The sequence below is a fragment of the Rhinatrema bivittatum genome, chromosome 2, assembly GCF_901001135.1.
Source record: "Rhinatrema bivittatum chromosome 2, aRhiBiv1.1, whole genome shotgun sequence".
NCBI lineage: Eukaryota > Metazoa > Chordata > Amphibia > Gymnophiona > Rhinatrematidae > Rhinatrema > Rhinatrema bivittatum.
The window spans coordinates 54,543,659-54,832,016 of NC_042616.1; the positions used below are offsets into that span (position 1 = coordinate 54,543,659).

Below are 288,358 nucleotides of genomic sequence, written 5' to 3' on the forward strand. Positions count from 1 at the left end.
AACGATAACTCCCTTCCCAAACTGGACTGACTCTACCCTACCTGAAACCATTTAGTAATACGACATCCCCCCCTCCCTCGGGATCTTGAGCGGCCCATGGCAACTTCTTGGCCTCTCTGTCAGACTCGGCGCAGTCTCCAGCAAGGACCCCCCCATCGCTTCCCCTTCCTTTCTCCCCCCCTCTTCCCTTCCCTTCTGGGCTCCAACATCGGCGCTTCCGGTGCAGTCAGATGTCCCGCCCTCGCAGCCCCAGAAGCGACCAATCGCAGCCTCCGCTCGCGAACTTCCTCTCTGCCCTTTCCCCACGGCAGCTGCATGGAAGCTGCATTCCTGAGGCTCCGGCGCTTGTCCTGGAGACAAAGGGAGCGAGGAAGCGGCGCACGCAGCCCGGGCTGAAGGCGCTTAATCTGCCTCTGCCGGAGCGGCGGCGGCGGTGGGGGAGGGGGAGGATCTCTGGAGTCTGTGCCCCGCCCCTCCCAGTTTCGCTTCCTTGCCACAAGCCGGGACCTGGCGCCGCAACAATGTCTCAGGGGGGGTCCGTTCAGGTAGGGGACGTTTAAAGGGAGCAGGGGCGGCGGCAGGGGCGGCGGCAGCAGCGGCGGCGGGCTGGGTGACGTGTCTCCCGCGCCCCGGGGCGCCCGGGCTGCTGCGTTTCTGGGGCTCGCGTGTGCGCTCTGCCGACGCCCGGAGCAGGGGCCCGGCTGAGCGTTCCAAAAGGATACGAGAGAGGGTGGAGGCAGCCCAGAGGAGGCCTACCAAAATAGTGCAGCCTCTGCCCCAGAAGCTCTGTGAACTATTAAGATTTGTGGTTCTAAATGCGGCTGCTCGGGGAGTGGGGACGCGATGGAGACATTCAGCTACCTCCAAGGTGTAAATAGTGCACGGAAAGGGAAGTTTTAGAGCAGGAGATCGTGCTATGAGAATCAAACCGGCAGTAACCTTATGATATATTTTTTCACTGAAAGGGTGGTAAATATAGTTATAGCCTCCCGGGGGGCTGTGGGTGGGAAGATACAAAAAAAAAATAACAGTTCAAGAAAGCCAGGGATGAGCATAGAAGATTCCTTGCATTTGAGGATAAATAACGCCTGCGATTGGGTAGGCTCTGGGTATTGTATTAGCAGTGGACAGACGGACTGGGCTTCGTGGGCCTTAGCTGTCATTATTTCCTCAGTTTCTAATCCAATAAAAATTACTAATAAAAAGGGAGGATCAATTGGAAACATAGTTGTATCTCGGAACATCCTGAAGATACAAACCTAGACATCTTGTTTTCAGAGCACATGGTGTGCATAACACCTGCAGGTATTGCTGTAAGAAACCTTACACAGCACTTAAGGCTGCATGAGTGTTTATTTCATGTAGACTGCACTAAAAGGGAATGAGGCCTCCCCCTGCCATGTAGCCAGCATTAATGCTTCCTACACCAGCTCTGTGATAGGTTCAGTAGGGCTTGAGAGAGTGCCCACTGCCATGCGCCAGGAATGAAGTCATCAAATGTCAGAAGGGACAGGCCGAGCTTGTAATTCCAGTTTCTTTGAGAAAAGTGGGGTTAGAAGTCTATAGATACAACAGGGTGAAAACTAGGACTGGCTCAGCCTATTCCTGATGATCTGGAATCCTCTGATTCTGCATTATGGGGCTTTTGTTTATTTTTTTGAAGGCTATTTTCTCTTATGTAGCACCTGTAGTTTATCATGATACACCTGTGGTGGCAGTGGAAGGCATTAGCTGATCACCGGAGGCAGTGAGGTGTACATGATTTCACAGGAGACTGCAAGATGTCAGTGTTGGTCATTTTCAGCATTTCAAGGACTTTACACACACAAACATCTCTGTGCAGCGCTGGCCCAATGACTGGGCTGTGCACTGCTATGTGGATGATTTAAGTTGCAGAGGCAGTTTTCACAATTGCTGCATGGAGGGGAGGCCAAGTCATTGTATAATGGCGACACCTAATGGTCAGATTCAGCACAGATCCATACTGGGTTTTGTAGGGTGCTATGGCCTATTGCTGCAATGGTTGGGCTACACACAAAGGAGGAGGTTAAAAATGGGGAGTGGCACCGTAGCCTGATAAGAGGCTGGTTCTGGTTGAGCCGGAAGCTCAAAGGAGCAATGGAAACTGCTGGGCTCGACTCCCCCCTCCAAAAAAAATAAAAAATATGGAAAGTGCTTTAAATAATGATTGATTAAATCCTGTATTCATCCTGTGCGATTTTTGTTTCTGCCCTCCCAGTGCTCTGAGTTCTCATCTCATGATCTGTCTTGGAGAGGAAACACGCTTTACAACCTAAACCCAATAAAACCAGTGCAAACCATGTCCCCTGCATGTTTTGCTTGTAATCTGCCGTAGGAAGTGATGTTAGATCCCAGGGGAGCTGTTTGGGTTCCTGGAAACCAGGGAAAGCACTTTTTTTTGGGGGGGGGGGGGGGAGAAATTAATAACAGTATTTATTGCCATTTATATTTTTAACAGACACTTTTTGTTTCTTTAATGAAAACACAAACATTTTCAGTACACCAAACTGTTTGGAGTAGTGAAGTTTAATCCATCTGCCACAATTGGATTGATTCTAAATATTATGAACCAAATACAAGATTAGTTATTTTAGTCTATATAACTCCCTTGGCTTAGAGCTTCTTCTCACTATTATCTAGGCCTCCCGTATCTTAGGCTGAGGTACCAGAGCAGGAGCAGTGTGCCATTTCTCCTCCTCCTCCCCTGTAGTCGCAGAACCATGACAGCATTGGCTGCAGGGTCACAGAGAGAGCGAGTATGTTTGCTGTCCTGCAGCTGCAGTGTATGCTGGGCACGCATGCGTGGAGGATGAGGAGCAGCAGCTGCAGGACAGTGAGCATGCTCTTTCTCTCACTGTGTCCTTGCAGTATGTTGCCATTCCAGGGTCATTGGGAAGGAGGGGGGGGGCTTAGTTGCTAAGGGTGAAAGGGGCTGGGTAAGTTGGGAAGATGAATGTGGGGAGTGGGAGACTAAAGGAGAACTGTGGAGGATGGGGTGAGAAATTAAGGGGACAGATAGATGCTGTTAGGAATGGGAGACTTAAGGGGGAGAAATACTTTGAAGTTTAGGGTAAGAGCCCAGGATGGGGGGCAAGGTAGAGGGTTGATGGAGAACTAGGAGGAAGAGGGCCAGATGAAGGGCTCGTGAGAGAGGTGGAAAAGAATACAGAAGAGAGGGGAGAGATGAAAGATGTAGGGTGTTTATGCTATTTCTTTTATTTCCATTTAAGATTCACTTCAAAGTATTGTAATGTGTGCTTTGATTTATAAACGCCAATAAATAAATATTAAAAAAAACAAAGAGGAAGGGTGAAGAGACATGAACAGGGGATATTAGAGAGAAAGCAGAGGCAGAGAAGAATATGGAGAGGGGAAGGTGAAAAGGTAGATCTTCAGAAAACAGACAGGAGAGATGACAGTGCCTATGTAGGCACACAGATTATTTTCTCTGTAAATGCAATTTGGAAGTTTAAAAAAGAATGTACTTAAAAAAAATTGTTCTTAAAATTGACATGTGGTATTGCCCTTTTATTTAGTAAATCCTATTTTTGGCATAGTTTTCCTAGGGTGGGGTGGGGTGAGGAAAGAAGGTTCATGGGTCATGCTTTAACTTCTCTCTGTTTTCCATCCCTCCCATCCCAGTCTCCCTGACTCGAGGATCTTCTGTGCTTATCCCGCACTTTCATGATTTCTGATCCTGCTTTTGTCCCCCACCTCTTCCACTGGTAGGTCACCCCGCTCATCCAACACCCTTTCTGCAAAGAAATATTTCTTGTCGTTGCTCCTGAATCTGCCCCTTTCCAGCCTCAGGTCACGAGTCCTTGTTCTAGAACTTCCTCTAGAGGAAAAAAAAAAAGAAGCTATTTGTGCACTATTTATACTTCACAAAGGGAATGCCCCTGTGTCTAGTGTTTGTGACTTGACTTGACTTTTTTGCATTTTCAGATGATTCACCAGAGGAGCTCGGGCCCTGCATCCCAGCCAGCACAGTCGCTACAGGCTGTGCCCCCCTATGTAAGTCGTTCAACCTGTTGCCTAGTATTAACCAGCAACTTGCCAGGGAATTTAAGACCATGATATTTTATTTTAATTAAAAAAAAAACAAACCCAAAACTGGAACAGAAACCATATTTTGTAGAGTAAATTCTACTGCGATTAGTTTCAGTAGATTCCTTCCTGGACTTTTGCACTTTGAAGATATGCACCACAGATTAGGACTTCTCCTGTGATGGCGCTTAGCTACCTGCAGATTGTGAATGGGTATTTTAGTCTTGGAGCTAGTTGGGCGTCCTCTAGGTTGCAGCACCATAAACTCAAGATAGCTTACCAGTGGTGTAACTGATGATTCGGAGTTAGACGTCAGTTCTGGTTTATTTTAAGCAAGTGTTCTGCGTAAACATGGCTTTAGATTTTGATTTTCAAGCTGTTTTGCTTTGTATGGGATACTGGAAGCAGACTGGGGATGACTGGCATACTCCAGGCCTAGTGATGCTAGTTTGTGCCATCTTTAATTATTGAATTCACTTATGACCTTCAATGCATTTCATATGTATTCAGCAGGGATGTCTTGAAATCCCAACCAGCGTGCAGCACTTGAGGACTGGAGATGCCAAACCTGGCCCTGACTACAGGTCAGGTCAGACTCGCTAAGCCTCTCCTGGTTTTGCCCCTTTGCATCTGTGAACCCGTAGTTCCAATTTCTCTAGCACACACAAGACTACACATCTATATAGGAAATGTGGCGGGGGAGGGAGGGGGAAATCCAGGACCGGCTAAACCTGTCCAGGTTTAACGTAGAAAGCAACTCTGGCCATAGGATTTGGGATTGAATGCTCCCCATGACTTATCTGCTTATGCGAAACTGTATCATCTTGTCATTCCGTGATCTGTGGGTCCTTCATGGGCAGCAGATTAAGTAACCTACCCCTAATCCAGTGGGGGCTGGTACAGGCTGATGTAGAGAGATGTGTCCAGCTGAACGACGCATCTTTCTGCCTGCACTTCAACGCACATTTTCTGCGAGCAAGACTTACTGCCCTTGCAGCAAGGAGTTTTGCATGAAGAAAATGTGTGTTCTGAATGGGAGTACGGTTTAGCACCCTCGCATGGAAATCCCATAAAAATGAAGGCATTAAGTAGTACTCGATGCAGAGAGGTGCATTGGCCCAGCCTGGATTATTTTAGCGATGGAAGCTTAACTCTAGGTCCGAGATGGAGCTAAGTTTCCAGTGCTACTGCAGTGGCACTTAAAACACCCTGAAAAAAGTAAAAAAAAAAAAAAAAAAAGTCAGGAACCTTTCAGCTGGAAATGTACTGACTTATCTGGCTAAGAGGCGGCCATCGTTACTTTGACAGATAAGTACTTTCCTTAGTATCAGGCGCTTTTCTGAGTTAAAATGTGTGTTTGGACGTTTTACGGTTAACGTGCTTTCTTTTTTAACTACAGATGCATTAGCATATCATTAGCTTGCTGCATTGGGAGTTTAAAAAAAAAAATAAAAAATTGTGCTGAAATCCAGTGCACAGTGTTTTAACGCCCAGATTTCAGCATTGGCCTGCCAGAAAACCTTGTTCCACTTGTTCATCTACTCATTTATTTAATTTATAAGCTTTTGATATTCCACCATTTCTTAAAGGTAGGCCCAAGGCAGGTTACATAAAGTAACAAGGCATTGAATCTATGAGTAATGGATACATACAGATAGAAGTTGATTGCAAGTAAATAGATAAGTAGGGGTATATTAGGCAGGAATAAGGAAGTGTAACGATAAATACCTCCTTATACCAGTCAGTGTCTAGATAATGAGCATTCTCTACTTTTGTTACTTGTCCCAGCATGCCAGCTCTCCCCGGCTTGTAAAATCTTCATTCATTTTTTTTTCATTCTTCTGCAAAAAAAAAAAATATGGATGACTTACAAATAATTGGCGTGTGCTGTATCTTATTTTGCGGGCTCTGAATTTTCTTCCATCAGACCTCTGCCGTCTCTTTCCCCTGACCAAACCCTTTGACCTCTAACATCCTACCTGAATACGAGCTGATCTAAAAAGCAGAGCTTGCCCCCTCCCCCAGTCTTTTCTGAATGAATAACTTTGCTACTGTTACTGGGTCGTCATCAGTCTGCCCGCCCCTCTCCACCAGGCTTCAGGTACATTGCGATGCTTCCGAGTTCAGTGCAGATGTCTGACTCCCAGTCGTGTGTCTCCTTTCCTTCCATGTACAGATGATGAAATTTATGCGGCCAAAGGAGGCCAAACGGAAGCCCAACTTTACCCGGGCCGAGGTCATGGTGCTGGCCCAGGAGGTGGAGCAGCGCCAAGAGGTCTTGTTTGGCAGCGGACCCATCTTCTTCAAGCTGGCCGCGTGGCAGGAGGTGGTGACTGCCGTGAACGCCGTGGGCCACATGAACCGCAGCCTAGAGGAGTGCAAGAAGAGACACAGGGACCTCAAGCGCCGCTGCAAAGAGAAGATGGCCGCAGCTGAGAGAAACCGAGGAGCCACGGGGGGCGGGGCAATAGTGCCACCCAACATGACACCTGCGGAGCAGATAGCGGGGCAGACCATGCCCTCCTGCATCCTGCAGGGGGTGTGCTCCATAGACACTGCCTTGCCAACAGGTAACATCAACCGACAAGGAGGGAAAAAAAAAAAGTCGCTGCGTGGTTGTTCATGTACACCCTCAAAGTTCACAAAAGGTTTTATTGATTTTAAATTAATCTTGATACTTATCATTTTTATAAGGCTATTGGATGTACTTAGTGTTGTACTATAATGATAAGTATTCAGATAAAATAAGTCCCTACTCCTCTCCCACCCAAAAGAATATACAATCTTAAGTGAGTATCTGAGGCAGTGGGAGATAAAGTGACTTGCCCAAGCTCACAAGGAATATCGGTGAAGAAAAAGGGATTTAAACCCTGGTTTTCCTAGATCTCATCCCATAGTGTTACCCACTAGGCCTGGTTTCCCTATATTTCATCCCATAGTGCTACCCACTAGGCCTGGTTTCCCTATATTTCATCCCATAGTGCTACCCACTAAGCCTGGTTTCCCTAAATTTCATCCCATAGTGTTGCCCACTAGGTTTTGTTTCCCTAGATTTCATCCCATAGAGCTACCCCCATTAGGCCTGGTTTCCCTAGAATTCATCCCATAGTGCTACCCACTAGGCCTGGCTTCCCTAGTTCTCATCCCAGAGCGCTGCCCAGTAGGCCACTCTTTCCTAAGCCATCTTCCTTAACAAATCAATGCAGACTTCTCTGTTTATTTCCAAAGATGAGGGGGTTAGTTGTCACTTCTCTCCCCTCTCCTGAACTGGTAAAACAAAACTTTCCAAGTTGCCACTGCTGGTTGCTGCCTCACTCCACATAATTCAAGGCTGTAGGCTTCAGCTATTGTTGTCTCGTGCTCCTGATGCTTCTCTCTCCATCCAGTATCCCTTCCTCCACTGTAGTTGGCTGCCACTTTGAGCCTCCATCCAGGGCCAAAAGCCAGGCTTTTATTGCCTCAGTAGGCTCAGCACTTCCAGCTTGCTGCAAACGCTTGCTGTCTCCATCTGCATTTGGAGGCTAATAACAGGCCTTTCATGTTAAAGCAGATTTAAAGTTTTGCAATTCTTCTCCTTAGCATGTGAAAACATTAATAAGTACAGATGGTTGGGGGCCTTACAAGACCCAGTTTGACAGGTATTCCCAAACCAATGTGAAAGAAGAATAGAGGCCATTCTACCCAAAGCAAAATTGGAAATCTTTTAATTTGAAGCATAAAAATCCAAACTGGAGATAACTACTCCACTGTCTCAGTGGTTAGCAGGAGCAGTCCATTCCCTGCCTCTCCCTCGAGAAAGCAAACTTGTGTAAATCACATTGAAGAGTGGGTTGCTCCATATAATAATGGAGACTGGCACGTTTTTCCTGAGTTTGGTTTTCTATGCTTTAATAAAAGGATTTTCTTTAAAGAGATGAGTGCCACTTTGTCTATATTAAATGTTCTTTTTTCCAACAGCTGATTTATGATTTGAGAATGTTAAAGATGGAGAACATTTATTACAATATGGCAATGTGCTATCGGACATAATAATATGATTTACACAATATAGCACTAATGACAGACAGCAGGCCACACAAATGCTCTTGCACCTTGAATTGCTAAATGCACTGCCCTGTTTGGTATTGTGCGATGAGGTTTCCTGTAGCGGTAAGAGTTAAGACCTGTAAACAAAATGAGGTAAACGCTGCTATTCAAGGGGGGCTGACGTAATAAGCTGTGCATTTAAACCGTGTGCTGAAATTCAGCGTGCAATTTCTTAATTCACCAAAAAAATAATATAATTCCTGATGCAGTAAAGCTATTGCTATGCTAAGGTATCAGGAGTTTAAAAAAAAAAAAAAAAAGTGCACTAATCTGAAAACATACACAGAAAATGTGCTTAGTGTGTGTTTTCTGCACATAAAGCACGATCCATGCGCATAAAAAAAAATTGGCACGCACAGCATTTTCTCTGCACAGAAAGCTTGATTTGTGCACAGATGTGTGTGTTATGCACATACATTCCAAATACAAGTGCCCTGTGTCATGAACTTCAGGTTCATGCCCTGTAAGACCAGCATTAGCCTGAGTAACTTTACTCCAGCACTGACCAGGAGTTAAATTTCCAGCATTAAGAAACCATGAGTTGAGCCTATATGCCTCTGAGCGTCAGGGAGTAATAGCTAATGCTTTCTTCCCTGTACATACCCGGATCAATCCAGACTCCTAGGTTTTGCCTCCCCTCCAGCAGATGGAGACAGAGAAGTTTTAACGGACTCTGCCTTATACCCTGAGTTGCCACCTAGAGTCTGCCAGTATTTCTCTGTCTCCAGCAGATGGTGGAGGTGCAAAACCCTTTAGTCTGGTTTAGTTTTTAGGTGTTAAGTTTGGATTTGGTTAACTTTGGTTTAAAAAAAAAAAAGAGGTAAATTTAAAGAGGAGGATATCTTTTCAGCCTCCCAGGGGGTTGTTAGGCCCTGGTGGGACCATCCCCCCTGATATTAGAGGAAAAGGAGCAGAGGTTCAAGAACCCTGTAACTGCCCACTGCTGAGGGTGACACCGGGGAGCCCAGTTCACTCATCCTCAGAGGGAAGACGCACAGAGCCTTTAAAAAAAAAAAAAGAGGTATTTTAATTTTTTTCTTCATTTGCGACCGGCCCAGCATTCTCCCTCCCCTTCGCCGCTGCGTCGCAGTCTGGATGCGTCCCACTGTGCTCCGGTCTTTTCGCTGCTGCTTACTAAATTTAGGTTGCTGGTCATGCCCCGTGGTGTGGCCTGCTCCGTGTGCAGAAGCACGCACGCGTGCCTATTCCGAGCCAGTGTTTGCACTGAGTGCCTCTTGGGAGGAGAGGGAACCTTGGATAGGGCTGTGGAGAAAAATTTGAGTGGCAGCGGCCCCCGGATCCGTTCCTCCTCAGCGTGGGAATGGAGGCCAAATTAAGAACTTTCAGGCAGCAGGAGATGGACGCGCTTCCCACCACCTCTGTTGCCATGGCCTGGGACCACCAGGGGGTGCAATAAGCAGGCTGCTCAGGAGCATTCCTCTGAAAATGACACCGGGAAGGACTCGGCTGAATCTTCTTCCTCGTTCTCCTCCGATTTTGTCTTGTTGCTCCACAAGGCCTTTAAGGCCCGGAAAGCTACGAAATGTCAGGGTTGTAAGGTCCCTCGTGCGGCATCGGTGTCTGCGGGGGCAGATAAGGGGACAACCTCGTCCCGGAAACGTTCCAAGTCCACTAGGAGTGAACGCCGCAAAGGCCAAATGCCCTCTCCAGTCCGTTTCCTGTCTGGTGGACAGTTCTTCGGACCATTTGGATGAGGAGGACTCCCCTCTGCAAGATCCTCAGGGACTGGATGCGGTTCAGGATAGTCAGCTCCAGCCTACCAAAAAAGTGGGCACGCCTATAGTTGAAGGTGATGACCCCAAGGTGGTGCATTTGTTCCGGAAGTATGAATTAGGACAACTTATCCCGGCTATTCTGGAAGAGTTAGGGATTGAAGTTTCTCAAGAGGACTCTCGGCTTGGAGCAGTTGATCAGGTAATGGTAGGACTCGGGGGTCCTGTTCGGTCCTTTCCCTTCCATATGTCAGTCACGGACCTTTTGTTTTGGGAGTGGGACACTCCGGATCTGGGCTTGAAAGCCGAGCTATGGACAAATTATACCCGCTCCCAGAGGAAACTCTTGACCTTCTCAAGGTACCCAAAGTCGATGCAGTCTCGGCGGCGACTAAAAAGACCACCATTCCGGTGACGGGGCCACTGCCTTAAAGAATTTGCAGGATCGCAAACTGGAGTTACAGTTTAAAAAGATTTTTGAAGTGTTGGCTCTAGGAGTCCGTGCCGCCATGTGCAGCAGTTTTTCACTAAGGGCCAGTCTCCACTGGGTGCAGAATTTACAATCTGCAGCATCACTTTCTGAGGCTGAAGTGGTCCAAGCTGGTTGGCTGACGCCCTTTATGATCTCTTATGGACTCGGGACAGAAATATGGTTTCGGTTGTCTCAGTCCGCAGGCTCCTCTGGCTTAGGAACTGGTCTGCGGATGTTTCTTCCAAGACTCAGCTTCGTTCCTTGCCCTTTAAATGAAAGTTGCTCTTCGGCCAACAATTTGAGGACCTGATCAAGTTGCTGGGGGAGAACAAGGTCCATAAGTTACCGGAGGATAGGCATAGAACGAGAGGATCCTTTCCTCAGAGGTCAAGGTTCCGTGGAAATTGCCATTTTCGCTCTTCACGTTCCTCCGGTTTCTCGTCCCGCCAGGGTCCAAGCCGTCAACAGTCCTGGAACCAGTCCCTCAGCCTCATGGGGGCCTCAAATCCGCACAATGAAGTGAGGCTGGTTCACTCCTCCGTTCTAAAGATAGGGGGAAGGTTGTCCCTTTTTCTAGAGGAGTGGACCAATTTGACCTCAGATCAATGGGTCCTAAACATAAGAGAACATGGCTACGCTTTAGATTTTGCTCGGCTGCTTCAGGAGCATTACCTGGTTTCTCCGTGCTCTTACCACCAAAAACGTCGGGCGGTTCAAGAAACTCTGCAATGCTTGCAGGACCTAGGAGCCGTAGTTCCGGTACCTACAGGAGAACTCGGGCAAGGTCGTTACTCCATCTACTTCATGGTAACCAAAAAGGAGGGCACTTTTCATCCCATCCTCAACTTAAAAAGAGTCAATGGAACTCTAAATGTGTGTCAGTTCCGCATGGAAACTCTTTGTTCGGTGATAGCGTCCGTTCACAGGGGAGAATTCTTGGCGTTTCTGGACCTGACAGAAGCATACTTGCACATATCCTTCCACCCGGATCATCAGAAGTATCTGCATTTCACAATCCTCTGACATCATTTTCAATTTTGTGCACTGCCTTTTGGTCTGGCAATGGTGCCCAGGGTGTTCACCAAGGTAATGGTGGTGGTAGCAGCGGCCCTGCGGAAAGATGGTATATTAGTGCATCCATACCTGGACGATTGGCTGATTCGAGCTAAGTTGGATGATCTTTACTGAACGGCAGTTCAGAGAGTGCTGCAGCTGCTAAGCTCGTTAGGTTGGGTTGTCAATCCAGACAAGAGTCATCTAGTTCCTTCACAGTCCTTGGAGTTTATTTATTTATTTAAAACTTTTTCTATACCGTCGTTAAGGTGAGTACCGTCACAACGGTTTACAGTAAGGCACAAAAGTAATGCTATTAACCTCTATCAGTTTACACAGGTGCCATAATGTTCGGTAACATAGTTTTAATCAATGTTAGTTGTTAAATGAGTGTGAACACTATCATGTCCCGGTCGATTCTATAGCAGTTTTGAGTCAAGGACTCATTCTATAAGTAACTTATCCTTTACTGATGAATTTTATTAAAACAAAAACATACACCCTTAGTGATTTCTGTTTGCGTGGGTATTTTGTCCCTTGCACTTACCTGGTTTAAACCTTGCATTTCCCTGGATTCTATTCTCCCTTCTCTTTTTGAAAGGCTTGTTTGAATAGCCAAGTTTTAAGATTTTTTCTGAAAGTTTTGTTTTCTCTTTGTAGTCTTAATTCCAATGGCATGGAGTTCCATAATATGGGTCCTGCTAAGGATAATGCCCTTTCTCTTACCTGCGTTAGTCTTGCTGTCTTGACTGATGGAATAGTCAGAAGAGCTTTGTTGGCTGATCTTAGATTTCTGTTGGGGATGTGTACGCGAAGGGCTGTGTTCAGCCAGTCTGCGTTTTCGTTGTGTATTAATTTGTGTATGGTGCATAGTGTCTTGTCCAATGTATTCTTTGTTCAATGGGAAGCCAGTGCAACTCAGCCAGTGTTTCCGTAATGTGATTTCTTCCTTTTTCCAGTTAATACTCTTGCAGCCGTGTTCTGCAATATTTGTAGTGGTCTTATGGAGGTGTATGGTAAGCCTAGTAGAAGGGTATTGCAATAATCGGTGCTTGCAAATATTAGTGCTTATAGTACTGATCGAAAGTTGGCGGTCGTTAGAAGTGGTTTAAGTTTTCTGAGGACCATGAGTTTGGCGTATCCTTCTTTTACTTTTATGGATATATGTTGTTTTAAGCTTAGTTCTGTGTCTATTATTACTCCTAGATTCCGGACTTTCTCTGCAAGTATTATTTGTTTGTTGTTATTGAGTGTGATTGGGTTGTGTGAGATCTCCATGTTTTTTTTTCTTTCTAAATGAAGGAATTCTGTCTTCTCTATATTGATTACTAGCTCCATTTGATTTAATAGTTGTTTGATGATGTCTAGATACATGTTCGCTATGTTTAATGTTTTCTCAATTGTATCATCAATGGGTAATATAAATTGAATATCGTCTGCGTATATGTAGTGAGTGATTCCCAGGCCGGCTAGCAGGTGGCATAATGGCAGTAGGTGTATGTTGAAAAGTGTGGCAGACAGGGCGGATCCCTGTGGTACTCCTGTCTGAAGGTCTATTTTTTTTTACATAGAATCTCTGATTTGAACTTGAAAATATCTGTTGCTTAGATATGATCTGAACCAGCTGATTGTTCTGTTGCCTAATCCTATTTCTTCTAGTCTATTTAAAAGTATGTTGTGGTTTACAGTATCAAAAGCTGCTGAGAGGTCTAGCATCACTAGAATGTAATGTTTACCGTTATCGAATCCTCTCATGATGTTGTCTGTCAGTGCCAGTAGGAGTGTCTCTGTGCTATAATGTTTTCGAAAACCATGTTGTGAGGGATATAGGATGTTATTGTTATCTAGGTGTTCCACTAGTTGCTTTTGTATAGTTTTTTCTATTAATTTTGCAATTAAGGGTAGGTTTGATACAGGTCTGTAGTTGCTCAGGTTAAGTGGGTCGCTGTTTTTCTTCTTTAAAATGGGTTTTACGATTGCTCCTTTCAGTGCATCTGGCATGGATCCTTCCTCTAAGGATAGATTAACGATCTTTGCCAGTGTCGGTGATACAGTGTTGGCTACTTTTTTTTATCTCTGTGGTTGTTATTGTGTCGCATGCATGTGGGGCGGGGTTTAGTTTTTTTAGCAAAACTTCGATTTCCAGTTCTGATACTTCATAGAATGTTGACCATTGTTTGATTTCTCTTTTTTTCATTTTAATTTCTTGTTTCTTAGTATTTGGTATTTTAATTTTTAGGTTCTTAATTTTGTCATTAAAAAAAGGTGCAATTTCGTTGCATCTATTTTCTGGAAGGGTTTGTGGAGATTCGGATTTGTCATTAGTGAGGTTTTTTACTATGGTAAATAATGTTTGTGGGTTGTTTTCATATTTTTCTATTTTAGAGCTATAGAACTGTTTTTTTGTATCTAGAATGACTTGTTTATAGAATACTAGGTGTTTTCTGTATTGTGTTAAGTTTTCATTGTTTTTATTTTTTCTCCACTCTTTTTCTTTTTTTCTTAGCTTTCTCTTGATTTCCTTTATTTTTTCATTATACCATGGGTTCGTTTGTTTAGTATCCTTAATGTTAATATGTTTGTTTGGGTTTATCTCTTCAGCTATTTCTCTTGTTGTTTGCAACCATGCTGTGGTTGCGGAGCAGCAGTTCGTGTAGTCTAATTTTGTTTGTTTATCTTCTAACTTTTCTTTTAGGGTTTCTAGGTCATACGGTGGGCGATATTTAACTTTGATTGGTTCTTTTTTCCCTTCTTGTGTATGGGGTTTACTGTATTTAATTGCAGATTGTATGAGGAAGTGATCGGACCATGGGATAGGTGTGTAATTGGTTTTAATGTGTTCTAAGTGGCTTTGGCTGATGAATGTTATATCGAGAGAGTGTCCTGCTCTATGCGTGGGCTTATCTGTAATTAGAGTGAATCCTAGTGCGGTCATAAAGTCCAATAGTGTTTGGCAGGTGTTAGACAGGGGCTTTGTGTCTATGTGCAGGTTGAAATCTCCTAGTATGATGGTAGGTTTGTCAGTATTTAAGTGTGTTGTTAAGAACTCAATTAGTGGGGAGCTATTTAATTCCAGTAGGCTCGGTGGGCAGTATATTAGGCAGATTTGTAAACTTATCGTTTCAAATAGGGCAATTTCATGGTTTTGTGGTGGTATTGTGGGTATTAGTTTACATTTAAATTTTTTTTCGATTATTAGCATTAGTCCCCCCTCTCTTTTATTTAATCTGGGGATTGAAAAGACATCATAGTTCTTGTGTGCTATTTGATTTTATAAGACGGTCTGTCTGTTTTAACCAAGATTCGGTGATTGCAATGAAGTTTGGTTTTGTGTCATAGAGTAGATCTGTAATAATTGGGAATTTTTTTGTGATGGATTGTGCATTAACTAAGAGAAAGGTTAGCATTAAAAGGTTATTTGATAATGGGTTTGTAGGGATTTTGGTCCTTTTTATTTTTATGAGGTTGCTGGGCTCTATGTGTTTTGGTTTTTTCCTGTTTGTTGTGTTTATGTGTCTGCTCCTATGTGTTGTTGTGTAATTGTCTCCGTATTTGCCTTTGTTTAGGCAGGTTGTGATCGTTTGTACTACCAGTTCTTGTCCTTTGTAGTCTTTATCCATGTTTGTCCCGTCTGGATTTGTCTTCAGTATGTCTTCGGTCATCAGGTTTTCTCCGTGGCGTACGAAGGGGTGTACAAAGGGGCATGCCCCTTTGTCGTGTCCCTTCGTCGCGGGACGCCTCCGGTCTCGGGACGGCCCTTCAATCCTCCCCCTGGGGCGTCCCCGACGTCGAGGACGTCGGCGGCGTCAGCGGAAGGGGAGGGGCCGAGGGCCTGCTTCCGGGACCGCTGGCAGGGCTCGGCGTCTGAGAAGAGAAAAAAAAAAATTTAAAACAAGGAAAAATACAGCTAGGAGAGAGGGAGAGAGATTCCAGGTAAGGCCTCAGGGTCTCTTGGGAGGCAGCGGCAGGTGGCAGTGGGTACGTCCTGCCTCGGTCTCGGGGCGGCCCTTTTATCCTCCTCCTGGGGCGTCCCCGACGTTTCTGGGTCCTCGGTTTGACAAGCTCTTGGGAAAGGTCTTTCTTACCGAGGAGAGAATGGCCAAGCTTCTAACTCAGGTGGAGTCTTTGCGGTCCATGCCTCAACCTAGAGCCTGGGATTATTTACAGGTTCTGGGTTTGACGGCTTCCACGCTCGATCTGGTGCCTTGGGCTTTTGCGCATATGCATCCTCTTCAGTCAGCCTTGCTCTCCAGATGAAATCCACTCTCCATACAGTTTCATCTTCGCCTACCCCTGACGGACTTGGCGCGGTCCAATCTGCCTTGGTGGCTCTGCCCGGACAGTTTGTGTCGAGGGGTGGACTTGGAAATTCCATCTTGGATAGTGGTAACCACCAATGCCAGCCTCTCTGGTTGGGGAGCAGTCTGTCAAGGGAGAGCGGTACAAGGCCAGTGGACAAGGACTGAGTCCTCCTGGTTGATCAATTGGTTGGAGACCAGAGCAGTTTGGTTGGCGCTGCAGGACCTCCTTCCCTTACTAGAGGGATGCTCAGTCAGAATCCTCTCTGACAATGTGACGACAGTGGTTTACATCAATTGTCAGGGCGGAACCAAGAGTCATCCAGTGGTGACAGAAGCTCAACTTTTAATCAACTGGGCGGAACAGCACCTATACAAGATAGCAGCCTCTCACATTGCCAGGGTGCACAATGTGCAGGCCGATTTTCTCAGCCACAACCAGTTGGACCCGGGAGAGTGGGAACTCTCTGAAGAGGCTTTTCATCTTCTGTACAACCGCTGGACCAGGCCCTTCGTGGACTTGATAGTGATGTATCTCAATGCCAAGGCTCCTTGATTCTTCAGCCGACGATGGGAACCAGGAGCAGAAGGGGTGGATGCTCTGGTCCTTCCCTGGCCAAAGGACATTCTGTTATACATCTTTCCGCTGTGGCCGTTGGTCGGCAAAGTTCTGCGCCGCATCGCAGCTCATCCAGGCAACATGATACTCGTGGCGCCAGAGTGGCCGAGGGGCCCATGGTTTGCGGACCTCTTGAATCTAGCAGTGGACAGTCCGCTGAGATTTCATCCGTCTCCGAATCTCCTGCGCCAAGGCCCCGTTTTTTTAAGAGAGGTAGATCGCTTTTGTCTAGTGGCATGGCATTTGAAAGGCAGAGATTAAGGAGCAAGGGTTACTCAAATGCGGTGATTGCCACGCTCTTACAATCCCGTAAGACTTCCACCTCCATGGCGTACGTTAGAGTTTGGGGCGTTTTCGAGTCCTGGTGTCTGGAGCACGAGGTGGAGCCGTCCGGGGCTTTGGTTGCGGATGTTCTGGCCTTTTTACAGGCAGATCTAGCTAAGGGATTGGCCTTTAATTCCCTAAGTGTTCAAGTGGCAGCCCTTGGTTGTTTTCGGGGGAAAGTGCAGGGCGTTAATCTGGCATCCCATCCAGATGTGGTTCGGTTCCTGCTTGGGGCTAAACATCTGCGTCCTCTGGTTCGGAACCCCTGTCTCTGGTGGAAGCTGAATTTAGTGCTCCGCATCCTTTGTAATGCACCTTTCGATCCGTTGAAGCAAGCTACTCTAAAGGATCTGACGTTGAAGATTGTTTTCCTCGTGGCTATCTCCTCTGTGAGGCGTGTTTTGGAACTACAGGCCTTATCGTGCAGGGAGCCCTTCTTACGTATTTCTGAAGCTGAGGTCTCCTTGCGGACGGTGTCCTCCTTTCATTTGAATCAGTCGGTGGAGCTCCCTTCCTTTGTGGATCTAGATTCCTCAACGGAAGAGTCCAGGGATTTAAGAAAGTTGGGCGTGAAGTGGGTTTTGTTGCGTTACTTGGAAGTCACGAACAGTTTCCATCTCTCAGACTATCTGTTCGACCTGTGAAGTGGTCCCAGGAGGGGTCATAAAGCTTCAAGAGCCACTATTGCATGCTGGCTGAAGGAAGCTATTGTTTCTGCATACCTTGTACAGGGCCGTCCGATCCCGGTGGGTCTTCGGGCCCATTCTACGCGGTCGCAAGCGGCCTTGTGGGCGGAATGTCAACAGGTGTCGCCGCAGGAAATTTTTCGGGCGGCTACATGGAAATCTACACATAGTTTGCCAGGCATTATCGCCTGGATGTCCGGGCCCCAGAGCCCGGTTCCTTCGGAGCTAGTGTGCTCCGAGCGGGACTCTCTCAGTCCCACCCTAGTTAGTGAAGCTTTGGTACATCCCAGGAGTCTGGACTGATCCAGGTACGTACAGGGAAAGGAAAATTGGTCCTTACCTGGTAATTTTCGTTCCTGTAGTACCACGGATCAGTCCAGAGTCCCGCCCATGGGGAAATGAGAGTCCGCTCGGCCATTTATTCATATTCTGCAGATTTTTATACTATGTCCCCCTTTACAGGGTAAGAGTATGAGCATGGTTGCATTGATTATGTTACACGGTTTCATTCCCTCTGTCTTTTCGGGGGAAGTTTGGTTTTAAAGGAAGTTATGTTTTAACCTTTCTGCTTGGGTACAGTGTAATATTTATTTATTTATAGTTTTTTTATATACCGCGGTACGTAATGCACATCACCTCGGTTTACAGCAAACAGTAATTCAGCCAAAGGCTTTACAATGAACATAAATGGAAAAAGCAAAGTGCTAATTTAAACAGAAAAACTATGAGTATACATATCAAATACATATGTGTAACAATATTAACAAAAGTCTGTCTTGAAGGGAGTTATTTGTAAGGAAAAGGAGGGGAAGGGAAAGGGGGAATCATAGTAGGGGGGAAGGGAGTCAGACCCGCACTGTTGGTCTGACTCTCTTATCCCCCCCTCCCCCCCATGTAAGGAAGGAATGGGAGTCAGAGGGGAAAGGGAAAGGCAAGGTAGAATAGAGGAATCCGGAGTAGGTTGAGAAGCGAAGTATGTAATTGCATGATTCCCATCTTTCAAAGAAAGGCTTTTCTAAACAGCCATGTTTTTAGGTTCTGTTTAAATTTTCGGTGGCAGGGTTCTTGGCGCAGATCAGCGGGCATATTGTTCCACATTTTGGTTCCTGCTATGATGAGTGAACGTTCTTTAGTGGATGTAAGTTTGGTTAGTTTAGGAGAAGGGATCGGCAGTCTGGCAGACTCTAGGTGGCACCTCAGGGTATAAGGCAGAGTCCGTTAAAACTTCTCTGTCTCCATCTGCTGGAGGGGAGGCAAAACCCTGGAGTCTGGACTGATCCGTGGTACTACAGGATCGAAAATTACCAGGTAAGGACCAATTTTCCTATTAATGTGGGATTTAAATGTAAGTGCGCACATTTTTAACACAAAAAAACTTCATCGCTGCATCCGGAGTAAAATCTGTGCACAAAACACACGTTTATGGTAAAACTCTGTATGCAGCCCAACACGTCTTATTACATTGGGCCCCAAGTGGTGTTAAAGGAGCTTAGGCAAGTTACTGTAAGGCTCCTGTACTTAATCTTCAAGGCTCCCTCCGTGTATGTAAAGTGCCAGAGGCCCAGCAAAAAAGCTCATCCCTGTGTCCAAAAGGCTCTAAAACAGTGTTGGGTAATTACGCACCAGTAGGTTCGGGCAGAAGGATGTGCTAAACCTGCCTCATTGGTTTTGTTCATCATGTGTGCAAATTCCTGGATACAGAGGCCAAGGTGGATCTCATATATTAGGACTTTACAAATGGCTTTATCATGAAAAGCAAGGAAAAGAGAATAGAGGTTGGACATCTTATTAGTTCTTAATTCAAATAATGGCTAGAAGGCAGGTCGTAGTGACTAGTGGAACTTTTCCAGCTGGTGAGGAGTAACCAGTGGTGTGTCTCATAGGTTAGTTCCTTTCTTCAGGAATGATCTGCAAAACGGCAGTACAGCCATTTTTATGCTGGCTTTTTAAATATTATGCTTATGATGCAGTCCTATAGAAAGATCTCGATGTTCTGACGGGACAGGCGAGGGACGCGATTGAAGTGAGGCACTTGAGCCATAAGAATGGATATTCAGAATTCAAACTGAATGGCTTTCTGCTATCAGCCAGAACCAGGACTTGAGAATTATAATGAAGTCACAGCTAAATGTGAGCACATAAGTCAGGCAGCAGGCCACAAGAGCCAAGCGAGCGTTGGAGTTTTATTAACCATGGCAGGAATTGAGGGATAAGGAAATTATTTTCTCCTATAGGGCTCTTCCAATACCAGGCCTGGAGCATGAGGTACAAGTGTGAAAGATCCTCTTTAGCTCTTTGGCTGCAAAGTTCAGCTATATTTTAACTATTTACCCTAGTATTCAAATTATGTAGCCAAAGGTTAGGGTAGCTTTCGGGGAACTAGAAAATGTGCAGAGAAGGAAAACCAAATGAATTAGTTGGCTTCCAGTATTGCCTTAGCTCAGAGGTCCCCAAACCCATCCTGGGGTGCCCCCAGCCAGTTAGATTTTCAGGATGTCCACAATGAATATGCATGAGATAGAATTTGCATGTCATGAAGGCAGTGCACACAGATCTATCTCATGCGTAATCATTGAGCCACTGTCTTAGCTTGTTTTATCTTTGTGTGCACATTTAGAGCAGGAATAGGCAACTTTGGTCCTAGAGTGTCACACGCTGGTCGTATTTTCAGGATATCCAAACCAATCGTGCATGAGATGCATTTGTATGCATTGCCACCACTGCACCAGATATTTAGTGTGGATACCTGAAAACCCGACTAGGATGTGGCACTCGGGGACTGGAGCTGTCTACCCTTGTGTTAAGAGTTTGCAGAAGGCTTTCTTGTGCTTAACACAGCATCAGAAGGTGAATTTTGAAACTAACTTTGGCCACCAGGTAAGGCAGTCTGTTAGAGAGCCCCTGGGCCTTGCGTCATTTGTGTGACTTTCTGATGCTGCTAGGAAAGTGTGATGGAAAATGCTTGGCATCAGAACTAATTGAAACAGATTTAATTCCAGTGATGGAGAACTTAACTGGTGTTAAGATTGTTTTGAATCTTTCCAACACTTTCCATTTCCCTCTAGACTTGCATGGCAGTTTGAAGCTGCAAGTGAACCGAAATGTCACAGAAACAAGGCGGGCCCGCGGGGCTCTCCTGGAGATCTTTAAACGGTGCCACAGTTGCAATTTCAATCTAATAGCTACCAAAGAGCCTTTTACAAATTGTAAAATGTATACAACCTGCCTTCTCCTGGATCCACAACTAGGGATGGACATGTGTGAACCTTCAACTTAACCTACTGTGTTACTGCTTGGCCAGTGGTGGGGGTTAGTAGTATTGTAGACCAGAAAACTGCTGGCTCCCATCTTAGCCAGGATAGAGAGAAAATGTCCAGTGAGTTCAGCATCCCATGTGGTCTTAAGTTCATCAGCCATCCATTTTGACTGTGTAGATAAATGTTTACTTGGTTCTCCAGAACGGAGGCACAAGTTTTATTTTTATAAATGTTTGTCCGCCTGTTCTCGTTTTTATGAGCCATCCGTTTATAAAGTTAAAAGAATACACCTAATGGGGAGCGTGTGTTCATCCTTCTGCAACTTCGCTTCAGCAGGGAAACCAGCGAAAAGATTGCCCTGAAAGCTGGGTGCAGCAGCTGGGAGAGTGTTTAGTTGAATGTGATAGGTCATAACGTTTGGTGGTGCCACGTTCCTGTTCCCGGGGCTTTCCCTGTTCTTTCAGGATTGGGACCTTGTTGCCAGCATTTGCATGCACTAAACTGGTCTTGTGTGCATTGAACTGTGTTTCTGTGAACTAAAATGAATTGGCCTGCACTGTGAGGAATAGAAGCTGTACATGTGGGATGTGCAGTTTCTGGCTGATTGAACGCCACTCTCACATAGGCTTAGACCCAGAGGGAGTACACACTATTACTTGGATCCTTAAACTTTTTATTTTTTTAATTTTCCTATGAAGCCTATCGTGCAAGTGTGGGAATGCCCTCGTGTATCTTCTATTGTGCACATGGACTTTTCCCGAGTATAGAGAATCTGCAAGACCAGGTACCTTGCAGTTGGACAAAGAGTAGCAGCAGCTTCTTCAAGGAGCTCAGTCACAAGAGGTCACTGACGTATTTAATTTATCTATGGGAGTGGATATCATTGCAGGAGAAAAAGGAGGGGAAACTGGGGCTGGTGATGGGAGGGCCATGCAAACACATGATGGCAAGAGGAAGGGGAAAAGACATTTCTAAAGAGCCAGCAGGCATTGCTTGGTTGCAAAGCTTCTAGTGCTGGAAGACAGTAGATGCCATCTTGCATATAGATGATGTATTGGCAGAGCAGCCTCTAGAAGGACAACTGCTGCAGGGGGAGGAAGGCCTTCTTTCTTATCCGACTTTAATGCATGGTCAGAAAGAAAATTCTGTCATATCCAGGGGTGTGAGGTTCATGCGTGCTTTTCTTAAGTTCATTTTGTGTTGCACGGCATATCTTTTGTGGCATAAAGGTATTATCCCAACAGACCGAGCTGCTCCCCTTCCAGGCCTCTCACCTAACGTTGCCCAAGATAACACACTGATACCAATAGAGCAGAAGTCTGTGGACCCCATTGATCCTGGAGAAAACTGGGTTCTTTGCAGTTCAAGACTACATAGGGCCCTTCTTGACAACTGAAGAAGGTCCTTCTGTGGTGTGGAGCAGTGTTCTCAACCCAATCCTCCTTGTACGCAGATCTCTCCAAGGCATATTAATTATGGAGATCTTGAAAACCTGTCTTGAGTTGAGAACCACTGTTCTAGAGAAACCTCGCAGACCTTCTCCTTCTTTGGATAATTCTTTCATTGGCCTACTAAAAGGGAATTGCAGGCGCAGAGAATCCGCTCTCCTACCTAAACAGGTATCTTCTGTATACAATGAGAAATGGAGTACTATCACAAAGAAACACTAATGATCTTCAATAGAGAGCTTTATTTTACTGTTAGCTTTCTACAAATAGCTTAGGAGGTGAAACAGAAGACATAACCCCCACCATAAAACGAACAGGAGACTCTTGTTTACAAATTTTTTTTATTTATTTTTTTTTTTGCAGTACTATCCGCAGGATCCTCTCTTGTTGCATCCTCCAGGTTGGAAGCCGATGGCCTGCGGCAGCCATGGGGTACACACGAGACCGAACAGAGCATGGAGCTGTCAGGATCCCCATCAGGAGCGTCCACAAGCGGTGGGTGCCCCTCTGCACCAGCTGCCGACGGAATGTGCGAGAACGAGATCAAGACGGAGATCAAGAGTGAGAGCGAGGAGGAGGGTGTAGTGGAGAGTGTGGTGCTGCTTACAGAGGATTCAACCCACCCAGGGGAGCCTCACTTGCTCTCTGAGTGCGGGGGTACTGCTGGGCATGTGCCAGATGATGGGGGTCAGGGTAACCCGGGGCTTGAATGCAACCATACCTCGTCACCCAACCACCCAAATCTCAGGGGCAGGAAAAGCCCTTTGGCCTTTCCCTCTGTTTGGCCCAGAAGGCATAGGGCCAGAGCGAGGTTTGTGGTGGATGATGAGCCCCTGGCCCTACCACTTCTGCAGCAGTCCGTGCAGGCGCAGCGGACCCTGGCGACCCAGGTGAGCCTGCTGAGGCAGGAACTGGTTCAGCAGGTGGTCTCTAGGGTGGACGACATGGTCAGCTTCACCCAGAGCCAGGCAGAGCTCCGCGCCCAGCAGCACGAGGAGCTACTGCAGGCTCAGAGCCAGGGCTTCGCGGCCATAGCTCAAGCCATCGAGCACGTTGGTCAAGGGCTGTGTGAGGCCATAGCCCGGCTTCACCCTCTGCAGCGTCCTGTACAGGATGCAGCAGTGGGCACAGACCTTTGCACCATGGATAGCCCCACGCTTGCTGGATCCGAGGCTGCCGACGGGCCGACCTCTACCCAAGCATCACAGAATTCCTCGCCGCCAAGGATGAAACGGCAGAGCAGTTTCCTGCAGACCCGCAGGGACGGAGGGGCTCCCAGGGAGACGCCCACAAAAAGAGTGAAAAAGAAATAAAAACTGACTTCTTAGAGTCCCTTGGCTGTGTTTTTGACTTCTGTGAAGTCCCGCTCCGTATAAGGTGTGCTGATGTCTGCGTGCAGCCTTTGCCTTTCTCACAGATACCCATCAAACAGAAAACAGGAGGGCCCGAAGGCCACTTTTTTTTTTTTTTTCCACAGAAATGTTTCTTTTTTTTCTGGCTTTCATATGATATGTTAATAAAAAATATATTTTATGCCTTCAGACTGTGCTGCCTTTTGTAGCTCGGTGTGAAATGTACCAGTGCTTCAGTTCTAACCCAGTTAGGAATATTTTATTTCCAAAAGCCTTCAAAATGTGTTGGGTTTTTTTTGGTGGGATTTTTTTTTTCTAGAAAAATTGAGATGATATTTTTACCTCCAGAAACACATGCATACTTTTTAAAAATTAACTGCATGGGATTCTTTTAATTTTCAGACATTAGATGGCAGTGAGCTGATGGCTTTGGTTCCTGAGCTTGTGCTACCACATAGTATGGCTCCCAGGGTGGATGGAAGGGATCATCTGCTTTCTAGGCCCTGCTAGGGATGGGGGGATAACTGTGCCATTGGCACTTGCACACGAAGCATCCCTTAGTGCTATAAGAGAGCCTTCTGCCCAAGCCGCTGATGGAGGTCTGTCAGTGCGCAGAGCGGCTACGACACAGCTGGAAAGTGCTGTTCCCATCCCTCATCCACCTTGCACTGCGGACTTGCTTTTTTTTTTTTTTTTTTTTGCTCCCCACCACACCTTGGGACTACTGATTTCGTGTGTTTTGAAGTGGCATCTAACTGGTATCTCGGGGGGGCTTAATGAGAAGGGAAAGCGGACAGAAAATGAGGCCATAATTATTTTACTCTTGTATCATGCCTTACTCCAAAACATGCAACACAATGTAATAAACAATAAAATATAACAATATTACATAATCGTAGTATCGCCCCATTTCCAATCTCCCGTTTCTTTCGCCCCATTTCCAATCTCCCGTTTCTTGCGAAAGTCCTTGAAAAAACTGTTAACACGCAATTATCCAATTATTTAGACCAGCATCAAATCCTCCTACCTTCACAGCACGGCTTTCGCAAACAATTTAGTACCAAAACCCTCCTGACATCACTCTCGGACTATATCATCAGAGGACTAGACATGGGTCACATATACATCCTAGCCCTACTAGACATATCAGCAGCCTTCGACACCATCAATCACTCCATACTAATCGACAGGCTGACTGAAATTGGAATCTCAGGAATCCCCCTCCTATGGTTCAAATCCTTCATTAATGACAGACACTTCAAAGTCAAAATCGGAAAGCATGAATCCAAACCCATCAATATCACATGCGGAGTACCCCAAGGCTCTTCCCTATCTTCAACCCTATTTAACATATACCTCCTACCCCTCTGCCACCTCCTTCTGAAACTTGGTCTCCCACATTTTGTTTACGCCGACGATGTACAAGTCCTCATTCCCATCACAGACTCACTACCCAATGCCCTCCTAAAATGGGAAAGTGCCCTCTCCGCCATCAACAGCCTTCTCACACAACTCAACCTAGCGCTAAACACTAATAAAACTGAACTAATGATCATCGCCCCCCAACAACTCAATCCCTCACCCACCAATGTCAGCTCTCTGCACCCCCTCCCAGACTTCGCTCAACACGTAAGAGACCTTGGAGTAATTCTTGACACCCAATTCAGCCTGCAAAAATTCATCAACACCACCCTTAAGGAATGCTATTTCAAACTACACACACTCAAAAAACTAAAACCACTCCTGCATCCCAGCGACTTCAGAACTGTGCTTCAGGCACTCATCCTATCCAAAATAGATTACGCAAACGCCATCTTACTAGGCCTTCCCAAAAATACCACAACCCCCTTGCAGCTTCTCCTAAATGCAGCTGCGCGCATACTAACAGGCACACGCAGAAACGATCACATCACGCCCATTCTTAAACAACTACATTGGCTCCCCATATCCTCTAGAATCATCTTTAAGACTCTAACTCTCATACACAAAGCCATCCACAACCCAAACATGCATTGGTTCTCTGACACCCTCCACCTTCGTACGACATCAAGACCAACCAGATCACCATACCTTGCAACAATACCCACTCCTACACTCAAACTATCCCACCTCGCTTCCACCAAACAACGCTCCATCTCCTTAGCTGGCCCCAAGCTATGGAACTCAATGCCCACCAGTCTACGCCTTGAGATCTGTCCAAAGAAATTTAGACAGAAACTTAAAACATGGCTTTTCACGCACGCCTACTCTTAATCTGCCATCCCAGTTCCATTCTCCCCCCCCCCACACACACACACCCCTCCTCTAATCCACTCTACCTCACACCCAGACTCTCTCCACCCCCTACCCCTTCCTTACCCCCCAACCTCCCATCCCTCCCTAACCTAGCCCCCCCTCCACTCCCTCACCTTGTATATTGAATGTACATAATAGAATGTATATAGAATGTACATAACTCCTGCTTTTTGTAAATAAACCCCCTTATTCCCCTCCTCTGTTCCCAGCATACTCATATAGTTCCAAGTTACTGCCCTGCCCCTTCCCTCCCCTCCCCCCCAGTTATAATATCAGTTACAATGTAAAGCCCTGTTGGCTGAATTTGCTGTTGTCTGGAAACCGATGTGATGTCTCGTGCGAATGTCGGTATAGAAAAATGTTAAATAAATAAATAAATAATTTTAAAAAAACCCTAAAAAACATAAAGTGGAATAAAAATAAATGCAATACACCTACAGAATTAGAATTCGTATAATTCCCAGGAGAAAATTAAAATCTTAATATTAAACTTATATTACTGATACAGTTTACATTACCCTAAATAAATTATTCTCATAAAACCTTAAGATTTCAGACAAATGATCAATCAAATAAAATTACTCTGAAAAAGGTGGACGCATGATCGCCAAATACCTGACAGAATAGCCAAGTCTTTCGTGGTGAATAAATATCTTTAGGTGATGGGGATTGTAGGAGAAGGCTCGTTTGGTTTTGGCCAGTTTGGCCTTTTTAGGGACAGACGGAAGGGGATCTTGGGTTGACATCAAGGTCTTATGTAGGCGCGTGCTCACGGGCATTTACTGGGTTTCCTGTTAAATAAACATTTTTGTTTTGTTTTTACTAAAAGAGAGTGCTTTAAAAAAAAAAAAAAGCAGCAGCAGCAGCTATGGTTTGCTACTCTTGGGGGTATTTTCATTCAGCTGCAGCCAGATAGTGCCATAGGAGCCAACTTTTGACAATGACTGGGGACGCTGAAGGGCGCAACACAAATTACAGCCCTCCCCCCAAGCAAAACCAGCCCACCGCGGGTCCCGAGTGTGACTGACCGGCCTGTATCGTAATGACCAGAGAGGAGCAGGTAATGTGGAAGAGTCACCCAGCCAAAACAAAAGCTCGGGAATCTCCAGAGTCCCCTACCAGTCATTCTTCTCTCCATCCTCTGCTCATTTCCCCCCCCCCCCCCCCCCCCGCAGCCCAGCCACCTGACAGTCTCTCTCCCCTCCCACCACTTTTCTCACATTCTCCTAATCTTTCCCCCACCCCTCTTTCCGTCTTATCCTCATTTCCACCTCCCCTTCTTGTTCCCTCCTTACTTTTTTAAGTCCCCCGTCGTCCCCCCGGCTTGGATGGGTATATTTTTTACTTTTATATTTGGGGGCAGGGATTTAATTATTCTCTGCTTGTTCCACTTCCTATATCCCGCTTAGCCTGCTCTGATCCTCATTTCCCTCTTGACCTGTCCTCTGTTCCCCAACCACTTTCTTTTCCCATCACTGTGCAGCCCACCTTAGCCAGCTCCCCTCCCCTGCAGACTTGGTTTACCCATCCCTTCACTGCTCCCCAAGCCTCACCCCCTGCTCAGCACCTTGCACTGCCCTTTATTGGCAGGCTCGGCTCACCTTTTCCGTTTGTGATGCTGCCTCCTCCTCCTGCACAGGCTTGGATCACTTCCTTGCTTTGCCATCCCCAAGAGAGAGCTCAGCTCTTCCGGGAATTGCTCCTGCCTCCACCCTTCCCTGCAGCACCTCTCCCCCCACTCCCCGACAGGGCCGGAGCTTCCATTAGGCAAACCAGGTGGTTGCCTAGGGCGCCAAAATGTTGGGGGCGGAAAACCTCCCCGCCAGTGAAAGGCACAGAGAAAGGCTGTGCCCAAGGCAATACTACATAAGAACTTGCCATGCTGGGTCAGACCAAGAGTCCAAAAAGCCCAGCATCCTGTTTCCAACAGAGGCCAAAACCAGGCCACAAGAACCTGGCAATTACCCAAACACCAAGAAGATCCCATGCTACTGATGCAATTAATAGCAGTGGCTATTTCCTAAGTCAACTTGATTAATATCAGTTAATGGACTTCTCCTCCAAGAACTTATCCAAACCTTTTTTGAACCCAGCTACACTAACTGCACTAACCACATCCTCTGGAAACTAATTCCAGAGCTTAATTGTGGGTTGAGTGAAAAAGAATTTTCTCCGATTAGTCTTAAATGTGCTACTTGCTAACTTCATGGAGTGCCCCCTTGTCCTTCTATTATTCAAAAGTGTAAATAACCGAGTCACATCTACTCATTCTAGACCTCTCATGATCTTAAAGACCTCTATCATATCCCCCCTCAGCCATCTCTTCTCCAAGCTGAACAGCCCTAACCTCTTCAGCCTTTCCTCATAGGGGAGCTGTTCCATCCCCTTTATCATTTTGGTAGCCCTTCTCTGTACCTTCTCCATTGCAACTATATCTTTTTTGAGATGCGGTGACCAGAATTGTACACAGTATTCAAGGTGTGGTCTCACCATGGAGCGATACAGAGGCATTATGACATTTTCCATTTTATTCACCATTCCCTTCCTAATAATTCCTAACATTCGGGCTGATACAGTACAGTGCGCTCCGGTGGAGCTCACTGTTAGCCCGGGTTTGGACGCGCAGGTTTGGGGGTTGGCTGCGCGAAAACGCGCAGCCAACCCCCCCAAAACTAATAGTGCCCGCAACATGCAAATGCATGTTGATGGCCCTATTAGTTATTCCCGCGCGATACAGAAAGTAAAATGTGCAGCCAAGCCACACATTTTACTTTCAGAAATTAACACCTGCCAGCACCGGGAAAGTGTACAGAAAAGCAGAAAAAACTGCTTTTCTGAATACCCTCCGACTTAATATCATAGCGATATTAAGTCGGAGGCCCCAAAATTAAAAAAAAATCAAAAATTTTTGACCTGTGGCCCGCAGGTCAGAAAATGGATGCTCAATTTAGCTGGCGTCCGTTTTCCGAACCCGTGGCTGTCAGCGGGCTCGAGAACGAACGTTGGCAAAATTGAGCATTGGCTCTCAAACCCGCTGACAGCCGCCGCTCCTGTCAAAAAGGCGCTAGGGACGCACTAGTGTCCTTAGCGCCTCTTTTTACCGTGGGCCCTCATTTGCATGCGGGCCAATACTAAATCGCACGCACAGGAGAGCGGGCGCTCGCCGGCTCTCCTGCACTTTTTTCTGTATCGGCCCGATTCTGTTTGCTTTTTTTTGACTGCTGCAGCACACTGAGCCGACAATTTTAAAGTATTATCCACTATGATGCCTAGATCTTTTTCCTGGGTGGTAGCTCCTAATATGGAACCTAACATTCGGGCCGATACTGTAAGGATGCGTAAGAAAGAGTGTGGCAGTGCCGGGCGCACCCTTGTTTGCCACGCGCATATTCACATACCGCTCGATTCAGTATTCAAATTAGACGCAAATCCAAGTGGTGTCCAAAGCGTGTCAATGAAGCGGTAGGCGTGCGCAATCCATCTTACTGTATACAGCAGTATACAGCGCCTATACAGTATCCAGGGTGCACTGGTACCTGTCATTTGAAATGTCATTCCACCAGGTAAGTGGATGGTTCTTTCCTACAGACCCCGCTGCCTTGAGCGCCCGGCTGGACGTCCAAGCCGGACGTCCGAGGTCGCGGCTTGGAAGTCCAGCCGGGCGCTCAGGGCAGCGGGAAGGTCCATGAACGTTTGTCCGCACTGAAGTAAGTACCACACACTAGTTACTCACCGAAATACTCTTTCTTCATGTGCGGCTCCAGTTCCTTCTCCAGTTCCAGGGTCAAGGCTTCCAACCTCCTCTCCGCCTGGCTGGGTCCGCTCTCCCTGCACGGAGTCACCTGGTGGGGGAGCTGGAACTTGTGCAGCGTGGCCGATCCTCGGTCGGGATGGGGGGCGGCGGTGGCTGCACCAGCCGGGGCGGCAACTTGTGCCAGCACGCGTCCCCGAAGACGGGCGGGACGGGCTCCTCCGTTCCAGAAGAAGCCCCATGGACAGGCTGGGGGAGGGGGTCCTTAATCCAGGCGCCGACAGGAAGCTCAGCAGAGGGGCTCCATTCCCGGGCGAAGTTAGTTCAGAGCCGTGATCCTGTGCCCGCTGCGGCCCCCCTCCCCCCCCCCCCCCCCCCCCTGCCAGAAGCGATCGCATGTGCGGCTCGCTCTCTCCCGCCAGGGCCTCTCTTCCCGCGCTGGGCTGGCGCAGTGACAGCAGCATGGTCAGGCCGAGGGGCCGGCGGGCCAACCCACTTCCTGGCCCCTCAGAAAGTGCATCGCACCTCCAAAAAAAAAAGCCCGAGATTGTATTTATTTATTTATTTTTTTTTTACAGTGCAGGTCCCGAGCCTCCCCCTCCTGCCACCAACTCAGATCCACCAGCCGCGCCGTGCCGCTGGTCCTGGCCGATGCTGATGCCGCGGGTCCAGTTGCTGCTGGGCTTTCTGCCGCTGTCGTAGCCGGTCAGGTCGCTGCGTCCGTTCATGGACCTTCCTGCTGCCTTGAGCGCCCGGCTGGATGTCCAAGCCGGACGTCAGAGGTCGCGGCTTGGACATCCAGCCGGGCGCTCAAGGCAGCGGGAAGGTCCATGAACATCTGGCTGGGTCCGCTCTCCCTGCACGGAGTCACCTGGTAGGGGAGCTGGAACTTGTGCAGCGTGGCCGATCCTCGGTTGGGATGGGGGGCGGCGGCGGCAGCAGCTTGTGCTGGCACGTGTCCCCGAAGTCGGGCGGGACGGGCTCTTCCGGCAACCCGGAGCCCAGCAGGGAGGCGCGGGGCAAGGACAGCGGTGGCTCTGAGTACGCGCTCAGGGAGCCCCTGGAGCTGCGGGAGCTGTGGCTGGAGATGCTGGAGCGCGGGCTCAGCACGCAGGGGTTGCCGGTCGTCCGAGGTCGCGGCTTGGACGTACAGCTGGGTGCTCAAGGCAGCAGGAAGCTGATTGAACACCACACTAACGCCAGGGTCAGGGTAGGCGGTAAATATGCAGGTTAAAGACGCGGCAAATAAGCTGGTTAAAAAGGCGATAATCTGGGCGCACGTTACTGTATCGGAGGGAATAGCTAAATCGATCATTAACATATCATATATATGCGGTAAGGACGCGTAAAACTGGATACTGAATCGCGGGTTCGCCTTACGCGTCCAAATTGTGCGTCCAAAGCGGGTTAGATACAGGGTAACCGCGGCCGCGCTTTACTGTATCGGCCCGATTGTGTTCTACAGCAAGGGTTATTTTTCCCTATGTGCATCACCTTGCACTTGTCCACATTAAATTTCATCTGCCATTTGGATGCCCAATCTTCCAGTCTCGCAAGGTCCTCCTGTAATGTATCACAGTCCGCTTGTGATTTAACTGCGCTGTAGTTAAAGAAGGGAACACAGTGTTGGAGCCACTGCCACCAGCAGGAAGAAGCGCTGTGCTGGAGCTGCTGCCAGTGGGTAAAGTTGGGGTGAAAGGGTCTATGAACAGAGGTTAGCTCTCTTGCAGGGATGTAACAAAGGAATTATTTTTTTATAAAAAATGTTGTGAACAAGGGGAATGGTTTCTTAACTTGGGAGCTGCCAAGGAGCAGAGGAGAGATTTACAGCCTCCCCTCCCCCACCCTTCCAGCATATAATATCTTATTATGGCCGGGGACTACAGGGCTGGAAGCGAAGGGCAGCCTCCACCTGACCCTGCCCAGTTGGCACAGAAATCTTCACCTAATTTCAAATAAACAATTTGCCAACCTTTGTGTCTGCAGTTTGAATCTGTAATCTGTCTCTTGGCTTTCTCTTAAGTGTCCTCTCTCTGTCTCCTCACTCCTTTTCTGGTCTCCCGTTTCTTTTATCACATGTGTATCTTTCTGTCCCCACTGGCTGTCCCTCCAGAGCTCATCTCTTGCCGCTTTCTTTCCTCACTCTTCAGCCTTTCAATCCTCTTCACCAGCATCCCCTCTCTTCACAACCCTTCTCTTGGTTTACCTCCCCTATTAGCCCCCCCCCCCTTCTCTATCCCACACAGCTCCTTTCCCAGTCCTCTTCACCTCTCTCCCCCTCTCAAATTCAATTCGGTTAATCTTTCAACCCAGCTCCTCTTATCGCTGCCCCTGTCTCATCTCTCCTCCTCCTCCTCACAATGCATGTCCCCCTCTCAGCCCCTCACCTAGTTCCTCTCGCTCTTACAGCCTGTGTCTACTCCTCTCCTTCTTTCCCAGCTAGGATTTCCTCTTTCAGCTCCTCTCCCACGGGCAGATACAGTAAAGTCCGCGGGAGAGCGGACGAATGCCCGCTCTCCCGGCGCACGCACCGGCCCCTCGCCGGCGCACGCACCGGCCCCTCGCCAGTGCACGCGATTCTCTATTTAAATCAGGTGACGCGGTAGATCTGGGTAAAAGGAGGCGCTAGGGACACTAGCGCGTCCCTAGCGCCTCCTTTTTGACAGGAGTGGCTGCTGTCAGCCGGTTTGACAGCCGACGCTCAATTTTGCCGGCGTCGGTTCTCGAGCCCGCTGACAGCCACGAGCTCGGAAACCGGACGCCGGCAAAATTGAGCGTCCGGTTTTCGGCCCGACAGCCGTGGGCCAAATTCAAAATGTTTTTGGGTTTTTTTTTTTACTTTTTTTTTACTTTTTGGGACCTCCGACTTAATATCGTAAGTTTTTACTGTTTTTCTGTGCACTTTCCCGGCGCCGGAAGAAATTAGCGCCGACCTTTCGGTAGGCGCTAATTTCTAAAAGTAAAATGTGCAGCTTAGCTGCACATTTTACTTTCTGTATCCCGCGCACATACCTAATAGGGCCCTCAACATGCATTTGCATGTTGAGGGCGCTATTAGGTGCTGCGGGTTGGACGTGCGTTTTCCTCCCCTTACTGAATAAGGGGTAAGGGAAAACACGCGTCCCAGAGCGCACTGTACTGTATCGGCCTGCCAGTCACTATCACCCTTAACCACCAATCTTCTGATCTCCCAGCTGCCATTCCCCCACCCCATCTCCCAGCAGCCCTCCCCATTTCCATTGCACATGAGGGCAAATCAAAAGTCTGTCCTACACTAAAGCTGCTCTCTAGCCGCCCCCCCCCCCCTCTTCTCCCGCCCAGCCCTGAGACATTCCGAAGCTGAGCCATTAGGCTGCAGGGGGAGGTGGAAACAGTAACAGGGTGACAGACGCACTTCCTGCCTGCCCTCCTCCATGCCTTCAAAAAAGCAAACAGAATGTTAGGAATTATTAGGAAGGGAATGGTAAATAAAACAGAGGATGTCATATTGCCGCTGTATCACTCCATGGTGAGACCGCCACCTTGAATACTGTGTGCAGTTCTAGTCGCCGCATCTCAAAAAGGATATAGCTGCACTGGAGAAAGTGCAGAGAAGGGCGACCAAAATGATAAGGGGCATGGAACAGCTCCCCTATGAGGAAAGGCTAAAGAAGTTAGGGCTGTTCAGTTTGGAGAAGAGACAACTGAGGGGGGATATGATAGAAGTCTACAAAATAATGAAAGGACATGAACAAGTTAATGTAAATTGGTTATTTACAAGTTAATGTAAATCGGTTATTTACTTCATGGAGTGCCAGGGGGCACTCCATGAAGTTAGCAAGTAGCTCATTTAAAACAAATCGTAGAAAATTCTTTTTCACTCAGCACATAGTTAAGCTCTGGAATTCATTGCCAGGGGATGTGGTTACATCAGTTAGTGTAACTGGGTTTAAAAAAGATTTGGATAAATTCCTAGATGTTAAATCCAGAAACTTCTAATACAGTAATTAATAAGCAATAGTAGCTTGTGATCTATCTAATGTTTGGGTACTGGTGGCCTGGATTGGCCACTGTTGGAAACAGGATGGGCTTGATGGACTCTTGGTCTGACCCAGTATGGCATGATCTTATGGGCTTGTGGCAGGGAGCTCTGAGTCCCTGATCCGTAGGCATACAGGAAACAATACTGGGGGTGCTCAAGCACCTACAGAGCTGGCGCCTATGGGTAATGTGGCATCTGTGCCACTCAACTTCATGTGAATTTAAATTCTTGGCACTCATGTCTATCCCCTCCCACTGTATTACCAGTTCATTGTGTCTAAGCCGTGAATCCTTCTATGTTTTCTGCTAAGACTACTTAGGTTTCTTCATTTTTATTTTTTTTTAACAGGATGTTTAATGCTCTTTCTTGAAACTGGTCATAAAGTAATGCCTTCCCCACTGAGCTTGGGTGGCAGAGTGTTATCACCCCCGGCCCCCCCCCCTTTCCATATTGTTCTGATTCTCAGCCTCAACCAACAGGCCAAGATGGGATCATCCTGAGCTCATAGCTCAGACCCTGCACTTGGATCTTAGCCAAAAAGCCAAGAAGTAAAATGGACCGTGGCGCTGGGAAGCAGACCCTTGCCTTGTGAGTCTCTCTCTGCACTTACAAACCACAGAACCTGATGTAATTTGCTTTGCAGTGTCTGAAAGGCGGAATATAAATCACATAAAACCCATGAGACGCCCAGATTGATTGCAGCTGGACACCAGGCCGATGCAATAATCTGAGCATTAAGAAACTGTGCTCTGGTTTTCAGCGCACTACTTTAACATTTTTTAAATTCCTGATGCAGTAAACTAATGCTATACAAATGCATCAGGAGTTAACATGCTTTTTTTTGTTTTTTTTTAACTGTTAAATGTGCATTCAGCACGGGTCAAACGTACATTTTAACTCAGGAAGGAGTTGGGGGTGGGAACCAGAGAAGAAAGAGACTGTGCGGAGAATTAAAAAAAAAAAAAAAAAAAGCCGGATATATCGCTGCCACTTAGCTGAATAAGTACTGACTTATGTAGCTAAGTGGCGGCAGAGTGGAATAAACTTTTTTTATAGATTTTTTTGTGCCTGCACAGTGCACAGCAGTGCTGGACACTGAACTCCATCTCTGACCGAGGAATTAAGTTTGCAGCCTCTCTGCACACCTTTCTGCATTGGAGAGTACCTGCTTAATGCCCTCATTTGCATGGGATTTCCAAGCGAGGGCACCAAGCAGCACTCACATTTTTTTTAACCCACATTTTGTGAGCATAAAACTCCTTGCTGCATCAGCAGTAAGGTTTATGCACACAAAATGAGAGTTCAGATGCAGGTAAAGCCGTGTTTTAGGCTGAATGCGTCTTTCTGCCTCGGCCAGTAAGTGGTTCTTGTATAGTGACCGGTGGCAGGACAATTAGCTTGATCGATTGTTCTTGAATCTCTTCCCAACTACACCACACCCCTCAACAGGGCTGGTTTTCAGGGGAGGTAGCATGGTTCTTAAAGAAAAAAATGTCTAGATATATATCTCATGAATATATATTGAGGATAGTCTGAAACTGGGAATCTGGAAAATCAGATTTAAGAACCACTGGGCTGAATCTCAAACTGCAAGGATGCTGTCCAGATGCTGGTTTTTGGAGGCTGGCCCTGGTGTCTGCTGTTAGCCACTTTAAGCACTATAGAGAAGCAACAGTACAAATAAATGGGGATTGGACTAAACTGCCACTCCAGTGCACTCTGGAATTTGTAGTCCTGCTTCTTTCATTCAAAATGAGCACACCGAGTACCAAAATGCACCGGGGGGTGGTCAAAAAATCCAGGCCTGGATTTTACTTCCCTGCAGAAACTGTCACATGACCTCAACGATTCTCTCAAGTTGCTGAAGGCCATCAGAAGTGGACGGAATGATTTTCCTTTGTTATCATTTGACCTGTTTCAGTTGCCACTGTTCCCACTATGTGGTTTTATCCTACGACGTGCACAGAGATGTATTCTTTTGCTGTTCTTAGGAAAAATCAGCACCACGCTTCCAGGCATCCCAGAATTGGGATCTAGCTTGTCCTGAATGACATGGTGCTATCTAGTAAGTGGGCAGCTGTGCCTTGCAGAGAGAAGGTTTTTGAGGCTGCTAGCCTTTTATCTCATCCTTAACTGCAGGCCATCAAGGACCCTCCCTGAGACAATGGCCTGCTAGCAACTGGGAGGTGTAAGAGAGGCAGTGGTCAGGAGAGGAAAGCCGGGGGCCCACTAGACAATTCCTCAGCTCCCCAGTTAAGTGAACTGGAATCGTTTTTTAATGGGAGTCGCTCAAGAAAAAACAATTCCAAAATTGTCCTCCCTTCCTGGGATAAGCCTAGTCTTCTCTTCGTATGATTTGCATTTGATGTAAGAATGTCTGTATATAAAAATTAAAAATAAATAAATAAATAATATCTTGTGGACTAACTTGTTAATCTTTTCCATATAATAGGGCCAATGCAATACAGTGTGCTCAGCCGAGCGCACTGTTTAACCCGCAGTTGCATGCTGGTTGTGTAGGTGCGTCAACATCCCCTTATGCAATAAGGGGAAATTAAAAAAAAAAATGTGTATCCAATACACACATTTTTGCATTCAGAAATTAACGCCTACCTAGACCCCTTGCCAATGGAAATCTGCTCCCACCTCCATTGTTGGTTGCAGGAGGATCATCTGAGAAAGGGAGTTCATTTGTCCTCTCCAGCCTGGTTGGCACTCACGACAGATGCGAGTCTCCACGGTTGGGGGGCTCGCTGTCTGGAGTTAACAGCCCAGGGGCGCTGGAATGCCAAAGTGTTCCGCTGAAACATGAGTCCCCTGGAGGCCTGTGGAATCAAGCAGTTCGTGTGATGTCAGACAACGCGAAGACGATGGCCTATATCAATCGCCAGGGAGGACCAAGAGCCAGCAAGTGTCGCAGGAAATAGACCAGCTGTTGGAATGGGCAGCCTCTCACATTGCAGGATGTTGCGTCGGAGGTGAATCCTTGGGCCGAGGTGAGCTTGACACAACCCGTAGGTAAGGGTCCCCACCGTCAACAGGTGGAGTGGGCTGAAGCTAGAGGCCGCTGGAGCTTCACCTATACCAGCCCTTGTTCCCCTCGGGTTGAGCCTTTGGTGCCTGAGCCGGCAGGACTTAGGTGGGCCTCGAGGTTAGTGAATAACGAGAAGCTGTTCAGCCCAGAGACAGCAGCCGGTAGATGGCTTAGTCCTACCCTGGACTGAATTCGATACAGGAACTCAGGCGCCAAAGGAACAACAAGTAACTGGAGGTGCTCAAGCAAAGGAAGGCCTAAGCCTTGTAAGTCCACGTTCAGAAGAGGCATCACTGACAGGCTAGGATCAGCGCCGGCGGCAAGTGGAAGTCGTGGCAAGCAGCAAAGAACTCTGGATACAGAAAGGTCTATAACGTAGTCAATCAAGGCAGTGGTCAGGGCACGGAGAAGGCAGACGTAGTTAATCAAGGCGAGGGTCAGGGCACAGAGAAGGCAGGCATAGTCAATCAAGGCAATGGTCAGGGCATGAAGAAGGCAAGCGTAGTCAAGCGTAGCTGAGGTCCGGAGTTGGAGATAAGCTGAAGAGTAGTCAAGCGTAGCGGAGGTACGGTGTTGGAGATAGGCTGAAGAGTAGTCAGGCGTAGCGGAGGTCCGAGGTTGGAGATAAGCTGAAAGGTAGTCAAACAAAGCAGAGACAAAATCCAAAAAGTCAGTCCAACACATAGATGAGACAGGAACGGAGAAGACAGGAACCGGGAACCACAGGAATCAGGAACACGAAGTAGAGAGGATTCTCTATCAGCAACAAGTAATCGGAGTACGAGGAGACCTGTTGCAAAGGCAACGCTATGGAGCAAGGCCTGAGCTTTTATACGCTAAAGAGTCAGTCGTCAGCATCCAGGGCTGCGGCCAGGTTCCCGCCGTGGGCTCTTTAAAAGAACTAGTGATGCGTGCGCGCCTAGGGAGGGACACGGCGCCGATGGCGGCGTCTCTCCGCAGGCCACACCACGGGTCTGCCACGGGTGGCACGTGTAACACAGGAAAAGACAACATAAGAGCGGACTTTCTCAGCAAGGAGAGTCTGGACCCAGGAGAGTAGGTGTTGTCAGCCGAGGCATTTCAGCTGATTGTGGATCGCTGGGGCCTTCCATTCCTAGACCTGCTGGCGAATTCTCGAAATGCAAAGGTTCCTTCCTTCTACAGCAGTGGTCCTGTCCTGGGGACCCCCCCAGCCAGTCGGGTTTTCAGGCTATCCACAATGAATATGCATGAGAGAAAATTTGCATGTTATGGAGGCAGTGTATGCAAATTCATTGTGGATAGCCTGAAAACCCGACTGGCTGGGGGGGTCCCCAGGACAGGGTTGAGAACCACTGTTCTACAGTCACAGGAGAGATCCGTGGTCCCTGGGAACAGACGCTCTTGTATAGGTCTGGCCAGAAGACAGGTAGCTTAATGCCTTTCTTCCATGGCCCTTGCTGGGCAGGATAATTCGCAAGATCGAAGGCCACAGGCGGCTAGTACTCCTGGGTGCGTTGGACTGGCCCAGGCATCCGTGGTATGTGGATTTGCGACAATTCCTGGTGGAGGCCCCCCTTCGTCTTCCGCCACATATGGATCTGCTTCAGCAGGGACCGGTTCTTCATGAGGATCCAACTCGATTCTGTCTTACTCAGCTTCCCACCCTCGGCTGCTGAATGCTTGTGTCAACAGTCGTCCTGTGAGGCTACAGGTCCCAAGGGATTACTGGTAAGTGTTCTTCCAGTCCCTAGCTTGGGGTATCTAGAATCCTATGTGAGTTCAGTGATTATGTTTGGTTGAGTACAGTTCTGGTTACCTGTTTTTAATCATGTTTTTAATCAAGTTTTTTGCTAGTCTGTCCACAGTTGCTTTTGAAGAAAATACTGGCAGGCTGGGGTCACTGCAGGATTATATATATACTGTGATGTCAGCTTGCTGTTGGAGAAGTGGACCTTTGAGCCGAGCCGAGGTTGATGCTACCACCAGGAGCAGGCCCCTGTTGATCCTCATCATCGGGAGGCGGTATGGGCAAAGAAGACCCAACTGGACCTTCACCTATACCAGACCTCGTTTCCCGCAGGTTGAGCCCTTGGGTACCGGGGCTGGCAGGACTTAGGCGGAGTCTCTCAAGGCGTGGAACCAGGAAGAAGCAGAAACGGAGTCGGACGAGCAGGGGTCGTGGCAGGCAGCAGACAGGCAAGACCAGGAGCAGGCCAGAGATCAGGACGGGCAGCGAACAAGTGGAGACGAGAGGCCAGGCAGATGGTCAGGGCAGGCGGAGAACAGGCAGAGATGAGATACCAGGAAGGAGTCGAGGCAGGCGGAGGTCAAGTGGAGTCAGGCAAGCAGGGTCAGAACCAGAGAATCAGGGGGACGCGTGACGTCCCACGTCTAGATGGTAGCTTGATCCGGGAGCTCCTGTCGACCCTCACCTAATCCTCCAGAATCTGCGTTTTATCAAGTCTAAATTTCGCCATCCACTACACGTAGTGACAGTCTAAGATTGGTCTAATGTCCACCAGAAAGAAAAACATGGACTTACAGCGATTTTCATACCGAAAAGATGGATCCGAGAATCCGCCGAACCTCGAGGAGGTGGAACAAGATGGCGCCGCTGAACAATCTATAGGCCCGGATCCACCCCAGAATGCTGACGATTCTGCAGCGATCCTGCCTACTGAGCACCCTACCAGGGCTGAATTCAGGGAATGGTTCTCTAATATTCGTGCTGATATTAAAACCTATCGTCAAGAACTCCAGGCGCATATAGAAGAAATGCGGGAAGATCTCAATTCACTCGGCCATCGAGTAGATGAGTTGGATATCAGGCTAGAAGGCACCGCTGAGCTTTCTTCCGCCAATAAAAAATCATGCGACGAGAATCGCGCTGAAAGCATCCAACTGTACGCTAAAGTGGCCGATTTGGAGAACCGTACCCGACGGAGTAATTTACGCTTTAGGGGCTTCCCTGAGGGTACGCAGCCAGAAGATTGCCATGCGCTTATTAAACGTTTCTGCATACATATCCTTCAGGTGACTGGTCGCAGTGACATCGATCATGCACCCACTCTCCGGTTCGATAGAGCGCATCGAGCACTGAAAGCTCCCCAAAATAACAGAGCGAGAGATATCATCGTATGCTTCTCCGATTATCTTACCAAAGAAACAGTGGCATCCGCCGCGAGGGAAAAACCTCAGTGGCTTTGGGAGGGCCATCCTATTTTCATTTTTCCGGATCTCTCCCTTGCTACTTTGCAGAGCCGACAAACTTTTCGGGATATTACGGCGTTCCTGCGCACCAAAAACATCAAATACCGATGGCTTCACCCCTTCGGCTTATCTTATGCTCTGGATGGGATCACGCATAAGTGTATCACTCCTGAAGAGGCCTTTCCTAACCTAACCGCCATCGGTTTTACTTTGTCGCAGTCCTCCCTGAAGAGGGGGGGCCTACAGTCATCGCGACCGCCGTACCCAGCTTGGCAGAGGGTCGGCCCCCGCAATAGCCGCCTGCGCCGGCAGTCTGGGGGATCTTCCTCTAACCAGGGCCCCACTTGAGTCCTTGAGCGGAGCCTTGCTGGTTAATTGTTTTGTTCTCACCTGCAGTTTCTCTGCTGAGTTTACTCCAAGCTGCACCGTTGGATGAATATTCACGGTGGCGATCTTGACTGATTTTGGGGGGAGCCAGTTTAAGACGCAGTCTTTTGTTTATCATTTATTGTTGCCGTTTTATATCATTGGGGGGGGGGGGGGGGTGGGCAGGGAGTATAGTGCTCCTGCGATCATACCTATACCCCCAAACCATGATGGGAGGATGCCTGCATGGAGGGATTAGCAGGCGGTTCTTTGGGCACGGAGGCTATTAATAGCTCTCTTGGGGGTCACGCTGTTGTTAACTTATATGTTATATACTGGAAAATTCATACCGGTTTTTATTTCTTGCTCTAAGGCAGCGGTTAGGCTTCCGGCATCATGTTGCCCTGGGTTGAAGGTCCATGGCCTCATTCAGACGAGTTTAGAGTCCAGCACTACCATGGTTGGTAATGCAGTAGAGGTGTTCTGGGCGCCCTCTGTGTGTGGGAGTTTTGCTTCTTACCTGTTTATACTGTTATGGCGCAATTGAAAATTCTGTCCCTTAATGTTAAGGGTCTTAATTCGCCACAGAAGCGCTCCCTTTTCTTTAAAGAGATGTCCCTCAATGCGCCAGATATAATCCTATTACAAGAGACCCATCTACTGCGAAGTTATGAGTCTCTTATGAAAGCTCCGCAATTCAATAGCCAATATTATGCAGCTGCTTCAAAAAAAGCTAAATATACTGGTGTTGGTATTCTTATTGCTTCCCATTTGGTTGTGGAGTGTAAAAAATGTATATCTGATCCGGGGGGTCGCTATTTACTCCTTTGCTTCTCTGTATACAATATGGATTTCACTATTTTAAATATGTATGCACCCAACAGTGACCAGGCTGCTTTTTTCAAACACATGCAACATGTCCTTCTCCAGCATGCAGAGGGTCGGCTTATCATAGGAGGTGACCTTAATGTTACTATAGCGCCCTCTTTAGATACTTCCAAAGGACATTCCCATACAGCTATAGCACATACCCGAGCTCTTAAGGATTTAATGCAGGCATATAAACTGGTGGACCCGTGGAGACTCACTTATCCACATTCCAGATCCTACACATATTATTCCAAGGCCCATGATTCTTACTCTAGAATCGATTATATTTTGGTGGATAAATTTCTTTATCATCATGTACAGCGCTCCGAGGTGGGAATAATTTCTTGGTCTGATCATGCTCCGACCACGATCATATTGCACCTTACTGGAGGCGATTATGGGTGCAAATTTTGGAGACTTAATGACTCTATATTACTGGATCCTTCATTCACTAAGGCCACTATGTCCACCATCAATGATTATTTTCAAATAAATGAACCCTCTGTATCTTCCCCTATCACTTTGTGGGACAGTTTTAAGGCGTACATAAGGGGGCACTTTATTTCCCACTCAGCATATCTTAAAAAGCAGAGGGAAGCAGCCTGTGTCCTATTGAGAGACCACATCCGATCTCTCACGCATCGGCATATACAGACGGGGTCTAAAAAGGTCCTCGCTCAGCTTACTAAGGCCAGGGAGGACCTTCAAAGGCTTGATTTGGCTCACATTGCTCATATGCTTAACCTTAGCAGGCAGACTTACTTTGAGGGGGGCAATAAGGCTGGCAGGATCCTGGCCCAGCAATTGAAAAAACAGTCCCTTCAAAATCATATATTGAAAATTAAAACGGACCAGGGCTGTGTTGAATCCTCTCCTTCAGCTATTGCACAGCAATTCCTTAAATTTTATCAGTCCCTGTACTCCGCGGAACCTCATATCAAGTTAGGAGACATAGACCAATACTTACAATCCATGCAATTGCCCCAATTGTCCCCTGAAATGACAGATCTTCTTAACGCAGAGATTTCTGTTCTTGATATTTTGATGGCAATCAAGACTCTAAAGGTTGGGAAGTCTCCGGGCCCGGACGGCCTCACTGCCAAATTTTATAAATCCTTTGCCTCTAATATTGCACCATATCTTCAGCGTCATTTTAATACCCTACGTGAGGGTGGTGTTTTAAATTTAGATTCCAACAAGGCAGGCATTACCATCTTAGCTAAACCGGGTAGGGATCCCACTCTCTGTGCTTCGTACCGCCCGATCTCACTAATTAACCTGGACCTTAAGTTGCTGGCTAAGATTTTAGCCGACAGGATTAATCGTTTTGTTGCTCAAATTATACACCCGGACCAGGCGGGCTTTATCCCGGGACGTATGGCCAGCGATAATGTGCGCAAAATAGTAAACATTATATGGGGCTCCTCCACTCAAAAAGCGGCCCGCCTTTTGCTGGCAATCGACGCTGAAAAAGCTTTCGATATGGTGCATTGGCCATTTTTATTCCAAACTTTGCATCACATGAAATTTGGTCCCTTTTTTCATAATTGGATTCGTGCATTATACCATCTTCCTACCGCCTGCCTCAAGATAAATGGGAGGTATACGGTGCCTTTCCCAGTATGCAGAGGGACGCGGCAGGGGTGCCCCTTGTCACCCTTGTTATTTGCCATTTTCCTAGAGCCCTTGGCAATCCGCATTAGGAACAATTTGAGTGTGAGGGGCTTTGCTCTTAACACCCAGCAGTACAAGATGTCGCTTTTTGCGGATGACATCCTTTTTACAGTGGGCGAACCTGAGCACTCCCTACCGGCAATTGAATTGGAATTGGCAAATTTTAGTGCTTTATCGGGCTTTAAAATCAACTGGGACAAATCTGAGATCCTCAATCTTACTTGTCCTCCGGAGTTGGTAAGCTTGTTGAAGGCCTCACACGCTTTCAAGTGGGCTTCCCATAAATTGAAATATCTCGGGGTCCAACTTAGTAACAAAATGGCGGATCTGTATCAGCTTAATTATGCCCCCCTCATACAGACAATAGATAAAGATCTAGACAAATGGTTATCCCTACCTCTTACATGGTTGGGTCGTCTGTCGGCCCTCAAGATGAACATTCTACCACGGTTCCTATATCTTTTCCAAACGCTACCTATTCCAGTGAGCAACAGCACTCTACGCCTATGGCAGCGGAAACTTTTACGCTTTCTCTGGCATCACCGCCCTCCCAGGATTGCTCGCGCCATTCTCTATCTTCCCAAGACGGCAGGAGGTCTTAGCTTGCCAAATTTAGAATGGTACTATGCTGCGGCACAACTACGGCCCATAGTGAGTTGGCATGCAAGAGATGACATAAAACCATGGATGCAACTTGAACAGGAATGGCTGAGGGATACCCCTCTTGCATCGCTCATCTGGCAACCTAGGACTACGTGGCAGCCGGGGCTTGCTATGTCTCCTACCACTAGGCATACCCTGCAAGTGTGGAGGCGGTGGAAAATAAAACTGGTGGGAGATTTTGACTACTTTCTTCAATCCTCATTATTCCACAATACCCAATTCCCAGTGGGTCTACCGCATTTAGCCTTTCAGCTTTGGAAGACCAGAGGGATTACAAATATTCTTCATCTAATTACGCAAGGTACAGAGACCACCTTCCCTATTCTTGCGGAAATGTATCATCTGCCGACTCAAGAATTTCTTTCCTACTTACAACTTCGACACTTTTTATTACACCTTAGATCTCTGGGAAGGCTCTCACTCACACGCTCTCTTTTTGAAGGATACTGCTCTTCGGACAAGCCGCCCAGTGGTATGGTGTCTAAGCTCTATAAGCTCTTATCACTGCGCCCGTTTACAGTGTATAAGCACTTGAAGGCGTGGGAGCGGGACTTGGATCGGCCCTTACTGGAGGAAGACTGGCTTGACGTTTTCACTAAGCTCACGCAGGGGAATATCTCAGCCGGGATAATTGAGGCAAATTATAAAATGTTGTTCCACTGGCACTATACGCCTGCTCGACTGCACCGTTGCTTCCCTTCTGTATCACCACTATGCTGGCGCAACTGCCATCAAGATGGCACCTTTCTGCATGTTTGGTGGGACTGCCCTTACATCCAACAGGTCTGGTCACACCTATCTACAATCTTGTCCACTATATTAGCGATCACATACACGGTTTTGAAAGAACATGCGCTACTCTCCATCTTCAGTGACGACCTAACACGGCACCAACAAACTCTCATTTCCCAGGTATGCACCGCGACCAGGATGGAGATTGCCCTACATTGGAAAAGGGCGTTACCACCCACTTCTCAGGAAATACTGAATCGCATTGATAGAAATTTTACTCTATATCGACTTACTGCTTTGAAAAATCACCGACTTTCAATATTTAACTCCATTTGGGAACCGTACATAAATTGGAGGGGCCTGTCCTTTTAACCTCCTCGTGACTTCGTGGTGCCATGGACTTCTCTTGGTGTTTATGCCCTTGGTAGCGGGGCGTGGGGCACTGAGCCTGGGGTTTCTTCTTCTTCTTTTTCTCTTTCTTTTTCTCTATCTGGTATGATGGCTTGTTAATACCATTCTTCTGTTGTTATCTTGGATCAGCGTGACGAGGGGGGGAGGTGGGAGGGAGGGAAGGGGATGGGAATATTAGGATGTATTCCATTTGATTGGGTCATTAGCTGTTTTTTGTCTGACACTATTTGATGATAGTTGCTGTTTTTGTATTCTATGTTTGTCAGCAATAAAAATTACAATTAAAAAAAAAAAAAAGAACCAGAGAATCAATCCGTCGGGACAAGGAGCAAGGCAGGGACCGGAGACAAGGAACAGGAATGCTGGAACCAGGAAGCAAGGCAGGAACGCTGGATCAAAGCAGGAATCAGGAACGCAGACAACTCGCACTCAAGACTGAGCTGGACCCGTTGCTGAAGTGAAGTGCTAGTGGCAGGGCAGGGTATATATACCCACCCTGTCTGACGTCATCTTTGCGGGCTGCAGGGAACTTTCTCCCCACAGGCCCTTTAAATTTACAGCAGGGGTGCGTACGCGTGCCCCGAGGGGGCTGGCGTGACAGCATGTGGGAGCGCCATGAAAGCAGGCCGCTGTAGCGGTGGTCAGCGTCGGCCATGAGAGGCGGCGACGGAGGGGAGCTGGAGTGGGTCCACCTGCCTGCCGAGGTAAGGGGACCTGGCCACGGTCTTACGCAGCCGGGGACCCTAACACTTGCTCCGTCTCCATCTGCTGGCAGGTGAGCATAAACCCACTGGTCCTGAGTCCATCTGTCTACTCTACACTAAGGAAAACGAAATTCTCAGTTAGTAATTTCTCCATTTCTGCAAGTGAAAACAAAAAATAAAATGGGCTGTGCGAAAATGCCTCTCACATAAACAAACTTCATTGTCCAGCTCAGCAATTTACAATTCATACTGGGTATCATCCCAACGACCCATATCCTCACAGACAATTATTAAGCACAGTATGATCACATTTATTTCTGGCAGTGATCAGACGGGTCTCAGCAGTAGTTTACCATATTTACCATCGATTCCAATCGTTTAATACAGCAGTAATTTAGTACATCGGGATAATCATTTGTCGGTGTCGCATAAAGTCACAATCCACACTTTAACTCGAGTGAGCCGCAATCGTATCCTTATGTAGAAAATATGATAAACTATTGCTAATTGACCAGAAAGGCTGTAGACATAACCGCATAAGCCCCTGATGCAGCCTATGATATAGGTGAAACTTGGCCGGAGTCGGGCACTCTGGATTACCCGTGTTGGTCGTTTTGGTATTGAAATTATTGTTTCGTCTGTGATCTCCCTAATACATTTTTTTTTTTTGTCAAAATAATTTTTATTCTATAAATTTTTAATACTAAGAAGACTGGTCTACATCTTTTGCTTGCCCACAGGTGGGGACAGCATGGAGTGCTGGCTATTTTCTGCAGATGGGTTAGCTCCTCTCTGCTGAAGTTGGGGGAGAGTATAGCGGGGATGTCTGCTGGGGATGGGGACACTGGTGGCTTCAGTTAGTTAGTATTAGGGGGGGGGGAGGGGCATGGAAGGGGCATAGTGAATTTCAAGGTGAGCAAGCACCATGTACCTTTCCATCCAACTATTCAGATTGGTGCAGCCAGACTGGGGAGGTATCTGGAATGGGGAGGGGGAGCTGCACCCCACTGCTACCCTTCTAGAGTCGGCCCTGAGTGGGGAGCACGTGGGATGGCTGCTCTCTCCTGCAGGTGTGGAAGAGCGCAGGATGGCAGCTGTCTGATATGCTCTGTCCTGTTGCCAGTCCCTGCTTCGTCTGAGCCATGCTGCAGAGCTTAAGCTACATCCAGGAGATTTTCAGTCTGTATCTGATCCCCCCCAAGCCTTTATTTTTAATCTGCAGCTGCAAAATGAGTGCAGATAATGGCACATTACCTGTGGATCTGCAAGGGCTGGGAGCCAGTTCTCAGCTCTGCTCATAAGGAAGCACTGAGGTATCTCTATTAGCCATCCTCGGTGATGGATTTTGTTCCTCTGGACCATGACACGACCATAAATGCAGAAATCTACCTGTGGGGTATGGCAATTTAAACAGGAAGCAAGCAAAATTGTGCAGTCCAGAGCACCTGCACTTTCTGTATTATTGATAGTTAGCCTGCTGTTAGCTGCAGAAGTTTTAGGAAGTGGATTTTGCCAGGAACCAGAGGAGATGCTAGGTACCTAATAGATCCGGGACATGGGCCCATAAGCCCTCCCACCCGAAATGTTGATAATTAAACAACTCAATCACTATCAGAAGCTTCCCCTCACCCAAGGGCAAGCCTATAAAAACACATAATTGGACGACACACTTTTAAATATTAAATGATCTTTGTTCTGCATTCCCATGCAGCTGTTAGCAGGGAGTCATCCTATATGGCTTGTGATAGGGAAATCCCCCTGTTGGTTTGATTCCAGCAGGGGTCCCATGACTTTCTTCACAACCGCCTATTACCAAACTCTGTCCATGGAGAGACAGAACATCATTGCTTATAAATAAGGACCTTCGTTTTCTTTTTATTCTATTTTTCCTGGGAATTTCAGTGTTGAAACAAAAGAAAAATCAGTGGAAAATGACTTTTGCTGGCTATCACATTTGCTGGCTCTCTCTGCCTCACTCACACACACACACACACACACACACACACACACACACACACACACTCTACCCCTCACATACAAGCACACAGGCTGTCTCTCTCAGATACACACACATACTCTACCCCTCACATATGAGCACACAGGCTGTCTCTCTCAGACACACACACACATTCTACCCCTCACATATAAGCACACAGGCTATCTCTCTCAGACACACACACACACACACACACACACACTCTACCCCTCACATACAAGCACACAGGCTGTCTGTCTCAGACACACACACACACACATACTCTACCCCTCACATATAAGCAGGCTGTCTCTCTCAGACACACACACACACACTCTACCCCTCACATACAAGCACACAGGCTGTCTCTCTCAGACATACACACACATAAACACTCTACCCCTCACATACAAGCACACAGGCTGTCTCTCTCAGACACACACACACAAACACACACACACACAGGATCTCACATTCATGCACAGGCTCTCACACACTTACTAGCTCTGTCTCCCTCTCACACACACGTAACCCTAAGTCTTGGGACATAAAATGATGGATTGGGATTTCCCTATTATTTAAGGGTCATCCCTTCTGAATTTGTTTAGTGAGTTCGATATATGGTCATGCAGATGGTGAAGTGGATCTTGATGGTGACAGCTGGATTCAGGGCATGATTCCTCTCATTCCGTTGGCTGACTGGACAGGGAGGATTCCCATCAACTCCGGTTCCATACATCCATCCATATAAGTCCTGGCCAAATAAGTACAGCAGACTCCATATTTCAAACTTCCAAACAAATTTATGGTTTGTGTAACCCCCTTTTTTTTTAAAGGGCACAAAACTCATTTATATCTTCTGGGGCTGCTCCGGCTAGCTATTCATTCCCACAGTGACTCTTAATCCCTGGGAGGGGGACTCTTTTTATGGAGGGAAAGCTCTTGCTTATGGCCTAGAGTAGACAATAAAAAAGGTTGCCAGTGTGTGTGTGCTGATTTTAGGTGCTTCCCATGAGGTGAGAGGTTTTAATAAATCAGACAGGACCAGTGGGTCTGAGTGTTAAATTAAAGTTTACTGATTCATAAAGTTAAATAAAGTCCATTGTCAAAAATGATGAGTGTACATCTGACTTTAGCTACAGGGTTCTTTCTGTGTGGGTAGGTGTCCGTGTTACAGACCTCTGGGTAGAGCCCATGTTGATATTAAATGCGCTGACTCTCCCAGCGCCTGTGGTGTGGGAATCCTAGTGAGAGGGTTCCCCTTTAACTGCAAAAACCCTGCCTTTTGGGATCTTCTTTCACGTGGATACCCAGCCTGTCCTGTTTCCTTGGGCGGAAATCCAGATTCGAGCTCCTTCTCTTGTTTTGTTCTTTTTTTTCCCCCCTTTGGTTATGCTGTTTCTTTATACTCAGCTGTTACTTCGGGTGATTTCTCTTGTGGAAAAATCAAGGGGACCAGGCTATCTCTCTGCTCTGCTATCCCAGTGGGGAAAGGGGGATCCAAAACACCTCCCGACTATTCTTAAGTTCCAAAAATACTTAAAAAAAAATAAATCTGGATATCTTCTTTGCCCTCAGTGTCTCTCGCAGCAGGATCCATCGCTGGTACTTTCCTACCTGGGGAGAAAAGTAGGATCACGGGTCTTTAGTCCCCCGAAAAGATCCCTTTTCCCCCAAAGGGTTTCAGGCTTAAAAGTCTATCTCACTGTACCTCAGAATATGAAGGATCCTCTGGCAGGGAGCGAACTTGGAGGAATCACTTCTAACATAAAGCTCTTTTGGGCAAGGCCCTGCCAGAGTGTGGAAAAAATCCATGCTTACCCTGCAGCTGCTCTCTCTAACTGAGCCCCTGTGAATCTTAAAATGGCTGGGCCAAAGAAAATGAAAATTAAAAATTAAAAAAAAGAAAATTAAAAGTGTGATATAGATATATATATATATATATTTTTTTTTTGGCCCCTTTAGATTGAAGTTTTTTGCATTTCCCTTTTTTTGTGTTTGTTATTGAACTTGGGATCGATTCGGCTCTTTTTTTTTTTTTGTATATTTAAATAGCACTGAGCCATCCAATCAGAATCTCCAGGTGGAAGGGCCTGAAAGGGTATGGATGGCTCCCTTCTTAAGTGTGTTATAAAGACAAGGATAGTGGCATTTAGTGGCCAGACTGAAAGGGTCTGCCACATTTGGACGAACCAGCCGGCAAAAAAAAACTTATTTCATGGATGTGAAAATAGGTTACATTATAAATGCTGAGTATGACTGTGTCAGAAGTGCATGGGGGTTCTACAGTCAGAATCCCAGATACATCTGGGAGCATAAACCATTACATTCCTTTATCATTGCTACGTATCAGACCTCCTGTAAGGGTTAGCTGGGACTGTGCGGTTCCTTCACTCTTACCCAAATCCCAAACCTGTCTGAGTACTGGGGTATCCCGGTAGGCATGCCCATCCCAAAATTCACATCCAACTCCCTTTTCACACAGAATCACTCACACCTCCTATGGTCTTTGACCTTTTCCTCCGGCTTCCATTCCATCTTCCTTCCAGTGAAGGTTCCCCGGACCACCGCACTTCAAGGACTCCTAAGGGGCAACCCCTCTTTTTGGACTCATCCCACTCCTGAACTCCTTCTCTTCACCTGCTGGGTAGTTCTTCAGGAGGAGGAAGAAATCCACTCTACTCCACGGCCACTTTCCTCTTCTTTTCCAACTCCGGTAAGCTCCTTGGGAGGAAGAGGAAACTTCTCCTTCTTTTCGGCCTCAGGTCTCTCCCCTTGAGGGGAAGAGCCCCTACAGCATCCCACTCCCAATGAGAGGCGTTCCCTGGGCCCCCCCAACCTGCAGGCTGACTACTCCAGAAGTTCACATTTCTAGAGGTCCCTATACCCCCACCCTATTCTGGAAAGGGAAGGGGGCAGAAAGGCAAAAATCCCACCAAAAGTTCCCACTTTTATAGCTCCTGCTACAAACTTGGTCACTTAATCAGAAAACCCCCAACCCTTTAAAGGGAACTTACACACTATTTTCCCAACATCACTTTATCATATTAATACAATGCTCACTCATATAAATCGCCATCCAGTGGTCTTTTACTAGTACTACATTAACAGAGCTATACCATATTTCCTAAACAAGGACACTATGAACATCCCTGGGTCTCCCGCATCCACAGTCTTTTGTACCACTACCCAACATCAACAGGGTGCAGCATATTTTTGGGGTCTCCCTCCACACACAGACAGGCTCTCTCACATTCATTGGCTCTCTCTCCCTCAGAAACACACGCACCACAGGTTCTCTGTCTCAGACACAGGCTCTCTCACAAGTTCTCTCTCATTCTGGGCCTCTTCTTTAGCCACCAACAGGAAAGGATGTGCCAGGACCCTGCTGCGCACCTTCTTTGACCATGGGCAGAAGGAGAGGTGCCAGAAGCTCACTGGGCCTCTTGTTCAGCTGCCGGTGGGAGAGGAGGTTCTAATGGCTTTATTGGGCCTCTTCAGTTGCCAGTTAGAGGGGGATCAGCCAGTGGCCAAAGAAGCAGAGACTCGGGGCTTGGACCCTGTGTGCCCCTGCCAGTAAGCAGGTCCTCCAGGAAAGTGCCCAGTAGTTAATTAGATGTAAGGAGAAGAGAGGGCACGACCTGGTGCTTAATAGTTTGGGAAGCAGAGAAATGAGTTCAAGTCCTACCTTTTATCACTGAAACTTGCTGTGACCTTGTGCAAGTCGCCGGCTTCCTACGCCTCAGGCACCCGCCCATTGTACCTGCATGTGATTTGTTGCAGCTGATCCAAGTTAAAGTTAAAATAAAGGAGGCCGGGTGTCCTGCTCTATTCAGCTCATTCCAGGGTTTAATGAAATTATCCCATGTCTTGCCTGTGTAAAGCTAGAATGCTCATACGGGAGAAAAATTGTCATGTGAATTTCATCCTTGACACACGGGCACATCTAGAAAATTGAAAAGGGAGGGGGGGGGGTGCAGATGGGATATTGCATCATCACCACCCTACTTCTCATTCCACCCCCATGCTAGTCTTCCCTTCTGCTCCTTCTCCTTCTCCCCCTCTCTCTTCCAAGTTCCGCTTTATCAACCTCCAAAAGTTTCTCTCTCTCCTCTCCTTCAGTCCCCTTTCAGTTTCATGTACAGAGTAGTGGGAGACTACCAGAGTGGTAACGCGGTGCTTGATGTGTAAACCAGTGGTTTATTACATTTTCTTTTCCTTGCCTGGCTATAATAAATTAAATTTCAAAGGAGATAGCCCTGGTTACTTTCCTTGAAATCAGGAATACCAAGGTAGAACAGAAAAATTGAGTTCAAAAGCCAAATGGTGACATGTAAACAACTCTTTACAATTCTTCTGCTGTTGGTTATAAAGGAATGCGACTGTTCTTTTAAAATTCAATTAAGGAGTCGTTTACACTTCCCTGAGATATTTATTGCCCTTTGATGTTTGGAGGGGGAGGGTAATGGGGAGGAGGAATGCTCTGGCTAGAAGCCAATTGTATTATATCCTGGATTGCAGTGACACCTATTGAAAATAACTGCAATTGTTAGGATTAAATAGATATTTTTTTCCAGGAGACAACATTTTGATTCAAATGGACCAATTGTAGGTCTTGGAATCAGAACATAAGAACATAAGAAATTGCCATGCTGGGTCAGATCAAGGGTCCATCAAGCCCAGCATCCTGTTTCCAACAGAGGCCAAAACCAGGCCACAAGAACCTGGAAATTACCCAAACTTAGGTTTGTAATACCTGCCTAGTGTCATGTTCGACTGCTTGCAGGACGTCCTCACGAGCCACTTCTTTTACCCCCAGTGCTGCAAGCTTTGGAAGCTCCTCAATGCAGCACTGACTGCCACCGACGTGCGCTTCCGATGGCCCCCTCTAGGCGCGCATGTGCCCGACATGCCTGGAGTTAAAGGGCCCACCAAATGACATCACTGACTTCAGCCCTTAAACGGGCCCTTTGGATTCCCAGACTTCACCTCAGCAACCGGTCTCCTGGTCCTAGTGTTCCAGTGCTTGTTGCTCTTCCTCTCTGCTTGTCTCTTGCCTTGTTCCTGGTTTGTTGCCTTGACCGTATCTTGCCCTGCCCATTCCTTGTTTTCTCTATGTTGACTTGCTTTACCTTGCCTTATATCCATCCTTTGTCTTCTCAGTCGTCTGTCCTTGTTTGCTTTGTCTGTTGTTCCTTGTCCTCTCGGTTTGCCTTCCTGGATTTTGACCTTGGCCATGGACTTGGACTCTGCCACGTCTGCCGCCTGCCTCGACCTCTGGCCTGCCTTCTGTTACTATTGTCTGCCACCTGCCTTGACCCCCCCTGGCTTGTCCTCTGTCTTTGCCAGCTGCCGCCCACCTAGAGCTATGCCTCACCTTGGAAGTACTTCAGAACTGCCCTGAGGGCCCACTTAAGGCCTGCGGCCGCCAGAACCCAAAGGCTCAACCTGCAGGGAAGGCGGCTGGGTGTAGGTGAAGCTCCAGCCAGTCCCGCCTCTGGGCTTCTCTAACAGCTGACGGTGTGGCCCCAGTGGGCTTGACCACTAGGCAGCGCCAACCATACCTCAGCCCTAAGGGTCCATCCACATCCCGGCCGAGCCTTACACCGAGAGACAAATGAGGCTTAAGGGATCCATTGCTAATGAACCTTTTTAATTAGATAGAAAAGACAGTGCTGCCTTTGTTTAGGGGCAGACAAAGACAGAGACAAGGAGAGATTCAGAGAAATAGTTGGAAAGTTGGATGTTTCCTTGTAGTCTTTATCACAAAAAAAAGATTCTTTTACAGCAGTACTGAGACAGTTAGCTGTTTGTTATTTTGTAATGAGGGAAAGGAAAGAGATGTTCAGATATTTCCTGATTTATTTTTTTTTTATATATTTTAAGGTAGATGAGCAGTCATGGAATAGCTGCTTGAACATTATAGTATTAGACATGTTTGTAGTGGCAGGGATTTTAAGAAGATTTGTCACAAATGTATAGCGTGGGGAGGGGCTATTTTCTTTTTGTGAGGTTTTGGAGTTTCATCTCAACGAAGCAAGTGGAATCTGCACTGCATACTGGACCCCCAAGCATATTGTTAAGCGCCAAACATGCTTAAAGCGCTTCTCCACGGACACAAAGATACCAATACCGACATTTGTAGAAACAAATATGCAATAAAAAATTGATATCAGTAAGCAATACAGGTACCCTTTAGAGATACAGAGTCGCAGCAGTTCTCTGGCGAAATGCTCAGGAGAAGCACTGCTCTGCGTCAGTTTATCCATTAGCAACCTCTTCTTTTATAGATATAATAATCAATCTGAAGCGAATAAGTCCCTGAATTGCATGAACCTATGGGCGTATCATGTACACAGTTTCTCATGTCAAAAAGAAGATAAATTAGACTTATGTTAGCCTGATCCCTTTCCCAAAGTTTCTCAAATAGTGGCCTACTTGTCACATCAATCTTTCATTAGTCCATTGTCCTGTCATTTTTTACCCTCAGCGCTCTGTAGTTGAAATCCTGGCTGAGATTCTGACCCTTTCCTTCTGCTTTTTTTTTTTTTTTTTTTTTGAGATCCTATGTCCCTCCATCACAAGTTTTAGACAGCTTCAGCTGCTGCCCAGATGTCTCCTAGAATTTCTCCAGGTCAGGCTCAATAGGGCATTTAGGGTTCACGTGGCTAGAACTGCAAGCAGGGCAAGGCAGCAGAGGATTCTGGGTCAGTCACAGTTTCCATGTTGATCTCAGACTCCGGCACACATATCAATATGCAATAGCTTCATCAATCATGAGAACTGAGGAAATGATTCAAAAATCATGTGGGACTTAACTGAGCACTTATGCTATTATTCTGGCCAGAATTTAGGTGGGAATTTTGAAATATTCTGAAAGTGAAGTGAACTGAGATTTAGGGAGGGCTTAGTAGATTTCTGTTATAATTTACAAAAAGCTGATGTTCTTTATCTTTCAGTGCTAATAAACTTTTCTTACACTGTAATGCCATGTGCCTCTGTTCTCTGCAGAGTATAAGAATCCTAAAATGTTAAATGTGCATGCACTGATGTTGTTTGCATTGCAATAGTAATACACTAGGGGGCGGATTTTAAAAGGCCTGCGCGCACCGGTGCGCCTATTTTGCATAGGCCGCCAGCGAGCGTAAAGCCCCGGGACGCGCGTAAGTCCCGGGGCTTTCGAAAAGGGGAGGGAGGGGGCATGTCCAGGGGCGTTCCCGAAACGCCGCGTTTCGGGGGCGGAGGCAGTTTCTCGTGTCCTGATTACTTCACAGAAGCCTTCTATGAGAAATTCTTACCTCTACAATCCCTTGATCCCTTTACCTGTTCCACCACGAAGTTTCTAGACTATCTATGGCACTTGTCAGAATCAGGTCTAAAAACTTCCTCTATCAGAATGCATGTCAGTATGGTGGCCGCCTTCCATAAAGGTGTCGGGGACGTTCCTATTTTGGTTCAACCCGTCGTAACACGTTTTCTGAAAGGCTAGCTTCACCTCAAGCCTCCACTGCGTCCTCTGGCCCCTTTTTGTGACCTCAGTCTGGTTTTGGGTCGGCTCATGAAACCACCATTCGAGCCTCTCCAATCCTGTGATCTTCGCTTTCACACATGGAAAGTGATTTTTCTTTTGGCAATAACATCTGCTTGCAGAGTTAGTGAGTTACAGGCCCTAGTTACCTATCCGCCTTACATTAAACTTCTGCAGGACCTGGCAGTACTCCACACTCACCCTAAGTTCCTACCTAAGGTAGTATCGAAGTTTCACATTAATCAATCCATTATACTACCTACCTTCTTCCCAGGCCCCACTCCAATCCAGGAGAACAGGCTCTGCACACCCTTGACTGTAAACGGGCTCTAGTGTTCTATCTAGACTGTACAGTTGCCCACAGGAAAAGCACTCAATTGTTTGTCTCTTTCCATTCCATCAAATTGGGGCAGCCTGTGGGTAAGCAGACTCTCTCCTCCTGGTTAGCGGACTGCATATCTTTTTGCTATCAGCAAGCAGGCATTCCACTTCAAGACCGTGTTAAAGCACACTCTGTCAGGGCCATGGCGACTTCAGTAGCGCACCTATGCTCGGTGCCGCTTCCTGACATTTGCAGAGCTGTTACCTGGAGTTCTCTCCATACCTTTACAGCCCAATATTGCTTAGACAAGGCCAGAAGACAAGATTCCATCTTTGGCCAGTCTGTCTTGTGCAACCTTTTTGCAACTTGACGTACCAACACCCTTCCACCTGCCCGTTAAGGTTCAAGATGCCCTCTATCAAATTTCACTCCAGTCATTGTGCCTATTGCATATCTTGGGTACATTTGTTGCATTTCTCGGACATCCTCAGCTTGGTACTCACCCATATGTGAGGACTACTGTCCTGTGAGAAAGCAAATGTTGCTTACTTGTAACAGGTGTTCTCACAGGACAGCAGGATGTTAGTCCTCATGAAACCCGCCCGCCACCCCGCGGTGTTGGGTTTGTTACGTTTTCTTATTTTATTTTTTGGCTCTTCCTGCAGCTTTTAACAAGACTGAAGGGGGACCCCTGCTGGCTGCAGGGTTAGTGCCATGCTGGGCATGCCCAGTAGGTGCCAGTCAAAGTTCTAGAAACTTTGACAAAAGTGTTCCGTGATTGGGCTCCATCCTGTAACGTCACCCATATGTGAGGACTAACATCCTGCTGTCCTGCTGTGAGAACACCTGTTACAGGTAAATAACATTTGCTTTTTAACAGCTAAGTTCTCGCCAGCTGAGAAAACCAGCTACAGGACCAAGGCACTCATCTGAAGGACCACGGAAATCACCTCAGGAATTCTCAGCTGGGGGAGGGACCATTTGGTATCACTGCAGGAGAGAGGGGCGAATTAAATCTTTTATTTCTCCTTCTAAAACTTGAAGCAATCCCCAGTAGGGAGATGCACGTGCACGATCTACTGGAGATGGGGAATACTGGCAGGTGATGTCACTGCAGGAGTATATATATACTGTGATGTCAGTTTTGCTCCATCTCCATCTGCTGGTAGAGGTGCATAACCCACTGGTTCAGAATTAATCTGTTTAGGCGCTAAGAAATTCTCCTATTTGTTGTGAAATGCTCATAGATGCATGGCTCCTCTCTGATATTAAGGATGGTTCTTGTGTAATCTTAGCTACATGTTTATGGGAATAAGTAAAGATATGTTTTCATTGTGTATCACTCATGTTGAGATAAAACAAATGTGACAATACTGTATCAAGAAAACCTCACAGAGTGATAAGTATACACAGAGACCTTCATTTTCAGTTTTTATTTTATTTTACCTGGGAATTTCAATGTTAGAACAAAAAAGAAATGAGTGAAAAATGACTTTTCTATTGATTTTTCTCCTATGTGCAATATCAAAGTCATTTTTCCACTAACTTTTTTTTTATCAAAAAAATTGCTAACACAGAAAAAGCTAACACAAAAAAATTGCTAGCAAAAAATTCATATGAAATGACACCATTGTATACCAATTTTTAAACCATGTGGTCCAATACAATCAAGACTGAATATTCATTTTTTATCAAATTGAATTAGGATCTTGTCATGATTTCCACCTCACGGAGAGGTCCCCACAATATCAAAGGTAAAAAAAAGTAATTGTTCAAAAACATGAGCGTCTTTTAAACAATGTACAACCAAGGGTGCATCAATGCGTTTATGCTACAAACAGCTCCAATATGTTGGGCTTGGGGGTGGACTCTTGTCCTGTGGCAGTGGAGATCTGCCTCCTGGTAGGGACCAGGAGGCAACTGCCCCCATGGGGCAGAGCATGGACGGAGACAGAGGCTAGGAAGAGCTTCACCACTGGAAGCCCGAGGTCTCCCCAGGAGGATCCCTATGGGCCTCTTGGACTTAGGTGGGCCTCGCAGGGTCTCCTGGGAGAGTGGAAGTCCGGCGTGCCCACAGACAGAAGGAGAGCACAGTCAGGTTCGAGACTGGAGGTCAGGTGGAACAAGGAGGACCAGAATAGTGTAGGTGATAACAAGGCTAGGAACAGAGCCAGAATCTAGAGATGAGGTCAAACAGGCAGAAGTCAAAGTCCAGGAGTCAGTCTGAAGAATGGTCAACAAAGCAGAGGTCAGGTACCGGAGGTCAGACGAAGTCACAGGCAGGCTGAGGTCAAGAGGCAGGCAGTAGACAGGCGAGTCAAGGAACAGACTGGAGTCAGAAGGCAGGCAGCAGGCAGGCAGGTCGAGGAACAGACTGGAATCAGGAGACAGGCAGGCAGGCAGACGGGTCAAGTAGCAAGCCGAGGTCAGTACCAGAGAGTCAGTCCGGAGGTATTACCTGGGAGACGAACAGGAACAGAAGGACGCTGGAACTAGGAAGCAGGAACAAGGCAGGAACAGAACTGGAACAGAAGGATCCTGGAACGAGACTTGGAAGAAGACAGGAGCAAGTATAAGTGTGGAGGCAATCTAGCAGAAGCTGACCCGATTGCCAAGGCAAGGAAGTGCAGGCAGGGACTTCCTTATAACAGAGAATCAATCAGGGCGTGCCGCGGAGCTAAGACCCGCCCTTGTCCCTACAAGAAGCCGGGCGGTCCGCACGCACAGGGGCGTGGACACCAGCGCCGAAGACGCCGTGCTCCGGTGTGAGGCATGGTGCGCAGTGGAAGGCCCAGTGACCGCCACCGCGGGACTCTGGGGCCTGGAAGTGCTAGCAGCTGCCGCTAGGGAGGCCAACCTGGGACCTGCCGAGGAACCATGAAGGTGAGCCGGCCCGTGCACGGGACGGGCGCGGACGGGGCACGTAACACAATATTCTGATATGCAAATCATCAGACCTCTTGTTGTTTTGCCAACAACTATTTTTGACAAGGGCACAAAACAAGAATATGGTGCACAACTTAGGGGTTATTCTAGACACATCTTTATCTATGTGTGACCACTTTAAAGCTGTAGTTAAATCTTTCTTCTTCCAATTAAGACTTCTACGCAGGCTTAAACCACTACTAGAACAGGTGTGATGAGTGTCATGATAGTGAATCCTTGTTGCTTTGGCATAGTTGATATAGACTCATAGGTGAACTTACGAGGCCTATGCCAACAGCTGGCGAATGCACCCTGATGCAGGTCAGACTGGAGCTTCACCTATACCAGCTGCCTCTCCCACAGGTTGAGCCCTTGGGTTCTGGCAGCTGACAGGACTTAGATGGATCCCTAGAGGTGGTGGAATGAGGAAGAGTTCAGAGGCATGCTGGGGTCAGAGCAGGCAGCAGACTAGAGAGATGAAGAACAGGCCAATGGTTGGGACAGGCAGCAGGCAAGCATAGGCAGGGCATAATGCAAGAGGTCAGGTACAGGCAGCAGATAAGCGTAGTCAGGTCCAGGTGGCAGGCAAGCATAATGTTACGAGCGCGCGCGGGCGCGGTCGTCTCGGGCGGGTGGTGAGCCCTTGGGCCACGGCAGGACCCCAGGAGGAGCCCAAGGCCACACCGTGGGAGGTGAGCTGAGCAGGCATGGTGAGCCAGGCAGGCAGGAACAGAAGCAGGGAGTCCGACCCTCAGCCGGACCTGCATGCCCATGGTAGCCAACACGGGGAAGTTGACTAATGAACGGTCCTCCGACTGTTCCCGGCCCTTTCGGACCTGCCGCAGGGAACGGCAATGGGCAGCAGGCCGGACAGAGGCGAGGGCAGACAGAGTCCTTAACAGAAGACATCAGACGGGGCAGAAGCAGGCAGAAGCAAGACGGAGACATCAGGACAAGGGCTGAAGCGGACACTGTAGACAAGGCTGGACGGAAACATTGCACTGTCCATCAGGGCGCCCTACTCAGCCCACCCGTGGGACTGAGTCGCGGACCACCCTGTCCCAGACGCGCCCTACACAGCCCAGGAAGGCTGGTCGCGGACCACGCTGAGAAGGAGGGTGCGGGGAAGACCCAGGCGAACAGGAACTCCGATGCTGGGATACTCACATCCGAAGCCCCCTCGGCTGGCAGAAACAGGAGCAGACATCAGGCAAAGACACTGGACTAGGAACCATGGAAGACCTGGATCAGCACGGTTACAGCCAACTGTAAGGCCTGATCGAAGGCCCCTTGCAAGTGAACAGGCAGTCCTTAAATACTGGAGGCAGAAGGCAACTCCCTGGGAGGAGCTTGCCAGGACCACCCACCGCTGGTCCTATAAGACAGGTGGAGAGCTGCGGGCCAGCCCCTAGGAGAAGGGCGTCGCCAAACAGGAAGTCCAAACGCAGAGGCATGCAAGCCACAGGCACAGCTAGGCCTCTCAGGCCCTGGAGCAAGTCCCGGATGGAACACAGGCGAGGCCCTGGCTTCAAGGCGGCCTCTGGAGGAAGGTAAGAGACCTCCTGTAGCGCAGCAGCAGGGGGGATCGCAACACATAATCAGTCCGGGTCAAGAGGTCAGGTCCAGGAGATCATGCCAAGGACAGATGAAGACACACAGAAGACATTGGACGAGGCAGGCTGGGCAAGGCAAGGCTGGAGCACAGGGACACAGGAACAACCAGGAAGTCAAGAACAAGTAGGAACATAGGACAACCAGGAATGCAGGAACAACACGTACTGCTACTAGGCAGGAGACATGTTGCTGAGGTGAGGAAATGCTCCAAGGCCCTTGCTTAAATAGCATGGTCAGACCAGGGCCAGTGCTAGCTTTTTTGCTGCCCTGTGCGAATGGGGGTGAGTGTGGCAGCTTGAGGGGTAGATGCGTGAGTCACCAAACGTAATAGTACGCCTCTCCAAAGTCCCTCCTTTGTTTTCTGGGCTTGGGTTTCCTGGGGAACCTCCATTGTAAGTCCCCTAATAGTTGTGGGGCTTGGAGGTTAGAAGCTGAATCCCAGGAGTTCTCTTTGGGGCCAAAGTTCTTCCAGAAGATTAAGTTCTGAATTTGGATCCTGACTATCCTGGAATCCAGGATTTCCTTGACTTTTTACTGGGTGTCCTTCTCAGCTGCAATTTCGGTGGGTTTGATGGATGGTCTGGCTGGCCAAGATAGGATGGCTGGTTTCAGCAAGAATACATGGAAGATACCATTAATCCAAAGAGTTGGGGATAACTTAAGTTTGTAGGCTACTGGCCCTAGCTGTCACATTACAGGTAAAGGACCCACAAATCTTGGAGCAAACTTCAGCAAAAATATTTTGAGGTGTAAGTTTTTGTACTAAGCTACACCAGATTCCCAGGCAATGTTTCTTATCTGTCTGCCTCTTAAAACATGCTGCCAATTGTTCCAGGAGGTTGTCTATCTTTTGAAGAGGTCCTGGAGTTTGCGCCCCATTACGTTGACTACAGGGCAGGTGACAGAAACCGGGATCAATTTAGGTGTGCAAGTGTGGTGGCCAAACATAGAAAGGTGAGGACCTGGTCGAGCTGTTCACATGATTATTGTGGCAGAACTCCACCCATGGACGAACTGATGCCCAATTGTCCTGGCATTGGTTTATGTAGACCCATAGCAAGGCCTTGAGGGTCTGATTTGTTCACTCGGTTTGCCCATTGCTCTGGGAGTGATAGGCCAAAGAAAAATCCAAGGTAATTCCGAACTTTTTGCACAGGCTTTTCCAGAAGTGGGCCGTAAACTGCACTCCTGAGTCCAAAAAGATGTGGAGGGAAAGCCCATACAGATGCTTCTACCCTTGAGCATCAACCTCCAATATGAATGGCTTGGAAAAGTCTGGGTGGTGCAGGTACGAGTCATGGGTGAATTCTTCCTGGAGACGCTGGAATGCTTGAATGGCAACTTCTTGGTATCTGAACCCTTTGTTGTAAGGGCGGCGAATGGTGCGGCCAGTGTAGAGTAGTCATGAATGAATTGCCTGTAATAATTTACAAACCTGAGGAAGCACTGCACAGCTTTAAGGCACACAGGATGGGGCCACTCCAGGATGGCTTTCAGTTTCTCTGGGTCCATGCATAGGCCTTGCCGAGAAATGATAGAGCCAAGGAATGGGAGTTCCTCCTGTTTGAAGTTATATTTTTCTAACTTTGCATAAAGGTGGTGTTCACGTAGCCTCTGGCAAACTTGCTTCACAAGATCTCAATGTTCCTGCAGAGATTTTGAAAAGAGTAGGATATTGTCCAGATATACCACCACATGGAAGTAGAGAAGATCCAAAAAAATCTTATTGACCATAAACTGAAAGACCGTGAGGGTATTGCATAACCCAAAGGGCATCACCAGGTTTTCATAATGTCCATCTCTGGTATTAAAAGTGGTCTTCAATTCGTTTCCCTCTCAAAACCTAATCAGGTTGTAAGCCCCCCTCAGATCAAGCTTGGTAAATATCTGTGCCCTTTGAGGCTGTCAAAGAGTTCTGTGTTCAGTGAGAGAGGATAATGATTCTTCTTGATAATTGCATTGAACCCATGATAGCCAATACAAGGGCGTAAAGAACCGTCTTTTTTCCCCATGATAAAGAATCTGGCCCCGGCTGGTGATGAAGAGCAAATAAACCCCTTGTCCAGATTTTCCTTGATATATTTGGGCATGGCCTCTGTTTCAGGTGCAGATAGTGTATAGACTCTACCCTTCGGTGGTACCATCCCCAGAATCAAGTCAATGGAACAGATATAGGAGCAAAATGGTGGCAGGATCTCCGCCTGTTGCTTGTTAAAAACATCTACATACTTTGCATACTGCAGTGGCAGACCTGGTAGCTCCAGGGTGACTGTCTGCGTGAGGTGCACTACAGATGAGACCTTGGCGAGACAATGCTCATGGCAGTGGTGGTTCCATCTGCCAATCTACAGCATACCCCAATAAATGTGGGGCTGGTTCGGCATGAACCAAGGTAAGCCTAAGATGACCTCTTTGACCACTTTGGGTAGCACATAAAAGTTGATCCGCTCTCTGTGCAGGAGACTTGTCTGCCTAAAGATCAGAATGGTAGCCCTCATGATTCATCCAGGTAAAGGTTCTTCATGAACAGAGATTGTGAGCACAGTATCCAACGGAATGGTCGGGATCCCATGGTGGTGCACCAAGGTGTCATGAATGAAACATCCTCCAGCGCCACTATCAAGGAAGGCTTGTGTATCCACATGGGTGTCCCCTTCCAAAAATGTAGCAGATTTGTGAGGCAAGACTTCCCTTGGGTAAATCCATGTTGGCTGTGTCCCATTAAGTTATGTCTATTTAAATGTTCTATGATTTTGATCTTTAGAATAGTTTCCATGATTTTTCTGGGCACTGAAGTCATGCACACCAGTCTATAGTTTCCTGGATCAATCCTGGAGCTTTTTTTAAATATCGGGTTTAGAGTGGCCACCTTCCAGTCTTCAGGTACAATGCATGATTTTAATGATAGTTTACAAATTATTAGTAATGGATCTGAAATTTCATTTTTTAGTTCTTTCAGAATCCTGGGATGTGTACTGTCTGGTCTGGGTGATTTGCTATTCTTCATTTTGTCAATCTGGCCTACTACATCTTGATTTGGTTCAGTTCATCTGAATCACCCTTGAAAACTGTCTCCAGAACAAGTATTACCCCAACATCTTCATTTGTAAACATCAAAGCAAAGAATTTATGTAGTCTTTCCATGATGGCTTTATCTTCACTAAGTGCCCCTTTAACCCCTCGATCATGTAATGGTCCAACTGATGCCCTTGCAGGCTTCCTGCTTGGGATATATTTTCTAAAGTTTTTATTATGAGTTTTTACCTCTGCGGCCAGGATCTTTCCAAATTCTTTCTTAGCCTGTCTTATCAGTAATTTACATTTAACTGTTCAATGCTCATGCTTTTTCCTGTTTTTTTTTTCATGAGGATCCTTCTTCCAATTTCTGAAAGAATTTTTTTGGGATAAAATAGCTATTTTCATGTCACCTTTTAACCAAGCTGGGAGTTGTTTGGCGTTCCTTCCACCTTTCTTAATATGTGGAACACATCTGGACTGTACTTCTAAGATGGTATTTTTAAACAATGTGCACTCCTAACCTTTGTACCTGCACTTATCAGTTTTTTTCTATCTTCCTCATTTTATCAAAGTCTCCCTTTTGAAAGTTTAGTGCAAGAGCTGTAGATTTACTTATTGTACCCCTATCAGTCATTAATTAAAATCTGATCATGTTTATGATCATGATTGCCAAGTGGCCCCATCACCATTACCTTTCTCACCAAATCCTGTGTTCCACTAAGAATTAGATCACTAATAGCTCCCTCTCTTGTTGGTTCCTGAATCAGTTGCTTCATGAAGCAGTCTTTTATTCCGCCCAGGAACTTTACATCTCTAGCATGTCCTGAATTTACATTTATCCAGTCAATATTGGGGTAATTGAAATTGACACCACTATACAACAACAGTTAATTGTTAAAGTGCAACGAGCTACACTTGTCTCACAAACAGACATCGCAAAAACCACAAAATTTTTAAATTTTTTTGTGCATAGAATTTATCTAGAACTGTGGACCATCATACCACCCTTGGTTGTTAGGCAGTAAGCCACACTTTCAACCACAACGGGTCATGTTTAATCATCGGTCCAGTAAAGTCTTTTTAATTGCTTCTAATTGCTACTTTATTAAATTTTCTCTTTTTCTTCTTTTTCTTTTATTGGTCCACAGTTCTAGATAAATTCTATGCACAAAAAAATTTAAAAATTTTGTGGTTTTTGCGACGTCTGTTTGTGAGGTAATTGAAATTGCCCATTATTCCTGCATTGCCAAATTGGTTAGCTTCCCTTATTTCTCTTAGCATTTCATCATCTGCCTTATCATTTTGGCCAGGTGGATGGTAGTATAGTCCTATCGCTATACTCTTCCCCAACATACATGGGATTGCTACCCTGGTGGTTCTGGATTTCAGCTTTCTACTTAAAAGCCTAAATTTGGTTTCTAGAACCTTCCTCATCTTTCTATGCCATTGGTGCCCACATTTACCTTAACAGCCAGCTCCTCCTCAGCACTGTCTAAATTCCTATCTAGGTGATATGTGAGGTCCACCACCTTTGCACCAGGCGGGCAAGCTAACAAGCGATCCTCATGTCCACCAGCCACCCAGCTATCTAGATTCCTAATAATTGAATCACCAACTCTAATGACCGACCTAACCTTTCCCTCTTGGGCAGTAGCCCTGGGAGATTTGTCCTTGGTGCAAGAGGACAATGCATCAACTACAGAGCAGGTCCTTGCTACAGGATCACTTCCTGCTACACCAGGGTGATGCTCTCCAACCAGATAACTTCCTCTTCCAAGGCAGCACCAGGGCTGCCAGACTGGAGTTGGTACTTGGCTACTGTGCATCTGAAGGTCTCCTCTATATACCCTCTTTGTCTGCCTCAAATCCTCAAGGTCTGCCACTCTAGCCTCCAGAGATTGGACTCATTCTCTAAGAGCCAGGAGCTCTTTGCACTGGGTACACACATACAACTTGTCACCAACAGGTAAAAAATCATAAATGTGGCATTCGATGCAAAAGACAAGAAGGCCCCCTCTTGATGCTGGACTGCTGCCCTCATCCTAATTTTGTTGAGTTTTTAGTTTAGCTAAGGTTGCTAAGAGAGTAGGAATTGATGAGTTAGAGTCCTTTAAATGTATTGGTATATTCCCTATTAATCTGGTAGTGAATTGCTAGGGGATAATTAAACTTTTGTTAAGGACTAGGACAATCCTGTGTTTTGGAAAAAGCCTAATTGACTTTTAATGTGAAAGTGTCTCTTTCCTATAAATCAAAGGATAAGCTAGGGGTGGGTGGAAGGGAAAGACAGACACTAGTATTACCTACTTTAGGCTTGTTTTTTTATTATAGGCAGGCTGGATGAGGCAAGGCAAGTTAGTCAGGATAAGGAAGAACTAGCAACACGCACTGCAAGGTAGAAGGACTTGTTGCTGAGGCACAGGGCTGCAATCTCAGCGATGCTTAAATAGGGCCAGCATGTGACGTTATCACAGGGTGCCCTGGAGATTTTCCCGCCAAAGACCCTTTAAATTTCAGTACCTGCCGCACATCTAAGGAGACCCAGGAGGAGAAGTCAGTGTTGGAGTGAATGAGGCTGGCCATGAGATGGGTCTGCGGCCAGCCAAACGTGACACAATGGTAATGCTCTCCAGAGAATCAAGCACAATTCCTATAGCCATCTATCCTTCAGACTCTGCTTTGAGGTCAGCCAAGGGTAGAGTGAGGATGCATGTCATGGAATTGTGACTTATAGGGGGTGGGAGCAAAGAGAGTGCGTGGGTCAGAGAGAGAGGAAGGGGATGTATGCTGAGATCATCTCTGGAGATGGGACAGGTGATGGTGAGTGGAATAAAGAGAGAAAGCTGTGGTGGTGGGGGGAGTGGAAGAGAGAAAGATGATACATATTATTCCATTCCTCCCCCCCCCCCCATCTCCTAATCAACAGCAATCTCAGGGTGACTACAACTCAAAAGTTCCTAGTTCTAGACCTCTCATGCAGACACCCCGCTTCATGAAAGGTCTAGAATGAGTAGATGTGAATTGGTTATTTACACTTTCAGAAAATAGGATTGGGGGGCATTCTATGAAGTTAGCAAGTAGCACATTTAAGACTAATCGGAGAAAATTCTTTTTCACTCAATGCACAATTAAGCTTTGGAATTTATTGCCAGAGGATGTGGTTAGTGCGGTTAGTGTAGCTGGGTTTAAAAAAGGTTTGGATAAGTTCTTGGAGGTGAAGTCCATTAACTACTATTAATCAAGTTGACTTAGGGAATGGCCTCTGCTACTACTGGCATCTGTTATAAATTGAAGGTGGATCCCTGTTCCAAGGTAGAGTCTGCGCTACCTAAAAGGAAATAATCCCCTTAGGTCTCTACCGTCGAAGGGCAACGCCAAATGCTGTAGCTGTAGAATGAAGACTTCGCCCTGGAAGCTCAAGTTCCCCCCAGGAGACGCCCGTAGGGACCCGGCCGCTGGGACTTAGGAGACTCCCTTGAAGACTGAAGAATGGTCTGGATGCAGGCGCCTCCTGCGGGTCGTGGGTTCCAGACGGCTGGCGCCTCCAGCAGGTCGTAGTAATCTTGAGGACAGAGTCACAGAATAGTCCAAAGCCGGTCCGAGGGTTCGGTACACAAGAAGGGTCGAAGTCCAGGCCAGGATCAAAACAGGAGAAGGGTCCGAAGCCAGTCCAGGATCAAGCCAGAGAAACACGAATGCCAGTCCAGAAGTCAGAAGCCAAGAGTCAATCCACGGAGCAGGGAAGCAGAGCGGGACGAAGAACAAGAAGCTATGAGCCAAACTCAGCCAGGAACCTTGATACCAAGGCAAGGTCTGGGAATCAGACCTTGCCTTAAATGCAGGAAGTCGAGGGAGGAGTCTCAGGAGGAGCCTTGACAATTTCCTGTCATGGCTCCTTTAAATTTCCTCTTCAGCTGCGCACGCAGCTCTAGTATAGGCAGAGGCAGAGGGGGAGGAGTCAGCCTGGCCGAGGGAACCATGCAGCCGGGCTAGCAGCGATCGTGGCTGTGAAGACCAACATAGGAGCGGCTGCCTGCCACAGCAGGCGCCTCGGGACTGCCCGACCCTTCGGGTAAGGTCCGCATTGCCGCGGCCGCCGACCCGACCCTGGTTGCGGCCCGCCGCAGCTGGCGGCCAAGACACCCGGCCCCGGACCGTCACAGCGGCCCGCCGCGGCCAGTGGTCTTAACAGCATCAGTAGCATGGGATCTTCATGGTGTTTGGATACTTGCCAGTTTCTTGTGGTCTGGTTTGGCCTCTGTTGGAAATAGGTTGCTGGGCTTGATGGACCGTTGGTCTGACCAAGCATGGCAATTTCTTATGTTCTTATGCTGTCGCACATATCACACAGACCAGAAGACAGAAGGATCACCCTCTGGGGTCCACATATAGTGCAGTACTTCCCATGCTGGCCCAACAATTCAGCATTCAATGCTTGGGAAAAAACCAGGGCACTCACCTGCTGCTCTCCTGCACAGTGCACAGGTGGGAAACAGGCTCTGATCGCACTACTACTCTTCCTGAGCTGTGTGAGAAAACTCTTCAGCTCCAACGTTGCCTCCCACATGGCTCACAACAGTTCCTGCACCACGGGGAACTAAAAATAAATCTCTTCCTCCCTCCTCCGTGGCTCAGTGGTATTGTTCCAGCTCACAGAGGCTTCTGCTCTCTGCAGCTGCAGCCTCTAACTGCTCCTGCTTTTATTTTTTATTTTCTTCAACATATTGTAAAGAAACAACTGCTCAGACAGAAAGGAAAGAAATACTTCCCTGACAGGAGCTCTGCGGCAACATCCAAAGGGAGGAGAAGGGCAGATCTGAGGAAGCCAGCCCCACTTGCTATCAGAATTCTTTGTCCACCGGATGCAAGCTGACAGAAAAGGGTCACCAACCCTTCTTGCCCTACTCCACCAGGGGGATAGCCTCCTGGGAGCAATGTCCTCTTCTAAGATGTCCGACCTCAGGTTAGAAACCCCTACCATCTGCTGGAGACAGAGAATACTGGGAGACTGCAGGTTTCACACTGGCTTAATACTGCTATAAAAATACACATTCCAGAACAAAACTTACAACTTACGATCGGCCAACAAAGATTTATCATCTATCCCCTCAGTAAGATTTGCACAGTTAACTCAAGTAAGAGATAGGGCAATTTCTCTAGCTAGTCCGAAAATATGGAACTCTCTACCTGTTAAAACCCGCATGCAACCAAACCTAAATTCTTTCAAGAAGGTCAAACATGGCTATTTAGGAAGGCTTATTCTGATAGCAAATGAAAGACCTACAAGTCTTTCCCATCAATTAACTGGCACTATTTTACAGTGTTACTATTAACAAGATCTAATCTTTGGCTAATTATGTATATGTATTTTACTATCTGTGGTGTCCTTTTAACATTTGATGTTGTCTTTTATTCATTTATTTTAAATCATCTTTTAATTTTGACATGTATTTTAGTTTGGTTTTTTTTAATTGGATATAATTTTATATTATTGTTGTAAACCTTTTTGATGGCATTTACCGAATGACGGTATGTAAAACCAGTAAATAAAATAAATAAATTGAAAGAATTTGTTATTGGATATTTTCATTAACTTTCCATCTTTACTCAGTAAAAGTTAAGTTGCTTCCAGTGTTATTATTACTGCTGTTTACCATTATGTGATTATTACTGCTGTATACAATAGACTTTAGTACTAAATTAAATACAATCAATGCTGAGGCCCTAGAAAATTAGTCTCTCCCCCCTCCCCTCTCAAGCAATCCTGACCACTCACCTACTACAATAGCTTGGAAAGAAGTAAAGTAAAACCTATATTTGAAATATTTATTTATTTATTTTATTTATTTATTTAAAACTTTTCTATACTGACGTTCATGACTCCACATATCACATCGGTTTACATCGAACCAAGGTTAACAATAATAATAATATTACACAGAACAAGGGTTACCTCGAACGGGGGTTAAAAAATAATAATAATATTATATAGAACAGAGGATTACATAGGGATGAGGGTTATGAAATATGGCCTCTGCGATCTTATATCTGAGACTACCAGCACACCTGGGTAATTCATATCAAATGAGGACTTCTAATTTTTTTTTTTAATTTATAGTCCACACTCCATGCAATTGTGCTGCGTTACAATATGCACAAGCAAAAATAAAATTTAAAACACAGTATAAGCCAGAACAGAGCCAATTGGGTTGCAATTAAAAATGCAATTAAATTTGCATTGTTCTCCGTCAATTTTTGTTTTGCCTTTTTTTCCCCGAATGGCTAGGTATGTATCCTTAAGGCCTATTTTCTGGGTCCCTCCCTAGTAGTGATCTAGTGTAGCTTAATCATCATGTATGATTTTTCTTGTATTATTTGTTTGGATAATTGCCAGGTTCTTGTGGCCTGGTTTTGGCCTCTGTTGGAAACAGGATGCTGGGCTTGATGGACCCTTGGTCTGACCCAGCATGGCAATTTCTTACGTTCTTATGTTCTCGTATTGATATCTTGTTTTTCTTATTCAAATGTATTTATTTATTTAACATTTTTTATATACCGAAGTTCTAGCAACAATGTTGCTAATCACTTCGGTTTACATATAACATTGGAGTGACTTAACAAGTGTGTCTTACATGGAACAGGAAAATGAACTTGGAGAAAATTGAATAAATACTAATAACAAATAACATTAAAACAACAACAGTAGTAATAGAAAAGTTATATACAGGCGAATTAAAATGAATCAATTATGAATTAGGTATCTGCAAAATAGACAAGAGGGATTGGAAAATTAATTCTTTAGTTGTTAATCTAAGAGGTATTATATTGCATAGACCTGGAGGAGGGCTTTGTGAATAGTACTCAATCGTAGGCTTGAGAGAAAAGCCAAGTTTTAAGTCTTTTTTTAAAAGTGAGGGGGCATTGTTCAAGCCTGAGATCTGATGGTAGAGAGTTCCAGTGGATCGGACCTGCAGTGGAGAAGGCTCTTTTGTTTGATGAAATTTTGAGTGGAGGGGTTTTCAGAGAGCCTTTTTGCGCAGTTCTCAGTGGACGGGAGGAAGTATGTCATGTATTTGGCTTTGTGTAAACTTACTATAGTAATAAAATGTCCGACAACGCTGTAGAACATGGAAAAGCACGATCAACCACGATTCTTTTGCGTTGTCATCTGGGCAATTATATTTACCTGTTACTTGGTTACAAATTACACCTATAATTTACTGTATTGGTCTCTCTATCTATGAGGGATTAAAAAAAAAAAAAAAGCTGAGCAAACCAGGTCCTTTCTTTCATTAGCGCTTTGCTTCTATTTTTTTTGTTTCGCGGTATTTTTTCCCGCTCTGCTATTGGTCGACATAAACCCAGCTCGCGTGACCTCATCAGTTCCGCGTAACTATTGGCCAGCGTCAAGGACAATGAAAGGCGACTAAGCCATGGTGTCAATCTTCTTCCTTTTCCTTTTTCTCTCGCCAACCAATAGGCTGCCTTGCATTGTTCTCCGTCAACAAGCCGGTCAGCGCTTCACTGTTATTGGTTCGACTGTCTGTCGAGGAGGCGGGAGAAGCGGAGTTTGGCACGCTGATTGGCCGCCGCAGTTTGGCGCCAGATTTCGGGCGCAGGCGTGAAAGTGGGCGGGTGCTAACGGATGGGGCCGGGACTCGCGGGAGAGTGGCTTCATGACGTCACTTGAAGCTGGATGAAAAGAAGTGCAGGCGGCTGATAGCAGCGGCGCGTTCTTTTCGGTGCAGCTTTCATTCGCTAATGGGCAGTAGAAGGCCTTGGCGGGTTTATAGTTACGTGCCCCCGAAGTGGTTCACCCTTGAAGGTAGTAGTGATCTCTTCGGTCATCTTGCTTATAGCGTGCGGGACATGCGGTCTCTCCTCTGACCGGCAGGGTTTTTCCTAGCACCCGCGGTATCTGCACGCCCCACGTGAACCGCGGGGGTTTTGGTTTGTGTTGGCAGGCGCCGGGTCTCGGGCCCTGCTCTCCTGTTCCGCGGTTCCCTCTTCTCCTGGACTCTCCTCGCACGCTTGCTGCCGCCATGGACGCGGAGCAGAGCGGTGCCGAAGGCCGAGGTTCCCCGGTCCCGCTGCTGCCAGCCCTGAAATCCTTCTTCAGCCGGGAGGCGGCGGTGCTGTCCCCGGTCACCAACCTGACGCTGACTCTGGACAGGCTGGACGTGCTGAGCAGGTAACGCTGGTGGTCTCGCCTGCCCTCCTCCTTGCTGGAGCCTGTTTTGTTTATTTACGAACCTCGGCCTCTCTTCTTGGCCAGGGTTCCGATCAGCAGTTGCACTGGATGGCGGTCAGGGTCAGTACCTTGGGCTGGACTTGTCCCGTTCAACTGGAGAGCGAAGAGACTTTCTAGACCGCCCGGCCCTCCGGGTGAGAGCTCTTGTACTGCTGCATCGTTTCTGCAGGGTTTAGGTGGGACACCCTGACCGCGGTCCAGCCCGCTTGCTTTGGATGGATGACATACAGGGCTGCTTTTTTTTTTTTTTTTTTTTAGATAAAAAGGAAGTGTAGCTGGGGATAGAGGGAACGGAGAAAGGGTCAGGGCCAGATGTGAAATGCGAAGGCACCAGGACCTGGTTGTAACCCCTCCCGCCTCCCCATTCTCTCGCTCTCAATCCTAACAACATAGTTGAACACGCGTTTCCTCCTTACCCCAGCGACCTTCTATCCCTGTTTCCCACCAGTGCTCAACCCCTTACTGTTCACCTCCCAGAACTGATTTACACAATCATGTCTACGCCACTTTCTGGAAAATGTCAGAGCACCATTCTAGATTGCTCTTTCAGAAACTAAGCCATTGGTTTAGCACAAATTTTAAACTTGTGAGCAGTAGCATAGTAACCAGGGTTGAGGTCTCGATGATTGGCATTACCCACAAGTTTCAAACTTCAACCCTTTGTCAGTTCTTTAGGCTGCAGTGCTGCTGCAGGGTCCTACCGCTCCCCCATTTTGTAGTGGTTTAGTGGTAGTACTGCCAACCCAGACCTGGTATCTATCTGGTTTCCATACTTAAGTTTCTGCTTCTCAAGCAAACTAGGGATGTGGTATGCCCATTCACCCATGCCTCCCCAATTTGCAATGCACACGTGCCTGTTCTGGAGGGAACTGCAGCCTAACTTCTAGCCATGAGTTTTCTCCCAGTAGGAGAGGGAACCATGGTTCAAGTATGATGAGTCTTCATTTGCAGCTACCCAGGTAGTTGTGAATGGAGACTAATGGGAATTGAGTCTTATACCTGCTGTATCTTCAGTAGCCAACTCCCCAGTATCTCAATACCACCATCAAAAGCACAACATTTTGAATCTGTTGCTGTTTCCAAAATAGTTTCCTCCTTTGGTAGCTAAGAAATGTTCATTTATAGTTATCTTAAAATTTAGGCTGCCTTAAAAAAAATATTGATTTTATTTTAGCTCAAACAATATATGGTTTTGATGTAGAGCTGCAACAGATATGAAGTGGAACATGTGGCTTGTAAACTCCTCCCATGCATAAATTTTTTATTGCATCTGGTTGCTCTGATCCAGTGTTAGTACAGGGTTACTGTTCTCTTACTAACGTTTGCATAAAATCTGTTAATTCTATTTTGAATCCTTTGCAGCCCTCATGAAACTCCTAAGAAACTGCCATTGAGGGGCAGTATTGGTTTCCAGAGAATGGGGTCTTCAGATTCTACAGATACAGGTTTGTTAAATCCAAATAATGGGAAAAACAGCAAAATACCATAAAATGCAAGTTTAGTTAAGTTCAATTTAAATGCTATTTCTTGTACGACAAGAGGATTGGTAATTGTAAATTTATGCACTGAAAATCTGACAATGTGAAATTGTGTGCTACTACAACTTGAACTTCTGCTTCCAGTGTTTGGGTTAGGTCTGTGGATGCTGTGGAGGTAGTTCACAGCCCCTTGATGGGGGAAGAAAAAATATAAGAACATAGGAAACTGCCATGCTGGATCAGACCAAGGGTCCATCAAGCCAACATCTGTTTCCAACAGAGGCCAAGCCAGGCTACAAGTACCCAAACACTAAGCAGATCCCATGCTACTGATGCCAGTAACAGGTAGTGGCTATTCCCTAAGTCTACTTGACTGATAGCAATTAATGGACTTCTCCAAGAACCTTTTAAACCCAGCTGCACTAACCATATCTGGCAACAAATTCCAGAGCTTCATTGTGCGATGAGTGAGAATTTTCTCCAATTAGTTTTAAATATGCTACTTGCTAACTTCAGTGTTCCTTAGTCCTATTATCCGAAAGAGTAAATAACAGAATCTCATTTACCCGTTCTACACCTCAAGATTTTAAAAACCTTATCATATCCCCCCTCAGCTGTCTCTTCTCCAAGCTGAAAAGCCCTAACCTCTTCAGCCTTTCCTCATAGGGGAGCTGTTCCATTCCCTTTATCATTTTGGTCACCATTCTCTGTACCTTCTGCATTGCAGCTATATCTTTGAGATGTGGCGACAAGAATTGTACACAGTACTTAAGGTGTGGCCTCACCATGGAGCAATAGAGGCATTGACGTTTTCCAGTTTATTCACCATGCCCTTCCTGATTTCTAACATTCAGATCGATACTCTAAGGCCGCGGTAGAAACAGTGCGGCAGTGTCAGGCGCACCCTCGCTCCCCGCACGCACAGTTCTCTTCACCTACCGCTCGATACTCTCTTCAGATTGCATGCAAATGCATGCCGCGGCTGCGAAGCCTTAGGCAAGCGTTAGGCCCGCGCAACCCATTTTACTGTATAGAGCGCCTATACAGTATCCTGGGTTCGCGGGTCTAACGCTTCACGGCCGCGCTGGTATCTGTTATTTCAAATGTCATTTCAAATGACATTTGAAATGACAGGTACCAGGAAGTGGACAGTTATGTCCCCCGATGCTCAGCAAACTTTCCCCCAGCCCCCGCTTACCTGCCCTGGCCCTGTCCGGTCTCCGGTCCAGCCCCAGTCCGGTCTCCTGCAGCCCCGTCCGGTCCCCTCCTCCCGAAGCAAAAAAAACCGAAAAAGTAGCAAGGCTCGGGCCTGCTACGGTAGTCCCTTCTCCCTTCTCCTCTCCTCCCGATTTCGGCGCTCAAGGCGGCCGGGTGGGCAAGCATTCATCCAGGCAGAGGGAGCCGGAGGCCGTTTTCGCCGCCGGCTCCCTCTGCCTGGATGAATGCACGGCCCCCGCCGGCAGTGAATGAATGCCCGTGCGATTTTGGCGCTCAAGGCAGTCACATGCATTCATTCACTGCCGGCGGGGGCCGTGCATTCATCCAGGAATTAACTGCAGATAAGGTATCTGAAATATTTAATTCTTTAAGAGCCTCTGGAAGAGTTTTTTTTTTTTTTTCTAGGATATCACTAGAACTATATTTTATAAATTTAATGCATTTAACCTTGTTGTGGGAATGGAGATAAGTCTACTTGTAATTTAGTTTTAATTAATTTATGATCAGACCAAGGAATAGAGGTGGTGGTAGGGGGAGATGAGAGATTTTGTTATTGATAAATATAAGATCTAAACTATGTCCTGATTTTTGAGTTGGGGATTTGACTATTTAAAGCCCATAGCCATTAGGGTGTTAAGGAAAAGTGGAATTAATGGATGAAGGAATGGTTTCAATCAGAGCATCTGGAATTTTATTAAGTCAGCCTGGAGGAGCATATACCAATAAAATTTGCAGAGATTTAGATTTAAATAAGCTTATTTCAATGGGTAATAAGGAGTTGATTGGGACCATCATAAATCTAAATTTTTTAGCAGATAAACATAAGTCCACCACCCTTTTTTTGGTCTAGGAATTGAGAAAATATTATAAATATTAGTTGGTAGTTGATTAGGGGGATATCTGAGTTGTTTTTTTTTTAACCAAGATTCTGTGACTCAAACGATGTCTGGGTGTTCAGTTAAAAGGTCATTAATGGGAATTTTTTTAGTTATGGAATGAATATTTAGGAGAAGGAGGGAGAGGACAGAGAAGCTGGCAACTTGCAAATTCTGAGAAATGGGGACAGGAATAAGCCTTCTGGGAAAAGTTTTTGAAAATTTGTTTTACCTGTTTAGGTGAAAGACATTGGTTGTAAATAGGGTGACTGGAATTAACAATTCGTTTGTAATGTGGTGATACTCCATGGAAGGGAAGGCAAGGTATATAAAGGGGATTAAATGAGGAAACAAACACTATGCATTAGTTATAACGTAATTAAATATATTCAATAATGAGGTAGTAATGTGAGCAAGGGAAATATGAGCAAACTACTATCAAATTATTAATACTTCAATAACAAAATAAATATGGCAAAAGAAATCTTAAACAAAATATTGGTGGTCAGTTATTAAATCTTGCACGAAGGGGTGCACAATTTGTCGCACCCCTTCCACGCCTGGCGTGTGCCTCTGTAAGGATTCTTTTTTAAATTAAAAGAATGCTGATGTCACGGTGGGTGTTACCGGTGAAGACGTTGAGAAAATAAAAAAATCACTTCTCTTCTCCCTTATTTTAGTTGCCCTGAGCCTGCCTCAGATCTCTTTAGCATTTAGGTGAAATGGTCATTTTGTATAACTGAATGTGACCCCCCCCCTCAGGAAAGTTTTAGTGATATCCACTTCCTCAAACTAGCCATACTGGCATTTTGTAAGGTAGTAATACTATGCAGGAGGAAAGATCCGCCAGGATCCAAATACATAAGTATTTTAACTTATGTTCTGCCTGCTTTAAATCAAGGGGGCTGTCCAATTTCACGTACTCCAAGGGCCTATAGCCATGGCTTCAGATTTGTCCAAATTAAGTTTCAAACCAGCTATGGTACCATATTGTGAAATGGTTTGTAACAAGGTGGAGAACTGGAGTTGAGCCTCCATAAGGTGAACCAGCAATTACAAAAGCTGCAACTTTAAAAGTATGGTTCCTAATTGTAACCCCTGTAACAAAAGGGTCTAAGGAAAACACACAAGCAGAGTGGACAGCCCTGTCGTGTGCCCCATTGTAGTGGAAAGGCATCTGAAAAGGTGCCATTAACCAAAATACGTGCACTAGGGTTCCAGTACAGAATAGGAATACAATCCAGAAAGCTACCTCGAAACCCATATTTCCCAAGCACAACAAACAATTCCAATTTACCCCATCAAATGTCTTCTTGGCATCAAGACTGATAAGTACAGAATTTCAAGTTAGAATTTCTGCAGAGAATGGGGCCACCGAAGCTAACACTTTATGCACATTAGTCACAGCATTTCTTCCTTTTATAAAACCCGCCTGCTCGGGAGAGATTAAAAGGGGAAGACGTTTAGACAGTCTATCTGCTAACGTCTTTGCCATCAACTTAACCTCAGAGTTCAATAAAGAAATTTGGCAGTAAGAGCTGGTCACCACCTTATCCCTCCCTGGTTTCGGTAGAACTATGGTCGCTGTGTTAGTCTCCTTAGGTAGGACACCCTGGTGTAATGAAGGTTCATACATTCTCCCCAAGGGATGGCTAATGTTAAGTAGAATCTTATAAAACTCCCCATGCAAACTATTGGGGCCTGGTGCCTGTTTAACATGGGAGTACATTTCAGTAAACATGAAAGGGGAATTCAGTGAATGCAACTGGTAGTCCTGGGGATTTCTGCACAGATGGTGTGCTAAACCAGCTCTGTTCCCAGGCATCTGTGTCTTATGGAGCAAATTAGAGTAGGGCATAAAATGTCTGGGGTTTTTTGTCCCCCATCCCAACCCTTTAAATTTAACTACAACCCCCCCCCCCAAGACTTGCCAAAAGTCCCTGGGGGTCCTGAGCAATCTCCTGCACTCGGGCCGTCGGCTGCCAGTATTCAAAATGGCGCCAATAGCCTTTGCCCTTACTATGTCACAGGGGCTACTGGTGCCATTGGTCAGCCCCTGTCACATGGTAAGAGCACAATGCTCAGACGGCCCAAGTGCAGGAGACCCCCAGAACTTTTGCCAAGTCTTGGGGGAGGGTGGGAGGTTGTAGTTAAATTTAAAGTGTTTGGAATGTGGACAAAAACATTGGTTGTGTTTTGGTTTCTCCACTTTTGGGGGAAGTACCTCTTATGGAGCCAAAAATACAGTAGTTGCGATGGAGAAGGGCAACCAAAATGTTAAAGGGAATGGAACTGCTCCCCTATGAGGAGGGCTGTTCAGCATGGAGAAGAGATGGCTGAGGGAGATATGATAGAGGTGTGTTAAGATCATGAGGTCTTGAAAGAGTAGATGTGAATCAGTTATTTATGCTTTTAAATAGGCACTCCATGAAGTTGGGAAGTAGCACATTTAAGACTAAAGAAAATTCTTTAATGCAATGCACAATTAAGCTCTGGAATTTGTTGCCAGAGGATGTGGTTAGTGCAGTTAGTGTAGCTGGGTTCAAAAAAGGTTTGGATACATTCTTGGAGAAGTCATTAAGTGCTATTAATCAAGTTGACTTGGGGAATAGCCTCTATTACTGGCATCAGTAGCATGGGATCTTCTTGGAGTTTGGGTCCTTGCCAGGTTCTTGTGGCCTGGTTTGGCCTCTGTTGGAAACAGGATGCTGGGCTTGATGGACCCTTGGTCTGACCCAGCATGGTAATTTCTTGTGTTAAATTCATGGAGTGGTTTTTAACTGTAAATTCTGTTATAAACTTAATCAAGGACCCATCATATCTATCTTGAGCAACAACTGCCCCTCTAAGAATTCCTGCAGTGACTATGCCAAATATGTCAGAAAAAATAACTAGGCTAAAATATCAATTTTCTGCAGACTCACTGACCAGAGATCAAGAAGAAAATCATGAACCACATTTGACAGAATATCTAAACTACAAATCACAAATCTCTCAAATTAAAACCTGCAAACCACCCTCTAGACACCATCCCAGCTAGCTCCTTAAAACTAATTCATAGCACAATCACTCAACAACCACAACATTAATCTCTCGGAAGGTCTAGTCCCAGACAGGGCAAAACAAGCAGTGATAAAACGTGTCCTAAATAAAACAGGCTGTATTGACAAGTGGGGAAAATTATCAATGGTATCTAATGGTGCAATAATCAAGCCAGTATTAAAGAAAAAAAACAGTGACCCAAATATACTAAGTAACTACAGACCAGTCTCAAACCTTTCCCTACTTGCCAAATTGATAGAAAAAACAGTTCAAAAACAACTAACCGAACATCTTGACAATAACATACTATACCCCTCACAACATTGTAAACCGGGGTGATATGTATATTATACACATTGTAAACCGGGGTGATATGTATATTATACAGGAACCTTCGGTATATAAATCCGTAAATAAATAAATAAATACACATGGCTTTAGAAAACACTATAGTACCGAAACATTACTAACCTCCCTAACTGATAATGTTCTACGAGGATTTGATAATGGGAAACACTACATCATGATACTATTAGATCTATCTGCAGCGTTTGACACAGTAAACCATAACATACTGCTAAAACGATTAGAAGAAATGGGTCTACAGAACAAAACATTGAAATGGTTCAGATCATACCTAAACAATAGATTCTTCCAAGTACAGATTAAAAACAAAATATCAGACAAAATTGAGCTAAAAACAGGAGTACCCCAGGGATCCACACTTTTGGTGACACTAACATCTACATGCTGCCTCTATGCCACCTCCTAGCTGGAATAGGCATCATACACTACATATACGTTGACATTCAACTTCTATTACCCATAGAAGAAACAATTGATAAGACATTAAACCTAGCAATGATGTACCTAGATATAATTAAACAATTACTAAACCAAATGGAACTAGTAATTAACATTGAAAAAACTGAATTTATTCACCTAGAACGAAAAAACTCTGAGACAATTCAAAACCCCATTAAACTTAATCAGGAAGTGGAACTCACCGAGAGCTCGCACCCTAGGAGTAATTATAGACACTGATCTCAGCCTTAAGCAACACATCACAAAGTTAAAGAAGGTTACGCCAAACTTATGATACTTAGGAGGCTTAAACCCCTACTAACCCAAACACACTTCCGAACAGTTCTACAAGCACTTATATTCTCTAGCACTGACTATTGTAACACACTATTTCTGGGATTACCGTATGTAACAAGACCTCTACAAATCTTACAGAACTCTGCTGCCAGAATACTTACTGGAAAAAGCAAAAGAGACCATATCACCCAAACACTTGCCGAATTGCACTGGTTGCCAATAGAACAAAGAGTGCACTATAAAACACTGCACAATTCACAAACTGATAAACGAAGAAAAAGCAGACTGGTTAAACACAGCACTACGCCTACACGTCCCACAAAGAAATCTCAGATCAGCTAATAAAGCTCTACTAACCATCCCTTCAATCAAGACAGCAAAACTGACCCAAGTCAGAGAACGAGCCCTATCATTAGCTGGACCAGCACTATGGAACTCATTGCCACTAGAAACAAGATTACAGAGAGATCTAAAACTCTTTAAAAAAAAGTTTGAAAACATGGCTTTTCAAGAAAGCATTTTACAATGAGAATGGAGATTCAGAAGTCTAAATGAACAAGCTAAAGTCACAAAAAAAAAACCAAATCACACCTATACCTATACATTATCATTTTAATTAACATTATAAAATATAAGTTAAGAGAACTGTAGTATAAAATGCAATGATTGTATGGTTTTTATTCCTATTAACCATTAAAAAGGACAAAAATTCCAGATCACACAACATATACCTTATATTATGAATACTTGTTACCGATAAATGTTCTGGCACACTAATAAGAATTTCACCAAATATATATTTACGTGCCTCTTTGTGAACCGTTGTGATGGTGCTTTACTAAACGACGGTATAGAAAAGATTTTAAATAACCTGCCCTTTCTAACCCAAATTCTTGAAAAAGCTGTATTATCACAATTAGACTATCTAGATGACCACTATTTTTACGTCCAAACCAATTTGGTTTTCAGAAAATTGCTATGGACCCCATATTACAGGGTTTTAACTGACTAATCTTGCATCCTGGTACTAATTGACCTCTTGACAGCCTTCAGCACAGTTGACCATCCCCCTTCTATGCCATCTGCTGTGAAATATCAGAATTGATGGCGATGTAAAGTAGTTCACCTTTTTATCATAAAGGAAGTTCCAAGTCAAACTGGGCAACCATATTTGACACCTTCCCAATCAACATTGGTGTCCCCCAGGGTTCAACACTATCTGCAACTCTATTCAACATCTGCATGCTTCCACTCTGTAACTTACTATCTGATCTAGGAATTGCCTTCTACCTATATGCTGACAGTTCAGTTCTACATACCATGCACTATTTCTGTTCGAAAATACATTAGACATTGGCATCACACATGAAGGCTATCAAAAATGAACTATTCAGTCTTAAGACTATCTTTAAACACTTTAAAAAAACAAACCTGAAATCCTCCAATAACACCCCCCACAGACCCTTGACCTAGGTAACTTCAATATGACATCCTTGGACCAAGTGTGGTACTTACAATTACAGAGTGAAGAGAACCTAACTCTGGGGGGAACTCGTAAACACATTCAATCAGGCTATGATGAACTAATTACTACAATCAGGCCAGTGTAGTTTGGTGCACTGGCTGCAGCACACAGCTCAACAATGCAGTTGGGCATGCAACTTGGACAAGCTGTAACCCCCATTGTAAAACAGGGGTTAGTGCGTCCAAAACGTAACACCCACCTGCCTGTGTAGATAATAGCACTCCTCACATGTAAATTCATGTTGATGAGTCCTATTATAGCCTTCCCTTTATTCCTTTAATTGTACTCCAGTTTCTCTGATCTCTGCACCTCCTTATTTACCCCCTTTTATACCAGTTATATACCCCTGCTAGACTATATATAGTTACCTTTCTGAACATAACTTGTAATGTCATAGTGTCTTCTGTATATACTAGTTAAAGGTAATGTATATTGTGTATAGTGCTTTTTGGAGTGCATAATTTATGTATAGTGTAATGTTATACACAGTCCTTTTTGAGTGTATAATTTGCACTGTTCCTTTTTTCCCTCTTCTCTCACTGCACCCCTCACCCACCCTCATTTTTTGTGTATTCCTCTTTCAGTTATATTGTAAACCAGCATGATGTACCCATGAATGTCAGTATGTAAAAGCTAATAAAATTAATTATGTATTCCCCTCAATGCAGATAAAAAAAAAATGAGCCCAATCTGCACATTTGTATGCTCAAAATTAATGCCAGCACAGAAGGCTGTGCTGAAAGGGGATTTGTCTTTTCACTGACAAATGTCCATGAAAAGGACAAATCGGAGGCCAAACCTTGGGGGGGGGGGAGGGAGCTTAGGACAGGTCACAGGGCTCCCAGCCATGTCTCCTAAGCACCTGAGGTGCTGAGGATGCTCATTTCTCCCTAGCTCGGCAGGTCTTTTGAATATTACATTGGGTTCTTGGGAGAGGTGGTTGGGCTCGCATTATGAAAGCAGGTGCTCAGCGTTTGAGCGCCTGCTTTCTACGCACCGGTACTGCATTGGCCTGATAGACTAAAACCTTTGACTTCCGTGATACTACAAACCTTCTTTTTTTAAAGCTTAGACTACTGCAACTCTCCTACTTGGCGCACCTAAATGTCTTATTAAAAAAACAAAACTATGAAATGCTACAGCAAGACTCATAAGAGGGTCCAAGCAATGTGATCACATCTTGCAATTACTGACTGTATTGGTAGCCAGTGCAGAGCTATCAATCACAAATACATTACAAAGACTTATCAGAACGGAGGGAGGAGTGTATTAATGTTAACACTGGCCTAGTAGGGGTGGCACTACCACTGTATAAACCACAGATCACTAAGATCTCAAAGGATCACTAGCTGTGCTGTCATTACTGAACACACACCTGACATAGAGGTCAATCCAGTAAAGTGCGGCCGCGTTTACCCCGCTCCTAACCCGCTTTCTACTCTCTTTCCGGCCGCGTTAGCCCTTCCTGCAATCCACAATCCCCTTTAACCTACTCTTACCGCGTCCTTAAATCCCCGGGAAACCCCTTCCGCACACGGCATGTATATTACATGTAAACTATCGAATTAGCTATTCCCTACCATCCAGTAATGCGCGCCCCGACTATCACTTTTTGAACCTGCTGTTTTGCCACGCGTTTAACCTGCTAACTTACCGCCTACCCTTACCCCTGCGTTAGAAGCAGGGGTAAGGGTAGGCGGCAAACTTTCCCCCAGCCCCCGCTCACCTGCCCTGGCTGCGTCCATGGGTGCTGGTCTCCGGGGCAGCCCCAGTCCTCTCTCCCCTTCCTCCTGAAGCAACAAAAGCAAAAAAAAAAGTTGCAAGAGAGAGGGGAGAGAGGGACTGGCAGTGTAAAGCGACGAAGCGACTTACTTTTTTGCAGCCCCCCTCCGGAGACTGACATCGAAGAAGACCGTGGCTCCCCTGCCTCCAGCTGCCCACGAAGATAGACACATTGCACGGGCGAAAGCGGCCCCTGTGCGTGCAATTGGGCCGCTCAAGATGTGGCGTCACGACGTTTGGCGTCACGGCATGTGACGTCACGTCTTGAGCGGCCAATTGCGCACACAGGGGCCGCTTTCGCCCGTGCGATGTGTCTATATTCGCGGGCAGCTGGAGGCAGGGGAGGGGAGCCACGGTCCCTCGTCGCCGATGTCAGTCTCCGGAGGGGGGCTGCAAAAAAGTAAGTCGCTTGGTCGCTTCACACTGCCAGTCCTCTCCCCTCCTCCCAGAGCAAGGCTGCTTTTCGTGCCTTGCTTCAGGAGGAGGGGAGAGAGGGCTGACAATCCCGAGCATCTGAGAACCGTCCACTTCCTGGTACCTGTCATTTGAAATGACAGGTACCAGCGTGTCCGTGAAGCGTTAGGCCTGCGCACCCAGGTTACTGTATAGCGCTCTATACAGTAAAATGAGTTGCACGGGCCTAATGCTTCAGATGCTGCTTAGACGCAGCTTGCATTTGCAAGCTATTTACATACAGGATCGAGCGGTAGGTGAGCTGGACTGTGCGTGTGGCAACCGCGGGTGCGCCGGGCACTAACGCAGCTCTTCCTACCACTCATTACTGGATTGACTTGATAGACTGTATGTTCTCCGTAGCTGGCCCTACACTTTCGAACTGTTCACCTGAGACTCTATGTCTGACTACTCAAAGAAATTGACGTGACCTCAAATCATTTCAGAATGTCTATAATCTAACGTAACCTTCTGAAATCATTACTTGCCACTACATTGACAAGTTCAATACGAACTTAACTAAAGAACTAGTCTTTCCAACCCACCCCAAATGTATCAAACATCTTCTCTAAACTCCCTACTTTACATCCTTCATATCTCCTTCACCTAAGTTGTTATGCCTGAAATGTAACTGGTACCTGATGTACCAGTCATGACGTAAACCGTTGTGAACTTCACTTGGAGCGGTATAAAAAATGGCTAAACATTTTGGTTTCCTTACATAAAGCCTTCTTCCCCCCCCCCCCCCCCCCCCCCCCCCAGTGATGGATGTCATTAGGAATTGATTCATTTGGAATGGGATACCCCAGAGGAAAACTTTTAAAGGGGGTCAGACATTGGAAGGCCTGTACCCCCTTGATCCAACTGAGCATTTGGGTTTTCCCAAAGTGGATGCTCTAGTATGTGCCGTTTTCTAAGCAGACTATCCCTGCAGGAGTGGCCTTGAAGGATGTACATGATTGAAGCTATTTTTAAGCAAGTTGTTGATGCAGTGGCAATGAATTTATAGGCTGCCTTCTGTTGAGCCCTAGTGCTGAGATCGTCTGCATTTCTCTCAGGAGGCTGAGTCTGGAGAGAATTTCAGAGCGGTGATGGAGCCTGCTGCCACCTTTATAGCAGATGCAGGCTGTGATTTGGTCTGGATCTCAGCCAGAGGAGTGGCGCCAGGCATCAACTCTGGTTGTGAAGTTGGTCAGCTGACACAGCTTCCAAAGCCAATCTTTCCGAGATGCCCTCTAAAGGCTCGCTCTTGTTTGGGAGTGAGTTGGAGAAACTGGCCAGTGTGTGGGGTGCGTTTCTAGTGCCTTGGTTGCTGGAGGATAAATAGTTACAGCGCCTCTTTGGTATGAGGGGTAGTTTCTGGGGCACTTCCATTCCTGCAGCGGGACTACTTTTCAGCAGACTTTGCCTTTTGGTAGGTCTCTGGCTTCTCATCTCACAGTCCAAGAGCAGTGGGCTCTGGTGGTGGACCTTCCTGAGCTTCCCAATAAAGGTTTGCTGACCCACTTTCCAGAACAGGAAATAGGGGGCATCTCTCTCGGAGATGGGTCAAGATTGTCAGACCAGTGGGTCTGTAGGTGATGCACAAAGGGTATGCACTGGAATTTCACAGTATTCCTCGACATGTTCATGGTGTCCCTGCAGAAGAAACATGCGCTGGAGTTCATGCTTCAAAGGCTCCTCAGACTGAGGGCTGTTCCTGGTGCCCACATCTCAAGATATGGGGTGATATTCCATTTATTTTGTTGTGCCCAAAGAGGAGGGCTCCTTTTGTCCTATCTTGGATCTAAAGTGTCAAGTCACTTGCAGATGGGGGGGGATTTCTGACCTACTTGGGTCTGTCAGAGGCTTACCTTCATATTCCCATCCAATTAGAACATCAACACTTTCTACGCTTTGTGGTGTTGGGGCACCATTATCAGTTTTGGGCACTGCCTTTTGGTTTAGCCACCACTTAGAAACATAGAAACATAGAAATGACGGCAGAAGAAGACCAACCGGTCCATCCAGTCTGCCCAGCAAGCTTCACACATTTGTTCTCATACTTAACTGTTTCTCTTGGCTCTTAGTAACCTTATGTTCTAATTCCCTTTTCACCCCCACCATTAATGTAGAGAGCAGTGCTGGAGCTGCTTCCAAGTGAAATATTAAGTTTGATTAGTTGGGTAAGCGGCAGCATAGCTCTCTGCCATGAAGCAGAGGGCAATGCTGGAAATGTGTGAAGTATCAGTTTTTCTTTTCCCCTGTCATTGAAGCAAGGAGTCATGCCGGACATGCACCGAAAGTGAAGAATGCCTTGAAAGTCACATTAACTATCATCAAATATTGAAAAGCCTAATAATTGGTAATACCTATAAGCCCATGAACCCATCCCTGTTTTTTTTTCTTTTTTTCTTTTCTTTTTTTAATTGGGAGATGGATGCCCTTCATCCTTCTACTCTGTGAAGGTGGACACCTACCACCGGCCACTGGCATCCCGCTCCGTTAATGCCTCTGTGGCTACTGCCGCTCCATGCAGTGTTTTACTACCTGCTCTTTATATGCGTCCTCTAGAACTGATGGATCCCATCCCTGGGTTTTTTTTATTATTTATTTAATTGGGAGATGACAGCCCTCCATCCTTCCGCTCCGTGAAGGTGGACACCTACCACTGGCCACTGGCATCCCGCTCCGTGAATGCCTCTGTGGCTACTGCCGCTCTGTGCAGTATTTTACTACCTGCTCTTTATATGGACACCTACCACTGGCCACTGGCATCCCGCTCCGTGAATGCCTCTGTGGCTACTGCCGCTCCGTGCAGTATTTTACTACCTGCTCTTTATATGTGTCCTCTAGACCTGATGGATCCCATCCCTGTTTTGTTTTTTGTTTTTGTTTTTTATTTAATTGGGAGATGACAGCCCTACATCCTTCCGCTCCATGAAGGTGGACACCTACCACTGGCCACTGGCATCCCGCTCCGTGAATGCCTCTGTGGCTACTGCCGCTCCGTGCAGTATTTTACTACCTGCTCTTTATATGCGTCCTCTGGACCTGATGGATCCACAATATTTATCCCATGCCCCTTTGAAGTGCTTCACAGTTTTGGACTTCACCACTTCCTCCGGAAGGGCATTCCAGGCATCCACCACTCTCTCCGTGAAGAAATTCTTCCTGACATTGGTTCTTAGTCTTCCTCCTTGGAGCCTCAGCTCGTGACCACTGGTTCTGCTGATTTTTTTCTGTTGGAAAAGGTTTGTCATTGTCTTTGGATCGTTAAAGTTTTTCAAGTATCTGAAAGTTTGAATCATATCACCCCTGCTCCTCCTTTCCTCCAGGGTGTACATATTTAGATTCTTCAATCTCTCCTCGTATGTCAACCGATGAAGACCCTCCACCTTCCTGGTCGCCCTTCTCTGTACCGCCTCCAACTTGTCCTTGTCTCTTTGTAGATACGGTCTCCAGAACTGAACACAGTACTCCAGGTGAGGCCTCACCAAGGACCTGTACAAGGGGATTATCACTTCCCTTTTCTTACTCGATATTCCTCTCTCTATGCATCCCAGCATTCTTCTGGCTTTTGCAATCGCCTTGTCGCATTGTTTCGCCGACTTCATATCATTAGACACTATCACCCCAAGGTCTCTCTCCTGCTCCGTGCACATCAGCCTTTCCCCCCCCATCGAATACAGTTCATTCGGATTTCCACTCCCCAAATGCATGACTTTGCACTTCTTGGCATTGAATTTCAGCTGCCATATCTTCGACCACTCTTCCAGCTTCCTTAAATCCCGTCTCATTCTCTCCACTCCTTCCGGCGTGTCCACTCTGTTGCAGATCTTAGTGTCGTCCGCAAAAAGACAAACCTTACCTTCTATCCCGTCCGCAATGTCGCTCACAAAGATATTGAACAGGACCGGTCCCAACACCGATCCTTGCGGTACACCACTTAAAACCGCTCTCTCTTCAGAGAAAGTTCCATTTACCATCACGCATTGTCTTCTGTCCGTCAACCAGTTTGCAATCCAGGTCACCACTTCGGCACTCACTCCCAAGCTTTTTGTTTTATTCACCAGTCTCCTGTGCGGAACCGTATCAAAAGCTTTGCTGAAATCCAAGTAGATGACATCTAGCGCTCTTCCTTGATCCAATTCCTTGGTTACCCAGTCGAAAAAGTCAATCAGATTTGTCTGACAGGATCTTCCCCTGGTGAATCCATGCTGCCTCTGGTCCATCAATTCTCCACTTCCAGAACATTCTCCATGATTATGGTGGTAGTAGACAGCCTTGCAAAATAGGAATCCTGGTGCACCTGTATTTGGATGATTGGCTAATTCAAGCCAGGTCTCAGGAAGAGAGCTGCCTGACACAAGATCTAATTCTTGCAGGAGCTTGGCTGGGTGGTGAACCTGACAAAGAGCAATCTTCAACCATCCCAGTCGGCGTATTTGGGGGTTTGGTTCGACACAGGCAGTTTTCCTGTGGTAAGTTCAGATCCAGAGATTGTCTCAAGTGTCAGTTGATGAACACCATACGCCTGACAGTATGGTCCTACCTACAGGTACTCAGCTTGATGGCAGCTACCCTGGAAGTGGTGCCGTGGGCAAGGGTTATTATTTGTTAAGTTTCATTCTATATGTGACGTTGAATTGGGAAATGTTTTACTATGTTACTCTCTGCCTTTACTCACATTGTTAATTGTAAACTGGGTTGATGTGATTCCTAGCATGAAACTCGGTATAATAAAAATAATTAAATAAATAAATGTATCCCCTTCAGCTCTCTCTGAACCACGGTTTCAGGATTATGCAGTTCTGCTCCCACCTCCAATGGTGGTTGCAGGAGAATCATCTGAGAAGTGGAGTTCCCTTGTCCTCTCCGACCTTAAGTGCCAAACACACTTAAGGCGCCTGATTGGTACTCACAACAGATGAGATTCCACATTTGGGGGGCCCAGTGGTGCTGGAATGCTGAATCCTGCTGGAACACCAATTGCCTGGAGGCCTGGGTGGTACGGCTGGCATGACTGCAGTTCAGCCACAGGCTGTAGAATCGAGCAGTTTACATGTCTGACAAGACTGTGCCCTCTCAGTTGCCAGGGAGGATCTAAGAGCCAGCAAGTGTCGCAGGAAATAAACTAGCTGATGGAATAGGCAGAAGGTAATCTGTAGATCTCCTCTTCTCACACTGCAGGAAAAGACAACATAAGAGCAGACTTTCTCAGCAAGGAGAGTCTGGACCCAGGAGAATGGGTGTTGTCAGCTGGGGCATTTCAGCTGACACTGGATTGCTGGGGCCTTCTGTTCCTGGACATGCTAGCAATATTTCAAAATGCGAAGGTTCCTCAATTCTTCTACAGTCGCAGGAGAGATCCATGGTCCCTGGGGATAGATTCCCTTATACAGGTATGGCCAGAAGACAGATTGCTTTATGCCTTTTCTCCTTGGCCCTTGCTGGAGATTGGAGGCCACAGGGGGCTAGTACTCTTGGATGCCTAGGCATCCGTAGTATGTGGATTTGCAATGACTCCTGGTGGAGGCCTCCCTTAGTCTTCGGCCACATGAGGATCTGACTCTATTCTCTTATGGTTTGGCCCTTGAGAAGGCTTGTCAAAGTGTGGTTATTCCTCTGCAGTTATTGCCATCTCACTCAAATTCTCCACTTTGGCTTATGTGCAGGTTTGGGGAGTTAACTCTCTATTGATTATAATTTGACAATAACAAACTTGCCAATAGAAATACAAGCAAAATATAATCAGGAAGTAGATCAATGCATTATTGTAGGTAACCAAGCAATTGAGGGGACCAAAATTCTAAAGAACATTTAGATATAAAACAAGAGGTTAGTTAATTGAGGGCTAAACCCAGCACTTCTATAATTGCAATAACTAATTAGTTAGCTATATTTTCTGATAAAGCATGAGAATCTAGAGCTTCAACTGAGCTGGATCAAAATATATATTTAACATTATTTTCATAATACATTTACATGAATACTGTATTGATCTAAGCTCCTATTTGTCTAGCTTGATGACAGCATGCTAGAAACTCTTTTCTACTCAATAGATCTTATGTTTGGGGAAAAATCCACAATTTCTGGCCATAATATAGAACTTGTCTATTGTGAAGAAATAACTTGAGAACCAAGTCTATCAGATGGAAAAATAAACTTAACCAATAACATCAACTTGCTCTTCTCCCGAAGATTCCAAAAAAGCAGATAAATCAGCAGTAGGAGGTATGCAGGGCCAGGTGGTTGAAGATGTATCTCTTCTTTTATCGAGAATACATTTTAGCAAAGGGTGGCACTGTGTCCAATTTGGATTTTTCAGTCTCTTGGAGAGATTTTCAAATTAATCCACAGGAGAAACTTGAGGAAAGTTCAGGACTCTCTCTCAGGTTCAAATATCTCATAGCATTTTCAGTATTCTCTAGAGATCTCAATGAACCATCTGTATTAATCCAGACTGCACCTTCTGAATTTGTTACTCTGCTCCAAATTTTCTAACTTGGTAGCATGTGAGGCAATAGAGTTCAGTGGATTATAACTGGATAATTGCATACAAAGGTTAGAGATGAAATGGATTTTTCTAGGGTCATTGCAGACCAGTCTAGTGTAATAAAAGGTTTGACCAAATTAACTTTATAAACAGAACTAATCATATCCAGCCTGCTAGGAGTTATCACATTAGCAGGTCCTCCCCCCACCCAGGAGTCTGCTATAGCACTCAAACTCTGGCATTGAGTCCCACACCGGAGTATATTGAACTGGCGACTGAAGCAGGATAGTTGGATTTCCACTTCAGGTATCCCAACTCGAGCCAAAGGGTCCGCCCCAGCGACCTCTGGAGTTAAATGCTGTGTCCAGATGTTCCACCGGTTGGTCTGATCCAAGGGGGGGGGGGGGAGTTAATGGTGCTCCAGGGCTCAGATGTTTGTGAATCAAGTGACTCCAACACATGCTCCGTGCCAGCAGTCGCAGCGTTTCCTGCACCTGAGTTTGGCTGGGGTCAGCAATGAAGAAGCCCTCAGTTCTCTGAATCGGGCAGACTGAGGGAGGTAGCCCCACTTTTTTCCCCCCTTAATCTACCCTTGCGCTTGGTATGAGGCATAATTGTTGGTAACTACCAAGGAAGAAAAATGCGCAGAGCTGATCAAAATGCTTCCCTCCTTTTTGAGGCTTGGTGTGAGGAGTGGAGTGTTCTTCCTCATTTAGTTAAGATCCCTCCTTTCTGGATTTTTTATTTTTTAGGTTGGTTAAATATAGGCTTGTCCCTTAATTCCTTGAAGGTGCAGGTTGCAGCTCTTGCCTGTTTCAGAGGCCTGGTAAATGGTGTTGCCTTGTCTCATCCTGATTTGGCACCTTTTTTGAAGGGAGTGAAGCATCTTGGGCCTCCCTTGCAGTTACCAGTTCCATTGTGGAGTCTTAATTTGGTGCTGGACATTTTTTTGGCAGGCCCTACATTCTGACCACTGCATAGCCTTTCTTTTCAGTCGCTTATCTTGAAGACTGTGTTCCTAGTGGCTACATTTGGGGTGTCTATTTCTGAGCTGTAGCCTTGTCTTGCTGGGAGCCATTCCTTCAGGTGACTCTGGGGGTGTTACAGCTGCGTACTGGTCATCCTTCTTGCCCAAGGTAGTCTTGGGCTTTCATTTGAATCAGTCCATTTCCTTGCCATCCCTGGATAAGGTCAAGGATGCAGAGGAGTTTTGCCTTTTGAGCTCCTTGTACATTAAGCATCTTGCTGTGTGGTATCTGGAGGTCTTGAGTCTTTTCGAAAGACAGATTGCCTGTTCTCCATGGTGGGAGTAAGCAGGGTGCTCCGGCTTCATGGGTTACCATAGTTCATTGGATTAAGGAGGTGGCCAAGGCTGTGTATGTGGATGCTGGGAAGCCGTTGCCTACCCAGGTTAGGGCTCAGGCAGTGTCATGGGCAGAGGTTAGTCTGTTTCCCATTATCTGCCAAGCTGCAACTAGGTCCTCCTTATACACTTTTTTTCCAGGTTTTTATCGTCTGGATGAGAAGGCCTGGGAGGATGCAGCCTTTGCACGTGCAGTGTTGGCTGGACCCTGGGCGGCCTCCCACCCTGTTGGAGTAGCTTTGCTACATCCCATTGGTCCTGAGACCATCTTTCTATATGCTAGGAAATGGAGAAATTACTTGCCTAATCTCGTTTTCCTTAGTGTAGACAGATGAACTCAACTTCCCACCCTTTGCTGCATGAGTCAGTCCTCCTGTGGGGCTCTGGGTCCAAAGGGATTACTGGTAAACATTCATCCAGTCCCTAGCTTGGGGTACCTGGAATCTTACATGAGTTCAGTGGTCTCAGGTAGAGAATTCCAAAGGTTTGAGCCCACAATGGAGAACACAGGATCTCCTGTGACAGATGTGTGCTCCTTATTGTGGGGACATTAAATAGCTCTTTATTTTGAGATCTTCATGTTTGCTCAAGTATGTATGGTCGTAATGTCACACCAATCATACTGGTGTCACTGGAGTGAATGATTTTGAGTATTAATATTAATACTTTAAAGTAGATTCATGATTGTACTGGCAGCCAGTGTAGAGAAATCAGCAAACGTAATGTGATCAAATTTCCCTGTTCCTAGCAGAAGTCTTGCAGCTGCATTTTGCAATGTAACGACTTTAGGGTATTTGCAGGAAGACCAGGTAATAGTTACAGTAATCAGGTTTGAGAAAATTAGTTTGCAATATGGTGTAAGTCCCCAAAGGTTAATAGAGGTTTTAACCAATGTAATGTACAAAACTGAGTAGCCTGTGTTTAATTTATTGATTTACTTTTTCATAGTAAGGTTCTCATCTAGCTGGATACCTAAATCCCATACTTGATTTGAGGGAGTAATTTGGAAACTACCCAGGTCTGGAGTCAGTGGTTTAACTATTGTAGCATTTCTACTTAACCAAATGACTTCAGTCATAAGGTGGAGTGGAGGAGTAGCCTAGTGGTTAGAGCAGTGGACTATGAACCGGGAGGTCAGGGTTTAAGTCCTGCTGTCGCTCCTTGTGACCTTGGGCAAGTCACTTTACCCTCCATTGCCTCAGGTACAAAACTTAGATTGTAAACCCTCTGGGGATAGGGAAATACCTTCAGTACCTGAATGTAATCCACTTTGAAGCGCTGAAAGTGCAAAACAGAATATAAAAAATCTAAATCTGTTTGAGTTTTGATAGCTCCTGCTGTATTGCTCTCATGTAAAGTTGAAAGTGTAGATCCTGTATTCTTTAATGATTTGGAGAATGGAATATCTGTCAGCATGCAAGAAGAAAGTAATTCCAATAACTGAGTGGGAGCATATAAATATTGAATAGTGTTGCCAAGAGGGCTGACTCTTGAGGTACACATGTATCAGATATGTGATTGTCCAATTTGTCTTGGTATGTTCTGTTAAAGGAGAACAATTTGTGAACACTGCAGTTAATCCCAGTGTTGCTCAGCTGATGGTATAGAGTACGGTAAACTGTCAAAGGCTGCTGTTAAATCGATTAACATAAGAAAATCCTTGTAAAACAGTCCATTAAGGAGAGGAGTAAAGTCTCAGTTGAACAATGTTTCCTAAATCCAAATTGATTTGGGGGTATAGATATCTTGTTCTTCCAAATGATTCACGAGTTAAACACAGCTTTTTCCAGTACTTTTGAAAGAAAAGAGAAGTTGGGTATGGGCCTATAATTGTCCCAGTCTTAGATTCTGCCAGTCGTGTGTGTTTAGAATTGGTTTTATCACAGCTTGCTTTAACCCTGGTGGTATAGTTACCTCTGAGAGGTTAAGGTTGTGATTCAAGGATTGATAACATTGGACACTTGTTTCAAAGAACTGACTGAAATTGGGTCATGTAGGTGAATAGCAGGATTAATGTTAGTGATTTGACTAATTTCAAGGTTAGTTGCTCTGTCAAAAGTGGACCACTTAACCAGGCCATGTGTGTGTGTTCAGGTGGCCATCTTTATAGAGAACTCATTCTTGAGAGAGTATTCTTGATCACATGTGGTTGGTTCAGAGCGTCTGAATTCAGATAGTTATTTGGTAATAGAACCACTCTTCCCTCCCAGTTGCTTTTTACTTTAAAAAATTGATAGGTATTTAGAACCTTTGACCCCCCTGAATTGCCCCACTGTTTTCTAATGACCTAGAATATAGTTAATGCATAGTCTGTCTTCTGTTGCCTCATCAAAGCAGTGTGGTGGTGTTTTGTTTGCTAGTGTTGCTGCTGTTGAAATGCCAGTGCACAATAGACATGAGCTCTAGTGAAATGCATTTTAGGCCTTTACAGAGCATGTCATGGTGTGCCATTTTGTTTACACTTCATCATTGGGGGCTATATGGTAATATCTCAAGTGAGGTTGTAACTCAAGAACTATTTTGACCTTGCCTCCCACAAGAAACTTGACCATGACTGGAGCTTTAAGGTAGCTTTTCCCTTAAGCTGACCTAGTAGTATGATGCAGATGATACCTTAGTTTGTGTCAGAAAATGTAGAGGAGCAGCATTGGTATGTGACAGTCGTCTTCACTTTTTTAAGGCTTGAATGCCAATGGGATTACATTTTTATGTTCAGAATTATAGCAGAAAAGTGGGTTTCAATAGATGTGGATGGGAGAAACTGCAGGAATCCTGTAGTGATCATTTTCATTCTTTTCCTAGGTGTTGGGCTGGATTCGCCTTGTTATCTGGATGTGAAAGACTTTAATGAAAGGTAGGTTTGGAGTTTAAACTACCACTGCAGCAGCCCGGTGAGATGTGCTGCTGACTTCAGTGAAAGTTTCTTGCGCACGTTGCTCTAGTAGTGGATGAATTAAGATATATTCTTATCCCTTTATTGAAAGACAGCACAGCCAGGAGATACCTGGATTACAGAACTCTGCAATCACTATATAAAAATTAATAGAACTTTGCTAAAAACAAGCATAGTCCTCTCCAAGCTGAGCACATGATTGATTGCTCACATTAACTTTTCTGCTGTATACAGAAATGCAGTGCTAATACTGGTGCTCAAAAATTGTTGGAGGGAGCATTTTTGGCACAAGGCAGACTTAATCCCCTTGGACACCCTGTAATGTCTGCCATTGGGTCAGTGCTGGAATCAGCATCAATATTGGTGGGTAAATTTTGAAAACAATTTGTGTTGAAGGTTTTTTTTAAACTCTTGAACAACTTTTTACAGTGTTCAAACAAGGCAATTGCCGATATCACAGCTTTAGGGCTCAAAGCAAAAGATTAGATAGGAATTGCTAAAAATACATTCCCTGTACATACACACATCAGTCAAAACTCCTGGGTTTTGCCTCCCTTCCAGTGGATGACAGTTTTGCAGGCACCTCCTCAACCTGGTGTGCCACCTGCAGCTAGCTCCTCAGTATTTGAAACCAGCAGATGGAGGTGGTACAAAACCTGCAGTTCTGAGCCAAAAACTTTTTTCCCTGTACTGACCCGGATAAGTCCAGACCACAGATTGAGCCTCCTGTCCAGCAGATGGAGACAGACCAAAACTGAAAGGGTATCCCATATCAGCCTACCCTGCAGCCCTCCGTATTTGTCTCCAGCAGATGTGACAGCTCACCCTGCGGTTCCCTGGTTCTTTTGCTTAGTCCCACTTTGGGACTCACTTTCTTCTCTAAATTTTCTGTGGGCTTTTCAACTTACATTTTTATATATTTTTCGAAAGATGTCGGCAAGTCTGACAGCATGTCATGCAATCAAATGCTAAGACCACCCGGACCAGGGTTAGTATTAAGTGTGAGTCCATATAGAAAGGTAGCAATCCAACAATTGTGTTAATATATTATATTAACCTTTTTCTATGATGCAGCAGGTACAAGAAGTGTTGCATCACCAGAAACTGACAGGGTGCTTATACATGAATGTAGTGTTAATCCCATTCTGATGACTCTTCTGTGTGATTGAGAATCCTATTACTGTGCATTGGTGCCTGCATTATGCCTTGTAATCCTTTTAAGTTTGTTGTATACTGCATTGCAGCTGCAAACTCCTGTTGAGGTATGAATAACAATCTACATTTGCAGCTTTGCACATGTTCTTTCAGCTTTAAGAAGGCTGTTCTTGAATCTGTCAGGAGTATCAGTGGAAGTGCAGAAGTTATGCCTTGTGCTATACTAACTTTGCAGGCTTTTGCTATCTTGTAAACAAACTTCACCTATTGCTTGTGTGGTGGTTAATTGTTGCTTCTCTTTGCTCTCATTGCAGCATCAAGTTGCCAATAAGAAGGATAAACTCCCTGCCAGTAAGTCCTGGGTTTCTGCCTAATCTGCAGAGTATGGTCAGCCTGCCTTAGCAGGCTCAGCTTCAGTCTTTCACAGGCCGATACAGTACAGTGCGCTTCGGAGCGCACTGTTAGCTGCTATTGGACACGCGTTTTCACTTACCCCTTATTCAGTAAGGGGAGGAAAACGCGCATCCAACCCGCGGCACCTAATAGCGCCCTCAACATGCAAATGCATGTTGATGGCCCTATTAGGTATGCGCACGGGATACAGAAAGTAAAATGTGCAGCCAAGTCGCACATTTTACTTTCAGAAATTAGCGCCGACCCAAAGGTCGGCGCTAATTTCTTCCGGCACCAGGAAAGTGCACAGAAAAGCAGTAAACTGCTTTTCTGTGCACACTCCGATTTAATATCATAGAGATTAAGTCGGAGGTCCGAAAGAGTAAAAAGTAGGAAAAAATAAATTTGAATTCGGCCCACAGCTGTCGGGCTGAAAACCGGATGCTCAATTTTGCCAGTTTCCGAGCCCCTGGCTGTCGGCAGGCTCAAACCGCCAGCAAAATTGAGCGTCGGCTGTCAAACCGCTGACAGCAGCTGCTCCTGTCAAAAAGGAGGCGCTAGGGATGCGCTAGTGTCCCTAGCGCCTCCTTTTGCCTGGATCTACCGCCGGACCTAATTTAAATACTGCATCGCGCACACAGGCAAGTGGCCGGTGTGCGCGCCGGGAGAGCAAGCGTTCGCCCGCTCTCCCACAGACTTTACTGTATCGGCCCGTCAGCCACTTTTTTTTTCCTTCTTGGCCATCTGTGCTGTAGTCCCTCTGGTAGGGTTAAGCAAATCTGGTCCTTGAGTGCCACAAACGGGTCCAATTTTAAGGATATTTATTTGCATAATTAGTAGCCCACACGGTCCAAAAATACTTGGTGAGTAACTTGTATGCAATAAATATGACATAACTCATTCACAAATATCAACCACATTGTAATGGCCATCAAACTTTAAAATATGAAGACAAATATAGAAACACATAGTCAGCACATGCAAAATAAAATGTAGACACATAATATAAAGCTTTCAGGCCAGTTATTGTCCATGTTGAATGATTGCTTAAAATAAAAAAAAAATAGCTTTTACCTGCTTCCTAAGTTTTATATTTTTATTTAATATTTATATATTGCTTTACTGACGTAAATTGCTTTGGGCAATTTCTTTTTTTTTTACAATGTTAATGTTTAACTTTAAAAATAAAATTAAAATACAAAAACAAAATTAAGCTGGATATTCCTGATCTCATCCAGTAAGCTATTCCTCGGCACTGAGTTGGCAACAAAAGATTCTTTCTATGGTCTCATCTAAGCAAGCTTGACGAACAGCCAGCACCACTAACCTTTCCACCACTGGATCTTAAGCTGCGGTGTGGCTTGTAGATTTTTAATGCTGAGCTTACACGTATAGGGGTATTTCCGTTTAGAGCCTGATGAATCATGGTCACAATTTTAAATTGATTCCCTAACAACTTTAGAATCCAAGGTAGAGCACATAATGCAGGAGTAATATGATCCTGTAACCTAGTGCCATTTAATAATCTAACCACTGCGTTTTGTACAGCTTGTAGGCATTGCAGCATATTGGCAGGCATCCCAGCCTACATATCTGCAAAGAATATGTATGGAGTATCTTTGCAGGCACTCCAGGACCAGAGTTGCCTACCCCTGCCCTGTGGCATCCCCAAGCTCCATAACAGGGCACAGCAAGCCACCCAGAGCACCTCGCAGCGAACATTCATTCTGCTTGTAATATTCCTGGAGAGTCAGGTTTAGTTAATGTATGTACATCTGAATTTTTATGTGAATGAAAATTCTGTGGATAACACCATTGCAGATACAGTGTTAGAAAATGGTTACACTTTTTTTTTCCAGATAACTAGCCATTGAGTAAAAATCATGGCTCATCTAGGTTGGATGTGACTGATAAATGTTCAGATGGTGCAACTGTCATACATATATGCTAGGAAAGGGAAAATGATAGTTTCATAGCATTGGCTTTCTGTAGTAAGCAGTAGAAGTACAGGTCTGTCACATGACTGACTTCAGTTTCACTCCTTTTCATACTAATGCAGCTTGCCATTCTCTACACCCTCTTGAGTTTAGGTATCTGAGTGCTGTCATTGGCAGTGCCACAGGATACAGAATGTGTATAGATTACACTAGTACCCTGAGCCACCACCTAGTGTTACTAACACCTCCCTGGTTTCTGTAGGTGCGGTGTCTCTTCACCAGTCTTCATTATAATTTTTGCAAGAACTAACCTTGGCCTTGAGAAACTCTGAATTGGGGCTTAGCATACTCTCGTTTACACTTGTGAAATAGGAGTTTTATATGCACTCAGACTTCTTGTTTTGCCTTGAACTTATTTTTCCAGAGAACTCATTTCTTGAGCTGGCCTGCAGGTGGTGTTTGACCTATTTAACACTGTAGTTTAAACTGAGACTTGGGAGGCTTGCTTTATTTGGAGTGAGGCTTGGACAGCATATAATATATCTTGGTATGCAGAGTTGTAAGACTGACATTCTGCAGTGCCATTGGTTAGAGAGCTATTAATACTCTGTTCCCTGAGTAGCCCTTTAAGCACAGCTCAGCTATCTGGTGCCAAAGTCGCTAGAACTCTATAATGTAATCTTGGCTGGGGGAACAGATCTGTGCCAAGGCCTTGTGGACAGCCCTTTTTTTTTTCTGATCTCTCAGGCTCTCTTTAATCTATTGGTTGTCTGTCCTGGACAGATTGATACCAGTATTTTCTGTATCTAGGCTGTGGGTGCATGTCTAGGAACTCACCCCTGGGTTATGAGGGGTCTTAATGTTCCTAGATAGCTTGTGGGAAGAGTACTTGCTCAGGGCAAGCAGGAACATAGTTGGTTGGTAGATGGTCCCTGGTGTAGGGGCAAGTGCACAGCTACAGATAGGCCTGGGCAGCGCTTGGTAGGGCTTTCAAGTGTTTAGAGGATTAACCCTTTCTGGGTGTTAAGGGTAGTGCTGAGGCATCATGTGACAATATTACTTATTTCTGAGGGTTTAAGCTTTCGTTGTTACTTGCACTAATGTGCTACTGACACAAGATTTCTCTTACTATTACAGCAAAAGCTCCTGGGCTGCAGTCCTGCTCTGAAGAGGAACTGTTCAGGTTCACAGGACTTTGATGTCTTTCAGACAAGTGACATGGAAGAAAACAAGGAGAATGTATGTTTTTCCATAGCGCAGCTGCTGTTCATAGATATTCAGACCAAACTCCAGGATGTGTAATATGCCATTGCTATTGAGTCAATTGCATGCTGGCATGTCAAAGATCATCCCTTTTGTAACAAGTTCTGCTACAGAAAGAGGGCTTGTGATCTGTCTTGGAGATGAAGCATTAAAAACGTTTGAGATCCAACCCTGCGCCTCAGTTGCACTGTTAAGAACATAAGAAAATGCCATACTGGGTCAGACCAAGGGTCCATCAAGCCCAGCATCCTGTTTCCAACAGTGGCCAATCCAGGCCATAAGAACCTGGCAAGTACCCAAAAACTAAGTCTATTCCATGTAACCATTGCTAATGGCAGTGGCTATTCTCTAAGTGAACTTAATAGCAGGTAATGGACTTCTCCTCCAAGAACTTATCCAATCCTCTTTTAAAAACAGCTATACTAACTGCACTAACCACATCCTCTGGCAACAAATTCCAGAGTTTAATTGTGTGTTGAGTAAAGAACTTTCTCTGATTAGTTTTAAATGTGCCACACGCTAACTTCATGGAGTGCCCCCTAGTCTTTCTACTATCTGTTTATGGTGACACAGGAATGGCATGTCATAGAAACAAGGTGGAGTCCCTCATGGCCTCTTGCTCCTCTGGTACAGGTTTCCTGTTTGGACCGGAAGTCTGCACATGGAGCAGGAACTGGGTTTGTGCTGACTCAGTCCACATGCTTAGGAATGAGCTGTAACTGTTACTGAAAACTGGCTCTAAGGGCCCTGTGAAAGAGCTGATGCTTTGATAAAGTATTCTATGCGCGTAAGGGGGGAAGAGTTTTGGGGAAGCCGTCCATGCAGAGGCCCGTAGTGCCACCCCTGCTGAGCAGTTCGGTCTCAAACTTTTTTTTTTTTAGCTGATTGGGAGTTTATCTCCACTCAGGCATATTTCTCTTCACTATTGGAAACTTCTCTTTTCATGATGTGCCTTTAATGTGTGTGGCTCCTTTGGACCATGCCTCAGCCATGGGACTAAAAACATAACTAACAAATTACGTTAAACTGTTCAGCCCCTGAAGCAGCTGCTCGTGAAACTTATTGTGTTGGACTTGATATCTTCAGAACAAAGGGGAAGTTTATTTTTCACTATCACGTTTATGGTGTTTAAATGTTTTAAAAAAAAAAGACTGATAAATTATGCTCCAGACTAATGGAGTTATTTAATGTTCTAAAAGACAGAAGGGATAATATGATCCCAAAAATGTCTGGCAATGCATTTTTGAATTGTTCAGTTAAAGCCATGGCATTTGATGCTTCTGCTAGAGCTACTTGAGTATTCTTGCCCATTTTTGGCCCCATATAATTTTCCCTCTCCTCTGGTAACATAACATAAGAAAATGCCATACTGGGTCAGACCAAGGATCCATCAAGCCCAGCATCCTGTTTCCAACAGTGGCCAATCCAACTCACAAGTACCCAAATATTAATTCCCTGTATGTACCAGAATCAGTCCAGACTGCTGGGTTTTGCCTCCCCACCAGCAGGTGGAGACAGTTTGACCAACTCTGCCCTATATCCTGAGGTGCTACCTACAGTCAGTATTTCTGACTCCAGCAGATGGTGGAGGTACAAATCCTACAGTCTGTAGCTAGTGTTTAAACTTTTAAACAGGGAATTTGGTTTTGATTTGGTAATGCAGTAAGTGTTGGTGTTTGACAAGAACCTCTTTTTTTTTCTCTGTACATACCCGGATCAGTCCAGACTCCTGGGTTTGGCCCCCCCTCTAGCAGATGGAGACAGTTTATAGTTTACAGTTTACAAACAAACTCCGCCTATATCTAGGCTGGCAGTATTCTTCTGTCTCCTAGCAGGTGGAGAGGGTGCCAAACCTACAGTCTGTGCTGAGGCCTAGATTTAGGTGGTAGTTAATGTGTGTGTGGAAAAAAAAGAGCATTTTGAGAGTAGGAAGCAGACTGATTGGTGTTTGGACTGCAGAGGCTTGCCTGCTGGTCACCGAGCCTGCCTCCCAGAGGGTAGTGAGGTCCTGAGGGGACCTCACTACCCTCTGGTTGAGGCCACTGTTACGTGGGGGAGCTCCACTGTCGGCGTCTATCAGGACTGGGGGTGACATCAGGGTGCCCAGTTCCCTCCTCCCAGCTGGACCCAGACCCGATTAACCAGTAACTGTCTGTGTGTAAAAAAAAAAAAAAAAAAAAAAAAAATACTGCCTGTCTTTCTGCTTTTGTCTGTGCCTCGTCTCTCCTGTCCTGTTCCTGTGAAGGGGGAGGTAGAGGACTGCCGTCGCCGGGGAGATCTTTTCTTTTTTGTACTGTGCCTACCCTTTTTTCCTCATCGGGGCTGAGATGCCATGGAGAGCTGCATGTCAGGCCTGCGGCCATGCAGCTGTCAAGGGACAGCCTGTGTTCGTCATGCATTTCCGGTGGGGAGGGGGGGGTCCGACGCCAGCAGGGTCCCGGGGCAGCAGGCAGGTACATGCCGGTCCTGAGGTCGGCAGGCCGGCGATTTAGTGCGGGTCTGGGCGCCATTTTGTTTTCTTCACTGGGAACGGCAGCCATTTTAGGTCCAAGGGAAGCTGCGGCAGGCGCATTGCAGACGTGTGAGGGGGAGGACGACCCTCCGCCGAGGTTATCCCCGCAGTGGGGGTCCCAAGGGGGACAGTTGTGCTTCTGCTATGGGGGCTTTCTCTCCACATCCCTCTAAGGGGGAGGAAGAAGAGGCCTCGGACGCGTCCTTTGGGTCCGCGTTTGTTCTGCTTATGCCTAAGACCTTCAAGGCCCGTAGATGGGCCAAGAAGAGGGCATGGGAGACCTCCACTCCGGATTCGGGACCTTGGGCAGAGAAAGGTCCAAGCCAGGTCCGGGGTCGGAGGGCCAGAGTAGGGCTCGACCACTCAGGTCCTCAGTTCCCAGGGGGGAGCTGGAATCAACCACGGACACAGATGAGCCGGAGAACCTGTCCAGGGATACAGAGCTTCCGTCCCAGCCCCCGAGGGGGGTTGATGGGGACGGAGACCAAGGGGCCTCGGGTTCCCGAGGGGCCCATGCTACAGAGGGCGATGACCCAAAGGTGATCCATTTGTTTCGGAAGGAGGAGCTGGGACCTCTTATCCCAGAAATTCTGGGGGAATTAGGGATCCAGGTGCCGCAGGAGGAGTCCCGGCTCAGAGTAATGGACCCGGTCGTTTTGGGTCTCCGGGGGCCTCCTTCAGCCTTCCCTCTGCATTTTTCTGCTTCGGATTTGCTGTTTAAGGAATGGGACACTCCAGATTTGGGGCTGAAGGTGGTGAAGGCGATGGATAAACTCTATCCCTTACCAGAGGACGCCCTGGACATGCTGCGCATGCCAAAGATAGACTCTGCAGTAGCAGCGGTCACAAAGAAAACCACTATTCCGGTCACCGGAGGTACTGCTCTTAAGGATTTGCAAGACAGGAAGCTGGAGGTGCAGCTGCAAAAGATCTTCGAAGTCTCCGCATTGGGAATTCGCATGGCAATTTGTAGTAATTTTTCCCTTCGGGCAGGTCTCCGCTGGGCACAGCAGCTCTTGGCCAATGAATCTGTCACCGGAAGAAGCACGCCAAGCGAGTCGCTTGGAGGCAGTGATCGCTTATAGTGCGGATGCCTTCTATGATCTTCGCACTTCAGCCAGGACTATGGTTTCAGCGGTGGCCACGTGGAGGCTGTTGTGGTTACGACATTGGTTGGCGGACGTGACTTCTAAAACACAGCTAGGTTCCTTGCCCTTCAAGGGGGAGACTTTGGTAAAGAATTGGAAGATTTGATTGAATCCCTGGGGAGAATAAGGTTCATTTACCGGAGGACAGGCCGCAGTCTCGGGGGGGGGGGGGGCTGGCTGGCCCTTCCAGGTCACATTTTCGCGGTAGTCGCCGGCCTTGAGGCTCCCGGGGATCCGTTTCTTCTTTTCATCACAGTGCACAGCGTCAATCTTATTCGCAGTCCTTTCGTGGGCGCAGTTTCAGTCGTTTGGATGCTGGTCAGCCTGTGCAGGGGGGGCAAACCTGCACAATGATGGGTGGCCGATCCATTCCTCCGTTCCCAGAATTGGGGGGCCATCTCGGCCGTTTTTACGAGGAATGGACCAGGATCACGTCGGATCAGTGGGTCCTAGATGTGATAAGACACGGTTACGAGTTAAATTTTTTTACACAGGCCGTTTCAGTTTTTTCTAGTATCCCCTTGCGAGTTCTCAGCAAAGCGACAGGTGATACGGGCCACACTAGATTGTCTCAGGGAGCTCGGCGCGATCGTTCCCATTCCGGGCAACGAACTTCGCAGGGGCTGGTATTCCATTTACTTCATAGTACCAAAAAAGGAACGTTTCGGCCAATCCTGGACCTGAAGGGGGTCAACATGTCTGTGGGTTCCTCTGTTTCGAATGGAAACTTTACGGTCGGTGATTGCGTCTGGGGGAGTTTCTGGCCTCCCTGGACCTTACAGAGGCGTATCTCCATATCTGCATTCGGGCAGAGCATCAACAGTTCCTTCGTTTTGCAGTGCTGGGGCAGCATTTTCAATTCCAGGTGATCCCGTTCGGTCTGGCCACAGCGCCTCGAACGTTCACCAAGATTATGGTGGTAGTGGCAGCGCCCCTCCAGAGGGGAAGGTCTGTTGGTGCGCTCGTATTTGGACGTTTGGCTAATCCGTGCCAAGTCGGAGACGCTCTGCCAAGCAGCGATCCAGCAGGTTCTCCAATAGTTGGACAAGCTCGGTTGGATAGTCAATGTCTCAGTCAGTTGATGCCGTCGCAGTCCCTGGAGTTTTTGGGAGCATTGTTCGACATGCGTCAGGGAACTGTTTCTTACACAAGACTGAATGTTCACATTGCAAGCGTGCGTTCGCAGATTGTTATCCAAGCAGGTGCCTATTGTCTGGGACTATTTGCAGGTGTTGGGGTCCATGACATGAACACTGGAATTTGGTACCTTGGGCGTTCGCTCATATGCAGCCCTTACAGTCAGCATTGCTCTCCTGATGGAACCCACTCTCGGAAGAATTTCATCTGCCCCTGACTCTGGCAGCCAGGGACAGCTTGGATTGGTGGTTGTGTTCGGCCAACTTGAGTCACAGGGTTCCTTTAGAGATCCCGTCTTGGACGGTCATTACCACGGATGCCAGTCTGCTCGGCTGGGGAGCAGTGTGCTTACGGCATTCAATACAGGGGCAGTGGTCGCCTCAGGAAGCATCGTGGTCCATAAATCGTCTGGAAACCATAGTGGTTCGGCTGGCTCTTCTGGAGTTCCTACCACTCATCCGCGGCAGGGCAGTCTGTGTTCAACGCGACCACAGTGGCATACATCAACCGACAAGGGGGAACCAAGAGTCAGGCTGTAGCGTCCGAAGCTAGTTTCATGTTCGCCTGGGCGGAGCGTCATCTCAGTTGTCTCGCAGCCTCCCACATAGCCGGGGTAGACAATGTTCAGGCCTATTTCTTGAGCCAAAATTGGCTGGATCCAGGAGAATGGGAGCTAATGGAGGATGCTTTCCAGCTCATTTGTGCTCGGTGGGGCACACCTGCGATCGATTTGATGGCAACCTTCCGCAATGTGAAAGCACCTCTGTTTTTTGCTCGAAGGCGGGAGACGGCAGCAGAGGGAGTAGATGCTCTGGCTCTTCCATGGCCAGACGTACTACTGTTTCCTCCGTGGCCACTCATAGGAAAGGTGTTGCAGCAGATCGAGGCACACTCGGCAGACGTTGTTCTGGTGGCTCCCGAGTGGCCACAGCGCCCGTGGTTCACAGACCTCTGAACCTAGCGGTGGAGGAGCCTCTCAGTTTCCAGTATGTTCCAGACCACCTGCACCAAGGACCCGTGTTTCGACCAGGTCAATTGCTTTTGTCTAGCGGCCTGGCTTTTGAGAGGCAAAGGCTGAGATCTAAGGACTATGCGGAACCAGTGGTCGCTACTCTATTATGCTCCTGGAAGACATCTACTTATGTTAGGGTCTGGAAGTTGTTTGAATCGTGGTGTCTGGACCAGGACGTGGTTCCTTCGCGAGCGACCGTGCCGGATATCCTTCTGTTCCTGCAGGACAGTTTGTCTAAGGGTCTTTCATGTAGTTCCTTGTGGGTTCAGGTGGCGGCGCTGGGTTCCTTACATGGTTTGATTCAGGGGAAACCAGTGGCGGCTCATCCTGATGTAGCGTGTTTCCTGCGAGGAGCGAAACATCTGCAGTCTCCAATTCGTCAGCCTTGTCCGTCCTGGAATTTGAATCTGGTTCTTCAGGCCTTGTGTGGCACTCCGAGCCTATTCGCAAAACCACCTTGAAGGATTTGACACTGAAGGTAGTGTTCTTAGTGGCCATTGTTTCGGCGCGTCGGATTTCCGAGTTTCAAGCTTTTTCGTGCAGGGAGCCCTTTTTGAGGATATCAGTCAGGGGTATCCTTGCGTACGGTTCCATCCTTCTTACCCAAGGTGGCTTCTTCTTTCCATGTCAACCAGTCAGTTACCATCGTTCTTGCAACTCGATTTGGGTCCTTAGCCAAAGGATCCAAATCCTCCGTAAATTGGATGTGCGGCACGTCCGGTTACGTTATCTGGAGGTAACTAATGCGTTTCGGGTTTCCGATCATCTGTTCGTGCTCTGGAGTGGTCCTCGAAGGGGCAATGCGGCGTCCAAGACTACCATTGCGCGATGGCTGAAAGAGGCCATCAATTCGGCATATATGTTGCAGGGTCGGTCCCTGCCCTTGGGGCTGCATGCCCATTCTACTCGCTCTCAGGCCACTTCTTGGGCGGAATGTCAACATCTCGGCAGAAGAGATTTGCAGGGCAGCCACGTGGAAATCTTTGCATACTTTTTCCCCACACTGTTTGGATGTCAAGGGTTTGGAGAAGGTGTGCTTAGAGCGGGCCTCTCCAGATCCCATCCCAGGTGAAGTGCACTTGGGTACATCCCAGGAGTCTGGACTGATCCGGGTACATACAAGGAAAAGAAAATTAATTTCTTACCTTTGATAACTTTTATTCCTGTAGTACCACGGATCAGTCCAGAGTCCCACCCGGATAAGTGCTACTATCGGGAGAGGCCATAGTGTACGTGCTGCTGTCTGTTTTGATATTTTGCTCCTTTTCTGTCTGTCAGTATCTCTGGTTTGTTTTCCCAGTTGGGCGTTGAGAACCGGTAATGAGGATTCTGTTGGACTGGTGGTGTTGGTCCTGGTTAGAAGGTTCCTTAGCCAGTTTGATTTGTGATTTTCCTGCTCTGACATTAAGTAATACTGCCGGACTGTAGGTGGCACCAGCCTAGATATAGGAGTCTGTAAACTTCTGTCTCCATCTGCTAGAGGGAGGGCCAAACCCAGGAGTCTGGACTGATCCATGGTACTACAGGAACGAAAATTATCAAAGGTAAGAACCTAATTTTCTTTCTTTTTTTTTTTTGTTTTTGGCAAGAGCTTTCCTTTTAGCCTCCCAGGGAGTAGGCAGATCCTGAGGGGCCGTCCTCCCTGGTGTCGAGCCTCCGCTGGTAGAGGTTGAACCCTGCCTTACAGTGAGGTCCTTAGTCGGGGGTGATACCGGGGAGCCCGGCTCACTCACCCCAGGGCAATCAGGACCAGTTTGCTCCCTCAGGATCAGACAACCGCTGCCAGGTTTGAGCACACATTTTTCTCCATCACTGCTGTCGTTTCCCGCTGCTGCTGCCCAGGACAGTAAAAAAAAAAAAAAAAAAAAAAAAAAATCGGCAGCTTTGCGATGCCTTGTGGCACTTCCTGCAGGGACGGGCACAGCTTTCCCACAATGGTCTGTGCGGCCTGCCTTCCCTGACACTGAGGAGTCCGGGTGCTCGCAGCAGTTATTGGCAGACCTGTTCCAGCCAAGTGCAATAACGGAAGCCATTTTGGCCACGTTTTGCATGCTGGAGCCGGTTGCTGAGGGGGGGAGGGATTCCCCTCTTTCCCCATGGCCCATGGGGGAGGCTGTTCACTCAAATCTCCTGGGCCGGAGAGGAGAGCCCCGAGGAGGCTTCAGATTCTTCCTCTGATTCCTTTTCCTTTGAATTTGTTATTACTACATAAAGCCTTTAAAGCCAGGAGGGCAGCTCAGAAGGGCTCTGGAGGGGGTGTGAACCAGGAGCCCAGTGGTCTAGGTAGCCATAAAGGCAAGAGGTCTCAGGCAACAAAGGCAGTGGGGAATCAGAAAGCTGAGAGGGCTATGGACTTGTCCGCAGGAGGATTTATCATCAGGATTTGGAACAGGGCACCATGGAACCTAGCGGGACATCTCAGGAAAAACAGCCAGACAAGGACCAGGATCTGCCTACTGATCCTGGGGGTCCACAAATTGTGGAAGGAGATGACCCTAAGGTGGCCTGCCTTTTTTGCCTTAATTCCAGCCATTCTGGAGGAGCTGGGCATTGAAATCCCTCCAGAGGATTCTCGGATGGGTTCAGTGGATCTGGTCATGTTGGGCCTGCGTGGTCCAACCAAAGTCGTTCCCTTTTCATCTGTCAGTTATGGACTTGTTCTGAGAGTGGGATACTCCTGACCTGGGTCTGAAGGTCAGTAAGGCTATGGACAAGTTGTATCCCTTACCAGAGGATGCATTGGAACTGCTCAGAGTTCCAAAGGTAGATGCGGTGGTATCGGCTGTCACGAAAAAGACCACGATCCCTGGATGGGGGCAACAGCTCTCAAAGATTTTCAAGATCAGAAATTAGAAGTGCAGCTCAAAGATTTTTGAGGTATCGACACTTGGTGTCAGAGCAGCCATGTGCAGTAGTTTCTCCTCGAGCAGGCCTGTGCTGGGTTCAGCACCTACAAAATAGTACTGCCCTAACAGGAGGAAGCAGGACACCTCTAAGCGGTGATTGCTTATAGTGCATATGCTCTTTATGACCTTTTGCATACTTCAGTGGTTCCCTGTATGTACCCAGATCAGTCCTGACTCCTGGGTTTTGCACCCCCCCCCAGCAGATGGAGACTTAAGTTTTCAAATTAAGCTCTGCCTTTTAGGATGGTGCCACCTACAGTCCAGCAGATGGTGGAGGTGCAAAACCTACAATCTGGGCTGGCTGCTTAGTTTGGCCTAGGATTTAGTTTTAGGGTGATTTTGTTCTTGAACAATTTTACTTTTAAATGATCTGGAAAGGAATAGGATGAGTGAGGTTATCAGATTTGCAGATACAAAATTATTCAGAGTAGTTAAATCACAAGCAGACTGTGATACATTACAGGAGGACCTTGCAAGACTGGAAGATTGGGCATCGAAATGGCAGATTAAATTTAATGTGGACAAGTGCAAGGTGTTGCATATAGAAAAAAATAATCCTTGCTGTAGTTATACGATGTTGGGTTCCATATTAGGAGCTACCACCCAGGAAAAAGATTAGGCATCATAGTGGATAATACTTTAAAATCGTCGGCTCAGTGTGCTGCAGCAGTCAAAAAAGCAAACAGTCATAATGCCTCTGATTCGCTCCATGGTGAGACCACACATTGAATACTGTGTACAATTCTGGTCACCGCATCTCAGATATAGTTGCATTGGAGAAGGTACAGAGAAGGGCAACCAAAATGATAAAGGGGATGGAACGGGCCCCCATGAGGAAAGGCTGAAGAGGTTGGGGCTGTTCAGCTTGGAGAAGAGACAGCTGAGGGGGGATATGATAGAGGTCTTTAAGATCATGAGGTCTTGAACGAGTAGATATGACTGTTTGCACTTTTGAATAATAGAAGGACTAGGGGGCATTCCATGAAGTTAGCAAGTAGCACATTTAAAACTAATCGGAGAAAATTCTTTTTCACTCAACGCACAATAAAGCTCTGGAATTTGTTTCCAGGGGATGTGGTTAGTGCAGTTAGTGTAGCTGGGTTCAAAAAAGGTTTGGATAAGTTCTTGGAGAAGTCCATGAATGGCTATTAATCAAGTTTACTTAGGGAATAGCCACTGCTATTAATTGCATCAATAGCATGGGTTCTTCTTAGTGTTTGGGTAATTGCCAGGTTCTTGTGCCCTGGTTTTGGCATCTGTTGGAAACAGGATGCTGGGCTTGATGGACCTTTGGTCTGACCCAGCATGGCAATTTCTTATGTTATGAAGAATTTCTCAGGAGCAGTGGGGTCTTCAGCCTCTCAGGGGGTAGTGAGGTTCTGAGGGCCATCCCCCACTGGGTTGAGGCAGCTGCATCATAGGGTCGAGAGCCCTCTTTACCTCCCTTTGGCAGCTCTGGGTGCAACACCAGGGAGCTCGGTTCACTCACCCTGTGAATTCAGGACCTTGGACCACTGCTGGGCAAGTGTATTTAAAAAAAAAACTACAAGTTTACTTTCACTTTTAGTGAATGCTGCGGCTCTCCCTTCCCTGCTTCGGCACGTATGTGAACTGGGGATTTTCGACTTCAGTTTCCTTTTCTGTTTAGGGTTGTGCAGGGCCTCTTTTTTTTTTTTTTTCCCACAAAGCCACATTCTCCTGCATGCTGCTCATGCAGCCCGACCCACACATCTCCCGGGAGGGCCTCTGTTCAGTGTGCCTGCCGGGGGGGGGGGGGGGCAGGATCGTCTAGAGCCGTGAAATTTACTAAGGGTGCTAAAAATAAGGCTGCCAGAGCTCCTGCAGGAACAGCTGTTTCGAGGCAGGCTGACCTGTTCCTGATCAACGGGGGCCATTTTGGATTCAGGCAGGCTGGAGCCTCGTGCACCGTCAGGGGAGGGGATGATGCCTCCCTCTTTCTCCACAGCAAGGGTTTCCTGGGAAAAGGGGTTCTTTGCTGCATATCTCCCCTGCCTTGGAGGATAGCCCCAAAGGGGCTTCTGACTCCTCCTCTTTCTCATCAGAGATTATATTGTTGCTCCATAAAGCCTTTAAAGCCAGAGTCTGAAAAGCAGCAGTCTGGAATGAAGGTCTCCTCTCTGGGTTCCAAGCCTTTTGATAGACACCCTTCATGGTCCCAGTCCTTTCGTGGCCAATGTTTCGGCAGAACCAGTAGTTCCCAGTCCACTCCTGGGATCAAGTCTTCACAATGAAGGGGTGCCAGTCCATTCCTCAGTGGTAGGGGTCAGGCTGGCTGTCCCTGTTTTGAGGAATGTGCCAAAGTGACGTCGGACCATTGGGTTCTTATGATAAAACATGGCTATGCTTTAGATTTTGCACGGCGCCCTCAAGACAGATTTCTAATTTCTCCCTGCAGTTACGAAGACAAGTGGAAAGTGGTACAAGATACATTACAGTACCTTCTGCAGCCAGGAGCCATCGTTCCAATGCCTCCAGAGGCAAGATGAACAGGTTGTTACTCCATTTCCTTTGTGGTGCCAAAAAAGGAAGGTTCCTCTCTGCCCATTCTGGATCTCAAAAGGGTGAACAGGTGCCTCAAGAGTGCCACGTCTTCACATGGTGTTGCTCCGGTCAGTCATTGCCTTGATGCGACGGAGAGTTTCTGGCATCCTGGATCTCACGGAGGCGTATCTTCATATTGGCATCCACCCAGACTACCAGCGATTTCTCCGATTTTTTTTTTTTTTGGTGCTGGGTCATCACTTTCAGTTTTGAGCTCTGCCCTTCGGTCTTGCCACCATGCCCAGGACATTCACAAAGGTCATGGTGGCAGCCCATCTCCGGAGGGGGGGGGGCCTCCTAGTACATCAATACTTGGATGACTGGCTGATTTGGGTGAAGTCTGAGTTGCTTGCCCGGGTGGTGATTCGCAAAGTGCTCCAGCCTCCTACAGTCACTGGGTTGGGTGATCAACTTAGCCAAGAGTCGACTGGTGCCCACTCAGTCTTTGGAATTTTTGGGTGCTCTATTCGACACTCAATGGGGGAGAGTATTACTCACCTCAGAACATATCTCCTAACTACAAGGTCAAGTGAGGGGCTTGTTGCACAAGGATCTTCCCAGAGTCTGCAACTGTTTGCAGGTCCTCGGCTAGATGATTTCAACCCTGGAGCTGGTACCCTGGGCCTGTGCTCATATGCAGCCTTTACAGTCCACATTGCTGTCCCATTGGAACCTTGTCTCCGAACCTTTTCATCTACCTCTTCTGCTTATAGATGCAGTGTGGTCTAGTCTCGATTGGTGGCTGGACTCGGACAATTTATCACAAGGAGTTCCCTTGGAAGTGGACAGTAGTCACCACAGATACCAGCCTCTCTCTGGTTGAGGGGGGCGGTATATAGGGGGAAATCAGTGCAGGGCTTCTGGTCTCATGATGAATCTGTAGTCAGTCAATTGTCTGGAGACATGTGCGGTGTGGTGAGCGTTGAAAGCATTCCATCCTCTCCTCCAGTGGAGTTCGGTCAGAATTCTGTCAGACAATGTGACCATGGTGGCATACATCAATCGTCAAGGAAGCTTGACAGTTGATCAGCTGGGCAGAGCAACATTTAGTCAGCATAGCAGCATCTTACATTGTCTATGCCAGCTGACTTTGTCAGCACTGCCTGGATCCTGAGGAATGGGAGTTGGCAGATGCAGCATTTCACCTCATTTGCGACACGTGGGGCAGGCCCAGCATGGATCTCATGGCAACATTTCAGAATGCTAAGGCCCCGTGCTTCTAAAGTCTGTGCAGAGACAGGAGCAGAAGGGGTAGATGCCTTGGCCGACTGATGTTCTGCTGTACGTCTTCCTGCCATGGCCATTGATCAGCAAGGTGCTCAAGTGAATAGAGATCCATCCAGCACAGGTAATCCTGGTAGCTCCGGAATAGCTGAGGCATCCATGATTTGCATACCTTCTCAATCTAGCACTGGAGGGGCTGCTGCAGTTTCCAGTCCTCCCCAACCTTCTGCATAAAAGGCCCATTTGTTTGAAAGAAGTCTATCACTTCTGTCTAGCAGCATGGCTTTTGAAAGGCACTGTCTTAAGTCACAAAGGTTATTCTCCCACTGTAGTGGCTACTCTCCTGCGATCACATAAAACTTCCACCAATCTGGTGTATGTTAGTATGGAAGATTTTTGAATCTTGGTGTTTGGACCGGGAGGTTGTCCCTACCTGGGCTTCGGTGTCTAATTCTGTGTCTTCTGCAAAATGGTCGGTTCAAGGGCTTGTCATGTAGTTCTCTACGGGTTCAGGTAGCTGTTCTTGGTGGTTTGCATGGGACTATTCAAGGAGTAGGATTAGCAGCACATCCTGATGTGGCTCATTTTCTATGGGGGGCTAAGCACTTGTGTCCTCTGAAGCATCCTTGTCCGTCTTAGTCTGAATTTAGTTCTTCAGGCTCTGTATTCGGCACCCTTTGAGCCTTTAAAAAGGGTGACCCTTAAGTATCTCACCTTGAAGGCAATTTTTGTAGTGGCTATTACATCCGCTCGTAGTGTTGGAACTTCAGGCTCTTTCCTGTAGAGAACTTTTTGAGGATTTTGGATTCAGGGGTTTCATTACAGACAGTTCCTTCCTACTGAAAGTGATTTCTTTCATGACAACCAATCAGAGGAGCTGCCAGCCTTTGCAGAGCTGGACCGATCGGATTCTTTGTCTAGAGACTTGTGGAAATTGGACGTTCATAGAATTTTGCTGCATTACCTGGAGGTTACACATGCCTTTCGTTTGTCAGACCACCTCTTTGTGCTCTGGAGTGGTCCCAAAAGAGGACAGATGGCTTCCAAGACTACCATAGATTGCTGGTTGAAGGAGGCTATCTGCTCTGCATATCTGCTAAGGGGTAGACCTCTGCTGGTTGGTCTTCGTGCCCACTGTACTCTTTCACAAGCAGCGTCTTGGGCGGAGTGCCAGTCTCACTGCAAGAAATTTGCAGAGCAGCTACTTGGAAATCCTTGCATACGTTTGCAAGACATTACAGACTAGATGTCAAAGTACTGGGTACAGGAAGATTTGGCGAAGGAATGTTCTGAGTGGGCTTCTCCAGATCCCATCCCAGGTAAGAAGCTCTGGTACATCCTTGGAGTCTGGCCTGATCTGGGTACTTACAGGGAAAGGAAAGTTTAGTTTCTTACCTGATAATTTTCATTCCTATAGTACCATGGATCAGTCCAGAGGTCCCACCCATGGGTGGCATGGTAGTGAGGGAGTCCACTTGATCACAAATTGATTTGTTTTCAGACCTGCAGAAGTTTGGATTGCCTGTCCTCAAGTGGGTCTTCAGGTTCGGTTCCTATGTGGGTTCAGTGAGCCGGTTAGTTTGTTTCTTGTTGGATTATTATACCTAGTTATGGTGGCTTTTTGATGGCCATTCTGCTTTGACATTGAGTAATACTGTAGGTGGCACCATCCTATATAAGGTAAGTTTTGTTCAAAAACTTCTCTCAATCTGCTAGAGGGAGGGCAAAACCCAGGAGTCTGGACTGATCCGTGGTACTACAGGAACAAAAATTCAGGTAAACTAACTTTCCTTTTTGGCCCAAAGACTTCTCTGGTTGAAAAATTGGTCTGCAGATGTGTCCTCAAAGGCTCAATTGGGCTCTTTGCCTTTTAAAGGAAAACTGCTTTTTGGGAAAGACCTGGAGGACATGATTCAATCCTTGGGTGAGAACAAGGTACACAGTCTACCTGAGGATTGGCCAAAGACAAGGGGTGTAGTTTCAGCTCTCTTGCTTCCGGGGGAATCTGAGGTTCTGTTCATCCCGATCTTCCTTTCGACAGCCATCGAAGGGAAACAGTCCTGGTCCCAGTCCGCTTTGGAGGCCAGGGGCTCAGCAGTCCTCTGTACTCAAGTCCTCCCAATGAAGAGGCCAGTCCATTCCTCAGCTCCAGTGGTGGGAGGCAGATTGTCTCAATTTTACGAGGAATTGGCCACTCTGACTGCCGATCAGTGAGTCCTCAGTGTGATAGGACAAGGTTATGCATTAGGTTTTGCACAGCGCCTCCAGATCAGTTTCTCGTCTCCCCATGCTTGTATGTCGAAGTGCCAGGTGGTAAGGACACATTACAGCAGCTCCTCTACCTTGGGGCAATTGTACCAGTTCCCCTACTGGAACAGTGCAGGGGCTGTTACTCCATTTACTTCATGGTGCCCAAGAAAGAGGGAACCTTCCAGCCCATTCTAGACTTGAAAAGAGTAAACTGACACCTCCATATTCCACAGTTTCGCATGGAAACTTTGAGATCTGTTATCGCATCAGTGCAAAAGAGTTCTTGGCGTCTCTGGATCTCACGGACGTGTACCGCACATCGGCATCCGATCAGACCACCAGAAATTCCTGAGGTTTGCCATCCTGGGACATTTCCAGTTTCATGCCCTGCCGTTCTGCCTCGCCACGGTGCCCAGGACCTTTACCATGGTGATGGTGGTTGTAGCGGCACAGCTGCAGAAGGAAGGTTTCTTCGTTCATCCGTATCTAGACAATTGGCTAATTCGGGCAAAGTCAAGTGCTATGCCACATGGCAATCCGGGTGGTTCAATTATTGGAATCACTTGGATGGGTGATAAACATTGCCAAGAGTCACCTGATTCCTTCTCAGTTCTTGGCATTTGTAGGGGCCCAGTTAGATATACAGCTGGGCCAGGTTTTTCTGATGGGGGAACACATTACCAAACTGCAGGAGCAGGTTTGGAATTTATTGGACAAGCATCCTCCCAAAGTCTGGGATTATTTGCAGGTCCTTGGATCAATGGCATCCACCCTCGAGTTGGTCCCCTGGGCCTTTGCTCATATGAAGCCTCTGCGGTCAGCATTACTTTCCCGTTTGAGTCCATATCAGAGCAATTTAATCTCCCACTGCCTCTTATGGACTGTGCTTGTTCCAGTCTCGACTGGTGGCTCAACTCAATTTGAGCCGCAGGGTGTCCCTGGAAGTTCCCGATTGGACAGTGGTCACTACAGATGCCAGTCTCTCCGGCTGGGGAGCAGTGTCAGGACAAGTCTGTACAGGGCCAGTGGTCGAAGGAGGAATCTCAATGGTCAATCAGTTGTTTGGAGACTAGAGTGGTCAGATTAGCACTGCAGGCCCTGCAGTCGAGACTGCAAGGGAGGTCTGTCAGAACTTTGTCCAACAATGCGACCACAGTAGCCTACATCAGTTGGCAAAGAGGAACCAGGAGTCTACCAGTGGCGAGCGAAGCACAGCAGTTGATACTCTGGGTGGAACACTTAGCCTGGCACCCAAATATTAAATAATTCTAAGCTGCTATTGCTTATTAATAGCAGTTTATGGGTTTTTCCTCTAGGAACTTATCCAAACCAGTTACACTAGCTGCCGTAACTACATCCTCCAGCAATGAATTTCAGAGCTTAATTGTGCTGAGTGAAAAAAAAATCTTTGATTTTGTTTTAAATGAGCTGCTTGTTAACTTCATGAAGTGCCCTCTAGTCCTATTATCTGAGTAAATAACTAATTTATGTTAACCTATTCAAGTCCTTTCATAATTTTGTAGACCTGTAGACATTCAAACTGTTCATCAATTTCATTCAAATCTTTTATGACTACCACCTCACATTTGTGCCTTTGATACCCCTGAATCTTAGGATTGCTGTGCTTTTTCCCTTTTCTATAGGGGAACAGGCCAGGTGAGTTCAGTTGTATCTCAAGGATGCCAAAGCACATTGGCAGCTCTAATGATACTATCACTTCAGTCATTGGTTAGTGCCTTTGGTTAGCAGCTGATTCCATTTCTTGCTTCCCTTCCTATAGAGAAACTGTAATGATATACTTACAAAAATTCACATGAACCTTATGTACAGGTTTGTGCCAGAGAAACTAGGCATCATGAAATAGCCACATCTTGTTACTACTGCTTAACATTTTTTGTAGCTCTGCTTTGTGTATGCAGCACTGTACTGACAAGTTCCTGCTTCATGAATTTACAATTTAGTTGTAATTCAGTAGTTAAGTATTAGGTTTAACCTAAGTGTTAAGATTAGGATGAGTCAGTTTTTGGATTTAAAAGTAATTCTGGAGGTGATTAAGTGGAACATGCATGTGGCAAAGAGTAAGAAGCAATGCCAAGTGCACACTGCTGTGAGACAAGTTGTGGAATCTGGAATAGTGGAGAAAGGTACAGATAGTAACAGCATACCTGACAGAGATCAAGGAGGAAAGTAAGGGGAAATAAGTGGTAGCATGGAGCTGCAAAGTGAATGCACTTGCAGGTGAGAAATAGTTTGAACTGAATGCAGAAGTAGATAGGGAGCCGACCTAGAAGATGACTGTAACCATGCTGGAGGAAGATAAGCTATGCAGCTGAAGTTTGAATAGACAAGCAGTGTGTAGCAGCAGCCCTGTGAGGAGGCTGCAACGGTGGTTCTGGTCTTTCAACATCAATTACCTCCAATCTACCTCAGCCTAGGGAGCCTGGAGTCTAGTCTGTGTGCATCCTTGTCTTGACTAGGTCTCAGCAAGTATAGTGCCCTTGCATCTGAGTTATATCTTAAAGCATAAGCTTAACTGTTGGACTGAAGTCAGAAGTACACAAACTGAGTTAAACTGGCTGAATGGTAGCGAAATAGGTTTTAATCTGTGGATCAATTATATTTTTTGGTAATTGTGCAACTCCTAGCATTCACCTCCTAGTAGCATTGCTTAAGTATAATGCTCACATATTACTGTTTTCCAGGACTCCTTTCACTTTAAGATGCCAAGAAGACCGACTTCTCGTAGTTGTCTCCGAATGCGCCATCTGGGGGATGGGAAGGACGCATTTGTGCAGCGGCAGAATTCTGCTCCAGCTCGCATGGTATGTAGGGGAGTATGGCAGACATGCATTCCAGAATGAGTTTGCATGGGGCAGTGTGTATCTACAAAACTCTGCCCTGGCTTGCATGGTGTTTGGCAGACTAACAGTTGTGCATCCTGCTGACATTGACATGGGACAGTTGCAGAATTGCATGCTCTTCCCTCTGCTCGCATGAAGAGCTCAGCACAAATATTTAGCAACAGAACTGTGACTGGCCAGCCAACAACCCACCACAAATTCATGTTGGGCAAGCACAGCAGCAAAAGTACACACTGCCTCCATGTGCTCACGTGATATGTAGGAGAAACACAGCAGCAAAACCGTGCCCTTCTACAGAGAACTTGTATTGCATGCAGGACAGCATACAGTGGAAGAGCTCTGCCCTTAAGGGGTTAGGCAGTATGCTACAGTATTCTGATAATTTGTCACATATGCCTATTGGATTTTTTATTCTACCATTTTCCATTACTGTCAAACTGAGAATTAAATTCTAATAGCTTTGCTCGTATGAATTTGATTCCTGTATGCATGCATCAGTCTAATGCTCAGATATTTAGTAACAAAATTCAGTGTGAATTTGGTTGTGTGCATAACTGCTGAAACTTAATTTTGCTTATCTTGCATTCAGAAGACATTCCCCACCCCCAAGTCCCTACTCTTATGTAGCATGTAACATCAATTCTAATTTTCTAGTGTGTAGACAAGTGGACTTAGCTGATTGTACAGCTTAAAGGCAGCAGCTGCAGGAGGCTGAGTGCAGTGGTGACAGCACATGCCCTCTCCCCCTGTAGCCAGAGACACTCATTCCTCAGCTTCAACTAATTCTGTCAGGTCTGATCTTCAGCTGGTGGCCCCTCCCTCTTCCAGTCCTATATTTTAAGCACCGAAGCATTCCTCTGTTCATTGTGGGTATTCCCAGTGGGAACCTGGATGGCACACATGAGGCTGATCCTGACTCCTCTGGGACTGGAACCATATCAGGCCATGTGGTTCTTTCATAGAGATGAACTATCAGCCCTGATTTCCCAGACCTTAAAGATGCTGGATGTTCCTGGTGCAGATTCCATGTCTGAGCCAAAGAATCCAATTTTGGTTTCCTTGTGTAAAGCCTTTTTCTGTTTCCCTGTTACAGATGCCGTTCAAGAATTGATTGAACTTGAATGGTGTGTTCCAGAGGCCAATTTCAAAGGGGGGTCTGACATTGGAAGGCTTGTACCCCTGGATTCAGTGGTGAGGGAGCACTTGTGTTTTCTGAAAGTGGATGCGCTGGTCTGCCATCTCAGTGGATGACCTACCCTCTAGAGGGAGGAGTGGCCTTGAAGGAGGTGCATGATAGGAGGCTTGAGGCCATCCTTAAGCCTTTGAAGCGGTGGTGATGACTTTACAGATAACTTCCTGTTGTGCCCTAGTGGCATGATCTTGTCTACTTCTTCAGGAAGCTGTTGATCTGGTGTGAATTTCAGTTATGGAACCCGCTGCTGCCTTTTTAGCAGATGCAGGCTGCGATTTAGTCCTTATCTCCGTTTGAGAAGTGGCTTCAGTGATCGTGGCCAGGCATCAACTATGACTGTGAAATTGGTTGGCTGCTGCAACCTCCAAAGCTAATCTTACAAAAATGCCTTTTAAGGGCTTCAACTTGTTTGAGAGCAAGTTGGAGAAATTAGCCAGTAAGTGGGCCGAATCTCCAGTCCCTCAGTTGCCGGAGGATAAGCAGTTGCAGTACCCCCTCTGGTATGAGGGGTCATCTCTGGGGTTCCAAGTGTTTTCATCCCTATAAGAGGATTCCTCTTTCAGAGGACTCTGCCTTTCAGTAGGTCTCAGACCTTTTGTCCCAGACAGCCCAAGTGGAGTCAGCTCAGGTAGTCGGCCCTCCTGAGCTTCCCAATAGAACCTACTTTCAGGAATAAGAGATAAGGGGACTCCTTTCTTTTATCTGAGGTAGGTTGAGATCACATCAGATCAGTGAGTCCTGGAGGTAATACGAGAAGAACATGTGCTGGAATTTTGCAGTATTCCTTGATGTATTTATGGTGTCTCCTTGCCACTCCCACAGAAGCAGGCAGTGGAAGCTACACTTCTAAGGCTCCTCTGTTTGCAGGCTGTACTTCCAGTACCTAAATCTCAAAAGTATGGGGTGATATTCCATTTAACTTGTGCCCAAGAAGGGCTTTTTTGTCCATGGATCTCAAGGGAGTCAACCATTTGTGGGTGACTCATTTTCACATGAAAGCATTATGCTCAGTGATAATGGCCATGTAGTTAGAAATTTCTGACCTCCCTGGATCTGTCTGAGACCTACCTTCCTATTCCCATCCGTTTGGAGCACGAACATTTTGCGGTGTTGGGGTGCCATTATCTGTTTCGGGTGCTGCATTTTGATCTTGCCACTGCTCCCAGAACTTTTTCAAGGTTACGGTGCTGGTAGTGGCATTGAGAAGAGATGGAATCCTGGTACACCCATATTTGCACAACTGGCTGATTCAAGTCTCTGGAAGAGAGCCTCCTGGTTCACCCCCTTGTTGCAGGAGCTTGGTTGGGTGGTGATCCTGGCCAAGAAGTCTTCAGCCATCTCAGTTCTTGGAGTATCTGGAAGTTTGGTTCAACACAAGGCAGGTCAGTTTTCCTGCCAGAAGTTCGGATTCAGAAATTGATGCACCAGGAGCCTTGGTGAGTACTATACGCCCGACAGTGTGTACCTATCTACAGGTGCTCGATTTAATGTCAGTAACCCTGGAAGTGGTGCCATGGGTGCGAGTGCATGTGCATTCTCTTCAGCTGTCTCGTTGGAACCTGAAGTCTCAGGGCTATGCAGTTCAGCAACACTAAGATGGAAATCAGCTTTTGCCTCCAGTGGTGGTTGGAGGATTTTGAGTTTCCTTGACTTCCCAGAACTGGTTGATGTGACAGATGAGTCTCTAGGGTTGGGGAGCTCACTATTACTACCCTACATCAGCTGCCATGGAGGAACCAAGAGCCAGCAGGTATCTCAGGAGATAGATCTCCTATTGGAATGGGTGGAAATACATTTACAGACTCTCAACCTTGCACATTACAGGAAAAGATGTCTGAGCAGACTTTCTAAGTAGGGAGAGTCTGGATACAGAAGAGTGGGTGGTGTTGGCTGGGGCCTCCCTTCCATCAACCAGGCTGCATCTCAATGTGAAGGTTCCCCGATTCTTCATTTGCAGAAGACATCCGGGGTCCCTGGGGATTGATGCTCTCATTCAGACCAGGCCAGAAGAAGAGTTTCTATACGCCTTCCCTCCATGGCTTCTGCTGGGCAGAATCGAGCACTACAGAGGGTTAGTCCTACTAGCTCTAGATTGGCCCAGGCATCCGTGGTATGCAGACATGTGGAGACCCCCCCTCCCCCGTGCCTCCCACTACATGGGGACCTGCTACAGCAGGATCAGACTCTCTTCTGTTTTATGAAGTTCTGTATGTCTCTAGTGTATATGCAGCTCTGGAAAGTATTTGAGGCCTGTTTGAGGAACGCAGGGTCTCTTCTCCCCCCTTCCCCCTAGGCAGTCAAAATCCCACTTCTAGAATTTTTGCAGGATGGCTTGAATAAAGGTTTGGCCCTTAACTCGTTGAAGGTGCAGGTAGCAGCTCTCTCCTGTTTCAGGGTAAGATGAATGGAACCTCCCTGTCGGCTCATCTGGACATGGCCTGTTTTCTGAAAGGGGTGAAGCAACTTCAGCCACCCCTACAGTGGCCAGTTTCCTTGTGGAATCTTAATCTAGTATTGGAATTTTTGGCAGGGCCCTCCTTTCAGCCACTGTGTGATCTTTCCTTGCAGTTTTATTTATTTATAAACTTTTATATACCGGTATTAGTATGCATACATCATACCGGTTTACAATGTAACTTTAAAGGCAGAAATTACAATGAACAGGGAGGGCGAACAAGGAGGAGTATACAAAGAGCAGGAGGTGGAGGAATTAAAGCAATAAATAAAACTGCAACGGACTATTTACAGGAATATACAAGGCGTAGGCAAGATACTTGCGGAAGTCGGTGTACTTAATCAGGGTAGGCTTGTTGGAAGAACCATGTTAAGTTTTTTTCTGAACTTGGCGTAACATGGCTCTAGCCTGAGAGTGGTAGGGAGGGCGTTCCATTGTTTAGGGCCTGCAATGGATAGTGCACGGTCCCTAGTAGAGGAGAGGTGGGCTTTTTTCAAAGGGGGAATGGAGAGGGTGCCTTTGACAGTGCGAGTGGGTCGTTCAGTGCGTATAGGACTGAACGACCAGTGGGTCGTTCAGTGCGTATTTTAACCTTAAACTGCATCTTGTGGCTATATGCTCATCACATCTCTGAACTGCAGGCATCTTGTTGGGAACTCTTCCTCCAGATGACTCTAGGAGTGTTGCAGCTTCATACTGGTCCATCCTTGCCCAATGTAGTCTTGGATTTTCATTTGAATCTGACCATTTTGTTTCCTTTGCTAGATAAGCACAGGGAACGGAGGAATACCGCCTCCGTCATTTGAATGTCTTTGGTTTTGGTGCAGTATCTGGAAGTTTCAGAACCGATCTGAAAGACTGCCTGTTTGTCCTGCAGGGTGAACCAGCTTTGCGGGCTACCATAGCTTGCTGGATTAAAGAGGTGCTCACAGGAGCCTATGTGGAGGCAGAAAAGCCATTACCTTTTCAGTTTAAAACTCATTCCAAGGGGGCGCTCTCACTGCGGAGCAAGATGGCCAGGTGACTTCGTGCTCCTGCCTACCCAGAGCCCTAACGCAGCAATATATGAGCTTTAAACCCAACAAACTTGACTCAAACTCTGTGATCTCTAGACACAACCTCAAAGATGGCCCAGAAAGAGGGCCGGATTTCAAACATTTTGCATTCACAAAGTGTCTGCGCAGATGACGGGCCTGGCAGCGCTTCTGAGGCTCCGGACCTGCGTAGTCAAAACTCTGGAGAGGAGCGCGGGACGGCGGATCTGCGTCCTCTGACGTCCCCACGAGGGATGAATTCTGGCACTGGTTCAGAGACCTAAGAAAATAAACAGGACTTAGTACACGCAATGGAAGAAATGCGTGAGGAGATGGCTGAGATAGGGAGACGCACAGGTGACTGCGACATATGTTTAGAGGATCATGCTATCAAGATCACTACCCTCACTGATTATGCAGCTCTATCCACAAAACTAGAAGACCTAGAAACATATATATAGAAATGACCTAGAAAACCATGGTGGTCATAATAATCTGAGATTCAGAGGCATACCTGAAACTGAGACACATGCAGATTGTGGGGACACTATTCAGAGATTTTGCTCATTTCTGTTTACACTAGATGGTGCCGATTCAGGGGAAGCTTCTACAGTCCCCATGGAACTGGACCAGGTGCATCGCTCTCTGGGTCCAAAACTACCTGGTAAGCCCAGAGATGTGTGCTTCACTAAATATGCTATTAAGGAAAAAAATATACCAAATCGCATGAAAACACACCATGTGGGTATGGGAAAATCACAATATTCAATTTATACTGATCTCTCCCCAATGACTTTAAAAAGAGGCTGGAGTTCAGAGGTCACTACAGTTCTGCATAAAGAAGGGCTTCGCTATCAATGGCTGTTCCCTTTTGGGATTGCAATTACTATAGATGGCACAACAATAAAAGCTGTAACTGTAGACTGAGCGGTGGCCATTCTGAAAACGGCAGGCCATCAAGTGCAGATCGTGGTTCCAGTCAATACTTCGGTTACCTCAATGGAAACCCCACGCTGGCAGTCTGTAATGGTGGTAAAAGGTTACGCAGACATTCAGGAGATAGCACTTCGGACCAGGACAAAGGGAAAGAATGAAATGAAGTCCTTGACTTGAGTTCTTATCTGCTAGACCAATGATCTGGTATATGGGAATTCCATATACTTGTCTTGATCTGTTTCATTGCAGTTTATTGCTACTAATTTTGATAGTTATTCATGTTCTAAGGTTTGTTTGGAAGAAGACAGGGGTGGGCTTTGCAGGCGATCGTGTCCTCTATAGCCTGCACAGGGGTACTTTTAGCACATCTCTGGAGAGCATTAGGAATGAGGGGGGAGGTGGGATATGGGGAAGGAAGGTAATGAATGGTTTAAGACATGTGTGTGTACAGATCATTTTGGAGTTTATTTTTTATACCAGTCAAATTCAGGGCACCATAACACTGCATAACATTCCAGGGTCTACAGGTGGGAGGGAGGTTTTCTGGAGTGCAGGAGGACATCTGGATTGAATGCTATATAGGGGCATATGGCGAACTACTTGGTTATCAGTATGTTACCGCTTAAATTATGGTCTCGGTGTAAAAGACCTAAACAGCCCTCAAAAGCGGCAGATTTTCCGAAATGATGTACAGCACTCTGGGGCGGATGTCCTGTTTCTTCAGGAGACACACCTCAAGAAAAGGTATGAACATTTGCTAACTTGGGCTCTTTACCCTCACCAATTTCATGCAGCAGCTTCTAAGTCTGCAAAATACGCCGGAGTGAGTATACTTCTACATAAAGATTTCCAGAGTGCCGTTCTTAAAACAATGATTGATCCTCTGGGGTGATATTTGTTACTGCAATTGGAAATTGAGAGAGAAATCTATACCTTTTTAAATGTATACACTCCTAACACTGCTCAACAATTTCTTGTCAAATTTGGGAGTTATCCTGGATTCAATAGAAATAGGGCATTTGATTGTTAGACTTTAATCTCACCATACAACCTCACTTGATAATTCGGGAGGGGGGTACATTGACCGATCGTAAATATCTTAGAAAATTTATTCGAGATAGGGACCTCCTGGATATATGGCGCCACAGGAATGCAACCTTGAGGGATTATACTTTTCCCACCCACACAACCTATTCCTGCATAGACTATTTCTTGGTGGACAAGTCGCTGAGTTTAGATAGATCACCCGACAATCGGACCCATTACTTGGTCAGATCATGCCCCCATTGGCTTAACTCTTCACTTATGCACTAGGAAGGCTGGTCTTTGCTTTTGGCGATTAAATGATTCATTGCTAGCTGATTCATTTTGCCAGACAAAGCAGACATAGAAGAATATCAGCATTTTAATAGTGCTCACTCCCATTCTGACATCTCACATCTAAAGAAACAACATAAAGCTTCACTATCCTCTAGTGTATATGCATGGCTCCAACATACTCGTAATGCTCTGAGCTTATTGAGAGCCGGAGATGTAGCTCACCAGTTACAGCTTGTGCGGCAGGAGCACTTCGAATGGGGTAATAAGGCTGGGCAATTGTTGGCTCAAATTGAAACACCAAATTGCGCAAAGCCAGATCACACAGATTAAAGCAACAGACGGCTCTGTTACTCAGCTGAAGTGATACAGCATAGATTTCAGCAACTTTATGGAACACTTTATACAGCAGATTCTAATATTAGAGGCTGAAATTGACGCTTATCTTGCAGATATAAATCTTCCACAGCTTTCAGAGGCTGAAAGACTCTTTTGAAAGCCTTGTTGCGCCCATCAAAGTTCTTCATGCCGTTAAGGCACTTAAAGTTAACAAGGTGCCGGGGCTAGATGGGTATATGGGCTTATTTTATAAAAAGTTTATTGATCAGCTATCTCCTTATTTGTTGGAGGCTTTCAGTGCACTACAGGATGAGGCCTGTTTACCACTAGAAGTGAATGTGGTGGGAATAACTATTTTGGCCAAACCTGGAAGGGACCCTGCAGATTGCAAGTCGTACTGACCAATTTCATTGATCAACATTGATTTGAAAATGTTAGCACAAGTTCTAGCTACTCTCCTCAGTCATGACCAAACATACACCCAGACCAGGCCGGATTTATTCCCAGGAGAAAAGCGGCGGACAATGTTAGGAAAACTATAGATTTAATGTGGCAAGTTAAACAGTCTAATACTCCAGCGATATTAATGGCTGTCGACGCTGAAAAAGCGTTTGACATGGTCCATTGGCAATTTCTGTTCAAAACTCTAAGAAAGATGAACTTTGGCCTGAAATTTTTAAACTGGCTCCTCAAATTATATGACCTACCTGAGGGCTAGGGTGAAAGTCAATGGGGTATACTCCAACCCTTTTCCTATTGAGAGGAACCAGGCAAGGATGTCCGTTGACCCCACTATTTGCATTGTTCTTAGAACCTTTTACTACCAAAATCAGGGGAGAGGGGTCTATTACTGGTATCAGAGTAGGAGAGATGGACTACAAGTTATCTCTATTCACGGATGATATTTTATTTACTCTATCCAATCCAGCGCACTCCTTAGGTGTAGTTGCTCAACTTATGGAGTATAGCTCAGTCTCTGGCTTTCACCTGAATCTAGACAAATCTGAAGAGCTAAACATTTCGCTGCCCACTGACCATGTTAACCAATTGATGCAACCATTTCCCTTCAAATGGGCTGGGGCAAGGATAAAATATTTGGGAATTATAATAGGTCCTAAGCTATCAGACCTATTTAAATTGAATTACGTATTACTGGCAGCCAAAGTTTTCAGAGATTTAGATCAATGGGACAATCTCCCCGTCACATGGACTGGGAGAATAGCGATTCTAAAGATGTCAGTTTTCCCAAAATTTAACTACTTGTTTCAGATGCTACCAATCCCAGTTCCCATGGCAGAGACGTTTTTTCGCATTCCTTTGGAAGCAGAGGCCACCTCAAATAGCGCAAGCGATATTATACAGTCACAAATTGAGGCGGGATGGGAGTTCCAAAATTACAATGGTACTATGCAGCAGCCCAACTTAATTCCATTTTATCCTGGCACAGACAGGCTGAACCGCCCCTGATGGGTGGCCATAGAGCAAGATATACTGGGTCAGACACCTCTTCAAGCTATCATTTGGCAACCTAGGACAACATTGAGAATAGAGGGTTCTTTTACTCTCCCTTTACACAACTCTTCAGAGTTGGGACAAGTGGAAGCATCTTATCATAGGGAATAAGAAATACTACTTTAATACCCATTTATTCTACAACACTAAATTTTCACTGTGCTGGTATTCTTATTTCCAGATCTGGAAGTCACGTAGCATCCATACCTTAGGTCACTTCTGTAGTAATGTTTTCTTTCTCGCAAATTCAGGAGACATATTTGATTCCATCCTCAGCTTTTTATTACTATTTCCAACTCCGCCATGTGGCACAGGAACGCATTCAAGATCAACTCAGAAGGGTAAATCACAATTTGAAGGCTGGTATGATTTAGCTGATCATATCAAGGGAGGACTGTAAGGTATATACCTTATTACAAGGGTCCTTAAGCAGAGCTGCATACACCTATAAATGGGAGGAGGAGCTGGGTCAAACCTTCACAGATGAGGATTGGGATCAGATATTCTCAAACACCAAACGCAGCTCTAGTTCCACCTCACTTACTGAAAATGGCTATAAAGTACTATTTTGCTGGCATCTTACACCATATAGAATGCATAGAGCAGGTCTCAGAGGGGATGCATGCTGTTGGAAGGGGTGTGGACAAATAGGAACATTTCTCCATTTATGGTGAGACTGTGACAGGATGTTATGGTACTGTCTCCCGACCAGGGACTACTCAGTGTACCTGTTGATGGCTCCAAGTATGAAAGCTTGCTTGATCAATTTTGTATCAGGACTTGATGTTTCATAGCTGCCACTTGGCGACAAGAGTTCCCGCTAAGGAAGTACTGTATCAGAAACTTGATGCTATGAGCTCTATGTACAAGATAACGGCCCAAAAACATCTTCCTGGTTTTCAACAGATCTGGCAGCCATATTTTGCATGGAGGGAAACCATGCAGTTGGATAACCATAAACACAGACCCCAAATGACATTGTTCAAACTCCTGAGATGACATGATAGAGGATTAAACTTTTTAATTCTTTTCTCAGTGGATCACTTCTCACTAAAATACTTGTCTTTTGAAAGGCCACAGATAATTAAGACAGTTACGATCATGTGGAGTGTAACGATTGTTTATTTGACTACTTTGCTTGATACGTTGTTCATTTATCTCTCAAGTATAAAGATCTATCTATAGTGACATTCATGTCGTCACAATCTCACAGGTTGGGGGTTATAATTATAGCATGTTAAGCTGCCTCCTTGCTAGCATAGTATATATGGTTTGTGGCTAACTACCCGATTGCATTGAATGTATACATATGCGACGTGTTTATATTTGTTAAAATGTTTAATAAACCTTACATTACAAGAAATAAAGCTCATTCCTCCAGTACTCGGGCAGTCTCATGGATGGAAGTTCCTGTTCCCTGTTATCTGCCAGGATGTGATGTGGTCCTTGCACACCTACTCCAGGTTCTATCACTGGGATATACAGGCCTGAGAAGATGCAGCCTTTGCGAGGGTGGTATTAACTGGACTGCGGGCAGCCTCCTGCCCTGATTGGGAGTAGCTTTTGTACATCCAGTGGACCTGAGTCCATCTGGCTACATGCTAGGAAATGGAGAAATTACCTCACAATTTTGTTTTCCTTAATGTAAACAGATGGTCTTGGTATCCTTGCCCCCTGCTGCTCAGGAATGGTGCCAAGGATTTGCCTGTGGGGTGGATATAGATTACAAGTAAGCTGTTATCCAGTCCCTAGATCAGGGCATCTATAATCTTATTGGGGTTTAGTGTCTGAATACAGTTACTATCAAAACTTGATTAAAAACAGAATGTCCACAGTGGCTTTTGAAGAGAATACTGAAGGGCTGAGGTCACTCAGGGGGTGTATCTAGGGTGACATCACATTTGAAATTTGACTGTCTCCATCTGCTGGCAGGGGAGCATAACCCATTGGTCCTGAGTCCATCTGTCTACACTGAGGAAAACACAATTATCAGGTAAGTAGTAATTTCTCCATTAGCTGCTCTTTACTTTCATAAACCCAAATTAATCTTCAGGGTAAAACTGAATTCCCTTGGATAAAGTGGTGTTACTTGCTCATATTTAGATATAGGCAGTTTCTTTTGATGGCCTTAATGAGTGCATACAGGAGTAAACATTGCATGCAAGTCTTCCATGTACTGAGTGAGATTGTATGTCTGTCAGACTTATTGTGGGCTCATTTCATGGTGGTCACATGTTTCAGAAGTGACAGGCAGGAAGTTCCTCTTCTAGGGGGAGCTATTGAGTCTGAGGATAAACCTTTCCCATATTCCTTAGTATCATCACTTAGAATCCTCATAGTCTAGTCTTAAGACTGAAGAAGTGGTGACAGTTTTAGGAAGGGTAAGACATTGTAGAGTCAAATGGTCAAGTGACAGATGTGAGCATTCCTCCAGCAATGACTGGTACAGTTTGTACATTGTTCATAGAGCAGATGGATGCAGTACTGGTTTCTCTGTAAGACTTTGTGCCACCTTCTAGCTCCCCTGGCTAGATAAAGGAATGTTATAAACAGTGCAACCCTAGTGTTGACTGAGCTTGCATCTCTGGTCAAATATTGTGGTGTGAGTTTTTAATTGGACAAACCACCTTGCTAGTACCAGCAAGTTAATTTTGGATAATTACTTCCATATTCTCTGCTTTAAGACTATCTTGAGCTTGCACCCCCAGACTTCCAGAGAATTGAAAATATGCAGATAAGCTAAGCTTGTGGTCAGCATTATGGGAATAAAACTAAGTGCTTCAGAAGGAGAATATTCTCTGTACAGATGTCAGAGTACAAGCAGGTTTAGTTAACCCTCTGTAGGTTAGTGGATTACCTGTTATGAGGTTGGTTGTTCACTTGCTAACGAAAGATGGCAGCTAAATCATTTTTAAGTCACCTGATTTCTGCCATGATGCTTCAAGTCTTGGTGGGCAAGTGGCTACCCACTGTTCAAAAACTGGTAGCCACATCCAGGTGTATGGTTGCCAGTGGCCACTGGGTAAAAGATTTCTGCAGCTTAGAACTCTCTTCCTGAACAAATTACTTTTGCTGAAACTGTTAAGATAGCAGTGCTGGTATTTGCAACTCAGGGCCTGACCTCTTTGTATGATTCCTCTGTACTGTCCTTTCAGGGCACACTCTCTGGTTTACCAGTTGTGCCGCAGTGATAACTTCTATACATTATGGTAATGTAAATCTGTGATTAGTTCTCCAGTATGGACAGGAAGGAATTAGAGATGGAGAGCTCCAGTCCTGTGTCTCTACGCAAATCATCTTTAACTTCCTCATTGAACGGTGAAGATGATGGCTTCTTGGAGATGTTGGAAGGGGAAGACTTGGAGGTAAGTAAACAATGCAGATCTGATCACGTTTAGTGCATGGTTGAAAGCCAAGCTCTGTGTAGCTTCTTGTTCAATAGGCCAGCTGCCTGAAAAAAAACTGACCCTTTAGCTGGTTCTGAACTGATTGACCCAAGCTGACATAAGATGACCAAAATGCAACTAAACATTTTGACATAGTAACATCTGTCTGTTTAAAATACAGCTGTTCTTAAGCATTGTCATGATTGTATAGAACAGATATTAGGTGGTTCCTTGTACATACCCGGATCAGTCCAGACAGTGGGTTGTCCCCCTTCCAGCAGATGAGTCAGAGCAAAATTGTAAGGACGGCCCCTTATAGGTTAGAGCGCCCTCTGCATCCCTTCAGTATTACTGACTGCACCAGATGAAGGTGGCACCTGCGGTTCCCCTGTACTCTTGATAGATTTTATTAGTATTTTCTTTCTTTGGATGGGTCATTTAAAAAAAAAAAACCAAAAAAAACATTTTAAATATAAAGGATCTGTGAAAGAGCTTGCCTTACTTTCGATCATTCTGAAACTTGCAGGCAGAACTTGGTACTTCCAAATTGTCTATTTCTGTTTCATATTGGGGTAAGTTCTGTACTTTTCCTTTTCACAGGAATACTCTTCACTAATTTGTTGCCGGCTGGGGTGCACAGTGGTTTTTTAATCAATGAGTTTTTCAAGGTTCAGTGTTACTTGATTCATGATCCATCCAAATGTTCCTTAATGGCTTTGATATTCTTAATACTGAAGGGACACAGAAGGCGCTCTAAACTTTAAGAGGCCGTCCTTACAATTTTGCTCTGCCTCCATCTGCTGGAAGGGGGAGATAACCCACTGTCTCGACTGATCCATGGTACTACAGGAACAAAAATTAGCAGGTAAGGAATAATTTTCTTTTCTGATTTCCATAGGCTGCATTTATTGGCCATATAACAATTTTCGAGGGAGCTTATGATCTAATGACTATAACAGTAGGAAATTTTTCCTGGATAAGAGGTTTGTTCCTGAACATACCCAGATCAGTCCAGACCAGTGGCTTGTGCATTCCTACCAGCAGATGGAGTCAGAACTTTGGGCACTGCTACATAACAAGAGTGCCACCTGCAGTCCCTCAGTATTTCTGACTCCAGCAGATGGTAGAGATGCAAACCTTCAGTCTTTACCTTTCCCTAATTAAAAAAGCTTTTTTTTTTCCCTAGGATAGGCAAGTTTGTAGTTAGTAATGTGGTTTCCTGAGGGTGTTGGGCACCTTTTCGTGGGCCATCCCTCAGTTGAAGCCGGGCGTCCGGGGGCTTGGATACCCCTGCCTGTGTCTCGCCCGCATCGGTGCCAGTGTCTCGCTAACCAGGGGCTCCTAGCTTCCTCAACCACTGAGGAGCTCCTCTCACTACTTCCCTCAGACTCCAGCTCTGTCAGGGTTAAGGTTTTCTTCAAAAAAAGAAACAGCAAGGAAGAAGCCTTTCTAGGTAGGAGTTCATTTGGGGGATGGGCCGTGCTGTTTAGTCGGCAGGCCAGCTGGAGTGGTGAGCTTAACCCCACAGATCCTCACGACTGCCCGGGGCTCTGGCTAGGTCGGGGGGGGGGGGGGGTAGGCCTCTTATTTTCACACTGGCAGCTCTCCTCACAGCAATTTCGCACCTGCGGGGAGTTTTTCTGATTTTAGCTCCTGCAGTCACACAAAGGTTTTCTGACTGGAAGTTTCTTCTTTTTTTAGCTGACCGCTTGCTGCTAATCTCTCAATGGCACCCCGGCCTAAGTTGGGAACCTGCCGTGCATGTGGGGTGTCGGGGCAGGCCATAAATGCTAGTTTCCTGTGTCCTGCCTGTTCAGGGCAAGAGGGAACTTCATTGGGGGAGCAGCAAGCAGGCAAGAGCTCTGGGGAGGGTAGCTTGTGGTGGCTGCTGGGGGAGGAGGAAGCCCCTCCCATTCTTTCTCCGATGGACCAAATTCCCATGTTTAGGGATGATCCTGAGCCACCGGACCCTCCTGTGGGGAGTGGTGTTGATTCATAAGAACATAAGAAAATGCCATACTGGGTCAGACCAAGGGTCCATCAAGCCCAGCATCCTGTTTCCAACAGTGGCCAATCCAGGCCATAAGAACCTGGCAAGTACCCAAAAACTGTCTATTCCATGTTACCATTGCTAATGGCAGTGGCTATTCTCTAAGTGAACTAATAGCAGGTAATGGACTTCTCCTCCAAGAACTTATCCAATCCTTTTTTAAACACAGCTATACTAAATGCACTAACCACATCCTCTGGCAACAAATTCCAGAATTTAATTGTCGAGTAAAACTTTCTCCGATTAGTTTTAAATGTGCCCCATGCTAACTTCATGGAGTGCCCCCTAGTCTTTCTACTATCCGAAAGAGTAAATAACAGATTCACATCTACCCGTTCTAGACCTCTCATGATTTTAAACACCTCTCATACCCCCCCTCAGCCATCTCTTCAAGCTGAAAAGTCCTAACCTCTTTAGTCTTTCCTCATAGGGGAGCTGTTCCATTCCCCTTATTTTGGTAGCCCTTCTCTGTACCTTCTCCATCGCAATTATATCTTTTTTGAGATGCGGAGATCAGAATTGTACACAGTATTCAAGGTGTGGTCTCACCATTGAGCAATACAGAGGCATTGATACTTTCTGTTTTATTCACCATTCCCTTTCAAATAATTCCCAACATTCTGTTTGCCTTTTTGACTGCCACAGCACACTGAACAGACTGTTTCAATGTGTTATCCACTATGACGCCTAGATCTGTTTCTTGGGTTGTGGCACCTAATATGGAACCCAACATTGTGTAATTATAGCATGGGTTATTTTCCCCTATATGCACAGACTCAGGGGAGTTTTGCCCTGAGTCTGTGCTCCTGCTGCATCAGGCGTTCCTGGCTAGGAAACAGGAGATCCTGAAGAGCAGCGAAACCTCCACCAAAGCAGATACTCACGGGGTCCCTGGACCTCCATCACCCTGCAGGGACTCACCAAGGGGCTCAAGGTGTGGATTGGCTGCCAGCCTCATTCAGGGATCCCTCAGACCCTGGGGTGGATCAGGATCCAGGATTCACCCAGGATGTGTGATACAGGACGACCCAGACCAAGATGACCTCCCCACCCTCAAAGGCAATGATCCCGGTGTAGGGCACTTGTTTAAACGAGAGGAGCTTCAACCTCTCGTTCCCCAGATCTTGGAGGTCCTGGGGATCAATGTTTCACAGGAGGAATCAGACAGCAGTATCAACCAGTCCTGGATGGGATTCGGGGTCAGACTTCCTTCCCGTTACCTTAGCAGGTCCGCAAGCTAGTGACCCGGGAGTGGGACTTGCCAGATGCGGGTTTAAAAGTGGGAAGAGCCATGGTGAAACTTTACCCTCTAGTGCAAGATGATTTGGATCTTCTAAAGATACGAAGGTGGACGCGGCAGTGTCTGCCGTGACTAAGACCACAATTCCTGTGGCCGGAACCACTGCGATGAAGGACATTTTAGGACCGCAAACTGGAGATTTATCTGAAATGAGTCTGAGGTCTCAGCACAGTCTCAGGGCAGCGATTTGCACAAGCCTCATGCAGAGAGCCTGTCTTTGCTGGGTTCAGGAGGTGGCCGCAACCCCCAGTCCTGACGGCAGGGGGCCCTTGCAAGCCATGCATTTGGAGGCTGGAGTTGCCTTTGTCGCGGACGCGTTGTATTACTTGATTACGACCTCTGCACGTAGTATGGTGTCTGGTTGCGGCTCGTAGACTGCTCTGGTTGTGTAACTTGTCAGCAGACTTATCTTCCAAATCCCAACTTTGTAGCCTCCCCTTTAAGGGTAAGCTTCTCTTCAGGGAGAATCTCGACCAGTTGGTGAAATTGCTGGGGAGTCCAAGGGCAACAGATTGCCAGAGGATAGGAAACCTTCAGGGAAGGTTTTTCCCCACAGGCTTGTGTTCGGGATTTTTGCAGATTTCGCCCTGGTAGCTCTTCAGTTCCTTCGGGGGCCGGGCTCAGGACGTCAGCATTTCTTTCGTGGAGGATGGTGCCCAGGCAGAGTCCACAGGCCAAGTTGCTGGTCATGGAAATATCCTAGGCTAATAACTGCCTAGGATAAACCTATGTTTTTGTATCTTACAGTTTCTGTTGATTTATATATTTTTCTCTCTCTAATTGTTTCTTAGTTTAAACTCTGTACTGTCTTCCATTGCCCAGGTTTTATGCTCCCTGTTTAATGTAACTTTACTTTCTACCTTGATGTTAATTGGTTTCCCCTCAGTTACATTGTAAACCGGTACCATAAGACCTAGTCTTGAGCATCGGTATAGGAAAAGAAATTAAATAAAATAAATAAATAAATGGAAAACCTACCCAATGAAGCCAGAGGCACCCATTCCGTCGTAGAAGCTGTCGGAGGCAGATTGTCTCGTTTTCGTGCCCGGTGTGGGAGGCCTTTGTGGAGACTAGTGTCGCTTCGCGTCAAGCGCAAGGCAGTACAGGGGACACTACAACGGCTGCTTAGTCTCCTGACCATTGTTCAGTTCCTCTGGCAGAACAGGGCAAGGAATAGCCACTGCCATTAGCAATGGTAACATGGAATAGACTTAGTTTTTGGGTACTTGCCAGGTTCTTATGGCCTGGATTGGCCACTGTTGGAAACAGGATGCTGGGCTTGATGGACCCTTGGTCTGACCCAGTATGGCATTTTCTTAAGGAACAGTATTCGCTCTACTTTGTGGTTCCTGAGAGAGGACACCTTTCGTCCCATTCTCCTTCTGCAGAAGGTGAACAGGTGTTTGCGAGTTCCCTGTTTTCACATGGAGACATTGAGAACTGTGGTGGCTGCAGTACATGGAGAGTTTCTCGTGTCATTAGACCTCACTGAGGCGTATCTCCACATCCCGATTCACCGGGCTCACCAGCGGTTCCTCCGCTTCAAGGTGAAGGGCCAACTTTTACAGTTTCAAGCTCTTCCTTTCAGCCTGGTGACGGCTCCACGTACTCTCACCAAGGTCATGGTGGTCATAGCAGCATTCCTGTGCAAGGTGGGAGTCCTTGTTCACCTGTATCTCGACTGGCTAATCTGAGCGAAGTCTCAGGACTGCATAAGATCAGTTCAGAGGGTGATGCTTACTTTGCAGTTGCTCAGCTGGGTCATAAATGTCCAGAAGAGTCATTTGGAGCCCACACAGTCATTGGACTACTTGGGAGCACTCTTCAACACTTTCCAAGGCAAGGCTTCTCTGGCAGCGGATCGTGTAACAAAGTTGAGGATCAGGTCCAAGCCATTCTTCAGAGGAAGAATCCAACTATTTGGCATCACTTACAGGTTCTGGGATCCATGGCCTCCACCTTGGATTTGGTCCCATGGGTGTTCTCTCATTTGTACAGGTGGACTTCCTCAGCAGGCAACAGCTCGATCGGGAGAGTGGGAGTTAGCTTCCGAAGCATGGAATCTCTTGTGCAAGGTGGGGCGTGCCTCAGTTGGAGCTGATGGCAACTCGAGCCAATGCAAAGATGGAGCGCTTCTTCAGCTGTTGAGAAATAGGCTCCATAGGACTGGATGCTCTGGTATGTCCATGGCCCATGGGCATTCTTCTCTATGCCTTTCCTCCCTGGCCTCTCATTGGTCGCCTTCTATGATGCATAGAACGGCATCCAGGCAGTGTAGTGTTGGTGGCTCTGGATTGGCCGCGTCACCTAAGGTTCGCAGACATGGTGCGATTAGCCTTGGAAGGTTCTCTACAGCTGGCACGTCTTCTGCATCTATTCCGTCAAGGGCCCATATTTTCGGATTGGGAGGATCGCTTCTCTCTCGTGGCCTGGCTTTTGAGAGGCGGCGATTGAGGGGATATTCCAAGCAGATCATTTTCACTCTTCAGGAGCATCAGCCTTCTACTTCTATGGCCTATGTTAGGGTCTGGAAGTTATTTGGGGCAGGTTGCTGCCAGCACTCCTTTGATCTTTTGTCAACAGATTCCCCAGGTGGTTGGACTTCTGCAACAGGTATTGACCAAAGGTTTAGCTTTCAACTCTCTTAGGGTGCTTAAGGGGCAGAGTTCAGTTGGTTGCTGGCAGTGCATCAAAACATTTCAAGTTTTCTCAAAGGAGTAAATCATTTACATACTCCCATTACATCTGGACTGGAGTTTGAACCTGGTGCTTCGGGTTTCTGGGGAGCTCCCTTTGAGCCTTTACAGAGGGCTCCCATTAAGGATTTGACCTTTAAGACAGTTTTCCTCATAGCCATTTGTTCTGCTCGACGCATTTCAGAGTTAAGGCTTTGTCGTGTCGATCCTTTCTTAGGATTTACAATAAGTTTTGCTACGCACTGTTCCTTCCTTCGTGCCTAAGGTGATTTGATGTGATTTTTAATCACGAATGCCGGTATAGAAAAACTCTAAATAAAATAAATAAGGTGGTCTCTGCTTTTCATGTCAATCAGGCAGTGGATCTGCCAGGATTTCTGAACTGGTTCAGGGATTCTCCTCAGAGGGAACTTCATCTTTTGGATGTGCGTCGTGTTCTTTTGCGCTATTTGGAGGTTACTAATGACTTCCGGCGCTCGGACCTTCTTGTTTGGGGATCCTAAGAAGGGTGACAAGGCTTTGAAGGTGACTATTTTGCGCTGTATTAAGGAGGCTATTGCTGCAGCTTATGGTGCCCATGGGTCTGAGAGCTCATTCCACTAGAGCCCAGGCTACCTCCTGGGCTGAGTGTCAGCTTCTGTCACCTCAGATATGCAGAGCAGCAGTTTGGTCCTCCCTGCACACTTTCACCAAGCATTATCATTTGGATGTGAGGGTGCAAGATGAAGTGTCCTTTGGAGAGGTTGTACTGTGAGCAGGTCTTTCGGGTTCCCACCCAGTGTAGAGTAGCTTGGGTATATCCCACTGGTCTGGAATGACCTGGGTATGTTCAGGAAAAGAAAATTGGTTCTTACGTGCTAATTTTCATTCCTGTAATACCACAGATCAGTCCAGAGTCCTCCCCCCCCCCCCCCCCCCCCTTTCAGATTCCAAAAGACTACCTTGCGAGGTGATATTTCCTGAAGAAACAATTTGTTTTTGCAAATGCTCTGGAAGGGGCAAGTTCTGAGGTCTAGTGGTTTTGTTTTATCTGTTCCAGGCGAGAGGTTGGCAGTTAAGTTCTGGGTTCCTTTGCCTTTTAAGTAAAATTTGGTTGTTTAGGCTTGGGTACAGGTCAATACTGAGGGACTGCAGGTGGCACTCTCGTTATGTAGCAGTACCCAAAGTTCTAATTGTTCTCTGACTCCATCTGCTGGTAGGAATGCACAACCCACTGGTCTGGACTGGTCTGTGGTATAACAGGAATGAAAATTAGCAGGTCAGAACCAATTTTCCTATTGTGAATCTAGATCGTGCAATGTGTTTGTGTACTCAAAAGGTATAAAATACAAGCTATAGTCCTGACAAGGAAGCTATGTCACACAGCCTGGTGTAAGCCATTAAAATATCTTTTTATGCCCTTCCTAGTCAACTTATAATACCCCATTCTAAAGGTCAGCTGAGCAAGGGGGTTTAGTTAGAACTGACCTTGTTTGGTATGCTTCTGCTATCTGCCTGTGTCCGTGGGAGGGAAGAGGCTACAAGTCTGTTCAGGACAATGTGAAAATCTTCAATGTGGCTGTGGCAAATTAGCAATGGATTTTGAGTTGAATTATTTTTTTTAGAATGATGCAGATATACCATCTGGAATGGCAAGTCTATGGACTGCTCCTCTGGTCATGACAAAAACAGAGAATGATGTAAGTTATTTCTCAATCTCTTATTTTGTTAACTTTGTAAACTTGTATTTGAAGACAAGCAGCATTACATGTCTTCTTCTTTCGGCATGGACAATGTACCCAGCTCTCAAACAGGTATGCCACCTTATGAGCTAATTAGTCTTCCACATAGTGCAGATGAAGTAAGTGTCCCAGTCTCTTAAAATATTTTTTACTTTTTGTGCTTGATGTCTCAAATTTTTGTTCTTGGCAGCCCCTCAAACAGAACTCAGTTCTTTAAAAAAAAAAAAAATTATATACAGAAAACAAATGTTCAGAGAAGCCTGTAGTAAGCAGGTTCAGGTCTTGCATCTGTGGGTGCTGGATATCATCACAGATGTATATAGTCTGTTTGCAAGAGGGAGGGGACTTAACTAAATTTTGCTAATTCTTAATCTAGTAAATTCCAAATAAACCAAGGATCTGTCTGAGGCTACTCCCTTTGAAAAAAAAATCAACAGAACCAGGGGTCATGATTTAAAACTCCAGGGAAGAAGACTCAGAACCAATGTCAGGAAGTATTTCTTCATGGAGAGGGTGGTGGATGCCTGGAACACCCTTTCGGTGGAAGTGGTGAAGACCAAAACTGAAGGATTTCAAAGGGGCATGGGATAAACACTGTGGATCCATAAAGTCTAGAGGATGTGAATAAAGAGGCATGGGGGTGGCTTGTGGGAATGACAGCTGTACCTGGTGATTAATGCCCTTATTCAATAAACATAAAGATGGTTAATGCGACTCCAACACTGCTCTATGCTTCAACAGCAAGAGGAAATGTGGAAAAAGATTTGCATTCACAAAAAAGCAGGGGAGTAGCTTGCTTGTTGCGGCAGTTACTACCCGAATCAATTAAGCCTGCTCTCTATATCCAGTGCAGCTCACTGCTTCAATGGCAAGAGGATTTATATTCAGATAACCAACAAGGACTGAATTGTACAGGCTGGGTAAACAAAAGCATGGGGGTAGCTTATTGCAGAAATTACTACCCCTAACCAATTAAGCTGATCCTAAACTACTGTCCAGTCTCAAATCTACCCTTAGCCAAATTAATAGAAAAAACAGTACAGAAACAACTAGCAGAACACCTTGATAACAATTTACTATATCCATCATGACATGGATTTTGCAAGCACTACAGTACCGAAACACTACTCTCACTTAGACAACATCCTAAGAGGTTTTGATAGTGGAAAACAATACATTCTAATAATGTTACTTAGCCTTTGACACAGTAAACCATAAAATTCTACTAAAGACTAGAAGAGATTGGACTACACATCGAAACAATAAACTGGTTCTGCTCATATCTAAAAAAAAAATAAAATAAATAAAAAACAGGTTCTTTCAAGTTCAGATCAATACACTATCAGACATTCAATCTTGAAACAGGTGTACTGCAGGGATCAGCCTTGTCCACAACTCTTTTTAACATATACATGCTTCCATTATGCCATCTACTAGCAGGATTAGGAATCATACATTACATCTACACAGATGATCAATTAATTCTACCAATTGACGACTCAATTGAAAAAAACATTAAACCTAGCTAACATGTACCTAGACATCATAAAACTACTAAACTGAATGGAACTAGTGATCAATATTGAAAAAAACAGAATTTCTATACTTAGAAAAAATATCAATCATTCAAACCCCAATTATACTCAAAAATAACCAGAAAATAGAACTAACGAAGTAAGGAACCTAGGATTAATAATGGACCCCAAAATCAATCTGAAAACACATTGCTAAAAGTGAAAAGGCTATGCTAAACTCATGATCCTCAGAAAACTTAAACCATTATCAACTCTTGCAGATTTCAGAACAGTGCTTCAGGCACTAGTTTTCGCCAGTACCGATTACTGTAATGCACTTTTTCTAGGACTCCCAAATACAATAAGACCACTTCAAATTCTACAAAACACAGCAGCGAGAATATTAACTGGAAAAAGAAGACCATATAACTGAAACGCTGGCCAAACTTCACTGGCTACCCATAGAACAAAGAATAAAATACAAAGCACTATGCACCATACATAAACTAACACATGATGAAAAAGCTGACTGGCTAAACACTGCACTACGGGTACACGTACCACACAGGAAGCTGCGTTCAGCAAACAAAGCTCTTAACCATTCCCTCAGTCACTACAGCGAAACTAACACAGGTAAGAGGGCATTGTCTTTAGCAGGACCCACACTCTGGAACACAATGCCTTTAGAGACCAGATTACAGAGACCCCAAAACATTCAAGAGAAGTCTAAAGACATGGCTTTTTAAACAAGCCTTTTATAAAGAGACCGGAGAATAGAAAATACACTGGAATAAACGGAAGAGCATGGGCACACAGCACTAGTCTCATAAATGTGCATTACAATATTTTAACATATTGAGTACACAATGAATGTAATAAGATAACAGTAAATGTGTTTTTTAACCTGTAAAAGTACCTTCTAGGTACACCTGGCCAGAACCTACATCACTAAACACTTGTACATATTTTTATGATTTAATGTAACCAAAACTTAATGGCACTGGTTAGAATTTACTACAGTACACTTACTCCAAACTTACTTATGTGCCTACATTTAAACTGTTGTGATGGTATATAACTTGGTGACGGTATGGAAAAGACTTTAAATATGTAAATTTAGTGCACTGCTGGCCTTCAGAGGAAGCAGGTTTTGTGTTCCAGGGACAGCAATTCACCAGTCACATACCATCTCCCTTCTGGAGTTGAGCTCATGAGCTTAATTACAGAACTAAAGCCTGCCAGATGGCTTTGAAAATTACTGCATATGCTTGGACGGGTTTTCAAATACATTTTGGAAAATGTGTTCTGTTAGTGCTGTCAGGATGTCACCCACGTGTGTTACTGGAGAAACACTTTCAGAGAGCACTTGTTACAAGTAAGCAGTGTCAATATTTCATTCTTGTCCTGCCAAGTACTTGCTCCCTGCCATTCTAGGTTGAGGCAGCATGGACCTGTGCTGTCCTTCCTATACCAGAATAGGTGCTTGGGCCAGATGTGCAGTTTCATCGTGCCTCCAGTCTGGTGTGCCAAAAAATTTCTCTTAACATGAAGGAGCCTAAAGGGTCAAGTTCCACCAAGCCTTCTCTGACCCCCCAGACACACACTAGTTTGCCCTTATTCTATACCTGAACGATGGTCTTTCTCTCCTCCTGAACGATGGACTCTGGCACCTCTAAGCACATTATGCTTTTCACCCGTCTTCTCTATTGTTTTATATTTGTATTATATTTATATTACTGCCTGTTTTAACCTCTCTTTCTAGCTGATTAAGCTTCCAAGTTCTTACTCCTTGTTGAATGTAACTTTGCCTCTTCAACTTCAATTGTTTATTTACTTGTCTCTTCAGTTTTTTACCCTTGTTCGATATAAACCGATCCGATATGGTTATTAGGGATGTGAATCGTTTTAGGACGATTAAAATTATCGTCCGATAATTTTAATATCGTCTTAAACCGTTATGGAACACAATACAATAGAGATTCTAACGATTTATCGTTATAAATCGTTAGAATCGTGAGCCGGCACACTAAAACCCCCTAAAACCCACCCCCGACCCTTTAAATTAAATCCCCCACCCTCCCGAACCCCCCCCCCAATGAGTTAAATAACCTGCGGGTCCGGCAGCGGTCCGGAACGGGCTCCTGCTCCTCAATCTTGTTGTCTTCAGCCGGCGCCATTTTCCAAAATGGCGGCGAAAAATGGCGGCGGCCATAGACGAACACGATTGGACGGCAGGAGGTCCTTCCGGACCCCCGCTGGACTTTTGGTAAGTCTCGTGGGGGTCAGGAGGCCCCCCACAAGCTGGCCAAAAGTTCCTGGAGGTCCAGCGGGGGTCAGGGAGCGAATTCCCGCCGCGAATCGTTTTCGTACGGAAAATGGCGCCGGCAGGAGATCGACTGCAGGAGGTCGTTCAGCGAGGCGCCGGAACCCTCGCTGAACGACCTCCTGCAGTCGATCTCCTGCCGGCGCCATTTTCCGTACGAAAACGATTCGTGGCGGGAAATCGCTCCCTGACCCCCGCTGGACCTCCAGGAACTTTTGGCCAGCTTGTGGGGGGCCTCCTGACCCCCACGAGACTTGCCAAAAGTCCAGCGGGGGTCTGGAAGGACCTCCTGCCGTCCAATCGTGTTCGTCTATGGCCGCCGCCATTTTTCGCCGCCACTTTGGAAAATGGCGCCGGCTGAAGACAAGATTGAGGAGCAGGAGCCTGTTCCGGACCGCTGCCGTTCCGGACCGCCGCTGGACCCGCAGGTTATTTAACTCATTTGGGGGGGGGTTCGGGAGGGTGGGGGATTTAATTTAAAGGGTCGGGGGTGGGTTTTAGGGGGTTTTAATGTGCCGGTTTTTCGATTTTTAGATTTTTTCACGATTTTTCACGATATTTTACCCCCCCAAACGGCAACAATACGATTCCCTCCCCCTCCCAGCCGAAATCGATCGTTAAGACGATCGAGGACACGATTCACATCCCTAATGGTTATTACTATGAAGGTCGGTATAGAAAAGTGTTTAAGTTAAGGGTTTGAAGGTTCCTGTAAGTGGTCTTAGTAAAAAATAAATAACATTGTTTTGTGCAGGTGAAATCATGCCAATTATCCCGGTCTTTGTCTGTGCCAAGCACTATGATTCGGTCTGAACTAAAGAGAATGGAGCGACCACGGGAGAAAACGTCAGGAAAGAGCAAGAGGAGGAAAAGTATGTTTGATATAGTTGCTGAAGAGGATGCAGCAAAAGAGGAAAAGGTTGGTACTTAGCTTCCATGGCAAACTGGATCTGTGATTATTGGTCGTCCAATAAATTTCTCCTTATCTCATCTTTAGCCTGCTTTCTGAAGGAAGGAAAGCAGGCTTATGAGATTGCCATCTTTGTCCTCTAAGTTTTGTATTTGGTGTCCTATCCATGCCAAATTGTCAAAATCCTGTCATGACATCCAGTAGGATCCTGAAAGGTTATTGGTTTTGGGATCCACATATGTGCAGATGGCTGTACTTTCACATCTCCTGGAAAGTAGGCTCCAATAGTTTTTTGCATGGAGCTTCTTGTTGCACACTTCATAGTTCTCCTGTCATTCCCACACTATGCAGTATTCTGTGCTACTTGAGAGAGAAGTCTCTGAGCAGATTAATTCTTGGTGCTGCCGTCCCTATCACTAGGCCGGGTTCCTCAGTAGTATGTTCAGGCCTTGTCAGACACTCTGTAGTCTCTTGCACAGCAGTGGTATACCTGGATCACAGGTCCGGATCCAGGTACTTGTCTTTTAAATGGATGACGACGATGGAGGAAACAAAAAAAACACACAAAATAAAAATATATATTTCGCTATACTGAGAAAATATAAACAAGATATAAATACAGCTAAGAATTATTTGCTGAAAAAATTAATTTGGCCAATAACAACCCACATACTCTGTTTAATATAGTCAAGTCATTGGTGTCACCTCCAAGTTCAGACGTTCTGGGGATTGATGAAGATACCTGCGAGAAAATAGGGTTTTTTCAGCAAAAAACAAATACGATTGTGGCTGAGTTCAAGAATTTACCATACCCTAATTATGCTGTTCAAAACCCAGCTTATAGCTGGACCTCTTTCGATTCTGTTTCGATTGACATTATTCAAAAAATAATAAAAACAAAAGGCATCCAATTCCCTATTTAACCCCTGTTCGGGTGCTATTTTCAAAGAACTGGGAGACTATTGTCCAGAAGTTATGTGCCATCATAAATCAATCATTGGAATCTGGTATTTTTCCATGTCAATTGAAGCTAGCATCAATTACGCCAATTCAAAAAAAACAAAACATCTCCGTTATCAGATTTTACAAATTTTAGACCAATTGCATCTTTAACATCTTTGTCCAAAACAATTGAATCATCTGTGCTCCATCAGTTGAGAGATTATCTGTCAGAACACGACATTTTACATCCAGAACAACATGGATTTAGAAAAGGTTACTCAACCGAGACCCTCTTGCTTTCATCTTTTGATACCTATATACGAGGATTTGATACTAATTCTGATTATCTCCTGATCTTATTAGATATATCAGCAGCGTTTGATACGCTTGATCATGAGATTTTATTAGCGAGACTACAAGCAATTGGAATACAAACCACAGTATTGCATTGGTTCACTAGCTATCTGGCCAATCGTCAATGTCAAATAAATTTTAAAGGCAAATCCTCGACAATTTACACGCAAAATACAGGGGTTCCGCAAGGTTCATCCTTGTCACCGGTACTGCTTAACATTTACCTTCTTCCACTGTCAGATTCTAGCTGCACTAGATGTTCATTTTAAGATTTATGCGGATGATATTCAAATCTATGTCCCCTATAAATCTTCCTGGGCTGACACAATTTCACTATGCAACCTGTATGTTAATACAATTAAACAGTGGCTAAGCCATAGCCGACTTAAACTTAATACAAAAAAAACAGAACTTCTTTTTCTGAGTGTTCTAGATGACTCTCTAAATGGTCCTCCTTCATTGATCACCCTGGGCAATGAGATAATCAAAGTTAAGAAAGTTACCCGCAATTTGGGAATTCAAATGGATACAAATCTATCTTTATCCTATCACGTTTCCAATCTGGTAAAAAATTCATTCTTTAAACTGCATACGTTAAAACGACTAAAACCTTTACTCTTCAAAAACGATTTTCAAACTGTACTTCAGTCTCTTCTGTTCTCGGGTTTAGACTATTGTAACAGTTTGTTTCTGGGACTCCCAGACTCTGCGATAAAACCATTACAGCAAATACAGAATTCAGCAGCTCGTCTCTTAGTAGGATTACCTATGAGATACCATATTTCCCCTATCTTATATAAACTTCATTGGCTCCCAATTAAATATCGAGTAAAATATAAGGTTCTCTCTATAATTCATTCATTAATTCATGACCATGATTCCACATGGCTCTGTACATCTTTACGGTTGTATAAACCAATGAGACACCTTCGATCAACATCTCAATATTTGCTCGATGTCTCCCCACAGTTAGAATAGCAAGACTCAATATGACCAGGGAGAGGGCCTTTTCAGTGGCAGGACCGCAGTTGTGGAATTCTCTCCCTAACACCTTAAGGCAAATTATTAGTCATAGTGAATTTAAGAAGGCAGTTAAAACTTATTTATTTAAGATTGCATATGCTCATCTTGAAAATTGACTATTTCACTTTTTTAAGCCACATTTTTGTAGCAATTTACTATTCGATTACACATTTTGAAGGAATATGGTTTATATGAGTTATATTTTTAGATTTACTATTTCCTTTCTATCTTTGACTATTTTTGTTAAAAATTAGTATATTTATTTTATGAGTAGGGATTATGACAATATAATGTATTTTTATTCTTTCTATCTTTTTTCTATATTTTTTAAATTTGATGTTTTATTTTATTTTATTTTTTATTTATTTTTTTCTTTGGTTAATGGCTCTATATAATCGAAATATGTAAACCGTCTTGATCAAACTAGTTTGAAAAGACGGTATAGAAATATTTTTAAATAAATGATGGGAGTGAAATTTCTGTTTGAAATGTTCTTCAGTCAAATGGGGTGAACAGATCACCCCCCCCCCCCCAAAACAGTTGAAGGATGGAAGTGAAGCCACTTCAGTAAGCTATCATGGAGGTATTCATGTCCACCTGCAGCATACCTCTGACAAGTTCTGGTGTACATGGAAAGCATCACAAACAAGTATCTAGTTCTACATGCCAAGTCTGTGTAGAGGACCTTGTCACAAGCTGAAACCTGTTTCTTAGCATCCAATCAGACAAATCCAGAACAAATGGGTTATGCACCTCTACCAGCAGATAGATGGAGCAAATAGACATCACAGAATATATACCCCTGCAGTGACAGCCTGCCAGTATTCTGTCTCCAGCAGATAGTAGTCCTGCATCTCCCTACTGGGGATTGCTTCAATTTAAAAAAAACAAAACAAAACCCAAAAACTCGCCCTGCTCTCCTGCAGTGATACCAAAAGGTCCCTTCCTCAGTTAAGGATTCCTTAGGTGATTTCTGTGGTCCAGTAGCTGATTTTTTCATTTGGCATGGACTTGGCTGTCAAGCAGCTGAAAAGCAGTGGGTGCAGGAAATTGAGCGCAGTGGTGATGGCAAATGCCCGGCCCCCCACACACACAGCTGGAGACAATCTCTGCACTCACAGGTAAGGCTGAGCTCAGGTAAGTTAAAAAAAAAAAAAAAAAGGGTTTTTTGCTATAGGGCTTCCTCCTTCCCTCTATCTCCTTGCTCTCTGCACCATTCTGTTCATCCTGCTCTGTGGGGAGGTCAAGGGATGTGGACAGCCTGGCAATTTGAGCAGTCTCTGTAGGCTAGGCCTACTTTTTTTTTTTCACACCATGCGTGGTGGGGCTCAACATGCTTTCTTTAGGCTGCCCTTTACAGATTGTCTGTTCAGTGTCTTGTGTCAAGCTGTGCATCCAATTTTTGGATGCTTAAGTAGGTCTGGTAGTCTGTGTCCAAGTTAAGCGATGGCTTAAGTGGCTGTCCTCTTACCTGTGTGCACAAGTTGAGTGTTGCTGTGTGCTGAAACTTTCAGTGCCTATTCTAGGGATGCCTGATTCTTGGGTGCCTAAGCATTGGGATGCCAAAAAAACTACACATGCTTCCAGCTGCAATTAGTGCACTGCTGGTCTAATGGTGCCTATATCTAAGAAACCTAAGCACCTTCTTGCACAGCCTGTCATATTCAGGCATCTCAACCAGGAGTGCCTGCTGACTTCTGCCAGTGCTGTTTGACAGCTCAGGGAGAAATATCTGCTTCTGGTTATTCCCAGCCAGATGCAGGTCTGGATAAAGACGTCTGGTGGGGTGCCTGATTTTAGAACTCCCCTAACTGGTTCTTCACCAGGGGAAGGCAGTCGAGTGAGTACACCTCAGGTACCTCCTAGTCTGGATACCTCTTCATTTTCAAGGGTAGAAATTTTTTCCAGGGATTGCAATCCTTTCTATAGGTGTAGTCCCCAGCCCCATCCAATGCTCCCAGGTTAGTTGCAAGTGCAGACCTTGCCTGGACCTACTGGTAAGTGCAGTGATATTTCCCAATAGAGATCCGGATGATACCGATCCGGACTCTTGAGTATGGTGAAATTCTTCCAGGATTAGAACTGTATAGGACTATGCTATGGTTCTTCTATAGAGATGAACTGCCAGCACTGATTTTCCCAGACTTTGAAAATGCCTGGAGTCCCTGGGGCGGATTCAATTTCTGAGCCAAAGAAGAAATCTCATTTTGGCTTTTTTTTCCCTGTGATGGAGGCCATTCAAGAATTGATTGTTCCCTGTACGTACCTCCCCTCCAGCAGATGGAGACAGACGTTTTATGGACTCCGTCCTATACCCCTGAGGTGCCACCTAGTCTATCAGTATTTGTCTCCATTAGATGGTGGAGGTGAGTCTGGACTAGGTGTTAGGAGTTTGTAGGAGGTGCTGGAGATGCCCAAGGTGGATGCCGTGGTCTCTGCTGTTACTAAGAAAACTATCCTGGTCATGGGAGCCACAGCCCTGAAGGATTTGCAGGATCAGAAATTGAAATTGCAGCTGAAGAAGATATTTGAAGTGTCGGCTCTGGGGGTTCGAGCTGCTATATGCAGCAGTTTTGCACTGCGTGCAGTCTATGCTGGGTGCAGGAGTTCAGTCAACAGAATCCCTCTCCAATGCGGAGGAGACACGTGCTGGCCATCTAGAAGCAGCAGTGGCATACAGTGCGGACGTGCTGTATGACCTGTTGTGAACTTCAGGTAGAACCATGGTTTTGGCAGTTTCAGCTCAGACTTCTGAGACATTGGGCTGCGGATGTCTCCTAAGGTGTAGTTGGGTTCCTTACCCTTCAAGGGTAAGTTGCTGTTTGGTCAACAGCTGGAGGACATGATCAAGTCTCTGGGAGAGTACAAGGTCCATAGGTTGCCAGAGGATAGACCCAGATCGTGTGGATCCTTTCCTCAGTGAGTGAGATTTCGGGAGAATTGTCGCTCTTGCTCCTCACAATCCACCAGATCTTCCTTTTTGGCAAGGCACAGGCCACCAGAATTCTTGGAACCAGTCGTTTCGAGGGCCAAGTCCCACCAGGGGCAGAGCGCCTCAGTCTCATGGAGGATCCAAGACTGCACAATGAAGCGAGGCCGGTCCATTCTTCCGTTCTGAAGATCGGGGGACGGTTATCCCTGTTCCTGGAGGAGTGTGCCAACCTGACCACAGATCAATGGGTCCTCAGCATCATCGAGCACGGCTATGCTTTAGATTTTGCTTAACCAATCAAGGAGCATTACATAGTGTCCCCTTGCACATATCACCAAAAGCGCCAGGTGGTAAGACACTCTGCGATGCTTGCGGGACCTGGGAGCCATAATGCTGGTGCCCAAAGGAGAGCTCAGGCAAGGGCAATACTCCATTTACTCGTGGTGCCCAAAAAGGAAGGAACCTTCCGTCCTATTCTCGATCTAAAACAAGTCAATCGCGTTCTGAAGGTGCCTCTGTTCCGGATGGAGACGCTTCGCTCAGTCATAGCGTCTGTGCACAGGGGAGAGTTCTTGGCATCCCTGGATCTGACGGAAGATTATCTGCACATACCAATCCATCCAGATCAGAAGTTTCCCAGGTTCGCAATATTGGGGGGGGGGGGGGGCATTACTAACTTTGCACTCTTCCATTCAGGTTGGCAACAACACTGAAGGTATTAACCAATGGAGGTGGTGGCAGTGGGGGATACTAGTACACCCCTACTTGGACAACTGGCTGATTTGAACAAAATTGTAGCATCTCTGCTGGTTGGCAGTTCAACGGGTGCTACAATTGTTGAGCTCTCTGGGTTGGGTGGTCAACTCCAAGAAGTCACCTGGTGCCTTCCCAGTCCTTGGAGTTTTTGGGAGCTCTGTTCAACACTAGCTTGGGAAAGGTGTTTCTGACAGAGGCTATCCAAGCTCATCTCGCAGGTGGAGTCCTTGCTCGCCATGCCTCATCCCAGGGCCTGGGATTACTTGCAGGTCTTGGGTTCAATGGCTTCCACTCTCTCTACCTGGTGCCGTGGGCCTTTGCGCATATGCGTCCTCTTCAGTCAGCTTTGCTTTCTCTGTGGAACCCTCTTTCCCAGTGATTCCAGGTGCTCCTGCCGCTGACAGACTCTGCACGCTCAAGTCTTCTTTGGCTATCCCTGCATCACTTGCGAGGGGGGGGGGGGTCGATTTTAGAAATTCCAACTTGGATGGTGGTGACTACCAATGCCAGCCTCTCAGGCTGGGGAGCAGTTTGTCAAGGAACAGCAGTGCAGGACCAGTGGACAAGAACTGAGTCAGCCTGGTCGATCAGCTAGAGACCAGAGCTGTCTGGCACTCCAAGCACTTCTCCCCTTAGTCGAGGGGAGGTCAGTGTGGATACTCTGACAATGCCACGACTGTGTCTTACATCAATTGTCAGGGCAAGAACCAGAAGTTGGCAGATGGTGACAGAAGCTCAGCTCTTAATCTCCTGGGCAGAGGACCATCTCTACCAGATAGCTGCCTTTCACATTACCAGAGTGGACAATGTTCAAGCAGATTTTCTCAGCCACCACCAGTTGGATCCGGGGGAGTGGGAACTCTCCGAAGCGGCCTTTCATCTTCTATGTGACTGTTGGTTCAGACCAGCCATGGACCTGATGGCAACCTTTCGCAATGCCAAGGCTCCCAAGTTCTTCAGCTGCCAACAGGGGCCGAAGGAGTAGACATGCTGGTTCTTCCCTGGCCTGGGGACATCCTGTTGTACATCTTTCTGCCGTGGCCGTTGATTCGGCAAAGGATCTTGCTGACCGAGATGCATCCAGGCAGGGTGATTCTGGTGGCACCAGAGTGGCTGAGACACCTGTGGTTTGCAGACCTTCTGAACCTAGCGGTGGACAGTCCCGCTGCACTTTCCTCAGTCTCTGATCTCCTGCATCAAGGTCCTGTGTTTCGGAGAGGCGGATCGCTTTTGTCTAGCGGCATGGCTTATGAAAGGCAGAGATTGAAGAGTAAGGGTTACTCAGATTCGATTGTGACAACACTCTTACAGTCCTGTAAGACTTCTGTCTAGGGCGTATGTTGGAGTCTGGCGAGTGCGGCTGACCAGGGCTTCGGTTCCAGAAGTACTAGATTTCTTGCAGGCTGGTTTAGCTAAGGACGTGGCATTTAATTCCCTCAGAGTTCAGGTGGTGGCTGTTGGCTCCTTTCGTGGTACAGTACAGGGTGTTGTGCTGGTTTCTCATCCAGATGTGGTTCATTTTCTGAGGGGAGTTAAGCATCTGCATCCCCCAGTCCGGTTTCCGTGTCCCTCGTGGAAGCTAAATTTGGTTCTCCATGCCCTTTGTGGTGCTCCCTTTGATCCATTGAAACGAGTGACTGAAGGATTTAAATTTGAAGGTTGTGATTCTGGTGGCTATTTCTTCTGCGAGGCAAGTTTCAGAGCTTCAGGCCTTGTCCTGTAGGGAGCCTTTTTTGCGGATCTTGGACACAGGAGTTTCCTTGAACAGTTCCCTCCTTTCTCCCGAAAGTGGTCTCCTGTTTTCATTTGAACCAGTCAGTGGAGCTCCTTTCCTTTGAGGGTCTCCATTCTTCTGCTCTAGAGTCTAGGGATTTGCGGAAGTTGGATGTAAAGAGGGTACTGTTGTGGTACTTGGAGGTGACCAACAGTTTCAATCTCTCAGACAATCTTTGTTCTATGAAGTGGACCCAGGAAGGGTCAGCAAGCTTCCAGAGCCACGATCGCTCGCTTGTTGAAGGAGGCTATTTTGGCATACATGGTTCAGGGCTGCCCAATTCAGTCTGGTCTTAAGGCTCATTCCACTCAATCACAGGCGACTTCATGGGCAGAATGTAGTCAGGTGATGCCGCATGATATTTGTAAGGCGGCTTCCTGGAAATCGATTCATACCTTTGCTAGGCATTATAGTCTGTCCGGGCTCCAGATCCTGGTTCTTTTGGAGTCAGTGTATTCTGAGCGGGACTATCTGTCCCACCCTGGTTGGAAAAGCTTTGCTACATCCCAGCTGTCCTGGACTGATCCGGGTACATACAGGGAAAGAAATTGGTTTTACCTGCTAATTTTCGTTCTTGTAGTACCACAGATCAGTCCAGATGCCTGTCCAGGGGAAAGCTGGAGAGTCTGCTCGGCCGGGAGCGAATCATAATTGTTTCTCTGCAAGTTTACTGTATGCCCCCTTGTAAGGGAAAGATTATGGGCATAACTTCATTCATTTATGGCATTTCAGGTTTTTTCCTTCCCTCTGCTCTTTTTGGGGGGGGGGGGGGAGATTGTTGTTGAAGTTATGGTTTATATATTTCTGCTTGGGTACAGTGTAATACTGACTAAGTGGCACCTCGGGGGTATAGGACGGAGTGCATAAAAACTTCTGCTGGAGGGGAGGCAAAACCCAGCAGTCCTGGGAATGAAAATTAGCAGGTAAGAACCAATTTTCCTATCTTCAGTGGGATCCCCAGAGGCTAACTTCAAAGGAGGTCAGGTTTTGGGAGGCCTGGACCCTCTGGATCTGGTGCTGAGAGCATTTGTTTTCTGAAGGTGGATGCACTTGTATGTGTAGTCTATCATATACATCCTTCAAGGCTGCTCCTCCCATGGAGGGAGGAGCAGCCTTGAAGGATGTACATGATAGGATTGAAACTATCCTTATGTGAAGTAGTGCAATGACTTTGCAAATAGCTTCTTGTTCCCTGGTGGCTCACTCTTAACTTCTCTCTCTAGAGGTTAACTCTGAATTCATGGCATTTATGGAGCCAGTGGTGGCTGCCTTGGTGGATGCAGGCTGGGATTTTGGGCCATACCTCAGCCAGAAGGGTGGCTTCGGTAATATAGACAGGCATCAGTTATGGCTGAGAAATAGGTCAGCCGATGTGACCTCCAAGGCTAACCTCATGAAATTGCCCTTTTAAAGTCTTGCTTTTGTTGGGGAGTGAGTTGGAGAAACTGGCTAGTAAGTGGGGCGAATTACTGGTTCCTCTATTACCAGAGGATAAGAAGCAGATGCCACACTCCCTTAGCATGAGAGGTCATACGAGGGTATCCAAGTGGTTTTGACCCTATGGAGGCGTGACCTTTCAGAAGACTCTACTTTTTGGTAGGTCTCAATCCTTTTGTCCCAGCAACCCATAAGGCGCATGGGCTCAGGTGGATCCTCCAGAGCCTCCCAATTAAGGTTTGCCAATCCACCCTTGGGAGCAGAAGATAGGGGACCTCGCTCACACACTCTCCAGCCATGGGTCAAGATCACATCAGAGCAATAGGTCCTGGAGGTGATTCGAGAAGAATATGTTCTGGAGGTTCGCAGTATTCCTCAGGACATGTTCATGGTCTCTCCCCGCAGGAGAAGCAAGCAGTGGAGGATACATTGGCAAGGCTCTTCAGTCTGAGGGCTGTGATTCTGGATCAAAACACAGGGTAATATTCAATTTGTTGTCCCCAAGAAAGAAGGATCCTTAGTCCCATTCTGGATCTCAAAGGTGTCTACCATCTGCGGGTGACACATTTTCACATGGAAACCTTGCGCTTGGTGAGTCATGATGGAGTCACCCGGAAGGGGTCCCGGCAAGACAAGGCCTGCAGTTTGGAAACCCTATGCGCAGAACAAGATTGCCACAAGGAACACTGTTTTCAAAGTCAGTAATCGCAAGTCCAGATTACGCATGGTCTAAAATGTAGGGCCCACTAAGAAATCAAATACCAAATTAAAACTCCATAAGGGCATCGGAAACTGCAGAGGACGAACAAGATTTTTCACTTGCCGGGACCCCCTTCTGGGTGACTCCAGGAGTGGATCAGCTGCATACTGTTCCTTTTCTACCAAAGGTGGTCACTGACTTTCACTTGAATCAATCCCCTCTGGATAAAGATGTTGAATGTAGTCTGTTGTGACCCTTGGATGCCAAGAGACATGTCTGGTATCTGGAGGTTACTAAGCCTTTAAGGAAGACATATTGCCTGTTCATGGCGGTACTAGGCAGGGTGAGCTAGCCTCAGGACTACCATAGCTCACGGGATTAAGGAGGTAGTCGCAGCTGCATGCATTGATGCTGGGAAACTTACCTACTCAAGTCTGGGCTCATTCCACTAGAGCTCAAGCAGTGTCATGGGCGGAAGTGAAATTGTCTCCAATCTTCATTTGCTGAGCTGCGACACGGTTCTCGTTACACACTTTTTTCCAGGTATTGTTGATGTGCAAGCCCAGGAGAACGCAGCCTTGGCACATGCGGCTTTGACTGGACTGCAGGCAGCCTCCCGTCCTATTTGGGAGAAGTTTGGGTAATCCCACTTGTTCTGGATTCATCTTACTGGGTGCTAAAAAAAAAATGAGAAATTACTACTTTCCTGATCATTTCCTTTTCTTTAGGACAGTCAGATGAATTCATCTGCCCTCCCTTGGCTGCCGAATAGTTGTATTATGGTCTCCATGGCTACATGTTATAGGGATTTCTGGTAAGTGGTTTGTCCAGACCCTAGACTAGTGTTCCATTCTTGTCTGTGGTCAGTGTTGCCTGTTGGCTAAGTATTGAAATGGTTAATGAAGCAAAACTTTTAATCAGGTCTTGCTTGCTTGTCCACAGTTGCTTTTGAACAGAATACTGACAGGCTGATGTCACTGCAGGGGGTATATATATACCGTGACAGCGGTTTGCTGTCTCCATCTGCTGGTAGAGGTGCATAACCCACTTGTTCTGGATTCATCTGACCTAAAGAAAAGGGAATTTTCAGGTAAGTAGTAATTTCTCAGTACTGGCCCGACAGGTAGCATGCTATTTGACAGAATTCAGCCACACTGACTTGGCAGAGGATTTTATTGCTGTGGGACAGTTAAGAACACTTTTGAGCATTTTATCAAACGTTGTGCTGTCTGACACTTGTCTTGCTGTGAGTTAAGAAGTTCCCTCTTCAGTGAATCCAGAGTTAAACATTACTCTTCATCCCACTGTGTTTTTGAGCAGAAACAGAGAATGATGAGATCCAAATCCTTTTCTCACATGGAGATTGAAAGTGTTCTGGACAGTGACCAAAGAGACCTTATTGGAGATTTCTCAAAGGTAAGATAAGGGTCAGTTTGTTCTTCGATCTGTGTGCACCTTAAGATCAGTACTAGCTAGGTTATTCAAAATATCCAGCTTGCAGGAAGAGCAGCAAAAAGTCATGTCTTCTACTGTTGAAAGATGTTAATGCCCTCATGAGTTCCCGTGACATCTGTTAAAGCTGTGTTACAAGAGGGACCAACTTGGTCCTTGAGAGCCAGAAACAGGCCAGGTTTTCAGGAAGTCCACAGTGAATATGCATGAGATTTGAATACAATGGAGGCAGTGCATGAAAATCTCTCATGAGGTTATTTTGGTACCTGACCTGTTTGTAGCCCTTGTTTTATGGACTAATGTGCCAAGTCTTAGAAATTAATACAAGTCCTTGCACCCCCCCCTGCCCTCACCCCAGTTTACTGGGTGGTGTTTTTGCTGGAACATAATTTTGTCTAAATCCTCTCCCTGGCGATTGGTTCTGATTGTCAATCACAAAAAAAACATAGATCTGAGATCTTGTGCTGACAACCAGTGAGATACTAGGGAGGGCATTCACATTGGAATGACTGTATTGATATGAGTCCTTAGTGCATGAAAGTATTTTGCCTACATATGGAAAACTGCAAGGGCACATAATCATGTAAACTACACTAGTAGAACCACAGTTGGAGGAAAATTTCAAGGGATACTTTCTTGAAATCGGAAGAATAAAGTTCACAAGTGCAACAATAACCACAGGGTGCGTGTTCTGTGAGGCAGATTTTCTATTACAAAAATATTCATTCCCTAGGTTCCCGGATCAGTCCAGACTCCTGGGTTTTGCCCCCCACTCTAGCAGATGGAGACAGAAGTTTATCAAACAAACTCTGCCTTATCTAGGCTGGTGCCACCTAGTCTGGCAATATTCTTCTGTCTCCAGCAGGTGGAGGAGGTGCAAAACTTAGTCTGTGCTGGAGCCTAGTTTTCAGTTTGAGACAGGATTGTTAGCTAGGTGGTAAAAAAAAAAAAAAAAAAAAAAGGTAAGAGACCGCAGTAGTTTGCCTGCAGGTCCCAGTCTCCCGCCACCCAGGGGGCTGTGAGGTCCTGAGGGGACCATCTCCTGTGGTTTTCAGAGGCCACTGAGGTATGGGGTGCAGAACCCACTTGCCAGCTTGATTTCGTGACCGGGGGTGATACCGGGGAGCCCGGCTCACTCCCCCAAGTTGGGCCAGGACCCGGAGGCTATTGGGCAAGTATATTAAAAAAAAAATAATAAATTGTTTCATCTGGGCTCGACTCCTCCTTCCCTCCTGATTATGTTGGGGCTAATTGCACACAGTTTCGCCACTTTTCGGAGAGGTAGAGGTAGTTTTCCCTTCGGCATGCTGCGTCGGGCCTATGGCGCCACATGAGCACAATTGTCACGGGACAATTTGTGTTCAGATTGCCTCTCCAGAGGTGAGGGAGTCTCAGTGAGGGTCCAGACGAGGTTTTCTATTAGAAAAATATCCATTAATTCTGGTATTCTACATATTACCAAAAATCCACAAATCCTTGATACAGCCACCTGTGGCTTATTGTTTCAGGCATTGGTTCTATTTTGGAACCCTTTTTTCCAAATTTGTAGATTGCTTTCTGTCTTCTGGTTCCCTTGGCACCTTATGTAAAGCATTTGGGTCATTGTATCTCTATTCTAGAGTCTTTAACACTACCCTCTGTCATTTGCTGGTTACCTTGGACTTAGAAATCTCTCTCTTCAGATATTCCCCAGGAAGTTGCAATAAGTGTGTGCTCATGTCTAAATTGTCCCCCAGAGGCCTGCATGCCCCATGGACTTCTAGATAAATTGTCAGTCCCAGATACATGAGTTTATTTTAACATCACTTTTTTTTCTACAAACTAAGCTATGGCCCCTGATCTCGCCTGTCCTTAGATGTCTAATTCTTTTGTCCTGATACTTGTATATTCTCTCTCCATTCTAGCTATTGATTGCCATTTGGCTTAGATTTATTGATGTCTTTCTGATCTTGAGGGGCACAGACACTCAACTTCTTATTCCTAGACTGGTTAAATACACATGAACCCAATCTCTGCTTTACCCATTCTTGTTAGTCTCATTGAAACTTTTTTTTTGGATGTCTTAGGATGAAGGGGAATTCTCTAACCATGTCTTATGTTATAAAATCTACAAATAAAGCTATTTTAGAAAACATTAGTCATCACCCCCATCCATTCTAGGACAGTATTCCCCTGAATCAATGTTTGAGAAGTCTGTGCTCCTCCAGGTCTGACTTAATCATCCAAGCCCCAACCATTTTGTTGAATATATTCACACCCCATGGTAAAACGGGCTTTTAAACATTACCTTTATATCAATAGGAACTTTTTGTATGACAACAAAATAACAGCTCTGATAGTGACTTGAATCCTCTCCTACTCACACAAGTGCAGACGACTATAAGTGCAGACGACTATAAGTGCAGACGACTATAAGTGCAGACGACTATAAGTGCAGACGACTATAAGTGCAGACGACTATAAGTGCAGACGACTATAAGTGCAGACGACTATAAGTGCAGACGACTATAAGTGCAGACGACTATAAGTGCAGACGACTATAAGTGCAGACGACTATATCTGATTCTGGGCCCCTCTGGAAATTCTCAAGTGCCTCAGTTCAGTTTTTATTGTGACCATAATTTATGCGATGTTTCCTCAGACATACTTTCAATGGGAACATTTTCATCAGGACACCCTACAGTCACTGTCATGCTTGTGAAATTTTCTTGAAATAGGATGAATAAAAAAACTCAATTTCCCTGACTTTGTTTCTGCTTATGCAGTTTACATGATTATCTGACCTTGAAACTTTCTATATGTAGGCAAAACACATGCATGAACTCAACACCAGCATCCATCATGCCAATGTGAATGCCCTCTAGTCTATCACTGGTATCTCAGCTCTGTTTTTTTGTGATTGACTGAATCAGAACAAACTGCCAGGGAGGGGATTTAGACACTTCAGCTTGGAGAAGATTGCCGAAGGGAAATATGATAGAGGTTTATAAAATGAGTGGCATGGAACAAATAATCGGTTTAGTCTTTCAGAGAGTACAAAGATTAGGGGAGACAATGAAGTTACGAGGTGGTTCATGTGAAAAAATTATTAGTTTTAAATGTTGCATAATTAAGCACTGGAATTTATTGCCAGAGGATGTGATGAAAGCTGTTAGTGTATCTGTGTGTTTAGATACACTAAACACGTTTCTGGATGAAAAGACCATAAACAATTAAGGTGGACTTGGGGAAATTCACTGCTTATCCCAGGGTTCCCTGTACGTAGCAGGATCAGTCCAGACGGTGGGTTATGTCCCCCGTCCAGCAGATGGAGTCAGAACAGACTGACACTGGGCTTTAACCTTTTGGTCTGACCCAGTATGGCAAGTCTTATGTTATGTTCTACTCTAATATGAAAAACTCTAGATTTGTTTTTTTATTTGCAGTCCATTGAGCCATTAGGATTGAATTGAGACATTGAATGGTCCATTTGAATTCAATCTGTTTAACTCCTGCTGCCACACTCTGGATTGGCTGGCTAAACATCACTTGACTGTTTTGCACTATTCTCTGACAGTCTGTATTAGCTATGGATTCTTGCCATCTCAGATATTCTTACAGGCGGATACAGAATGGTGCGCTCAGCTGAATGCACAATTTACCACGCAATTGGCTGCATGTTTCAGACTCTCGTCCGTTACCCCCTTATACTGTATGGGGCAGCCAATCCCCACCTCCCAAAAACAAACAGCACTAATCACATGCAAATGCATGTTGATGAGCCTTAGTCACCTGGGATACTGAAAGCAAAAGTGTGCAGACAAGCAGCACACTTTAGTCTCAAATGAATGCCTACCCAAGGGCAGGTGTTAAATTCTGAGCAACCCAAAAAAGTGTGCAGAAAATGCTTTTCTGTACACTCTGACTTAATATCCTAGTGATATTGAGTCGGAGGAACCAAAAATTTAAAAAAAAAAAAATCTGCCTGCTGATCAGCAGGTTAGAAAAAAAGGACGCTCTATTTTACCAGCATCAGTTTTCCTAACCTATGGTTCCCTGTACATACCAGGATCAGTCCAGACAGTGGGTTACCTCCCCCTTCCAGCAGTTGAAGTCAAATAGAACTTTGAAGGCTGCTTCCTTATAAGGTAGTGCACCCTCTACTAATCCTCAGTATTCTCTTGACTCCAGCAGATGACAGTGGTGGCTTTCGTTCCCCACTGAGATGACTAGAAAGCTATTTTAGGAATTTTCTCTATTTTCCTCAGCTTTCCTTTCTTTTGGATGGATCAAGTCTAATAAAAAAATTTTTTTTTGAATTGAGGAAATTATTTGGAGAGCTTTGGAGCATTCTATAGCTTGCAGGCAGTACTATTTGCAGCTCTCCCTACCCCTCCCATCTCTGTCAGGGTAAGTTTATTTTTATTTCCTTTTGACAGGTTATTTCCTCTTCCTCTCTCCTGGGTGCAAGTCAGTGGTGCCGACCTCTCCCCCTGTGGCTGCTATCCGACCCGCTGCCCCTGAAACACCATTTTCCTCAGGGCAGCCGGCACAGAGGCGCTATTCCTCTGTGCCTCTATCTGTGGGTCACTGAGGGATAGAGAGAGCAGGACTGAAGCGGAGGCTATTACCCGCTTCTTACAGCCATGAACCTGGTGAGCATGAGGAAGAACAGGCTGAAGTGGAGGTTTTTCCCCGCTTCCCGCAGCTTTAAACCTTGCCTGTTTCTTGCGTTAAGAACAGCTGGTTCCCTCGCGGCTCCGGAGTTCCCCATGCCTCATTCGTCCAGGTGCTGCGCTTTGGAGAGCCTGGGTCGAGGCTCTCCCATGAGGGGATTTGCACAGCTTGCCTCCCTGGTGGGGAGGGACCCTCTCAACCGCTGGGCTGCTCTGGTTCTCGTCTTCTGGCGCACCTTGACGCTCAGGGGCCGGCCCCGATCCCGCAGACTGCAGGAACGGTGGCCATTTTGTCTCCAGACTCTGCTGCTCCGGTGCTAACAGGAGAAGAGCAGAATGCTCCTTTTTCATCTCAGCCGCAGGTTTTGTCACCCATTCCAGCTCTGGAGCCTTTTCCTCAGTCAGGGGATCTCCCACACTTCCTCTATCGGGAACCACCTCAGTTTTCCACAGATTGTTCTCCTTCACAATGCTTACCTGGCCAGAATGGGCCAGCACCAGGAATATTTGGCAGGACCTAAGGTACCCAGAATGGCTGTTTCCACTGAAGTCTTGGGAAATGCCCAGACCGTGGGGAGTGCCCAAGGGTCAGCAGTCCTAGGACCCAGGGGTACCTCAGACCACCTCGAGTGCTCAGAGGGTCCGTTTGGTACACCCCTCTGCAGGGGGGTCTGTTCCTCAGCAGGACCCGGATCCAGATGAATCTTCAACTACGGCTCAATTGGAAGGGGATGATCCTAGAGACCTGCAGATCTTCCAGAGGGATGAGCTGGACCCCCTCATTCCACATATCCTACAGGAATTGGACATTGTGGCCCCCTCAGGACCTGCCTGAGCCACCAGCGAAGAAAGGGGACCCCCTTCTGGCTGGTCTACATCCACCTTATAGGTCCTTTCCTTCCCATCCCATGTTCCTTAAACTGTTATCCAGGGAATGGGATTCTCCGGAGACCTCCCTCAAGGTCAGCAGAGCCATGGATAAGCTATATCCTCTCCCGGATGATTTTCTGGAGCTTCTTAAGGTTCCCAAAATAGATTCTGCAGTCTCAGCAGTGACAAAAAGAACTACCATTCCAGTAACAGGTGGTGCAGCCTTGCAAGATCTTCAAAATCGAAAGCTGGAAGTTTATCTTAAGAGTTTTCGAGGTGTCTGCCCTGGGGGTCCAGGTGGCCATTTTGTAGTTCCTTCGTTCAGCATGCAGGCCTCCACTGGCGTCAACAGCTGCTCAGCTCCCAGGAGTTGCCTCCTGAGGAAGCACTTCAGGCTGACCACCTGGAGGACGTCATAGCATATGGAGCAGATGCTTTATATGACATTCTTAGAGTATTGGCCAGATCTATGGTTTCTGCAGTCTCGGCTAGACTCCTCCTCTGGCTTTGCAACTGGTCGGTGGATTCTTCCAAGTCGCAGCTGGGATCCCTACCCTTCAAGGGCAAGCTACTATTTGGGAAGGATCTTGACCAGATTATCAAGTCCCTCAGAATAAGGTACACAAACTGCCTGAGGATCGCCCTCATTTTTCTAGGTCTTTTAATTCCACTAGAAACCGATTCAGGAATCAACGTAGTTTCCGCCAGGCAAGGACTGCAGCTCCTCATCAGCTGTCCTCTCGATCTCAATCCTGGACTCAGTCCTTTCGTGCCTGAAGACAGACCCGCTCTGGTCCAGCCCAGGGGACGTCCTCCAAGTCTTCACAATGAAGCTATGCCAGCCCAATCCCCAGGATAGGGGGATGTCTCTCCCTTTTCTATGAGGAGTGGGTCAACATCACGTCAGATCAGTGGGTCCTGGATATTCTAAGACACACAGCTACACGTTAGAATTTGCTCGGCTGCTAAGACAGGTTCCTTTTCTCTCCATGTGGCCCAGTCCAGAAACAACTCATAGTCTGGCAGACACTCAACAGGCTTCTGGCTCTCGGAGCCATTCGTCCGGTCCCTCCCCCTGGAAGTAGGCCAGGGACATTATTCAGTATACTTCATAGTCCCCAAGAAGGAAGGTTCCTTCCACCCAATCTTGGATCTCAAGATGGTCAACAGGGCCCTCGAGATTCCCCACTTTCAGATGGAAACCTTGCACTCCATGATAGCAGTGGTACACTCCGGATAATTTTTGGCCTCCCTGGATCTGATGGAAGCTTATCTACACATTCCCATCCTCCAAGCGCATCAGTGTTTTCTGCAATTCAAGATTCTGGGACAGCATTTCCAGTTCCAGGCTCTACCCTTTGGTCTTACGACCGCTCCTCGAACCTTCATGAAGGTGGTGATAGTAGCTGCCGCTCTCTGGAGGGAGGGAGTCTTGGTGCACCCATACCTGGACGACTGGCTCATTCGGGCAAAGTCCTCAGCCTAGTGCCACCGGGCAGTCGACAAGGTGTTGACGCTTCTTCACTCCCTCGGCCAAGAGCAGCCTTTCTCCATCTCAGTCTCTGGACTACCTGGGGGCACATTTTGACACAGCGCTGGGCAAGGTGTCTCTGCCCCCGGACAGGGCTCATACACATAGCTCAGATACAGTGATTCATCGGACTCTCGCTTCCAACGGCATGGGATTACCTCCAGGGCCTGGGATCCATGGCTTCCACCATCGATGTGGTCCCCTGGGCGTTTGCACATATGCGTCCCTTACAGCATGCCTTGCTCTCCCACTGGAAGCCGGTGTCTCAGGACTTCCAAGCCATCCTTCCTCTCCCACAGGGAGCCAATGAGTCTCTCGTGGTGGTTCAACCTGTTTCATCTTCTCCAGGGTGTTCCTTTGGACATTCCGAAATGGGTAATCATCACGACGGACACCAGTCTCTCTGGCTGGGGAGCAGTGTGGCAGATGAGTTCTGCACAAGGGAAGTGGATGCCGTCCCAAGCAACTTGGCCGATCAATCCCTTGGAGGCCAGAGCAGTGCGTCTGGCATTGAAATGCTTCCTGCCTCTCGTCCATCACGCAGTCCGAAAACTCTCAGACAATGCGACCACTGACCTACAACAATCGCCAAGGGGGCACAAGGAGCCGGTATGTCTCTCGAGACACAGGTGGTTGGCATGGGCGGAGACTCATCTCTCCCACCTAGCGGCTTCCCATATCGCAGGCATAGACAACGTTCAAGCCGACTTTCTCAGTCGTCAACATCTAGATCCCAGAGTGGGAACTCTCAGGAGGTGGTGAATCTCCTGTTCCACAGATGGGGGGGACCCCCTATCTGGATCTAATGGCAACCTCCCAGAATGCCAAGGCAGCTCGGTTCTTCAGTTGCAGAAGAGAGTACGGCGTAGAGGGAGTGGGTGCCTTAGTCTTCCCCTGGCCCCGTCACGTTCTCCTCTACGTGTTTCTCCCCTGGCCTCTGCTGGGCAAGGTGCTCCGGAGAATACTGGACCCTAGTGGGACTCTAATGCTGGTGGCACCGGAATGGCCCCATCGTCCGTGGTTTACAGACTTTATCAACCTCGCAGTAGACGGACCTCTTCGTCTGGGTCACCTTCCATGCTTGCTGCATCAGGGTCCGGTATCTTTTGCCCAGGCTGATCGCTTCTGTCTTGCGGCCTGGCTTTTGAGGGGAGACGGCGTGGATACCCAGAGGCTGTTCTCGACCCTCCTCAAGGCTAGAAAGACATCTATCTCCATCTCCTATATCAGGGTATGGAAAGTTTGAGAACTGGTGTGCCTCCATACGTGTCGCCACGGACCGCCTCGGTGGCTCAGATACTATCTTTTCTTCAACAGGGACTGGACAAGGGTCTGGCCTACAACTCGCTGAAGAGTGCAAGTCTTTGCCCTAGGCTCTTACTTCATGAATGAGAGGGAACTTCCCTCTCCTCTCACCCGGATATTATCAGATTTCTCAGGGGGTGAAGCACGTGAAACCCCTGGTCCACGCTCTTTATCCTTCGTGGAGTCTCAATTTCGTTCTCCGAATCTTGGTCAGTCCACCCTTTGAACCCATGCGTTCCGCAACCCTCAAGGATATCACTCTCGACGGTTTTCCTGGTAGCTATCTGTTCTGCCCGCAGAATCTGAGCTTCAAGCACTCTCGTGCAGAGATCCCTATCTTCGTTTTACGGATTCGGGAGTTTCCTTGCATACTGTACCTGCTTTTCTGCCCAAGGTGGTTTCCAAGTTCCACTTGAATCAGACGGTAGAGCTTCCGTCCCTCTCAGACGCATCGGCAGATCTATGCAAGCTAGATGTCAAGCATATCCTCATTCGCTATCTGGAAGTCACTAATGATTTTCACTTGTCAGCCCATCTTTTTGTTATCTGGCATGGTCCAAGGAAGGGGGCCAAGGCATCAAACTACCATTGCTCGTTGGCTGAAGGAGGCGATCTCTGTGGCCTACATTGGAGCAGATAGACAACCTCCAGCAGGTGTCAAGGCCCATTCTCTTCAAGCTCAGGCTGCTTCCTGGGCAGAGATGCAATCTGTCTCGTTCCAGGAGATTTGTCGAGCGGCAACTTGAAATCGTTACATTTGCTCGTCCTTTGGCTCTAGGGTCATTCGAGCAGGGCTTTCCGGGGCCCACCCTACATAGGGAAGCTTTGGTACATCCCACTGTCTGGACTGATCCTGGTACATACAGGGAAAAGAAAATTATTCCTTACCTGCTAACGTTCGTTCCTGTAGTACTAAGGATCAGTCCAGATGCCCTCCCTGACTGTTTTATTGGGTTTGGGATTGCCTCTCTGCTCATTGTTCTTCAGTGCCTTTTTTCCTTTGGCTGGTTAATGGTTTATTCTGCAAGTTTGTTGTTTGACACTGTTTTGTGCCTTTTGCACTCTGTTATTTGTTAATTCTATTCTTGATCATCCTGGTTTTCCTCTTGCTTTGATATACTCCATACTGAGGATTAGTAGAGGGTGCACTACCTTATAAGGAAGAGTTATAGTACCCCTGTATAGAGCAGAAACTTTGAAACAAACCAAAATAAAAAATCTGCTACTGACTCATGTAGTGTATTGTGTAGGTTTGGATGACAATCATATTTGTCTTGTCACTGGCTGTATCAATAAAGCCTATGACGACATTAAGACCTGGTATTTGTGGTGCAACAGGCAATGATAGTATAGCCTTTAAGCACTGAATCCAGATTAATCATCGGTCATTCCTCACCTCTATCTTTGTTGGCATTGAAATTGCTTTTTGCTATAATGAACACGAGATAAGTGCACATTTAATGTTGACTGGTGCACTCGTGTTCATTATAGCAAAAAGCAATTTCAATGCCAACATAAAGATAGAGGTGAGGAATGACCGATGATTAATCTGGATTCAGTGCTTAAAGGCTATACTATCATTGCCTGTTGCACCACAAATACCAGGTCTTAATGTCGTCATAGGCTTTATTGATACAACCAGTGACAAGACAAATATGATTGTCATCTACCACACCTACACAATACACTACATGAGTCAGTAGTAGCAGAATTTTCTACCTTATAAGGAAGCATCCTTCAAAGTTCTATTTGACTCCATCTGCTGGAAGGGGGAGAACCCACTGTCTGGACTGATCCTTGGTACTACAGGAACGAAAATTAGCAGGTAAGGAATTTTCTTTTATAACTTATCCTTGCCATGCCTCGCATGTATTCCCAAACTGGTTTCCATGTCTTCATCTTAACTGTAAATACCTGCTAGCTGACAATTCCATTTTTTTTTCTGTTAGGTTTACCTCCTGCAAACTGTAGAGGGGAAGCACCAGGATTTGAAATATATCACACCAGAGATGGTAAGATAACCAGGCAGCCTGCTGCTGGCAGATAGCGTTTTTAGGACTATGACTGAATGTTAACACATAGCTGCTGCTGAAGAGACTTGGTCTTTATTTCTCCTAGATGTCTGTCGTATTGAGTGGTAGGTTTCAGCACGTCATCGAGCACTGTGTAGTTATCGATTGCAGATACCCCTATGAATATGAAGGAGGTCATATCAAGGTCAGTATTTTATGTTCAGTTGTATTAAATTTAAACATACTGTTTTATAACTAGTGTCAGTTATAGGACATTGAGCATGTGATTACCTAATTGGAACCATATGCATATGATTGGAGTTCAGTAAAGCTACAAAATTTAATAACCCCACACCTCTCCACCCCCATCCTCCTATTTGCATTTTTCTTGGTATGAAAGTGATTATACAAATCCAAGAATAAAACTAAGGATAGCATTTTGTATGATCTTTGTTCAAATTGGTGGAGGGTTTTTGCTGTGGAGCTTCTAACTTTTGAAAAAAAATTAAGGATCTTAGTTTGTTACCTATATATAGCTCAGATTCTCTAACCTTCAGTACCCCAGAGTTCTGTTCTCATATTCAGCTGTTATGGGATTACCCTTGTAACCAAATCCTTCCTTCCTTAACTAGTTAGTCATGTGGTTTAGCTCAGACTATGAAAGTGTCCATCAGACTTGATTTTAATGTGTTTGAACTATGATCAGCTTTCTACCTCCTGTACTTTCCTATCCTGGCAATTCATGTCTTGACCAGATCCTATGAAACTGCCCAAGATTACTATTCATTTTGGAGTTTATTGTCCATGAGATGATAGATGTGGTTAAGGTATTTCATGCTTTTAAAGAGACCAATTATTAAGATGCTTAGGAAAAAGGTTAATGCATAATGTTTTACTGAAGCTTGTGTAATTTTTTTGGTTTTATTGAACTGTGTGATTTTTGTGTACAGTTAATTGCCTTGAACCACTTTTAGTGGATGGTGCTAGATAAGTGATGTGTAAATAAAATAAACCTTTTATCACACTACCCTCATCAGGGCTGCTTTTGATCTCACTAGTTTAGTGCCTGTGTGTTGATGCATGCTGTCCAAGAGGTTACAATCACAAGGTCCTTGTTTAATTCATTCTTCATTGTCAAGGCAAGTCCAGATGAATGGGCTATGTTCACTGATCAGTAGGTTAGCTGATGCTGCCTGTTATACATGCTGGCTGTAATCAGCATGGATGACTATATTGTCTCCCGCAGATAGTAGGCAAGCATCCAGTGCTGTGGACTGAGGCCAGATTAGGAATTTGGATAAGATGGCTTTGGAGGTTAAGCATAACCCTAGAATAGGCATAATTTCCTATGGCAGGCTAACCCCCAGTAGCGCACGCCTTGGGTGGGGGGGGCAGCATGCTGGCTGGATCAGAGGCCTGGGTTTAGGGTCTCGTAGCGACTCACCTTCCCCTCTTCATCCACCCCCACCCCTCACATATTGCTCTGGGGTAGGAATATTTTCATAAGGTAGAGCATGCCTTGAGCTAGGGAGCTTTTTGGTTTTGAGGGGTTTAGACAGGGGTCTTATAGCCTTAGCCTTCCATTACTTTCTCCCCCCCCACCCACCCCCCTACTGGGTTTGTGCCAAAAAAGGGTTTTGTGAAAAGTAGCAGTGGAAGGGGCAGGACAGTGGGTGAATGTATTCTCCTAAATTACCTGCAGCAAGGCAGTGGGGGGTCTGCTCAGCATGGTTTTTGTGAGGGACACAGCTGGCCTCTTTGGGAACAGTGGTAGCAGAAGAGTGGCACTCGGAGGGTCTGTGGGAGCATGGAGAAGAGGCTTGGCTGGGGGGGGTGCATTAAGCCTCCGGTGAGGAGCGGTTTGTTCCACATTGGGCCCTGCCATTTTCCCCTCTATCCACCTGCAGATTGGTAGCAATCTTGCAGGCACAGGACCTAGTCTCCCACTTTTTGTTTTAACTGCTAGACAGTTTGCTGGAATTCAAGCAACCAAGTGGTTTTTCAGTGGTCTTTGGGACTCAACTGCTACTCCATGGGGTTCTTCCTTGATCTGTTTTGGGTCCCAGTAAGTTTCTGAAATGTGGGTGGCTTTTGGGTTTTTTGGACCAAGTTCAGTCCCAGGATCTGAGCTATGTTTTACTTTGCTCTTCCCTGTTTGTAGCTTCAGAAGACTCAGCTTTTAAACATGATGCAGATTGGCTTCAGTACTGATTCATTCCTGAAGTTGTCTCGAGGGAAAAGGAACGGGAGCAGGATGTTAATGTTTTTCTGGCAGGCCAAGGGATGCATCCAGCACTCCTAGTTGCAGCAAAGCCATCCTGTGGCCTTATCAGCAGGGCACAAAACCCTTGTGGGCAGGCCCTCGTTCAAACCCCTGTAAATTGCCCCAATTTTTCAGGGTTATGTGTTTAAAAAAAAAAAAAGAGCATTCTGATTCAGGGATTTCCCGGGCTGGACTCTGTGGAATTCCAGCGATGGAGGAGAACGTCCTGCTGAAAGGGAGGATACTTCTAGAATCTCTCGTCCTCAGGGAAGTTCTTTCTCTGTCTCTGAATATAACTGAAGGTTAGAGTGCCCTTCCGACTCTGTGGAAGACCTCCATTATGGTCAGTATTGCAAGATCTGCAAAATGCTTTCCACTTTGCAGGGATTTAAAGGCTTTGACTTGGAGTAGGTGCCTGAAACTCCTCCTTTAGAGGATGTCACTCCTTTGCCATGTTCTTCTTGGTCCTGTGGGAAAGACAGGTGCTATAGATTGCAGCTGTATCGTTTAATGCTTTTAACATTTATCTAATCCATCTGTTACAAATATCTTATGTTTTATTCTCTGTTCCCTGTAAAGCCGTGTTACGCTACATTAATGTTCATGTAAACGATATGTTCCCAATGAATGTCTGTCTATAAAAATGTTAAAAATAAAATGCAGCATGCCCAAGTGAACCAGTGGATAATTCCACTCGGAGCAGCATAATGGCTGGATGCCTGGGTTAACTTGGTAAGGTTTCAGCCAAGAGCATAGCTGCCATAGTAGCTGCTGTGGGGTTTCTCAGATTGTGTAATTGATCAGCAGGTTCATTATCTAAGACAAAGTTAACTGAGCTTCCCTTTAAAGAAACAGCTTTGGTGAGCACCAGGAGGCTCAGCAGGAGAGCACCAGGAGGCTCATCTGCATACCTCTCCCAGGAGGATCAGAAGGGGTGCAGTGGCTTCAACAAACCTATTGAGGAGGGCTTTAAACTAAAATCATTGGGGTTGAGTGAACAAAACACTAAGGAAAGTAAAATAAATACTTAGAAGTGGGGGTGGGGAAAGGGCAATATCTGGAAAGCTAGTACACTAATAGTATAGGAAATTCCCAGATCTAGAGGCAGTCATTGAAGAAGCTGCTTTAGATGTGGCTTACAGAGATTTAGTACACAGAACATGACAGATTGTAGCCTGGCATAACTATATCTATTCAGGAAGAGGCAGCGTGGAATTATACATATAAAAAATATATAATAAAGCAACAATTGCAGAGCTTGCAACATAAGGAAAGGCACTGAAAGAGGATGAAACATCTATATTGGTATAATAGACTTCATCACAGACAGAGGAGATCAATAGAGATGTAATGGAGGATATTCACAAAATTGCTATGAAAAGGGAGGTGCTGCTATTAGGGGATTTCAATCTGCTGGATACCTGGGGCAGCCTAATCAGTGTCTTCTAGAAGCAACGAGATCTGGATTCTCTACAAGGAGAATTGCTCTGGAACCCACATGGGAAGGGAAGATACTGGGTCTGGTGCTTACCAATGGGGTCAGTAATGATCATCTGTGGTTCAGTATTAGAGCACAAAAAATGAAGGTTCATTCAATGGCAAGAGTTATAGATTCAGGAAAACTATTTCCGTTTAGCTGGGTTAGCTGGTTGGGGATATCTAGGGGAATTAGAACAGTGGGCAAAACTAAAAGGTGATAAGGGCAACTGACTTTTTTTTTTCTTAGAAAAGTAAATAAAGGAAAGACCACTGTGGCTTTCAGAGAAGTAGCTGAAAATGTAAGGGAGAAAAGGTTAGCATTCATAAACTACAAAAGATTATATGGAAATATGACCATATTAAACCCCTCCTCAAGAATCTGCCCTGGCTTCCTATCCCCTCTCGCATCCTATTCAAAACCCTAACCCTGACCCACAAAGCGATACATACACACAACTCAAACTGGCTTGTCTATTCTTTCTGCCCCTTACGATCTAACAAATCCACCAGAGCCTCCAACAATGGAACCCTCCATGTACCCTCACTTAAAATAGCACACCTCACCTCCACAAGGGAACGAGCCCTATCTGTTGCTGGACCTACCCTCTGGAACTCTCTACCTCCCAACCTCAGGCTCGAGACCTGCAGCTCCAAATTCAGAGCCAATCTAAAAACCTGGCTATTCGCACACGCCTACCAAGATTAATTCTTCCCACTTGGCTACTCAACATGCCCATCAAGAACAACATCCCCTACGCATCCTTTGAAATAAACTTATTCCCTTTTGCTTTCTCTTCATGAACATTGTATAAAGTTCTCTTTGTTTTCACAAATTTTATTCTTATTTTGAACTGTTGTGGCACTCTTCCTGAGTAGCATGTTCCTATGTACTTCCTATTCTGCGTTCTCACAGTTCCTATTTCTCCTTCCCCACCACCCTGTTTTATGTAATTTCCAACCTGTTTTTTTATGTAAACTGATATGATGTCCCCCACTAATATCTGTATAGAAACTTTAAATAGAAGATAGGCAATACCTGGAAAAGCAAAGAGAAGCTTGGAAATTAGGAATATAAAAATTCAAATGGAAGAAAAATAGCAAATACGATAAAATGGGGGGGGGGGAAGTGTTTTGTTTTTAAAGATTTTTTAGTGATAGAAGGAAGTGCAAAAGTGGCATTGTGAGACTGATGTGAAGGGAAAGAATATGTAGAGGCAGCTGAAGAAAAAGCAAAATTGCTTTAATTTCTCTTGTGTTCACTGTGGAAATTCCTGCAGCAGGACCACATATAACGAATTCAAATAAGAGAAGGGAGGTAAAACTCAAATCTATTTGCAGAACAGTGTGTGCATGAATCTTTCATCAGGATTCCATGTTCTGGTCCAAGCTGGCCAGTGGGACAGTTCTTTGCATATTCCTTTCATGGTCTGTTTCAGAGAATCTTATAACTTCTGGGCCTGTTGGTTCTAGTAGTTCCAGTTTGGTATGGTGTTCTTGTATGTCTGAGGCTCAAGAGGCCTTGAAGATCCTTAGTCAAGAGTTGCCTTAGCAGGTCATGGCTTCTATGCAAGGATCCAGATCTGGTTTTTAATATGGTTTGGCCCTTGTTAGGGCATGTTTAGTGTGTTTAAAAAAAAAACTGTAGAGATTGCTCTTGATCAGAAAGATTTCCACTTTTCCTTCAGGATGCATTAGGAGTTTAAGAATTGGTGCACTGGGTCCAGGGTCCACCTGCTTTAGCTTTGCCAATGTTAAGGAAGGTCTTCTAAGGACTCTAATTCCTTGAAGGTGTATATCTTAGTTCTCTCGTCTTGCTACACAGGTTGCTTGGTGGATCTTTGTCTTAGCATACAGTTGCCTCGTGCATTGACAAACATCAAAATATCAGTCCTCTGCTGAGGTGTCCTGTCCCTCCTTAGGACCTTAACTTGGGTTATCTTTTCGGTGGATTTGCAATTTCAACCTATCAAGCATATTTCCTTGCTTACATTGGAAGCTGTTTTTTCTTCAGGTACCCTATTTGTTCAACCTGAAGATTTTTGGGGTTACAGGCACTTTCTTGCTGAAAGTCCCTTTATGAGTCTCAGAATATACTTGAAATTTGTATATTTCTGCTAGTTATAGCCTTTCATGTGTTTACCTCAGTGGTAAGTGTCTTTGGAGGTCCAATCTTTTTTTTTTTTTTTTATAGTGAAGTGCAGAAAGATGTTACGGCAGCTAGAGCTACATCAGCACTTTGTATTAGAGGTTATTACAGCTGCTTTTGTGGTTATAAAGTATTATTGAGATGGTATTTTACCACAGAGAAGCTGCTTAAAGCTTTTCCTGGATTAGGGTGATTATATTGGAGGGGCTGTAAAGAATTCGGTACAATCCACATGTGGTGGACTTGCCCTATCATAAGAATTCTGGTGGGAAGGCTGTACCTTAGATATTTGTGGTTTGCTCTCCTAAGCCTTCCTGATCAGATATCAACTACTTGGTTTTTAGTTCAACATATCTTTATTGTTGCTAGGTGTGAAATAGCTTGTTGGAAAGCTGTGGATCGACCATTATTTGCAGCTGTAATGCATAGGTTAGAGAAACTATTTTATTTATATAAACTGACAGCCTTAAAGCACTGTATTTTAGTGAAATTTTGAAGAGGTGGATCCTTTTTTTGAGATGGCAATGTTCTAGGTCATAGTATCATTTTATTGACTTGGGGATGGGGACCTCTGGCCTTTTATTATGGAGGTTAATAGTTTGCTCTTATCTGGAAGGACTCATTTTCTAAGATATAATCTGACTCTAGTTTACTTACTATAATTCAGATTTATATCTGTTCTGTATGCAGGGTTGGGGGCTTGGATGGGTATGCAAATTGTAATTGATGTGCTTGATCTCTTTTATTGTGTTTAAGTATACTAATGTGAAAGTTGTTATACTTTAGTGTTTGAGCAATAAAAGTAATCTAAAAAATTCTGCTCACATGCCTTGAGGGGGGCCTGCTGTTGATAAAGCGAGTTTCCTTAAGGAGGTCTTGGCTGGGGGGTGTAGAGAGAGCCCTTTGTAGGCACTTCTCACAGGTCTGGAGGACGAGTGAGCCTGCAGAGGGATCCTAAGATCAAGTGGAGAAAGATTGTGAAGGGCTTTGTGGATTAACAAGAACTTTGTAAAGAATTCTGAATTTAGGAAGCCAACACCAACAAAAGAATGTGTTCTTTTGTTGGTGTTGGTCAAAATCCTAGCGGCTGAGTTCTGTACCATCTGCAGGGGTCTGTGGTTGGCTGGGAGTCTGAGAAGAAGGGAGCTGCAGTAATCGAGTTTTGAAAATATGATGGATCAGAGTATCATGCAGAAATCCTGAAAGTGGAGAAGGGGTCTCAACTATTTTAGAACTTGTAGTTTAAAGAAACATTCTTTAGTGGTGTTGACTAATTTTTTGAGGTTTAGGTGGTTGTTGAGGATGACACCCAGGTCTCTCACTTGTTGGGCGAGACTTAATTGGGGTGAAGGCGGAATGCTAGAAGGTCCGTAGCTGTCGTCCTGGGAGAAGATGAGGATCTCCGTCTTGTTGGTGTTTAGTACTAAGTTAAGGCTGGTGAGAAGGTGGTTGACTGAAGGCAGCTATTCCAGAAGCTAAGGGTCTTGGTGAGGGACTCGGTGATCGGGATGAGTATTTGCACGTCATCAGCATAGATATAGTGAGTTAGCTTTAGATTCGCAAGTAGGTTACAGAGCGGGAGGAGGTAGATGTTGAAGAGTTGGAGAGCAATGATCCTTGAGGGACTCCCAGAGTGGAGCTGACCAGGTGGGATTCTTTATCATTAATTCTTACCTTGAAGAACCTGTTGCTTAAAGAATGAAACCAGCTAAAAGCAGCTCCAGTGATGCCTATATCTGCTAGACTGTCTAAAAGTATTAAGTGGTTCACTGTGTCAAAGGCTGCTGATAGATCTAAAAGAGCAAGTAGAAATGGTTGTCTCTTTTCTAGGTTCAGGAAGATGGTATCTATTAGAGAGATTAATAGGGATTCAGTGTTCAGCGATTTGCGGAAACTGAATTGAGAAGGGGTGAGAATCGTGTGTTCCTCAAGGTATTCTGAAAGTTGCTTGACTATTTTTTTCCAGTAGTTTGGCAATAAAAGGTAGGTTGGCTATAGGGCGGAAGTTTGCAGGATCGGCTGCTGACAGGTTTGGTTTTTTTAAAAGGGATTTGAGAATGGCGAGCTTTAGAGTCTGGTACTATCCCTTGTGATAGGGAGCAATTTATGATTTCTGCAATGGGCTTAGCGATGGTTTTTGGGATGGAGATGTAGATTTGAAGAAATCTGGTCTGGGTGTGAGGAAGGTTTGAACTTCTTGAGAGTTTTTCTATCTCCAGGGATGATGTAGGCTCGAAAGATTCAAATGGATTGTAGTGGTGGGGGCTGGGAATTAGCAGAGATCAGAGGGGTTACAAGGTTGGTGATTTTTTTTCTTGAAGGTAGCAAGTTCTGTAGCTTTACTTACTGCTTGGTCATCTGGGTTAGTTGGTGGAGACTGTTTGAGAGCGGAGACCTATGAGAATAGGGCTTTAGAGTCAAAGATGAAGTGATATATTTTTTGGGCAAAGAAATCTTTGTTTTGAGGATAGTGTTCCTGTAGCGATACATGAGTGATTTGTATGCTGCCAGAGATGATGTAGATGGGTTTTTACGCCATCTGTGTTCTTTGCTTCTTAATTCTTGTTTGAGGGTCTTCAATTCTGGTGTGAACCAGGGTTTCCTGTTATCAGGTTTGCGGTGAGTTACTTTCGTAGTTATGGGGCAGGTTGCTCTGCTACTTTTAGTAATGTTGAACCAAGAAGTAGTGGCTGCATCTGAGAGATCAAGCAGGGAAAGTTCTTTGGAGAGGTGGGAGCTGAGGTTGTCCATAGTATATGGTTTCCTGAGTTGGACTGTTTTAGGGAAGGAGTGGGATGGAGATCGGTGGTCTCAAGAGTTGTAGAGATCATCCAGTGGTCAGACCAAGGGACAGGTGAGCACATAGGTTTGGAGGCGATATTAAGGCCTTCGTTTAAGAAGATTAAGTCTAGGGTGTGTCCTGCTTTGAGTGGGACTATCGATGATTTGTTTAAAGCCCATGTAGGAGTGGAGAGTAGTACTTTGCAGTTGGGGGATGGAGGAACAGCGTCGACATGTAAGTTGAAGTCTCCCAGGATTATAGCTGGGGAATCGGTGTTATGTTTCGTGATGTGTTCGATAAGAGAAGGGTCTGAGTCTAGGAGCCCCGGGGGGGGGGGGGGGGGGGGGTGTAGATTAAGCATATTTGAAGGTGTTTGGACCTGAAGATGGAGAATTCTAGTTGAGATGGAGGGCTAATCCTAGATCTTGGCAGCTAGGAGTAGGCCGCCACCCATTTAAGTCTAGGTATTGAGAATATATCATAAATGTATGGGGAAGTTGGAGGGTTACGGCTATGTCAGTGGGTTTCAGCCATGTTTCCGTGATTGCGCATATGTCAGGTTTGACGTCCAGTAGGTAATAGTTAATGATGTGAGTTTTTTTTTTTCGTGAGACATCGGGCATTGAAAAGGGTTAGTGTGAAAAGAGGCCAAGAAGTTGCGTGAGTGGGGATGTCATAATGGGAATCTGCCTTTTCTGTTGGATTGTGAGAGGGGTGATGGGATTGGTGCAGTTTCTGAAGTGATTACTGATAATGGGGATAGTGAAGGAATGCATCTTTGTAATGGTATAAAGGTAGGTTGAGCAGTCGGGCTGCAAGATATCCTGTGAGCTGGGATTAGAGGGGGGAACAGGCCTGAGCTGAGAGGGCTGGCAGGAGTGTTATGGGCCTGCGCACTGATGAGTAACCGCTGCCAGAATAGTTGCTTATGGGATAGTGCCTTCTAACCCGGTTGTCTCAGAGGCTGCTCTGCAGGGCTGCACAAATGGGTAGGCCCCTTTGTCGCACTCCTTCGGCGCGTGGCACCTGGAGGAGGTGCTGGGGTTTAAAGCCCCTGAAGTCTCCTCCTGATTGGAAGCTGATCCGATGGGGGGTGGGTCGAGTGCCCTGGCGAGGAGGACTGGTGCAGACTGCCACGTGGTCAGCGGGGGAGACGTCTGAGGTGAGTGCAAAATTGTATGTGGGCCTTACCCCGATGGGCTCGCTGCGAAGGCCCTGGCTCCCACCCTGTCCGTAGCGTCTCACGAGCAATCGCGGGTCCGTCAGGTCCTGGGCACGTGGCAAAGAGGAGTTTAAGATTACGCAGTGCACGCAACTTAAAGAACCTGGCACAAATGACCAACTTAACTTGATTATTAAACATCAAGGCAGTATCAGTCTGAAAAACCAAATTTCATACAAAGTGAGACTGGCAGAATAGTATTTTCATTTTGGATTATTGGCTTGAATAGCTGGGAGTGCCATGATATAAGGCCAGCACTTCACTTTTGGCAATGTTTTAAGGCTTAACTTATTACGAGTTGGAACCAGATTTAAATATCAGGATTATATTGTCCACCCTCCAGTCTTTAGGTACAATGGATTTTAATGATGGGTTATAATTTACCAGTAATAGATCTGAAACTTCCATTTTTGAGTTTTCAAAACCTTGGGGTATATACCCTCTGGTTTGAGCAATTTGCTATTCAGTTTGTCTGGCCTACTACATCTTTCAGATGAATTGAAAGATCATGGTGAATCCTCACCCTTAAACTGTTGTGGAATGGGTATTTCATGAAAGTGAGAGCTCTTCATATCCTAGATTGCAAAAGCCTACTAAAAGAGGAATTCTGCCACAACAGACTTTGCAACTTTTCATATTTTACGATCCTAACAGACTGGGCAAGGCAGTCGCCAAATGTACATTGTCTAACTGGATAGGAGGCTGCATTCATTACTGCTACACATCAGCAGGCTTACAGGTTAAACTCCATCAAAGCTCAAGTTAGAACTATGACCCAATCTAATGCTCACCTGAAGCAGTACCTTTCAAAAGATAATCTGCAAAACTGCCACTTGGTCATTAGTACATACCTTACATCCCATTACTGTCTGGACAGCTTCTCAGAGTGTCAGTAAGTTCAAACAAGTAGCTTTGTATAGCCTGTTCACTCAGCAATCTACTCTCCACAGTGGGGTTTGGGTTGCTTATTCAGTAAATGCTTTGCTGCAACCCTCAGCTATGGGATTCCTCAGTCCTTAACAGAAAAAGCAAGCTTGCTTCCATAAACTGTGTGTAGATAGGATTAACTTTAGCCATGCTATATACCCACCTCCCTGGAGAGTTGACTGCCTAGCTAGGCTAGCTTTGAAATCAACTGAGGCAGGTCACGAGACAATGCTTGCAAAAGAATTCCCACACAGACAAGGCTGTTCAGTGCTGCTAGATGTCACACCACGTGTCATGGCTAATTCATCTTATCTACAGAAAAGTTATTGCTATTTTTCCCAAAAGTAGGTTTTTATGCAGAGGCTGCTCTACATTGGAGGTCCAGTGCTTACCCCATACATAAGTAGTATTTCAGAGGTGAACAAATACCCTGTATCAATTAACTGCATTCACAGGTTGAGGGGGAGCCTAACATATTGCTCCTACAATTGCCACCCTCCCATATTTCTGATCCAGTATGAGCACATATAGCTGAACCATTCTATTTCAGACATGGAGGAAGTTTTCCATAGCATACCTTAAAATCGGCTACATTACAAGGCACCTATTCATGCTGGTTGTCGGCATTCATATGTTTAATTCTGTCTCCAGGGGGCAACGAATCTCCACATGGAAGAAGAAATGGAAGATTTGCTGAAGAACCCCATCGCATCCTCCAACGGCAAGCGCGTGATTCTGGTCTTCCACTGCGAGTTCTCTTCAGAACGTGGGCCCAGAATGTGAGTCCCATCCCAAGAACAGTCTGTCACGGTCCTTTTATCTGATAGAATCAGATTCACATAAAGCCAAAGCAACCTGTGGTGATAAAGGGTGTTTGGCAGTGTTGTATGTAGCTTCTGTTAGATTACACAGATTCATGCACAATCTCCTTTTATATTCTCTAGACTGGGTTTTTGTTGGGTCCCCTGGTATTGGTATCTTGCAGATGTGTTGAGATAACATGCATTTACCTTAGAAAAATATACTTGTGCTCTTTTTGGGTCAGTACTTCCCCTTCAGATCTTGTCCCCTTTGCTTGGCATTATTGAATGTGACTGCCTTATGAGAGAAATAAAACCACCTTGGCAGTTGGCCACAAACTATTTAATCGGCTCACTTGCATGTTCTCAAAGCTCCGTCCTAGTGATCAGTCCAGAGTATAGCAGAACTGTATAGGAGGCCATTAGAGCAGGAAGAAAGCATGCAGCCCTCCTGAGTTCATGTACTTATGACTAGAGCGGGGGGGGGGGGGGGGGGTGGTTCTGTCAGATTTCAGTATGGGCCCTTTTTAAGCTTTTAGTGAGAGGGATGGAGTATGAATGGCTTCCTGTAATGGTAAGTATTAGAGTAATAAAGGATTTGAGGAAGATGGATTTTCCCTTCTGGGAAAGGGACATTTTTTTCTTATCTTCCCCCCCCCCCCCCCTAGTGTTGGTGCCCATCAGTCTGGACTGTTGTAGGTGTTAAAAACCAGTAGTAGCTTTTTTTTTTTTTTTTTTTTTTTTTAACACTCTGGGACATGATCTGCTTTTTTGGTTATAACCAAGGCCTCTTGTTTCTTTCAATGCCATAGCAGCTACTTAAACATTTAACTCATGCTGCAGATTCTTGGAAGAATACCTGATCTAATGCTCCCACCACATTATCTTTGTTTCCTACTGCTGGTTAAGCCTGGCTGCACCACCTCCTTCCAGTCGCTGGCTGTGAGACCCCCACCCAGCCTTTCTCAATGCTGGTTCCATGTTGCTATCCTAGATTGACAGTGTATGGACCAGCCTCATGCTACTTTGTTTGCTGCCTTGCCAGTGTAGCTGGCTGCAGACCAGCACCCAACCTTCCCTAAACCCCAGCATTGCTAGCTGTGGGCCAAGTTGCTTCTCCGTGTTCTAGGCCATTACAGCTCTTTTAGCCCTCTTGGTACTGCCACGGTCGCTATGCTTTTCTCGAAAGTGGTACAATTTGGCTCATAGGAAACTATCAACTATTTACCGGAGGAAACTAGTAAGCCAGAGTGAGCTGGGAGGTATGATTGAGGAGGGAGGGAAAACTGAAGGAGCAAACGAGAAACTAACATAGGGCTATGTAATATGTGTGTGCTGTTCAGTGCACATTTTCTTTACTCGAATGCTAAGTTAACTCCTGATGTAGTATGCTAATACATGCATGCGCAAAAATGTGTTTAGCAGGCACAAAACAAGGTTTATGTGCAGAAAATCAGTGAGCACAAAACACGTGTTTTTGTGTGCATGAACTCCAGGCTAAGTCCTTGGGCTTAACATATCCTCAATCTTTAGTTCACTGCTGCCCAGGAGTTAATATTTTCAAGGACAAGCAGGATAGCCATCCTCACAAGTGGGTGACATCTGATGAAGCCCAGCATGGAACTCTTCTCGGTTTCTAGCAGTTTGATTGTGCTTCACTGGACAGGACAGCATACCACGCAAAGTCCCCTTCAGTCTTCTACGGAGCCTCTGGTTGGAGGTCCTTGCCGCTCCTGCTTTAGGCCTCATTTTATGGGTATTTTTTAAAGCAGGATATCTTGTCAGAGCCCTATAGTGGTATTCTGTCTTCTCATCCAGTATTCCCCCTAAGTAGGTTTTTCAGTTTTAAGCTTTCATTTTGTTTTGGTGCCAGGTTGGTGTGCCTTTGATGCTCAGCAGGCATCAATTTGCTGGCATAGTTTTGCTTCCCTTCTGTTTCGATTTTGTCTAGCGGGTTCCAGCAATGCCCTTAATGCACCTGGGTCATGTCTATCATGGATCCCCAGGATAGATATATCCTTTATCTGCATGATATCAGGGGGGGCTGCAAATGTGCCTTTGACCCCTCCCCCCCCCGGGACAAAGATCCCAGTTCCAACTTACGGAGAAACATTTCGGACACTGAAAGTTGATCTACCAACATTCACATCAAAAGCCTTGACACAGGGACCTCTGAGCTAAACCAGCGACAGTAGAGGCATCAGGGAATAAACAGTTAATTTGATATGGAATGTCTGTAGGGACCTCAAGCTCTCATCGGATTCTTACCATTCAAAGAAGATGGGTTCTGTCTCCAACACTGGCATTCTGATGCAGGGCTTCGAGGGGAAACCGAAGAAGCATCAACATTAATCTCCACTGACACATGATGCTGGGAGCGGGGATGGTCCAGGGACTACAGAGACCCCATCCTTTCTCACCCCACTACTCCACCAATTGGCCTTGTGGGGAGGAGAGCTCATCCTTTCACAAGGCTAGAGATCCACATCGGTTTGTAAACTTAGAAACGACAGGAGAAAAGGACCAAATGATCCACCCAGTCTGCCCAGAAAGCTTATGCCAGTATCTGCTGCACTGTGCAGGTTACCTTCATGCTTATCAGTTTTCCAGACCGTAAAAGTCGGGGCCCTCAGATGCTGTCCGAATCCATTTTTCCCTGACCCCTGCTTTGGAGCCACATCAAAAGTATCAGGCTTAATGATTAAGGGTAGTAAAAGCCGCATCAGCAAATTACCCCCCATATTTTGGTTCCCCCAAACAGTAAAAGTTGAGGCCCTCTGGCTGGCCAAATCCAATTCCCCTCTTCCCTCTGCCATTGAAGCAGAGAGCAATGATGGGAGTTGCATTAAGCCTTGATACTGTTTAAGGTTGGCAACTGCCTCACCAGCAAGTTACCCCCATGCACTCTTTTTTCTTTGATTCCATCCTCTAACCTTTAGGGATTCACAGTGTTTATCCCATGCCCCTTCAAATTCCTTCACATTCTCTGGAAGGGTATTCCAGGCATTCACCACCCTCTGTGAAGAAATATTTCCTGACATTGGTTCTGAGTCATCCTCCCTGAAGTTTCATTTCATGACCTCTATTTCTATTTTCTTTCCAATGGCAAAGGTTTGATTGTGCACTGTTAAAACCTTTCAGGTATCTGAAGGTCTGTATATCTCCCCTGCACCTAGTCTCTTCCAGTGTGTGTGTGTGTGTGTGTCGCTATCCTGATTTTATCCTTTTTGAGATAAGGGCACCAGTACTAATGCAGTACTCCAGGTGAGATCTCACTAAGGACCGGTACAAGGGCATTATCCCAGGACAAGCAGTCTTCTTTTTTCCGCGCTGCTGACTGCATCGCGTTTTCTTAGGAGCCTGTGAGTTACCTCACAACGTTACAAGTTTTTATAACTTTTTTCACCCTCCCGGGTCTCACTCGGTTTGTCACCGGCTGGTGACAAACACCATAACATTTTTCTTAAAGAAACACCGATCGATCGGATGTCGACTGACAGAACTTCAGGTTTCAAAAAATGTCCGGCCTGCAACCGGACTATGTCAATTACAGACCCGCACGTCGAGTGCGTTCGCTGTCTGTAAAAGGACCATGACATCGCAGCCTGTGCCAAGAAATGACGGCGAAAGGTAGGAAGCTCAGACACGAAAAGATGGCCCAAATTTTTCAAATTCAAACACCGCCATCACCGATAACTTCCTCTAAATCCTCGCCGACGGGCGTAACAAAAAAGTTATTAACAAAACGCCTCGCCGAAGGATCAGGGGACGCCTCTTCGCCAACCCCATCCGCATCGTCGACTAAATCAGCGTCTGACATTCGTCCGCCGCATAAACATCGTAGACACCATTTAATTCCTCCACTTCCACTGCCAGAGGAACCGGTGACTAAACGCCGAAAGAAGTCATCGACCATCGTCACCGAATCGCTACCATCGACATCCGTGTCCGACTTAAATCTCAGCTTATCATAAGATAGGAGATGCACCTATATCCACACAACCTCTCGTCACTAGATTCATGAGAGGTCTCACTCACCTTAAGCCACCAATTCGGCCTCCAGCTACACAATGGGACCTGAATCTGGTGTTAACAAGGTTAATGCATACTCCTTTCGAACCCATAGATTCCTGTGACCTTAAATTTCTCACATGGAAAACTATTTTCCTCATAGCCATCACATCAGCTAGGAGGGTTAGTGAGTTACAAGCACTTGTCACATACGAACCTTATACAAAGTTTCTCCATGACAGAGTGGTTCTCCGAACACACCCAAAATTCCTCCCTAAAGTAGTTACGGAATTCCACTTAAATCAAACAATAGTTCTACCCACATTCTTTCCAAGGCCTCACTCTCACCAAGGGGAAAGAGCTTTACACACTTTGGACTGTAAACGTGCATTGTCTTTTTATTTGAATCGCACTACATCCCTTAGAGAATATAATCAGCTTTTTGTCTCTTATGATCCAAATAAGCCAGGTAAAGCAGTGGGAAAACATACTCTATCCAATTGGTTAGCAGACTGCATACAATTCTGCTACGAAAAAGCAGGCCTTCCTCTCCAAGGACGAGTAAAGGCGCATTCAGTAAGAGCCATGTCAACTTCAGTAGCACATTTTCGTTCAGTGCCAATTATTGACATTTGTAAAGCAGCAACATGGAGTTCTCTTCACACCTTTGCAGCTCATTACTGTTTGGACAAGGAAGGATGACAGGATTCAGCCTATGGACAATCTGTCTTAAAGAACTTGTTTCCAGTTTAATCCCAACTCCTTCTACATCCATCCTACTGTATTCTTCGGCTGACTCATTTCTTCAACAGGCATTCCAGTTACCTGCATGGACAATGACTCAGCCTCTAGCTTGCTAATCACCCATATGTGAGGACTAGCATCCTGCTTGTCCTGGGATAAAGCAAAATTGCTTACCTTGTAATAGGTGTTATCCCAGGACAACAGGATGTAGTCCTCACGGAAGCCACCCGCCACCCCGCGGAGTTGGGCATCAGACTTTATTTTATTTTGCTAATGCTTATTGCTACATACAAGACTGGAGTGAGACCCCTGTGGCAGGGAATATCATGGCATACCGGGCATGCTCAGTAGCCTCAGGCAGCCAAACCAAAAGCTTCTAGAAACTTGCCAGAAGTTTTTCCCGCTTAAGGGCTCCGTGAATGACGTCACCCATATGTGAGGACTACATCCTGCTGTCCTGGGATAACACCTATTACAAGGTAAGCAATTTTGCTTTATCACCTTTTTTTTTCTTACAGGTTATTACTTTCTATGCAGCCCAGCATTCTTCTGGCTCTTAGTAATCACCTTGTTACATTGCTTTTGCCTCCTTCAGATCATCACACTATCACACCAAGGTCCCTCTCCCAATCTGTGTGCATTAGTCTTTCACCACCCATCTCATACAGCTCTTGGATTGCTGCACCCTGGTGCATGACTCTGAACTTCTTGGCATTGAATCCCAGCTGCTAAATCTTCTACCACTCTTCAAGCTTTCTTAAATCACCTTTCATTCTCTACTCCTTCAGGCATGTCCACTCTGCAGATTTTAGTATCGCCCACAAATAAACTTTACCTTCTATCCCTTCCACCAGGTTGCTCACAAAGATATTGAACAGAACTCCGATCCCTGTGGCACTCCACTTAACACCATTCTTTCTTCAAAGTAGGTTCCATTTACCATTACATGCTTCAACCTTGGCACCCACTCCCAAGCTTCTCATTTTGTTCACAAGTCTGTGAATCACATCCCTAGTTCTTCCCTGATCCAATTCTGTAGTCACCCAACCAAAAACATCAGATTTCTGACAAGACCTTCCCCTGGTGAATCTGTTGCCTCAGGTTAAGCAATTCATAGGTTTGTAAATATTTCATTATCCTTTCCTCCATTAATCTTCCCACCACCAAAATGAGGCTCTTCAGTCTTGCAGCCCACTCCTGTTACCAGTGATCTATTGAATGGGAGTGCTCTCAGTATCCTGGGGTGTATCTCAGCTGGCCCCATGGCCTTGTCCACTTCTAGTTTTCCTAGCTCTTCTCATACATTCTCTTCTGTAAACTGAGTATTGTCTACTCCACCCCTATCAACCAGTGACTTACCACCTCCAAGTTCTTCTCTAGTGAACTCCAAACTGACATTTGTTTAATATTTTGGCCATTTCATAATCTCTCCACTCATTGATCTTGGTCACCTTTCAATTTCACTGTACCACTTCAGACCTTTCTTCTTTCTCCGATATATCTGAAAAATGTCTTGTCACCTCACTTTACCTCTGGTAATCCTTTCGTCTGCCTGACATTTTGCTTTCTTGATTTGTCTCCTTCAGTTTCACCAGATATTCTTCCCTGTGTTCCTCTTCTTGGGACCCTTTATTTCTTGAGTGCTGCTTTTTTTGCCTTTATTTTATTAGCCACGACATTTGAGAACCAGATCGGGGGGGTTTTGGGGTTTGTTTACTTTTCTAACATTTGTTGCCTTGGTAATTGCTCCTCTTAGTTTGGCCCACTGTTTCACCTATCTCTCATAAGAACACAACTGTACTGGGTCAGACCAAGGGTCCATCAAGCCCAGTATCTTGTTTCCAACAGTGGCCAATCCAAGTCACAAATTCCTGGCAAGTACCCAAACATTAGATCACAAGCTATTATTGCTTATTAATTACTGTAATAGCAGTTTATGGATTCAACCTCTAGGAACTTATCCAAATCTTTTTTTTTTTTTTTAAACCCAGTAACACTAACTGCTGAAATCCCATCCCCTGGCAATAAATCCCAGAGTTTAACTATGCACTGCATGAGAATTTTGTTTTCTCCCAGTCTTCTAGTTCTACCTCCAGGTACATACCCATTTTGACAGTCTTATTTTTTAAATTTAAACTCTGGTTTTTGTGATCTGTTTCCTATTTCCAATATCTAACCATACCATTAGATCACGGGTTCTCTGGGCACCCTCCTGGACATTAGACATTATCCCTGTTAGTGAGCACTAGGTCGAGTATAAGTCCCTCCCTCGGGGGTTCCATTACCATTTGTTTGAACAGAGCCCCTTGAAGGGCGTCCATTATCTCTACTTCTGGTAGATTCCACAGAAGGGATTCTCCAGTCTACATCAGACAGGTTATATTCTCCTCCAACAATTAACACTTCTCCCTTATCTTTTGAATGTCTTCAACCAGATTTCTGTCTAGTTCTTCCGTTTTGAGTCTGAGACCTGTAAATCACTCCAGTAAAAATGGATGCACCATCTTTTTTAGGATGGTCCATAATGCTTCTCTACCCCCACATTCCTTGCAGTTCAGTTGCTTGGATATTTTTGACATAAAGAGCTGCTCTCCCCTTTTCTGTCCTCTGTCCATCCTTAAGTTATAGCCTGGTATGACCATATCCCAATCATGAGACTCTGCACCAGGTCTCTGTAACAGCAGCTATGTCCAAGTCCACTTCCACCATTAAGGCCTGCAGGTCTGGGATTTTATTTTCCAGATTACGAGCATTTGTGGTCATAGCTTTCCAGCTCACCTCCCTATTGCTGCTGCTCTTAGTCATCTTTTCTTCTCCCAATTCCTGTCTTGGCTTGGGGGTGACATGACAATTTCATTGTCCACCTTCTGCCACTCCCGCCTTCTAATTTAATTAGCATTCTCTTTCCAGCCAAGGGCAAATGTAGTCCATCCTTACATTATAACCTTTTTACTGTTCCATACATGGCCCCATCCACCAATGTAACCAAAACCACTTGATTCACACCATACTTTGAGCCAAACATTGAAGTTATCTATGACAGAGCCTTTCCTTCCCCTTTCCATGAACAGGTAATACTTCTGAAAAGGCAATGGATTTTGCCATGTATCTAATAGTTGTCCCTAGGTTTTGGCAATCTTTCTGTACTGTAAGGATATGTCTAGCAAGGTCATTGGTCTCCAGATGGATAACATTGGTACTGGAGTATCTACTTCTGAATTGCATTGACCACCTGGCTTGCATTTGTTAGCTGAGTATCCTGGAAGGCATTTATCAGTTGTCCCCATCAAATTACCCAAATTGGTTTCTCTGACTGAGTCTCCCAGCAGATGAAGCTTCCTTTTGACCGTTGATAATATTTAAGGGTTTCTTGGACCATAGGGTGACACAGCTACTTAATAAAGACTAGCAATATAAAAACTTGGAAAAATAGATTTCAAAGCATGCAATACAGAAATTCAGAAGAATATCACCAAGAAAGTAATCTATAATCTGGCTAACTTTACATTTTTCAACTTAACTGGCCACAGGAGCTGGTAGCAATGTGTTTCCAAATGACTGCCACCTATACACCTTTTGATTCTGAGGAAGACATGGCCACCCCTCATGCTTCCCACTTGGTGTTGGCATTGGCTTTGACTATCTGAGGAAGAGGGGAACAAAATGATCCAGTTGGCTTTGGAGAAGGTCTACAGAGCCTCAGTTCTTTAGCATTGAGGGCACTGGGACAGATGCCCATCTTTTGAGCTGCTGCTTGAGTCCCTTCAGCTACCTGGCAGCCAGGCAGTGGTTCTGAGATCAGTGCTTGCTACCCTGCTGAGTTCCAATCCATCTGAGGAAGAGATTTCCCAGGGCATGGGAGGGCTCAGTATCCAAGCTGAAACTGCCAAGTGCATCCCTCTAAGGCCTTGGCTGGGGATCAAGGACCATCTGCATCTTCACCAGCCTACGAATCAGTCTGCCTCAGAGTTCTCTTAGGAATACGGCTACCAAACATATGAAGATAATCCCTCCCTAAAGATCTCTCCTTCACTGGTTTTGTCAGAAGAATAGCAAAGGCTATTCCATTTTGCAGATAGAAGATGAAACCAGCATAAAGATGCTGGACATACTGTAATTTTAGTGGTTCTTCCCCCCCAAGGTGGAAATGACAGTCCTGGTCCATGAAATCCTTCAGGAGGTGCAGATGAAGATTTGAGAGCACCCCCCTTCTCGGTGGCTCCCATTAACAGGGAGGTGGATGAAATTCATGTTGGATTCTGGACATTCTTGGGAGAAAAATGAGCTATGCTAAATGTACACATAGCCTCCTATCAGATTTTTATAGGGCAGCAGATGCAGAGGGTAGCCATGCAACTTTCTCAGAAGCAACAAGATACTCAAGTCACTGGTGGACAAGGGAATGGCATGCAGAAAATACACTGTCCGCTTGATCTTTTAATGTTTTCAAAATCTCATCGAGAGTCTTTGCTGTAGGGATTGGTGCTTACTCACCTGGACCAGAGGTCCAGGAAAGACCCATGGACATGCCATGATCTGGAGAGGATATCTTCAAAGATAAAATGACTGCAGTGTTAGCACATCCATGAACACTGCAACAAAACAGCTCTCCACTGCCACTCCAGACTCGTTATCCAAGGCTGGGGAGAGGAGGCAATTTTTCCAACTGAGGAAGTGCTATTCTCTGCTCCCTCAGTCCCAGCACAACATAGTCCATGTGCCCACCTGTGGCAGCAGTGGGCTGTAGGCCTCAGCAAGCATCCCAGTCAATTCCCAGGACAAAGCTTTGACTGGATCATGTAGCATAGCCTACCAAAGAACCTTGCTGTTAATAGCAGATTGAAGTCTTGCATAAATTGTTGGCTCAGTGTAACTTTGTACCTATGACTCTTCTGTCAAAAGAGAATACAAATTTTAAATCTATTGGGTCTTTCATCAGATCAGTTCCCAGACCCAGGTTGGGGTTATTAGTCACATTGGGAACTGCTTTAGAAGGAGCTCTCCTTCCTCTTAAGACCAGGGCAGTCAAACCTTTTCCACCAGGGAAAAGGGGGCAAGAATTCTATTCCCCCAAGTACTTCCTGACTTCCAAAGAGAATAGGATGCCATCCTATCCTAGACCTAAGGGCCTTGAACAGATTTCTAAAAAAAAGTTCAAGATGCTTTCTCTGGACACCATAATCTTTTTTCTTGAAAGGGGATTGGCTATGCTCGCGATCTCTATGCTTACACCCACACAGATTCCCCTATCACAGGAAATGTCTCATTTATGTATTTATTTTATTTTTAGATTTTTATATACCGGTGTTCCTGTATTAAAATACAGATCACATCGGTTTACATTGAAACATAAAAATTACGCCAAGAGGCGGTACATATAACAAGGTTGTTATTTATGGTGAGTCACTGCCAGTATCACGTACTGCCTTAGCCTGGCTTCAACCCCATGTGTCTTCAACAAATGCCTTGCTGTGGTGGTGGCATGCTTACAAAAGCTTGGGTGTGTATCCCTGTCTGAACAATTGGCTGGTGAAGAGCATCTTGCAGGCAAGTAGCACAGAATCTATGCACAAGACTATCAGTGTGTTGGAGGTACTAGGATTCATTGTCAACTACCCAAAGTCCCACTTGAATGTCATCTCAATTGGAGTATCTGAGCTCTGCTAAACACAACTTGGGCAAAAGCCTTCCTTCCACATATGAGAGCTATCATTTTGATATCCACAGTGAAAAGGATCCATTGAGTCAGATATCCACATGGAACATATTGAGGATGTTGGTCTTTATTGTCTAATTCGTCATTCCCTTGGCATGTTTCTACATGAAGAGAACCCAATGGACTCTCTGATCTCAGCTGATGAAAGCAACACAAGATCTATGGGATAGTATCCATGTCACAGCTGCACAGGCACTCCCTGTCCTGGTGATGGGACAAGTCTAATCTGACCAGAGGTACCCCTCATATTTTTCTGGTTCAAATTGTCCTTACCACAGATGTGTCCAACCTGGAGTGGGGAGCTTATATAGAGAGCTCTGCACCCAGGATCTCTTGGTTTGCTTGTGAGGAGGTTTTTTAATAAATTTCCTAAAGCTAAGGGTGAGTGATAGGCAATCTCTTTCAGAGATTGGCCAGCAAAGAAGTCAGTTCAAATGAACTAGATTGCAATGTTACATCAACAAGCAGGAAGGCCAAGGGGTATCATCCAATCTTTGAGCTGCTGCTGGAGTTTCTTCAGCTACCTGATGGCCAGGCATCGGTACTAAGTTGAAAGCCTTCCATCCTGTTGATCTCCAGTCCATATGGGGCACTAGCAGGCTCCAGGATCCAAGCTGAAACAACCCTCAGGTCTTAGCTGAGGATCAGCTAACACATGCATTTTTATCAGCCTACCAATCAGTCTGCCTCAGTTCTCTTATGGATATAGCTACAGAATAGACTGTGCCTCTGAAAAGGAGGAATTGACAGGTCTCGCCTCAGACTCCCAGCTGTGGAGCTGGGTCCTCTCTCAAGGATTGGTTCTCAGTGCCATGTGTTTAGCAGGCATGGAGAATGTCCTGGTGGACAGATTTGAGTCAAATCTGGAACCACCCAAATGGTCCCTACACTGAGGGCAGCAAGCCAGGTTTTGCACTAGTGGGATGCTCCTGCAATGTTTGCATCCTCTGAATAGGAAGGTTCCACACTTGTTTCATAAAACAAGCACAGGACAAACTAGCTCTGAGTTTGCCCTACATTGGGGCAGTGGGCTTCTGTATGCATATTTCTGCAGTACTGCTAGTATTAAAACACTTTTGAAATTGAGAGAAGACCGATGGACTGTGATTCTTATAGCCTCTTTTGGCCGAGATGCATCTGGTTCCCAGGTAAGCAGCTCTCTTTTCCAGTGTTAAGAAAACAAGTTTCTTCCCAATGCAAAGAGGTGCATGGGTTTAATAGCTAATGCCTTGATTAACATGAGATTTACAGCGAGGAGCACGGAGCTTGTTCAGTTTTACTCAAGGTTATGTACATAACTCCTTGCTATATTGTGTTAAGTGCCATTTCATTTTTTGATGCTTCAATTTTTATTGAAAGCATAATTTTTATTGAAAGCATAATTTTTATTGAACAATATAAGTATTCTTGGGAGATGCTGATGGCATTTCTTACAAACTGTCCACCAGCATCTCATTGCATACAGGAAGTGATCCTTTTATAGATAACATACAATATTGTAGAAGATTCTAGCATTGCGTGATTGCCCTAAGAATCATTTACATAGGCTGTCATGTCAACAGCATAATGTGATTATCCCTAAACTGCCCTAATTACTTCTCCCAGGTGGGGCCCATTTACCATCACTCTCTAGATAGTCCTTTGTTCTGCTAAACTTGCTGGTCAGGGTAATTAACACATCTGTGGCTGTGTTTATAGAAACCCAGAGAAAGAGTGCCTCTTATTGTGAAGGATAGCCTGAAGCTCCCTCTGTTGGCTTCTGCTTTGTTTGACCCTATGATTAGGCGTCACTGTATGGAGCCAGCTTCAACTGCCTGTCCAGATGTCCTGGAAATTGTGCAAGTCATGCTCAGCAAGTCACTTTGAGGTCACATAGGCTAAGAGCAGAGGATGCTGGGTCGGTTACCGTTCTCCACACTCCTCATTTGGGAGTACAGTTGTATGCAGAATTACATTTCAGCTTGTGGTTTTGAGCATAGCCTAACAAAGCTGATTACATTCAGGCCTTGGAGAGAGAGAATACTGGAGAGGGGGAGAGGTGATCTGTAGTGAATGGGTGGGGTAAAAAAAGGTGGGTGCAAATGGAAATTGTAGATTGAATTAAAGGTAAAAAAAAAAACCTAAAATGGAGGAACAATGGGAAGGGGGGGGGAGTTCAGAATATACAAGGTTCTATTTTTAATTTTATATTCTTTTCCAAGGACCCAGAGCACTGTACAAGAACAAACTATAAAAAACAATCTCTTCCAATCTTTTTAATTATAAAATGTTACAATTTTTTTTCAGTAAAATTGCCTTTAGTGTATAGTGGATAATGCAAAAAAGTGCATTCCTGCAAACATGCTCCAGAATCTCAAGCTTTCACAGCTTACCCCAGGCTTGGTTACAACTGGTCCTTTTACCATGGATCAGGTAAATCCCCACAACAAACCTGCAATTTCTTTAATGCAAAAAGCTGTATATAGTCTTTTTGTGCTTCTTTGAAAGCATGAGTACCTGCATGGAGCAGCAGTTACAACCCTAAGACACATGTGGGAAGCAGGAGTAGGTATCCTAGGTTCCACATGGGAATTTCTATGCACATATACACAAAGTAGATATTTGGCTACTGGGCAGACTGGTTGGGCCATTGTGGTCTTTATGTACCACAGCTTTCTATGTTGTCATGATAGACTCAGTATAGGCTCCCCTCTTGGAGTGTTGTGCAGTTTTCAGATGTCAGAACTGCTTAGTTTTGTCCTACAGCAGATAGCAAGTAGGATTGTTCTGTGCTGGACAAGCATTCATACCACCCCTTGGTGCTGCATGAGTTTCAATTGGACAGGAAGTCTGCTTCTCTCAGCAATTCCAGACCTCTACAGACTTCTGTGTAGTCTGCTTTTCTCATAAGAGGGCAACAAGACTGATTCTTGTGCAAGGAAGAACACGACCACTTCTCTCACACTGCTTGGTGCTAGTAAACATTTGGCCAGAACTTGAGCATAACATTACCAGTTGGATACTGACTTTTATTACTTTTAACATGAGTAAGTCTCTTAAATGTTTGTCACTCTGTCCCTCAGTGTTGAGTTGGTCTGAGATGCGTGTAAAGTTGCTCTACCCCTGATGGAATGTGTCTTAACTATAGGAATATGAGACTGACCACATTTCATTCCTCTCCAGGTGCCGGTTTGTGAGAGAAAAAGACAGGGAAGCAAACGAGTATCCAACCCTGCACTACCCTGAGCTGTACCTGCTGAAGGGGGGATACAAAGACTTCTTCTTAAAGTATCAGGTGAGTAGCTGTTTCCTGCAGCAGGGTCATATCCAGTCTCCTGCAAAGCTTTTATTCTGTTGTATAAAAACATGACTTACTGACAATGTGTGCATTTTCTGTGTCTGGTTATCTTGTGCCACCCAAAGGGCATTATTTTTGTATGCACATTACACTAGGGACCTTGGTCAGAAGTTTTGTACCTCCTATTCTGTGATAGGTAGAAACTCAGGGTCTGAACTGTGGTGTCCCCTGCTCTGCCCGATGCTTTTCTGGGTCAGACTGTTAGTACATAGAGTGCTGTGTATTTGTTCACTGTAGCTAAAGAGCCTGCCTTTCCTGATCTTCCAGACCATTCCAGATGATAGGTTCTTCTCCCCTACAAGCAGATGGAGACAGAGCAAAAGCTTCATTGTACCCTTGGTACTTTAACTACCTGTAGTCTCTTAAGTATTGTCTCCAGCAGGCAGTAGGGGCATCTAACCTGCAGGCAGACTCTCTGGTGTGCAGAAATTGCTCCCAGGTTGTTAGGTTCAATCTTGCAGAGAGGTTGGTAGCCCTTTTTAGCTTTTGCCCTGTTAAAAGGGTTTGATAGCCAGTGGAGCTGGCTCCCCTCATCCCATGTCCTATGCCTCCTTTCCCTGGAAGGTCCAGTCCTGCTTCAAGGAAGACATGATTCAGGGAAGTATTTTTTGCCTACTCTTTAGATGGCGAGATCTCTAGACTAAAAAAAAACAAAAAAAAACTCGCTCACAGGCAGTGCGGGGAGCAGCTCAAAGCCACTGAGGCTGAGCTGCAGGAGTTTGTGCAGGGCAGGGACACATTTCAGGAACGTTTTGGGTGTATGGAGGATGAGAACTATTTACAGAGTGTTCTTCTGTTCTCATGCAACATTTGTTTTCAAGAATGCTGTGTCTGGACAGTGTGGGAAAGCACTGTGGAGACTGGAGGGTGATATTGTCCTCTGGCCTCTGTGCAAGGGAGGGGGAGGGTGCTTTAGGTGATGGCCATTCTGCCACTGCTGGGTGGGGATAAAAGGCAACAGCCTCAGGCTGCAGGAACAGCTTCTCAACTAGGCATGCAGCGAGCAGGAGCGGTGGCCATTTTAGAGGCCGCTCCCATGGGACAGGAAACTGCAGGAGAGGGTCGTGAAGGTCTCCCTACTTTTCCTGCCATGGAGAGCTTGAACTTCAGACTCTGCAGGGGGTGCTTTTGCGCAACTCTGCAAAGCAGAGGGCTTTTTCTCTCCAGAATTTGTGCGCACAGCTTTTTTTTGATTGAAAAAAAGATGCTTCTTCCAGTGGGTCTCCTGCTTAAAAGGACGTCTTCGGGGATGTGGGTGTGGGGTGGGGGGCACTCAGCCTGTCTCATCCCAAGAGGGTTGGCTTCCAAGCCAGATTTTAGTTGAAGTGGAGAATCCTTCCCGGAGCTCTCCAACTCAGTTCCCAGTTGACCCCTCTGGGGGCCTTGATGCAAGGGGGAATCTTCTGGAAGAAGGTGAGACTTCGGTAGTGGAATGTGGTGATCCCAGAGGGCTTTTTTTTTATAAAGATGTGAGGAATTGCTCAGGTCCTGACTGAGTTAGGGATCAAAGGCAGGAAGGGGAGGCTTCCATCTTGGTGGGCTTGAGGTCCCCCTAGGACCCTTCCATTCCATCGGTCAGTTAAAGCCTTGGTTTTTTAAGGAATGGAGTGGAGTAGCCACCTAATGGTTAGAGTAATGGGCAGTGAACCAGGGTATCCCACTGCTGCTTCTTGTGACCGACATTGGGCAAGTCACTTTATCCTCTATTGCCTCAGGAAGAATTTAGATTGTGAACCCTCTAGGGACAGGGAAATACCTGCACTATTTTCCCCTGATAATTTAGGATGGCTGAATGTTCCACTAAACTTGGAAGCCAGGCTATCTGTTCCCTACCTGCTAGTCTATCAAATGCACACTGGATCTGGAGATACAGGGAGTGTGATCTGGGATCAAGATTACACTTATCCAACTCCTCAAAAGGCACTGTACTTTCTTCCCTACAAACAGCCCAGCCTGTTGCCAATAGCCCATAGCGAAGATACTGTAAGATATCCTGGGTTTCTTAACCAATGAAGAAACAGGAGGCGGGCTTTCCACTGCAGTGCCCTCCATACCCTTTCATGTTCATCCCCAGCACTCATAAAAAAAAAAGTCCAGTCTGAGCTTCCCCCCTGGGAATCCAACTAATTGGATGTTCATTTTCAATATCAAGCTTGTCCAGTGGTTTCATTTATTTCCACTCCAGGCTGCCTCCTTTCCGTTGTGCTTCAGTTCCTCCACCTGCAATTCTATGGTCTCAATCTTCAAAGCATTTCCCTGCATGGACACCACCTTTTTGGTCACCGCCAACTCACGATTAATAGAGGCAAGTTTGGTCAAGAAGGAATCGAACATTTTGCAATTGCTTTGTGTCCATAGGCATTCTTAAGTCTGCTCCTCAGTCTGGGCTGCTGTGCCATTAACTTTTTTGCCCCAATTTCAAGGATTTGCTGACTCAGTCCGCATAACGGGCAGACATTGAGGGCATGTCATGGGACATCTATTAGGCCAAAAAATGTTTACAGCCAAGATGGAGATGGATTGATAGTCTAGGTCCAGAGAGCTCTTCCTAGGGGATATCTTCTCTCTTCAGTATATCACGTAACAAGCTCATCACCCCTTGACCGCAGTAATTCGTGTCCCAGTAAAGGAACAGGATCATGGGTGTATTCCATCTCTACTTTGTGGTTCCCAAAAAGGGACATTTCAGCCAATATTCAGGCTGATACAGTGCACTCCGTTGTATCGGCGTTTGGACGCGTGTTTTCGACATGCTAGCTTTACCCCTTATTCAGTAAGGCGTAATAGTGCATCGAAAACGCGCAGCCAACCCCCTTCCCAAAACTTTGCAAGTTGCGGGCGCTTAATTATTCCCACTGCACATCTTACTTTCAGAAATTAGCACCTACCCAAAGGCTGGCGTTAATTTCTGCCGGCAACAGGAAAGTGTACAGAAAAGCAGTGTAAACTGCTTTTCTGTACAGTCTCCGACTTAATATCATGGCAATACTAAGTCAGAGGTCCCAAAAGTAAAAAAAAATGTTTAAATCGGCTCGCAGGTTGAAAACCGGGTGCTCAATTTTGCCGACATCCTGTTTCTGAACCCGTGGCTGTCAGTGGGCTCAAACCGATGCTGGAAAAATCGAGCGTCTGCTGTCAAACCCACTGACAGCCGCCGCTCCTGGCAAAATGGAGGTGCTAGGGACGCATTAGTGGGCCCTAATTAGCATATTTTTCTTTACTGGATTGCGCGCCCAGGACACTGGCCTACCCGCTCTCCCGCGTTTCTGTATCTGCCTGATTGGATCTAAGTCAATGCCCGTTTGAGGATGCCTTACTTCCATATGGAAACGCTTTGTTCTGTAATTGCAGTGGTCTGGGAAAGTGAATTTCTGGCATCCTTTGGAAACACCTACATTTTCCTGGCCAGAGATCAGATTCCTCATGTTTTCAGTGCTGGGGGGCATTTTCCATACACTCCCTTTTGGTCTGGTGACAGTTCCGTGCACATTTACTAAGATGATAGTGGTCGTAGCAGTGACTTTGTGCATAACGGGAATTCTGGTGCACCCATATTTAGTTGATTCGTCACATCAGGCAACATTCAAGGAGGATTGTCATCGAGTGGTGAACAGGATAGTCATTAGGGATGTGAATCGGATCCGATATCGGATCCGATTCTGGTTCCGATTCACATCTCTATAGATGTGAATCGGATCCGATATCGGATGTGAATCGGATCCAATATCGGATCCGATTCACATCCCTAATAGTCATTAGGTTACAGAACCTGGGTTGAGTGATCAGTTTTGCAAAAAAAGAAATTGATTCAATCTCAGAGCTTAGAATACTTGGGGGCTCTCTTTGAGACAAGAGTAGGTAAGGGGTGTCTTTTTTTTTTTTTTTGTTTAAACTTTGTAAAGACAGTTGAAGCTTTAGGGGCAGGTATGGCAGTTGTGGTTCAGACTTCCCAGAGTTTAAGATTTGCAGGTGCTAAGTGGCATCTTCCCTAGATCTAGTAACTTGGCATCTACTCATATGAGACTGTTGCAGAGAGCTCCTCTTTCCTGATAGAAAGCTCATTCCCAGGATTCCCTCTTTGGGAGGATGCCAAGTTGTCTTTCCTGGTGGCTGGCATAGGATAACTTATCAAGGGGATTGGGTGGTAGTGATTAATTCCAATCTGGTATTTCTAATTCCAGTCTGTCAGGCTAGTGGGGAGGGGGGGGGCTATCTGTCAGGGACAAATGGCTCAGGGTCAGTGGTGTGGTAGAGGTTGCCTGGTTAATCATTTGGACACTCTTTAAGGCTTTGCTGTTCTGGTCCGTGTCAAGGTAGTGAGTGCTGTCTGATCAATAGGCATTGAGGAACCAAGAGCCCAGTAGCTTCTTTGGAAGCAGGGCTATTTCTCAGGTAGGCCAAATGGCATATGAAAGTTCTGTCAGCTTCTGATGTTGCTGGGGTCGCACTTCAGAATTTCTGAGCCTGCATATGTTGGATCCTAGGGAATGGGAGCTAGCAGAAAGTGTTCTCCCTCATCAGATCCAGGCAAGGTACACCTCTACTGGACTTGATGGCCTCCAGTAGTAATGCCAAAATGCTGAGATTCTAAAGTCTGAGACAGGTGTTGGGGTAAGAAGGTCTCAATGCTCTGTCCCAGCTATGGCCTGAGGAACTTCTTTTATGTAATTCCTCCTTGGCCACTAATAGGAAGAGTGATGATGTGGATGATGGGCATCAAGGTCTGGTAATTCTGGTAGCCCCAGAGTGGATCTTGTCCTTCCACCACAAGGCCTACTATTGCATCTATCTCATGTCCTTGGACTGTTGCCTCATGGTCTGAATTTTTTTGGAAAGGACATATCACTTTTATCATGGCTTGGCTCTTGAGAGTAAAAGGTTATTCCAAAAAGGTCATTACAACCTTGGTGCAAGAAAGTATCTCTGTGGCTTATGTTTGAAAGGTGTCTGAGTCTTGGTGTCAGGAATTCTTTGCCCTCTTCAGTCTTCCATTGCAGTGATGCTGGTTTTTGCAGAAAGGGTTGCAACAGAATTTGCTTTAAATTCTCTTAAGGTGCAAGTAGCGGTGTTATCCTTTTACAGAGGTAAAGTTCATGGTGGTTCTATTGCTTCACATCTGGATGTAGTCCATTTTTATGAAGGGTATGAAGCATCTGCATCCTGTTAAGCAGGTTGTACCACCATAGAATTTGTCTGGTCTTGAATCTATAAGCCTCCCTTTGAGCTGATCATGGAAATATCTTGCACGAAAGGCTGTGATTTTGGTAGCTATTTGTTCACAGATGAATTTTGGAGTTGCAAGCCTTATCGTGTAGACTTTCCTTATTTCAGAAGAGGTTTCTATTTGAGGCATTCCTTTTTTACCTAAAGTGGTTTCTGATTTTCATCCAAGCCAGTCAATTGAGTTGCTGGTGTCTTAAGAGGTTGCAGTACTGTTCTGCAGCATGGAGTCAGGATGTTCATGTGCTAGATGTCTGTAGGATTCTTTTCATGTGTTTGAAGATCACAAATAGCTTTCGGAGAGTAGATCACCTTTTTGTGTTTAGTGGTCTTAACATGGGGCTGAACGCATCAAAGGCTTTTATTGCTATATGGATTAGAGGCAATCTCATCTGCTTACATCTTCCAGGACCTAGAAGTACCAATTGGTTGTAGAACCTGTTCCACTAAGATTCAAGTATCTTGGGCCGAGTGCCAGCTGGTCTCTCAATCTGTAGAGTGTCTATTTGATCTTCATTGCACACTTTTGCCAAGCATTACCAATTGGATGTTCAGGAGCCAAGAGGTGTGTGGTGCAAGTGTTTTGCAAGCAGGTCTTTGTTTCCCACCCAGTTTAGTGAAGCTTGGGTACATCCCATGCCTCTGGACTGGTCTGGAGGACAATAAGGAAGGAAAGTTTGGTTCTTGCCTAATTTTTCTGAGTCCCACAAGACCAGTCCAGAATTCTGTCCTTGAATTCTGAAGACCAATCTTTTCTCGTGTATATTATCAGGGTACAATCATTGGTTTTTCTTATAGCATTTCATCCTTTTTTGGAAATAGGGGTTTCCAGGAAAGGTTTTCACTGATTGCTCTGCTCAAGGAAACTAAGGGAGTCTTTAGTTTAGTTTAGCTTTGTTACACAGTTGAGACACTGCAGGTGGCACAGTAGCTTAAATACCAAGAGTACAGTGTGAAGCTCTTGTCGCCATCTGCTGGTAGGGGAGAACACATGCATCTTGACTAGTTTGGAAAATCAGGTAAGGACCAAAATTTTCCTTATGTTGAAATGGCAAGTATTTTGACTTTCAGAAGCAGTCAGTTATGACGGACTGTTTTTGTTTTTTTTTAATTGAAATCTTTTGAGCATGTTAAAACTGAACATCAACCTGCAACAGGTATAGAAAACAAATCATATTTTACAGTCATCACAGCATTTATCTGGAGTATAATAATGTTTCAATAAACATACAAGTGTACTAAAAAAAAGTGTCCAATAGTCTTTATTTATTGTTCCCTCTATGGAGGTGGCTGCTGCTGATCCAAATTGCTTCATCTCCAATTTAAATATGGAGTCCAGACCTGATGAAATCGAGGCAGTTGTGCTGTCATCTGGTAGAGAATACTCATATTGTCCAATTTGTATAGAATCACATCTACTGATGGTGCCTGGGCCTTTTTCCACATAGCCATTAGACAGCCCTCCATATACTGCTTACTTGGGAACACTCCCACCACATGTGGGGAAAAAAGTTCTCTGTCCTACAACTATTCTAGCACAAATCAATAGAGCTAAGTTTTGCTCAGTAGAGCCTTTGTGGTGTAAAATGCCAACAGAACAATACTTTATAGCTATTCTCCATGAGGGAAGCTGAAACAGAGCATCCCTTAGTATGGAAAAATATCTTCTCCCACTCCTCCCTCGAAAAAGATTTATGTAAAATCCTGATCCCATGCTGTAAAATACCTCTTGCTTTCAAGTTTGGTGGGCTGTAAGACCATACACCTTGGATAGGCCTCCCCTAATCCTGTCCATGGTCTCCCACCAACCTTCAAATTGCAACCTGCCCCCAGGACAACTCCCCTACTTATACCTTCCTGGCAGATGAATTGACTTAACTGATAAGGATAAATATGCAATGCGCTTCTTCAATCTGTGTATAAGATAATTGTCTGTCGCTCCCCCATATCTGCCCCAATGTATTAATGCCTTTATTTTGCCACGCTCTGAAAAAAGCGGACTCCATCCCGAAGAGAATGTGTTGTAATACAGATGAGTATTGTGAAAATAAGTTCTAACTCCGGTTAGGACATGCTTCCACTGTGACCAGACTCGCAACGTGGTTTGCAATGGCAAAGTAGGTGTACCCTGAACCCGCCACGTCTCCCGTGGCTGCCAGATGAGGGCACTAATGGGCATATTTTCCCACACAGTTTGTTCTATAGCTACCCAGCTTGGCACTTTACCCTTTTTATGCCATGTGATAATTACACTGAGCTGCACTGTGGCATAGACTTGCAAGTTTGGGACTCACAGTCCACCCTTCAATTTATGTTGGTACAGCACCTTTTGGGCTACCCTGGGTGGCCGTCTTTTCCAGATGAAGGCGAACCATCTTTTCTGCCAGCATTTCAAAATCTTAGTAGGGATATGAATCTGCAAAGACTGAAAAATAATTGAACTTAGGGAGAACATTCATTTTAATCATGGTGGTATGCCCTGTCCATGCAATAGAATAATTGGATGAACTATCAAGATCCTTGAACATCTTGGCCGATATCTGGGTATAATTCAATTTGAATAAGTCCTCTAATTGACTGCTGAGATAAATGCCTAGATACTTAATACTGCACTTAGCCCATTTAAATTGGAATTTAGTTTTCAAAGATTCAACCTGATCGGGGGTAAGTGAGACATTCAATACCTCTGACTTATCAATATTCAACATAAAACCAGACACTGCACTAAATGCGGTCAGCAGGTCCACTACTCTAGCTAATGACGTCTGCAGCTCCGTTAACGTAAATAACATGTTGGCGAATAGACATTTTATAATCTGTCCCCGATCTGTATGCCTGTGATGGACGAATCAGCCCTAACACTCGTGGTAAACTGTTCCAAGAAGAGTGCAAACAAAGGGGATAATGGCCATCCCTGTCTTGTACCTCTACAGATGGGAAATGGGTCTGAATACACCCCATTTATCTTGACTTGGGCCTCCGGTCTATCATTTAGCCATCCATCTGCAGAAGTTTGGTTCAAAATTCATCTTTTCTAAAGTCTGAAAGAAAACACCAGTGGACCATGTCAAAGGCCTTTTCCACATCTACTGCCAGTAATACTGCTGGAGCTTGGTGTTGCCTAACCCACCACAATAGATCTATGATCTTCTGGACGTTATCTGCTGCTTTCCTACCAGGGATGAAGCCCGCCTGATCAGGATGAGTCAATTTTGCCATCACCCTATTGAGACGAGTCGCTAACATTTTAAGGTCAATGTTAATTAAGGAAATGGGCCGATAGGACCCGCAATCCCTAGGATTGTGGCCCAGCTTAGCTAATATTGTTATCCCTGCCACATTTGCACCAGCTGCTAGCAAATCACCCTCCCTTAAAGCGTTATATGCTTCAATAAGATGGGGAGCAATTTGGTCCCCAAACGTTTTGTAAAAAGCACCCGTATATCCATCAAGGTCCGGGGCTTTATTGGGTTTAAGTTCACGTATGGCTTGTATTTCCAGGGACGAAATTTCCGCTTCAAAGTATTGCTTTTCCTCCTGTGAGCTGAGGTAACTTGATAGAAGCGAAGTAGGATGCAATTCCTTCCCCCGCAATGTCAGTATCCCCGGCATAGTGTGTTCCATTAAACTGTTGAAACCGTTGAATTTCCAAGGGTATAGCCTGAACAGTACCATCCTCCCCCTTAATACCTGTAATGAGATGCTGCTCTAGCTGCTTTTTCAGCTTACATGCAAGTAGTCTACCTGCTTTATTCCCCCACTCAAAATGTATCTGTCTAGCACGCTGTAATTGAAAAGAGAGGTCTTTAGCCTGCGTTTTCTTTAGGGAGGTTCGAGCGATTTGTACTTGGGCATATATTGTACGCGATGGACATTCTTTGTGCTGTTTTTCTAATTTGGCGCGCTCAGCAGTCAATTTTGTGATCTTGTCCATTTTCACTTTTTTCTGATGTGATGCCTGAATAAAATTGCCCCTAGGAACAGCCTTTAAGCTAGCCCAATATATATTTTTGGACTTAGTCAATTCCCCCATTAAAACCTCTGGAATTCTGCTATAGCTGTACATATGGACTGGCAGATTTGTCTCCTAGTAAAGTGTCGTTTAGCCTCCAGTATCTTAATCCCTGCGGGTGTATCCTGTAAGTTGTTTTATCCAGATCGGCACGACAGACTGGCTTTTAACAAGATAACTCTTTGGACCTAGTAGTGTTTGTTTCTGTATTCCAGTTCATTTGGGACCAGTACTAGACTTCAGGCACAATGAGCCTTCATTAGCAACTACCCAGTGGTTTCTTCCTATTTTTAGACCCACTCACTGTTCTGGTCATTGCAGCAAACATCCTGAGACTGGGAGCCATGCACTATAGCTCCTTCCAGAGTTCTGTAAACATTGGCTCCAAATCTGGCCATCAGGTGTCATCCTTAACAATGACCATGACTCCAGGTGGTTTTATTGCTCTCCTAGAGAAACCTTTTCTCTAGGGGGGGGGAGATATGAGAGGTCTTTAAGATCATAAGAGGTCTTGAACGAGTAGATGTGAATTGGTTATTTACACTTTTGGATAATAGAAGGACTAGGGGGAGCTCCATGAAGTTAGCAAGTAGCACATTTAAGACTAATTGGAGAAAATTTTCACTCAACGCACAATTAAGCTCTGGAATTTGTTGCCAGAGGATGTGGTTAGTGCAGTTAGTGTAGCTGGGTTCAAAAAAGGTTTGGATAAGTTCTTGGAGAAGTCCATTAACTGCTATTAATCAAGTTTACTTAGGGAATAGCAACTGCTATTAATTGCATCAGTAGCATGGGATCTTCTTGGGTAAATTCCAGGTTCTTGTGGCCTGGTTTGGCCTCTGTTGGAAACAGGATGCTGGGCTTGATGGGCCCTTGGTCTGACCCAGCATGGCAATTTCTTATGTTTGTAGGCGTTTTGTGTGTTTTAATATAGAGGCCAGAAACTTCCTAGGTGCCTGTGGCTTGATTGTGGACTGGTATTTCACCACACCTGTGAGTGGCTGGAGTCTCATCTCCTTCAGAAGGCCCTGTAACTGATGTGAGGCTGTGGCATTCACAGAATGTGACTATTGTAGCAATTTCTCATTTTTCCAGCTGTCTACAAAATTTATGGATACCTGGTTAAAGCAAGTCTTGCAAACTCTGCATGTATCTGTCTTTAGCTTGCTACCTACCAGTTCCAGTTGGCTTCAGCTGAATCTATTTTTCTTTTCACAGGCCCAGTGTGAGCCACAGAGCTACCGGCCCATGCATCATGAAGACTTTAAAGACGACCTGAAAAGATTCCGCAGCAAGAGCAGAACATGGGCAGGGGAGAAGAGCAAGCGCGAACTGTACAGCCGCCTCAAGAAGCTCTGAGGGCTGGAGTGGCTCTGTTTTGTGGGGGACGGTGGAATGGCCGCTCGGGTTGTGGCCAGGGGACAGTGTGGCGCAAAGTTGGGGGTAGCATAAGGCAACAGCCAGGATCAGTGGAAGAAACGGGAGGCACAGTTGCGTTCTGGCTTTCCCAGTAACTCTTGCTCCAATACAGGACTACTTCATGTGAATATACTCTGGTTGATAATGGAAGTGACCACCCCCCCCTACAATTGCACGCGAGCCTGAAATGTGCACTGGTTGAAAGCTGCTGCTAAAAGTGAAAGCGAGATCATTTTTAGTGCTTATTACAACAGTTATGTCTTTTTCCGAGGGGGGGGGGGGGGGCTATGAAATAAGGAAGGGGAGAGAAATGGACGTGCATAGAGCTCTGGAAGAAAAAAAAACTGCTACAGTTTTACAGGCTTTATGATACTAACAAGTACCTTGTATCTGCTAAAGGGGCCAAGGCAGCTTGGAGCTCTCTTCACAACCTCTTTTAAAGTTTCTAAACGTGATGTGCAGTGAAAACAAATAGGTTTAACGTTTTTGGGTCTAAGGCAGATAAGAGATTTTGCACTAGACCCTTCCTCTCAAGGCAACAAGCCACATGAGGTATTTTGAGGGCAAGTACTCGGCCGCCAGCCACAGGAGCCAGTCCTCTGCTCCAGCTGCTGCTGCCAGGCCTGATTTACTGTTGCCCCGCTGACAACGCTGCTTAGGTTAATGTGTGTAATAATGAGGGCATCTCCTCTTGAATGTTGTACCTTGGGTAAGAATGCATGTATCAGACCTCTACCTGGGAAATACTTATCTAATAAGATGCACCTTCAGCAGCATCTAGCCTAAGACGCTTGTGAATTTGAGATTTGTAGGCAACTCAGACTCTTCTTCTGAAGAGAATTGCCATCAGCTCAGGCTAAAGTCATGTCACTTTTTTTTTAATTTCATTGCAAGGCTTTTGTTTTTAAGAATTGATGTGACAAATATAATTCGGCTAACATGGGGCGAGCCACTAAGTTTGGGTATACGCTTATTAAAATAAAGCTAGTTGTCCCTAGTAGAGTGGCTCCCTGCATACTAGCTGAATTGTATTTAAAGTGTTAGATGGAATGCCTTATCCCCAAGATTTTATTTGTGTTGAAGGTTGTGTTGCTGGAGCCCTTGTGGTAGCCGCTGTTGGCAGGTTCTTAGCCGCTTAATCTCCCTGCAGGGTGAGCCCATTGGAACAGTATATTTACATTTCCATTCCTGCTCGCTTTGAAGATGTAACTGTTGTAAGAGTACATGAGAGAGCTACTATTTCATTGGGCTTATACTGAAGTGAGGTGACTAATTAAAAAAAAAATAAATAAAAAACAAAAAAAGTCATTGTTTTAAGTGGATTGTCCAAGTGTTACATAAACCCTGTTGAAAAATAGAACACAGTTTTAATGTGTGTGTTGTGGAAGGCAGTAGGGACTTAGCATGGTTTGTTCTGTGGGTCCTGGGTGAAGGGGCAGGTAAGAGGTGTGCATTTAGCCAGTGTAGAACTCTTCCTGGTGCAGCAGCTCATTGCTACCTCATAATTCCCACCCACCCTTTTTTTTTTTTTTAAATATAGGGCTGATTTGCGGTGGTGAGACTAAATTCAGTAGCTGCCTGCCCGTCCCCATTTTTTGTTACCCCAGGCTGCCATGCGTTGTGCAGCATGACCAGCGCATTGCCAGTTTTTTGTAACTCGGATAAGCTGTGAACACCTCTGCCACAAACTGAAAAGGTGGGTCCCACCATGACTGCTTTTGGAGGAAGTTTATAAAAAGCACTTCGGATGTGTTTGTGGGTTTCAGCATCAAGGTCTCGGATCAGAGAGTTTGGGAGAGGGCACGGGATGGAAAGGAAGACACAAGTACTGTTTACCTTTCTGAGGGTTTGGGATTTTTAGCTTTTATTTTATTCCCTGTTTAGTCACTTAGTAAAGGTTACCTGCAAATTGCACTTTCCTGTCTGTACATGGAGGAAGCAGAACCTGGAAGTTGCAACAAACTGAACTTCAGGATGTTTTCTCATCACAGGAGTAAGAAAACTCTGTCCTTAGAAGATCTGCAACTTCTTTCATAGGCTGTATTCACTTCTTGGGGAAGGCAGATCTAATTTAGAAGTTAGAGAAAGCCCATGCCTATAGCCTGAACATATGTCGCCTTTGAAGTGACATGAATCACTGTTTTTATATAATGGCTTTTGTTAGTAATATCCTTTTTTTTAGATTTTTAATATGCTGTCCACTCAGAATCTTCATGTGGGGATTTGCTATTTACAACTTTTAAATCAGTGTTTTAATTTAGTACTACAAAATATTCTGGTGGCTAAACTTCAGAGCTAATTATGGCATTCCCTTGTATGAGACTGGGTTTTCTTTAGAAGAATTTCAGGTTGGGATTTATGGCCTCGGGTGGGAGGGAGGCTACACTTTCTCGATTCATCATGAACTTGAGCTGAAACTCCTTTCCATCTGGCCTTGAGACAGTATTACATGTTTGACTCGGTGTGTGGCTATGTATAATAGTTTAGGGCCACAGTTTCAACAACATGGTTTGGTCAGATTCTAGGTTTACTGCTAGTATCAAACATTGCATCCCTTCAGCTGGAAGTGAGACTGTGAACATGTCTTGTGTATAGAAATTCTCTCTGGGTCACAGGTTCCTTATAGTAAAATATTATTTAGTTGTGCAATTGCATCCTTGAGGGTTTTTTTAATAGTTCAGCTATTGTAGCTCATAGGGAAGAACCCTGCCAATTGGATTGCATCTTCATGGGACTGGAAACGAATACAAGAGTGGAAGACTTCCCAAGGAGACCGGTTTGCTTTGAGTACTACATTTTGCCTTCTGGTATTTCCCCTAGGGCAGCTTTTAACTTCTGTTCAAGATAACTTTGACCCAGTTTCTATATGGTCTTGTTCATTTTCTTACATTTCAGCTGTTGGATGCTGGGAATATGCTCAGGAGAGGCTGGGATTAGAAGGTATGTTGAAGTTGCAAGTATTGTTGAGGGGTCCCAAATTCATTGGAGCATCAGTGTGGTATTCTGAAATACAGCCTTGCAAAGAAAATAAATGACCTAAAACCGTGTGGGTGTGGTGTTGTGATTTGAAAAACTCTTCCAGCCCAGCTGTGATGACTAGCACTTCTGTGGCTTAATACGAGTAGACCAACTCCTGTAGGCAACTTGGTTTATGTTCACTTGCCAGCTGAGCCTTTTCTTTTTGTTACTGCCCTGTGAAGGTAAGAACCATTGACTTGACTTTCTTTCCTTTTTTTTTTTTAAGCAAGGCATTAGGTGAGATGTGACCTCTTTGTAGTGCTCTCCAGTTGGGAGACAAGTGATGTCTCAAATGTGACATTAAGAGTGATGCAAGAAATGTAGGAGTGGCCTGTTGAATATGATCTGGTATCTAAGTTTTAAATGTTCTCTAGTCTACAGCACTATTCGGGGGGGTAATTTTGGGTCCTGTATCTTCGGTATCAAGTTCTTGTGCTTAACTAATATTTGTACTTTATTTCTTTAGACTTTATGTTCTGAAATGTTGGTTCTCTCTACTCCTAACTTGACAATTGAAGATTTTACAGCATAGTGGTATTGCAAAGTGATGAGGTGCCCTTATTACCTATTTCCTCTCTCTAGCTTTAAATGTAATGACTTAAAGTATTTAGTGTTCAGACAAATGAATCCAGAACCAGTGGGTTATGCACCTCTACCAGTAGATGGAGCAAAGCTGACATCACAGAATATATATACTTCTGCAGTGTCAGCCCACCAGTATTCTCAGTCTCCAGCACATGCTGGATGTGCATCTCCCTACTGGGGATTGCTTAAAAGTTTTCAGAAAGAGAAGAAGAATTTGCCCCACTCTTGTGGTGATACCATAAGGTCCCTCCCTGAGGTGATATGTATATGTTGGATTTCCATCAGATGAGTACCTTAGTCCAGTAGCTGGTTTTCGGCTGGTGTGGACTTAGCTGTAAAAGCTTCCTGAATCTGCTTGCCTTTTAGCTGAGTGCAGCTCAGGGTATGCCCTCTCCCCCTGCAATCAGAGACTGACTCTGTACTCAGGGTGGGCTGAGCTCAGATAAAGCTTAAAAAGAGGGGGTTGTAGGCATCCTCCTTCCTCTGGTCTCCGTGCTTGGTGCACCAGTCTGTTCATTCTCACTTCTGAGGTAATTTAAGGGACATGGGCAGATTGAGCAGCCCTTTTGGACTAGGCCCTGCTCTCAGACTTCTCTGTGTGGTAGGCTGCAGCAGTGTTTCTGGTACATAAGGCTGCCCTCTTCAGGACTCTGTTCATGGAAGTGTGCCCAGTTTTTTTTTGATGCTTAGTTGGTCACCTGCTTGGGTGTCCAGTTGGTAGTGGTGTCTAATTTAGACATGCACTTTCTTTTATGCACAATCTGGGCCACATTGAGGGCACTTGGTTTTTGGGTGCTCAAGGCATAGGATTGGTCACATTTTTTTGCAGTGTGAATACAGCTGGACACACCTCTTATTTGCCTGTTAAGCATGTGCAGGCCCAGTGGACACAGCCTTTGCACGTGTGGTTTTGATGAGACTGCAAGCAGCCTCCCTCCCTATTTGGGAGTAGCTTGTGTATCCCACTAGTCCTGGATTCATCTAGCTGAACGCTAAGAAATTAGAAACTACTGGGGTGGAACCTTGCCTGTTTCTAGTCTCTGCCGGGACCTGGAGGCTTCTACCATCTGCGGGCACTTCCTGGGACACCTTGCCCTAACTAAGACCCCTGAGGACTCTTAATCGTGGGGTCTGGCACACAGAAGAGGCTTGCCCCTCTAAGCTGTCTTTTTTTTTTGCCTGACTTTTTCAATAAGTTATGGGAAGGAAAAGGAAAGCTAAAGCTCTGACATCTGCTTCTACATCAGCCTCCACACCAGTATTAGTCCAAGGGCCAATGGATAAACATTTTTATGGCTAATTCATCATTTGTATGATTCAAGTACAGAATGAGGGATATCCTTATCCCCAGAAGCACGATGTCCTTCTCCCAAATCCCAATCTTCTGGTATGTTACAAGAAAATCTCTACTTTTACTTCTTCGAAGCATTTAAATATGACCACTCAGGAAGTTCAAGGAGTTTTGGATCCTAATCATGCACCCAATTAAGTCATTGACTGGGGCAGTAATAGATATGGGTAAAATGTCTTCTGAAGATGCATCTTATGTGCTACAGTTCTGGTTTCCTTAAATTTTTTAAAGGAAGGATCCTTAAGTATTAGTGATGAATCTGCAGAAGCTTCTCTTAGAGATATTTATTTAAATTCTTTTAATATACTGATGCTCAAGACCAAGTCTTATCGTACAGGTTTACAATATAACTAGGGGGGGAAAACCAATTAATGATACAGAAGGCAGTTACAAAAAATAGGGAGCATAAACATGGGTGTTAGAAGAGAAGATTAGACGAGTACAATTGGAGAGCCATGTAACAAAATAGTCAACGAACAATTGATTACATATAGAGTATCTGAATTTTTGGATGGGAAGAATTGTCCTAGGCAGTTTCTAGCACAAAATTCTGTGGGTGACTTATCAGAGGAGGTAAAACGGGGGGGGGGGGGGGAGAAGGGAATGGGTGGGAAGGTTAAAAAGGTGGGTCGATACTAGTTGGTCGAATGTTCCTTCAGCGGATATATGGCGTTACCTCTAGAATTGAAAATAAATTCAGTAAGTCAATTACCCTTATACTGAAAAAGCCTCAAGTTTTCTGAATTAGATTGTAGATCAATAAGATTAGAATCTGAAGTGAAATTGTAAAATGGAATTATATCAATTGCAATCAACTTCAATTTCGGTATAAAAATTTGATTATTCATCAATGTGAAACTTTGGAGAAAAGCCTCTGTTCAACAAAATTAGTGAATAAACTTCCTTATAACCTGCCTCCTATCTGGGGTAGAGTTATTTAAATATGCTAGGGAGGTTCTCCAATTCTTGGATAAGATTTTCTTATCTAATTCATATTTACCTACTAAAAAGAGGGGGGATTCAGAAGGGTCCTTTGATGTAGCAACACCAATAGAAAGTCCTAATTTCATCTTTCATTGACTCTGATATTAATACAAAGTAACTTTTCTGTTAGATTCTGATAGATGTTTTTTCAGCAATACTTTAAGTATAAGGAAAGTATTTTCTGTGGACATAAACTACAAATGTTTCCTGATGTCCCGTCAAGAAGGAAACTTTCTCCTGATGAAGGCTAGGGTGTTAGATTTAGGAGCATCCTTTTATTTGAAATTTCCATGAAAGTGTCATTTCCTTTCATGGTAGTAACTTTATTTATGTATCCAGCAGATCTTGAGAGATTCTTGGTAAAAGTAATTCTGGTTAAATGGGATTGAAAGTCCCCGGCAGTACTTTCTTCTTTTCTTTTGTGGAAAATTGTCCCCTATTATGTGGGCTTCTGCATGACTCATGTATTTCATGATTTCCTGTATAAACAATTAGCAAATGTGCTTTACCTATATTTCATGTGAGTTTATAATGTGAAACCACACAAGTGTAAATTTCTTTTCCTTTTTTTTTTTTTTTTTTTTTTTTTTTTTTTTTTTTACTACCTGATTTCCTTTTCTTTAGTACAGATGATGAATCCAGTTTCTCACCCTTGGCTGCCAAATGATTGTGCTACGATCCTCCTGCCTGGCTATGTTTCTAGGGGTTACTGCTAAGTGTTAATCTAGTCCCTAGACTAGTATGGAATACATTCTTTGAGCTCAGTGTTTCCTGTTGGCTGATTGCTAAATGTTCATCTGTCCACAGTTGGCTTTTGCAGAGAGCACTGTAGGGGTACATATTTATTTTTATTTATTTAAAATTTTTGTATACCGACGTTCGTTATGCAAACATCACATCGGTTTCCATGTAACATAAAACTGGCCAACAGGGCTTTACAATGAAACTGATAAAAGAACTGGGGGGTGGTAAGAGGGGGGAAACCTGAAGGGAAATTATTGTACAAGAAAGATATAAGCAAGGTAATATGATTATAAGCGTGGGAGCATGATTATATATAGGCAATAAAATTATATACAAGTACATTTTTTACAATGAAGATTTGGGTGAGGGGAGAGGGGCAGGGGGAGGGGTTTAGAGTGGAGGAGTGAAAGGTGGGGGCTTCAAGTGTATGTATACTGTCAGGTTTGCTCAGTCTCAATCTGCCAGAAGAGATGCATAACCCACTGGTTCTGGATTCATCTGTCTGTACTAAAGAAAATGAAATTCAGGTAAGTAGTTATTTCTCATTGTGCAAGACTAATCCACCTGCAGGTGTTTATACTGCCTACTAGCAAATGGATATAGAGGGCACCTTTTTCCCTGATCTCTCACAGTATATAGCAGGAGTGGCCAACCTGTGACTTTCATGTGCAAAATTGAGCACTACCGCAGAGAAGAGGGTGGGGTGGGGGGGGGGGAGACAGGATGGGGGAGAGGCTGGAGCAAGGAGCTGCCTGGCTTTTTTTTGTCCTGTCAACTCAAGCCTTACTTCTTTGTTCCAGTCCTCCAGTTGGTTTCCGGCAAGAGGGGAGGGGAAGAGCAGGGATGAGTAAAATGTCTCTGCTCCTTGCTATAGCTACTTGCTCCTGTTTCTGCTGCAATCAGCTGTGCTGTGATGACAGGAGGGGGGTTGGAACAGCTCTTCTCTGTGCTCCCTGCTCAAGCCCTCTCTGTCCTGTCCACCCCACCTGCCTGGAGTAGAAGGCTTTTCTCAGTTGTGCTGTCCTCAGCAAAGCTGGCATAAACCCAGTTCCAGGCCCAGTAGATCAGTGTTTCCACAACTTAGCATTAAGCTAACGTTAGAGGTGAGGTGGGAGTCACCCAGAGCTTCAATTAGGCCAAACTTTCACTGAGAGTGGGTGAATGCTTTGGGGGTAGCATGAGAAGAGAATGTGATAGGTGAAGATATTGATGCTTCAGGGGAGAGTAGTGCAAGTGGGAGTGAATGCTTCTAGAGGAATGACACAAAAAAGGGGTTAATGTTTTGAGAGTTGAGGATGAATGCTGGTGGACAGCACAAGATGTTGAATGCTGTGAGGGAGGGAGTGAATGACATCCCCTCTTTCTAAAGTCAGCAAAACAGATTGGATTGTCTGGCTCCTTATTCCTCTCAAGGTCCATGCTACTATGTGTTCTGCAGCAAGGGTGAGGAAGTTGTGGCAAAGGTGGAGGGAACAGGGAAAAAGGAGGGCTGGGATGGGGTTTGCATGAGAGCCATGGAGGAAGGGTGCTTAGTATGTGAAATGGTGTGGGGGGGGTGGCGGGGCATGAACAAACCAAGGATGGGGGCAGCAGAGGTGTAAGAGCCAGAGGGGGAGCAGTATGAAAGAACACCAGAGGGTGGTGATGGAGGATAATAGAGCCAGAAATGGTATTGTGGTTGAAGTAGGGCAGAGGTAGTGATGAGATAGCAAATGTTGCTTACCTGATGTAACAGGTGTTCTCACAGGACAGCAGGATGTTAGCCCTCACAAATGGGTGACATTGAGGATGGAGCCCTGTACGGAAAACTTTTCTGTCAAAGTTTCAACAAGCTTTGACTGACACTGGCACACTGGGTGCACTGAGCATGCCCAGCCTGCAATTATCCCTGTGAGCCACAGGTGTCTCCCTCAGTCTCGTCTTATAGCTAAAAAGCGCAAGCGAAACTAAAATAAAAGTATACAGACCCAACTCCGCGGGGTGGCGGGCGGGTTTCGTGAGGACTAACATCCTGCTGTCCTGTGAGAACACCTGTTACATCAGGTAAGCAACATTTGCTTTCTCACAGGACAAGCAGGATGGTAGTCCTCACAAATGGGTGAGTACCGAGCTGAGGATGCCCGGGAATGCACCAGATACACCGCAGATGCGCAAAGGCGTAACGACTGAGGTGGAAATGGGAACGGAGGGCATCCGCAACACCATAATGGGTTCGTGGAAGGATGTTGGGTAGTGAATTGAAAAAAAGTAAGAGTAGGCGGACTGGCCAAACATGGAGCATGCCGGCTAGTCAAATGTAAGCAATAATAGGCTGCGAAGGTATGGAGAGGACTCCAGGCTGCAACCTGATAAAAAAGTACAAGCAGCAGTAACCAAAGGGAAGCTGTTAAGGCTAAGACGGACACAACAGTATGTGGATACCCACAGTGTTGTAGTGAAATGTCTGCTTGTTGGTAGGAAAGGAAATATAGACCACTTAATCAGAAGGATTAGGTCTGTGTGGCCACTGGAAGTAGCAGCTTGACCCTTGCATGAAGGAAAGAGTCAAGTGGAATTCACATGGAATGCAGTGCAATGTAGATAGAATGTAAGCGCAGCATTACTGTCCAGGAATGTGGAAAACCCACTCTCTCCCTAGGGCGAGAGAGAGAGGTTAGGAAAAATTAATAGAGTATTTCCTGAGGAAAGGAGATACAACATCTACCTGAAAAGGATAGAAAGTTGAATGCGTAGAACTACTCAGTGGCAGAGGAACGGAGTCAGGTGAGTATGGAAAGAGTGCATAACTCACGGACCCTGCTGGCAGGAATGACATTAAGAGGGAAAGAAGTTCCCTTGCCAAACTGTGGAAGAGAGGAATGGAAAGGCTCAAACGTAGAATGTATGAGACTTATAAGGAGAATATATATGTTCATTCCGTGATTAGAGAAATAGAGGCGGCTTGATCAGTGGATAATCCATGGTAAGCCGACTCAGAGAGGATTACCGAAAACGGGAACCCAACTCCCAAAACGATACACCTCCTAAGAGAAAGGTGTATCTATGTGGAGGATGTCTGGAGAACAGAATCCGAGGGAGTAAGAAAAAATGGTGGAAAAGTAAAAGGGGTAATACCTCTTTTTTTTTTTTTTTTTTTTTTTTTTTTTTTTTTTTTTTTTAGCGTCAGGAGGTAAAGCCTGCCATATTAAACGGCAAGATTTATGTTTAGAAGGTTTTGTGACGCTACCAGAACCTAAGAACATCAGTAAGTCTATGATTTGGGACTGACTGGTGAGAGAATAAAAGGTTACTGATATGATGGATTGAGAAGTATGGGAAAGCATACTGATCTCAGTCAGGGAGTGGGGAAAAGAATACTGAACCCCATCCCAGTTCAACATTAGAAGAATGCTGGCTACGAGAGGCAGCAGAAGAGATATATTGAAGAGGCCTTTGATGGAAGAAAAGGCATCTAAGGGAACGCATAGGAAACATGTGCAGGGAGCAGAACCTGTGCATCGTATGGAATGATGCAGACGCCAAGGAAAGTTTAGTTAAACTCAGCGTTAAAAGATTTGCCCTGTACACATGTAATTGAGACCATTCGAGAGGATAGAACCTACGTGGAGATGGTCTGATAGAGCGTTCATTAAATCTCTTAGATATGTGGCCCAAGGACGCATGAAGTGAACAAGGGCCAAGGGTAGAGCTGCGCAGCTGTCTAGCAGAGCAGCTAAGAGGTAATGCGTGCTTATGAGTTGGAAAGCACATTGTCCCTATGCTGTCTGTCTGTATGCACAAAGAATTGTTGCAAAAGCAGTATTGGAAGGCATAAGGGCATAACTCATGGGTGCAACGTCCAGGAAGTTTATGAGAAACTATGCTGGAGTGCAATAGATGCATAATGGGTTGACAGCTTTCAGGAGAAACTTTATAACCCTAAGGAATTGCGAGCATGAGTCGAAGGAGACTAGGTCCTAGTTCGAACTGGGATAAGAATCAGGGACGAAAGCAATGAAACCACTTAGGTCCATTGAGTATAGAATGTCACTGAATATAACCCATAGCAGTTTTGAATTATGAGAAAAATGCATAGTGGGAAGAAACCCCATAGCCCAACCATGAAAAGTTGAAAGGCTGAGGTTATGGAAAATATGCGCAGGGACATATAACAATGTATCAGAATGTCTGTGCGCATGCTGGACAAGAGGGTCTTAAGACTGTGGTGTCCAGAAGTGTTACAGAAGGGATTTATGGCAGTGACAGTAATCCCAGTTAGTAAATGTATAGTGAGTCCTGAAAAAAGTGAGAGCTCCTTGCATGTAGTGAAAGTGGTTAGCAGTAGTCTATGCAAGGAAAGTGAATGATGTTACACTCCGCAGAGAAAACAGCATTCACCAACAGTGATGCAAGAGACAGTTCACTTACCGAAGCTGGTGCCAGCGGCAGAGCTTGGGGTTGTAATGTTGACTCACCATAAAGCACATAGAAACATTAAAATAATGTACTTACTGCAGTATGGAGTGATGGTAACCAAAGATACCATTGTACCTGTGACGTCTAAAGAAAGTTGGATTTTCTTAGGTCCAGGATGTGCGGAGAGTAACTATTTTCTGTTAAAAGAAAGAATAGTGCAATTAAAACTCCCCAACCCCCCTCCCTTCTCCCCTCTGCACTTCGTAGCGCCTGGGGGAGTGTACCGGGACTTTGGTACAAGGTGGGGTGGCCGCTCTGATATCTGACCAGATGGGAGACCAGGAGGTGTCCCAATGGAGGATATCATGTAGGCTCCTGCAGGTGTGTGAGCGGTAAGTGGTACCCGCATTTCTGTATGCTGTACAAGGAGACACTGAGACCTGTGGCCAGGCCTCAAGGTGGACTTGTACATGGGGCAATGGTTGCTGAATCTCATGTTTAGCAGATCAGCCAATGCAGCTGGACCTTGGTTGGGAGGGAACCAAGAGTCAGAGCATTGGTCGGCACAGGGACTTGTTACTGACAAGAGAAGAAGCCCTGCTGCAATCCCAAGAAGATAGAGGGGTTCTCCTGATATTGTGGCTAACATAGCTAACATAGCGATATGTGACACTAATACAGTTCTAAAATGCACATGACCCAGAACTTTTCGAACCACGGTCCGAATGGGAGAACACAACTCTATGGGAATGCCGCCGAAGCGGGTACTTACCATCCGACGTGGATCGCCGCAAGACGAGCCGGTGAAGATTGTTGACTCCGACGGTCTCCGGAGTCCTCGAGGGTAAGGCCGGGGACGTAAACGTCCATCTCGCTCTGAAACCCGGTATGGTGGCACAGGTACAGAGGAGACAGGCCAGGCGTGAGTGGCGTTTAGACTGCTAAGTGTAACAGATGGCCATAGTCCCACACCACTTGACGGTGGGGCACGCCAGGAACAGAGGAGCCCTAACGGAACTCATGTTCCCTTCCCTCGTCCCAGCGGCTCGATGTGTCGTGACGCCAATGCAGAAGCTGTCGGACCTGGATCCGGAAGTTCTGGATCACCAAGGACTGCCAAAACTGTAGGAACAGTGCTGATGGCAGTGGTGATGTCGCTCTGCCCGAGCGTTGTCCAGCCTGGAGAAGGATGGCACCGATGTGCTGGATGGCGTCAGCGGCGGATGATCACGATGTCGGCGATGATGGGTGCCACGGTGCTCGGCCCGGTCTTTCCCCAGCGCCGAGATGGAAGCCCTCGTCGTCCTGGAAGGCGATCGATGACGAACTGTCAGCACGCCTGCTCTGCTCCTGACACAATGGAGTGTCTTAAGCTAATACGGGGCTTAAAAAAGAACCCAAAGCGTGGAGCAATGTGAGGAGGCGAGGGTATTATGTGGCGGTGCTATGTCGGTATTGACGATATTGAAGGCAACCTAAGGGGCTTCGAGGATATCATCAAAATGGGTATGAAAAATCGTCGATGACTGGCCAGGAGAATGATGACAGTGACGGGCACTGACAGCAGTGGCATAGGTATCTTTGAAACGATGTGGAATCGAATAATCGAAAAACATTGCCGTTATTGAAAAAGATACCGGCATCGACTGAGTCGAAGTCGAATCAATAGGGCGTCAAGGACACCGAAGGAAAACGGAGGTGTCGAGGGCATCGATGCATGGAGGCGGGCATTTATGCCGTTTGTGGCATGGCCACGGGCATCAACTATAGGGCCACAGACGTTGACGGTATCGATTTGGACAGACTCAGATTTCCAAGTGTACATGGCATCGGTGCCCCAGACACGTGTGTCGGTGGCATCGATATGGACACGTATGGAATCGATGGCATGGATCTCCCAGTCGATGAATTCCATCCCGGCATCAACGCCAGTCCTGGAATCGGCATGGGCATCGATGCCAGCCATAAGGCTGGCATTGGCATCAACGCCCATCCACGGAATCGAGCCGGCATGGATACCCACCGATGGGACCCACCTGGGCATCGAATTTCACCGATGGGAGCAGCCTGGCATCGACTGCCCTCGATGGATGCATTCTAACATAGATGCCCATGGATGAAACACCTGGGCATCGGTGTCCATCGATGCAAAAGGACCTGGCACCAATGCCATCGACGGACGGCCATCCGGCACCGATGCCATCGACGGACAAGCCATCCGGCACCGATGTCCACTGATGGGGACCATCCGGCACCGATGTCCACTGATGGGGACCATCCGGCATCGATGCCCACCGACGAATCGATGTGGCACCGATGCCCACCGATGGAAAAGGGCTGGACATCGGTGGGGAGGATGGGACATCGATGGCATCCCCAAAAGGGGGGGTGGCATCGATGAAGTGACCCTGGGATCGTTAAAAAGTGTCTCGGGCAGCGGTGGCGGCGACCCGAGTATGCATGGCAGTGACTAACAGCGTGTGCGTCAATGGCATGCATCCGGGTAGGGACGGCACCGAGGAAGCCCAAGGAAAAAAACAGTGCGTAGGAGGAAAAAGCCTGGTAGCACTGAAAAGCAAAAAACATGGATAAAGGCATCAGGGCACCGTGGGGGGAGGGGCGCTGATGACATATAAAAGCCCAGGGCGGTTTAGGAGGGTACCGGTGTAGCGATAGCGTATCGACTGCGTGAGGGTACCAGGGAACGAAGGACTTGAAGCTACAGAGGTCCTAAAGTTAAGGAAAAAATCCCTACCCCACTAGCATAAGCAAGCAGAGTGTCACAGAGATACTCGCAAGCTGTTTAAAGCTAACTGAAAAATGGGGGAAGGGAAGGCTTCAGTCAGTTAACAGCCTTAAGATAGTGACAGGAACCGACCGAAAAATAAGAATTAGTACTCACCGAGCGTCGTAAAAACGTACGCGGAGGGAGACCTGTGCAGGGAAAAGTGTTTTTTGAAGTGAAAAGTTAAGTGTTTCCATGAGGTAATTAGTTAAAAAATCCTCACAGAGCTCCAACCGCTATGCTGACTGCAGAGCGGAAAAAAGAAGACTGAGGGAGACACCTGTGGCTCACAGGGATAATTGCAGGCTGGGCATGCTCAGTGCACCCAGTGTGCCAGTGTCAGTCAAAGCTTGTTGAAACTTTGACAGAAAAGTTTTCCGTACAGGGCTCCATCCTCGATGTCACCCATTTGTGAGGACTACCATCCTACTTGTCCTGTGAGAATATGTATTGTCTAATTATTAGACTTGTATACGACGCTTGTCAGCACTTTTTCAAAGATATGAATCAGAATTTTATTTAGAACAAATATAAATTTAATATTCCATATCTTTGGACGCACATATGCTAACCTTGCAAGACAGGTAGAGCATCAATGTGTCTTGTAATCTCTGGTACATGCTGTCATTTTATACTTTCAACTATACATAGAAAATGCTTGTGAGAAAATCCTTCACCAATTTGTCAATGTCATAAACTAAACTTGTCTATCCTGAAAACAATCTCCTCCCACCATAAAAGTTCCTTTATCAACATGGCTTTGATGAACTTTGTTCCTTCTGATCTTCTGTGTTCTGAATAGATAGTAGGCCTGAATTCTGTTGCTGATACCAGACCTTTAAAGCTGTAACCTCCGGGAATCTTCAGTTCACCTGGCTCCTGTCAGTGAGAGAGGAATCTGTGAGACACAAGCTTCTATTTTGGTTTCTGTGAGAACCAAACTTATATTATGGTCCTTGTATGATGATTTAAATATTGCCATCTGGCCTTTAATTATAGGCTTTACAGAGCCTACAGGTTTCCCAGATCTTCCACATTCTTGAGTCTAAGGTGGTCAGAAGTTCACTTTATCTTAACAGTTTCAGTGTGAATCAGCCCGCTGAGGATTCTGGGACTGGCTGAATGAGCCAAAGTTCTGAACCATCATATCAGTATGTGTGAGCCAGAGGGTGGTGAAAGGGGTAGGGGTGATGGTTTAAAGAGGTGGGGGGAGCAAGAAAGGGTTGGGATACTGGTGCTGGAGACAGGGGTCCTGGAGATGTTATGCTGGGGTTGCTGAGTCTTGGGGGGGGAAGGGGGGGGGGAGGTTGAGGGATGTAATGCTGAGGCTGCTGAGAGCGGAGGGGACAGGGTGAAATGGATATTGGGCAAAGCATAAGAGATGCTTGTCAAACTAATGGAGATAGGATGGGGGAATTGAGAGAGGGACAGATTGGCAGGAGAACTGAGAGATCCTAAGGATAGGATGGGAGTGGTAGTGCTGAGAAATACTGGTAGGGATGAGGGAGAGTTGCTGGGGGAAAAAAAATGGCACATCGGGCAAGGGTTGACTTGGTGCCCCCCCTTCCCCTTTGGGTTTGTATACTTGCAGACTTAAGATTCTCAGGGGTAGTAAGGTGTTCCTACAGCTTGGTGCCCTGGGCAGTTGCCTTAATGTCCTTTGCAAAGGCCCTGCTCCTGCAAAAGAGGATCCTACCATTTCTTGAAAACATGAGGCTCTTTGATACTGTGTAGTCTGATTTGGCTCTTGATGCATGAAAGAGTGGCCACTCCTGATGTATAGTATAGTGCAGCATGGGCAAAGGCCAGTATGCTCTGTGGATGGGTACAACAGGATTTCGGATCCTAGGTTTTGGTCTGACCTCACCTGGTGAAGCTTTTTCTTGCAGTTTCCTCCTGAAGCTAGCCTTCCCATTTTGAGCTTGTGTGGATCCTAGGACAATAGATACTTCCTTGATTGAGCGAGTCTTGTGTTCTGCTCCTTTTCCTATTGAGTCTGGGTCACCTTAGGGAAGTGTGATTTTTAGGAAGACTTTTCTGAGTAATGTCTTACCCTATCTTTTTCCCTCTTACCTTTGCTTCCTCCTAAGTGGCTCCCTTTTGATAGTTACTGTATTGGAGTGGGGGATGGGAGACTTTGTCAACCAACTAGACCAGGGGTCGGGAACCCATGGCTCGCGAGCCAGATATGGCTCTTTTGAGGGCTGCATCTGGCTCGCAGACAAGTGTCGCCACACTTCGCGGTTCCCCGCTGACCCAGCTGCTCCCCGGTCCTCCGCCGCCCGGGCTTAAAATGCTGTCAGCCCGGGCGGAACGCGGCGGGACAGCTGGAGTCAGCGGCACCGGCGTGCTCTCTTCTCCTCCTCCCCCCCCCCCCCCCCCGCGGCCCGGAAGAGGAAGTGGTGAGCATCGGGTGCCTGCGCGGAAGAAGAGACCACGCTAGTGTGGTCTCTTCTTCCCGCGCAGGCACCCGATGCTCTCCACTTCCTCTTCCGGGCCGCGGGGGGGGGGGGTGGAGGAGGAGAGAGCACGCCGGCAGCGGCACGACTGGAGTCAGCCGGGTGCCAGCGCTGGAGTCATCGGGTGCCTGCGCGGGAGTCTTCCCGCGCAGGCACCCGATGCTCACCACTTCCTCTTCCGGGCCGCGGGAAGAAGAGAGCACGCCGGCGTGCTCTCTTCTTCCCGCGGCCCGGAAGAGGAAGTGGTGAGCATCGGGTGCCTGCGCGAGAAGAAGAGGCCACGCTTGTGGGAAGAAGACTGCAGCGCGGCTCGGAGGAAAATGAAGAGTTTCAACCGCGGCCGATGGGACTCCGCCTCCGCGAGGGCTGAAAATGAAGGAGGTTAGTGTTGGGAGGAGGCTGCTGCTGCCGCGAGTTCCTGGGGTGGGGGTGGGGGAGAGAGAGAGTGAATGAGCGAGCAAGCGTGTGTGTTTGAGATCCTGTGTGTGTGAGTGAGATTGCATGTATGTGAATGATTGAGAGCCTGTGTATGTGAAAGAGAGTATGTCTGTGATTGAGAGCCTGCCTGTGAGAGAGAGAGCATGAATGTAAGTTTACCATTGGGAACCTGTATGTGTAAGTTTGTGATTGAAAACCTGTTTGTGTGAAAGAGTATGTGTGTATGAGTGTATGATTGAGATCCTTTGTGTGTGAGAGAAATCATGTGTATGTATGATTAAGAGCCTGTGTGTATAAGTAAGAGAGAGATCATGTGTGTCTGTGTCTGACAGCTGGTTTAGGTGATGGAGCATGTGAGTATGTGATTGAGAGCCTGTGTTTAAATGAGAGAGAGAGACCATGTGTGTCTGTGTGTGATTGAGAGCTGATTTAGGTGAGGGAGCATGTGAATATGTGATTGAGAGCCTGTGTGTAAATGAGAGAAAGAGAGGACATGTTTGTAAGCATGTGAATGAGAGTCTGTGTGTGAGAGAAAGACAGCATGTATTTATGTGATTGAAAGCCTGTGTGTGTGTAAGCGTGAAAAGATAGACAGCATGTGTGTAAATGTGTAATTAAGAGCCTATATAAGTGAGTGAGAAAAAACATGTGTATATGTGAGTACTGAGAGCATGTGTGTATAGGTGTGTCATTGAGAGCCAGTGTGAGAGAGAGCGCTGGTATGTGACTGAGAGAGGAGAAAGTTCCAAGCAAACCACCCCACCTCCTGCTAATTCAGAACAATCTCAGGACACCTGGATATCAAACGTTCCCAGATATGCAGAGCAAAAAAATTTTTGTATCCTTATTATTTTTCATTACTGGATCTTTGTGTCTGCTATTTTGAAATATTTTGTTGGTATCTGGAAATGTTTTATATGAGTTTTAATTATTGGATATTCCTCTCATCAGCTGTTTCGAAATATGTTCTTTTTGTTAGTACAGTTTTACTGCTGATGATTTTATATTTCTTGATTTGTTTTATAAGGATGGGTGATGTTTCTTTTTTCCTTTGTTACACTGCATACAGAGACTCTGGCTTGTTGCAGTTTCCAATTCAGTTTTTCTGCATGCTTCTTGTTATGCGTTTTGGTCTCTTTATTCTATGTTAGGTGAGGGACAGCACGTGATTCAGGTGAGGTTTTCTGCTGGCGTGTTTCTGTGTAGGACTCTATAGCAGCCTGACTTGGTCCGTTTTCCTAATAGGAGATGTATTGGTGTCTTAAGGCCTGGTGTAATATTTTCAGAGACTTATTGTACATTAAAAGTGGGATCTTACATAAAATGCACACATTTACTTGTATTTAGTTTTAAACATATTGTATGGCTCTCATGGAATTATATTTTAAAATATGTGGCGTTTATGGCTCTCTCAGCCAAAAAGGTTCCTGACCCCTGAACTAGACTAATCTAAAGGCATGGTTATATCAATCGACAGCAGATGGAGGCAGAGATTAACAGACTAGCTGATGTCACCTTTCATAGGCTCCTGTGCTGCCCTCAACCTGCCAGGATTTTCTGTCTGCATGTCCTGTGATCTGAGTTGAGGTCTAAATAACTGTTTGAAAAGGATTGAATTGGAAGGGTAGCTCTTGCAATAAGTTTTGTGCTCTTTCCCCTAGTTGAGCATGGCCTTGGACTAGGGGGTGTCCAATGGTTTTTGTTTGAGATTTCATTGTTTCCTCCCATTTCCCTATTATTCCCCCTCCCCATCCCTCTCTTCTGTCTGGATCTCTTCAAAAAGAAAAACTAGGGTTGGTTTCTGATTCTCCCACTACCTTCATTTTCATACTCATATTTTTGCACAGAATTATTTCCTTTTGGAAGGCTGGGTTCATCAATGCTTCAGACAATGTCAGGAATTTGAAGAAAACTTTTTTTTTGTGCTGTGGAATGTGATTCTCCTGAAGCCAGTTTTAAAGGGGTTTGCTGTGGGTTGGGGGGGGGGGGAGGCAAGACTGATTCCCAAGAAGCAGGAACATTTGTATATCTTTTCAGGTGACATGTAACTGAGTTGGGACTGTTGCAGGGTTGCAGTTATCATATGCAGGAGAATTTTGCAGGAAAGCAACACTTCAATCCTGCAGAAGCATGCAACTGGAACTGAGGGGGCTGCCTTTAAGTGAATGCATCTTTAATACTGTGGCTAGGAGCATGGCTTCTAGTATAGCAGACACTTGTGTGGCTGTGGATTTGGTTTGTGGATTCAATTTCTGAGTCAGCCAGCCAAGCTTCTGTTCAAGGGCAGGCTTCTTTTCAGTGAGGACCTAGAGAAGGGTCACAGTCTGAGAGTCTGTCTGGAAATGTTAGATTCCTCCCTAAGGATGAACCAGGAATATCCAGTCACTTACCATCCCAAATGCTTCTAGAAGGTAAAGGTTGATGTCATTGTAGATTTCAAAGTTCCAAGAGTGAGAAATGTTAAGGAACCACAGAATTTCCTGAAGGTCCAGTCTTTGAAGCAAAGGATAAGCAGTCGTCCATTTCTCCAGATATGGGCCCAATTATGATAGATCAGTGGATCTTGTAAGTCATTTAGAGTGGCTCTGCCTTAGTTTGCCTGTTTGAACCCTAACACTTTTTTGTTTTTTCTTGTCTTTCCTCTGATGCAAGAAGCATTTTAGGTTGTGCTCAGTTGTCTGCTAAATACCACAGCAGTAGTTTTGGTGCATCTGGCTCAATGGGATTAATGTTGGTTTTCCATCTCTTAAGTGGTTTAAGACAAGAACTTTTTTACCTACTTCAAATCTGGCACAGGTCAACTACATTTTGAGGGGTCCTCTCTTCAGAATGGGTGCCTCTATATAAGTTATGAAGTCCTCTAGATCTGATACAGCCACTGGGTGGCTCAAACTAAACTCCTGCCATTCACCCAATAATGCCACTGGTTAAAGACAATTTCAAGCTCATTTAATAGAGACATGACAAACTTTAGCATCCATGAGTTTAACATAAGCATATTGGCATATCCTCTTCTGAGAAGGCCTTCAATAGTCTTTTCCATTTGTGGGTGCTGGGGGATTTGTGTTTGGTTAATAATCACGCAAATAAGAATGACTCAAGAGACCTTCCTGATGTAAGAACATTCCAGGGGCAGTGGTCAGCCAAAAGGAAGAACCTAAATCCAAACTGGCCACCTGGCTTCTACTTCTGACCAAGTTTCCTGAGAAAAAGCTTTTACATATACCATCCTCTTAGGTTGAGGACTGCATTGTCATTAATACCACACTTAAGGCTCCAGATCTAATCCTCCAATTTGTTAGAACAAAAAATTGAAACTTGCTCCTGTTTGGAATTGGTTCGTGTGGCTTTATAATATAGTTTAAAAAGGTGCCGAATCGTATATTGATAATGTGAGCACTGTGTGGAAAAATCTTTTTCTTGCTTAATGTCAGCATGTTTCTGTAATGCTCCTGAGAAGTATGCCTGAACAGAAAACCAACATGGAGAAGGAAATCCCCAGAAGCCTCTGCGTGTTTTTGGCCTGCCTGGACTGAGTGACTTTCTGAGCATGGATATTTGTAGAGGCAGGCAAGCTGGCACCAGACAGGTGATGTCTATTCATAGTCACCAAAGGGGAGCTTCAGGCAATATTCTCAGGAGTTTGTAATCCACACAGTTACAGACGTGTTGATTGCCTTTACCAGTAAGAGTTTAACAGAACAAAGAAAGTCATGGGAAACGGGCTACACATCCTGGGAAGCCAATCAGGGATAGTTAGGGATGATTTAATCATGCATTTGACATCACAATTTATGCAAATAATTCTTTGGGCAGTCACGCAAGTCTAGAAGCTTCCACAATATTGTATGTTATCTATAAAAGAAGGATCACTTCCTGTATACAAAGATGCTGGTCAGTTTGTAAGAGTAAGGGCACCCAGTACCCAGCATCTCCCGAGAACACTTATATTGATTAATAAAAATACATTATACTTTTACTGAGTCTAAGTGTTCTTGTGTCCTTGGCAATAAGCACAGAGTAAGCTTTACACTCCACAAAAAAATTATTGATTTACCAAATCCTGCTAGTGACAGCTATATATCTGAGTCGGGTAGGGAGGCATTGTTAAGATCGCCATATTACAGACTACTCTTTTGTTTAGTAATAAATTGTAAAGGACACAGGGACTATATTTAGATTCTATTCTTGACAGTCTTAAATACTGGTTAAGTATACAAGGATCCCTAGCGTTGACCGTATAACAGCACTGTTGGGGAAGAAAAGAGGTAACTGCACTAGAAAGTTCGTAAAGACTTCCCATATTTGTGTTATCTTGCCGCATTTAGCTGGGGATGCCTGCCGTGCAGTCAGGAGTTCCATATGCATTAAGTTTTGTAATTTCTTCTTCCAAAAAGTCTGATATAGAGGAGTAGGATTCGTCCATTGTGCCAGAATAGTGACCTTGGCAATAAGTGAGATTTTGTCCAATAGTTGGGACTGATTGTCTTCCAAGGCCAATGCTCCAAAGAGCCACACCCTAGGCTCCAATGGGAGAACAGTCCCCCACAGTTGTGTAACCTGTTCCTGCAGATACTCCCAGAACTTTTGTATTGCAGGGCATGACCAAAAGCAGTGATAGAAATCTGGGTAGGTGTGTGCACAACGGATACATAATTGGTCTGTAGTAACCCCCACATAATATGCACGATGTTGCGAATAGTAGGCTTGATGAAGGAATTTGTATAGCTTATCTCTTAAAGTCACATTTTCCACGGTGGCAGGTGTACTTCGAAAACAATAGTGAATATCCGTCCATGAGATCCCTTGTGGAAGGTGTTTACTCCATTTTATAGCCACAAGGTCTAGAGCTGAGGAAGAATGGAGAGCCACTAGGGCCGAATAATATTGAGAGCAGGTTTGACGTTTTCCATGTGTGCCTAACAACTGTTGCAATACTTGATGCTTGTGAAAAGAAGGATTGTCTTTTAGCTCATCCAGCAAAAAATGCCAAAGCTGCAAATATCCATAAAAGTCAGTAGCAGGAAGTAGGTACTTCGCTCTGAGTGCCTGAAAACTGAGGATTTGAGTTGGAGTGGCCCCTTCCTTTAGGAGCTGGAAAAGAAACTTCAGGCCGAGCGAGGACCATGTTTGAAAGAGTACTTGTGTCAAGCCTGGTGCAAAGGTAGGGCATCCTCGAATAGGCAGATACGCTGCTGTACCTTAAGCTTTTTGCATATTACCTTCCAAATCATGCGAAGGGGTCTGATAACCACACTGCCAGTTACATATTTAGGAAGAAGTCTATAGTCAACATGTAGTACGGCCCCCGGAGCATATGAAATCAACCAATTTTTGTAGTGGCTCAGAGGAGAATAAAGCTCCGTGTCGAATATCCAGTCCCTTATGTGTCGAAGTAAACTAGCGTGGTTGTAACTCTCTAAGTCCAGGCAGTTGAGGCCCCTGTCCGGTTTTGGTTTCATAAGAGTCTTTAAGGATATACAAGCTCGTTTACCGGCCCACAAATATTTAATAAGTTCTGTTTGGATATCAAGAATATTCAGTTTCCTCAGCCAGACAGGTAACATATGAAAAAGATACAACCATTTGGATATTTCCATCATTTTCAATAATAGTATCTTACCTGATAGTGAAAGTGGGAGACCACGCCAAGCTTGAAGGTTTTTAAGCAACTTCTGTTTCAAGGGGTTTACGTTTAACACATAGATTTGGCAGGGTTTAGCTGGAATATATATGCAGACCGCCCTTTAATGTTATCAAAAAGTGGCAAACCTGGGCAAAATTAAAAAAGTGCTGGGTGCTCCCTGGGACTTTACTCTGGAAATCAGCAAATGTTATTATAGAGCCCTCCTTCCACAGATGACTAATGCATACAATACCCGCCACATCCCACTGTGAGAAAACCGGGGAGACTAAGCCTGCCTTAAAACTAATATTGTGGAATAAAAGGGATAAATGAAAATATTGAAAGGAGCCCACTAGTTTGATTCGCCATTGAGTCCAAACTTTAAGCATGTTCCCCAGTGCCAAGGGCATATAAATCACGGGCCTCCACATCACCTTGGGCTGCCAAGGTAAGGCCTGCAGCGGCATCCTGCGCAGCATAGCTTGTTCCAGGCTCACCCACTGTTTTACTTCTTTCTGATTTATAGATATCTACCAAGGCCCTGAGTTGAGCCGCACCAAAATACCACATCAGATTAGGAACACCCCAACCACCACGTTGCCTAGAAAGATATAAGATAGCTCTGGCCACCCGAGGGGGTCGCTTCTTCCATATGTAGTCAAAATCTTTTTCTGCCACATTTTTTTAAATGTTTGCAGATATGTGAATGGGTATAGTAGAAAAAAAAGTACAAATGCCTAGGTAAGACATTCATCTTGATGACCGCTATTCGTCCTACCCAAGAGAAATGCTCCCGATTCCATGTATTGAGATCTTTCTCAATTTTCTTGCATAGAGGAGCATAATTGAGGGCAAATAATTCAGATAGGTCTGCACTCATATGTACCCCCAAGTATTTGATTTTTTTAGCCCACCTAAATGGGAAATCCCAAGTAATGTGGTCTGTCTCCATCCTAGATAAATTAACATTTTAAGATCTCAGATTTATCATAATTTACCTTAAAGCCTGCTACCTTATGAAAGCAATCTAATTCCTCCACCACCCCTCGCAATGATTTGTAAGGCTCAGTAAGGGTGAACAGTACATCATCAGCGAAAAGGGATAGCTTGTTCTGAGAGGTCTCAACCTCGACACCCCTAATGCTCTTCAAGTTCCGCACCAGGGTTGCAAAGGGTTCTAGAAAAAGAGCAAAAAGCATTGGGGATAAAGGACAACCTTGTCTAGTTCCCCATTGGATGGGAAAACTAAGTCCATAGCCTCCGTTCACCTTCACCTGGGCTTGGGAAGAATCATATAACTTGATTACCCATTTCCGATATTGCCCCCCCAAACCCCAGTTTTTGTAATACCTTAAATAAAAACGGCCAATGTACTAGGTCAAACGCCTTTTCAGCGTCCATTGCCAGTAAAACCAAGGGAGATTGTCTGCGTTGGACCCAATCCACAATATCGACCACTTTGTGTATATTATCACTGGCCATGCATGCAGGCACAAAGCATACCTGGTCAGTATGTATTAAATTAGGGAAAACAGTTTTCAATCTCTCCACCAAAATTCTTGCCAATAGCTTAAGATCTACATTGATCAAAGATGTTGGCCTGAAGGACCCACACAAGGTTGTGTCCCGTCCTGGCTTTGCCAAGATTGTTATGCCCACTACATTGGCATGAGTTGCAAGGGAGACATCCGTCCTAAGGGAGTTAAACATCTCAGTTAAATGGGTGACTAGTACATGGGCTACTTTTTTGTAATAGGTTCCCATCAAACCATCCAACCCTGGGGACTTACCCGCTTTTAGCATTTTAATGGCCAGGAGTACTTCAGGCTCCCTTATGGGGTTATCCAAAAATGCCTGCTGTTCAGGCGTAAGTTCTGCGAGGGCTAATGTGGCTAAGTAAGCGTCCATATCCACCTCCTGTATAGCCTCATCGGCTGTATATAAAGTAGCATAGAAATCTGAAAAACTGCGTCTAATATCTTCAGAGGAGGTTACAAACTGGCCACTTGCAGATTTTATTTTGGCAATATTATTCTGAGCTAGGACTGCCTTCAAACGTCTTGCTAGTAGACGCCCTACCTTATCTCCCTCCTCGAAATAGCACTGCTTAGTAATATCTAAAGCGTGAGCTATATCTTCAGAGTTTAAGGTTTGCAGATCAGCCCTCGCAGATTCCAACTCCCTATAGACCTTAGGGCTTTGATTAGCTTGATGTAGCTGGGTGAGTCGAGCTATCTCCTGTACCAGTTGTGCCCTCCGCTCTCCTTTCTGTCTTTTGCAAAAAGTGGCTTGGGATATTAACCCCCTTGCAATTGTTTTAGAGCATTCCCAAATCACTGGGGAGGTATGTGTGGAAGTGGTGTAGACTTGAAAATATTCTCGGACACCCTCCCCTAAGCAGCGCACAAATTGGGGATCTTGTAACAAGGATTCATTTAGCCTCCAGAATCTGACTCCTGGCAGAGCTGTGGTCAACTGCACTTCCATCCAAATCGGGGCATGATCTGTCCATGTGATGGAATCAATATCTATCTGTGTTACTCTGTTTTGAACCAGGGCTCCCACCAAGAAAAAATCAATCCAGGAATATGATTGGTGTGCTGATGAGTAAAAGGAATAGCTACGGGAATGGGGATACCTCTGCCTCCATACATCATGTAAGCCCCTCCTTGTAACGAGGGATTTGAGAGATCAGTGGGCATGGCCGGAGCTATGAGAAGCTTGTGAGGAGTTATCTAATTTAGGATTATAGGTAACATTGAAATCACCCCAAAGTATAAGTAGCCCCTCCGAGTGCTTCACTAAGAGGGTGTCCAGAGCATCAAAGAAATGGCCCTGGCCAATGTTGGGAGCATATACAGTTAATATAGTAATAACTTCCATCCCCAAACGTAACTTTAGAAGGATGTACCTTCCCTGAGGATCTGTGATGACAGCCAACACCTCATGGATCAAGTCCCTGTTAATCAAAATGCCCACACCCCTGTATTTAGCTACTTTAGAGCATGCTGCCAGATATCTGAGGAAATTGCTGAAATGACAGTAAGTGTTCATGCTGTTTGTGTAGATGAGTTTCTTGGATCAGCGTAATGGATGCCCTCTTAGCTAGTAACTCCTGTTCCAATAGGAAGCGTTTGCGGTGATGAGTGAGTCCCTTCACATTTATAGAGACAATATGCTCAGCCAGCGCCATAAGGGAAGAGTAAATATAGGCTCCTTAGAGCAGTATTAGTGACTCCCATTGATCCCCGTCCTTTCCCCCCGTTATATAGTGTAATAAGAGCTCCCTCTGGAGAAACCTCCTCCCCCCTGACCCCCTCCCCCCCAGCTAGACCTCCTAACCACCTGGATGGTCATTTCCTCTCCTCATCCTGGGAGGGCCCCTGCCGCTGCTAGAGACAGCCCCCCACCCGTCCCCACAGAACAATCAAGCAATGTACTATTGACTGATCTTTGATATGCAGAAAACACTAGTTACAATTGATAAAAACCTGAATAAGAAACCAGGTTAATAATAATAATAAACCAGTCCCTTTGACTCTGGAGAGATTTAGAGTGGATTCCTCTGTCTAGACAAACTAACCCGGGAAATCCAACAAGTAAACCCCTATTCGAGGTAGTAGAAATTAGTAAACGCAAAAGGATAACAGTTCAAGCTTCAGCCCTGGTCCGAAAGGGCTGCTCTCGAATCCTCCGAGTGTCTCCTTAACTGCTGTCCTCCCTTGCCAACCCAATGCCAGCGTGGTTGGTCATCTAGTTTCTGTGATTTGGGCACGCTCTTGGAAGGAGAGATGTTGAGCTTGAGGCCTGCCTTGTCCAGGGCCGCTGCTGCTTCAGCTAGGGTTTTCACCCGGTGGGTCGAGCTGTTCACCGTAAACTGTAGACCAAAAGGAAAGGTCCATCGATACCGAATATTTTCAGCCCTCAGGAGCGCCGTCGCCTCTCTCAAATCATACCTCCGCCTCAGCGTCGAAGCCGCCAAATCCTGATAGATGCTGATAACGTGGCCCTCCCATGACCAATTATTTTTCTTTTGAGCTGCTACCAAAATCTGAGTTTTTTGTACAAAGCTGTGGAAGCATATGATGATGTCTCTCGGTCTGGTTTCTGACCTCTGGCCCAAGGCCCTGTGTGCTCGCTCTATTTTGATGGTGCACGAATTTGCAGCGCACTCACCATTTGTGGATTGCCCCTCTTGAAGAATAAATTGGCAAACTTTCTCAGCCATCTCTATAGCATTTGCAAAGGCAGCTGAGTCAGGGACCCCGGGGATCCTAGTATCGCACCTGCAGGAGCGATTTTTCCAAATCTTCCAATTTCTCTTGCAAGTCAGCTACCTCCGTGGCCATCGAACCATGCTGATCCTGTAATTTATTTAGGGCGGCAGCATGGTTGTCCGCCCTCACATCAAGATCATCCATGCGGTGGCCCAACGACACCAGATCTTCCCTTAAATCAGTAATGGATACTAACAGTTCTTTTTTGTGAGTCTTACGATCAGCCCTTATTTCTAAGAAACAGCCCTGAATTTCATCCCGAAGCTATGGGATGCCTGCTGCATTTTCTGTCCTACTAACCTGGAGCTCTCATAGAAACATAGAAATGACGGCAGAAGAAGACCAAAATGGCCCATCAAGTCTGCCCAGCAAGCTATGCACTTTATCCATTTTTTTCCCCTTTTTCTCTCTCCCACCTGTTACTATTGGCTTCCAGTACCCTCCAGCCCTAATTCCCCTCCACCCAATTTAGAGAGCAGCTTTGAATCTGCCTCCAAGTGACATCCAGCTCAATTAGGGGTAGCAACCGCTGCAACAAGCAGGCCACCCCCTTGCCCCATACTCTTACCCACCCTTGTTTTTATTTTTTTGTTTTGTTTTGTTTTTTTTTTTGGAGATAGCAGCCCTCCATCCTTCCGCTCCATGAAGGTGGAACACCAACTACTGGCCACTGGCATCCCGCTCCATGAATGCCTCTGTGGCTACTGCCGCTCCGTGCAGTGTTTGAATGCCGCTGTGGCTACTGCCGCTCCGTGCAGTGTTTGAATGTCTCCACTTTATCTGACGCCCTCTTGAAAATTGAGCTCGGAGGCTCCTGCTGCAGCCTGCTCGGGCCTATCAGCTGATTCATCTGCCAGCTCCGGGGTGATTTTGGAGAAAGAAAACTACTTTAAGTCAGCAGTTTTTCATTTTGTCACCATCGTGGTCATTCAGGCCAGCATGGTTTCTCACCGAAAGAGTGCCTCTGGGGGCTCAGGCTGATCGCAAAAGACTTTTAGTTGTTCCGGGAGGGAGAGCCCTGCGATCATGCGGCCATCCCCGTCAGCAGCAGCAGATCGCCCCCAAATTTCACAGCTTAATTGTACGGTGAGTTAAAAAAAAATACTTTCTCCAATTTGTTTTAAATCTGCTAGCTACTAAGCCTCAAACAATTTGAAAGGGTAAATAAATGTCCCCGTCCCCCCCTTTATCTGTTTAACCTCACTCATCTAACTATAATAAAGAGAAAAGTTGTCCCAGCCCACTCAGAGCAAAGATGAAGCAGGCCCAGGCATTCCGTGAGCGGAAGCCATCCTGCTCGCAGCTAAGATGGAGCAGGCCCTGGTGAGAGTGAGTCTGTCTGTAAGTGTGTGTGTGTAAGACTGCGAGCCTGGGGGGGCTGAGAGAGAGAGCATGTATAAGAGTGTGGGGCTTTGGCTGCCAGAGAGAAGGGAGCCTGTGTGAGGAGATGGTGAAGGACTTTGTGTTTGTGAGGGTGCTTGTTTATTGTGAGAGAGGGAGCCTGTGTGAGGGTGTGTATGTGTGAGAGCCTGTATGAAGGGATATGTGTGTGAGAGAGGGAGCCTATGTGTGTGGGGGAGGGGATGAGTGCGAGAGGGAGCCAATGTGCAGAGGTATGTGAGAGAGACATAGGAAGCCTGTATGGGTGTGTGTATAAGAGAAAGAGGGAGGGAGCCTATATGAGGGTGTCTGTGTGCACGAAAGAGAGGGGGAGTCAGTATGAAGGTGTGTATGAGAGGGAGCATGTATGAGGGGATGTATATGTGCGAGAGAGAGGGAGCCTGTATGAGGGGGTGTGTATGTGAGAGAGAGGGACAGAGGCAACCTGTGTAAGGGAGCACTAGGGAGAGAGGGGTCAAACTCTGGGAGCAGAGCTAGAGGGGAAGGGGGTTAAGCCTATTGGGGGAGGGGAGAGATAGTGGCAGGTGGAGGAATTGAGGCCTGAGAGGGCAAAGTGAAAGGAGACTGGACAAGGAAGTAGGGAGAGAGGGTGGAAGAGACACTTACAGTGAACCTCTAGAGAAATTCTGCTCAAAATATTTAAAACTCTGCATCTTTAAGTCTTCATTACTTAAAGACCGTCAGGTATATTGTGTTATTTTGACCTGCATAAAGTATGCAGAATTTTAAAGTTCTTGTGCACAGAATTTTAAATGTGTGTACAGAAATTTACATTTTTTTGCACAGAATTCCCTCCAGAGTAACTCTCTAGCTCTTCCTCTCTCTCTCTCTCTCTCTGAATTGTCCAATCCCTTCTCTGCTATGGACACCGTACATCTCAGCTCAGTGTACACGCTCTATTACTGCTCATCCCAATTATACACTTTTTACACTTTATACTATTTTTCCCCATCCTTGGATGGGCTTTTACTACTTGTGATTTTATAAACTTCTATCCTATCCCCTCTCAGACATCTCTTTTCCTGGCTGAAGAGTCTTAATCTGTTTAGCCCTTCTGCATAAGGGAGCTGTTCCCTCTCCTTTATTATTTTCATTGCCCTTCTCCGGGTAAAGTGCAGAAAGAAGAAAAGAAAAATTAAATGACTTATTAGTAATTTGTAAACGTTCAATAAAATCAGCTATGGTACCTGAAGACTGGAGGGTTGCCAATGTAACGCCAGTTTTTAAAAAGAGATCAAGGGGTGATCCAGGAACTACAGCTAGTGAGTCTGATGTCTGTGCCAGGCAAAATGGTAGAAACTATCATATAGAACAAAATTGCTGAACATACAGTATAGACAGGCATAGTTTAATGGGACAAAGCCAACATACATTTAACCAAGGGAAGTCTTGGCTCACCAAGCTGCCACATTTTATAGAGGGCATAAATACATAGAAAACATAGAAATGACGGCAGAAGAAGACTGAACAGCCCATCCAGTCTGCCCAGCAAGCTACGCACTTTTTTTTTTTTTAATCTTTTTCTCTCACCCACCTGTTACTATTGGCTTCCAGTACCCTCCAGCCCTAATTCCCCTCCACCCCACCACCAATGTAGAGAGCAGTGCCGGATCTGCATCCAAGTGAACATCCAGCTCAATTAGGGGTAGCAACCACTGCAACAAGCAGGCCACACCCCTGCCCCATACTCTTACCCACCCCTGGTTTTTTGTTTTGTTTTTTTTTGAGATGGCAGCCCTCCATCCTTCCGCTCCGTGAAGGTGGAACACCAACCACTGGCATCCCGCTCCGTGAATGCCTCTGTGGCTACTGCCGCTTCGTGCAGTGTTTTGCTGCCTCCTCTTTATTCACGTCCTCTTGTGGATATAGGTGAGCCAGTTGATATAGTGAATCTGGATTTCTAGAAAGTGTTTGATAAAGTCCCTCATGATAGACTTCTTAGGAAATAAAAAAGCTGTGGGATAGGGGCAATATCCTATTGTAGAGTGGGAGCTAGTTAAAGATAAGAAAACAGAGTAGGGCTAAATTGTACATTTTCCCAATGGAGAAAGGTGAATAGTGGAGTGCCCCGGGGATCTGTCCTGGGACCACTTTTTAATATATTTATAAATGACCTGGAAATGGGTACAGGGAGTAAGGTAATGAAATGATAGTTATTAAATCACAAGAGGATTGTGAGAAATTGCAAGAGGTCCTTGCAAAACTGGGAGCCTCGGCATACAAATGGCAAGTGAAATTTAATGTGGACAAGTGCAAAATGATGCACTTAGGGAAGAATAATCCAAATTATAGCTACAAAATGCAAGATTCCACATTAGGAGTCACCACTCAGAAAAAGGAACTAGGTGTCATCACTGATAACACACTGAAATCTTCTGCTAAGTGTGCAGCAGCAGCAGCTAAGAAAGCAAGTAGAATCCTATGGATTATTAGGAAAGGACTGGAGAATAAAACTGCCTCTGTATCACTCCATGGTGCTATCTCTTCTTGAGTACCGTATGCAGTTCAGGTCACCACGGTTCAAAAAAAGATATAGCAGAATTAGAAAAGGTACAAAGAAGGGCAACCAAAATGATAAAGGGGATGGAACAATTCCCTTATGAGGAAAGGCTGAAGAGGTCAGGATTCTTCAGCTGGGAAAAAAGACGGCTGACAGGAGATATGATAGAGGTTTATAAAATAATGAGTGGAGTGAAATGGGTAAACATGAATCGGTTGTTTAGTCTTTCAAACAGTACAAAGACCAGAGGGGACACCATGAAGTTACTGGGTAATAAATTTAAACTAATGAGAGAAAATATTTTTTTACTCAAGGTATAATTAAGCTCTGGGATTCGTTGCCAGAGGATGCTTATCCCTTGGATAATCAGCATGGAATCTATCTGCCCCTTGGGATCCTGCCAGGTACTTATGACCTGGATTGGCCACTGTTAAAAACAGGACACTGGGCTTAACGGACCTTTGATCTGACCCAATATGGGAAGTCTTATTTTCTTATGAAAGAAGGGTCGATGCTGAGGGGAGGAAAGAAGGGGAGAAGCTGAAGAGGAGGAGAGATGCTAGAAGGGGGAGAGGCAAGGGCAAATGCTGAGGAACAGGGGAGGAGGCAGGGAGCAGAGCTGCCCACTTCTGAAAATATATAAATGTTATTCTTGACCTGCCTACTTCTCCCTTCCCCAGTAATCTACCCTCTGCCCCAGCATTTCAGATGAAGGAGAGGGCCAGCCACCCTCTTCACCCCCACTAGTCAAACTCTGAGCCTTTGAGGGGGATACACTAATACCCCTCACCCCCTCGTGCAGCCTCTTTGTGGTTTGAAATGTTCGATGTGTCCCTTTTCATGAAAAGCTTGGTGATGCCTACCATAGAGGAACTGACCATGAAAAGTGCTCTAAAACTAACAAAACAAAACAAAAAAAGCAAAACTAGTGAAGAAAGAAATAACTAGAAATAATAAAAAGGAATAACTTTATTTCATGGATATGGCTCTAGGGGGCGCTGCTGCTTAAGGCAGCCGAGGTGGATTCAACCTTAACAAAAAAAGCTAAAAATACATAGCTGTGCCTATTGCATCACGAAGAGCCAGTGAATGACTCACTTTCCAGTTCCAGTTCTGCTCTCAACCCAACTTTAATTAGTTGCTGTAAAGGAGTTCCGCAGAGACAGTGCATTTGGCAAAAACAGGACATGTATTTTTAGACTGCCTGACCATGAACAGCTCCTTAAAATCAATCTGTTGTCTGATATCAGGGAAGCAAAGAGGCAAGAAGAAGGCAGATGCTGCAGGACTAGACACAGTAAAATTAATGTATTTATTTTGTAGCAGTCAATGCTTTGGTTCCAAAGAGCTTTCACAAATTCACTGCACTAGATTTAGTGCTGGAGTGCCTGAGTCTCCTCCTCTTCCCCCCCCCCCCCCATTAGTAATTTTAATGGGGATTTTTAGCCTACAACAGAGCGAGCAGTACACACGCTGACATACATTAGAAGACCTATGTCTTCCCAGTGCAGCACCTCAAACGGCAGTGAGTACAAAAAAAGAAGATATCAATTCCTTCCTGTCTATTTTCTGACTTGAGTAAATGATGCATCCTATTTAATGAGGGGCTGGACTCCCAATTCCAAAGGCAAGTGTGGATACGTAGGGTGTGGTTCATGCTCTTCCCCCAGACCGGGCTGCTGTCCTTGCCCACCCAGACACAAGAGTCTCAGACTTGGGCATCAGTTGCTTTTCTCAGAGGGATATGCAAGGCTCGGAAAGCAAGCAATGAGAGTAGACGACTTTTATTTGTTATCTTTATATTTATTACAGACTTATTCATCGCCTACTGCAAAAACTGCTACCAATTAAACAGTAAAGCATACATAAAATGTTAAAACATAATAAAATAATAAAAATACAAACTATCACAACTGCCTGTTGGCTTTCTGTTGAATTGGAAGGTTTAGACACCATGCTATTTACCCTTTCAAATAATACTAAAACAAAGGGACACTCCATGAAACTAACAATCAGCATAGTCAAAGCAAATCGTAGACAGCACATTTTCCACTTAGTGCACTATCGAGATATGGAATGTTGCCAGAGGATGCGATCACAGTGATTAGCATAGCGGGGTTTAAAAGAGGTTTGGACAAGTTCCTGGAGGAAAAGGCCATAACACATTGAGGCCGATGTAATAAGCCACGCTGAGCCTACCATGGGTTTTCAGTGCTAACCTGATTCAGGCATATAATATGGGTTTTAGAACCAAACCCTTCCATGCTACGAAACCTGCAGTAGGCTTAGTGTGGATGCATGCAAATCATGTGTAAAAGAGGGTATTAGCTATTTCAGGGCAATGTAAAGAGCCACGTTAGCAGGGAGACATTTTAGCACTTTTTTTTTTTTATCACAGGAAATTTATCACCTGGGTCAGGGCAGGAGTAAAAGTTAAGTCACATTTCTTGTAGCTATTTTAGTACACTGTGGTGCTGTGTGTAAATGCTTCTCTAAGCAATTCTGTGGTAAAGATGGATTATGTACATTTTTTTTTATGCATTGATACATTTTAAGGGTGAGCCAAAGAATTAGAGCGGCAGACGCTTTAGAGCAAAGAAAAGAGAGAAAAAGCAGACATTTTATTGCCGACGAAGAGGGTCTGAGAGGAATGGGCTATCCTGGTTCAAGCTGTTAGCAGAAGGGAACGCAGGCAGCAAATATTTCACCTGAGGACAACGCTGCAACGGTTACCAGAGACAGATGTGAATCAGACGTATAGACTGAGTCCAAGGCAATACTTTCTCTCTAAGAAGAAATCAAGAGATGATACTGATCCTCTAACCAATGATGGACACACCATTCCAGGCTTGGTCAAGCTTCTTGGTACCTTGCATTTTCTTGCTAATGGCTCTTTCCAGAATATGGTGCCTGTGGTGGCCAGTATGGACCAGTCGATGTTTTCAAGACATTTCAGCCATGATGAAATCGGCCGGGGAGTACATCAAGCACTCATAGCAGCTTACAGAGTGGCAGGAAATGAAGTTTGTTTTTAATATAACTGGCATGCCAAATGTAATGGGTGCAATCGATTGCACCCATCTCACTCTTATCCCCCATACAGGAGCGTAATGTCATACTATAGAAGAAAGCATTTCTACTCGCTGAATATACTAGTTGTGTGCGATGTGCACATGAAGATCCGCAGGGTTGTCGCTAAATATTTTGGAAGCAGCCATGACTCTTTCATCCTTGCGCAGCTGGCACTGGCTCAAATATTTAGCAGAAGGAACATTTTTGCAGGAGATGTTGCTTACTGCTGCAAGCCATGGCTGCTTATGCCCCTGTCTGCACTATGTACAGTAGCAGAAATCCACTATAATGAGGAGCTCAGGAAAAACAGGGCAGTCATAGAACTTACATTTGGCCTTTTGAAAATCTGGTTCTGTTGCCTTGCCTGCATTGGAGGAACTCTGCAGTATTCACCAGAGAAAGTAGCGGATATTGTCATGGTGTGCTGTATGCTCCATAACATAACCCTCCAGCATGGCATTCATCTGGATGTGGATCCAGATCTGGGGCCAGAGCCGAATATGGTCGCACCTGCTGCGGATAGAAATAGTACAGTAAGGGAGAATGAGCTCTGCTGCAAATTCATAGTGGGCTATTTCGTAGCTTTGTTTTACACATGGTGGAAGGGGTGGAGAGTTGACAGGGGTAGGGAAGGTTGTGTGGAAGTGATTCTAACTCCAATATTTATCTCTTCTCAGATCAGCACAAACCTCAAGGAAGATGAATGCCAGGAAAAATACATACTGTGGCTATCTACTTGTTTTTTAATGTTTCAAATGTAAATGTGATTTTAATAACATTTTTAATAAATGACTGGTTTCCTTCTTCACCAGTGCGACTCCATTTTATAACAGACCTGTTATCCTTGGGCCATAGTTTTCTACACCGATGTAGAAAGTCTAGCCCAAGAGGGCAGCACCTATGACACTCGTGACAGGCCCTGCCTCTGTGAGCCTGGGATTTCCACACCAGAGTGGAAATTCTTGGCCCAAGAAGGCATGGCCCGTGATCCACTTGCCAACTAGAAAAAAAACCCATAAGTAACATTTTATGATTATTTTTTCACTTCGAAAGTAATTGTAGAGTTAAAAAATATAAGTCTGATTTCAAAGTAATTGTATAAAATACAAGGTTTGAGAAGTATGCCTGAACACAGAAGACCAAAATGGAGAAATCCCCAGAACCCTCTGTGTGTCTTTGGCTTGCCTGGGCTGAATGGACTCTGAGTGACTTACAGAATGTCCCTGGATATCTGTGGAGGCAAGCTGGCACCAGCCATTTGAAGAGCCACGCCGACAGCCTGGGAGATAAGAATGCAAGGTTGAATATGCAGCGAAAGTCCATAAATGCAATCAGTATATAATCCATAAACTGGAGAAACATTTGGAAGTCCCATGCTGGCAGCCTGTGCAAATGAGGGAGTTGTAGATGATCCACCATTTCAGAAAAACAGCAGCAATGAGCGAGCAGGAATGGAACTATATTTCTGCAGACTGCAATGACAAGCACTAATGTGACAAGTCACTCCTATATATATCCTTCTCTTCTCCAATTCTCGATTCCGTACTTTCCACCTGGCTACACCATGTGCTTGAAATAGACTTCTTGAGCTGTTGTGTCATGCTCCCTCTTTCGCCTTGTTAAATCCCATCTAAAACCCCACCTTTTTGAGGCTGCTTTTAAATATTTAGCCTGATTGTCCTCCTTCAACCTCAATAACTAAATTTTAAACATTGGATTATTATATGAAAATCCCCAAGTCACCTAACCTGTATGCTTGTCTTGATTAGATTGTAAGCTCTATTGAGCAAGACTGTCTCTTATTTGTTTGTACAGCACTGAGTATGTCAAGTAGTGCCACAGAAATGTTTAGTAGTAGTAGTAGTATGAAGAGTGATTGGAGAAGACAAAGTGATTGGAGAAGAGTGGTGGTGATCCCGCTTCACAAGAGTGGAAACAGAGAAGAGGCTGGTAACTACAGACCAGTTAGCCTCACCTCGGTGGTGGGAAAAGTAATGGAGTCACTGTTAAAAGAAGGAATAGTGAATTATCTACAGTCGGAAGAATTGCTGGACCAGAGGCAACATGGATTCACCAGGGGAAGATCCTATCAGACAAATCTGAATTGGATCAAGGAAGAGCCCTCAATGTCATCTACTTGGACTTCAGCAAAGCTTTTGATACTGTTCCGCACAGGAGACTGGTGAATAAAATAAGAAGCTTAGGAGTGAGTGCCAAGGTGGTGGCCTGGATTGCAAACTGGTTGACGGACAGAAGACAATGTGTGATGGTAAATGGAACTTACTCTGAAGAGAGAGCGGTGTTGAGCGGAGTGCCGCAAGGGTCTGTGTTGGGACCAGTCCTGTTCAATATCTTTGTGAGTGACATTGCGGACAGGATAGAAGGTAAGGTTTGTCTTTTTGCGGATGACACTAAGATCTGCAACAGAGTGGACACGCCGGAAGGAGTGGAGAGAATGAGACTGGATTTAAGGAAACTGGAAGAGTGGTCGAATATGGCAGCTGAGATTCAATGCCAAGAAGTGCAGAGTCATGCATATGGGGTGTGGAAATCCGAAAGAACTATATTCAATGGGGGGGAGAAGGGCTGATGTGCACGGGGCAGGAGAGAGACCTTGGGGTGATAGTGTCTAACGATCTGAAGTCGGGGAAACAATGTGACAAGGCAATAGCTAAAGCCAGAAGAATGCTGGGCTGCATAGAGAGAGACTGTATCTCTGAAGGGACAGAGACAGGATGGAGGCGGTCCAGAGAAGGGCGACCAAAAAGGTAGAAGGACTTCATCAAACGACTTATGAGGAGAGATTGAAGAATCTAAATATGTACACCCTGGAGGAAAGGAGAAGCAGGGGTGCTATGATACAGACTTTCAGATATTTGAAAGGTTTTAATGATCCAAAGACAACGACAAACCTTTTCCATTGCAAAAAAGTCAGCAGAACCAGGGGTCACAATTTAAAACTCCAGGGAGGAAGACTCAGAATCAATGTCAGGAAGTATTTCTTCACAGAGACGGTGGTGGATGCCTGGAATGCCCTTCCGGAGGAAGTGGTGTAGACCAAAACTGTGAAGGATTTCAAAGGGGTGTGGGATAAATACTGTGGATCCATAAAATCTTGAGGAAGTGAATGAAGAGAAGAGGCATGGGGTGGCTTGCGGGCATGACGGCTACTACCTGGAGCTGAATAGCCTTATTCAATAAACATGCACACGGTTAATGCGACTCCAACATTGCTCTATGCTTCAACGGCAAGAGGTAATGTGGAAAAAAGGATTTGCATCCACATAAAAGCTGGGGAGTAGCTTGCTTGTATGGCGGTTACTACCCCAAACCAAAAATGCCTGATACTTCACTTTCAATGCATATCCAGCATAGCTCTATGCTTCAACGGCAGGGGAATGAAGAAAATATGTTTTATATTCAGACATCTATCCAACAAGGACTGAATTACATACTCTGGGTAAAACAAATAAGCATGGGTGTAGCTTGCTTGTTACCACTGCTGGCTCTGCATGGTGGACTGCTGCGTTCCATGGTTTTAGAGTTGTACAATGAGTTTGCCTCCTGGGGGAACACAAGCCCGATTGCACGAGTAAGGGTCCCATTCATTTCCCATATGGATGAGTCAAGTTATTGTAGGTCTCCAACAATGTCATTGGACGAAGCTCTAACTCGATCAGCCAAAACACTGACTGCAGCAGTGCTCTCCCTTGCAGCAGCCTGAACTATCTCTGCAGCTAACTCATTTCCTTCCTCATGCATTCCATCTTTCGGTATATAGCTGTACATCCTGTTGTCACACTGGTCTTGATGAGTTCCTGCCTTGCAAACAGTTCCACAGCTATCTGTCATGCCATTACATCAATGCCGGAGAGTGGTGTTCCTCCTGGTGGGAGAATGCTGTGATCTGGATCCCTACCACCAATCACAGTGGCTCCTTTAGAAACGATGACTGAGCTGGTGCCAAGTGTTGGTGGTACATCCAGGATGTCTCATATATGTGTCTGGCCATGTGAAGTGGAGCTCAACCATGTGACTGTCTTTTTGTATATCAGATGCTGGTGTCTTGCTTGGCAGCTGGAGACTGTTGGAAGTTTGCTCTGCTATTCCCATCAAAAGTGGATCCAGATGTGCTGGCTGGTTCTTTTCAGCCTCGCATTCTGTGGCAGGCTCCTTTGTGGCCATTGGCTGATGATTACCTGGGAAAATTTCAAAAGACACATCAGAGCCAAGTATTATTTCATTCTTCTGGCCCCCCCTCAGACAGCCCTCTTCACCCTAGAGATGCAGTCTCTGCTATATTCACCTGATGCTTTTGCAGCATCCATATCAGTATGGATACCAGCAAAGTTGTCCTGCTGAAGAGCACCCTGAACCAGCTCCTTCACTGACATCAGCTGCACTTCATATGGTGGGCCTCCTCCCATCTGGTGCTTGGACCTCTTGATGAGTGCCAGCTTGTCCTTGACAGACATCCTAGAGTCCAACCATTGAGGCTTCAGCTGATCCACTGTCGCTAACGGGCTGTTAACACCTTGGGGATGCTCTCCCACATCTTCCTCTTGTTTTTTGAGGATATCTTCTGCTTGAAAAGTGCACTATTCTTCTTGCAGACCTGCCGCACTAGAAGATCCTTTTCTTCTTCTGTGAAGCGTACATCATGTTGACACTGCTTCTCTTCCAGATGCTGACTGCTGGTTCCTACCTGCTCGTTACTCCTAGATGATGACTGGTTTGGGTCCCTACCTCCCTGAGTACTACTACCATTACCTGCTTCCATCCCTACCTCCCCTTTCCCTTCCCCCTGCTCTCACCCCTTCATGCATACCACTCTCTTTCTGCCCCATTTCCCCTGCCTGGCTATATTCCACCGATCCATGCAGCATACTCCTATCCTCCCTGTCAACACTCATGTGCCTGTCTCGCTCAGCCGCTCCCCCACTCACACCTCCTCTGTCATGCTTCATTCTCTCCACAGCCACTATCACCCACTCTACTCTTTTAGGAACCTAAACACAAAAGTCGAGAGACAGAAAATCACAGGCCAACAGTCAGATGGACTCAGATTTACTCAATAAATCAGACAAAAGATAAAAGGATGGGAAACAGCAAGGGAAAAAGCAGCATAAAAGACACCACTCAGCAATTGCAAAGTACCAATCAAGAACAATCACCACTCCTACTCCAATAAAATCTCCAGCACCTAGGCCAAGCATCGCCTAACACCACCCAGCACCGACAAAATGGCCTTGGAAGAAGCTGCCTTTTATTTCCATGCATGGAGGTGTGTCCAATTAAACAGATGGACATCTGTGCACCACCAAACACACCACAGGTCCGTCTAGGTCACTTCTATCAACCAAAAGGAAACATTGCAAAATTTTTTCAAAGTAGTGCTGGATTTTAACCACGGTTTTCTGCATGTCGGATTAAACGCCAGTTTTGGAGCACTTTTTGGGCTTACTGCAGATTTTTTATTTGCATACCATTAGTTTACTGCAATGAGCAGGGCTATGTGATTTTAATGCATGTGGTATGAAAAATCGCTGCTGACATTTTATGCTGGTTTTGGCAAGGGTTTTATTACATCAACCCCATTATTAGCCAGGAAGAGTAAAGAAAGCTATTGCTATCCCTGGGAGTAAAAGTATTAGATCTACTTTATGAGATCTGCCAGATTCCTGCCACCTGGATTGGCCACTGTTGAAGACTTACAGGTCTATCCAGTAAAGTGCGGCCACGTTTACCCCGCTCCTAACCCGCGTTCTACTCACTTCCTGGCCGCGTTAGCCCTTCCTGCGATCCACAACCCCTTTTAACCTACTCCTACCGTGTCCTAAAATCCCCGGGCAACCCCTTCCGCACGCGGCATGTATATTGCATGCAAACGAGCGAATTAGCTATTCCCTACCATCCAGTAACGCGCGCCCCGACTATCGCTATTGTACCCTGCCGTTTTGCCCCACGTTTAACCTGCTAACTTACCGCCTACCCCTACCCCTGCGTTAGAGGCAGGGGTAAGGGTATGTGGCAAACTTTCCACCAGCCCCCGCTCTCCTGCCCTGGCCGCGTCCATGGGTGCTGGTCCCTGGGGCAGCCCCAGTCCTCTCCCCTCCTCCCGAAGCCAACAAAAAACGAAAAAAAAAGTTGCAAGAGAGAGAGGGGAGAGGACGGGCAACCCTACCTTCGGGATTGCCAGTCCTCCATCCCCTCCTCCCGAGGCAGGCGCGAAAAGCAGCCTTGCTCCGGGAGGAGGGGGGAGGGGACTGGCAGTATAAAGCGACTTACTTTTGCAGCCCCCGATCCGGACATCAGCGAACGTGACCACGGCTCCCCTCTCCTGCCTCCAGCTGCTCAGGAAGATGGACGTCACATCTTGAGCGGCCATCAGCAGAAATGGATCGCGGCTCCCCTCCCCTGCCTCCCGGCAAAGATGGACGCCTGCACAGGGGAAAGCGGCCCCTGTGCGTGCAATTGGCCGCTCAAGACGTGACGTCACGTGCCGTGACACCAAACGTCGTGACGTCACGTCTTGAGCGGCCAATTGCACGCACAGGGGCCGCTTTCCCCTGTGCAGGCGTCCATCTTTGCCGGGAAGCAGGGGAGCCGCGATCCATTTCTGCTGATGGCCGTTTCCTCCGGAGGGCTGCAAAAAAAAGTAAGTAGCTTGGTCGCTTCACACTGCCAATCCTCTCTCCCCTCCTCCCGGAGCAAGGCTGCTTTTCGCGCCTTGCCTCGGGAGGAGGGGAGAGGGACTGGCCATCCCGAGCTTAGGATTGCCCGTCCTCTCTCCCCTCTCTCTCTTGCAACTTTTTTTTTTTTTCGCTTTTTTCGCTTTTGTTGCTTCGGGAGGAGGGGAGAGAGGGCTGACAATCCTGAGCGTCTGAGAACTGTCCACTTTCTGGTACCTGTCATTTCAAATGTCATTTGAAATGACAGATACCAGCGCGTCCATGAAGCGTTAGGCCCGCGCAACCCGTTTTACTGTATAGAGCGGGCCTAATGCTTCATGGACGCTTCTAAGACGCAGCTTGCATTAGCAAGCTATTTACATACAGGATCGAGCGGTAGGTGAGCTGCACTGTGCGTGCGGCAACCGTGGGTGCGCCGGGCACTAACGCAGCTCTTCCTACCGCTCGGTACTGGATTGACCTGTTAGATTGTAAGCCCTCTGGGGATAGAGAAATACCTACAGTACCTGAATGTAAACCTGTGTGATATCTCGGTTGAGATTGAATGTCGGTATATAAAAATAATAAATAAATAAAATAAATAAGACAGGATGCTGGGCTCAGTGGACCTTGGTCTGACCCAGCATGGCAAGTCTTATGTTCTTATGTTTATCAGCTCTTCATGCACATCAGTGGCCAACGCTCATATGTTGGCCAAAGGGTGAACCAAATTTGCTCAACTCAGAGCAAAGTCATTTGCTAGTAGCAGAGGTAGCTCTGTACACAGTCATTCCAAGCATCCTCTGCTTCCTCCTCAGATAGTGTGCCTTGTAAAATCTTCACAACCCTTGATCATTTTTTCACATCCTAGTATCTTAAAAATACAAATCAAACTGTATTAAAGTAGGAGTTTGTTTCACTGATCTACACAACCTACTCTACACTTTCATTGTGAAAGAACTATTATAGACATTCCAAAAGTAATTAAGAATAAAAAAAAAAGGCTTGCATAACTCTTCGCGTCTCTTGACTCAATACTTGGTGGAAGCCTTTTTTTGCAGCAATATAGGCCATGAGTCATTTAGGATACGTGTTTGCCATCGTGCTTTTTGCCCATTCTTCTTGGCAGAAGAGCTCAAACTCTTTCAGGTTGGCTGGGGATCATGTATGGACTGTAGTCTTCAAGTCTTGCCCCAGATCTTCTATTGGATTCAGGTCTGGGCTTTGACTGGGCCACTGAAGGGCATTCACTTTCTTCTTGCTGAGCCACTTCATTGCAGCTTTTGCATTGTGCTTAGGATCATTGCTCTACTGAAAGGTGAATCTTCTCCCCAGACTCAGGCAGTTTACGGTTTTCCTCTAGGATATGATTGTACTTTTCACTATCCATCTTCCCCTTGATTTTTACAAGCTTCCCTACTGCAGAGCAGCCCCACAACATCATGCTATCACCATGCTAGAGACTGCTGTAGTATGTTTGTTTGTTTTTTAAGCAATCTTAGGCATTGACGTCAGCTGCACTGCTGCCATTTTTTTAAATGGCTAGCAGAGAAGATGGGAGGGGGATACATTCTACAAGATAGGTAAGTATGAGGGAGTGAGGTCTATCAGAAGATCTGTAGGATGGATTACTGGGTGGATGAGTAAGTGCATGGGGATAAATTAGTGAGTGGATGAGGGGTAGGTAAATAGGTAGATGGATGGTGATTTAGTGAGTAGGTGTGAGGAGAAGTAAGGTTATGGGTGAGACAGTAGGTAGGAGGTCGGAGGAGGGGACATAGGAATCTAGGTGAGAAGATAGGCAGTGTGGGTCAGTGAGAGATTAAGTAGGTTGGTGGGTGGTTCTCTGGTGTTGGGACAGGGTATCTCTGGCTCATTGGTAATGGTGCAATGGATCTCTGTCTCAGGGGTCCCAGTCTCAGATTCAGCCTGCTTATTTTAGGTTTGGAAATTTAACTCTGGTTCACAGATGGAATAGAAGTTAACTCACATTTCTGGGGGTAGTGTTAGTCTATGACTATGGTGATTATGGTGCTGTGTAGGATGCCCATGCTCAAGAACTCCAGGTCCTCACCATGCTGGCATAGCAGCATAAACTAACTGTTGCACTGGGAAGTGGACCCTTGGCCTGGTGCAGGATTGGTAGGCTCCCTGCTCGGACCCAGAGAGCGCCTGCCACCAGGAGGCGGAGCACAGGAGGAGACAGAGGCTAGCTGGAGCTTCACCAATAGCAACCAGGGGTTACCTCAGGTTGAGCCCTTGGTTACCCAGGCCACCTGGTCTTAGGTGGGCCTCGCAGGATCTCTGAGAGATAAAGTTCAGGGGTGTGCCCACCACGAGCAAGGGTGCGCAGTCAATGTTTAGGTCAGGTAGTCCAGGAGCCAGAGAAGGCCAGAACAGAGTCTCTGAATGAAGAGCAAGGATCAAGGCCAGAGTCAAGGATAGCGTGGTCAGTCAAAGCAGTGGATTACCAGTCCAGTCCAATACCAGTCCAAGGATAGTCAGTCAGGTAAAGGTCAGGTTCCAGGCGGCAGTCAGACATGGTCAGTGATCAGGCAGGGGTCAGTTCCAGGCAGCGTGCAGACGTGGTCAAGGAAACAGGCAAAGGTCAAATCCAGGCAGCAATCAAACGTAGTCAAAGTAACAGGCAGAGGTCAGTACCGAGAAGACAGTACAAATGGTACTATCTGGGTAGACACTGGAACAGGAGACTGGAACAAGACACTGGATCAGGAAGGCAAACTAGCTATCACAAGTGATCGACCCGATTGCCAAGGCGAAGAAGTGGTGACAGACCACTTCCTTTTAAGCAGCGATCAATCAGGGTGTGCCGCGGAACTTGGACCCGGCCCTGGCCCTTTAAGAGTCTGGGCGGTCCACGAGTGTCCCATGGGACGGGGCCGACACCAAGGAAGAGGCCGAGCCCCCCCGTGAGGCCTGGTCCGGAGCAGGAGTGCAGGGAGACCGGAGGCGCCGCGAGCTGGAGGGGTCGTGCCAGGAACTGGTGGAAGGTGTAGCGAGGTGAACAGGCCTGGCCGCGGAACGTACGCGGCCGGGAAGTGCAACACTAACATTAGCTCCAGAAGTATGAGTTAACTCTACCCCACTTCTGAACTAGGAGTTACATTTCAAGCATTAAAAAAATGTGAGCTAAGCTTTCAGGATTTTAACGCACCTCCCTGCTTTGGGAAGTAATAGTAAATTACTTCATTTTAAATGAGTTTAAAATGGAGGTGCGCTAATGTTAGCACACATTTTTGAGCACTAAAATCCTTCTAAAATTGTAAATTTTAGTGCGCAAAAATGTGTACTAAAACAGAGTAAAAATATGTGCTAAACTTAATGTACCTGATTATATCAGCCTCAGTTTGTTTCAATATTCAAAACTGGCCAGTTAAGTAACTTAGCCAGTTAGAACCTATCTGGCTAAGTTATGAAGTACATTCAGCGGCCTGGCTAGGCCAAAGGAAGGGTATCCAGCCACCCTAGGCAGTGATGTAATTGCCATATCTTGATTCTCTCTCTTTTGACCTGAAACCCCGCCCCCCCAAACACAAACAACACACCTTCGCGCCTCCATCCACAGACGTGATCTCATCTGCGTTGCCGCACCCATCGCTCCAGCCTCCTGAAAATTAAAAAAACAAAATTCCTCCCTCACATTGGCCTACCTCACCCCACTCACTTATGGTGCCCTAGGCGACTGCCTATTCTGAACAATGGACCCTCCGGCCTGATACACGTATAACTGAGCGCTTAGGCGTCTAAGTCTAGCCAGCTAAGTTTAGACCTGCTTTGTGGCGCATCTAGCTTAGCTGTACAACTTTTGCAGCTAAGTCCGAATTTTGTCAGTTAGTCGCATAAGGTGTACAACTAATTTGATCCTCCCCCTTCTTTTCGGCTAACTTTTTAGCCCCAGAAGGGACTTATATGGATAAGTGGGGGCCGCTGAGCGTGGGCACATATTCTGCGGCTGCTACTTAGCCGCAAAAGTTCCACTTATCCAGCTAAATAGCGCTGAACGCACTTTGAATATTGGGCCTTCAATGTACTTACTAAGAAACCCACACAGGACCATCCTACAAACAGGGCCAGATTTGCTGATGTAGCACCTCAGGTGAAGGGAGGGTCACCCCTTCAGGGCCTCTGGTGGAACATGCCTCTTCCTGCCGCCCTGTGTGAATCGGTTCTCCTCCCAGCAGGAACAACAGAAAATTAAAAACACACACACGGTGGAAATCAGTGCTCTTGGCGAGTTACCTGCTTCTAATTAGAAATCCAGGCCTGCCTACAGTTAGAGACAAGCCAAGAGATTGTTGCATGTTTAACAAAGGGGAAGAGTCAATGGGACACTGGTATTTGAGTCCTCCCTTTCTCACCTACAGCAAATGCCACCCAGAATCTTCCTTTCTTCTACCAGCAAAAAAAAAACCAAAAACCAAACAGGGCCAATGCAAGAAATTTTGCTGCTCAAGGCAGTCCTTGTTCCCCAGGTGCCCTCATTCACTTCCCATCTCCATCATCTGTAACTTACCAAGGATGACCTAAAGTACTTCACAGAAAGGGACATTTTGAAAATGGGGTCTAAAACTGGAAGACATCCTACCACACGTTACAAACAGAATAGGAGATATCCAAGGGCAAAACTGATTTTTATTTATTTCAAACATTTCTAACCCACAGATTCAAAATATTTTCTCCCTCGAAGTATGATGTTAACACCCATAATTTAGATGAAACTAACCCTCATACAGATTCATATAAAAAATAAAACATATGGTTAATAACAATTATAGTCACATTACAATAGCAGAAAACAGAACTACTACTGCATCTTAAAATAAGTTGTATGAGGTTCTAGAGCCACTGTTCATCTTCTACCATGTCCCAAAAGCCCAATGGCAGAAATAACCTTCAACTTTCTTCCTAAATGGTAAGTCATCTTCTTCTAGGCAGAAGGGAGTGGATTCCGAAGAATTGAGCCTGCAATGGAGGAAGCATGGGACCTACTGATACCCAAAGTAGCATAGCTGACTGGTGGAATATAAAGTTTTTCATTTTATTCTCAGAGAGAAGGCTTCTGAGAGACGCATAAACTCAAATTAGGTCTTTCAAATATGTGGGGCCTAAGTTATGAAGTTGCCAGAAAAAAATATCAGCAATTTTGAATTTTGTGCAGCAGAACTCAGGGGTTATGTGAGTTTTGTTGTGCTGGAGGTGGACCCTTGGCCTGGTGCAGGATTGATACGGCCCTCTGGTCGGACCCAGAGAGCGCCTACCACCAGAAGGCAGAGCACACGAGGAGACAGAGGCTAGCTGGAGCTTTGCCAATAACATTCCGGAGTTTCCGCAGGTTGAGCCCTTGGGTACCCAGACCGCCTGGACTTAGGTGGGCCTCAGATAGTCTCTCAGAGAGGTAGCGGAGGGGTGTGCCCACCACGAGCAAGGGTGCGCAGCTGATGCAGAGAGGATGGATCAGACCCGAACTGGAAGCTCTGGAGACCTCAGGGAGGTAACAGTTCAGGAAGGCTCTCTGGGCGAGACAGGCAACGCCTGCGGGTCTAGTCGGGTGAAGGCCGCTGTTGGATCCAAGCAGGTTGGTCTGGTAGTCACAGTAGGCCAGAAGAGAGTGTCCCAATGAAGCGCAAGGGTCAAAGCCAGAGTATCCGTCCAGAAGTAGTGAGCCAAAGCAGGGGTCAATACCAAGGTCAGTCCGAGCATAGTCAAGGCAAGCGAGGGTCAGTTCCAGGCAGCAGATGAAGAGAGTAGTTAGGCAGGCAGTGGTCAGTTCCAGGCAGCAGACAAGAGAATGGTCAGGCAGGCTGAGGTCAGTACCAGAGATCAGTCCGAGAAGGTGCTACCTGAGTAAGGACACAGGAACACATGGAGACCCTGGAACAAAGAAACACTGGAACACAGGATTAGGCAAACTAGTACACCATGGTGTCGACCCGATTGCCAAGGCAAGGTCCTGGGGACAGGGTCTCGCTATTTATACTAGGGCTACATGATGTCATTGGGATGCGTCAGAGTCTGTCTTCCCGCGCTTGGCCCTTTAAAACTGAGGACGTCGGCCGCGCGCGTACCTAGGGGCGAGGCTGAGGCGGCCGAAAACGCGGAGCCCCAACGGGAGCTCCACTGTGAGGCCTGCGGCATGGAAGAAGCCGGAGAGGGCCGTGGTGCGTGTCGGGGACGCTGAGAGCTGGCAGCATTGGTGAGACCGGAACTAGTAGAGGGCAGCGCGAGGTGAGCAGGCCCGGTCGTGGCACCCACACGGCCAGGACGTGCAACAAGTTTGATAGGAAACACATGAGATTAGCCTAGCTGCAGTATTCTGGATAATTTATAGCAATTGTAGAAGCGTGCTAAGGATGCCAGAGTAAGATGGCATTACAATAATCTAAACCAGGTAAGGACCAGACTCTGAACAACAGTGTTAAAATCTTGCGGAGGTAACAAAGACCTTAATTTTGCAACTGTTTTCAATTTGAAGAAAGCAACAAAGGCAGCAACATGAACTTGGGGCTTCATAATGAGATTGTGAGCAATAATTACACTGAAGCTCCCCTCAGCTTGCAAAGGAAGAACCACATCACCTAGTGTAATCTAATCACCTACTAAATTATTTGAAAAGCAATAAATAACTATTGTCTCAGTCTTGACAAGGTTCAATTTCAGGCAATTTCTTTAAAACCATTCTTGAAAGGTACTTAAACAGGTAATCACCTTAGCGGGTATTATAGAATCAGTTTCACAAAAAGGAAAAAAAAACCATTGACTGTCATCTGCATAAATTCAAAATCCCACATTTAAAGATATTAACAAATGACAAACTGGAAGCAAAAAGATGGTTAAATAACACTGCTGAAAGAGATGATCTTTGTGGGACCACAGTTTTAAGAAAACAACTGTGAGCCAACCTGAATTTGCTGTACCTGGTCAGACAAATAAGACTCGAACCATTAGACAATTTTAGGATGAGATCCCAATGACTGCTATTGCTGAAATAAAAGTGCATGATGATTAATTGTAACAAATGCAGAAGAAATATCTAAAAAAAAAAATAAAATCTGTCAGCGCAGAGTTCCCCTGATCTAAGTTTACCATCTAAACATGAAGTAGAGAGACTAACAAGGTCTCAGTAATGTGGATCTTGTGAAAGCCAGAGTGAAACTGGTGCAAAATATCATAATCATTTAGTAAATCTTGGAGTTGATGAAGTACTGCAAGTTTAATCAGTTTTTCCAGCAATGGAATGTTAGAAATAGATCAGTAATTACTAGAGATGTGCCCGCCGCAGGCAATTTCATATTTCCCACAGTTCGGGCCTTTGTAATTTGGGGGACCTGAATTTTGGGTTAGTGCGTGCTAACCTGAAAACCGAATTTTCCTGAAATTTCAGGAAAATTTGGTTCGGTTTTCAGATTCCCTGAACCAGGATGAATTAGGCAGTTTCGCTGAAATTGCCTAATTCGTCCTAAACGATTGCACATCCCTAGTAATTACTGGCTCATTGTCATCAGAATTGACTTTCTTAACAATGGGACGCACCAGAACTCATTTAAAAAGAGAGGACATATACATCCCTCCTGGAGAGACAGATTTGCTAATGCAGTAATAGGCCGATGCAATATAGTGCACTTGGCTGAGCGCATGGCTTTACTGGCACTTGGACGCGCATTTTGGATGCGTGTCCAAAACCCCTCATGCAATAAGGGGATTAGCGTGTCCAAACCAGTGCAAATCTAATAGCACTCATCCCATGTAAATTCATGTTGATGAGGCTATTAGCTATTACTCCAGATACAAAAATAAAATGTGCACCTGATATGCATATTTTTACTCTAAAAAATTAACGCCTACCTCGGAATAGGTGTTAATTCTTGAGGAGCCAGGGTCGTTCTGGGCACATGTTTCCAAACTAAAAAACTGTACCTTTGAGCAGCCCTTCCTCAGTTATATTCTCTTCCATCATAGCTTTCTATGGACCCGGAAAAAGTGAAGGCCATTCAGGGTTGGCCTCAGCTGGTGGGACTCAAGGCCCTGCAAAGATTTCTAGGCTTTGCCAATTACTACTGGCAATTTGTGCACAGGAACTCCTCACAGGCCACCCCTCTCACTGCCCTTATGAAGAAGGGCACCGATACCAAGAATTGGTCTGAAGACGCTACTCAAGCCTCCCATTGCCTCAAGCAGTTTCTCTCTGTGTTTCCTTTCTCCAGCACCCGGACCCAGCCAGGCCCTTTATCATGTAGGTAGATGCCTCTGCCACTGGGGTAGGGGCTGTCTTCACACAACACAACGATAAAGGAACCCTCACACCTTGCTTCTTCTTTTCCAAGAAATTCACCCCATGGAAAGGAATTATACCATAGGAGATAGGGAACTCTTGGCTCTGGAGAAATGATGCCTTCTACTGGAGAGAGCAAGACACTTGGTCACGATCTTCACCAACCATAATAACCTGCAATACCTCCAGCAAACCCAGTAGTTAAACCCCCATCAGGCCCGATGGTCTTTATTCTTTAACTGCTTTGACTTTGAACTCTGGTATCAACCAGCAGAGAAGAACTAGCGGGCTGATGCCTTTTTGTGGACCTTTGAAACAGAGGACTTGACAGAATCTCCTTGTCACATTATTAATTTAGCAAAAATTGTGATAGCTGGAAGACAGAAGTCCTCATACATCTCAGGGAGAAAGCACATAAATGGACCCATGAAGCCTGCCTGACTGGCCTCTCCAGGGTCACCAAAACAATGGAACTTCTCCTTTGTCACTACTAGTGGTCACAAGTAAGGTATGATGTCTGGTATTATGTGGAGACCTGTCCCAATTGTGCAGTTAACAAGAGCTCCCACATTTGCCTTTAGGAGCTATTACAGCTATTGCCAGTTCTCGAGAAACCATGAACCCATGTGGCCATGGACTTTGTCACAGACTTTCCTCTCTCTAATGGCTGTACTTCCGTATCGGTAATGGTAGACTGATTCTCCAAAATGTCTCATTTCCTATCATTCCATGGACTTCCTTCAGCTCCAGAACTGGCTCGCCTCTTTTCCAAGCACATCTTTCGGCCCTAGACAAATAAGGTATGCGCTACCGAAATCCAACACTCCAAAAGATAAACTTCACAAAATTTAAACAGAAAAATGTTAAAAACAGGAAAAAGGGACCACCACAATGTTTTGTTTGTTGTCCAAAAGAAAAGGCGCTACACTTAAGAACATAAGAACATAAGAAATTGCCATGCTGGGTTAGACCAAGGGTCCATCAAGCCCAGCGTCCTTTTTCCAACAGAGGCCAAACCAGGCCATAAGAACCTGGCAATTACCCAAACACTAAGAAGATCCCATGCTACTGATGCAATTAATAGCAGTGGCTATTCCCTAAATAAACTTGATTAATAGCAGTTAATGGACTTCTCCTCCAAGAACTAATCCAAACCTTTTTTGAACCCAGCTACACTAACTGCACTAACCACATCCTCGTACAACAAATTCCAGAGCTTTATTGTGCGTTGAGTGAAAAAGAATTTTCTCTGATTAGTCTTAAATGTGCTACTGGCTAACTTCATGGAATGCCCCCTAGTCCTTCTATTATTCGAAAGTGGAAATAACCGATTCACATCTACTCGTTCAAGACCTCTCATGATCTTAAAGACATAAGAAAATAAGAACATAAGAAATTGCCATGCTGGGTAAGACCAAGGGTCCATCAAGCCCAGTATCCTGTTTCCAACAGAGGCCAAACCAGGCCACAAGAACCTGACAATTACCAAAACACCAAGAAGATCCCATGCTACTGATGCGATTAATAGCAGTGGCTATTCCCTAAGTAAAATTGATTATTAGCAGTTAATAGACTTCTCCTCCAAGAACTTATCCAAATCTTTTTTGAATCCAGCTACACTAACCTCTATCATATCCCCCCTCAGCCGTCTCTTCTCCAAGCTGAACAGCCCATACCTCTTCAGCTTTTCCTCATTGGGGAGCTGTTCCATCTCCTTTATCATTTTGGTTGCCCTTCTCTGTACCTTCTCCATCGCAACTATATCTTTTTGAGATGCAGCGACCAGAATTGTACAGAGTATTCAAGGTGCGGTCTCACCATGGAGCGATATAGAGGCATTATGACATTTTCCATTTTATTAACCATTCCCTTCCTAATAATTCCTAACATTCTGTGTGCTTTTTTAACTGCTGCAGCACACTGAGCCGACGATTTTAAAGTATTATCCACTATGACACCTAGGTCTATTTCCTAGGTGGTAGCTCCTAATATGGAACCTAACATCGTGTAACTACAGCAAGGGGTTTTTTTTTCCTATATGCAACACCTTGCACTTGTCCACATTAAATTTCATCTGCCATTTGGTTGCCCAACCTTCCAGTCTTGCAAGGTCCTCCTGTATCATAATACACTTGTAATTTAACTACTGTTGCGTTCGTGCCTCTTCTCGCCCTTGCTCCACCCTCTCTACCTTGGGAGCGACTCCCTTCGGCTCTGATGGACAGATGCAGCCGCGGCTTCTCCTTGCCTCTTGGTCCCAGTGTCCCCGAGCTGGCTCGACGCTATGGATCCGCCATGTTCCTGATGACGTAAGGGCGCGCGCGCGAGCTCCAGACTCTGTACCAGCAAGGGCGCGAACCTTGGGGGCTATTGTGAGTTCTTATTACAGACTGTTTATAGGAACCACTGCTTACCTAAGACTCCTGTTCCTGAATATACTGAAGACTCTCTGTGGCATAGAGACCATTGCAGACATCTACTCTTGTGAGTGTACCATCTTGAATCCAGTATACCCTGTCTACTCACTACTTCTAGTCTCTGTCTACAGCTCAGCAACCCAGAGATTATATTCCCGTATCAAAAGGACTTCAGCCCTGCCGGACACATCGACTCACTACTGCCACCACTGGTGGTTCAGCTTCTTGCCTAATAAAAAACTATTTGTGTTTATTTCATATTTTAGCCTAGCTGGTGCTTCCTCTCAGGATCTCCTCCTGGGGGCGCTGTCATCTGCCATTGGCCCAGGGATTCACTGTTTCCTTCAAGTGGTCAATCCTTACACTACTGTCACTCTGTGGGAGCCAACCACTACTGACCACTAACACCGCTCACGGATAGCTAACTCCTCTTTCTATGGGACTTGCCAGCAGCCTATATATAACAGATTGCTACTCCGTAGCGGAGGCATGATAGATTGCTATCTCAGTAGCAAAGTACAATATATCTATTTTTAGCTCTTCTCCTCAGAAGAGTATCATTGAACAGATTGCCAACTCCTCTTCCCTGGGGAGATTGCTACCTCCTTCCCTTACAGGAGCATCTAACAGCAGTTTGCTAACAGATTACTAACTCCGCCCTCCTGGCGGGGTAAGCACTATAGCTAGCTAACTCCTCCCTTCTGGAGGAGCAGATCATGACAGATTGCTAACTTCTCCCCCTTTCAGGAAGAAAGCAGAACAGATTGCTAACTCCACCCTCCTGGCGGAGTGAGCGATAACAGATTGCTAACTCCTCCCCTCTGGAGGAGGAGAGAGTAACAGATTGCTAACTCCAGTGAATCTGGTTGAATAATTTGAAACACTAACTCCAGTGAATCCGGCTGAAAAATATGAAACATTAATTCCAGTGAATCTGGCTAAAAATCTGAAACACTAACTTCAGTGAATCTGGCTTAAGTTTGTTACCTCTAATTCCAGTGAATTCCACTTTCAAGAAAAGAATTGGAGAAGCCCTAACTTGAGGCCAGCTTCCAAGCAAGAATTGGAGAAGCAGTACTCCTAGGGATTCAGCGCAAGGTCAGGTCGATCCAGTATCGTCCGCTCGAGGATTGCCCGTCTGTAACGTGCTCGTAGCGCACAATTCGGGCGCGCAAGGCAATTCGGCGATACAGTCTCCAGTTTCACGCGTCCGTATCGCTTCTGAAAACAGACGCATAACCCTTTCCGCACCCGGCATGTAAATGAACGAAAAAGCTGTATAATGAAGGAATTAGCTATTCCCCTGCGATACTGTAACGGGGCGCTGATATTATCTCCTCCGTAACCCGCTGTTTTCTGCCGCGGCCTTAACCTGCTAGTTTACCGCCTCCCCCTAGTAGGAGTTAGTGTAGTGTAGTGTAGGGTAAAAACATTGCTTACCCGCCCTGGTCCCGTCCGGTCTCCTGCAGCCCCGTCCGGACCGGACCGGACGGGGCTGCAGGAGACCGGACGGGACCAGGGCAAAAAAAAAACAAACGAAAAAGTAGCAAGGCTCGGGCCTGCTATGGTAAGTTTAAAAAGTGTAAAAAACAAAAAACCTGTGTGTTATATAAAAAAATAAAACAATTTTAAATACCTGTCGGAGGGCCGTGGGTCCCGGTGGGCGGCGGGCAGCCATCAGCGGCATCCGGTAGTCCCTCCCTCCCTGCCTGGATGAGCGCCAAAATCGCACGGGCGGGTCGGCAGCGGGGGGGGGGCGGGAGCAGGATCCGGGAGCGGCGGGTAGGCGGCAGCGGGGTCCGGGGGGGCAGCGGCAGCGGGGTCCGGGGTGGCAGCGAGATCCGGGGAGCCAGCAGCGGCAGCATGTTCGATCGGGCAGGCAGCTAGGTGGCAAAGTAAAGATGGCCGCCTGCACGGGAAAATCGTGCAATTGGCCGCTGAAGACGTGACGTCACGACGTTTGGCGTCACGGGGTGTGACGTCACGTCTTCAGCGGCCAATTGCACGATTTTCCCGTGCAGGCGGCCATCTTTACTTTGCCACCTAGCTGCCTGCCCGATCGAACATGCTGCCGCTGCTGGCTCCCCGGATCTCGCTGCCACCCCCGGACCCCGCTGCCGCTGCCCCCCGGACCCCGCTGCCGCCTACCTGCCGCTCCCGGATCCTGCTGCCGCCCCCCCCGCTGCCGACCCGCCCGTGTGATTTTGGCGCTCATCCAGGCAGGGGAGGGAGGGAGGAAGGGAGAAGGGACTACCGGATGCCGCTGATGGCTGCCCGCCGCCCACCGGGACCCACGGCCCTCCGACAGGTATTTAAAATTGTTTTATTTTTTTATATAACACACAGGTTTTTTGTTTTTTACACTTTTTAAACTTTTTTACACTTCCTGGTGCCTGTCATTTCAAATGTCATTTGAAATGACAGGTACCAGCGCACCCAGGTTACTGTATAGGCGCTGTTACAGCGCCTATACAGTAAAATGGGTTGCGCGGGCATAACCCTTCCCTAACGCTTCACAGCCGCGGCATGCATTTGCATGCGATTAGAGGAGAGTATCGGGGAGTTAGTGAAGAGAACTGTGCGTGCGGGGAGGAAGGGTGCGCCTGACACTACCTCACTGTTTTTACCGCGGCCTTACTGGATCGACCTGGGTATTGGATGTTTGTAGCCCATGGACCCGGCTCACCTTTTTGCCTTGCAGGCTAAACCAGGCCTGGCTCAATGCCTTTCAGAACAGCAAGAAACCCTGGAGAAACTTACTGCAGCTTTTCACCAGCTTCATACACAGAAGGCACAAAGCACAGCTTCTATACAAGAAAACCAGTTATCAGAGATAACTTTAAAATCAGCTGTTCCACTGGCGGCGCCTGTTCGATTCTCCGGAGAACTACAGAAGACTCGAGGCTTCCTTGAACCAGTGCAGCTTACACTTCACTCTACAACTTTCATTGTTTCCCACAAGTCTCTCCAAGACCGGCTACATTCTGTCTTATTTGAATGGGAGAGCCTTGTTGTGGGCTTCTACCTTGTGGGACCGCAAGGACCCTATCTTGCAGGACATAGAAGGATTTATGGACTTGTTTAAATCCGTCTTTGATGACCCTGCTCGTAGGTCTGTTGCTGGATTTGCTTTGGTGGAGTTAAAGCAAGGCAACAGATCCCTAGCAGAATTTGCCATTGAATTTAAAACTCTAGCAGCAGAGCTGAGCTGGGACCCCAGATGTCTGAAGACACTCTTTTGCAGAGGCCTGGACACTCGCATAAAGGATGAGCTGGCTGCTCATCAGACACCTGACTTGCTGGAAGAATTGATATCCTTAGCCACTTGGATTGACTGGCGGCTCCAAGACAAGGTGAAGGAACTCCGGCCTAAGGTGTTACCTGGGTTAAAACCAACTAGTGCTCCTGCACTAACAAGGGGAACAGCACCTCCTGCTGTGGAGAAGAAGGAACCGAAGGAATCTGGTCGTGGTCACTTGACATCTAAAGAGAGAAGATATAGAAGGAAGAACGGCCTGTGCATGTACTGTGGTCAGCCAGGCCATGATGTTCCTGTTTGCCCTAGTCATCCGGAAAATGGACAAGCCTGAGTCCCGCGGGCTATACAGCAATATCTCCTCCACTCTCTCGTCCAGTCTCGATGAACCTTGAACCAGTGACGGTTCGAACCTCTGCCCTGAAGGACTCAGGGGAAAGAGACAACTACCATCTCAGATGTTTTGTGGAATACCTGAGGAGTCCATGTGGTAAATTTAAAGATCCAATATTGTATCACACTATGAAGTGGGCCTTGGATGATTCTTTTCATCACCACTTCTTTTGAGAATCTTATCAACATCACCAGCAGTTTTTCTAAATCCTGCTGGTAATCATAGCGGTTGCTATGCACGCCATAGCTAGGTGGCACTCTTCATCTACTATGTCTTCTTGGATTACAAATTTGAGAATATTATTACATTCTACCTACTTGGAAGTCGTGCTGAAGGACTACAGCACTGTTGATTCAGAAGTAAAAGTCATCTCTACCTCTCAATTTTGTGTTGTCCACTCGGAGGTCGTGCTGGAGGTTTACAGCACTGCTGATTCTGAAGTAAGAAGACATCCCTAGCTACCAGTATTGCGATTGGCCTACTCGGAAGTCATGCTGGGGTTACAGCACTGTTTGATTCTGAAGAAGAAGATATCTCTGTTCATCAACTTTATTTAAGGATTACTCGGAAGTCGTGCCCATAACCTATGGCACTGGTTGATTCCGAGGAAAGAAGAAGATGTCTCTACTCATCAACTTCGTTGGATCATTCGAAAGTTGTGCTGGGGGTTTACAGCACTGTTTGATTCCGAGGATGAAGATTATCCATCCATCAGCCTGTTCGTGTTGCTGGTATTATCAACATCTCTCTTCCAGCATCCTGCGGAAGAGCTATATCAGAAGTGGATATTGGACCAATTTCTACCTCACAACTTCCACTGAAACCTCAGTGATGTCCACGGCAGCCCTCTCATTGCTGCTGACATCATTATTCATTTTACTAGATTCTTCAAATCTACATCTATCTGTGTTATACGAACTTGAACTCAAGAATTTGAGACTTTGGATGTTTGAACAGAGACTGAACTTTGTTTGCCTGAAAAGGCTTCAACCCCAAAACCATCTTTGGGATCCTTAGACCTATTGGATAAGAGATGCTCATCAGTTCCACCTCGCACATCTCTGGTACTTAACCTAGTACCCGAAGAGATCGCCCTTTGAAGGAGGGTACTGTTGCGTTCGTGCCTCTTCTCGCCCTCGCTCCACCCTCTCTACCTTGGGAGCGACTCCTTTTGGCTCTGACGGACAGATGCAGCCGCGGCTTCTCCCTGCCTCTTGGTCCCGGTGTCCTTGAGCTGGCTCGACGCTTCGGATCCATGTTCCTGATGATGTAAGGGCGTGTGCGCGCGCGCTCCAGACTTTGTACCAGCAAGGGCGCGAACCTCAGGGCATCCTCCCGTAGTGATGTCATCCATTTCCACATTAAAAGGTCTTTGTTTGCTAACCTGTAACGAGTTAGCAAGGAACTCCAACAGGACTTGCTTCGGCAGTCCACGATACTTGCAACAACGATCCGAGTCAGTGAGGAGAATCCTTCTCCACTGCTCGGCCTTTTCAAACTTACCAGGAGTACCCGCTCCACAGGGGCTCCACTCTCTCTTCTTGATTTCAGATTGCCAAGATGGGATCCGGTACTTGCTCCTCGAGGGCCTACATCCCTGAATACTCAGAAGACTCCTCATTGCCTGGAAACGATCGCAGACGTGAACACAGTGAATTCTATTGTAGATAGGAATCGGTACTCACTCCACAAGGGCCTACATTCCTATAGCTCTGAAGACTCCCTTCCGTCCGAGACCTTATCGCAGGTACAGAGATAGTGAGTTACATTGGCAAGATTGCAGATAGGAACCGGTACTAGCTCCAGGAGGGCCCATGTTCCTAGAATCTTTTACAGACTCTCTTCTACTCTAGAAGCCATTTCATATACAGCTATTGTGAGTTCTTATTACAGACTGTATATAGGAACCAGTGCTCGCCTAAGACTCCTGTTCCTGAATATACTAAAGACTCTCTGTGGCATAGAGACCATTGCAGACATCTTCTATTGTGAGTGTACCATCTTGTATCCAGCATACCCTGTCTACTCACTGCTTCTAGTCTCTCTCTACAGCTCAGCAACTCAGAGATTATATTCCAGTATCAGAAGGACTTCAGCCCTGCTGGACACATCGACTCACTACTGCCACCACTGGTGGTTCAGCTTCTAGCCTAATAAAGAACTATTTGTGTTTATTTCATATTCTAGCCTAACCGGTGGTTCCTCTCAGGATCTCCTCCTGGGGGCGCTGTCATCTGCCATCAGCCCAGGGATTCACCATTTCCTTGAAGTGGTCATTCCTTACACTACTGTTACTCTGTGGGAGCCAACCACTACCGACCACTAACACTGCTCACGGAAGTATTATATAGATAGCTAACTCCTCTTTCTATGGGACTTGCCAGCAGCCTATATATAACAGATTGCTAATCTGTAGCGGAGGCATGATAGATTGCTATCTCAGTAGTGAAGTACAATATATCTATTGTTAGCTCCTCTCCTCAGTAGAGTATCATTGAACAGATTGCTAACTCCTCTTCCCTGGGGAGTTGATCCATAACAGATTGCTACCTCCTTCCCTTACAGGAGCATCTAACAGCAGTTTGCTAACCGATTACTAACTCTGCCCTCCTGGGGGTAAGCACTACAGATAGCTAACTCCTCCCCTCTGGAGAAGCAGATCATGACAGATTGCTAACTCCTCCCCCTTTCAGGAAGAAAGCAGAACAGATTGCTTACTCCGCCCTCCTGGCGGAGTGAGCAATAACAGATTGCTAACTCCTCCCCTCTGGAGGAGGAGAGTGTAACAACTACTCTGAAGAATTTTGTATCATCCACAGATTTGATAAACTCACTAGTCATATTCCTTTCCAGATCATTTTTAAGCATACTGCATGAAAATCAGCCATAAAGTGAAAACAAAAAAACAAAGTCCGGCTATAAAATAGGTTAATTGTTACTGGTTCAGAAACTCAAAACCGTGGACATAAATCTCTTTCTGAAGGTGGCCTTCAGAAAGAGAGAAAAGAGATGACAAAAAAATAAACAACAGTAGAGTCAGCAGTTTGTAGCAGAATATAACTTTGTTTTGCCAGGGTGAGAGAGACTCCTAAAAATGTTGTTGCTCCAGCAGGTAAGGCTATATTTCTTTCTATCAAATAAATATGAATACATTTTTTCATTCCACTCAATTTGCTGCCCCAATACACTTTTTATGAAAACTTGGATTTGCCTCCAAAAAGTCTAACTTATAACATCCAGTGAACGTATGACATAAGTTGCATATGCGATGACTGTATTTTAAACACAAATCAGATTCCCAAAGCTGCATTTTGACACCCAGTTCTACAGTAAGATAAATTCTTTGCAGAACCTTAAATTGTATTACTCTCAAATTGTCAGTTAAAAGATATTTTATACAATGCTGAGAAGGGAGAGCACGAGTCAAATTCCTCCAATGTGATTCCGAGATCTCTGCCCCATTGAGAAGCCAGTTTACCTAAATGGGGATTGGAGAGAGGTTTCTTGATATGGGGAACCTATATTCCAATTTTATTAAACTTAGGAGTGGTGTCAAGAAAAGTTTCATCATCATAGGTTAAGAGAATGTTTCCCATACCATTCTTCCCTAAGCTCAGGCAATAGTGCCTGGCTTAAAGATACGCATAGAAGTTATAATTTGGGAACAGCCATACCTCCCGCAGTTGTTGGAAAGAACACAACTTTTCAGATTCCATGTGGAAAATGTGATCCAGGCAGCATAAGCCTCTTTCCAGGTCTGAAATATGGGTGTGCCAATACTGCTCGGAAAATCAGGATTGCCTACTAAAAAAAATAAATGGTGATAGAGTGCAGGTCCCGTGTAAAGAACCTCTCCACCATGTCCAAGCTTTCCTTATGGCAGGGAACCAAAATCCCCAAAATCCTGTAGCAGTTACTCTTCGTTTAGGAAAATGAAAGATGATATGGCAAGGCCAGTTCTTCCAGAAGACTCTCAGCATCAAATTTATGCTACACAGACATCCAATCTTGGATATGACATAGTAAAGAGGCCACATTACATATATGGAGGTCTAGCAAAGCAAGTCCCCCTCGCTTCTTGTCCCTACTCAAGATATCAAATCCTATTCTAGCTCTTTTATTACACCAAAAAAAGGAAGATACTAAAGACTGAAATAACTGGATCTCTGCTTCCTTTATCCATATAGGTGATATCTGCAAACAATACAATATTTTTGGTAAGATCACCATTTTCACCACTGCACTTCTCCACATCAGTGACAAAGGATAAGATCTCCATTTGTTAAGCAACTTCTTGATAGACTCAAAAACTTTTAAAATATTACGAGAATATAACTCTTCTGGAGTGTGGATTAACCAGATGCCCAAATAGCACAAGGAATCAGCGCACTATCTAAGCGGAAACAATTGCCTTTAACGATCCTTTAATGTAGGATCTAAGGGAAAGGTATCAGATTTTCCATAATTTATTTTTAAGACCAAGAAGGTACCAAAATGGCATTTAAGCATATAGCAGGATTTCCAATACATAGCTGCATGTCATCAGCAAAAAGCCTGAGTTTGACCTGTTTTCTCACAATTCATAGTCCCTTGAAAGTCCCTTTACATTATGGAGTTTGAAAACCAGGGGTTCTAAGGTTAGAATATACAGTTCCTCTGCATAACGTTAACTACCAGACAAGCTCCCATTTACTAATATTTGTGCTATAGGATTAGCATATAATAACTTCACCCAGCCCAAAAAACCCTCCCCAATCCCAAACTTGCTCAAGACCCACCCATATAAGATCATTCTACACGGTCAAAGTTTTTTTCACATCCAAACTAACCAGCATAGCCTCATTTGCATCTGAACCAGCAGTTTATAGTGCTAAGATGGCTTTTAATAGATTTGAGGAAAAATGGTGCCCTTTAATGAAGCCTGTTTGGTCTACGAAAACAATAGACTGAATTACCCCATTCAATTTATTAGTCAATATGGATGCCAATGTCTTAATTTAACAGAGAAATGGGTCTGTAAGATTCTGGGGAAATTGGGTTTTAACCAGGCTTGGGAATTAGTACCACAGTAACCAGGTTATATCCCATTCAAAATGGCCTAATTCAAAAAAGGTTATATTCCATTCAAAATGGCCTGCTGCAGCATACTTTTAAGAGAGTGAATCACTTGATCGCCTCGTATTTTGTAAAAATCCAGCCCTAACCCATCAGATCCTGGGTTCTTTCCCAGTTTGAGCTGCTTGATGGCAAAGCAAATCTCACTGCCTAATATTGAGGATTCTAGGGCTATCTTCTGAGCCTCTGATAGGGAATCTGTATATTAGAGAAAAACTCTTGCAACTTATTGGAAGAAGGTACATCTGTAGCATATAGCTTGTGTAAAATACTTCAAATATATATATAGAATCTCTGATGTTTTAGTGGTATTCACCCAATTGTATTCTAAGTGGGTAACAATAGTTTTTGGTCTAGAGTGCTTCAGTAAATTAGACAGGAGCTTATCTGACTTGTTACATTGATCTCCCTTATTTCTTGCTTGATCTGGGGAGTGACCGTCCGAACATGTGTGCACTTCAAGTTAGTGAGTCGTTGAATGAGCTCTAAGATTTTTTTTTAGCTTGCTTTTTCCTTTTTCCAATTTGGTATATCAAGATATGGCCATGAAAGACATCCTTTTCATCATTCCAATAAATTAGAGCATCCATGTCTGGTGTTTTATTGGTTCGCTGGTACTCTTTCTATTTGTTTCTAAAAAATTCAATAAATTTGCTATTGTGATAAAGTAATGGTAACATCTTCCATGCAGGAGGCACATCCCACACATCCATAAATTGCAAATGAAAAAATAGCAGAGAATGATCAGAGTATGCCACCTCTACTATCTCACAGGACATAAAATGATTGTACAAATTTTCAGAGATTAATATATAACCTAATCTGGAATATACATTATGCACATGTGAATAGTACATGTACTCCTTGTCTTCCAAATGTAACATTCTTCAAGAATCTACCAAATGCAGCTCCTGAGTCAAGAATCCTAGTCCTATGTTTGCCTGATTTTTTGGGTAGCCTTTTTTTGTGTGATTTGCAATCTATAAGCGTGTTGTCAGTAAAATTGAATTCCCCGCCCCCCCCAAGGATAATTGTATATTCAGATCAGGCCACTAATTTAGCAACTAGGTTCATGAAAAAACTATATGAGTATTGATTTGATGCATATATGTTGACCAACACCACTTTCTTACCGTATAAGTTGCCAAGAACGATGACATATCTTCCATTAGTCTCTCATCAGTCATCCTTCATCAGTCTCTCCATTTTAAAAGGTAGATTCTTGTGAACCAAAATAGCTATCCCTTTTTGTCTAGCAGAGAAAGTAGAGGAAAAACATTGCTCCACCCACTCCCTGTGCAATTTGCCATGCTCAACCTCATCCATGTGAGTTTCTTGTAGGAAAGTGATGTGAATTCTCTTTTTTCAAAACTCCACTAAGACCTTCTTCCTCTTTATGGGATTGTGAAGCCCTTCAACATTAAGAGAACAGAGATGGACCTGGACTATTATATTGAAAAAAGATAAATATGAACATGAATATATTAGTGTATATGTGTGAGAGAGCTCCCCGCCTAAGCCCCCCCCCCTCATCTACTACAACAAACAGAGCACATTTGTCCAGTAACAAGTCGAGTGCTATCTTGATTAATTTAGCTTAGCCACATTCTTCCAAACTTCATTCCACAATATACATTCACACTCACACAATCCCCCCGATACATTCCTCATCTTTGTCAATATACCCTTATCCCACCTAGCCCCTTAAACGTTGCCAAACAGTTCTAAGACAATACCAATGAAGAAGAATGAAGAAGAGCCCAAGCATCAAGGTAGCGCTTCTTCTCAATCCTGGGAAGCACCTCATCACTCAAGCCAGAGTTCTCCCGGACCCAGCAACAGTGACAGCTAGCTACTTGATCCGATTAAGGCATTGCACCATCAATGTGAGGCCTGTTCAAGCAAAGTAAACTTTAGGGAGGTAATTTCTTATGCACACAGCAGACATCCAAGCCTCTCTACTTCTCTTGCAGATGGTGGCTCAAATGAAGCCTGTATTAAGCTGAAGCATAGTGTCAGGCCATGGGATCGCTCTGTATTATAAAACTATAAAATCTGAGGACACATTTTGGTCCTCTCTTCCTATCCCCAAGGGGTTTTCAGTGCTTCGAAGTAGTAACCACCTTGAGAACTTGAAAGAAGAAGAGACATTCGTAACACTCAAAAACAACTTATCTACTAGAAACAGGAATCAACTTGCTGCCGGCAGGGCACTACGGCTGCTCCATGAAGCTTTCCGCCTTCGCTCTTGAGGTGATGATTTTAGTTGCACCCTTGTGGTACACATGGAGGCCAACCAGGAACTGCAAAGAGAACTTAATTTCCTTCGTGAACAGTTGTGTTCAATATGGTGTGAGTTCCTGCCAGGATTCCATGACCTTTGCAGAATAGTCGGGGAAGAGCAGGAGCTCATGGCTTTCATACTTTAATTCTTCCTGGTTTTTTTTATATGCCATAAGGATTCTCATCTTGTCAATATAATTAAGGTACTTAATGATAATCTGCCTCAGCTTTTCATTGCTTTGTCCAGCTGGCCCCAGGCAGTGGGCTCTTTCCACCCAAATTGGCCTATCTGCTTTGCACACACCAAGTGCTCTTGGAAGCCAAGTTTTGCAGAATTTAAGCATGCCATCGAGTTGAAGGACCTCTGGTACTGCCAACTCCTGTTTTTTAACTCATCAAGTTTGTCTTCCAGGAGTTTAGATTTAGCTTGCAATTTGAACATTGTGGTGTTAATGGCCTCAGTTTTATCATTATGTGAAGCTACATATTCATTTATTGCATTGATGGCAGAGCTATAACCTTCAATCTTAACTTGTAATTCATCAACTGATGATTGCAGCTTTTGAAGTTGGTCTGTGACTGCTGCCATCACCTCCCAAGTCAACTTATTGCTTTCGAGATTCTCTCTGTGCTTGCTTCCACCACCATTTTGTATTCAGAGGCAAGTGCAGTTTTATCCATTCCTGATTGTTTTGATCTACTGACTATCTTGGCAGGCTCTTTTATAACAAAATTGTCCATGTACTCTTCTTGTGTTTGAGGTTTGTGTTGATTATCAGGACACGTTTTTAGTGCAGAAATTTGACTTCAAATCACTGATTCCCAGGGAGAGGGAGACAAAGGCGACCTCTCAGGGTGATGTCATCACTGGAAGTCCAAATTTTATGTATTTCTTGATTTTTATTTTTTGCAATCTATCTCCAAAATTCACAGGTGACACACTCATCACATACTGTGACCTGATTTCTGAAACACTGGTATTATGTAAATATACACAAAACAAAGTAAAATATTTAAAAGTATGGGGACAAAAAGGTTAAAAGACAGGAAACAGAGAGTAGGATTAAATGGTCAATTTTCTCAGTGGAAAAGGGTAAACAGTGGAGTGCCTCAGGGATTTGTACTTGGACTGGTGCTTTTCAATATATATATATAAATGATCTGGAAAAGAATACGACAAGTGAGGTTATCAAATTTGTGGAAGATACAAAATTATTCAGAGTAGTTTAATTACAAGCGGATTGTGATACAATACAGGAGGAACTTGCAAGACTGGAAGATTGGACATCCAAATGGAAGATGAAATTTAATGTGGACAAGTGCAAGGTGTTGCATACAGGGAAAAATAACCCTTGCTGTAGTTACACAATGTTAGGTTCCATATTAGGAGCTACCACCCAGGAAAAGGATCTAGGCATCATAGTGGATAATACTTTAAAATCATCGGCTCAATGTGCTGCAGCAGTCAAAAAAGCAAACAGAATGTTAGGAATTATTAGGAAGGGAATGGTTAATGAAACGGAAAATGTCATAATGCCTCTATATCGCTCCATGGTGAGACCGCACCTTGAATACTATGTACAATTCTGGTCGCCGCATCTCAAAAAAGATATAGTTGAGATGAAGAAGGTACAGAGAAGGGCAACCAAAATGATAAAGGGGATGGAACAGCTCCCCTTTGAGCAAAGGCTGAAGAGGTTAGGGCTGTTCAGCTTGGAGAAGAGACGGCTGAGGAGAGTTATGATAGAGGTCTTTAAGATAATGAGAGGTCTTGAACGAGTAGATGTGAACTGGTTATTTACACTTTTGAATAATAGAAGGACTAGGGGGCATTCCATGAAGGTAGCAAGTAGCACATTTAAGACTAATTGGAGAAAATTCTTTTTCACTCAACGCACAATAAAGCTCTGGAATTTGTTGCCAGAGGATGCGGTTAGTGCAGTTAGTGTAGCTGGGTTCAAAAAAGGTTTGGATAAGTTCTTGGAGAAGTCCATTAACGGCTATTAATCAAGTTTACTTAGGGAATAGCCACTGCTATTAATTGCATCAGTAGCATGGGATCTTCTTAGTGTTTGGGTAATTGCCAGGTTCTTGTGGCCTGGTTTGGCCTCTGTTGGAAACAGGATGCTGGGCTTGATGGACCCTTGGTTTGTATTGCGACCGTCACTGCCCGACGTCTCCACTACGCCCACCTTACTTCTTTGGCGACTCCCTCTTTGCCTATTGGAAGTTTGGCTGCCGCGGTGTCAGTGTGCCATTCTCCTCTGGCATCCCCGGACCGGCTAGACACCACACTCCGCCATGTTTCCCAGCAGCCTAAGGGCGCGCGCGCGCGGCCCCGACTCAAGTACCAGCAGTGGCGTGAACCTCAGGGGCGTCCCCCTGAGGTGACGTCATCTCCACCGGATATTTAAGGTCTCTGAAATCGCTAACTAATGGAGTTAGCAAGGAGTTGGAGTACAAGGGAAAGGGTTCCTTATGCTCCTAGCTACACTGCCTCCTCGGACTTACTAGGGGGCTCCTCGGGGGCCTCGTTTTCTCTTTGCATTTCAGGTCGCAGTCTGGAACCGGTACTCGCTCCTCAAGGGCCCACCGACCCGGACTTGCTACTGAATACAACTTCTGCCAGGAAGTCATCACTGCCTACAACACCAGTGAGTTACCATCTCTCTCTCTCAGAGCATTCCCTGGAACCAGGTACTCGCTCCTCGAGGGCCTACTTCTTTCCAGCTCCTGGGCTTCTTCTAAGAGACTATTGTGTGAGAGTTACCATCAAGGTTCTGTTCCTGAACTCTGCATACCCTGCCTACTCACTACATTCAGTTTCTCTACAGCTACGTTATCCAGGATCACGGTTCCAGTATCTGAGGGACTACAGCCCAGGCAGGCATTCCAGCTCACTACTGCCACCTCTGGTGGTTCCATATACTGTCTAAAAGAACTAGTGTGTGTCTGTCTCCATACTCTGAGCCTGATCAGTGGTCCCTCTCGGGATCTTCCCCCGGGGGTGTGGTCATCTACCACCGGCCCAAGGATCCACCCACAACTACCTCAAACACCAACAGATTGCTAACTCCATGGATCCGGAACAACTTAATGCTTTGCAGGCCATACCGGGCCTGGCCCAGCGCATTGTGGAGCAGCAAGACGCCTTGGAGAAACTTACTTCAGCATTTCATCAGCTACAAACACAGAAGGTTCAAGGCACAGCTTCCAACCAAGACAGTCAGTTACAGGAGGTAACTTTAAAAACTGCTGTACCATTGGCGGCTCCTATCCGCTTTTGCGGTGAAATTCAGAAGGCCAGGGGCTTCTTAAACCAGTGCTGCATGCACTTTGCCTTACAGTCATCTTTATTTCCCACGGCTTTTTCCAAGACCACCTACATCCTTTCATACCTGGATGGTAGGGCCTTGTCTTGGGCATCTACCTTGTGGGAGCACAAGGACCCCATTTTGCAGGATATAGAATGATTTATGGACTTGTTTAAATTCGTCTTCAATGACCCTGCTCGAACTGCTGTAGCCAGTTCTGCTTTGGTGGAATTGAAGCAAGGCAGCAGATCATTGGCTGAATTTGCCATCGACTTCAAAACTCTCGCGGCAGAACTCCGCTGGGACCCCAAATGTCTCAAGACACTCTTTTGCAGAGGTCTGGATACCCGTTTAAAGGACGAGCTGGCTGCTTGCGAAACACCTGACTCACTGGATGAATTAGTAGCCTTGGCTACTCGGATTGATCACCGGCTCTGGGACAAGGTGAAGGAACTCCGGCCTAAGGTGTTGCCTGGGTTGAAACAGGCTAGTTCTATATCTGCACCTCGGATGGTTCCAGTAATTCTTGCTCTGGATAAAGAGGAACTGATGCAACTTGGTCATGGATATTTAACTTCCAAAGAAAGAAGACTTTGGAAAAAGTGCGGCCTTTGCATGTACTGTAGTCAGCCCGGCCATAATGTCTCTACATGCCCCATTCGTCTGGAAAACGGATGGGCCTAAGTCCTGCAGGAGGACTGTTCTTAGGCCATACCGTGCCCACTCCTCCACTTTCTCTTCCAGTCTCTTTGACTTACGGACTGGTCACGGTCCAGACTCCCCCGGTGGACTCGGGGCAGAAAGCAACTTCATTCTCAGATGTCTAGTCTCATCAAGCTGAAAGATCCACTACTGTGTCATCATTTGAAGTGGGCTATGGACGTTCCCCAATACCACCACGTCCACTGAAGCTCAATCCACTGCTGCTATTCATAACGCTTTCCACGTTTCATTTCTGAAACCACACATACTCAGCGAATTTTCCTCCAAACCTCAAGAGCCACCTGTCATCAATGCAGAAGACGACTTCGAATTCAAAGTCGAAGAGGTCCTGGATGTTCGTAAACGAGGCAATACTTTTGAATACCTACTGAAGTGGGAAGTTTTCGGTCCCGAAGAAAACTCTTGGGAGCCTCAGACCAATATTCTGCACAAAGAGATGCTTCATCAGTTCCACCTTGCGCATCCTTCAAAACCCAAGCCTGGTACCCGAAGAGGAAATCGCCCTTTGAAGGGGGGTACTGTTGCGACCGTCATTGCCCGATCTCCACTATGCCCACCTTACCTCTTTGGCGACTCCCTCTTTGTCTGTTGGAAGTTTGGCTGCTGCGGCGTCAGCATGCCTTTCACCTCCGGCGTCCCCGGACTGGCTAGACGCCACATTCCGCCATGTTTCCCAGCAGCCTAAGGGCGCATGCACGGCGCGGCCATAACTCAAGTACCAGCAGTGACGCAAACCTCAGGGGCGTCCCGCTGAGGTGATGTCATCTCCACCGGATATTTAAGGTCTCTGAAATTGCTAACTAACGGCTCGATCCAGTAAGGCCGCGGTAAAAACAGTGAGGTAGTGTCAGGCGCACCCTTCCTCCCCGCACGCACAGTTCTCTTCACTAACTCCCCGATACTCTCCTCTAATCGCATGCAAATGCATGCCGCGGCTGTGAAGCGTTAGGGAAGGGTTATGCCCGCGCAACCCATTTTACTGTATAGGCGCTGTAACAGCGCCTATACAGTAACCTGGGTGCGCTGGTACCTGTCATTTCAAATGACATTTGAAATGACAGGCACCAGGAAGTGTAAAAAAGTTTAAAAAGTGTAAAAAACAAAAATACCTGTGTGTTATATAAAAAAATAAAACAATTTTAAATACCTGTCGGAGGGCCGTGGGTCCAGGCGGCCGGTGGGCAGCCATCAGCGGCATCCGGTAGTCCCTTCTCCCTTCCTCCCTCCCCTGCCTGGATGAGCGCCAAAATCGCACGGGCGGGTCGGCAGCGGGGGGGGGGGGGCGGCAGCAGGATCCGGGAGCGGCGGGTAGGCAGCAGCGGGGTCCGGGGGGGCAGGGGCAGCGGCAGCGGGGCGGCAGCAGGATCCGGGAGCGGCGGGTAGGCAGCAGCGGGGTCCGGGGGTGGCAGCGAGATCCGGGGAGCCAGCAGCGGCAGCATGTTCGATCGCGCAGGCAGGTAGGTGGCAAAGTAAAGATGGCCGCCTGCACGGGAAAATCGTGCAATTGGCCGCTGAAGACGTGACATCACACCCCATGACGCCAAACGTCGTGACGTCACGTCTTCAGCGGCCAATTGCACGATTTTCCCATGCAGGCGGCCATCTTTACTTTGCCACCTACCTGCCTGCGCGATCGAACATGCTGCCGCTGCTGGCTCCCCGGATCTCGCTGCCACCCCCGGACCCCGCTGCTGCCTACCCGCCGCTCCCAGATCCTGCTGCCGCCCCCCCCCCCCCGCTGCCGACCCGCCCGTGCGATTTTGGCGCTCATCCAGGCAGGGGAGGGAGGGAGGAAGGGAGAAGGGACTACCGGATGCCGCTGATGGCTGCCCGCCGCCCACCGGCCGCCTGGACCCACGGCCCTCCGACAGGTATTTAAAATTGTTTTATTTTTTTATATAACACACAGGTTTTTTGTTTTTTACACTTTTTACACTTACCATAGCAGGCCCGAGCCTTGCTACTTTTTCGTTTGTTTTTTTTTGCCCTGGTCCCGTCCGGTCTCCTGCAGCCCCGTCCGGTCCGGACGGGGCTGCAGGAGACCGGACGGGACCAGGGCGGGTAAGCAATGTTTTTACCCTACACTACACTACACTAACTCCTACTAGGGGGAGGCGGTAAACTAGCAGGTTAAGGCCGCGGCAGAACAGCGGGTTAGGGAGGAGATAATATCAGCGCCCGTTACAGTATCGCAGGGGAATAGATAATTCCTTCATTATACAGCTTTTTCGTTCATTTACATGCCGGGTGCGGAAAGGGTTATGCGTCTGTTTTCAGAAGCGATACGGACGCGTGAAACTGGAGACTGTATCGCCGAACTGCCTTGCGCGCCCGAATTGTGCGCTACGAGCACGTTACAGACGGGCAATCCTCGAGCGGACGATACTGGATCGAGCTGTAATGGAGTTAACAAGGAGTTGGAGTACAAGGGAAAGGGTTCCTTACGCTCCTAGCTACTCTGCCTCCTCAGACTTACCAGGGGTACCCACTCCTCGGGGGCCTCGTTTTCTCTTTGCCTTTCAGGTCGCAGTTTGGAACCGGTACTCGCTCCTCGAGAGCCCACCGACCCGGACTTGCTACTGAATACCACTTCTGCCAGGAAGTCATCGCTGCCTACACCAGTGAGTTACCATCTCTCTCTCAGAGCATTTCCTGGAACTAGGTACTCGCTCCTCGAGGACCTACTTCTTTCCAGCTCCTGGGCTGCTTCTAAGAGACTATTGTGTGAGAGTTACCATCAAGCTTCTGTTCCTGAACTCTGTATACCCTACCTACTCACTACATTCAGTTTCTCTACAGCTCCGTTATCCAGGATCACAGTTCCAGTATCTGAGGGCCTACAGCCCAGCCGGGCATTCCAGCTCACTACTGCCACCTCTGGTGGTTCCATATACTGTTTAATAAAAGAACTAGTGTGTGTCTGTCTCCATACTCTGAGCCTGACCGGTGGTCCCTCTCGGGATCTTCCCCTGGGGGTGTGATCATCTGCCACCGGCCCAAGGATCCACCCACAACTACCTCAAACACCAACAGTCTGACCCAGCATGGCAAGTTCTTATGTTCTTATGACAGTTTTCAAACTTGTACATTTTGGTGTAAAATCTGCAGTTATTTTTTACCTGCATGCTTTCGACCAATTCTCAAAGGGAAAATACAAACATACTTTTCCTTTGAAATGTGTATACTTTTAGGGTCTTTTAGAGTGGGCAATTTTAAAAATCCCTTCTACATGGGTAAAATTGGTATTTAACTATTAAACTCCACTCCCAAGGGGAAGAGGGTGAAAGAACATGCTATTATTTAAATGAACTGCAGTAGAGAAACAAAGAGGACAATGCAGCTATGTAACATGAGTTACCAGCCCAGGAAACACAGAATGAGATTGAAAAGGTTGCCAGACCCCTTACTGTGAAGGTGCTTAAAAGACCACTGAATAGATGAGTCAGAGACTCATGTAGGGAATTTGCATGTCACAGCCCCCTGGACTACTGTTGGTACCTTGCAGTGAAATATCACTTTAAATCATACAGAACTATGACTGGAAAAGTCATACATTGGAGAATTCTGAATGAGAGAGGGATTTGTGAGAAAAATGTACTGAAAAACAGTCCTAGGAAGCAAACAGATTGTCACCTGATTATCAAGAGGAGTCAGAACCTTGGGTACCCAGTTCTCAGTGAACAGAAAAAAAGCCAGGCAGGATGGAAGGGTGTGTATACAATCTCCTCCCATGGTCCTATCTGGGTCTTGGCCTTTTGGCTGAGAAAAGGTAACCCATTCAGGCTGAGAACAGCGAATGACTGGCCATGATCTTAGTGGAGCTAAAATCACTAAAACCTGAGACTTTGGGGGCCTGAATCACTGAATGCTAAACAAACTATATGCCTAACAGAGCTTTAACACAAGCCAAGAAAAGTCCTCCTACCAAAGGAGGGGAACTGAAGGACAGTAGAGATCCAGAAGTGGAGGGGGTTCTCCAGGAGTAAGGGGACCCCAGCGACAGATCCTGCAGTGGAGCGGACCCCTTGAGCAAGATCACGTGGTCCCCCAAGAAGGCATGGACTGCCTGATTGAGAGTTCTCCAGAGGGTGTGGACCCCAGCAGCAAATCGAGCATTTCCCCAAGAAGGCGTGGACTCCAGTGGAAGATCAAGCAGTCCCCCAGGAGGGCATGGATCCCAGTAGCAAATCAAGTGGTCTGCCCAGGAGAGCATGGACCCCAGCAGAATTCCAGGAGGCGGAGTTGGGTCCCCCATGAGGGTGTGGACCCCAGCGACAAACCAGGAGGCAGAGTCAGGTCCACAGGAGGGCGTGGACCCAGCCTTGGCATGAACCTTTCAGCAGAGTAGAGGCGGCTCTGAGGAAATAGCAGCGGTTTAGATACAACGAACCCTCCAGGCCAACACTACCCACCAGCCCAGTTGCATCTTGTCACATGGGTGAGACTTGGGATAAAAAAGGGAGGTTAATAATAATACTTGATTAAGCAGAAACACAAGTGGTCCCTTCTATTCTATATGGTGGTATACTATGGGGGCCAACAACTCCAAATTGCCAAATATTAAATGTTCTTGCTATCTTGTAGAGATATATATAGTTGCATGACCTGAAACTACTAACCACGAGTAGATAAGTGTGCTATTAGAAATGTACAGAGTCATGTAGAAATGTATATACGTACTTACGTAGTCTAATAAACCTGAGTATATTTGTACATACTTCCAGCCTTGTTCACAGTCCCATTTATTTTCCTGGGGTAAAGGGGGGGAAATTCAACCCATTAACACCTTCTTTCCCAGGTGAAGGCACCAGGCACTAAGAACATCTGGATTAATGCAGTCTGCCCTAGGGGGGGCTCCTGCCAGGTCAAACCTGGCCCCAAGAACACCCCACGAGGTAAGTGGTCACATTACACCCACATAAATATTTTTTTAAGATTGCCCTCCCTATGTCCAGTTCCAATTATGTGTTTTTATAGGACTGTTCTGGGAGGGGTAGTGATCATCATTATTATTGAGTTTAATTATAAAAATCTTAGAGGGCTTGTGTAGTTCATAGGCCAGAAAGATAAATGGGTGTGGGAGAAAAGTGTGCATGGTTGAAGGTTTGCCTAGGGTAACCAATATTCTTTCACTAGCCCTAGATAAACATGAGACATGGCCACATAATATCAAATGGTTCTTGCAGTCTCCTAATGCTGCTATCCCAGTAAATATAATAGAAAATATTGTATTTAAATCTATATCAATGGCATGGAGAAAATGCTGCAAGATCTGGAAGAAGAAAATCTTACTGTCACTTTCTTTATTTTTACAACTAATGGGGAATAAAAGTTTTATTTATGATCTGGAAAATGCTGCTTTTAAAATATGGCACAATAAAGGTATTGAAACAATCAAAGATAGGTTAGATGAATCTAATCTTATAATCCTCTCGTTTCATCAGCTGCAAGAAAAAAATTGACCTGCCACATAATCATCTTTTTATGTCTTTTCAAACAAGAAATGAGGAGGTCCATATTCAAAAGCATTTAGCTGGATAACTCAGAAGTTAGCCAGCTAAATGAATATTTGAGCACATATCTGACTAAATTCTAGCCACCTAATAAGTTAAGCAGCTAGAATATAGCTTCCTAAGTTAGAGGTGTTCCAGGGGCGTAACTAGGAGGAATTTAGTTAGCTGGCTAAATTAACCTGCTAACTCCAATACTCAGAGTTAGCCAGATGACTTAGCAGCTCAGTCTGGTTGTGCCAAAGAATTGCCCTAAAGTTAGGCCGCTAATTTTAAGATAGCTAGCTATATTCAAAAGTGCAGTTTCAATATTGAATATACCTCCAAAGTTAGCCGGATAAATTTATCTGGTTAACTTTGCCAGATGGACTGTGTCTGAGTATGGATCTCTACATTAATAGTATTAAAAGGAACTCTGCCATTATTTGATAACACAATGGGGAAAGAAAGCTTCATTAGAAAACAATAAGAAAGATAATTCATTGTTGAAATGGTACAAATGTCTGATTAGATGTAATGAAACAGCACATTTGGAACAACTAGGGGACTATTGGAAAACCCAATTATAAATTAAATTGGAAGTCACAGACATATAAAAATGTTTAAAACAGACACATTAACAACAGATAGGGAACAGTATAAATGCTGTGCACGATATTAAATAGGGCTGTAATTGATGAAGTGAGAGGGCTTGAAACTCCAGTGTGCTTGAAATGTGATGTTATGCAGGGTTCAAATTCTTATCACATTCTTCAGAATTGTGTACTAATGAACATAATTTTGAAGAATGTGATAAGAGTCTCATTCTGGAAATAGATGTTGCACACATTACAGAACACAGCGAAGGCTGAGATCCCCTTTGATAAGATTTTTTTTAATACTAGGCAAGACATCAAAGAAATTAAATTAGAGGTTGTGCTATAAGCAATTGGAATCAGTTGTTATATCTGCATCTAGAAAAGTGATTGGAGATCCCCGAAAGATAAGTGGCCTTAAAGAAAGCCTGATTCTTGATCACCCCATGCCAAATCTTTAAAGCTTTCTAGCAGAGTCCATGATACTGTGACTCCCTATTTATTGACATAAAACATGGCAACCTGATTGTTGGATTGAATCAAGATGCTTTTTCCCTGAAGATGAGTGAAGGTTGTGGAAGCGTATTGGATTGCCCTCAGGTCCAGCAGATTGATCTGAAAAAGGCTTTTCTCAAGAGACCAAGTGCCGTGGGTTCAAAGGGATCCTGTGAGAGCACCCTATCCTTTTGTGGAGGCATCTGTCGCTAAGTTTACCTGATGGGAAGAGCACAGAGTGGATCTCTTTCCTGAGGTATATGAGTGTTTAACCACCAGTGCAATTCCTGCTTCATATACAAATTTCCGGAGTAGAGCTCTGAATGATAAGTTATTAAGTGAGGCATAGTATCCTCAAATCTATGTTAATCCATACAGTTTATAATGGGAACAGAGAATATTTTGTGTAAATACATTTAATAACCAATAATCGCTTTGAGTGATTTTTAATCAATGAAGTAATTTATAAATACTATTAAATATTTCTGGAAACTTGCACTACTGCTGAGAATGGTTGAGTCAGCCGATTCCACTGATTGCACAGGCCCAACTGCAGGCAATGGATATGAAATTGAGTTAGGGGAAGTACATGAATGGCTGCTGCTATATGATCTATTGCAACAATAATCAATCATTCTAGCTGTTGAGTACTGAGAGGTCAGTAGTTTGTGAATGAATGATCTCATGGTGCTTGCTCGTTCTTATGACAGAAAAGCTCCCTTTTGTAAGGAGTCTATCCATGTTCTGATGAATTTGATTTTCTGAGTTGATACTAGATTTGACTTCTTGAAGTTCATCAGAAACCCCAAATCCCCTAGAAGATGAATCTTCTTGTGCAGGGACAGCAACATTTTTTCCCAAGAGCTTGCTATGACTAGCCAGTCATTCAGGTATGGGGCGACCTGAATCCTTTGGTGACACAGATTTACTGCTACCACTGTGAGGCACCTGGTAAAGATTCTTGGAGACACCGACAGGCTAAAGGGGAGTATTTTATACTGATAATGGAAAGAGTCCATCTGTAAGCAAAGGTAGCACCAATGGGAGGGAGGGATGAATGGGTGAGTGTGTGCATCCTTCAGATCAAGTGTGCACATTCATTCCCCCTTTTGGTTTTAGGGGAGAATCGTGCTGAGGGAATTCATTTTGAATTTCTCCTGGAGCAGATGTTTGCTCAGGTTCCTCAAATCCAGAGTGCCTCCTGATTTCTTGGGGATGAGGAAATATCAGAAGTAGAAGCCATGTCATATTGGAACACAGAGACTGGCTCAATTGTTTGTTGTTGAAGAAGTGATTGCACTTCCAGACAACATTTTGTCAGGTGAGACAGATCTTGATTGAGTCGAGCAGTGAGAAAGGAATGGTAGCTGGGTGAAATGCACACAGTATCAAGACTCCATGATTTTGATAACCCAGAGATCCTTGGTTATCTGATACCATGCATTCAAGAAGGTCTAGATTCTGCCCCCTACCTGAATGAAGGACTGCTGTTTGGAGTGATAAAAAACTGGGCCCTGTTGTGTCATCTAGCCAGAAGTGGTTGCTGTCATTGGGCCAGAAGCAGTGGTAGGCAGTACTGCTCAAAAGGTTAGAATAGGTGTCTCTGAAAGTAAGGTCTTTTGTACGTACAGTAGGAGCATCTTGAAGAGGAGGGGTGTTCAGACATGCTGAGAGGGACTGAGCTGCCACAGTCTGTTTCTCTTGAGTTTTTCTCTGAAAAGGATGTTCCTTAGACAAGGGATATCCACCGACTTCTCATATACATTGCCTCGGATGCTGACTCTAAGCTACATTAGATATGAGCAAGGTTGCATGCAGGTACCCAGCCTCCAAATTCAGGACCCACATCTTTGAATGAATGTTCACTGTCTGCATTCTAATACTGAACCATACCATCCATTGATCACTGGATCCCAGATGATCATCCACTACATCAGAAAACACTCTTCCCATCGGTGAGCACTAGGCCAGTATCACTGTCCCCCATGTGAATTCTTTTACCAGTTGACAGAACAGTTGTCCATGCAGAGAATCCAGAATCTCCCTGCTTCTAGATGATGTAGTAGCCAATTTCTCTCAATCAACATCTGGCAGATTGAAATCACCTCACTTTAACACCTCCCCTTTCTTAGCAATTTTGAGATTATTCATTAAATCTCTATTAATTTCTTCTGTGATGGAGGTCTGGATATTATACCAGAATAAATGGATGTTCCATTCCCTCTTTCCAAGTTAACCCTCAGTACCTCCTCCTTAACTCATAAGCCCTATAGTTTTATATATAGTGCCACACCTCCCTTTCTTCCTACCCTTTGCTTCCTGAATAAAATGTAGTCTGGTATAATTATATCCCAGTCATGGTTTTCCATGTACCATATCTTCATTACATCTTTCATAACTGCCTCTGGATCCAAGAATTCATTTTTGATTATATGAACATTAGTGTACATAGCTTTCCATATACTGCTCTTTTTTCCCTTTTCTGTATAGGTGTTTAAAGAACACAAGTATTTTTATTTACCTTGAGGCTTTGTTCAGCCATCCCTGACAATCCTAGTTTAAAGCCCTCCTCGATAAATTTTCCAGTCCCCTCCTTCTACAGGTGGCTCCCATCTCTGCTTAGCACCTGCATATCCCTCCTATGTGCTTGTTTACAGAAGGATTGCAGTTCTGGATTTCCAAATTGGCTATTACAGTGATGAGATTACACAGTTCAGCACAGACGATCAGTCGGGCAAAAAGGACAAAGATAAACAAAAGGTAAGATTTGATTTTTTACAGTGAAATGTTATTTTCAATTTCTCCTTTAATTGTGACATTTGGAAATGCCTGAGGCTTTCTACAGAGCACTCAAAATAATGAAAGTGACATGTGTATACACTTTAGATCAATAATTCTCAACCCAGTCCTCAGGACACTCATAGCTAGTCTGGTTTTCAGGATATTCATAATTAATATGCATGAGACAGATCTGCATAGAATGGAGGCAGTGCATACAAATCTTTCTCAGGCATATTCATTGTAGATATCCTAAAAAACAGACTGACTAGGCATGTCCTGAGGTAAGGGTTGAGAACACCAGCTTTAAATTAAACTGATACTGCTCATCACAATTAATGGAAAATATGGCTGATGTATGCCTCTGGATCTAAAGCTACATCAATACAGCAGAATTAACTTCTTAATGAGGATGCTACATTCTAAAGATACAATATTGAGAGTGAGCCATACAATATAGGAAGTGAAGTTCCAAAGGCACTTCCAAATATCCTGCTTAAGCCGCCATGTATATACCTGTAAATAGTCTGTTACACTTGTTAATTGCTTTATTTCCAACCTGCCTGCTCTATGTATATTCCTCCCAGTTTTCCCCTCCCTGTTGATTGTAATTCCAACCTTCTAGTTACAATGTGAACCGGTATGATGTATGCTTACTAATGCCGGTATATAAAAAGTTTCAAATAAATAAATAAATACCATTCAATATACCTGGCAAAAATTGAATGGCAAATCTAAAAGTCTTTCAGGTCAAATCCAAATAAGACTAAGGTCAAAGGAAACTGCCAAGTCAGTCCTGGATTCTCAAGTCTTGCTTTAAATATAAAATAGGAATTGCAAAACCAGAACTGACTCACTTGTGCCTTTTGACCAAGAACCAGACAGTCGCCTTAGTCCTAAATGCTTCCTACCATTGATTCACTGGCATAACAGTTCATCATGCATATGAAAAGCCACCTGTTGCTGCCCTTCTAAACTGCGTTATGCATCTAATTTTAATTGTGACGGGCTAACATGTTGCTCTCTCTCCTGTGCCAGGCCCCCAGAAATAAGATGCAGTGGACTGAAGTTAAGGTCCAGTAGGAATTAGTATGTTGAAATGATTTTGAACAGCTGAACTACCTAGTTATTTAGCAAAAATATCTTTATTAAGTGATGCTATTTCCATGATTAGGTTCCACCCTCCTTTATAACCCTGCTATCAAAACTAGTCCTTGGTAGGAGACTGTTTTGAACCTGATATGCTCCTGCCACTGTCATGCAACGGCTGTGTATTAGTTTTTTGACTTGTATTGTCAGTTGTGTTGCTTGTGATAAGATTGATCAGTCTTGAATGATTTTATTGAATAAGGTGGAATACAAGAACTTTTAGTATATAAATAACTAGACAACCACGCTGAATTGCTGCTTAGGGTGTGACTGTTGTGCGATGGCTGGGATTCCCTCCTCCCCTGGGCTGTGAAAGCTGCCTCTGCAGCATCTTCAGCCTCTTGCCAGCCAAATGAGCAGGAGCTGGATCCAGGAATCTAACCCAGCTCTCCTACACGGCAGCATACAGTGCCACCAATGGGCTACAGGGCCAAACCGGTGCAGCTGGTTTTTACAGATGGAAGTAATGGAGATCCATGATGACATTGTGAACTAATTATCCAGCAGGCATAGACTTCAAAGAATTTTTAATTTTTTCCTGGATCTGTAGTGGTTAGGCTATACGCTCTAGATCCACTAGCCAGTGTAGGCAGCTGTATAGAGGTGCCAGCATGAAAAGGACACCTTCTCCTAGTCCTGGTGGCATCTTCCACTAAGTACTATCTACCTGAAAAGCAGATTCCCATAAGGTTCATCCCGTTAGAGGTGCAGGAGCAGGCCAGCAGAATTCACAACACTGTAGAATCACTGCTGGCCCAGCCCTACATCTTTAAGTGGGTGAGTTCAATTGGATGCTGCTGCTCAGGCTATGCGGTGCTTGCAAGAGAGCTGTCCTGTGGAGAAAGCAGAGTTGCTTACCTGTAATTGGTGTTCTCCTAGGTCAGCAGGATGTTAGTGCTCACACATGGGTGACCTCATCAGATGGAGCCCTGCACAAAACTTTGTTCTCAAAGATTCTAGAACTCTCAAACATGCCCTACTGAGCATGTGCAGCTGTAGTCATCACCCTGTCCCCTAGGCAGAGTTCCTCAGTCCATAAAATAGCTCATACATGGAGAAACCAACTCCCAGGGGAGGCGGGTGAGTTTCGTGAGGACTAGCATCCTGCTTTCTCCTAAGACAAGCAGGATGGTAGTCCTCACACATGGGTGAATCCCTAGCTATTGGCTGTCCGAGAAGGACAAAGTGGGAAACTACAGTGCTGAAAGCACCACCACTCCCTTTTGTTTGAGAGGCAGTTGACGCACAAGGGTTCCAGACTGGAGAAGAGTTGGGTTCTACAAAGAAAAACCGTAGAAAAGACTGAGACACCATCCCTCCTGCTCAGCAGGGGGGCCTCAAGCAGAGGAGTGATGTGAGTGCAAGCAGAAGCTAACGCCACATCACGGAAAACAGTACAAGTAGGGTTCCTGATAAGTAAACCCTGACAACAGTAGGTCTAGAACCTCCTGGATACAGGAGAATCCACAGGTGTAGACAAGAGAAAGCAAAATTGCTTACCTTGTAATAGGTGTTATCCCAGGACAGCAGGATGTAGTCCTCACATATGGGTGACGTCACTGACTGAGCCCTATTGCGGGAAAACTTTCTGTCAAAGTTTCTAGAAACTTTTGACTGGCCCTGTGAGGCCACTGAGCATGCCCAGCATGCCATGATATTCTCTGCCACAGGGGTCTCTCTTCAGTCTCGTATGTAGCAATAAGCTTTAGCAAAAATAAAATAATAATAAAACTTATGAGACCCAACTCCGTGGGGTGGCAGGTGGGTTTCATGAGGACTACATCCTGCTGTCCTGGGATAACACCTATTACAAGGTAAGCAATTTTGCTTTATCCCAGGACAAGCAGGATGCTAGTCCTCACATGGGTGATTAGCAAGCTAGAGGCTGAGCCATTTTGTAGAGAAGCAACAGTGAAGTATTGTTGTTGAAAATGAGTCAGCCGAAGATCACAGCAGATTGGATGTAGAAGGAGTTGGGATTAAACTGGAAACAAGTTCTTTAAGACAGATTGTCCATAGGCTGAATCCTGTCGTCCCTGTTTGTCCAAACAATAATGAGCTGCAAAGGTATGAAGAGAACTCCATGTTGCTGCTTTACATATGTCAAGGATTGGCACTGAACAATAGTGTGCTACTGAGGTTGACATTGCTCTTACTAAATGTGCCTTTACTCGCCCTTGGAGAGGAAGGCCTGCTTTTTCATAGCAAAACTGTATGCAATCTGCTAACCAGTTGGATAGAGTATGTTTACCTACTGCTTTACCCGGTTTGTTTGGATCATAAGATACAAAGAGTTGAGTGGATTTCCTGTGGACTGCAGTGCGGTCTAAGTAAACAGTTAGCGCACGTTTACAGTCCAAGGTATGTAAGGCCCATTCTCCTTTATGATAATGTGGTCTTGGAAAGAATGTGGGTAAAACTATGGATTCGTTCAAGTGGAATTCCGTAACTACCTTGGGAAGGAATTTTGGATGTGTACGGAGAACCACTCTGTCATGTAGGAATTTCATGTAGGGTGAGTACGTGACAAGTGCTTGTAACTCACTAACCCTTCTAGCTGATGCAATGGCTATGAGGAAGATAGTCTTCCATGTGAGAAATTTAATATCACAGGAATTCATGGGTTCGAAAGGAGAACGCATGAGCCTTGTTAAAACCAAATTCAGGTCCCATTCTGTGACTGGTGGTTTAAGTTGAGTTAAACCTCTCATAAACCTACTGACAAGAGGTTGTATGGATATTGATGCATCTCCTACCTTGCTATGGTAAGCTGAGATTGCACTTAAGTGTACTCTTACAGATGAAGTCTGGAGGCCAGATTCTGAAAGATGGTATAAGTAGTCTAGTAGAGAAGTAGTGGGGCAGGTGAAAGGGTCAATATTCTTGTGACTGCACCATAAAGTAAATCTTTTCCATTTCGAAGAATAGTTCTTTCGTGTGGAAGGTTTACGTGAAGCTATAAGCACTTGAGAGACACTGGATGAAAGATTGAGTGGTTGTAAGATCAAGCTTTCAACATCCATGCTGTCAGGGATAGGGATTGAAGGTTGGGATGGCGCAACCGACCCTGATCCTGAGTTATGAGAGTGGGAGCTACTCCCAGTCGAATGGGATCCCTGACTGAGAGGTCTAGAAGTGTGGAAAACCATACTTGTCGAGGCCAATACAGGGCTATGAGTATCATGGACCCTCTGTCCTGTTGTAGCTTCACTAGAGTTTTGGTTATGAGCGGTATTGGAGGATACGCGTATAGAAGGCCTGAGTTCCAAGGGCGAGCAAAGGCGTCCTTGGCTGGCTGGTTCTTCTGTTTGTGTAGAGAACAGAATCTGTCCACTTTGTGATTCAGATGAGACGCAAAGAGGTCTATTGTTGGTTGTCCCCAACACTGGAATATCTTGGTCACTACCAAGGGATCCAGGGACCACTCATGTGGTTGGAACTGACGACTGAGTCGATCCGCGACTACATTGTGAATGCCTGCTAGATAAGTGGCCCGGAGGAACATTGAATGGTTCAGGGACCAACCCCAAATCTGTGCAGCTTCTTGACAACGGAGATACAAGCCCGTACCTCCCTGTTTGTTGATGTACCACATGGCAACTGTGTTGTCCGTTTGGATGACAACAGTCTTGTGTGAAAGGCAGTCCCTGAACGCATGTAGCGCATAATGTATAGCTCGAAGTTACAGGAAATTGATTTGAAATGTTGCTTTGAGCTTTGTCCAGGTACCTTGGGTTTGGAGAGTGTCTATATGAGCTCCCCAACCCAAGGTGGATGCATCTGTAGTTAACGTTATCTGTGATACTGGTTGCTGGAAGGGTAGGCCCTTGCGCAAATTGTCCTTGTTTACCCATCAAAGAAGAGATGAACGTAGCTGGTGGGTTACTTGAATTGGAGAGGACAGTGGTTGAATGGCTTGGATCCATTGTGATTTTAAAGTCCATTGGGTTACCCTCATGGCGAGCCTTGCCATAGGTGTGACATGAACTGTGGAGGCCATGTGGCCTAATAAGGTTAGAAACTGATGGGCCATTGCTTGTTTTTGTGAATGGATCAAGGTTGCCAGTAGGGAAAGTGTGTCTGCTTGATCCTCGGGTAGAAAGGCCTTTGAGAGGATGGTGTTCAATTCTGTTCCTATGAATTGAAGCAGGTGAGATGGAGTGAGATGGGACTTTTAATAATTGATGAGAAATCCCATGGAGTGAAGTACAGTAATTGTTCGACTGAGAGAAGCCAGAGCTCCTTGTTGAGATTGACTTCTGATGAGCCAATCGTCTAAATAGGGAAAAACATGGACACTTTCCTTGTGCAAATGTGCTGCTATTACTGCCAGGCATTTGGTGAATACTCTGGGAGCAGAGGCAAGTCCGAATGGCAGTACTCTGTACTGGAAATGTTGATGCCCCACCATGAAGCGCAGGTACTTGCGATGAGGAGGGAATATTGGAATGTGAGCGTAAGCGTCTTGAAGATCCAGAGAACAAAGCCAATCTCCTCTTTGAAGAAATGGAAGCATGGTGCCTAGAGAGACCATCCTGAACTTTTCTTTCTTCAGAAATTTGTTGAGATTTCTGAGGTCTAGGATGGGCCGTAGGCCCCCGGTTTTCTTTGGAATGAGGAAATACCGGGAATAGAATCCTCTGCCCTGCTGAGTCCGGGGCACTGGCTCTACAGTCCTGGCTTTCAGAAGGGTGGATAATTCTACTTGCAACTGGAGTATGTGATTTTCGCTGAGAGAAAGAGGTCTCGGAGGAGAATCTGTTGGAACTCAGAGGAAATTGAGTTGGTAGCCTCGAGATACTATTGCAAGTACCCACTGGTCTGTTATTGGTATCCAATTGTTGTAAAATTTGGATACTCGGCCTCCCATAGGAAGTTGTGGGTGAGGGTTGGAGATGTAGCTGTGTTCTCTGGAAATTGTTTCAAAATCCAGTAGGCAGAGCCTGTCTGCGGTGGAGGTTGAGGCCTAGTTGCTCTAGGTTGTCTTGGTTGAGGCCTTTGCTGTGTTCTAGAAGGTCTGGTCCTAGATGTAGGAGGGTAGTACCGCCTTTGTCTATAAAAAGGCATTCTAGATTCTTTCCTTTGAGGCCTACGCCCAGAGTGCGTAGGTGGATCCTGTAGAATTGAGGAAAGTTGCCTGAGGGTTTCAGTATGTTCTTTCAACTGTGCAACTGCATCCTGGACTTTGGATCCAAAAAGGTTATCTCCTAAGCAGGGGAGGTCAACCAATTTATCCTGGACCTCAGGCCTGAGGTCCGAGGCCTTAAGCCATGCCCATCTCCTGGCACTGATCCCAGATGCCGCCACCCTGGAAGCCATCTCAAAGCCATCGTAGGCTGCTCGGACTTCATGTTTTCCTGCCTCCAGTCCTTTATGGATGATGGCTTGTGCTGCCTCTTGATGTTGAGATGGGAGAGACAGTAGGAACTCCTGGCATTTGTTTCCACAAGTCCCTTTGATATTGGGTCATGTAGAGTTGGTAGGAAGAGATTCTCGAATTCAACATGGCCCCTTGATAGACTTTGCGACTCAGGGAATCCAAAAATCTATGGTCCTTGCCTAGGGGATTTGATGAATGTGGTCTGATTCGTTTGGATTTTTTCTGTGCAGACTCCACGACAACTGATTGGTGAGGGAGCTGCGACTTCTGGTAGCCAGGAGCAGACTGCACCAAATATGTACTGTCCATACGTTTATTGGCAGCTGGCACTGAGCAAGGATGTTCCCAAATACGATGTTGTAATTCTAGGAGAACATCATTTATTTATTTATTTATTTATTTTAAGTTTTTCTATACCGGCATTCGCGATAAATATCGCATCATGCCGGTTTACATTTAACAAGTGGATAGGGAACAAAAAGGTAAAAAAATAACATTGATCCTAATAATAGTAATAAATAATGATAATAGTAATGATAAAACATTAACACATTAAACAAGAGAAAGGCTAAGGAATGCAGTTACAATAAAACAAGGGAGTAATACAACTTGGAGCATAGAAAAAGAAGCAGGGGATTATGCACTGGTATAGCCACCACTTGCTTTGGAGGGTCTACAAATTGAAGTACCTCCAGGGTTTGTTGTCTGGTGTCTTGTTCTGTAACTAATTTGAAGGGAATGGTGTCAGCCATTTCTTGGACAAAAGTTGTGAAGGAAAAATCTTCTGGGGGAGATTTTTTCCGTGAATCAGGTGGAGATGGTTCAGACATAAAGCCTTCAGATGAAGTTTCTGACAGTGTGTCACTCCAAGTGTCATATTCTTGGACTTGTGGTGAAGTTGTCGAAGTTTTAGGTGGTGGAGGAATTCCAGAAGTTCCTGGTAATGGATCTTCAGTAGGTGATTCCTCAGGATGCTCTTCACGTGGATTAGAGGGAAGAGAATCTAGCAAATCCTGATACCTTTTCATTAGGATCTGGTGTAGTGCTGACTCCGGGCATCCTGGAGCCCCAGGAATGAGTGGCACCGATGGTATCGGCTTCTGGATCGAAGATGGTGGTATTATTTTCGGTGGCCGACTTGAAGTTATCGGAGCTGTGGTACCTGGCATCGGTGCAGTTGTGAAGATCGGCATCGGTGCCGGCATCGGCAGGGTCATTGGTATCGACATGGTAGGGGCAATGGATGACCGGCACCATTTAAAAAAATGGCAATGGTGCGGGCTGTCCATTGCCCCTATCATGTGACACGGGCTGGCCAATGGCACTGGTAGCCCCTGGCACTGGTAGCCACAGCGGCATTCAAACATTGCACGGAGCGGCAGTAGCCACAGCGGCATTCAAACACTGCACGGAGCGGCAGTAGCCACAGAGGCATTCAAACACTGCACGGAGCGGCAGTAGCCACAGAGGCATTCATGGAGCGGGATGCCAGTGGCCAGTAGTTGGTGTTCCACCTTCACGGAGCGGAAGGATGGAGGGCTGCTATTTCCAAAAAAAAAATAAATAAAATAAAAACAGGGGTGGGTAAGAGTATGGGGCAAGGGGGTGGCCTGCTTGTTACAGCAGTTGCTACCCCCAATTGAGCTGGATGTCACTTGGATGCAGATTCAAAGCTGCTCTCTAAATTGGGTGGAGGGGAATTAGGGCTGGAGGGTACTGGAAGCCAATAGTAACAGGTGGGAGAGAGAAAAAGGGGAAAAAAAATGGATAAAGTGCATAGCTTGCTGTGCAGACTTGATGGGCCATTTGGTCTTCTTCTGCCGTCATTTCTATGTTTCTATGTTTCTGTCACATGGTAGGGGCAAAAGGCCACGGCGCCATTTTGGTTAGTGGCAGTCGACGGCCTGGGAGTGGCAGATCGCTCTCAGGCCCCCCACTGGACCACCAGGGCTTTTTGTGAGTCTTGGGGGGGGGGGGGGGTTGGGAGAGTGGCATGATGGGTGAGAAGACAGGGTGAGGCAGGGGGCTGGGCAGAATTTTGAAGGGGCACTTTTTGCCCCTCTAATGGTCAGCACCCTAGGCCCAGGCCTAGCTTGCTTAGTGTTTCTGCCAGCCTTGGTCTAGGAACACTAGAGAGAGAAAATTTGGCCCTGCCCAGATCTACTAAACTTTTGAACTATATGATACATTACTTGGGAAGATTTATAGTAAAAAGAAATCTTCCACTCCTTACTTTTTTGTAATGCCAAAAAATAAATGAGAATCAGAAAACTACACTGCAGTTATCCTATATTTGTGGACACTACTGTAATAACATATCAAGTAAATCTTCATCACCTGGGAATATGAATGTGGACATAACACTTTTGGTAATGTTTATTTTAGTTTCTGGTTTCCATCGCTAAGTCTGTGCTGTGCTATTGTCAGATTCATCAGCTAATCAGCATAATTCCAACAGGTTTATATTGGAGGGGGGAGGGGAGGGGGCAGGGAAGGGTAAATATTCAAACTATCTATGGGTAATTGCAGGACTGCTGCAAAAATGAAACCAAAAGTACACGGATACTTTTGGTTTCATTATTGCCCCCTGCAAAATTACATGTAGAACTGTGCCTAGTGCTTTCCCTGAGTGTAATTTTTCTGTGGGCAAAACTACACATGCTCCATCCCCCACCCTCTCCCTGAGGTGAAAGCTATCCGTGCTGTAACCACAGTGAAGCTGGGCAATAATCAACGCCCCTATTTCCACAGCTAAAATGTTGTATTACTTGTGGAATTGGCTTACATTGTTGCCCTCCCCAAAACCATTCAAGAGCGTTAGTTTTCAGAGTGTGAGCTCTCCTCACTTCTGTTTTATGACTGAACTTTGATATCCTTTCATTATCTGCTATAAACATTGGTACAGAAATCGATACAACCGACTTGGAGAACAAAATTAAAAAAAACACACACTTTTTAATCTGTTTTGAAATTAGCATTTGATAAATGACTATGCAGATGGAAGAAAGAGAGCGAACACTTTGCCATCCCAAATTAACTGCCCAAGGATTTTTGGCTAAAATTCAGTATGCATTTCATGTTTTTGTTAATCCTCATATAATAGTATACATGTATTTTCTTCTTCTTTCTATATAATCCGCATTTAGGAAAAAAGGCGGAATATCCAATGCTTATAAATAAATAAGAACCATTCACACACCACAGTCTGTTTCATGCAGCTAACAGAGGCCCAGTAGAAAATGGGGACCAAACAGAATATTCTGAACCCTTTTAAAATTATTCTTATCGCCTCCACTGACTTAGTGCATCATGCCAGCGTGTGTTACAGGAAGAAAGGCATTGGGGGGCAGCTATGAAGAATATACTGCCACTTTAGGAATTAGAAGCTGAATCCTCACTGATCAATTTAGGCTCTCAAATTCTAGCTGCAGGATGACCCGTTGGGAATTCTGACAAGCAGAAGCAGCTGGTGGATTTTAAGGAGGAGGTAAAGAGCTTTCAGGATACGAAGGAGCTGTACAAAAAGAAAGAGGGGAAAAACAAGGAAAGCAAAAAAAGATAAAGGGAATGAAAAAAAAATCAGAATGGGTGGACCAGAGAATAACAGAAAGAAGGGGTCACTAAAATGTACACAGCGGATGGTACATTTCATTGTATTTATAAATCACTTTTATAAACTGTAGAATCTAAAGAAAGTGGCATACACAATTTAAAGTAAAACATAATCCTCATAAAAATGTAACCGTACCAATCAGACAACAAACCAGCACATCAAAACGAAACCTTTATATAACCCAATCTCCTGCTACCTGGCCCCATAGAGTAATAGCTCTTTCCAAATATCCCCAAACCAACCAGCCAAAGGACATCTACACATCATTATTCATATCTATGTATGCCAGCATACTTACATATACTGATCCCCACCCATAATCTCCTCCCTTCATCTCCAGTGACCTGGATCGCCATTCCCCCGCATCATTCTGTTCCTAACCTGGCTGCCCTGCACCCTAACTATCCCTCTCCTTACACAGTCTTGTATCATAAATCAGCCTAGAAGGAGCTAAAAATATTTTACTTTCCTCCTAAACCTTAAAAATATTAATTTGGCTCTAAATTTCCTTAGTCAAATAGGCAGGCCTGAGAAGTCCCGAGATTTCATTTAGAATAATATCAACTCAAGGTCTCCTGCAAATATCTCAGGCTATTACTCCTCAGTGATCAAAAGGTTAGGGCCATGATCTTAAATCTTATCCTCACCTCCACTGGCAATCAATGCAATGCTGACAGCAAAAGAGGTAATCCAACTCTGAATGATGTGTCCAAGGTGGTCCTGGCTGTCAGATTCTGAACTAATTGCAGCCTATACATTTGTTTATTAAGCAGCCTAATATAAAAGGCATTGAAATAGTCTAGATCTGAAAGGACTAAGGTAACAACTACTTTTTAAAATCCCTCCTGACTCAAATAAAGCCACAACTGATGGACTAACCAGAGCCTACCAAACGCTTTCCTAGTTATTAACTGGATATTTGTTTCTAATGAAACCGAAAAGTCCAATCCTACTCACAGAATTCTAACTTCTTTTGCCAGATAACAGCGGGTGCCTTCTACTATAATTGGAAAAATAAACATCAAGAGGATCAGATTGCTCTACCTTGAGTAGCGGGGGTAAAAATAAAAAAGCAAATTAAATATTAGGAATGATTTAGAAAAGAATGGAGAACAAAAGTGAGAATTTCATAATGCCGCTGTTGCGGACTAGATGGTGAACCCTTGGGCCGGCCTAGTGGAACAGAGGCTCTGCTGGAGAAGATAGGCCGGGAGGCGGAACTATGGCTGGAGGCCAAGTGAAGTCTTCGCCCTGGAGATCCAAGATCCCCCCAGGAGAAGCCCGGACCGCTGGGACTTAGGCGACGGCAGCGAAGAAGTGGAGAGAAGATAAGACGATCCAGAAGTCGAGGCAGGCGGCAGACACGGAAAGTCAGGAGCAGGCCAGAGTCAAGAACCAGAGAATCAAACCTAGGACTGGAGCACGAACAGCAGGAGCGGATCCAGGAACAGCAAGAGCGGATCCAGGAACAGCAGGAGTGGATCCAGAAACAGCAGGAGCGGATTCAGGAATAGTTGGACGCAACTTGACACTCACATGGAGAAACCTTGTTGCAAGGCAGTTCTGAGGAGGCAGACGCCGGCTTAAATACTCTGCTGGCATCTGAAGTCATTCTGGGGACTGTCCAGCACTTCCGGGTGCTGGACCTTTAAAGGGTTCCCCTTTGCGCGCGTTCCATAGCGGAGGGCGGAGTCATGATCGGGCCTCGGCAGCGTCTCCCTCGTGGAGACGCCGCTGCAACGCAGCCTAGCAGGCCCGGACCACGGCAGTTCCCCGACCGGGACCGCAACAGTACCCTCTCCCTTATGCCCCCTCTTCAAAGGACCAGGTTTCTCGGGGTGATCCAAGTGGAACTGCTGCAGGAGAAACTTGTCTAGGATGTTGCGAGCAGGCTCCCAGGTGTTGTCGTCAGCACCACATCTCTCCCAAGCCAGCAAGTATTCCCAGCGTCGGTTGAAGAAACGAATGTCCAGAACCTCTCGAACTTGGTATGTGGGATCATCAGCTGTAGGGGTTGCTACCACATCCGGTGGTCTTCGATGAAACCGGGAGAGAAGTACTGGTTTCAGAAGGGACACATGAAATACATTGTAGATGTGGAGCGTGGTAGGCAAGCGTAGGCGATAGGATACCATCCCAATTCGTTCAGCTACTCGGAAGGGTCCACGATACTTGGGTGCTAATTTCCTAGAAGGCAGCCTCAAGTGGATATTTTTTGTACTGAGCCAGACACGGTCTCCTGGAAGGAACGTGGATGCTGGTTGATGATGACGGTCAACATGCTTCTTAGCAGTTAGGGCCGCAGAAGTGAGTTTATGTTGAATGGAATTCCAGAGTCCATGCAACTGCTGAGCTGATAGCTGGGCTGCGGGTGAAGATACTGACACTGGCACAGGTAGTGGCGGTTTAAGCTGTTTTCCGTAAACTGTTTGAAAAGGAGATTTCCCAGTAGCTGAATGGATCTGGTTGTTATAGGAAAACTCGGCTCAAGGCAACAACTCCACCCAGTTGTCTTGTTTGTCATTGGTAAAAGTTTGAAGGAATGTCTTCAGGGAGCAATTCATATGCTCTGTTTGCCCGTTGCTTTGGGGGTGAAAGACCGTGGAAAAGCTGAGTTGTACTTCAAACTTTTTACATAGAGCCCTCCAGTACCGGGCCGTAAACTGCGGACCTCGGTCCGAGACAATGTCTTGCGGAAGTCCATGGATGCAGAAGATATGTTGCGCAAACAGTAGTGCCAGTTCTGGTGCTGACGGTAATTTGGCTAAGGGCACAAAATGAGCCATTTTAGAAAAGCGGTCCACAATGACCCAGATGACCGTCTTCCCCTTGGAAGGCGGCAAATCAACCACAAAGTCCGTGGCTATATGAGTCCAGGGTTCAGTAGGAACCGGCAGCGGTTGCAATAAACCCCAAGGGGGGGCCAATCCGTGGTTTCGGTCTGGCACACGTGGGACAGGAATTCACATAAGTGAAAACATCTCGTCATATGTTTGGCCACCAGTAATAGCGGGTTATCAAGTCTAGCATTCTGTCCCGACCGGTGTGTCCGCGGGACAACGAATCGTGGGCCCAGCACAGAACGTTCCTCTGGAGTCGCTTAGGAACTATAGTCTTCCCTGGTGAGCCTACCGTCGCCGCTGCCAAGCTGATCCTTGCGGGGTCTAGTATATATTGAGGACCCTCTTCTTCCTCCTCTCCCTGAGAGGTGCATGACAGAGCGCCTGCCCGGACATTCTTTACTGCTGGACGATAGCGAAGAGTGAAGTCAAATCGATTAAAGAAGAGGGACCATCTGGCTTGTCTGGGGTTCAACCGCTGTGCATGACATAAAAATTCTAGGTTCTTATGGTCGGTGTAGACAGTGACTGGGTGAATCGCGCCCTCAAGCCATTGCCTCCACTCCTCAAAGGCTAACTTGATTGCCAAGAGTTCCTTGTCCCCAATGCTGTAATTGCACTCAGCTGGAGAGAACTTCTTAGAGAAATAAGAACATGGGAGCAACTAGCCCGAATCCGAGTGCTGGCTGAGTATTGCTCATACTGCGATGCTGGACGCATCTACCTCTACTATAAAGGGACGTTGTGGATCCGGGTGGTACAAGCAAGTGTCCATCAAAAAGGCCTGTTTTAACTCTTCAAAGGCCCGGCAGGCTGCTTCAGGCCAATCCTTAGCATCCGCCCCTTTACGTGTCAAAGCGGTAAGAGGAGCTACCCTCTGCGAATAGTGTGGAATGAAATGTCTATAGAAGTTTGCAAATCCGAGAAATCGCTGCAGAGCTTTCAACCCTGTGGGATGAGGCCAGTTGGTAATCACAGATACCTTCTCGGGGTCCATTTGAAATCCAGTCGATGATACGATGTACCCCAGGAAGGGGAGCGACTCGCACTCAAACATACACTTCTCGAGTTTAGCGTACAGATGATTGTCCATCAAAACTTGCAACACCTGTTTGACATGCTGCTGATGGGACTGCAGATCCTGGGAGTTGATCAGGACATCATCTAGATACACTATGACATATGAGTGCAACATCTCTCTTAATACCTCGTTCATGAGGTTTTGGAAGACAGCCGGAGCATTACACAACCCAAATGGCATTACCAGGTATTCATAATGCCCGTCTCTTGTGTTAAAGGCAGTCTTCCATTCGTCTCCAGGACGGATACGAACTAAATTGTAAGCCCCTCGCAGATCGAGTTTAGTAAAGACTTTAGTTCCCTGTAATCTGTCCAAGAGCTCCGGAATCAACGGAAGCAGGTAGCGGTCTCGTTTAGTAATGGCATTCAAGCCTCTGTAGTCGATGCATGGTCTGAGGGTACCATCCTTCTTCCCCACGAAGAAAAATCCCGCTCCAGCTGGGGATCGAGAAGGTCGGATAAATCCCTTAGCGATGTTTTCAGAAATGTATTCAGACATGGCACGTGTCTCTGGTAGGGATAGCGGATATACCCTGCCAAGTGGCGGCGTGGTGCCAGGCAGTAAGTCTATAGCGCAATCGAAGGGTCGGAGACGTGGCAGAATCTCCGCTTTCCTTTTCGAGAAGACTTCTGCGAACTCCTGGTAAGGTGTGGGAGGTAATTTATTTATTTATTTATTTAACAGTTTTTTATACCGACCTTCATAGTAAATAACCATATCGGATCGGTTTACAGTTAACAAGGTATAACAGTGGTAACAATTCAGGTGAACAAAAGATGAACAATAGGAAGGAATAAGTCAAAAGTTACAATCAACAGGGAAATAGAACTTGGAAGCTTGTAACAAGCTGGAAAGAAGATAAGGCAGGAAATAAATATAAAGTGATATCATAGAGCGTACGGGTTAAAGCTTAATGGTGCTTTAACCTGTAAGAGTCAGCATGTAAGAGTCAGCAACTGTAAGAGTCAGCAACCTGTAAGAGTCAGCAACTGTAAGAGTCAGCGGCAGCATGGGTGATCTTGG

The 288,358-nt window shown here is 45.6% G+C and overlaps 2 protein-coding genes across 8 annotated transcripts; both read left to right on the forward strand.

Annotated features, from left to right (window-relative positions):
• Positions 1 to 274: 274 nt before the first annotated feature.
• On the forward strand, positions 275 to 23,585 carry LOC115083974. Of its 7 annotated transcripts, none has more exons than XM_029588159.1 (5): positions 275 to 545; positions 3,967 to 4,035; positions 4,579 to 4,657; positions 6,245 to 6,638; positions 22,408 to 23,585. In XM_029588159.1, exons 3-5 carry the CDS (start codon positions 4,628 to 4,630, stop codon positions 23,355 to 23,357), a joined length of 1,374 nt encoding a protein of 457 aa, XP_029444019.1. In that variant the 5' UTR covers positions 275 to 545; positions 3,967 to 4,035; positions 4,579 to 4,627; the 3' UTR covers positions 23,358 to 23,585. The 7 variants fall into 7 exon arrangements, with proteins under 7 accessions (XP_029444019.1, XP_029444021.1, XP_029444018.1 ...); XM_029588161.1 differs by having other exon boundaries at positions 4,579 to 4,652; XM_029588158.1 differs by having other exon boundaries at positions 4,582 to 4,657.
• Positions 23,586 to 70,139: 46,554 nt separating this feature from the next.
• Positions 70,140 to 200,863, forward strand: CDC25A (cell division cycle 25A). Its single transcript, XM_029588162.1, has 15 exons — positions 70,140 to 70,682; positions 72,105 to 72,187; positions 92,860 to 92,911; positions 94,420 to 94,456; positions 97,573 to 97,674; positions 115,152 to 115,271; positions 127,326 to 127,460; positions 135,132 to 135,206; positions 139,840 to 140,004; positions 151,234 to 151,329; positions 161,676 to 161,738; positions 161,845 to 161,943; positions 173,209 to 173,336; positions 186,991 to 187,102; positions 197,616 to 200,863. The coding sequence occupies exons 1-15, from the start codon at positions 70,534 to 70,536 to the stop codon at positions 197,754 to 197,756; spliced, it is 1,557 nt and encodes a 518-aa protein (XP_029444022.1). The 5' UTR covers positions 70,140 to 70,533; the 3' UTR covers positions 197,757 to 200,863.
• The last annotated feature ends 87,495 nt before the right edge of the window (positions 200,864 to 288,358 follow it).

Bases quoted from the DNA above. Each gene is read 5' to 3' on its own strand.
- CDC25A (XM_029588162.1), top strand. From the start codon at position 70,534: ATGGACGCGGAGCAGAGCGGTGCCGAAGGCCGAGGTTCCCCGGTCCCG. The intron at 72,188-92,859 runs GTTTGTTAAATC...TTCTTTTCCTAG, and splicing joins TTCAGATTCTACAGATACAG to GTGTTGGGCTGGATTCGCCT. The intron at 115,272-127,325 runs GTATGTAGGGGA...ATCTGTGATTAG, and splicing joins ATTCTGCTCCAGCTCGCATG to TTCTCCAGTATGGACAGGAA.
- LOC115083974 (XM_029588155.1), top strand. From the start codon at position 522: ATGTCTCAGGGGGGGTCCGTTCAG. The intron at 546-3,966 runs GTAGGGGACGTT...TTGCATTTTCAG, and splicing joins CTCAGGGGGGGTCCGTTCAG to ATGATTCACCAGAGGAGCTC. The intron at 4,036-6,244 runs GTAAGTCGTTCA...TTCCATGTACAG, and splicing joins TACAGGCTGTGCCCCCCTAT to ATGATGAAATTTATGCGGCC.